This window comes from Neocloeon triangulifer, unplaced genomic scaffold, assembly GCF_031216515.1.
Source record: "Neocloeon triangulifer isolate White Clay Creek 2 clone unplaced genomic scaffold, ASM3121651v1 ptg000009l, whole genome shotgun sequence".
NCBI classification, from domain to species: Eukaryota; Metazoa; Arthropoda; class Insecta; order Ephemeroptera; family Baetidae; genus Neocloeon; species Neocloeon triangulifer.
The window spans coordinates 4,877,691-5,089,682 of NW_026775551.1; the positions used below are offsets into that span (position 1 = coordinate 4,877,691).

Sequence of the window (211,992 nt, forward strand, 5' to 3'; positions counted from 1 at the left end):
TGCAGCCAAGAGTGCGAAAACTCGCAGTGGCAGAGGCTGCGGGGTGCGAGTGAGTTATATTACGCCACTTTCACAGGCTGCTACTTATCGGGCGCATCTTTAATTTCCTCCGTGCATATCGTTGCGACTTGCGACGACTGCTTTCGCTGCCGGGCGAGAATCCATCATAGCACAGATAAGACGTTTAACTCTATCGGGCATCTCAATGTAGTACATTTATACCGAAAGGGAGGAACCGAGGCCAAGACTTTTAATGCGTGCCAACAAAAAATTAGCCTTAGCAATTCAAAATTTGGAAATTGAAAAATATTATATATTTGTGTATGAAAAGGAAAATTGGAAAAGCTAAATGAGACAAAAAAATTTCAGTTTACTACATGCTTTTCTTTTTATTGTGTGATTTACTTTATGTAAGATGGTCGTAAATTGCATCAAGAGGTGACAACAATCAGCTCACTTTCACTTGTTAGGTATAATTAATTAATATGGTCCATTTACTGATGAACTCTGCCTGAATGGTGTTAAAAAAAACTAATTGATATTCACTCACTCGGCTTATAAAACCAACATTCATAACAATTGAAAGATTTATTAATTAATTTATAATCAATCACAAAGTTGCCTTAATTGATATGACTGGCGACAGGAGTGTGTGGTGATTTTTTTTTAATAGGAAAAAAGGTGCGTCATGATTGATTTTACAGTAAACATAAAAAAATCTGCCCCAACAAATTTGTTTTTTGATTAAAGCCCAGACATTCTTCACTGGTGGCTTTTTTAAATGCTTTATCAACAAATAATATTTTTTTCAACATTGAACATTATAAAATATTTTAATATGCGTCAGCAGTCACATAAATAATATAATTATTGCAGTCTAAACTTATAGAGAGCTCCAGATGAATTTGAGAACTCTCATATTATTGCCCACAGCTTATAAGGTTAGCAAAAAGAAAATGGGAAATATTAAATTTTTGTTAATAAATATCTTTGATTTAAAAAAAAAGGATCAAAATTTCACCAATCATCCTCTCAGATTATCAAATTACGTGAGCTTTAATCATTTAACATTGGCCAAGTAGGCTTTTTTCCCAATTCCACGGCACTTAAATCCAATGCTTTTTTTATTTACAAATTGCAGTTCATTGCCACATTCTAGGAGACTAAAGCAGTTTTTTGCACAGTCGAGATCAAAAACGCTGCTGCCCATCAAGAAGAGCACAAGCAGAAAAGGACACTGTTGATCAGCCCTTGGAAGTCGGGCTGTTGGGTTTGTAGCCGAGGTTCTTGCGCTGCAGGAACAGGTGGATCTCTCTAAAGTTAGGCCTTGCAGCAGCCGAGGTTTGCCAACATTCAGTCATCAGGTCGAAAATCTCCTTGGGGCAGTTTTTAGGCTGCTCCAGATATTCCTGAAATAATTAAAAACTTCACTGTCTATTTCAAAAACACAAAAAAAAATTTATTTATACATTTTTCCTATTTTTTTTTTTAAATAAAAAATATATTTTTTTTAAACTCCTTTTACCTGATGGCCATCGTCATCACAGATGTGCGCCAAGTTCTCCAGCACCTTGGCGTCGCTGAGCTCCTCAAAGGGTTGCTCCCTTGCAAAGGTTAAAATCTCCCAAAGGGTCACGGCAAATGACCAGACATCACTTTTACTTGAAAATTTGCCCTTGTGAAACGAAAAATTCAATTATAAAAACAATAGAAATCAATGTTTAAAAATAATTACCAGCAAAACGCTTTCCCACGCCATCCACCTGAGAGGCAAAGGTTGCTGGCCTTCTAAAGAGACATAATCTGATGAGTAAAGGATGCGCCCAGAGCCCAGGTCAGATATTTTTGTTGAGTAGCCTGGACCGACCAGACAATTTCTGTGAACAAAACAATCAATCTATTTAAATGTTTCCAGGTCAAAAAAGATCAAAGAGATTTAAATCTGAACAATAATATAATGTAAAGTTCTAAATACGGGAGCTCTTAATAAATCAATTCCGTCTTTTTAGGGAATGATTAATATAAATTAAAATAATACTATATTAAAAAATCAGGGAAAAAATAATAACCATATGTCTAGTTAATTTTTCACTAATTTTCTCGGCAATTTTTTATATTTCAATGATTATAAAAAAAGGTTTTCCACTGAATACATGCAATACTTTTCAAAATTGCTTTACACTCGAAGTGTACAAAGCTCTAAATGGCAACGGTCAGTGAAATATTACACTGACGAGGAAACGGCATCGAGATAATGCGACTCCGTTGCTCTGCCCGCACCGCCTGACCAGAGAGATTGATTCGTAGAAGCAAGAGTTGCTGTGGGTGAGCGGGTGGCCTGCAGCTGCAATAAAGTTGCAGCAGCAGCCATAAAGAGCGTGTAACTTTATCTCTCAACACAAAAGGCATAAACGCAGCGAAACCATAAATAACACAGAGAGCAACCAACATATGACTTGAGGGATGAAAAGCAAGCAAGCCGACAGATAAGTGAATTCCACAATGCTTATATCTCTTTTTACCTGGTGGCCAGGTCGCGGTGCACGAAGTTGAGCGACTCGAGGAACTTCATGCCAGAGGCTATTTGGGTGGCCATGTATATCAAACTGCCATAACTGCAAATGAAAACATCATCTAATAAATCACATTTTATATTATAATCATTTTATCAATTAAAAATATGTACAAATTTTGCCCAAAATATTCCTCAAAGTATTAATTAAATATTTTTTAAATGAAATTTTACCTCAATGTTTTGGCTCTGGCAGGCACGGGGGTGGTTGTTTCTGAAATGTGATCTTGCAGAAATTGGTTCAGGTCGCCAAAATCGCTATATTCGAGCACCACGCAATAAGGCTCTTCCGCAAGACACGCTCCGAGCACCCTGGCCAGGTTGGGGTCGCGCAGCCTAGCCAATACTTCAGTCTCGCGCTCAAACTCAGCCCTGATATGAATCATCATTTTAATTTTGTGTGCTCATTATTAAAAAATTTTATATAAATTAAAAATTAAAAAAAAAATATTAAACAATTTTATAATTAAAATTTGATTTTTTGTGTGCCTTCAATAATTTTCAGCTGATTATAATTATATTTAATATTGAAAATAATTTCTAAAGCACCTCGTGTTTTCTGGTGCCCCAGGCGCGAGCCACTTGACAGCTACGAGCCGATGTTCATTCCACTGCTCAGTTTCACAAAGGTGCACCTGGCCAAAACGACCTTGACCCAGGTCCTCCAGCACCCTTAGTTTGTCCCTGGGAAAGTCCAGCAACAGTGGCGAGGAAGGTTCGTATTCCTCCTCTTCCGCCTCGCTGGCTGTGTCCGGCACAGGCGGCGGACAGCTCAACTGCATCCCCATGTTAGGGGGTGGCGAGTGCATATTATTTACACCCTGTCAAAAAAAAAAAAATTGAAATATTATTTTATGTTGATATTTCTTATACAGAAACTTAGTGACAAGTAAAAAATTAAGTAAAAATATTCTAAAAACAGTGAATCAAACAAATCCAATAAAAAATTGAGGCACAAAATTTGCATTGATTTTTATACTTGAACTATTTCCGTGGCGGCGTAGAACTGCTCAGTTGGAGGTGGAGGGCCCGGCGGAGGGCCCGGCAGGAATGAGTAGGGCCGCCTGGCCGTGGCAAACGGGGGTGGCGGCGTCTCCAGGGGCTGCGCCGCACCCAGATGATGCGACCCCGGCACAGCATACTCACAGCTCTGCACATCTGAATTTTCAAATTTATTTTAATTTTCAAGTTGTGAAATTAAAAAACTGACCAGCATAATCAGGGCTGCTGACCTCTCCTTTGACCGCGCTGTACCGGCCATTGTTGTACATCCCAACGTGGTAAGGTTCATGGTACATTCCACCACTAGTTTTGTCCAATTCCTAAATTTACAATTCTTTTTTTGATCACTTTTTTTTTTGTTATTTAATTTTATACTTTTGTTCTTTTGTCTCCAAATTTCGGTAAGACAGTAGATGTTCCATTTTTGCCTCGGCGGTGTCTGAGGACAATGAAGAAAATCGCAGCAACCAAAACTAAAATTACTGCCCCAAGAGTTCCAATGACCGGCCCAATGTAGCTCCCAGATTCTTGTGTTTGGTTTCCTTCATCAACTAAAATTAAAAGATAAATTAATGCTTTAATTTTATATCAAACTTTACCGATTTCTCGATGTTCATGATGGACTTCATCCCTTTGCAGTGGATATTCACTTGCGGGCACAGTTCCCAAATCTTGCGAATCCTCCTCAGTGATATTTGAAGTCATTGGTACTGAAACAACAAATAGCGGATTCAATTTTAATGTAAAAATTTATCCAACAAAGTAAAATAAACTTCACAATTTAATAAACGGAAAATTAAAATTACAAAATTGTACAAAATAATAATATACTTTTCTTCATTTAATTTAAGGAAAGGAAATCCATAAAAAATAGCGATATTCCTGGGCATATAATTATTTGTTTTTTAATTTTATATAAATTATTATGATACATTAAATAAGATATTCTGCAGTCTTTTCTTTCTCTCTGCAGAATAAAAAGAAGAAAACATTGAAGTTGGCACGCAAATGTTCTGCTCATATAATATATTTTTCTTCTCATTTTCTTTTACGGGCGCGTGAGAGAATTTTCGTGCATAGAAGCGTGCATTTGTGAGTCACGTGTGTGCTCTGCGCACGGACCAGCCACTTGCTTGCATAGCAAAAAGCGCAACTCCATCTCTTATGCAGCATGCATTGCACGGCACACCTGCGATTCGCTTCTCTGGAGATGAATAAAATGCAATGCGCCGGGTTTTGCGAGTGAGTGCGCCTTTTGTTCGAAACGACTGCGTCTGTCTGCAGGAGTTTAGCAATGTGCCCTGGCATTCCCTTGTGACCTGCTGTGCAAACAAGAGATTCATGGATGACCCCGTTGTTAACAATGACCTTTTCACCCTTTTACTAAAACGCGTGAATTTCAAAATCTTACTAAAAAAAACTATATTGTGGAAAAAATAAATTCCGCATTTGAATAAATTTTAAATAATTCACCTTGTCCACTTTTTGTCAAATTCAATTGATTTTTAATCGAATAATTTAAACTTCCCAGGAAAATAGTATTGTCTTTAGACCTGATCACTACTAAAACAGATGCTGAAATAAAATTAAGAAAAGAAACTTTCCCAGACAGTTTGGGTTTGCAGTTGTTGAAATTTGTCTGTGATTTGTTGCGCACACATGTTGGCACAAGATCGTTAAGCCCGATTTTATCTCTCGGGCTGAGAGGCATGTATGAAAACATCACAGAGCTCTCATCAGATATGATCTTTCTGCTGCTCAAAGTGCATTCACGAGCAACACTCTTGCTCATTTAAAACAAAAACTTCTCTGATGTCGGCAACAAAAGCAGAACCTCGTCTCGAGTGCTATCTTACATATTTTTTTTTTTTTTTTACTTCCTTTTTTTTGCCCAACGGCAGGAATCCACCTATTCAACTTCGAGACTTTGCGCCCCAATTGCTGAGCGCTACTTTTTAATTAGCAAAACCTAATTATAACTCTTTTTGCAAGGCCTCTTTTCATCGACTACACGCCTGAAAAATGTGCCTCACGCTTTACAGAGCAATCTGCCGTGCCTGCACTTGAACATGTTGTCGCAACCAACTTGAGTTTTGCAGTGTAGCATCGCATTCATCACTCTAGCAGCAGTATTTTTAAAAAGGTCAAGTACTGAGCAAATGCAAATATGAGTGCAACATGTAATTCAAATACCACAAGCTCACGTAATTAAAATTTTATTTGTTATATTTAAATAAAAATTGTATGCATTTTTTACAATAGTCTTCTTTTCACCCTTCAAGAAAAAAAAACAATTAATTCTAAATTATTATTTTATATTTTGGTAATAAATTTTGTCCAATAAATGGTTTGGATGTTTTATTTTGGTTATTTTATAAATTATAGTGCTAAAAGTTAATCAAATACCGTATATTACTAATTGTAGGTAATTTAATTAAGCAATGTAGATTTTTTTTATTATTCATCTGGATAGTTGGACAATTGAATGTAAAGATTACATTGACATGCCAGATTATTTGGGTGCCATAATTTTATTTTTATTTTTTATAGAGTTTAGTTGAAAAGTTCAATTTTTTATAGTTAATTAAAGAAATAGAAAAACCAACTAACCTGAGTCAAAAGACACCTCGCTGATCATGATCCATTTCGCCGCAAACCAAAGTTGCAATTTGACATAGCGGCCGATGCGACCATGCAGTTTGACGGTCACGTTTCTCGCTCTTTCAATCATTAAGTCTGGCACGTAAGAAAAGTGGACCGGCTCCCCGCTGTAGTGACGCCCGCCGACGCTGAAAAAGACTCGCGCTTGCGAAAAAACCTGCAAAATTGGTCTGTTATAATTTTTCTCATATAAAAAATAAATATTTAACAAAAGACACAAAAAAGTTTTGAAGCTATTTTTATTTTATTTTATAAGAATTGAATGTATTTGAGTTCAGCTATGTTAAATTTGATATAGATTGATAAAAAAAAACACAATATCTTGCCTGCACATCCTTGGTGAACAGGTTGTTTGCGTGCAGGTGAATGGCCGAGAAGTTTCGCACCCGGTCGAACTCGAACACAATTTCCACTGGTCGGGCACCGCTCTCGTTTTTCCAGCCGACCCACTCGTAGCCTGCAGAAAAAGCAAAATCCCATTAGGCGCGACGCCGATGCATTATGAATGAGGCAATTTATTTTTAGCATCCAAATTCCAAGCAAACCAAGCCCATCAAAACTCAAGCATGCGCAACATTCCAAACTTTCAAAGCTAAAAATGCAGAAAAAGACGAGAATAATCAAATATATTAGGTAATAATTAGCTGCATTTTTAACCAATTCATTATGACTAAAAAAATGTAAAAATTTTTTATAAAAGCTCTTTTTATTAAAAAAATAAATTGCAATTTCATACACTTTTTTTCTAAAATGAACTTTTTACAAGAGAATAAAATGGAATAAAAATTTAATAAAACTATATTTTGTAAAAAAAATTAAACAATAAAATTTTAAAAACTCTCTGATAATTATAATTTATAATATATTATTTATGATATGATAAACAATATGATTTTCAAATTTTTAGTTAAATATTAATTTCATGCAAATATATACATTTTTCTATTTAAGTAAATTTATTGAACGTCGCAATTATCCAAATCAAGCTTTCTAGATTAATCTCTAAGGTCTACACGGTGCACATTGATACCTTTACCGTGTCCGTTGGTGTCAAGACGAAAGTTATCCGCGCCAACCTGACCGTCCACCAGCTGACCCAGCCCCCCTATCAGGTAGCTGCCCTCGTCCTTTCCGTCGTAGCTCCGGTCGCTCAAGTCAACCTCGGACCCCCTTTGCTCTCCCTGCGGCATCGAGTAGCTCACAAGCCCCTCTGCAAATTATTATAAATTTGATTGTAAAATGAAATAAGAAAGTTGTGCAGTTTGAAAACCTGTCCAAAGGCAGCCTACGATTTCAATACGCATGCAAACAGTCCGCACGTGGACACTCTGAGGCACAAATCTCAGTCTGGTGGCCAAGATCGGCGGCTCAAGAGTCTGCTCGACCACCGTGTATGTATTTGTATTGCCAGGCAAATTCTGGAACAAAGTTAATTTTATTTGTTAATTAAATTCTTCGTTGATGTAGTTAAAAATTCTCTATTTTATTGGAATTATTCAATATAATAACGTGTTAGCTAAGAAAGGTAATTTTTTGGAAATAACGTTTTTTTTTTGATAGGCAACCTGTAGGACGCGCCTGTCTACGCGGTTGCATAAATGCATACAGTATCGCAACTGACTATAACTCTATTGAAATGACGTGAATCTATTTCCTTAGAGAATTCTTATTTTTTTTACATTTTCAAAGATCTGAAAAGGCTTCTATAGTAAAATTTTGTTAAATATTTGCTTTAAAAGGTTACGCCAGGTTAAAACGATTCTTAGATTGAAATGAATTTAAAGTAGAAATCGTGCTATGATTATTTTAAAACATCTCCCTGAGCGGTGATTTATATTCATTCATGATTTGAAAGTGAGGAAAAGCATCGTCATAAAAAAGACTCGCGGCTTTTTCAGCATAGCGCAAAAACCGATTTCCCACTTTCCGCCACTCACGTTTATTTTCCGCGGCTCTTTTCGCTCTCAGCGATTATTCGCACGACTCTCTCTCGCATGTGTTCGTCGCTGAGTACATTACAATCTCCCGAATGAAATGGTAAAAAAAAAAACGGAGCAGATTTACATTCGTGGAAGTGCTGGTTGGCATTCAGATGTTATCAGCGTGGCGATGGATGGAAGCGAGCTAGGACTGGACTCAGGCCATTAACACTTTGCAGAGAAGCTGCGTTTATTCATTAAAAAAAAAACTCGCACCGAGTTGCTTCGCAAAATATGGAAATTTACCATGCGAGCTCTCTCAGATTGGCCGGTTGTAAATATTGTCTCATGTAATGGAGATAAAAGGGAATGGACAGTTTATATTACAACAAAACTCGCGCGGTTGCTATCTTGAAACTTCCATTAAACTTATTAAAAAAAGTATTTTGAATGCAACATTTTATTTTGTCATATATTTTAAAATTTTAAAAGATTTAATCCATGAAATTCTAGTTTTTACCGTTTTTATCTTTCATAAAATGTTTTAAATTAGCAATTTCATTATGTTTCAGTTCAAAAACATAATTCATATGAATCAGGCCTTATTTATGAATGTTCTAAGCAAAAATCGGTTCTTTTATACTGTGTGTTGTAAAATACATTTAATTCAAACTGTAAAATTATCATCAATCAACTGCATTTTATGTATTTAAAATTGAAAAACGGTTACATCATCAGTCAAATTTGAAATAAAAGTTGTGACGTTTGTTATGAGAACATGAATTATTATTGCTACAATATTTTCTCATCCTTTCCCGTGCTTTCTTTTCACAAGAGTAAAAACACACTCGAAATTTAAAGTAGGAAAACGCAGCCGTCGGGCGAGGACCGCAAATTACATTTTTGCGAACCTAGGCAACGCGAGCATATGGTCCTCGACGAGAAAATTGCAGAAGAAACGCTTCGCCGAGAGCGCAGCTCTGAATGCGAAGAAGTAATAAATGTGTAGCCCGCCGAGGTTTCTTCTCTCTCTGCTCTGGTTGTAGCTCTTTTAAAAACACGTCAGCCAACTAGCAGCCAGCCGGCTCCAGCAGCTTGCGAATGTGTGTTTCCCGCTCGTGGCGGAAAATTAAATTATGGAAAGAGCGGAGGACCAGTCTGAAAGTGAGGAGGTTGTCGGCGAGCTGACTCGCTCAGAATTTCAAATACCTCGCTCTGAAATTCGGCGGCTCCGGTGTACGCCCTGAGAGTCAAAGTGTGCCGTTAACGGCTGCACTGCTTAATCTCGCTCTGACTCACTAAAGCAGATGTGAAACGCGCGCTTTCCTTTTTGCTTGTAAAATATCACAATCTGAGAAAGGAATAATTATGTGTGTAGATTAATAAATTTAATATCAATCAAACAGTTAATGTTAATGCAGCAGAAAAGGAATGTTGATGAAAATTTCTAGCAAAATAAATCGCCAAATCAAATTTTTGTTTGTCTTGAAAATTAACTTTTTTTATTGTTTGAGTTTTATGAGGTATATCGTTTCCTTAAAATTAGTTTATTTTTAAAAAAAAAATGTAATAATAATTTAAGACTCAATCAGAATAGGTAGTTAAAACATTATTTTAACCGTAGTTTCAGTTTCAGGCAGGTTTTTTATTATTTATACTATTGTTTGATATTAAAGGTAATTAATTTAATTATCAACATGAAGATTGAATTTTCTTTTCAAACCGAATTTAAAAAAATTAAACAACAATTTGAAAGAAATTTCCAACATTAAAATTATTTTTGAACTCAATTTTTACTGGTTTTTGCCTGACAAGACTGAAAAATTTTGTGCTTTTACTTTAACAACATTAGAAGCCCCGTTCGTGCCTAATCTTGAGATCAGATTTTGTGCATCCCACATGTGCGGTCGTCTCCTTGTTTGCTCTGCATATCGCACGCATGCAGTTGATCCGCCCGTCGAGTTTGGAGCGCTTCCAAAAACTGCCAATTTCGTCTATCTCAGTTGCAAAAGAACGCAATATTCGAGTGGGAGATAATTTTATATTAAAATCGCACGCCTTGCACAAAAGGTAATTGAAATCCGAACAAATTGCACGACCTCGCCCTGCCCGTTTTATTTTTCGCGCGCCCTTCCCATTGTTGCGCAAGTCGCTGGAGCGTTCTCAAGACTTTTCCGCAGATTTTCCCTCTGCGCTTACCGGCAAAATTGCACACATTGTTTGCCATGAGCCGTGTCATTCGCGCGCCCCTCGTCTGCTCCCTCACGCAAACAAGCGCGCCTGATTTCACTTTAACGCACACAAAAGAGATTTTAGAGCGCGGTATGACGGCGCTGGCAGCTTCTGTGTTTCCCTCTTTAAAGCAAGGGTGGGTGCGTGAGGGTCGTCGCGGGGGTTCGTTTGCGTGGTTAGTTACAGGGGCGGCACCTGCACACCAAACCAGCAACTATTTCCAAAAGAACAATAATAATTAGGCTCGTGCATTTTAGTCGGTTTTTAGGGGTCAAAAAGTCGACTATTTTTAGTTAATTTTACATAAATTTAGTCGCCTTTTTAGCTTGTTTTAGTCGATTTTTTAAATCAAATTTTTTGAGCCATAAAATACATTAAAATATTATTTTAATCGATTTTTTCGGAAATCTCCATTTTTCAAAGCATAAATAATAATTTATCACCCATTTTTCATCATTTTTAAATTTCCTAGAGCAATTATGCAGAACTTCGTGATTTTATCATACGTTATAGAATTTTTGTAATATTGTGTTGAAATATATATTTTGAAGACAGTTGCACAGGGTAATTTAATTAGCTGCATGTTTTGATTGATATTTGTGAACAAAATTTATATTTTGTCGTAAAATTATGATTATAATGTTCTAAAAATGCTCAAAAACATGTTTTTTCCATTGTTGAAAATTATGAATTTTTCATCCATCCCATGTTTTATTCCTTTTATTTAATTAAAGATTAAAAATAGCTTTACTAAATGCTACTTTCAGTCGCTTGAAATAAAAACTGTATGCTAAATTTTTTTAAATATATAAATTTTAGCTTTTCAAAATATTTTTGACAAATTTTTCGGAAATTTTGTTTCAGTCTGGAAAAACATAGTTTTTGCTTAAAAAGTTGAAAAAGTCTGTCATCTTAGTCTGTTTTAGTCGCTTTAGTCAGAAATTGAAGAAATAGTTGGTTGTAGTCGATTTTAAGTGGGTGCCAATTGAAATAAAATCACTTGATTCATGCAGAAAATGCATTTCCGTAATGTTCCGAGTGACGTGGAAAAAAAGTTGATCGAGCCTGAAATCATAAATTATTAATAATAATTTATGATTTCACGCTCAGTTTTTTTCTATTCTCATGCAAATTCAATAAAGAAAACCTGTGAAATACAAAACAAAATTAACTTTGATGAGCCGGTCGAGTAATATTGCGTCAAACAAGAACAAATCAACCGTAAACTTCACAATTATAATATAAAATATTATCAAAAATATAGAACAGAAGGAGATGAAATTATTAAAAAAGATGGAATTTACAAAAAAATAATAAAAAGTTTAGAAACAAATTTTAGTTGCAAATTGAGTTTATTGCAAGATATCGTGCAAATATTCAAAAATTATATAATGTATGAAATTAAAGTAAAAGATTTAAAATGAAACAACGCATACATTTTGTAAGGATGATTTTTGCAGAAAAACACCATCAAAATTAAATTTTCACATTCTTTCGCGACAATCATAATTTAATAACGGTTTTTTTTTAAATCATATTTAATCTTGAATCCAGCTTACTATTCTACATCCAGCTTCCAATTATGATTTCCACACACATTTTAAAATACAGAGTGCACTTGCGTTGACACCAGCCTGGACGGAGGGAGCGCTGTAATGATGAGGACCATTAACTCATCCAGCAGCGCAAAAATTTTAATGATTGCTGCAGCGCGCGATACGATCTTTCTGAGTCGCTCTTCGCAGCCGACGCAACTTTACGGCTCGGGCTGAAAATTGAAATTTTTACGAGGCGTTGTTTTACGATGCGGCCGCCTTAGTGGGCAAATACGTGAGATATTCGCGCATATGCTATTCCGAGAGAGCACGTCAAGAGCTTTGTTTTATTCTGGCAGTTACTCATCGATTCAATAATGCGAGCCTTAGTACAATCTTACTTGGAAGGAGGCTTATTTTCCGGCCTTGCCAACTGGGGTGGTTTCTGGGGTGAGCGCCCTGACTGTTTAATAAAGAGACACTGCCGGGGGCGCCTGCAATAAGGAAGCAGGAGAGCAGCAGAGCGAAAACACCAAACATTGCAGCTATTGACTTGAAAAGAAAATGAGGTGAGCTCAAAAGTTACTGCTGGAGTTCAATTTTTCTTAGAAACAAGAAGAAAAACTCAAATTTGAGGTGCGTACGGAAGCCAAAATAATGTTGAGATGTACTTTAATTCAAATTATATTATATTTTTATTATATTTTCTAAAATTTGATCTTTCCTTGTGAGTTTCCATTACAAATAGAAGCTTTAACTTTTATTTCTTAAATTTGGTTTTTGAAAAAAAAAATAATAAATTTATGTTATATACTTATATGTGCATGAATTAAAAGATAAATCGCACATGAACTTTACACTCCTCGTTTCACAATTAATTTTAATTATTGTGGGAAATATAATGATACTTAAAATTCATTACATAAATTTTAAATTTGAGTTAACTATGTGGTAAAATAATAAACAATAATAAAATTTCATTAAAATCAAAGCACCTGCAATCACATTTAATAAAAAATAATATTTATAAAAAAAATATATTAATAAAAAAATAATCAACAGATTATTTTTAATTTAAAAACAATATAATAAAATAAAAGTAGAAATAATTTTTTATTACTACATTAATAAAATTTTAAGTATATGATTTGTAGCCTTTCAATGCTATAAACAAGACTCATTTTATTATTTTAAAAACCGAAATTGATGTTTAGCTTGAACGAAATAAAAGTTCCACTCAATTTATTTGAACGCACATCAATCGCTTAAAATAATGCAAAAAACGTAACGAATTCCGCCAACGGTTTTGTAATTTAGAACTGCTCGGCGTGCTGCGTTGAATGTTCTGTATGCATTTATTCAGCGAGAACAACAAACGAAATGAGACAAATTTGTGCGTAGCCGGCCACAAACACGGAATAAAAGGGTCTCCGGCCAGAAATTAATTGGACGAGAGAATAACAAAATTCAACCGCTCGCGGCTCAGGTTCCAATTTTGCTGCAACAAGAGAGAGAATTCGGCGGCGTGTTATTTTCGACATGAGCAGTTAATTAAAAATGTTTTGCCAACGTGTCTGCGCGTGATGGATGGGCTCGTGGGTGGGTGGGCGGTTTTAAAAAAGAGCAGACAGAGGTAAGGGCACGTGTGTGGCGCTCACTGATAACAACCAAAAAGCGCACGCCGCGCGAAAAAGATGGGAAAAAATTCAGAGAGGTGCTGAAGCCCCCAAAAATTCCAATTAAACGTAATGTTCTGGCAACAAAAGCAGCGCGGCTGTAAAATATGCGCCGCGAAAGATAACTCACGCGCTTTTTACGACCTCCTCAAGCGGTTTTGTTTACGGATAAAAGGATCGAGTTGAGGCGAAAAATTTAATGGGATTCCGTTTTGCTTTCATAATCTTTATGGTTGTTTCATTTTTAGGTCAATTTTTGCGGATCCGATATTTTCTTCAAAATTATCTTTGTTTATTCAAATTTTAATACTCAATTTTATTTTTCACATCAAGCATCTTTTCCAGACAGTTGCCCAATAGAGTAAAGTAACTCTTTCAATATATAGCAATTTCATGGCGCAAAAAAGATTATATAATATATTTAAAAGCTTCTATTTTTTGAAATTGAAAAATGTTACAAAGATAAAAAAATTATTTCGAATTATATATGAGTAGATAAATAAATTAACTTAAAAATATAATAATTATAGTAAAATATAAAATAAAATAATGTTATTCAAATAGAAATTATTAAAAATAAAAAATTGTCATTAAATTTAATTGTTTTAAATATATTGCAAATTAATACTCAATTTTTTAATAAATTGCATGAAAATATGAAATTAATTATAACCTTTTTTTTATTACAATATGCGTTGAATCCACTCAATATTTTTATTTCCTTCAATCGAGTCAATATTGATTATTTATCAAATATAATAATAATAAATTTTTGGAAAAAAATTTCAATAAAACTGACCTCTTTCCTGTTGTGATTCCGCCACCTACGCCACGAATTCATGCCAGGCCGCCAGTACTCCAAAACGAACTCTTCGGCATACTCTTGACCCTGACCGTTGCCGAAGCGACCCTGAGTCCTGGTCGCCGTCACCACGTGTGGCCTGTGCAGCTCCACTTGCAGATACTCATTCGAGTCCCGCTTGATTTGGTTCCGCGGACACCAGGCGCCGCCGTTTTTGTCGAGTCGCAGTCTGAAAGTTCAAATAAATCGCAAACGTTACAAGTTTTTTTTTCAACATGATCGTTAGTTTTGATTGTTACGAGAAGTGTCTTTTTAATTTTATTGACCGTGTGATGTACTCAGATCAAAGAGAGGTCGCAAGACTGCAGATGAAAGAGGGCTCTTAGGAAAAATCGGAATTTCAGGCTCATCATCAAAGTGACGCGCGCTCCTTAATTTGTCGCGCAAGGCGTGAAATTCAAGCTCGCTCTGCTTGATACAAAAAATTGACTCTCATTCACTGTCATGAGATCGTAACAGGATGTCGCGCGACTCATGTTTGGTTCTTTACGGAAAAAAAAACGCCGGCAACTAATGAGCTTGGCTGCAGCTTGATTATTTTTGGAAGACTCGTGACTGCCGTCTAAGATTTTGTGTGAAAGCTGAAACATGATTTTTAAGTCAAAATCTGAGCTTCTCTACATCGGAAGCTTAAAATTAAAATAAGATTTTTTACTCCTTAAAATATAATTGATCACTTAAATGCTAAAATCTGATTTCATTCTAACCTCTTACTAAATTGGCCTTTTATAAAGCAGGAATAATTTTGAATTCGCAAGAAAAATTAATTTATTTCTCACATTTTAGTTACTTACGAGTAACTCTTGAATTTGATTTTTTGAATTGTTGATAAGAACTTGGTTTGTGCTTGGTAGGAGGATAAAAAAAATTATTCCATTTTTATGTTATTAATTAGTTTCCGTGTAAATTAATTATTTGGGATTATATTAGTAAATTTTGCAACTAAATTATTCCTCCCCATGAAACAGAGCGTTGAGGGTTGCACACCATGACCATAACTGGTAGGTAAAAAAATGCTATCAAGGAAATTCAATGTATTTTTATTAAGAATAAAATTTTTAGTAAAATTTTGATAAAAAATTTATAATTTTATTTTAAAAATTAATTATTTTTGTTTATTCTATGAAAAATTTAAAAAAAAAAGCGATTTTAATCAGGATTCTTAGTTGACGCAGGATTCAAATAAAACGCGAGGGTCCAGTTCTTTAATTAAATTTTTTTGCTACAAGAATGGTGAGCATAATTATAAAAAAAATCTTTTGTACATTGGATTTAAAACAAATCTTTTCATAGAGTTAATATAAACTAGAATTTAAATTGTATGAAATGCTGCTGGTTTTAATCAAAATTTCCTTGACTTCCCCTCCCGAATTTATACTTGTACATCTTATCTCACTTTCTGAAAGTAAAACTTATCATTTCCGTGCGCACCGTCAGCCAGGTGGGAACGAATAAAATGCGGCTCATGACTTTTGACACGGCTGGACTTTTCGTTGTTGGTGGACTGGCAGCACTCGTGGCACTCAACAAACTTTGCGTGGCGAAAAAACGTAATTTTTTTTATATTTTCTATTCATCAATAGGATAATAATTAACAGTTTAGGAAATGATTTTAACCTGTCTTACTTGAAATAAAATAGAAATTATTTTCAAGCAATGACCAGCAGTTGGAAGTCAACCACATATGCCAGGGGACCAAAATTGTTTCTCACGTTTCTCATTGGCTTCTGTCTGGGGATTGTGGTACCGAGTTTGAGTTTTGTTTCTCTCCAGACTGGCAATGTGTTAGTTTACCATATAATTTTGACAGTCTCTTAATTTAAAGAAATTTTTATAGAATACCATTGGTGAAGAAAAGTGAACAGCAGGATGCTCTGGCAAAACTGAAAAACTGGTTGCAACTCAATTCATCATTTGCAGTCGACTTATTAAAAGGTCCAGTATTAATTTTAATTAATTTATTTATCGAATAAATTTCCTAAACTAGCTTCATATTTCATTAAAAAATTTAATAAATTTTGTTTAAGACTTTACAGGAGATTCAATTTATTTTATTATTATATATAGAAACTAGGGAGGTAGAAGCACGCAGGACGGCGGAGAAAACGCGCATCTTCTGTCTGGTGATGGACGACTTTTACCATCCCGACAGGGTAAACGCGTCTAGAGATACTTGGGGCCGCCACTGCAATAAACTTGTCTTCTTCAACAAGCTCAAAGGTTTTTTTTAACTTTCAATTAATTAATAGAAATAAAATGATATGTTTTAAAAAGTTAAATTTGGAAAAACAAACATGACAGAAAAAGCATGGTCAAAGACATTGCACGCCTTTAGGTACATCAACAAATACCATCTTTACAGCTTTGAATGGTTCCTCAAAGTGGATGACAAGACGTATGAAAATTATAATTGGAAATTTACAGAATGCTAGAATTTTATATATAATAGTTTTGTTTTGGTCGAGAATCTGAGAAGATCCTTAGCAACGCAAGACCATCAGAGTATAGAATCCTATGGTTTTCACTTTAATTCGTTTGGTTCAATGCAAAATGGCACAGGTTTGTTAAATTTTCATATCATTGCCCTATTTTAATTTATATATTCAATCCAAGGGTTCGTTTTGAGCAGGGAGGCTGTCAGATTGGTTTCTGAGGCAACTTCCAATGGTTCCACAAAATGCAAAGGTCAAGATGAAATTGTCAAGGATGATGACGCAGAGATTTGTTAGTTTTAATTTTTTACTGCAATAATACAAGTGGTGAATTTAATTATTATTTAGACTCATGTTTACAACGCATGAAAATGGACCCGCTGAATATTGAAGGAGAAGTCTTGTCCTTCAACATGGCTAACGCTAGGTTGCCGGAGGTAAAGGGTGCAACGTGGTGGATGGATCACTACAAATACTGGCCCTACCACAAAAATAATGACAGTCTTGTTCCGACAAAGGTATAATGAATATAAAATTAAATTTAAATAATATTTTAAATTATTTATTACCAAATATTTTCAAAATTTATTGTATTTTTTCACTTCTAGTTCGATTTTTCTAGCCAAATCGTACCAAGAAATCATAACTTTATCCATGAAGAAAATTTCTTCTGAAAACAGACTTGAAAGTATTTTCTTACAGTTATTTTATACTAATTTTTACGTTTTAAAACAAACAATTGCATTGCAATTTTTTTATTATTGTTGTTTAAAAGATTTAATTTTATTTAGACAAATAAAATTTTATCTTTTTAAAAACAATTAAAAAAAACTTCTGCAATTCAATTAATTATAAGAACATAAAAATCAGTAATAACTAATAAACTAATTAAATTAGTTTAGAGTTTATACAAGTTTTAACATTAAAAAGATTTTTCAAAGCATGTTTAGAATCAGAAGAAAAAATAAAATAAACAACTAAAATGATATTTTAATTTAAAACACTGTAAAAAATACATTTGAATAAACACAGATTAATCTTAAAAATTTGAGTTTTAGAAAAAAAAAATGTTTTTTCTTTTTAATTGTTTTTAAATTTTAACTTTTACTTCCATTTAATTATTTAACAGATAAGAAGTGCGTGTTGCCAGCAAAATATATTCGCATTCCAAGAAGTGGACCCTAACAAAATGTACCTCCTGGAGTACCTAATTTATGACGTGCAAGTTTTTGGGGCGCCTCTCCACGTTGACGGTCTCTTCAAACCTCCTAAACCACCTATTTCTGCGATAAAATTGTCGGAAAATTCAACCACCGCTTCAAATAAGTCACTGATTTCTAAGAAGAAAGATTAAATAATACAGTATTTAAAATATGTCAAAGGACCAAATATTTAATAAATTGTAAAAAAAAATACGATTGTAGCATTTAAATTTAACGAGAAATAAAAAAATTTTGCTTCTTAATTCTTAAATTATTATTTTATTTATTTTCAGAATGTAAGTCATATAGAATGTTGTAAAGAAAATCAAATGCGAATAAACTGCATCACCTCTGGCAAACAAGTCTCTAAAAAAACTTTATAACAAAGTGAATGTGCTCTGGCAGACACAAAGCTAGCTATTTTTTTATTTTTTATTTTTATTTTAAATCTAGTCTTATTTCTATGATGCGATGTCGTTTTAATTTTTCTTTACATTTCAGTTTTATTCGTCAGTGAAATAATAAGCTAATGAAATAAATATGAAAAGCCAACAATGGCAACTTTTCCACACCACTCCTCCACTTTCCATAACTCCACCCACAAACTTCCACATTGTTGAAAAATCAAACAATTCGAATTCATCACGAGCGACACTTTCAAATTCAAAATTGACATTCTCGTCCAACGGTCAAAAAATCTCTTCAAAATTCTTCTCTTCAATTTCTCCGCCGCCAGCTCTGCGCTGCTGAGCTTCTTCAGACGCGTCTACCAAAGCACATTTCAACGTCTTTGGAACCTGATTCCGGCGACCTCACCAACCTCTGAAAGGATGAATCAGACTCCCAACGACCCTGAAATTCGTCGCGAGCAAACGGCCAGCAAAGCCAAGGAGACCCTGGGGGCCCTCGAGCGGCAACTGGAGTACGCCCGCATCAACCTGGACGTCGTCCGACAGTACGGCAGCGCGAGGCCGCGCCAGGTGGACGAAAGGGTCTCCTTCGAGCAGCTGGAAAACAACCTGGCCAAGGAAATCGAAGGTCTGCGCCGACGCATCAGGACCACCAAGAGCGTCCTCAACATCTTGGAGGACGAGGAGCCGGAAAGGACGATTGAGGAAGTGGATAATCCAGGTTAATATTTTATCACTTTGAAAAGATTTTTTTTTATTCAGGGAATTTATTCAAATTTTACTTTAATTCTTCTACCGAATTCTTGAGCTTATTTAAAAAAAAGATGCAAATTTCCTTTTTATCTCATATGAACATTAAAAATTATAATTGAATTTGATATTAAAAAGCTGGAAATTTTTTCTGTCGAATTTTACAAATTTAAATTTATGTAGCGAAATTCCTGCTACTGGTGGTGCCGTTTTTCCAACAATTCCTTTAAATCAATTATTTAATTTGAAAAATGTGATTTTAAAAGTATGAAAAGATTAAAAACATCATATTATTTAAAATTAATTCATGAACGAAAGAATTTTTAATAAGGTCTCGGAAGTTTTAGCAAAATTCTTTCGGTTTTGTCCAACAATACCTTTTTCCAAAGAATTTTTTAATTTTAAATTGAATGTAAACAATGGAAAAATAAACGGCGTAATAATAATGATTTTTTTTTTTAATTATTTAATTTAATTTCAGCCCAACCGTTGATTGCACAAGAGGAAAGCGTACCATCGGAGGAGGAGAGATTTGTGCCCCACCTGGCCCCCTCCATGTGCATCAACCCTGAAAACCCTCCGGCCGGCGAATTCACCATCCCGCCAAAAGCCCTGATGGGTCAGGTCATCCAGGAGCTGGACTTTCGCTTTCGCCATCAGCCGACTCCGGCCTTGATCAACCTGGACGAGGACGACTACGGCGCCGCCCTTGCCGTGGTTGACAACTTCAGTCCTGAAGAGGGGTTGGAGGTCATCGAGGACACAAAGATGGCGATCAGGTGCGGACTGGTTGAGCTCTGTCACCGCGTCCTCACTGTGGACGGAGGACGGCCTGAGACGGTGCTGGACGTTCTTCACTTGCTCAACACGATCGTTGACACTTTGAACAAGTCTCACGTGAAGAAGGAGGAGATGAAGAGAACTATGCAGACGAGCTGAGTTTTTTTGGACTGACAATTTTTCTTTTGAAAATATATTTCTTTTGAGCATTTGAAATTTGGAGTTTAATTATGATCTAAAAATTAATTATTAGGAACTACTTCATTGCTTTTTTTATTTTGAAATGAAGATTATATCTAAAAATAAGGATAAAATTGCAGTAAAATGAAATCTTATAGGAAATAAAAATTAATTAAAAATTCAAAGTAGACATCAAATGGCTATTTTCATACCAAATTATATCTTTATTTTGATTACGAAAAAGAAGACAATTTTAATTAAAAAATAATCAACGAGATTGAAATGATTTGTCACGTCGCCTTGGGTGGAGACACAAGGAGGAATGAAAATTCTCGCGACACAAATAAAAGAAAGCCGCGAGAAGCAATTAAATTATCCTGCTCCCTTTCACCTAGAACGCAAGTAGTATTTAAAGCGTGAAATTTGCCGTCCGCCTCTTCAATCGCCCGGGCACAATTAATTTTGTGTCAGCACCACTTCGTGTCCACAGTTGTGTTTGTTAATTTTTCTCGCATAACCAACACGCGGGCGGGCGCAGTCAAAGCAAAATTAAAAGGCCGCCGTTTCAATTACGTCTCGAGCGACAAGCATTAATAATATTTTTAATTAAGCAGCACCTGTGCCTGCTTCTGCTGCCGATCATTTAACATTAGGCTGGGCAGCAAATCACCGGGCTGGAGATTCGCATCTCAAAAAACCCACGCGCCCCGCCTACTTAAAAATCAAAAGTGCTCTCGTTTGTCCATAATGCTACCGGTCGCAGGCGCACTTAGCATTTATTCGAATATAAAGAAACTTGAAAGCTTAATTAAGGTTCGGGCGCGAGGCATTTGGGCCCACGCGTAATTTTTGCAAACTTGCCGAGTGCGCGAATGTTTATGGCCAATTCGCGAGTTTTCCCTCTCTCGGCGGGACATTCCACCTCATTAGGTGTCGCCGGGATTAGCATTTTTGTTTATTTATTGAACGTGCACAGTCTTGTCGGCGGCGATCTTTCAATTTCGCACGTAATGGAATCGTCGTCGAGTTGAACAACGCCGGATTTATTTCTGCTGAAGACGTTTAATTCAAATTGAGATAAAACGTTGTGTCGCCGCCGCTGAATCAAGTCTGCATGCTAATTAAGCAAAAAACAGAGCACACAGATTACCGACCGGTTTTCCATTTCTGTGAAATACCTAAAAGTATCTTTTGTATAAAAAGAAATCGAATAAGAAGATCACAACATATAATAGAAACTTGAAAGAAATATAATGCAATATAATTGATAGACCCCTGAAATTATGCAACCCTTTGATTGTGCACGAAAGGCCGGTTGCATAAGAAGCCCAATAAATAGATTATTTTATAAAACTACAGAAAACCAATTAAATAAACCAAGATTTCTATATATATGGAATAAAAAAACCGCATAATTGGCTTGTAATTGATAGATAAAAATTAATAATTAAAAAATTTGATAAATGATATTTTATATTTATCTTGTCTACCTGGATTACACTTGCAAAGTTTTATTTATTATTAATTATGGTTTTTGTAAACTTAATTGAATATTTTTTCCAGTCGCAATCAGTTCTTCCTGTGTCTGTTGCCTCTTTCTAGGTTAAACAATGAGATCTGTAGCCTAAAATTAGAAGCAAGAGCGTGGGCGTCAAAGGCGTGGACTTGAATTCGATCAACAACACGCGAGCTGATTTTAATGCAAAGTGTAGCACGCGTGGTGGCGGAATTGATAATTAGCGTTTGCACTTTCTGATCACGTCCTCCCTTGATTCCGCGAGTTTATATTATTTAATAATCAAGCGTTGCGGGTTGCGGCTGCGGCTGCGGGTGTCTCTTGTTAAGGAAAATGCACGCCATTTGATGACGGCCTCATATTTTGTAGGGGGCTGCAAACTATGTTATGATTCATTTGCAAGTGAATCCAACTAATCCCGTGGAAAGCAAGACCATTGTTCTCTTTCCCATTTGAATTTATGAACGTGACTGATCGTCTGTCGGGCTGGTTCCGTATAATTTTTATTTAAAAAAGCGGATTTATAATAATGGGTTTATTCCTAAAAAAGAACGAAAACTGGTCTGGTGACATCAATTATGTTTGTCCAACAGCAGTTTTCGCCATTCGTGAGTAATTGGCGTCGTGAATAAATTACGTGGCGCGTTAAAAGGCCAGACTGCTGCGATCGGCACAGTTTTCCAGCCTAATTGAGTGATTGAAACATTAATCTCGGGTGTCAAGAGACGCGGGCAGCAGGTAATTTGAATAAAAGCCGCACTCAATTATTTCCACAGCACGTCGCCAGAAAAGTAAAAAAAAAAAAAACGGAGTCTTTCGTCGGCTGGCAGCGACATAAAAAGTCAATAAGCGACATAAATATTTAAGCAGGCGCCCCCAGCTGTTAATCATGTGCAAAACACGTCCCGCGAGCTTTTAACTTTTATTAAAAGACCCTAGCAGTGTGTTTATCGGGGACGCGCGCACCTTTTGCTCCGACGAAATCCACCTCGACACTAAATCTCGGTGCAGCCAAAAACGTGTCTCGCCTCCAGATTTGGGCATTTGCATATCGCCCGGCGCGGATACGTCTTTGAGCTGCTCTTACACAATGTAAGCAAAAATTTATTCTGCACCCTGCGTTACAAGCAGAAAAAAAAACCGTAAATTTAATCGTGCTTTTTAAGCTCGCCTTCTTCCGTGCTCAGTAAGTAGCTTTCAGCGCCCAGTTGCTTAAAAAAGTCTCTAACAACTTTCGGAAAAAAATTTTATTCCTGGACTTTTTTGTCACGTTAAATTTTAATTGGTTCCAGCTTAATTGTTTTCTCCATCAAAATTCAGAAACCATTATAATCAAATTTTAAAGATCCTCTCCGGTCATTTGTATTGCTCTTTATTCTGAAAGATTGCTAAATTTCGAGTATATCTTGTGAAAACACTATTTGAAAATTCCGAACCGTTGCGTCTCAATCAAAAGAAAACCCAAATACGAGTGATTCGCGCGAAAAACGTGTGAGAATTGAGTAGCCAATCAGATCCATTTGTTTGTTCCTAAAACTACAGAATTTGGTCACATTGGCGCTGCGATCGCTGATTTTGCCAAGTTTTCTGCAGCGCCGTGGGGCATTAGTGGCAAAATCAGCGATCGCAGCGCCAATGTGACCAAATTCTGTAGTTTTTGAAACAAACTGATGGATCTGATTGGCTACTCAATTCTAACACGTTTTTCGCGCGAATCACTCGCATTTAGGTTTTCTTTTGATTGAGACGCAACGGTTTGGAATTTTCAAATAATATTTTCACAAGATTACTTGAAATTTAGCAATCTTTCAGAATAGAGAGCAATACACTTGACCGGAGAGGATCTTTAAATTTATTAGGGTGGAAAATGATGACTCATGTGAGCTCAAGCAATAAAATGATACACGGACAATTACATTGGAATAAATTCATTGAAAGCAGCAAAAATCTTACCTTCCATGTTGAGGGCCGACACTGCCTGAGTCGTAGGCTGTACTGGCTGATATGTCAGCGTCTGGGATGCGACCATCTTCCATGCCCAACGCATGGCCACATTGAGCTGAAACGAGGACAAAATAATAATTACCACTTAAATTTCAAGTTTTCTTTTAAGCTTGAAAATTATGATAAAATTAAGAAAAAAATTGTAAAAGTTGTAAATAATTTCCAGCAGTTTTCTCTGGTCTAGCTGGAAAATATATTCTCAAAACCCAATAATATAAAAATCTTATCTACTTTCTTCCCATTTCCCTGTAAACACTAAATCTTAAAACCAACGAGTACACTTTTTTTTGAACATCTGGATTTCAAAAGTTGGGAAGCACTCCTTGGAGCAACAATGGCTTTGGAAGTGTGACAAATAAGTGTTTTGAGTGTTTGAATTTGTCAGTGTCTGTCGGGCCGAGAATGTATAGGATTGAGTGGCTTGAAATATCGCCGCTCTGACAATTTCCACACGCGCGCGGCGGCCAAGGAGTTGAAATGCGGCCTAGCAAGAGCAATTTTGTGCCGCGGACGAGATGCTTGGAATTGCTGCCGAGATGCGTTCTCGGTGTTTATTTCAAATTACAAAGACACACAACGCGCCGAATTGATCCGACAGCATTCCAACCTCCGCCGCCGCTCAAGCAGATCAGCTTTGATATAAATTACGATGTTGCTCACTGGGAGGAAAATTGGCGCTTAATTGTTTAGACACTTATTTGCGTTTCCAAAGAAACTAATGTGATTAACAGTGATATTTGTTTTAAACATTTTCAAAGTAACCAAGAAACAATTAATAAAATAAAGTAATGTTATTAGAAAAATCCATGGGATGACAAGTATCAAAAAATGTGGCTGTCATTTTATTTTATATCAAACTAATTTCCTTCTGCCCCTGATGTTCAGTGTTTATTATTATAAATTGAAACAAATAACGATTTTCCGAGCGCAGCGTGAATCTTGTTGTTTTACGGGCCCAGGGCGTGGCAGGTGGATTTACAAACTCATGCAGCTCCGAAATAATAAAAAAGGAGGATTCTCAGCGCGCCTTTCTTTCCTTTGACAATGAAAATAGTGAGCGTGTTTACGCGCCACGCAGAGTCAGAGGTGAAGAAACAAAACACGACTTTTACAGCCGGCATATTTCACGCGGCTTAACCAAAAAAGAAAAAAAAATCGGCTCCGCCGCACACGTTTGTCTCCAAAGGCGAATGAGAAATGGCGAAGCTCCAGTTTCGACACAAAACCAAATATATTATCATTCGTTTTGCAAATTTACAACCATGTTCGAGCTCAACTCGCAGGTCACCATCGATTTTTAATTGCCTGGATTAGTCGCAGCAGCTTTTGCGGCACATACGTGGATCATTTCATTATTCATTCCGAACGGATGCATTTTTGATATTTTTATCCACTTGACGTTTGGAACGAGAGCGACCGTCATTGAATGATGATCGACGGCAAATTAAACTAGTTTAATTTTTACACGAGCTGCGACACATGAAGATAATAATTGAGGGCTCAAAGTCAAGCACACGCGCTTAGTGCTCCTTATTATGATACCAGCACTGTACAAATTGACTTTGTTAACCTTTAAACGGCACGACTTGTCATACATATTATCCAGTCACACCAAATGTTTTACTGTCGAGATGTTTTATAAATAATAAATTATAGTTTAGCGAGATAAGTTATTTAAAAATATTGCATTTTTTGAATAAAATCCTTTATAATAAAATAATTCTTTACAATCTTTAGTGTAAATTAATATGTTTTAATTATTTTTTAAATTTTATTGAAATTATTTATTTATTATTAAAATTTTAGATGGCCAACAATCTATACACAAAACTAAAGAAATGCAAAAATATTTTTGTTTAATAATAATTACAAATTTAATCTGATTCCAAATACTAAGATAATAGTGATGTTAGTACTGATAATCAATCTCAAACTCGTGCAGTCAATTAATTAATAATTAAAGAACCTCACCGATCACTTGTATTGCTCTCTATTCTGAAAAATTGCTAAATGTTGAGCATATTTTGTGAAACACTGTGTGAAAATTCCAAACCGTTACGTCGCAATCAAAAGAAAACCTAAATACGAGTGATTCGCGCGAAAAACATGTGAGAATTGTGTAGCCAATCAGATCCATCAGTTTTTATCAAAAACTGCAGCATTTGGTCACATTGGCGCTGCGATCGCTGATTTTGCCTAGTTTTCTGCACAGCGCCGTGGGGCATTAGTGGCAAAATCAGCGATCGCAGCGCCAATGTGACCAAATGCTGCAGTTTTTGATAAAAACTGATGGATCTGATTGGCTACACAATTCTCACATGTTTTTCGCGCGAATCACTCGTATTTAGGTTTTATTTTGATTGCGACGTAACGGTTTGGAATCTTCACACAGTGTTTTCACAAGATATGCTCGAAATTTAGCAATCTTTCAGAATAGAGAGCAATACAAGTGATCGGAGAGGTTCTTTAATATTATTAATCTCTTTAACCTTGATTGCTTTGAGAGTCTTGTTAAACAAAACAAAAAAATCATATTTTTAAAAGACAAATAAAACGACGATTTTAATTTAAACTCACACCTCAACGTGTGTGAACACAAAATACGGCTGAAATAACAAATTCATTTTAAATCATGCAAGTATAAACGCGACTTTTGAAGCTGCGCTGCAATTTGCTTGAGAATCGTATTTGGATCGTTTCGGTTCGAGTCGAGTAGAACACGGCAGTGGACTGAATGCATTACGTGTTTGCCGTAATGGGACTCACAAGAGTGATCGATTCGTGGTGGATGGTGGTGCCAGTAATAAAATAGCGCCATATAAGCATCAGCCGGTCCCATCACACACAAGCAATGCCAAATGAAATTATTATTGATCGGCCGCCCTCTCGGCGCACTTGAGCCGCACAATCTCTTGGCCACGAATCGCGCCCGTTTAATTCATTACTTGGCATTTGCATGAAAATATCAATTCTCTATGGGAGGAACGTGGTATTTATTCGTCAACCCACAAAATTAGAAGTGAAATTGATTTTCTCGGAGAATCGAAATCATTAAAAATGAATCCGCCTCCGCGAAGGAGCAAAGTTCTCCCGCCCATATTATCCGTGTCAGAGTCGCTTTCAACGCCGACAGATTGAAATAAAATGTGTCGTTTTCGTTTGCTTGTCCGGCAGAGAATTAAATAAATTGATCGTGGTGTTCAGCTAGCAGGGGCGAGTTTTTAAAACGCCTAATAGATAAATGAACGGAGCGTTTAGCAGACTTCCCAAAACGGACCAAATTTATAATGGGCAGATAAAAAAGAGCAGCTAATTTTCAGCAGGAGCCGCTCAGCAGCACGATTAATGGCCGAGATCGGCGATACACTCGCTCGGAATCATGTGAACATTTTTAAGCGCGGACGAGAGAGTGAGAGAAATTTACGGCAATGGCCAGCGCTTGCTTTAAATCGCTCAACATTCCATGCGATTCACAACGAATTTTTTGAATTTTCCCATTGGAAAGCTTCAATAAATTGTATGTTAAAACAAAAACTTATTATATAAAAATTATTTTGTGTGTTCAAAATCAGTTTAAAATATGGTGAGAAAGTCAGCATAATTTAATTTAAAAACAATGTGGAAACTATTAAAATCTTTTTCATTAAAAAGTAAAATTTATTCGTGCCTTATTAATACAATTTTAATGACACACCAGGAAAAAATCAGATTGATAAAAAACACTTTTAAGGCTAATTGACACATGCAATCTGCTCCTTCTAAGTATTTATCTCATTCTTAAAACAATTGATGGTTTAAAATTTTGCAAAATTTTTTTTATTAATTATTCAACCGAATTTATAAAATTACTATACTATATGCTAAAAAAAATATTATTATTCTATAAAAATGAAATAAAAACAAGCATAATTTACAAAGATATTTTAAAATGTAATTTCATAATATTTAATAATATATTGTTGCAGTTGTTATTTTAACTAATAAATCTAAAATTTTAATAAAAATTGACTTGTTGGCATAAATAATCACCTCCGCGATTAGAATTCGAGAGGACAACTTGTTAAATTGACCTAATCCACCATTTGCCCGCAACGGGAGCAGAGACGCAGGTTTGGAAAGGAGTCGTTTAGCGGGTTGCCTGTCATCCAGTCAATTAGACAAATGCTTCTTGGCGTGGTGCAAGCGTGGTGAGTTATAGGCCTAATATCTCTTGGGCGTCCCTCGCCTTCTTGTCCGTGCATATGGGCGCGCGCTTATTAGCCGAGCTCGCTCCTGATGACATGTTTATGCGCGAATTTCGATGCCACCTGCCCGCGATATTTCCGCCGAGGCCGTCCAGCTTAATTTCAATTTAATTGCTCAAATCTGTGCGAACGCGTGCTCCTGCCGTGCAGAGAGAGATGCGTGGGCAATTAAAGCGTCGTTAGGCCGGCGCGCTGTAATTAAATTATTACCACATGCTCAAACCCGAATGGGCATTGTTGTTTATTGAATTATTCGCGTCTGCTGGCTGCGTTTTGCTTGCCTGTTCGCCGCCCCCTGCGATTGATTGATTGCTCAAACGCTCGTCTCGCTGAACTTTCCGTTTGATGACCGCGTTAAACCCGCAGATTTTTTTATGAAAGACATTAATTTTGAAACACACACATGGCACAATTTTTTGTTCAAATTTGTAGGATTTAAAACTCATTTTGAATGTTAAAATCTCATTAGTTTTAAATTAAACTAATAAATCTTCCGTCATTATTAGTATAATTATTGATTACAAAAAAACTGAAAGTCAAATCTTTCCTCAGATTTTAAAACCAAAAAGCTGTAAGAAAAAAAAGAAATAAAATAATAATAAAAAAATATAAATTACTTAATTAAGTAAACAATAGATTCAATTCAATTCAATTTGTTAAGTTTAAAATGTAAAATGTATTCCATTTTTTTCTAGTTTTTTTATGTTCTGAGATCAGTTAAGGACTCCTTATTGACATAGTCAAATCAAGTCTTTACAACAATGGTTTGTTAAATTTCCAATAATTAAGCCAAAAACGGCTTCTATTGTTGTAAAGACTTGATTTGACTATGTCAATAAGGAGTCCTTAAGTACCTTTACACTTTTTGCATAAAATATAATTCCAAAAAAAAAGTGAGGAAATATTATAGTGAAAATGTGAAATTTTGTCAATTAAACCCTTTAAACTTTTCGTTATCTGAATACCTCTTATTCATTGATTGATTTATTCTCCGTTCAGATACATTTCAATAACACTACCAAAATTAAATTATTGCATCAAAAACTTTTATAAAACTGAAAATATCTGGGAGAAGAGAAGTTTATTTTTTTAATTTTTTTATTTTTATTTTTATTAAACGCAATCAATACTCAATGTCAGAAAATTGACAATTTTTAACATTACTCTTTTGTTCCTGCGAGTCGGAACCGCAAGTCGAGTTTGGTGAAGCGCAAATTCCAGGAATTTCGAGCTCACTGCTGTTTTATTTGGCGCGCAGCACGGAAATGCTTTCAAGGTGGGGCGCGTGGCGACCGGTATGAATGCATAAATTACGCATTATTATTCGGTCAGTGCGGCCGGGCTTGGTGTAATTTCGACACGGAATAATTATTCGCCGTACATGTGTGAGTTTGACGAGCGAGATGCGTGCGTGTGTCCATCCGGCAGGAGCAGTTTGCCGAGTTTTGTCTCGGGAGGATCGGAGGCGTGTGCCAATTTCACGCTAAATACGCTGCATAATGCGTGAATGTGGCTCCTATGGGGGCGAAGTATCCACTCTTTATTCAACCCCTAAATGGCCCTGCTATGCAAATAGCCCGCGCTGCTCGTGTCAAAGAAGAGTTCAAATGACCAGCGCGGCCGCTCTATTTATTCTGTCGCTCGTCCTGACGGGAATAATTTTGCACTCGGTGAGAAAGTGTGTGTGTGTGTGTGTGTGTGTGTGTGTGTGTGTGTATCACTCAACTGGGCAGCCCTAATTAATCGAAACGGCCAACCATTGCTAAAAAGGGTTGAATGTGTGACCAGCTGTTGTTGGAAAGAAATGGGTATCTGAGGGTTCGCATCTCGCAGGGGAATCCAAAACTTTTCAGGTTTGGGGAGAGTTTTTTAATTATTTGATAACCCGTTTTATTTTGCAAACAAATTATTTAAAAATCAATTAGCATTTATTAATCGAACCAAAGTGAGATTCAACATGATTATCTGAAATAAAAATCAATTTTTCACACAAACTTAATCAGAGTCATTTAATGAAAACCACACAAAATCAATAAAATTTTTTTAAACACTATTCATCCAAAAATTGACAGTTGAAATGACTATATATAAATTAAAGAAAAGTGGGCTCGGTCATTTAAAAAATTGATTCTTTATTTAAAAAAAATATATATATTTAATCAATTAATTAGAAAAAGTTGACAAAATTTATATTTATTAAATTAAATTATAAAAAAACAGCTTTTATGATGAAAAAAAGCCATTTATTTTCATTCCTGTAAAAAATTTATTAACTTTTTTGTTTGTATAAATCGCTTTATGAATATTCTATTCTGCATTCGTAATATATTCAATTGATAAAGTTCTATTTAATAAAATAAGCATGTATGTCCTGTTTAATGCACTTGCCTTTTATCTGTCTAATATTTAACATAAATTAACTGTACATATTCATATGAGGATCAAGTTTCGCGCACAGGTCTGAAGAAATCCGCAAAGGCACACATAAATCACAAATTTCAAAGGAATTCCAACCTCAAAACACGCCGGATTCCCACACACTTTCACCTTCTGCGGATCGTCTCTTTCAAATACACGAGAAATATTTCGATCTCTCAGCGACGCGTATTTACAACATTAGGACAAAATCCATAAATATTCACGGTCGCAACAGCTGAGGTTTGGCGTTTTAAATATGCATGTCCATTTACACATCGGCCCCGGTTTTTGAAGTAGTTCCAAAAGTGGATGCATCTCACGCCGGGGCAATGTGCTCTTGCTCTCTCGCATCCCTTGATTGTAAACACGCTGCTTTGAGGAAATACACACTCCAGAGCAGCCGGCCGGGTTGTGCGCGTACTAAAATTATTTAAATAAACAGAGAGGCTCGGAATGAAATCACGATCGGGCCAGTTGGTGCGTTTTCCTCGCCGTGATCCCGCACTGATGGTGCTCTATTTTGGGACCTAACCAAGTCGAATGCAAATCCATCAGGAATCGTGTAAACAAAGCGAAAACATCCGAGCCGCTGTTAAAAGCTCCGCGCGAAAACCGATATGAGATGTCCTAGCTCATCTCGTAGGCCCGGATATGTCGAGATTTCACACGAGTCTCTCATATACATACATTTAACCCGAGAGAGTGGCAATTAACATGTGAAGTCAGCAGAGACGAATAATTATAAACGCGCGCGGCGGTGACGTAAGTGTGCGGTCAGAGTCATGCGGGCCGACCCTTGCAGCCTCTCAGCATCCATCAAACATCGCAGCTAAGCTTCTTCAACATCTCACTCTTTTGATGATATTATATGAACATGACTTTTTTAATGCTACTCACGATTTACAGTAACAAATACTTCCAGAAAAAGTTTAAAAAAACCTATAACGCAGCCTTTCTTCTTGGAAACCTATACATCTGTGTGCAAGCAATACAGTTACTTTTATCATCTGTGGTACAAATTTTTGTTTTGTTTATTTCTCATGCAATTCAAAACCTTTAAAGTAGCGCTGAAAATCGACTGTTTGTTTTAGCAGACGAGAGTGATGATCAAATTTTTATAGCCATTAAAATATCATAAACTGAAATTAATTTATTATACTAAGATTTTCTTGTTTTTGTGGTAGAATTTCACGGTCAAGGGTTGATTCATGGTGAAATTTGAATTTAAAATCGGTTTTTGCTCCATAGAAGCTGTTTATTAAATTATCTTTTAAGAAAAAACATTATCCTGCTCTATATGTTTCGGCTGCGGGCTGCAGCCATATTTCATGAGCTGTGAAATCATTGTGACAAGAAATAGCACAAGAATCAATCGTTTAAAAAATATTTTGGGAAAAAATATTTTTTACAGAAAACAACGTTTAACACAAATTTGACACTTGAATTAAAAATTTAAAAAAAAAATTTAAACTGATTCTCTTATTTCATATACGTAGACAAAAACGTTACAAAAAGCCGAATTCTCCATAATAACAAACTTATTCATACTTATCCGTAAATGAAACCTGCTACTTCTACAGCAATGTTTTTAGTTTTTTTTTATATAAATTTGCCCAAATTTTCTAGTTTCTTCTTGTTTGATATGTTAAAAACTCTTTAAATTTTTAGTTCATGTCATGTAATCAGAAAACCCCTCACAATCAGGAAAGAGAAAAGTTAAAAAAAGGAATATTCGATATTTTCTTAACATTATTAATGCAATAAATTATAGCAAAATATTCATATGCAACAATTTAGAATTCCTTTATGTCATCCTTTATCTGTTAATTCTGGTATTAAAATCTTAAACATATTTCTTTTGTTGGAAACAAATTGTTCACATTTATTTTTGCATCCAATTGAAAGAGTAGAAAGGCTTTTTTCTTGCCGCTGGACTCTGTTATAGAGACTCACTTCACTTTGCGAATTTGGCGAACCTCTTGAAGGAGCCAAGAAAGTCAGTCAGTTAGTCGGACGCGGGTCGGCTGCGGCTTTTCAAGTAGCGGCGTCGGTCTCGGTGAATGAGCTTAGCACAGGCAGGGCAATTTGCCTCAAAATAACCGCCGCAGACGGAAAGCAGCGCTTGACGAGAGAAGACAAAAAGGGATTATCCCGGTCGGAAATCTCATTTGAGGGCAGACATTGCGGCACTAAAAGTGAGCCGAATTTGCCTCCGTGTCTGTCGCTGGACAACTTCTGTTTACGACGCCCCGTGCGTGTGAGGGCGCCCGTTCGGTCTTAATAATATTGTTAAGGGTTCGTTAAGGCTGAGCCGCAAACACAAGTGCATTTGGGAAATGTACACATTCGTAATTGTGCGCCGACGGAGAGCGACGCCCGTTTAATTAGCCGTGCGCTTAATTAAATATTTATCCAGTGTGTGCGCTCCAACAGGTCATCAATTAATTAGCGCATTAATCTTAGCGGCTCCATTCTCGCGCGCAGGGACACCGAGGAAGTTTGGTTCGGGCGTAGGAAGAAGTCGGAAGGGCCCCTGGGCGAGCGTTGCCTCGGAATTGAACGCGTTATTGCGCGTTAATTATTCACGGGTGCAGCGAGATGGGCGGCGCCGCTGGCTGCGGTCGAATAAGTGGAGTTCCAGTGTAAATATTTGGTTGTTTGTTCGCCAAAATAATACTGAGCATTCAGACCCCGCACTCCAAACACTATTATAATTGAAATGTAGTTTATAGTGTAGTTCCAAATTCACTCAATTCGGGGTGTTGGTTAAGGAAGACTTGATTCGAACAGTTCTATTTCATTTTCAGAAAAGAATCGGAAAGCTCTACTTTTGTGATTTCAATTATTATTATTATTCAATAAATAATATAATTCATAGCATAAATATAAAAGGAAATTTATGAATAACAAAAAATGCTCCTAATATTTCTCTCAAGATTCTGCGCTCAAATATTATGAGAGCTTCACACATTTTTAAAAATTTTAAACTCGAATTATACTTACAAAGGTCGAGTTGAGTAGAAAAGGGTAGATTCAAGTACAAAATGAGGAGCACCAGCGCCGAAAGCATGGTCCACGATTGGTCCTCTGTCCTGCAGTCTTGGCCACTTCTGGCCAAAAATCACGCCAAATTCATTTCATTTTTTGCACCTGCAACCAGACAAGAGAATTGAATTAGTATAGAAAGGGATTTTTGCAGGTTAATTTTTAATAAGAGCATAATATAATAAGGAAATTAAATTAAAAATAAATTTTGTTAAATAATGCAAGTAAAAAATGGGAATTCGGAATTGGTTTTGGTAAACTGTAAATTTTATTATTCAGCCGAAAAAAAGCACATCAAAGAGCGCCGTTAGCTTATTTGGGAAGCAGCATTATTTTTCACTCGAGAGTTTCTCATTTGCGCTGCCTCGTTTTTTACACATTCTGTGGATCGGCGGCGCGCGCGACTATAAAATATCGATATCTGCTGTCAAGGCGGCTTAAAAAGAGTGCGCCACGGCTTGTTTGGCAATTGGCGCGGAAGATAAGTAGCCGAAAGCAGAGATAAAGCACGAGATGGGACAACTCTATAAAAATAAAATACACCAAGCCGGAAAAAAAATACCATATATCCCGCACTGTTTACGACTGGTGCGGACACGCATTTAAAAACTCGTCGGAACGCTTAAATCACATGTGGGCGACAAATTAGTTCAGCTGGCCTTAACTTATGCAAAATTAATATCTGTTACGGATTATTTGATATATCTTTAGTATAAATTCCATATTTTTTATATATAGTTTATTGAAAATACCTCATCAGAGTACAATGATGTAAAACGTAAAGAAGCAATCTATGAATATAATGTCAAAATGTTTATTTAATTATATACATTTTTCAACTTTGTAACCGGGCAATAAGAGGTAAACAACCAAAAAGACTTTGTTGAAATTTATTTTGAGAATTAATTATATCTCTTAATGAATTAGGTTGTTTATATTTTAATAAAAAAATTAATTAGGTACACAAATAGGTACAAGTTATAAATTATTTATTTAATTATTTAAAATTGTTTATTTCAAACAAACAAAAAATCAATAAATATAATTCAATAATTATAATTCAATAATTAAAAATAAAAATATTAATAACATATAATTTAATTTTAAAGTTAACGCTTTAACGCTTTAACATTTTAATTATTTTTGTACAATATTAATATTGGTTATAAGAATTTTTTGTCTGCTTGCAAATTTTGAAAGCTCGCGATAATGCTTAAATTTCCACGTCTCCAAGGCACCAGCCGACGGATAATTTATCTGGCCCGTTAATTTGGTTTCCATTAAAATGTGTAGCTATAAATTCATTCTTGTCACAGGCGAGAGTGGAGGAGAGGGCGACGCGCACCGTTCGCTCGCTCTTTTTAATAGGATCAAGTCGTGACACTGAATTTATAATCTTCATCTACCTACATTTATTACCCGCCGAATAAATCTATCTTCTTTCTTTCTCTCTCTCTCGCGCACAGACCGGCAATCTCTGCCGACTCGTTGTAAATTATTTTAATCGTCCGCTAACAACCTGCGAGCCGCATTTCGACCATAAGGAACGCCGAAGAACTCCTATATTTTTTTTCTCGCTGCCCACGGAGTGTTTTCATATTTTGGCGTGTGGGAGTCGCGCTGCCCTCTACGTCTTCTTCTCATTTAATTTACGCCACGGCTGATTGATGGACTAATTAGTCGGCGGTTCGACTGCTAATTATCTGCTGGAAGAATGCCACTTTGTGACCGAAATTCGGCGCCCAGGGACTGTAATTTCTAATTTTTATGGTCCTTTTGACACCTCCATTTATCACACACCTTCGCGGGAGAAGCTCAACTTTCTTGTTGGGCTGACAGCAAATTTATTGACTTTGTCTAACAATAAAGTCTTTGCCTTAGCACCGCCGAACAGTGAAGACAAAAAGAGCTTTATTTTGAGACGAAAAGGCAAGGTTTAGAAAATTCTCAAAATTATTTATTTATTTTATTTATACGAATTAATTATGTTCGTAATTTTTTATTTATTTCTTATTACTTAAAGAACCTCTCCGATCACTTGTATTGCTCTCTATTCTGAAAGATTGCTAAATTTCGAGCATATCTTATGAAAACACTGTGTGAAGATTCCAAACCGTTACGTCGCAATCAAAAGAAAACCTAAATACGAGTGATTCGCGCGAAAAACGTGAGAATTGAGTTGCCAATCAGATCCGTCAGTTTTGATCAAAAACTGCAAGATTTGGTCACATTGGCGCTGCGATCGCTGATTTTGCCGCTAATGCCCCACGGCGCTGTGCAGAAAACTAGGCAAAATCAGCGATCGCAGCGCCAATGTGACCAAATGCTGCAGTTTTTGATAAAAACTGATGGATCTGATTGGCTACACAATTCTCACATGTTTTTCGCGCGAATCACTCGTATTTAGGTTTTCTTTTGATTGCGACGCAACGGTTTGGAATTTTCACACAGTGTTTCACAAAATATGCTCAAAATTTAGCAATCTTTCAGAATAGAGAGCAATACAAGTGATCGGAGAGGTTCTTTAATTGCATAATGATAACAATTTTACTTAAAATAAAGTTGGTTAGTTTAAATTGTTGATTTAGTTGCGGTTAATTGCGAATGGCAAAAGCTTTTATACTCAAAACCCATAACTCAAACTGGCGATAAAAAGCATAAAATGAAGGAAAACGCGAAATCATCTATCAAACAAGTGGCGAGGGATTGGAAAGAAAATTAATTTCTTCAAAGTTCGCTTGGGCAAAAAGTAAAACCCGATCACAAACAGCCAAGCTGGCGGTGATTAATCGAGCTAATAAAACATGACTTTTGCTGCGATTTATCATCTTAAAGCGCGTGGCCAGGCGAAAAGCACAAAGTACAATCGGAAGAAAAAATAAAACTGAAAAAAGCTTTCTGTGGATATTCTCACAACTTGGCGGCCAAGCAAGAGAAAAGAAGCATCGCGTTTAATTGGCCGCTGATTTATTTATTGCTCTCAGCGCAGCAGTCGCGGTAAATTTTGTTTGATCTGCCTTAAAAATAAAAATAAAAAGCTGGCGTGCGAGAGCCCCTAGAAAAAGCAGCAGCTTTTAGTCAAAATAGCCGCGGCGGTGATGCCAATGGTAAGGCACGCACACGAGAGAGAACCACAATTCCATCTATCTCGAACTGTTAGTGGGTCCATTTAGGTTATTCGATTCGCTTGCTGCTCCGAATTAGCCGCGTTCAAAATCAATTTCCTCGCTTTTCTCTTCGGATAGATAAATCAAGCGCCGAAAGTTTTCCCATTTGGATTTTCAGAAGGGCCTGCGTGTGTATTTTGAGGCCTTTATTTGCTGCTCCTGCTGGCGTATATATTTTACGGCCCGCCAGCCGCACTCGCAAGGTGTGCCGATTTCTTATTTTTCCAACTCTCCGAAGGGTTGCGGGCGAGAGTGGGAAACGAAACTCATTTGCAGCGTAAAGAGGAAAGAATTCTCTAAGGGAAAAGTGCGTGCGCCGCCTTTTATGGACGAGCCTTTTATTTCCTTTATATTCCTCCTCAACATTCAATTTTCCAGCACCACTTATTATAATGGGCAATTATGGCCTGGCACCTTTTTGCTTTGGGATTGTGAAGCGGAGAGATGATAATCTGATGACTGAAAATCTTAAAATTATTATCAATAAATATTTAAATGTTGCTGAACTGATTTCAGCTTTGTAAATAACTAAAATAAACATTTTTTTGTTTCGATTTTAATTATTTCGTGGTTTTAATTCTTCCCTCATCAATTAAAAAAATATTTTGATTTGACTTATTCAAATTAGGTAAACACAATTTAAATTATTAACATGAATTTCATAATTTTTTGGTATCTATTTTGTTTGGAAAAATTAAAAAAAAAATTTGCTTACAATACATCTTTGCGGAGTTTCAGAAGCAATGCAATTCATTTCCAGCAGTGTTATTTCTGCGAGAACTCTTGAAGCAGAAGAGAATGAAGAGGTAAAGCCGAGAGAGTTGATTTATCTCCGATATCATTTCTCTCGATCTCATTTCGGCAAAGTGGGTACTAAAAAGATAAAATGCCCGTGAAAAGCAGGCAGCCGACCGGCCGTGGCATAAAGAATAAAATCCAGATGATACGGAGCGAGAACGTCCACGTGCATTACGCACATAAATATATTGTAAAAGAAAAAATGCTGGTAGCGTTTTTGGCTGATACTTTTTTCAGCCACCCACTCGCGGCCGTCGTAAAAATGAAAACATAGGTACATAAGCCTCACTCTCCTCACAGACCGACAACAATCAATTTTATTTATTGAGCCTTCTGTCCGAGGCAGATAATCAACTCGGCAGCACAGCTTTTTCGCTTTATATATGTGCCTGGTAAAATAACCCTGATTTATCTCGTTCGCCAAGCCTTCGCGCTCGATTTAGAATATTAAATTATGTTACTATATTTTTGGGCTGCTGATCTGGTTCGGCTCAACAAAACACTGTGAACAATAAAAAGCGACGACCTTTGTTGTCGTCGCGGCCGAGGATTAAGACCAGGATTGTGTAACGCACAAAAATGCATCGGCTGCTAATCGCCGGCTGCCCTACCCACTTCCTGCCTGCTTGAGATGTATGGAGCGTAGCCCTTTTGTCGCGCAAACTGCCGAGACAGAATAATGGCCAATTCAATTGCCATTCGCGATGAATAATGCGCGAGAATTTTGTCAAACTAACTGCTCATGATTTTTCAATTTATATATAAACTAAGCTGACTTGCATAAATTTCATATTAATATGTGGATTTCAAAGTCTAAATTTTTATATAATAATTAATCTGTAAAAATCAATTAACTGTGTACATCAAATTTTGATAGTCTTTTCAGTAAATTTAATTTCATGCTTCAACTTGATCACTAAATTTTTTAAATTTATAGTAATTTGATGTAATTGTAGGATTAAAAAGCTTTAATAGCACATAATTATAATAACAAATGCACATTTTTTTAAATAAAATATATATTTTAAAAATAAACAATTAATTTTAAATAAGATATCAAATAAATGGAAAAAACACTAAAATTTATTGAAATGGTAAAATTTTCTTTCTAAATTACGTTAAATAATAATTTTTGTAAAAAATATTCGTTTTAATCTGTTTTTACTTTTGGTAAGTTGATGAAGAAATCCGATTTTGGAGTTTTCCAGCTAATCAGGAGTTTTAATCTTCAGCCTAAGGAGAAATGGTGCGATGTAAAAAATCCTGACAGAGAGACGAGCACCTCGAGTGGCAATAAAAATCGAGGAAAGAGCGTCGTCGCCATCTGCGGGGGGCGCTTTTTTATTGCCGTGTGCATCATGTTGGCCGAGCACACTATCCGCTGGTCGCCGAAACAATCACCCAGCGTGCGATATGACTTTTTACATTTTGAGCGTTCGCTTTTAATGTGCAGTTGACGTCGCCGGGCGCTCTCACTCGAGGGCCGATTAATCACCATTATTTATTTCAGCGGGCTGAAATTCACACACACTAAAACTGCCTGCGAGTTATATAAATTGCCGCGCACGCCCAGCAGATTGCATTGTTATTGTAATGCTCACCACCGCCGCTTCGACGGACACCAAAATGTTGTTGGTAATTTTATATTTATGAATGGCCGCAATTTAGGTGTACAAATTGAAATAACGCACGCCGGCCGTCCGACATCAAGAGGTCGTAAATTTCGCCAAATGTGCCCGTCAGGACCACGGGGAGAACTAATGAACTTTGAGACTTTAATGCTTTTGTTGTTTGACTATAGCACAGGAAAATTGCAGACTTTAACTGCTTTTTTGGCGACGCATTAAAGGCGTACTTAAAAAATCAATAATTAATGAATTACAAACTAGCCCATTTATCTTGGTAAAATTTTAAATAAATTCATACAATAAAAGTTTCTTTTCGTTTTTTATTTGTTTTGAAAATTCAAAAGTTGCTAAATTAAAACCTTTTATTTATTAAAAAGATTTAACAAAAATGCAAGAAGTTGTATTTTTTTTATTTAAATTTGATTGTGCATAATTTATTTAAAGATCCTCTCCGGTCAAGTGTATTTCTCTCTATTCTGAAAGATTGCTAAATTTCAAGTAATCTTGTGAAAATATTATTTGAAAATTCCAAACCGTTGCGTCTCAATCAAAAGAAAACCTAAATACGAGTGATTCGCGCGAAAAACGTGTGAGAATTGAGTTGTTAATTGGATCCATCAGTTTGTTCCAAAAACTACAGAATTTGGTCACATTGGCGCTGCGATCGCTGATTTTGCCAAGTTTTCTGCAGCGCCGTGGGGCATTAGTGGCAAAATCAGCGATCGCAGCGCCAATGTGACCAAATTCTGTAGTTTTTGAAACAAACTGATGGATCTGATTGGCTAATCAATTCTCACACGTTTTTCGCGCGAATCACTCGTATTTAGGTTTTCTTTTGATTGAGACGCCACGGTTTGGAATTTTCAAATAGTGTTTTCACAAGATATACTTGAAATTTAGCAATCTTTCAGAATAAAGAGCAATACAAATGACCGGAGTGGATCTTTAAGCAAAAACGTTGGAACTATTGAAACATTTAATTTTGTTTAATACAAAAGAATACTTCATCGGCGCACCAATTTTTTTACTGCATCTCATTTTTATGAATTAAGAATTTGAAAATTTCTCACTGGAAAAAATGATGTACTTTTGTATTTCTGATATATCAGGTAAATTAAATTAGCTTCAAAAATAAATTCTACACATCAAAAAAGCTTTTTCGATGAAAAGTATAAAAAAAAATATTTGCCTAACGCTATTAAAACTTCCAAGGCCAAGGTGCAAATCCAGAAAGGCACGAAACGAAATTCCATTCCAAGTTTAGAAGTCGCAAACATAATAAATCCGTGACGAAAAGGGAAAGCGACGCTCTCGTCTTTTGCCTTTGCGAGAGGTGGAATTTTAATTGAGTGCCTAATTCGCGGGGACGAGTTGTGTGCAGCATTAATAGTGTGTTTGCGTGTCTCTCTCGTGCATGTGATTGATTAGGGGTCGCCGCTGCTTCATTAGGGCTGCACTCGGCGGCCCAGAGGTGCACACACGGTACATGCTGGCTCGTTTGTGCTAATGATGCGAACAAGTGAGCAACACGGCACATAATAACAATCTAGCCATCGAGCGGCCCCTTTAGCCGCGCCGACACCTATTGCCGTTTTTATGGTTCCTCGTCCGCTTTTTTAGAACCACATCACATAAGGAGGGCTCAGGGCGAATGCTGAAAGGTGACCCTGAACATCATTAACCCTTCTAGGGGCGTTCGCCAAAATTGGCTGTTAACGCGCCGGTATCAAATTAACCTGATGGCCGGAACGTTCTCTTTATGCGTTTTTTGTGCTGGCATCAAAATCGAAATACTTTAAAAACTCTTTGCTGATTCTTTGAGGAAATCAAATAGAAAAAAAATTATCTATTGTTTCCTATGGCATAATTAAATTAAAGAAACTGAGATCAAAAAGTAAGTCAAATTTCACATTTTGTCCCTCAATTATTTTATGTATAAATTAATAGGCTTTATTTTAGTACAATTAAATTACCATACTTTTAAATGTTGTGGTAAGGAATATTTATTTAATTTTTATCCAAACCGTTAAAAAATGATCATTATTTTCCATTTACGGTTTGCACATCAAATAAAGACCGCTTCCAAGCTCCTCCTGAGCAAAGTAAGTATTATTCGGATGCATATCGACCCCTAACTTAATCGACAGAAGAAAAATAGTGCTCGATCCGCTTCGTTCCGGATACTTGTCGATGATGGTTGGAGTCAAATTAAAAGGTGAATTTGACGTGCACCATCCAAATTTGCCGGAAGCAAGGCGACTCGCCGCCATCCATGTGTGCCAGTTCCGAGCGCCCGCATCTATTTTTATGAAATTTTAAAATATTTCGACGTGTTTGAATTGGAAATCTTACTCAATGATGAGTTAACAATACATTCTACCTCGGCGACGCTTTCAAATGAAACTAACTTGAGGCCGAATTTACAGCACAAGGATTGCGAAAATAGATAGCCACCCTACATTTATATTTTGAATTAAATCTTTTGTTATTGAATACCTGATTAAATTGTTAAAATAAATTACCCCAACTACAGTGTGCAAGTACTTGGTGCCACAAGCTGTGAAATATTGACGGCCCGCAACAGCTGTAAACTTATTATTTTAATAATTATCTAAATTATTACACGGAGAATATTTTTCTCGTGAATCTGGATTAAGTTTTATTTTGAAAAAAAAACTTACGTCGTTCAAGTAAATAATCATCCCTGAGGTTAGGCTTAAATTTTTTGTAACGTTTGAAGCATTGTTTAATAACAAAATAAATTGAAATTTGCTTACGTCAACAATACAATCATATTTAGTCACGCATTTGTGCGTTATAGACTGAAGAGGGGCAAACTCCTTAAAAATTTGAACTTTTAAAGTTAATTTAAAAAGTATCCTGAGAAACGAACCACCAACGGATCATTTTTGGCAGCGGTAAGAATATTATCAAAGAGCTTTGGAGCTTTTTCTTGAGTGCACTGAAAAATCAAGGATGCAGTATCACAATCATCCATGCCACCTGTAGTTTTGTTTAAATAAAAATATATGAATGGAATCATCATAAAGTTTACGTTTCGAGCTACACGCTTGATGTGCAGCCATGTTCTCCTGCAGCTCTGTTTCACTGCTTGAAAATTTCTCAATCAAAGCTATAACTTTCTCATCAACAAGTTTTCCATTCCACATCTGCAAACAAAATTTAGGAATATTTTTTACATTTAATTTAAATCCTACAAATCCTCCATTTTCACCCATGCATTTCAAAAAGCACTGAAAATTAGATTATTTATTATGTAAAATTATATATTTAAAAACAAGGGTAACTTTTAGTTTGGTAGAAAGTTTGGTAGTCCTGAAGTTGAAAATTAAATCAGCTTCATCTAAAATACATAAAATGAATATTTTATTAAAAAAAAAAATAATCATTAGAAGTAGTGATTGCCTTTGGAAATATTGTAAATCATCCCACACTCGTCAAGCATTGCTTCTCCATTAATTTTGGCATTCCTTGTGTCCCTGGCCTCACAAATATATTTTAATTTGCTAGAGCAATCACGGTCGAATAAAATCCCTGAAGTTTTATTCAACTGGACAACAACGCAATGCTCTTTTCCATCGAGATTGTTTGGTTCCCCAGGACCCCAACTAGTCTGTCTACCACGGAATAAAACGTTGGCGGAGCACCAAGCAAAATTTCCATCACACCCCGAATCACTTCCTGATGTCCAAAAATTTCCAGTTGCGTTGGTGGAATCTTTAAAAACAAAAACTTTTAAATTTGTTTTTAAAAATAAAAAAATATTTTATACTTATCGCTGCCTCGAGTAAATTCCCATATTCATAGTCATACTCAATGCTGAGCAGTTTCATTCCGATTGAGCAACAGGCTATCATCGCATCAAGCCACTTTTGAAATCAAATATATTTTAAAAACGTTTTTTTTTTTAAATTTAAATAAATTTACTGTCACTTCAATAGTGCTGAATAAGTAGGTTCTTGTGTTAATTGTATACCAAAAACCATGTGTAAATGGAGCTGAGAAAATACGAGATGCATTTTACTAACAACAATATAATCTCCATGAAAATATACCTAATAGAATCTGATAAATGCCATCCTGATTCACCGCTGTGAATAATGTTTGCTAAAAAACAAGAATTTTTTAATACGTAAATAATTTTTGCAACTTTTGTTACATTACATTTTTTTCACATTTAAGCTGCGGGCATTGAGGTTTATAGCATGGAGGAGCTGCAGTTGGTTGGCCCTTTGAAAAATATGAACATTTTTACCATGACAATATTTTTCTCATTTACTTGGCATCCTAATGAATACAGTTTGGAGCAGTTCTTGGAATATATCGTCACCGATTTGTTTATATAAAGGTTGATGCACCCATCAGACTCTTTTGAAGAATTCGGCGCCCACAGTGTGGAGTTGCTTTCTATTGTGGTGTTTTTTTGACACCACCAATATGATGTGCTCTCGCGGAATTTGCGCCCATACGTCCAGTAGTTGAAACTGAATCTCCACTCGGATGCTTGAAACTTTGAAATAAATTGTAGATTTTAACATTAATTATAGCTTACAATTAGCAAGAGTTGTTAGACATTCGCGTTTTGTATCATTCTCGATCATGATTGGCATCATTCCAAAACTACAGCAAAGGTCGTGATTTTCTTGCCACGTAACCTACAAGTTATTTTCCCTCAAAATCACTTAAATTTTCAAGTATAGTGTAAATAAATTTAGATAATAATTATTATAGTTCACCGTTTTTTCTTTATTTTAATTGCTTACAGCTTTAGTTCCCCACAAAAACAAATGTCCGCAAGCTTCCTTCCATTGTCCATATGAATCGGCGTCTGATTAAATGTTTAATTATTACATCTTGCAAACAGAGGAAAAAACAAAATTACCCACTAAGTGTTGGTTAGAAAACATCTTCGCCTGTATAAATGTTAATGCAAAAAATTTAATGGAATATTTCGTTTAAATTACATCTTTTGCACAAAAAAGTGGGGCTTTGGTCGTGGTAGTGGTTGTACTTGTAGTCGTGATAGTTGTTGTAGTCAATGTTTGTGTGGTTGTTGTAGTCTGTACATCAGTAGAGGTTTTGGTCGATGAAATTGCCAAAGTTTCCATCGAGGTAGCCTTTTCCGATATTAATGGATTTGAAGTGTTTGGGGAAAATATTGGTGAATTGTTTGATGTCAGGACACCAGAATATAGGGAAACGTCTAGAATGCCAGTTGTGCTGTCAGCAGCTATATTTGGGACTAAAGTTGAGTCTGAAGATGCACTTTTGGACGCTGTTGTGATAAGAGAAAAACCGCTTTCACTGCTTGGGGAATTCAAAACATCGCTTGAAATAGATGACAAAATGGATTTTGGAATTGACGATATTTCAAACTCAGTTGTTGATTGATATAAATTCATTGTTGAAATTTCTTCGGATTTTTCTGATGCCATCTCTGTTTCAAAGTTATTCTCTAAAGCAATGGTAGTCAGTTCATATCCTAAGGAGGATATAATATGTTAGCCTCATTACTGCTGCTTTCTTATTTTGTCCACAATATAAAATTTTTAATTTATATACCATCAGTTTCGGGAGTTGACTGTACTTTTGTTGGCACCATGCTTTGAGGTATCTTATAAAATGAAAATATTTAAGTAACTTTATTTTAAAATACAAAGTATTACATTTCTAGACGTTGTTGATTTACTTTTTGAGCTATTAAATAGATGATTTATGCATGATGATTTTCCGCAGCACTTGATGATATAAGTCCGTCTGTTTGAAACTTAAAATTTCAAACGATATTATTATTTTTATTGTTGTTTATTTGCTCAAATTGTTACATCACATCGTTTACATTCAATAGTTGGATACAATTTATTTGGGAAAAAAATCAATTTATTTGAAAAAATTACTTGAGATGCTTTTCAAATATTTTTGCTCACCAAATCCTTTTTTGGGCCCTTTATAAGCTCGTCCTTTTTGACGTTTCGCGCTGGAGTTGCACAAAATCTAAAATTCAAATATGTTGTTTCCTAACATTTTTAATCTAAAAACTATCTTCCTTACCAAAACAGTATATAAAATTAAAATTAACTTAATGGTTGAAGCCATCTTATTTAAAAGAGTGTTAAAACTTTTCCATTCAGCTCTCTAAATTTCATGAAATGACAAAATGACATCGAATAGTGTGTTTCAGCTACCTGACGCATTTCCGTTGGTGTCCATTTCCTTTGACGCGAGTTTTGATACACTCTTGTTAAAAAAGAATAACAAAAAAATATTGAAATTTTTTATGATATGACTATTTTTTTTTTGTAATCTAAAGATGAAGTAATTATGCTTATTTTAACTCAAATATTTCATTTCAAGCTGAAAAAACCTGGATTTATATAAAAAAAGGATTAGTTTTCTAGAGGCTAACTGAAAACCCAACGGTTGTCCTGCTTGTTTTGGCACCAGTTAGTCAATGCGGCTTGACCCGCTAATTAAATATAATAATAAAAAATTAGCTATGGTTTTAAATAATTTAATAATAAATAGTAGACGACTTAAATTACATTGACAAGCATATGATAACATTAAAAAAGGTTTCTTCTTAAAAAATGAGGTTTTTAATTATTCATTTTTATTTTCTCTCCTCCCTCGGATTATTGTTTCAGGTGCATTAGCGCAAAGTCATAATAGGTATAAAGCGCTTTGTTGCCTAGGTGTGGCGCAACAAACTCGGTTTGTGAAATACGAGCGGGCAGGAGATCATTCGTCACGCGTCATCTCTCGACTTGTTTCCTCTAATTATGCACAAACAGAAAAACAGCGCCGGCTCATCTTCTCGATTTTCAACGCCTTGTTAAATCTTTTCACATGCACTGCGGGCCTGTCAGTTTTCCATTTGAGACGGACACTTAATTGCAAGTGTGTGTATGAAAGGATTCTCGGAAATGTTTGCTTTCCATCCTGTTATTAATTTCAGTCTCGCAGCAGAACCTCTGCAAAAAGTATGTTTTCTTAAAACTGTCAGAAGGAAAAGAGAACAATATTTGCGCTAGTGGGATATGAAATGAGACGTTTTCCCATGCATTATTTTTATTTCCCATCTGGCTGGTGGGAGCAAATGCGTCGGTTAAAGGGCAATAAATAATCGGGCCGGCAAACTAGTTTTGATCATGTGAAAATATGAACTTTCGCAATTGGCGAAACCAAACCCAGAGCGAATAATTTACGGCTGCGGTGCGGCACTCGCCGCGCGTTGTCGGCCGAAATTGAACATGTACATTTGTTCTCGTGCACACGTGGGTGGTTGGCAATGCGCAGAGACAATGAAACACCACCACTCGCTAAGGTAATAATTACAGTCGATCTAATTTGCAAGAGGAAAAAAAGGAGCGACACAGAAGTATAGAGAGAAGCCAAATATGTCGCGAATTGTCAAGCAACTCGACAAAAAAGGAAAGGCGAATTTTCCTGTTGCTCAACATTTTTCTAACCAAAAAAGCTTTCATTGGTTCACAATGAAAAAAATTAAAAATAAAAATTAAGACGGTATAATTAAAAATCTGAGGTTTACCGTTACCGTTACAATTATAATTTTTTTTTTCTATTTTAAGAAGCAGTTTCATTCCTTTGGATTTTTGCATGAAAGACATAAATTTTTCTCACAATCAACGCAATATATTATTTATTTTTTATGAATACGATTTCACGTTTAGCTTTTTGTGAAATTTATGTCCCGTTTGTTCAAAAGTAATCCGAGCGTTGAACCCTTTCTTGCTTTGAATGCCTCTTGCGAAGAAATATAAAATTAATAAACAGTCGCGGTCTCTCGCTTCTCATTGGCAGCAATAAAGTCTCGCCTAATGCTGGATGATTAAACGACGCTGCTGCGAGACGGCGTGACAATTAAAATAGGGGTCATCTCTCATCCTCATCTCGGAACCTGAATTTCTAGTCGCAATAGTTGATATTTCGTGGCCGAGCAATATTTTAAATTGATTATCTGCGGCCCGGTGTGCGGACATGCAGAGGGCCAGATAGAAATCGCCACAATTTGTCAAGCGCGACCGAGAAATATAACAAATTGAGCTATACAAATACACACAGAGACGTGCTCTCAAGAATATTTTTTTGCTCTCGAACGAGACTGAAGATAATACAAGAGAGAAGAAGAAGAACGAGAAGGACTGGTGCTTCTTCCGCGTTTTCATGCGCCGTGCTCGCCGACCAATTTATCTTTACCATCTTAAGATATCTCTGTGTCAGCGAAACCTCTCGACGACCTAATAAAGGCATCAACCTCTTTTGGAAATACAAATTAATTCTGTACACTCGGTGCTGCTTTTTAACTACTTAAGCCACGCACCCTTGGAAAATTGGAAAAGTGTTAAAAATAAAATAAGAGTCACCGTTTTTGTCCTATATTTATTTCCCTTAAATTCTGAATCCTTAAAAGCATTTATTTCATTCCTCTTAAAACGTTTTTGAATATAATTTTTGATTAATTTATTAATTTTATACATTCTTCCTTTTGAAAGTGATAAGTTAACGTTTTCTTTTATAAGAAACTAAAAACCTGATATTGTTTTATTTTTAATTAATTTTGTTTGTAATATTTTATTTAAATTTTACCATTTCACATTTGTTATTAATTAAATTTTTGCGTTTAATAATTTATTTTTAATATTTAATTATTGACAAGATTTTTATATATTAGTTAACTAAAACCAAAGAAGTATAAACATGGATCAATTAAAATATTTTAACAATTTGATAATTCAATTTACAAGCTCACCTCTAAAAATTTGTTAATAAGTTGATTTCACTCTAAAATGATTCTAGTACCAGCATGTGTGTGTGGTCATCATAAATTCAATAGATTATTAAAGCATCACATCAATCTATAAAATCCAAACTTGTAGAATTATATTTTTTAAATTTAAAATAATGCACAATATCGCATAGTATGGAGGGAATTATGGTTCAGCATTTGAAATGATTTGAAAGTAGTATTTTTAGGAAAGGAAAAATGAAGGTTAGGGGAAAGACTGCTCAAAACCTTAAGGGAAATATTTCCAGGTACAATAAGGGGCTCCGTAAATTAAGTGTATTAAATTTTTGCTAATGTGGAAAAAATTAAAACTTGAGGTCAGAAAAATTAATATGATGTGATGTTATACGCTTCTGAAAGAACAACAATAAAGATTAAATAATAAGTAAACAAAAAAAGGAAAATATCTTTAATTTGCATCTAAAATTTCGCCTCAAAATTTGGTGTCCCAAAGTTTGAGCCTCAGCTGGTTGAAAATTTGCCTTTCTCTATGATATTTAAGCAACTTTCTCCGCTTACATGCAGACTTTTGAAATATAAATCCTCATTAATGTGGTTCCAACCGGAGAAACAAACGGAAAATCTCCCTCTTGCTGAAAATGCGTTTTGTACACGGCGTGCTCGCTCATTCTCTCGTGCATGCGTTTCTGCGGCGACGACGGAGGCCGCCGCCTAATTTACATTTGGAGTGCGCGCGAGCTTAAAAATGTCGCCCCCCACACACGGGACACCGAATCCTTTGAGCGGACCCGCCTGCCTCCCGAGAAAAATGTGCGTTCCAGAGCGAAAACTGTCAGGTACACAGGTGGAGAAGCATATTTTATTTTTCGTTTTGCTGTTTGTTTTTTTTTTACAAATACACGCCACGAATATATCGAACTTTTTTTCTTTCAACTTTGTACAGGCCGTAGAGAGACTCTTGTTCAAAGAGAGAGAAAAGCCGCGCGGTCATGTCGATTACACACCCTGCGTGTAGTGAAATCAACTTTTGATGTCTCGGCCATTGTCTCTCTGCGGCCGCGACACGATTTTTATCTTGTTATCCGGTCAGATACATGCATCGAAAAACGAGCGCCGCTTTTGCCCTTTGTTTCCCGGCAACTCTGATTGAAGATTAATGCCCTGACTCAGATATTCATGCTTTTTATTTTTCAAATTTTAATTAAATAATTTTATTATTTATATAAAGATACAAAAATTTAAATTCAAGCAAACTCATTACAATAATAATTTAACTAAACATGAACTTTTTTTATTTTTTAATATTAAATTTATCTTTATTTATTTAAACAATTATTTAATTATGGTATTTTTTTTTAAATTTGAACACACAAACAAAAATATACATAATTTATATTCGTTTTGATTATTTATTAATTATATTCTTATCACCTTATAAAAATCATTTTAGAATAACATTATCAACATTATCTTCAGAAAAGGATTACTGCGTCTTGTATCTGATTTTAAACTACCATATTATAAATAAAATTTATTTACGGTTTTTATCACTTTTAACAAGTTAAACTTACAAAAAATTGTAATTTAATAAACTTTCAAAATATGATTAAAAAGTAGCATAAAAAAGAGATAGTTATTTTTGAAAATAAAATTAAAATTCTTACAAAATTCGAGGGTGTTATTAGCTTATATACCATAATTTTAACAATATCTTCTAGTTTTTATATGAGGAAAGTCTTCCTTAAACTAAATATATATAATCTATTTTTCTAAGATCAACTATCTGTATTTAAATTGAAAATAAAATTTGGCTCAAGATTATTTAAAAAAAAGTTTGATTATTTTAACATAATAGTTGGTAATTGCAAAAATGTTTATCACCGAGAATTTCGCATTTTATTTTGTTCTTGACCATATCAGTTCGAGAACACGTGTCCACTTTGCACGCGTACTTGCACAGCATACAATATTAAGCAAAGAATTTCCCTTTCGCATTTCAGTGTCACTCATTACTCGACCCTTTTTCACAGACAGACGCACATGCGAGCGGAATTTGGTGGAGAAAACGAACACAGCATAAATAACACATACACGCGCGGGCGATATCGGATTTGTGCCATTAATTTCCCGGCCGCAACTGCTGTAGAATATAATTTAGCATATTTCTCTTTGTCATGCGGCATAAATACACATTCATAATGTGAATATAGTGTTTCAGATCGCGTGCCGCGCGCTTCGAGATGGGCGCCCTGATAAAAGCGACCGACCGGCCAAATCAATACGCCAGCACACTAAATATTTCAACCACCGCCGAATCTGGCCGACGCAACACACAATTCACTCGGAAAAGCTCTCCGACCAAACAATTGGCTTCTCCTAGAGAGAGAGAAGCGGAATTCATTTTAAAAGTCTTCTGTTGGCAGGCAGTGCGTGGTTTATTTTCAGATTAATATTATTTTGTTTTTATTTTTTGCGTCTGCTGGTGGCGCGATAAGTCGGAATCGTATTAAGAATGAATTTTCTTTATCTGCAAAGCCGGTATAAATTCAAAATCAATGCAGGAAAAGATGTTGAATAAATAATATGTTTCAAGGATATAAAATAATTATATAATTGAGAATTTGATTAAACTGACCGAAAATCAAATTTAACGATTTTGTCACTCAATATAATGCTAAAATATTAATTGTAAATAAAATATAGAATTAATTTTAAACCAAAACTTATATACACGTTATTAGACTGAAATATTATTTGTATAAATTTAAATTCAGCTCTGCCAGATTATTTTTAGTAAATTCTGACAGAAAATATACAAAAAGCGAAGCCCATGAAATTTGGATCGGCATGTTGAATTGGTCAAACCAGAGAGAGAGGCTAATCCCTGAAAAACGCAAATGTGTGTAGAACAGACGGATGTTGTTTTTGTTTAGTTGTATTTCAACGCTTCATTCAAAACGGGCGAACATCAAAGGGTGGTGTTCGGCGGCACAGCAGCATTTAATAGCCGCGGCTTATCTCTGGGCAGTGCGTTTTCTGGTTGCCGTTTTTGTAGCGTGTCGGTGGCGATTTTTGTGACTTGCCGGCCGGAACAAAAAGCGTAGGGAATTTTGTGTAAACATGTGAGCAAACAAAGGGGCTGCTTTTTATGGGGCGAGCGGGTCAGACTCGCTGGCGACTTTTCCCTCCTCGATCGCGTCTGACCCAAATCTGACGCCAACGTATCGGCAGGCCCGCCCGTTTACTTATTAACAAGAGTGCTGGGTGCTTTTGCATTGCGTCTGTCGCACACACGCGAAAAGAGCTCTCTCGCTGCCATTGTGGAAGGAAAGGCCATCGATCAAATCACATCAGCCGGAAAACATCCTGGATCCCGTCAAAGCGCCGCTTTTGCCGTCGATGAGCGACGGATTATTTTTCTTATGCTCGCTGTTGCGGGCAAAAAGTGCCACTTATTGACAAGATGTTTTTCAATTTTTTACAACAATATATCAAAATCTCTGTCTTTTTTTGGGAATTTTTTGCAAAGAAAAGAGTAATTCAAGTAATTAAAATAAAAACTTACCAAAATCACCAATAATTTTTCATTCCTCTGCAGAAACACGAGTAATCTAGAACACAAGACATAATTTCTTAATTGTAAATTTCTACCTCTTGAACAATTTTAAAGTGGTTCATGCAACGAAATATAAACGTATACGTTTGCAAGGGTGGATTTCCCTGGTATGCAACACGCAGCGTACCTGAGGCAGGCAGGAAGTCTACTCTACCCCCACGTGCAGCTCACCTTTTGCTCTACTTTTTATAAGAGAAGATCTAATACTTTTGTAGTAGAAGTTCACGATCGATTTATGGTGATTTGAATTAAAATTCAGCTTTCCTTCGATGTTCTTATGTGAGTTTTTTTTAAAGAATATTTTGTTTTCTTTCCAAAAAAAAAAACCATCAAGGAAAAGCCAGATTTAAATTCAACACCAAGATCTAATACTCATGAAATTTTAGGATATTTGAAAATTTGAGCATCTTATATAAATAGATCCAATCTTCATCTTTTCATAATGAAGGAATTTCTTGTTTAAATGCATTTAAACTCATTTCACAAATTGATCAAGCAGAAGACTGGTTGATGTCTGCATTGATAGAAAATTTTGACAAATTGTAAGTTATACTTTTTATTAATCGTAGAAAATATCAAAAAAGCTTTTTATTCCTTTTTGATAACTAAGCAATTAAACTTAATTTCGTTTCAAAATATTATCGTAACCATTAGTTCCCTGCAGAATGTCTTTCTGAGTTTCATATCTCATCAAGTTATTTCAATCATTGAGGCAATCTCGAAGCTAATTGTAAAGCACCCGATTCATCAAGTAATGTCATGCATGTGCCGTCTGCTTGATTCCCGCAATAGCAAGGCCACTTGAAGCTCGCTGTTAATGTTTTTCTCGCCATTCTTTGCGAGAGCACGCCAAAGAGCTCTGGGTCATGACCTTAAAAGGTCAACTCTTCTTCTCCGCCACAATCCGGCGCAACGCTGCCAATTTAGGGCGTCGCTCGCCTTCTTTATTTTCTCTCTATTCTCTCGCCGGCGCGTCTGTGTGGTTGAAGAACAGCTGAACCTCTACAATTACAAAAATATATTCCAACCCTTCTCCCTTTTAATACGCCGCAGCCAAAATGGGATAAGCTATTTTTTGAGTCAGCTATTTAGTACCGAAAATAAAATATTATTTCTCTCCACCGCAAGACGGTTTGGAGCAGCTCGACAAGTAACTCGTTCATGAAGTGCCGCGCCCTCGAACAACTCCAAGAAAGTTTTAAACTTTTTCCGCAAACTGCCGTAAATTTATATTACAACAATTTCTCTTGCTTAAGTTGGTTTTACACGCGGGGTGAAATAGATCTCTCTTCTTCCGCGCTTTTTCTCTCTCCATGCCTCGCACCAAATCCCATCTCCGCACTAAATTATTTGATGCCACCCAGCTGCGAGCAAATTTATCATCGCGAATTAATTTCCTGTCCACAAATCAATGCACGCCGCAGCAATTAAATAATGTAACATGACGCCCAACAGCTGCAAAAAAAATCAATTTGGCAACACAGGAAGCTGATTTATTTTGATAACGTCGAAATAAATGTGCACAACATGAAAGGGGCGGCGAATGGAATGGTCAAAATTACAGTGCATAGATAGAGCAAAAATATAAAAAAAGGAAATTTTATTCGCTACAGTGTGTTGAATTTGATCTTATTTCTAGAAAATAATACATTTTTGTTGAGAGAAATCTCCCTGGGGATGTTTTTTGCTAAATACTATTTTTGTATACCAAAATCTGCCATCAAAATTTGCAAGTACATTTAACTGGCTTGGATAAAGTAAAGTAAATATCACAAAATACACTTAATGATATAAATTTATTTAAAGTTTCAATTAAGTGGCAGTGCAACGTTTTAAGTAAAATATGAATATTGATATAAAATTTACAACTATAATGAAAAACTTAATAACCAACTTGCCATATTTTGCTGAATATACACAAAAAACATATTTTAATATACTTAATTCAAATTTAAACTTATTTTTCACAAATCCCCTTGCAAGCAGAGTTCATAAAGAACTTTTATCCTTTTTTCATGCAAAACTTTGAATCTCTTTTTGCGGTTATGCTTACGAGTGTTAGTGCCAAATTTTTTGCCACGTCAAACAAAAAATCTCCAGGCCACAGACAGACAGACGGAAAGCCATATATAGCAAATTAGCCCTTTGAGAGTCGACACAGCGTCTGGCAGGACGGCAAAAAGGCGCTCGCTCTTTTTCTCTTTGCACGGTCGAAAGTGTTTCCGGGCACATACTGGAAAATGTCCGAGTCCACAGTTTGGTCGCGCCGAAGAAACTCTTGCATATGGTCTCCCATCGGATTTTGGACGGCTTCTTCTTCTCTCCGCTGTGTGTACACTGCGCGCTAAACTGCTATTTATGACGTCATAATCTGCTCGTGCTATTTTCTACACTTTGTATTCCTTGAGACGCGCGCTCAGGGATTTGGTTTTGTTTGTTCTCCGCGACGGCCGGCCCGCCCGCCGCCGAAGCTGCATGCTCGTCCCGTCCTCGCACATTATTTTATTGCCATTCTCGCAGACGGCAGATAAGATTGTGATCCGCCCGAGTCATCCGCCGCTTACACACACAGACTCACTGCACACATGCGACATCAACAGGGCTCTTTCAGATCTCGATCGGACTTCCGTTCGAAAGTGGGACGAAAACTTCTTGTGCTGCGTGACAAAGTGTTCTTTCATTTTGTTTGAACCAAATTTTTTGTTTGCTAAAAACCGTTTCCTTTTAAATTTAAGTAATTTTATCTTTCAAATGTTTGATTTAAATACGATAATTATATTTTGCGTTTCATAAATAGGCTCGTGTTATTTAGTCGATCAACTTTTTTTCCACGTCACTCGGAACATTACGGAAATGCATTGTCTGTATGAATCAAGTTATTTTATTACAATTGGCACCTACTTAAAATCGACTACAACCATTTCTTCAATTTCCGACTAAAACAGACTAAAATGACAGACTTTTTCAACTTTTTAAGCAAAAACTATGTTTTTCCAGACTGAAACAAAATTTCCAAAAAATTTTGTCAAAAAATATTTTGAAAAGCTAAAATTTATATATTTAAAAAATTTTAGCATACAGTTTTTATTTCAAGCGACTGAAGGTAGCATTTAGTAAATCTATTTTTAATCTTTAATTAAATAAAGGGAATAAAACATGGGAAGGATGAAAAATTCATAATTTTCAACAATGGAAAAAACACGTTTGTGAGCATTTTTAGAACATCATAATCATAATTTTACGACAAAATATAAATTTTGTTCACAAATATCAATCAAAACACGCAGTTAATTAAATTATCCTGTGCAACTGTCTTCAAAATATATATTTCAACACAATATTACAAAAATTCTATAAAGTATGATAAAATCACAAAGTTCTGCATAATTGCTCTAGGAAATTTAAAAATGATGAAAAATGGGTGATAAATTATTATTTATGCTTTGAAAAATGGAGATTTCCGAAAAATCGGTTAAAATAATATTTTAATGTATTTTATGGCTCAAAAATTCCGATTTAAAAAATCGACTAAAACCGACTATTTTGGCTAAAATCAGCTAAAAAGGCGACAAAATTTATGTAAAATTAACTAAAAATAGTGGACTTATTGACCCCTAAAAACCGACTAAAATGCACGAGCCTATTCATAAACAAAGCCAAAAAAAAAAGTTGAAGCGAAATAAATGCTGGCATCTTTTTCTTCAAAAATTTCCCTCTCTTTATGGAACCAATTTTTTATTTTTCAATTATTGAATGTAAAAAAGTAATTCCCCTATGATTTGTTGAGAAAAAAAAATTATTTTTATGATATAATTTTAAAATAATTCCATGGAATGTAAACAATTTGCGACAAAACATTGCACCGCTCATTGAAATTTAGCTTTGCATTCTTCATGAGATAATCTCATCTGGAGCCAATTGATAATTGTGCCCAGCAGACTGTCATTGAAGGCAAAGGATAATCTCCGTCGGCGCATATATTTTAGCCAGAGAGAGGAGGATATATATCGAGGCAGGAAATCGATTGCAGCCAATATCCTCATTTGCTTAATTAATGGTGCTGGCGAACGGTCCGTCGCTCGTGAATGGATAATCATTGCACTCAGCCGCTCTATTTGAATGCCGTCGAGATGCCCGAGGACCGATGCGCAGCTCGCAGCCAATCTCGCCGCACAATCAGCTCAACAAGAGATACAAACACTCAATGAAATTAAGTTGAAATTTATCATTGGTCTCAAAGCTTTTATGCTAATCAAGAGACACTTGAGAAAATTAAATTAAATTAAAAAAAAACAACGGTTGGGTTATAAAACTTAAATTAACTTCTAATGGATTCAATGCTTCCTAATTTAATAAATTGAAATAGAGCAGAAAATATGGCGAGTATTGCTAATTTAAAAGAAAAATAAGCCAAGCGGAGAATTATGGCTGAGTGAGTTATGATTCAAAAGGATAATTAAAAACGCAATTTCATTCTTCCTCAGAGAATCAGCAGTTTTCAATTTTCTTATTGCTTCTCTCGGGTGTGGCACTCGCGCGAATGAATCATCTTGGCCGTAAATCACACGGCTGAATTTAGAGCCCGAATTCATAATTTCCGAGAAGCGCTGCTTTTATCTTGATGAGCGCATTTTTCCTCTGGCGAGCTAATTGCTTGCTGATCCCTTATCTGTCGCACAAACACGGCTCGCCAAGAGGAAAAGAGGGTGGCTCGTGTTGCAGAGCAAGAAGTGAGGCTGCTCATAAAAAGCTTCTTAAGAGCGCCTAACGCCGCCGAGTCGTCGCGGCTAGAAGGTCCTAATTTGTCCAACTTTGTTAATTATGACGTGGAATTTCCCCTCGCTATTTGCGTCGTCGCCCTCAGTTGGAAGGAAGTAACCTGTGCGTTACTTTTCAATTTAAGGGGTGCTTTTTCCTCGTTCCAAAACTTTCTAAGAGCAAAGAGCTCTTCTAAAATAGAAAAAAATTCAGCTCATACTCATTACGCTGAAAAAAATTATTTCATAAGACACGTTAAAAAGTTCAAAACATAATTTGTTGTTCTTTTCATGCAGGGAAAATTATTATTCTTTTTTTATAGGATAATTATAAATTTTAAAGTTCATCTTTAAATATTAATTTAACCATTGTTGAAATTTTTGAAATGGTAAATAAAAAATTATTATTTTAATAAAAATCGTGAATGAAAATTATTTTGACAACGTTTGTGGCATGTAATTAATAAATGTAATTCAAAGCGTCAAAAATATAATTTAAACTAAACGTAAAAGAGAAGTTTTTAAATGAAATGCAGAGTTTTGACAGGAAACAAATATTTGGGCGAGAGTGATGCTGCGACAAATTTCATCTCTGGTGCGCTGATGAAATTTTCGCTCGGGAGCTGAATTTTGCGAGTGCAGCCCTGAGGGCTTTTGGGAGTTGTCTTGCGATGCATCAAAGCGGCGTCCTTTCACACAGATTCCTTGAGTGCTTGTGAAATATTGATTTTAGGTGAGTGAGGAAGCAGCATGTGTGTTATTTAAATGCACGGCGTGAACAGATCGATGGCCGACTGACTCCACAACGATGGCCTCCAAAAAGTTATTCAAGCACACGTACGACTGCCGCAAAAAAACAAGAGCCCAAAATATAATCAGTATCACGCGTGAAATAAACAACAAACACATAAAATTCACGAAAAATTTGTCCTAATCGTTCCTCTCTGTTATGTAAAACTTGTGTTCAAAGCAGCAGGATTAATAAAAACAGAAAATTTATAACAAAATGCTAAATCTCTGTTTCATTTTTATCGCAGTTCGCCTGAATGAGCTCGGCGGGATTGATACTTTTTATACCAAATTAAACGTCTCTTTTTCTACATGGACTTTTCGGCACGCGACTCGCGTCAAAGCCGTGTGGGAGGGAATTAATTTAAATGAATTTGAATGCGCAAGTGGCAAGAAATATGCAAATGATGACGCGAGGACGTGTGCGGCTTCGGTGTGCCCCTCGCGCGCCTTCTCAGGTCTCGTCCGTCACCCTGTGCCTCGAGGTCACTCTCGAGAACAAATATTGATTTCCAGCGCGCAACTCGGTTCTTTCCTCCCTGCTGTGCAAACGGCGTGAAAATAGTGAAAGACTTTCCTCTTCTCCGTCTTTGATATTAACGAAAGATATTATTTTATGCCTTCAAATAATTAGTTAATTGATAGTATACATGAACAACATTCAATGTCAATTTCGAACGAGAAAGTAGGGTAAGCTGTGATATGGAAAAATTAAATTGGATAAAAGCACAAATTATTTTAAATAAAAATTTAATGCACGCATTTTAATTCATAGAGCATATAACAAGACTAGAAACTAAAAAGTGGCAATATTAATCAATAATTAGAATAAAAAATAAAATAAAAATACTAAAATTAATCAATAATTTAAAAAATTAAAATTGACATTCATTTAAAATGAAATATATCACTTACTTTAAATAATATTATTTTAAAATCAAAATACAAAATTTATTAAAAAAAAGAAATGAAGCTTTGTACTCATTGAAAAGATTGTTTTTTTTTTATAATCAATAATATCTCAAATAATTTGTAAAAAAACACTTTAATAAACACAATTTGCAACTGAAAAAAAAACATAATTTTTTCATTTCACACGAAAACAAAACCCTGCGTTTTACACTTCCATGATCGTCTCGAATGCAAATTCCTTCTATATAATTTTTTTTATTCTGTTTTATTATATATAGATATATCCAGATATTAGCAGTTTTTGCAATCCTTTTACGGTGCCAAAATTAATTCGAGTGTGTTTGTCTTTCGGGGTCGAGAGTAGGCCGCGTTATGTGTGCATTATTTTATTTGGACACGCCCGGCCGACCAAACAAAAAAGGAATACACCTGATGCGCCGCCGTCATTATGCCACTGGCGCCACCCAGACGGCCCTCGGGGGTGCATCGCATGTGCACTGCACAACCCCCCCATTAGGGAAAAACACCCCCGTGTCGCCGTCATTAGGGCGCAGCAGACGCGCGCGGCACCGTTCGAACGAGCAAAGAGAGGCACCAGCAGTTTGAAAACGGCAGCGGGGGGAGTGAAACAGGCGCAATATTTTATTTTTTCCCTCCGCACCCTTGTGCCTTTTGAGAGTGAATTAACAGAGATATTCAATTAGGAAGTAGAGTCGTGCTTTATTTCACCCCTGGCCATTGCAGAGACAAAGCGGCGAGCTTTGGAATAAAAAAGCTGCACGCACGGATTATTTGAATTCCTTGATGCACGGGTTTTAATTATTAAATGTTTATTTTTCTTAAATAATCGTTAAAATGAAATTTAAACGTAAAAGATTAACCATCACGTAGTAATGATTACGAACTTATGAAAAAAAATATTAATGCAAATCGATACTTTTAATCAATATTACTTGCAAAGGGAAAAAATTGCCGTAATTTGATAGGATCCAATTGTAATAATATTTATTGTTTTATAAGATTTTTCTTCTAATTAAATAAAATTAGGTTAAAATATTTTATGATATTATGAATAAAAGTACAGCTAGGTCTAATAAAGGGACCAATTTAATCACTCTTAAAAATCCCAATTTAACGACAATAATAACGAGGAGTCGTTCAAATTAAATCTTTTCCCAGACAAGTTATAAAATCTCTCATTTACTAAAGCCTCAGCAACCTTTCTCAACACAACATAAAATTCATCCACTCCTTTGATAGGCACGGCCGTACTTAACCTAGGAGAATAAATTACAGTTTATCGTCGTCTCTTGTTCTCCGTCTTATACAATTTCTCCGGCGAACTACGTTTGCAAGAATGCACGTATATATTTTAATCCCTGGTCGCTCGATTTCTCTTTGACAATTCACTCACTTTGTGAGAAAATCGACGAGCGAATGAGCACTCGTACATCGTCCTCGACTTGAAGAGGCAGTAAATTAGTAGCCCCTCGACAGATAGACGGCGTTTGTTGGGAGGCGTAATTAGAAAAAGCATCGCTTTTGAAGGCAAACGTCAAATGCAAATTGCTCTTTGCAAGTTTCTCTGGCCAGTCGGTCGCTCTTTGCAACTCTGACAATCCGTTCTGCACTTTGTGAAATGTTCACGTCTCAACGACACACATGCTGAGAGAACTCCATTCACAAGCACAGTTTTCCAGCTCCACGCGCACAGCAGAGCGCCCGAATCTTTATTCGCCCCGAGTATCAAGTTTCTTATCTGTGTGTAACACGATAACGCAGTTAGTCCCACACGTACAAAGTGAATAATCTTTGGGCGGAAATGAGCCCAGATTCTCGCCGCGAGCGCAGACAGACACATTGAAATTTTGGTCCATGGCGCAAAATCTGCAGGCATAAAACGCCCGAGAATCTTACAAATGAAAATTTGGGACTTGAGTTTTATTAATTTTCTATTACTATTACTGCGTTAAAAGATGCAAATTTAATTGTATTTTATAAGCCATTGAAAATGTAGAAATTAATTTGACGATTAAAAGAAAATTTTTTATGCTAACAAATTTTAACAACTGGTGCTCAAATTCGCATTCTGAATTCAATAACAGTACACGATTTTTATAATAAATGATCAGATCTTTCATTATGCATTTATATTTTTCAATTTCCAATTATGTAAGGACAGTATTTGCATTTTTCAGATAATGTTTGAGCCAAAGTGTCATGATTTAAAATTTACAATTGCTACAATTATGGTTTGCACAAGATCAATGCAAGACTTGTGAGATCCTCCTGAGCCAAATACGTGTTTGTGGAATTCATATCGACACCAAACCTAATTGCCAGTAAGAATATGGTGTCTATTGAGCTTCTCTCTGGGTATTTATCAATGATGGTTGGAGACAAATTAAAAGGGGTATCCGATGAACACCACCCGTATTTGCCAGAACCAAGGCGACTTGCTGATGTCCAAGTATGTGAACTCCGCACACTCAAATCTGTTTAACAATTTATTGTTTATTTTTATGCTTTTAAACTTTATTCTTAAAATTGCATACTCAATGACGAGTTTACAATGCACTCGACCTCTGTGACGCTTTCAATTGACGCCAATTTGAGGCCATACTTGCAGCATATTGTTAGTGCGGTAAGTAAATTGACCTTTAATAAATATTAAAAATTAATTCAACTTAAATATAAATAAATATGGAAAAATAACTTTTTCCGAAAAGTGCAGATACTTAATGCCACACGCTGTGAAAATTTGATTCCCGTTGGCAGCTGTAAGTATTATAACAAATTTTCTTTTGTTAAAAACCTCCTTAAGTTTTGGCTACTATTTTTACTCACATCGGTTGTTTACATAATCATCTCTCAATATAGGCTTTAAATATAAAATTATGCATAATAAGAATTAAAAAATATATAATTATTATAAGATTATAATTATATTATACGTCAATGACACAACTATAATTCGTCACACATTTGTGAACAGTTGTCTGAAGAGGAACGAATTCCTGTAATTATCCAATTTAAATTCAATAAATAATTCGGACTTGTAAAATTCTAACCGCCAACGGATTGTTTTTAGCCTCAGTGAGAATATTTTCAAAAAGCTTTGGGGCTTGATCTTGAGTGCACTGAAAAATCAAGGATGCTGTGTCGCAATCATCCATCCCACCTAGAATTTAAGGCGAATTAAGAATCAGTAGATTCAAAATAAGATTTACGTTCTGAGCCACATGCCTGGTGTGCAGCCATATATTCTTGCAGTTCCAATTCATTATTAGAATATTTTTCTATCATGGTCAAAACTTTCGCATCAATAAGCTTTCCATTCCACATCTTAAAAAAATTTAAGGCCAAATTAGTATCATATTATTATTATTATTATTTTTTTTACAAATCCTCCATTTTCGCCCATGCATTTCAAAAAGCACTGAAAAGTTTTTAGTTCGAAAAATTTGTATTTTTATGATTACACGCTTACTTTGAGTATAAGTGTCAGTTTAGTTTTTCGGTTAAAAATATCACTTGCTTCGACTAAAATTCATAGTAGAGTCATTTGATAAGTAAAAAAGTTATAGATTTTAATAATTGCCATCTGATACGTTGTATATCATGCCGCACTCATGAAGAATTGCTTCTGCATTGATATTGGTGTTCCTTGTATCCCTTGCCTCGCAAATATATTTTAATTTGCTAGAGCAATCACTGTCGAATAAAATCCCTGAAGTTTTATTCAACTGGACAACAACGCAATGCTCTTTTCCACGAAGATTGTTTGGTTCCCCAGGACCCCAACTAGTCTGTCTACCACGGAATAAAACGTTGGCGGAGCACCAGGCAAAATTTTTATCGCAACCCAAATCACTTCCTGATGTCCAAAATGTTCCAGTAGCATTGCTGGAATCTTTACGAATTTTAAATTTTTAAATTATTCATTTCATTTTTTATTTTCACTTTTTGCTGCCTGGACTAAATTCCCATATTCATAGTCATACTCGATGCTGAGAAGTTTCATTCCGATTGAGCAACAACCTGTCATCGCATCAAACCACTTTTAAATAAATAAATGATAATATTAAATGTTTAATCATGTTATTAAATTTACTGTTGCGTCAGTGTAGCTGAACATGTATGTTCTTGAGTTAATTGTGTACCAATACCCTTGATTTGATGGAGCTACAAATTATATTAAACACAATTTAATGCTAGGAAAAAAGATTTGTTATATTACCCAATAAAACTTGGTAAATGCCATCGTAATTCAGCTTTGTAAATAAAGATTGCTAAAAAGTTTTCAAAGATTTATTTTTTTATATTTTATCCTTTTTTAATGTATCACGTTTTTTTCACATGAAATATTTGGGCATTGAGGTTTATAACATGGAGGTGCTTGAGTTGTTTGGCCCTTTATTTGGACAAATTTTTAAATAAAAGAAAAATCACTTAAATGCATGTACTTGGCAACCAAATATGTACAACTTTGAACAATTCTCCGATGTTATGGAAACCCTTTTGTTGATAAATAAGTGTACGCAGCCATCTGATTGTTTTGTTGAATTGAACTTCCAAAGTGAAGAATTATTTTCTATGATAGAGTTTTGCTGGCACCACAAATAATTGGCGCTCTCGCGGAATTTACGTCCGTATGACCAGTAATTAATTCCGAATTTCCACTCTGACGCTTTAAATTTTTAATTAAATTTCACCATGGCATTGTGTATGACAAATTACAGTTAGCAAGAGATGTTAAGCATTCTCGTTTTTTGTCATTCTCAATCATGATCGGCATCATCCCAATAGAGCAGCAACGATCATGATTCGACTGCCAATCAACCTAAAAAAACATGAATATTTTCAAGTAGCAATCTCGAGCGAAATAAACACTTACAACTTTATTTCCCCACAAATATAAAAGCTCACATGCTTCCACCCATTGTCCATAAGAGTCGGCGTCTGGACAACAAAATTAAGAATATACATCAATTTCAAAAAGAAGGAATTCAAACTGAAAAATAAAAATACCAACTAAGTGGCCTTGGTTTGAAAATAATGTTCCCTGCTTATAATTTTTTTGTTAAAACAAGTGAAAATTTATGAACTGATAAAATTACATCTTTTACACAGAAAAGTGGGGCTTTAGTAGTACTTAATGTAGTTGTGATGGAATTTGTTGAAGTTTTAGTGGTTTGGGAATTAGTTGTACTCAATATGCGCTCGGTCGTTATGGTTTGAGAAGATATGGTTAATTTTATGTTCGATGACGTTGAGGCAGATGAATTATCTGTGGTAAAATTAGATGAAGTGGTCATGGAATTATTGTCATTTGAAATCAAACTATTGTAAATCGTAGCTGAATAAATTGTATCCGGAGTATTTGAAGTAGTTTTGCTTGTTAAAGTAGTTGATTCTGCGGTAAGAGTCAATGTTATTGAAAAGGGTGTTTCAGTTGTGAACTTTTCAGCCGTATTTGAAAATCTATGACCACTTGAAAAGTTCAGAGAGGTAGTCGGGCTGATTGTGAAGTCAGACTGTGACGTAAATTGGAACGGATTTTCTGTTGTCAGTGAAACATCCTTCATGTCAGTGATTTCCATTGTTTCAAACGTGTCACCTGATTCTGTCGTTGACGGTTAAAGGTACATTAATTTAATATATTTATATGAAATTGTAATAAATATGTGGGAAGAAAACTTACTTAAAATTAATTTACAAATTATTCTCAATCTTACCAGGTTCCAGGGTTGGGATGTTTTCCTGTGTTCCTTGTAATACTTTTGATGTTTGCTCAGTTAACTTTAAAATCATAATTAACAATTTTTACTTTGGGCCAAATTATAAATAATAAAATGAACTTGTTGTAAAATACGAGTAGAGCTGTTCAAAGGGGCTTCCACGCATGATGATTTTCCGCAACATTTAATGATATAATTACGTCTGTCGGAAACTTCGTTATGCACAGAAATCAAACGTATAATTATAGATGCAATTACGGAATTTTTTATTTGTATAAATACCAATACCACCTTTAATCCTACGAATACGCAGCTTATAGCGTTTTGCGCTCAAGTCGCATATTATCTAATTAAAAGAACTAGTGTTAACTTTTCTTTCAACTTACTTGCAAATAACGTACATTAGATATCACAATGAAAATTGAAATCATGCATAGTTTTGTTTTTGATGCCATTTTGTTACTGGACAGCAAACTGTGGTGACCGCTCTAGCACGTAAATATTTTTTTCGAAAAAAAAAACTGCTGCTTCCGCGATAGTATTTCCTGTGACACGATGGTTTGGCTGTTTGATGTCAACTTAATTTTTTATTTTTCGTAGGATATCAAGCCTTAAGACACACTCTTGTCGGCCTGTTCCTGTGCAGAAGGCACCAACCATTTAATTGTTTATGTGTTTAATTTTATTTAAAAATATTATTTAAAAAAAAATGTAATTTCTGAGTCTTTTCTTTAACTTTTAAATGCACAAAATATATATGCACATACACGTGGTTTCAACAAAATATTCACCAAAAACTCCCGATTTAAACGCCGTAATAATAAACCTCATTCATGCGGCACCAAAAAGCACTCGACACGCACCATCTCTTTCCTGCCTTTTTCGAAGCCGTGAGCTTCATAAACGCCATCGAAAACTCCCGAGGGCAGCTGAAAGCTTTTCCAACACTCCCCGATTTTTATTTTTCGCCATTCCGGCCAAATTGGCGCACGCAATTGGCGGCCGAAAAAGCATCGGGCTTGTCCGAAATTCCATCAGTGTGCGCGCGACAAATGCAGCGGCTAAAACGAAAAACTCTTTTTCCAGCAGTCAAGAGTGAAATGCGATTCTCTCTCGGCTCGGCTAAAAGCAGCGAATTCCAATAAAAGCTAGGCCGGACAGGCCGCGTTAAAATTCTGGCCAGCAGCTCTCGCATCGGGCCGGGGCGGCAAAAGTTGCTAAGATCAATTTCTCTGGGGATAAATAATGGTGGCGGCGCGCACGGTAGCCACTCCACGTAGCTTTAATGCCACATTAACTGTCAAACACACGACCTTTACATCAAGCGAAAGGCCAAGAGCGGAGCTCGGCTCTCGCCTGGGAGAGAAAGAGGCTGCTTAAAAATTCAGCCCACCTGACCAAACTGCCGCCTAATTTCGTTTCGTGCCGCCGGACACCGTAAAAGGGGTGCATTTGTAATTAACTTTTGTTGTTCTTCCCAAGGACCTGGGTTTTTTTTTATCGCATCGTGGGCATTGTGTGTGATGGACGTGGAGTTCATGAAGCCCATTTGCATAATTGTATCCTTACTTAGAATTTTGACTAATTTGCAAAAAAATCCTCATTTTTTAATACGACGTATAGATAATTATATGTAAATTTCCTCCTCATTATCTTAGTAACAATTTATAAATTATTGTTTATTCTCCATACAATGGAAAAAGTTTTAACCGAAAAAAAATCATGAAAATAAAATGCAAGTAAATACCTTTTAATAAACTGAACTGTGAAAATGTTAAAAATAAGAAGAAGTCATTTTGCATAATTTGGAAAACTTGAGAAATTGTGATTTGTATGCTTGCCTTCAAATATAAAAATGCCTTTGCAGCCAAAAGAAATAGGACAAGAAAAATTTTAAAATAAAAAAAAAAATTAAAAAAAAAGAAAGAAGCAAATATGTGTTTGGCGTTTTTCATGAAAATTTGAATGTATCTTTAATCGAATATCAAAGGATTAGAGAAAGATATTCTATTTTAACTATTTGTATTTAAAATATGTCCTAAAAGCATCATCAATTCCTTGCCTTTGCAGACAAAGATTAATAATCAGTTCGAAGTCTATAATGTACGCAGTACCTAAACTTAAAAATTGCCCAGCCTTTAAAATTTTACATTATGATTTACAGTTTTATAAATGACAAATAAAACACGAAATGATCCTCACCTGACTTTGGCACCGCAAAAATAGCAACTAATGACAATTTACGATCTTCACTACAAACGGCATTCCTTTAGAAATAAAAGTTCGAACAGAAGCATGTTAACTCAGAGGAAATCGAAGCCAAACAGCCTGCGAAGTTGGCACATAAAATTTTATTTTGAAAAAATAACTGTATCGTCGCGCACATCCTCTCCGAGTGCGATGAATAGCACGATAAGGGGCCGCTGTAAAATGAAGAGCTTATGTGTCAATTATGCGAGATCAGGTGTCAGATGAGTTTTTACATCTTGATTCCCCACAGGCTCCGACTCTGACTTGGCAGAATTTCTCGTTCTCACCATCTGTCCGTCGGTCGCTCTCGGACGCGTGTTTTACACACACTTGAGTGTAGCACTATTTTGACTGGCTTTTTTTCTTTCCACCATCAAAATTTATTGTGCAAGAGCGTGCGTTTGTGAGGAGAAATAATTTCAAGCTGCTGTCGATGATATTTTAACCGCGAGTCACTCCATTCAGCCTAGCAGTTTCACTCGGTAAAATTCATGCCTTGTTTAAAAGATCTAGGTTGCAACACAACAATTCTAAAAATGTTAAATTTTTTTGTACATAATTAATAATGCATTGTTTGTTCATTTATTTTTGTGAATAATTTCATAGATTTCTCAACGAATTTAGAGAAAATATTATTTATTCACAGCCCAAATTGTGACAATTTTAAATTGAAAGAAAAGCAACTTTTTCGGAAGGGAAATATTAATTTTTTGAAAAAGGGGCCAAATATTAAAAGAGCCAGAAATATGTTCTGAATGGGAAACAAAATTTAATATTGATAATAATCTATTAACCTTAAGTTTCCCATAAATAGAGATCGAATGAACATGAACATATTATTGAATAAAGAAAATTTGGATTAAATATGTGGATAATTTTTATTATTTCTGATATAGTTCACTTGATTGCTTGATTTTCTGGCCACATATAAAAAAAATGAATGAAGTGACTGCAATATTTTTCACCGATAAGACACAAAGCCAAAGCTTACTTCCAAGATTTATGACTTCGATTAGTGTGGAAAAAATACCAAAAGTAAACAGCGTTATACGTTTTGGTTGACTTTGAGATAAAGGCGCGCAGAAATTTAAAGCAAATTCCAGGAAAGGCGTCACCTTATTTTATATATTTCTTCTGGAGAAAAGCTTTTAAACGCGCGTGGCATATTTCGGCGAGATCGCAGCCACCAAACATGATGTTGCACTTATGATGTGGGCAATAAAAGCATTGTTGCCGCGCGCGCACGCGGCCCATTGTTCATTCACTCTCTTGTGTGTCTGTGCTGACCTCTCACTTAAGATCTCAATCGTCGAGCCGCCGCATAATCCCATAAATATTTTGCTATCACAAACACTCGGGCAAAAGTGTAATGCTCACGCCACGCATTTATACCAACACTAGAATTTATTTTAATGTAACATATTTTTTAAATAAATATTTCTTGAAAAAAAATGGGCTTGATTTCATTTTTGAACTTGCCTCGTCGTTTTTACTGCCAAAACTGTTAAGGATCTTAATTTTTATTTCTCACGCACCAGCCTTTCTTAAGTTTGCATCAAGAAGTGGGCTTTTTAAATTAAGAAATGGTTGATGGCAATCGAACCACACATAATGTAATAAATTTAATTTTTTTTGCGCTTTAAAGATTTTTCAAAAGTTAAGAAAAACAATTATGGTTTTGTCGAGCCATTTCCAGATTAGAAAATGAAGTGCTAAGAATAAAATTTTGTTGGAAAATTTTAAAATGAAATAAGAATTATAATTGATATAAAATTTAATAAAAAAGGTTATCAAACCGTGCACCTTTTTATTTTTGAAAACAATTAAATAATATCCTTTGACATAAAAGGATGGCAGGAAAATTTTCCATCTGTTTCTTTCCTGGTCGCACCTTCGCAGACAATAAAGTCTTGCGCCGATGGTACAAATATAAAAGGCGCACCAAAAACAATGAAAAGTCGAGAGCGCGGCAATGATTTATAAGATCGTTGCTTATTATTCTTCGTCTTCGCCTGCTTGAATAATGTCTCTCTTTTTCTCTTTTTTCGTCCCGCTTTTGTCTGCATGGCAGCGTGCGTCGCTCTCTTATTAAAATAAACAAAGAGACAATGCTTGCGTGGCCGAACACAAATAAATAAATACTGTACACGCACAATATATCTCTGCGCCGCCACGATTCTTTATTTCATTTATTTAAAAGTTTAAACATTTAATTTTATATTGTTATATTACTTAAATTTTTGCTTTTGAAAATAAATTGAAAATTAATAAAATTATGTTATTATTTACAATTTAATAAATTTTTTCTTTATTTTTATTATTATTGTCGTTAGTGGTTAGTATATATTAAAAAAAAATATGTTGTTTATAGATTATCTACATTTCTCAATTTTAATTTACTACAATAATAACAATATTTTACTTGCACATCAAATATTTGACATATTTGAGAATATTAATCCAATTAGAACGGGGACCTTAGCACCAAATGATAGATTTCATTAAATTACTTTTTTGATATATGTCTAAATATAATAATCATTAAGTCAAAATAAATCATTCTTATTGTGGAATATTATTTTTTTATTCTAGTAAAGATGGTGTGAATAAAAAATACGATTATCGCATTTCCTCCTCTCTTATATTATAATCTTGTGTGCAAAATTTTCTCCTTGCAATAGATCGTGGGAGCTAGTTTTGCAGGCAGGTATAATAGGTGCTAGTTAACAAACAAGATTTATATCGCTTTCAGATATAAAATATCAAAGTGCTTGCGTTTGCACGACGGATATAATTAAATGAAAATTGATAAATCGCCCGCGCGCACCAGTTGGGTTTGTCGGTCGGGGTCAGGGGTCAGTGCTGTGGTGGGCTTTTAGCCCGGCCGCGAGCGCCTCCACCCACGAAGAAAGCCTCCCCGAGAGCAGCCAAATTTACGGCCAGAAGGTCGAAAAATAAAATTCTAGATGGATGGCATCCTTTTAGTGGAGACACGAGAGGGATCCTCCCATGTGTCTATTTAATGGACCCCAATCACTGAATTACCGCCGCCGATCTTTCTCCTCTCTGGTGCACACACATAAAATGTGTGTGTTGTGCTCGCCTTTGCCCCGCCGCGTGCAACAGCTACAAATTGGGACCCTTCAGCCGGGCGGGAAAAATTGAGTTCGTGGCTCATTCTGGACTCCACCAGATTGGAACGGGAGACAATGGCTTCCAATCAATGGCCTTTTTTAAGTTATTTTCACTTGTCAAAACTGCAAATGTCGAAACTGAAATTTCAGATAAATAACAACAAATAAGTTGATTTTTTGTGGGTAAAAAAGCCAAAACATTTTCAGCTGAAATTCATGATTATAGATAGGGTGAAGCAGCCAATCAGGTGAGAAATATTTTCAACATGACACATGACAATTAGGCGTTTTGTGTTTTAAGGTGTTTTATTTACATAAAATGTTTTAAATTGGCAATTTCATTTATTTAGTCAAATTAGCTCAAATTCCGTGAAAATGATTTTATTTTCATCTAATGACGTGACCCCAAAAGAGCAACTTTAATTTTTAGTTTCAAAATTTTTACGATATATTTTATTTTTAATTATTTTCCTTGTTATTAGCAGTTGTTATCATAACATTTTAATTTACCTATAAGATTAAAATTGGGGTAAACTTTTGTTTCTCATCCCTAGATTCTTACTTTTTAATTGCTAAAAATTATTCAAGTCAGAGAGAACATATCCAACTTCATATATCTTTTAATTAAAAACAAATTTAATGATGGAAATGAAGCTATCGGGCTTTTCCTCGTTGCAGAAAATTGTTTTTGTTCAAAAACAAATGGCATTACCAGCTTCAGTCACGGTCTGCGACCCTATTTCATGAGCAAAATAAAAAAAAATACAAAAAAAATACAAAAAAAAATACAAAAAATCAGCAAAATTGAAAAAAAAAACACATTTTAACATAAAAATTAAAATCTTAAAACTAACAAATTCAAACTAGTAGAGCCATTTCAATTTTCTGCAACAAGGAAAAGCCCGATCGCTTAATTTCCATGATCATCTCCTCGAGTGTCAGCTTCTTCAAACAAATTTAATGAAAATAAGAATTAAATAGAGCAGCAAAAGAAATTTACAGAACTTTTATTTTTAATAATATTGAAAATGTTTTATTTAATTTTATGCTTCATTCTCAACAAAAAGTCATCTGACACCAAAATTTTGATTGTGATTTTTGGCGTATAAACGCAAATTGAGATTTTGTCTCTGGAAGAGCAGAGAAGCGCGCGCGTGCATATTATTCTCAAGAGTAAAGAACCGACGACGACTCGGCTTTTTTTCCAGCAGCAACGGCGGCGGCACTGATATGAATTTACATTACCGGGCGCCGCACAATGCCGCACATTATTATCAACTCTTCCTGTGTTTGCTCCTCGCGAGCACCATTCGGGCCGCGTCATTTTGTCTCGTGGTCTATTTAAACTGGAAGAGTGTGTGTGTGGAGCGCGGAAGTAGTCGTTCTCGGATAAAAAACGACGCAGACAAGAGCTGCGAGAGAATGAGAGAAATCTCCGGTCGTGCCTTTATCTTTTAACGGGCGAATATCGGGCTAATTATTCACCAAAGTTTGAAAACATCCCGGGACGACGACAAACGCGCCCATCTGATGCTCGTCGGAAAAGCTTTTTATATGTTTCAGAAGTTTGTTCTTTTCAACCGACAGGGACCTTTTGTGCACTTGCTATCCCTTTCACAAAAATTTCCTCATTCATTTTGCTCGTAGCTGCACAAATAGAACTTTTCTTCTTTTTATCAGAAATCAAGCATTATTATCATGGATTCCAATGCTTTACTTTTATATTTCATGCAAATTATTCAAATTGGCTGTCAAATTAAAAAAAAAATCATCATAATATAAAAATTTGTCTTGGCAAATTAATGGAGAAAGAAAACAATAAATTATTTTATGAGAATCAGTAATATGTAAATTGAATTTATTTTTCCTTTCCTACATAAAATCTGACCTAGACGGAAAAATTGTTTGGCGTATAAACAAAAAGTCAGCCAACAGAGTTGTTTATAATGATATACAACTAATAAATGCGCGTGTGCACGAGACTGCAGAGTTTGTATCCATTTTATTTGTGCCCCGTGAATAAAACACGGGCAGAGAGTTGGAGTTGCCGTTGAATATTAACAACTCGGCTGCACGCACGCAATCGGTGGCGCGGCCCCTGGCGCCACCTGCACCCGCCGAGAGGGTGGTGCCGCCACAACGAATGCCACCCCCTGGCGTCCCACGACATCGAGAGTCGCGTACATAAAACTTGTTTCCAAACCTTTGTTTCCTCTCTCGTGCATTTGTGCAGCGCGGCCACTTTTATTATATATTTCGTCTCGAGATAACGACAAAAGCACGGAGTTGTAATTTTCACTGGGTCTGTGGGCGCGTTTTGAAATTCAAAACCAAAGAGGGTGGGAGTTTTGTGGTTTATAGGTGCAAATGAGCCAGAGGGGTTGAGGAAGAATAAAATTTGAATGAACATATCTTTGGCGTATTTTAGTGGCCGGGATGATTCTGTTTTACTTAATTTGCAACCAATTGGTAAATTATTGAATAAAATTTAAAAATTCATGGAAATGAAGAGATCGGATTTTTCCTCGTTGCAGTTAAAAATTGTTTTTTATTCAAAAACAAATGGCTCTACCAGTTTCGTTCACGGTCTGCAACCCTATTTCATGAGCAAGAAAAATACAAAAAATCAGCAAAATTGAAAAACACCACAACAATTTTTCTGCAACGAGGAAAAGCCCGATCTCTTCAATTCCATGATCATCTCCTCGAGTGTCAACTTCTTCAAACAAACAAAAATTCCTTAATATTTTAATTTTTTTATTGAAACATGACATGGCATATAATATTTTAAAAATTGGTTCATTTTCTATGAGTGGTGTGAAACGTTTTGAAAATAAGAATAGCCCTTTTAACTCATTCAAAAAATTATAAATTTGATTATTAATGCTTCAATAGATTGTTCCTTTCAACCATATCTAGATTTTATCTTACATTTGAATATTTAAAAAAAAAAATACTTTATTTTATACTTTATTTCACCGTTTAGGCAAAAAAACTTTAAATTTATGACGTTTGAAGCCTGATTGAGCCACACTACAAGTTTTGCGATCCGCAGCGACATCAATCTTAATCAAATACAAAATTAACCGGCGTACAGATTTTGATTGAGTTGTCCCCAGTCGCCGCACCGGCTGCTTCAAAGTTGAGCAATCAGACGCCACGAACGGCTGCGACTTTCATTATATATATATATAAGATCAATGAATTGGGTTGGCAGCACTGCTTCGGTAAGGAAAACACTGGTTTAGGAGGGTCGTGTGTCTAATTTCGCCTTTTTTCCCTGAGTTGAAGGCCATGGCATCTGCACATGTGCCGTGGAGGTCACCACAAGGGTACGCTGCCCAGCCACCCATAAATTGTGGCCCTTCTTACGGACATACAGAAAATAGAGCAAAATTCCATCATCCAGCATGGCCCGAAGGAACTCCACCCACCCCCGGACAGGAGATGGCGCCAAACCCTCTGCAAAATGGAAACAATGGACCAGTTCTCAACTCAGGAGGTTTTGGACAGACTTATGCAGGAGGTCCGGCTCCTCCGGGAGCTGTAGTAACGTTGGAGGAAATCATTCAGCGTGTTTTCCAGCATGTCACGCTGCAATTCTCAAATCAGCTCAAAATTCAGAATGACCAACTTGGCGAAATGTTCAGTAAAACAGTATCTTTGATGCAGGAGGAATTCGAAAAGGAACGTTTGTCCTGGAAGGAGAGAGATGAGAAGCACGAGGCTAAGCTGAGGGAGCTTGAGCGGAAGGTCCTTTTCTACGAGAAGAATGCAGAAAATGAGTCGAGCGGTACAGATAACAGACGGAGGCAATTTCACGGCAGGTATCAGAGAGGTTATTATCCACCAATTGCTCCTCTGACAAAGGCTGATGACACACCCTGCGTGAACCAATACATCGATCGCTCTGCCCAACTCGATGAGGCCCTGAAGAATGATGAGTCGCTCGCAGTGGAGGGAGCCAAGGTCAAGTTTGTTGAACATCAAGGGGTCAGTCTACTGGATGCCAAGCAAGAGATAAAGGCACACGCCATAGCCTCTGATCTCTGGACCAGCATGGGGGCTGCACAAGAGGTTACGGCGGCGGTGGGCAAACCAAAAGCGGAGCCGGGAAAGACTGAAATAGGCGGAATCATCAGAGAGAAGACTGAAAAGTACGGTACTGTGTTTCACGTGGTAACTAAAATGAGGTCCCCCCACAAGTTGCACAAAGCACCTGAGCCTTTCCTAAAGGGAGTGAAGACTGCATTTGCTAAGCTGGCCCAAGTCATTCGAGAGGAAGAGATTGACGAGATTGCAATGACCTACATGTGCAGTGGCATGGACAGGCTGCATCGCCTCTGGGTCTTGGACACTCTGTACGAAGAACTTCGAGATGTCCCTGTCACTGTTCATCTGTACAACAAGTATGTCTCCAAACGCTGGGGAAACTGTGGGAATTTGTTCAACCCAAAGGAGGCCGGAGAGGAAGAAGAAGAGACTGGAGGGAAGCCGGATGACGGAGAGCAGCTAAATGATGCCCCTAATTCGCAGACTGTTGCACCCAGGGAGAGAAGCAAGCGCAACTGTGGTGCTCGTGAGAAACTTTCTTTATAGATTTCCCTTGTCGAAACAGCGACGTGAGTAACTTAAAATTAGGGCTTTGGAATTGTGAAGGGCTTACGAAAGCATATGAATCTCCGATTGCAACAGAACTGCAAAATTATGATATTCTTCTTTTCACGGAAACATTTTTAAAGAAACCACTTCACATTCCTGGTTTTTATTCAAGGCAAGTTTTAGCTTCACAAAAGGAGGCAGGGCGACCGATGAGGGGAATTTCCGTGTATTTTAATTCTAGGTTAGGAAATTTACTAAATGTGAAATATTTGGAAAACTTCATAATTCTAAATTTTGATGACATTACAGTAGTAACATGCTATTTAAATCCGAAGATACGTTCTACAACAGTGACTAATGAACTTCTCTCAATCCTTAAATATGTTGAAAATTTTGAAAATTTCATTTTGGCTGGAGACTTTAATTGCCGACTGGATACTAAAAACAGAAAAATTGACTCGCTGCTTGATTTTGCTGAGGAAAACAGTCTGACAATAGTAAATGAATATCCATATAAAAGTACCTACGACTGTAGTAATGGTCATAGTGTGGTTGATTTAATCTTCAAAGGGCCAAAAATTTACACCGAAAATTTTAAAATTTGCCCAACCATAAGAAAACATAATTTTATTTCAATAGAATTTAATTTCACGAAACAAAAGAACAGAAATGGGGACATGTCTTTGAATAAGAAAAATTTTAAATTAGATGAAAACATACTTAAAGAGCTTATTGAGACTAAATATAAAAATATTCTAAGAACAAATCTGGAAAAGGGGGACGTTGAAGAGTTTTATAAAAATATGATAAATATTATGAAAGAGGCCGACATTCCTCGTAGGCAAACTGAACGGATTAGTCAACCGTGGTTTGATTCTGAATGCTACGAATTAAAACAGAAATTGAACGAATGGAGAGAGTGCTTGGAAGTGGCTGAAAGTTTAAATGTAACTAGTATAATCAAGATTCTATTACCGCACTATACCGCAATAAAAAGAAATTACAAAAATGTGTGTGAAATGAAGAAGAACGCTTTTGTGCAAATGAAGGAGTTGGACATTTTAAAAGAGGCGGAGCAGAATAAGTGCTATAAAATTCTCAAGTTGAGCAAAAGTTTTTACAATACAAACAATATAATGATGGATGAATGGGAGTGCAATTTTGAAAAAATTTTCAACGAGAAAAAATTGAGTGAAAATGAATCTTTAAATCTGAAAGAGATGATAGTAGATTACAGAAATGATATAAATTTTTCACCTATTATGGAAGAAGAAGTTTTGTTAGCATTAAAGAAAATGAAAAACGGGAAATCCCCTGGACCTGACAAAGTGAAGAATGAAAATATTAAACTACTTGTTGAATCCTTACTCCCCGAAATAACGCAATTTTTCACCAAATGCTTGGAGCTAGGAACATGTCCAGAGGAATGGAGGCAGTCAAATCTAAAACTCTTGTATAAGGGAAAAGGGGACGCGGAAAATACAAATTCATATAGAGGAATATGTATTAGTTCGGCTTTTTACAATCTGTTAGATCGTGTACTGCATGCACGTATCTACTCATCTTTGATTCACGAGATTCCAGGCAATCAATATGGTTTTGTGAAAGGAAAATCCACTTTACAGGCAATTAAGTCCTTAGTTAATAACATTCAAGAGACAGTTTATAAGAAGAAATCACCCTTATATGCCTTATTTTTGGATGTAAGTAAAGCTTTTGACTCAATAGATAGGGCGTTTATTTTTAAGAAGTTAATAGAAAGCAAGAAGCTAACGTTCACGGAGTTAAATTATTTAGCTCACAACTTAGACTTAAATTTCTTGAGAATAGTAGATGGAGTAACAGTATCAAAACTTATTACACAATCAAATGGGGTAAGACAGGGGGGATGCACGTCCCCATTTCTGTTCAATTACTCTTTAGCTGATATAAATAATATTCTACGAGATTTGCCAAACGTGAAAGCCATTTATTATGCAGATGATATTGTTTTAACCTCAGAAAAATTAAGTGACTTGAAAATTGCTTTAGCCAGAATGAAAGAATTTTTGTTAAAACGCAGTTTGAAACTTAACTTGGAAAAGTGCAAATTCATGAAATTTAGAAATAAGGGTCTAGGAAAATATGCATTAAGTGACCGCCTAGATTTAGGTGGAATTGAAATAGAGAGAGTTGCTGAGTTTACATATTTAGGAGTTACTTTTCAACCATCAGGAATCTCTTTTGGAAAGCACATTGAAAAAAGAACAAGAGCTGCATTGCTGGCCACTTATAATATACGAGAACTAAAACAATTATCCATTGAAACAGCACACAAGCTATTTGATCTAAAAATTTCCCCAATTGCGTCCTACGGCATTGAAGAAATATGGCCTTTCCTAACAAAGACTGATTTTGAAAATCTTGAAAAAGTCAAAACAAGATATTTAAAAAGAGTTTTAGGACTGTCCAAGTATATTAGATCTAGATTTGTGTATGAATTAGTTGACACTGATCTCTTTGTATCGGACTTACAGGTAAAATATTCTCTAACTGAAACTGAAGCATTCCAGAAATTTTGTGTGTCTAAATATTTAAACAAACTTGAGATATGTGATGAGTTCTACGAGACAGAAACTATGAAGAATAAAAATTGGCAATGTGCAATGTTCAGTGATCGCCAAGTGTTTACGAGATTTGCCTGTCACGGGTACCACTATTTATTTTGTAAGAATAAAAATTTTCATTCTCAAGCGACAATAGATTGTGAATGCAAGCACTGCGGTAAGAAATGTTCACAATATCATATTCTTGAATGTAATGAACGAAAACTAAGCCTAAGAGAGGCTGCAAAAATCAAAATTAACTAATTTTGTACTTTGTAATAATTATCGAAACAAGCTTAATTGTAAAATTAATTTTAGGAAGACAAATTAGCTTTAGACACCCGTTGTACACCTAGTTGTGTTCAATAAATACTCTATCTAATGAATTCTTTTTCTTCTTCCACTTGAGTGTCGAGGAATTCCTGCGAGTGAAGAAACAAAGAAAAAGTGACGTCACTGCGAGAAGTTAACAAGCAGGGGCGAAGGTCCGAGCGGCTGAAGAAGAAGTTGCTGTATTGGACACCACTTTATTTTTAGTCTGTGTCACCAAAGAAAAAGTCCCTTGCTCGCTCGCGTCCATAAGTAATGAGCTTAAGGCGGTCGTCGTTGAGCTGCGCAAGTAATGAACCGGGGGGAGTCGAATGGTCTTCATGGTCGCAAATAATGTATGTTCGTACGGTCTGCTGCGATCGTAAAATCGGCCGACGAATAATGTGGTGTGCAGCCGTGAAAAGGATTTGCTTTTAATTTAATGCATAAATACCAAGAACCGCGCGAGAGCAAAGAAAAAAAAACGAGAATAAAAGAGCCTTATGTGCAAAAAGGGCGTGCGGATTTCAACAGCCGGGATTGTTTATTGTTCTTTCACGCTTCTTGTTACGTCAGCCAAGGAGAAAAATAACAAAAATAAAATTTTTACGACGATCAACCAAGTAAAGTGATAGAAGATTAGAAATAAATTTCATTTGCAGAGGATTATTACGATTAAATAGTATCATCTTATGCACACGATGAATTTTTCAAGGCCTTGCTTATTATTATAAATTAAAATATATAAAATAAAACTATTTTGTTAATTTTTACATCAAAAGTTATTCCAGGACTTGCAGAGAACAATGGAAGATAAAATAATTTATATCTGACCTCATTTTTATTATAGTTCATATAAATAGTAAAATGTTTGCTTCCACGCAGAAAAAATAGTTGATTTTGATTAAAAGTTGGTTCTATAATTATTATAATATTAAATAATTTTATAATCAATCTAATTTAAAGGTACCTGAATTTTTTACACACATAATTGTGAATAGTCTTTTTACAGAAAACAGTTTTTAATTAAAAATGATTGCATCTCAGTCATCAATTTTATTTTGCAACATCTTTAAGGTCCATATTCTTGTCACAAGAGATTAAATTGAAGAACGATTTTATGCTCAAATTTATAACTGATATTCAGCAGGAAATGAAAACATTTTCACAGCCACTTGCACCAGGCAATCGAGATAAGAGTGCGAGAAAGCAAACGGGCAATAAAATTGCAGGTTGCCCAATTCCAATTAGTTTTTCGTCTTGCCGGGCCGCGAGTTTATTGCATGTGTTTTGCCGCTCAAGATTAAAGCGGTGCGAAAGCGAGCAAGTTGCTCTTTCAGATGCTATCAGTCAGAATTTGCTCCGAACATTGAACACACAATGTACTACTACACGAGAGCGCAAAACTTTTCACGTCGACAGATTAGCACCCACAGCCATGCAGTGGTGGTAGATTTGCTGAATTAATGCTGGATGTGTTTGAGTTGTGGAAGGAAGTCTGTAACTAGACTGCCTCCTTTACATTTATTAGCCGAGGAGCAGAATGTTGTACGCTGAAAGCAAGACCGTGTGTACTTTCATCGCATTAGTCTTCCTTCCAGTTCTGCTTTGAGTTTCTTCAGGAAATTAAGAGGGCGGACGACAGACGAGTCGCTCGCTTGCAATTGCTTGTTCAAAGTTCAATGCTCGAATGGCTGTAATTAAAATCCTAGTTTGTTTGACTTCAAGTATAGTAAATGCCCTGTAATATTGCACCAGACTTGTAAGGGCTGGATTTTCCTGACATATTGTTAAATTAAGGTTTTTGCTCAGAGCGAAAAAATAAAAATGTAAGAGTATCATGAACTTATCGAGTTTGAAAATAAAGATGACTTTGAAATCGTAGACCAAGTGGATCATTCAGAAAAAATAATAAAATGTTCAAATATTTTTAAATAGAGTAATTTTAATATTTATGAGACTTAATTAAAAAAGATACCAGATATTTCAGCAATTTCAATAAAATTAAAAAAAATGGTTTTAAAAATGTTTATTTAAAAATTTATAAATATTATCATTGCCTGAAGTAAAAAATTAATATTTCTATATATCTTGTTAAATTTTTAGTTGGTTAAAACTTTTAATATATCCATTAATCTGAGGAACAGTTTGCGATTTCACGCTCTTCAAACACAACAAGTGAAAATAATGGTTGAGTTTGGCACACAAAAAAGAGGAAGCTCAACCGGCTTTTCTGGCAGACATTAGATTTTAGTGTCGACAACCCTCTAATAACGCCATCTAACATGGCATATTACGTAAGCGGAGAATTAACTCTCGAGACTCGCGCTCCGCTGCTGAAAAACAAAACGTCTTGTTCTTCTCGTCTCTGCTGACAAAAAACCAAGGCAGGAGCAAAGCTTGTTAGACTCTCGGACGCCAAGAGCTGTTTTAATTTTAACGTCTCTCGTGAAACAATTGTGTCGCGAGCAACTTTTTAAATGACGTAAAATAACAATAAATTTGTCCGCGTTGCTCGGTTTCAGGTTTCGCGTCTCTGGAGAAATTCCCGGCGGCGGTCGTTTGAAAATAATTAGCATCTCTCGGGCAAAATGTCGTGACTGCAGCTTTTTATCAAAATTCTCTCGTCGCTAAAAGCCGCTGGAAATTTGGCTTTTGCCTCACGGCACGTATAAATTTTCAAAGCGCGTGTTGTTTGTATACGTGAGCAACGCTCTGCGAGAGAGGGTTAATAATTTTCCAACACACACTCATATGCATGTACACGAAAACAGGGCGCTTGTGTACTGTGAACATATTATAGAAACGCACACGCGGCATTTCACCTGGAAGCTTATCATGATTTTTTACGGTTGTGTGAAAGTGGGCGTAACTCTCGATTTACGAATAAATATTTTTCGATCGCGGAAAAAACTTTTTACGGTCACGGAAAAACATTTTTACGGTCGAGCTAACTTTTTTTCTGGCCGCTAGATGGCGTTGTTCGTTTTACCGGCAGTGAACAAACTTTACATGAGGCGAAAAACTTTTTCTCGGTCAGGTTAAAATTTAACATTGATCAAATGGAAGTGATTTTTACGGCTGCTCCTAGCAGCCGAAAATTTTGAACCGTAAAAAAGCTGATCATTGCCAATAGGTTGGATGTTTGAAGTGAGGTTTCTATAATAAATAAACAGGTAGATCATTCGTTGTGCTAATTTTATGTGATTGATTTACTGTAGGGCAAATTGTGTCTCTCCAAATTAATTAAAAATTAAGGGAAAGGTGTTTATAGTGCAATTTAATGTGACAAATCATGACCTATGCTCCGAACCAGTCGCAATAATTTCTTTTAATCCGCGGCCGGGCCGATGATTTAAGGAGAATAGCATACGAAATTGATCTAAATTTAATATTCCATCAAATTATTATCAAAGCGATTGGGCAAAATAAAGAAAACTTCAATTTTTTACCGTTTTTATTCCACTTCCATGATCAAAACAAACCCACGCCACACACGCCCCCACAGCGCCACCGTAAAAACTGTTTCACAGGTGAAAAAGATTAACGCGCAAGTGAAAAAGTTTTCCGAACGGAAATTTTTAGCTCCGCCCTCCGAAAATATTTTTCCTGACCGAAAATTCTAGCTCCACCCAACGGAAAAAGTTTTTTCGTAACCGAAAATTCTCGCGACCGTAAAAAAATCATGATAAGCTTCCTGTGCACACTATTCTGAGCGAGGGCAAAAGGCACACACACGCGACACCACTTTTCTGAAAATCCAATCCAGCAGCCACCGTGGCACCGGCCATTAACCACACGGAAAATATTGTTAAATTCTTTGTTGATCGTTTTAAATTTTAAATTTATAGGAAAAAAATAAAATTAACTCTTTCAGTGTTAAAAAAAAATACTTAAAACTATTTGCCGAAATAAAAATAAAAAATTCCATGTATTTTTATTAATTTTTTAATGATGATATAAATAAATAATGTAGTCACAATGAAGTTCCAAATTCCAAATTTTGTAATCGGCTTAGGAGAACAGATAGTAATTAAAACTCAATGTAACTTTCAATTTCAATCATTGAAGAAATGTGAGTAAAAATATTACATAAAATCAAGCTTTAAGGATAATGCTCTACATTGATTAAAAATTTTCTATAGAAGAATTAAGAGCAACAATGACTTAACTTGCGGTGTTTAAATTTTTAAATTTTCTATTAATCTCATATCATTAACAGTAATAATGAATATATAAGAAGTATTTTATGTTTTTACTTCAAATATACATCAAGGTTTTTAAAAACCTTCATAAGTTAATTTTCTTAATAAAATTAAAATCAAAATTAACTGGAATTGTATGGAAAAAAAATAAGAATCGTATCTTTCAATTTAAAATTAAAGATCAGGCTTTATTGTGTTCCAATATTTCCTGCCTCTTTTGTGCATGGGCAAAAATTAAGTTGGCGATCCAATTGATCGGCTCAATAAGCGGCCTTCTTTGCCGATGCATCAAAGTTCAAAGAGCAGCTCATCGCTCTATTATACATCACGGCAACAATCCCTTTCTCTCTTTAATCCCGCAGACCAAATAATTATTGGCAAGCGGCTCCTCTTTATTGGAAAAAGTTTCCACCTGCGGCGCGCACTCTCATCCCCTTGTCAGTCAGCGACCCATTCATGCTCTCTCCGCATTAAACGCTCTCATGGCACACGATCCATTATATTCCGGCGCTTTATATGAAATTAGCAGACGCAGGGTGGGACGAAAAATGAAGAAAAACCGCACCAGAAAGGGGTGAAGAAAGAAAGAAAGAAAGAACGAGGGCAGGCAGAATATTGATTGCGCCTACTTGAAGAATGTGTGTGTGTATGTGCGAGAGCTTTTTGCGGGGAAATAAAAAGCGTTCGTTTTACCTGCGGTGCGCGCCTCACTCGCTACTCACTTACCCAACCCTTTTTAGCGACCGACGGCTTAGGACTTTTGCCTGTCAGCTGCACGTGACGCGCCGAATTTGTGTGAGCATGCACGGCTAATTGCTATAAAGGGTGGTCGAATCTTCTTTAGCTGGGGGCATGAACTTTACAGAAAAAATATCGTAGGCAAATCTACTTTGCTTGAATTATGTTTGCATAAACAAAGATTTATAAAAACACAAAGAGGATATAAATTTTATAAAAGGCATGGGAAATATAAATTACAAAATTTTAATATATAGTTTATTGAAAATTCCTCATCAGAGTACAATTCTTCAATATTTAGATTAATAAAAGCGAAATTTGATAACAATTAAAATTTTAATTACTTTAAAAATTAAAATTAATTTTAATTAATATTTTTTTTTAACAATTTATAAATTTAAATTAAATAACATATTATATGGTCATGTTTTGTCTTTTCCCATACGGGCGTAGTCGTTGATGGAAAGCACTTGGTTTTCACAAAATTTTAATTTGGAAATTTCCATTCAATTCACACAGACATAGCTGGACGAGCTTCAAAATGTGGACGGAAATGAATTAATATAATATATTTTTCCTAATCAACAAATGCATGGATCTATCAGAAAAATATTTTAATTTGGATTCTTAATTCATTATTAAGATGCCCGAAAACATAAGATAAACTTATTAATGAGAAAAATTATTAAATATACAAAAATAAAAAAGACTGAATATAGTATTAAGTATAAATTATTATGAACTAAAATTATTTTAATCCAGTTAAAAAAAGTTACGTAATTTTTAATGCTTTACACTTCCAATTCAAACCAAAATATGAGCGAGAAATTGCGGGGCAGAATTTTCTACCATGTATAAAATACAGGTAGGGTGACTTTGTATAGGGAGAACAGAAGTGGTTTTTGGTGAGTAGAAAACTCACAAGTGAGTGGTGTTGGATCGATGATTAGTGGCTCTCTCGCGGTGTTTCACCGCATAAATTTGTGTGTTTTCTGCAGGAGGGAGTGAATGTGGTGGTTGGTCTCATCCAGTACACACAGTCGGGGCACACAAAAAAGAACATGAGCACGGCATTTTTGCAATGCTGGAGAAAAAGGGAATAAAAATCCAAGCGGCTCGCGCACGCCACTTGACGAACAAACGTTGCGCTGCTTTTAATTAGAATGAGTACCAGCAGCTGCAATTTGGACGATTAAAATGCCGCGTTGAAATTAGGAGCGAGAACGTTCTTTTCCGCGCAATCGGGCCTTTATGCGAAACGTGCTCTGCCACTCACGTATTATATGGCATGGCTGCTGCTGAACATAGGCTGCGTCTAATTAATTTTGTTTTGTTCGGTAGGGTGCGTTTGTAATTTCAATATGGTTCCAACTTTCGACTAATTGGGCTTGAATATTTATTTTTTCATAAGTTTTATTGGGGCTTTTTTCCTCATTGAAAAATTGTTCTCATTCAAAAACAAAGGCTCTACCATAGAAGTTTCGATCACAACCATAATTATATATGTCATGAGCAAGAAAAAGTACATAAAATCATTAATTATTGCTATTTTCATCACTTCCGTAGTTAACTTTGTTTGTTTTTCAATATAAATATAAAAAAATCTGGAATTTCTACAAAGACCTGATGAATTTTCATTTTCGTCAAAACTTTCATAGGATTAAATCATGGCAATACCAAATTCAAGTAATTAGAATAATGAATTCTTTAAGTTCTTTTAGAATGAGAATTCAGAAAAACATTAAATTATGTTTCAATTGGGTTTTTTTTAAATAAATTTTACTCAATAATTGTCATGACCATTTTTTTTTTTTAAAGAAATGAATAAAAATCAATCCTTATATTTCTTCAACTGGGCTTTTGGGGTGAATAAACTATTGAGAAGAAAAATGCCATTGGCCTCTCCTCCTCTGGAGATGTGGAATTCGTTCAATCCCACTAGAGATGCCAGTTGTGGTGCTCGGCAGAGGGAAATGCAAAAAGTGTGCGGCCGAGTCACAGGTGAGATGAATGTCGAGGGTAAAAATTGGAATGCTGTTTTTCCACGGGCAAGGGACCGACGAGCTAGCAGGGCGCCGAGTTCTCCCGGCCGTGCTCTTATTTTATTTATGGAGTTTAATATCGGCGGGCAGGTGGAAAAACGGAAAAGGGTTTTCACCAGCGCTGCCAGTTTTTGCTCTCAGGTGGGAAATATCCGCCAGCAGATGGAGATATAAATTATTCCTCAAGACACAATCAAATTCGCACTCGGCTAATCTGAGAGAGAAAGAAATTCAAATGCGAAACGGAAATAGGAGGCAAAGTTTTTAGCTCCGATTGATTTGCAATTCAAAAACTCAGTCGGTGGATTAAAGGAAATTTCCCTCCTTTCTGCAAACAAAACGGCCGCGTCTGGAGCGAAAAGTGGCATAGAGAATATTATATCGGCTATAAAAGTTGACGATTTGCATTGAGCAATCAATCAGCAGCCGAGAGCAATTTGCTTTTCTCATATTGATTGCTCGTTCGTCAGCAATAATTCTCTTCTCCAACCGTTATTTTTTTACCATTTTTTTTCCAGCACTCGTCATTCATTAAGCGAGAGAACACCAGGCTTTTGTGATGCTGGTGAAAAACGTGGGTAAACAATATTGAAAATTACGCAAAATGAAATGAGCACCAATCAGCAAATGGACGATGGCTGATTAATTGGCTCTTTGGGATCAATAAAATTAATTAAAAATATGCTTTTCAAACAGTTTAAAATATAATTCCACACAAATCTTTTGTATTTTTAATCAACATTGTTTAACTAGCAGGAATTTAATCAATTCAAAGCGGAAATAAAGAACGTGGCCTTGATGTTAATTACTGTTCACACAGGTGCGGACATTCAGACAGTGCGTGTCAGCATACAAGGCATTGGCTGCATTTTGATCAGGTCGCTTGCACTGACTGAATAAGCAAATAAATCATTTGTCACTAACAATGTAAATGTACTTTTTACAATGTACTAATACTTTCTCCTTGTTGCGAATTATTTTCTTGCAAATTAAAATTATAATAGCATTGAAACACAAAAAATGAGTATTGTAACGAAATTGTGCAATGCAAACTTGAATTGAAAATTTTAGTTCAGACACACAAAATCTTGTTTAAAAATAGTCCAGAGTACTTGAACGATTATGTTATACGACAATGTATGATGTAAATTTGCTCGGACGCACGAGAGCCCACCGAATGAAACTGCTCGCACCGTTTGTTAGTGTGGAGGTGCCGGAAAACTGTTTTCAAGTTTGATGCTATAGGCTTTGGAATGAGTTACCATCAAATCTATGTTTGAATGAAAATGTTAATTTTTTTAAATCAGTACTGAAAAAGCAATATTTTGAGCAATATTAATGTTTTCTCTCTATCTAGCTTGTTTTAAAATTTTAGTTTTTGTCATTTATTTGGATGAGTTCATGTATAGTTGCCCTAAATTCGAACCCAATAAATATTTTCTTGAACCTAAATCCACGCTGCTTTTATATTACATTAAAACTATTGGTGTTGAACATTAATTTGCTAAAAAAAAGCGTTTTATTTCCATTTTACCTCAAAATATTTATTTCAGTCAGATTTACGACTAATTCAAACTTTATTATTTTGTTTCGATGATTCCTCAGTAAAAAAAAATGTTCTACACACTTTTGAGCTTTCAACTCCCTTTGCGAAAAAAAATCGTGATAAAGTTTGACTTGCACGAATACAAAGAATTGAATTATTGTGCTTGAACGACTGGTTGGCGTTAGATAGTGTAATGATACCGTATGCATGTTTCGCATAAATCACAACTTAACTATCACTTAAGCGCCACCAGAGGAGATGAGCTGGGCTAAAGTGCAGCTCGATCGGCACCACATTGAGCAATTATTTTTTGCAACGACAGGAAGTTGTGATCCAACAAATTAATGGGATCCATACTCGCCTATTCAAAAACAAAGTTGGTTCAACATTAAACAAAAAATATGCTGTCACTTTAATTGTCACTTTTTTAAATCGGTTATTCCTGCGATTTACGATCAAAGCTAATTGATCCCAATGCACTGAAAATAAATATTAAATTTTGCTGATTTACGGAGCTTCCATCTCACGTCGACTTGTTCTACACGATCGCTAATCACACGAGCAGAAATTAACAAGGCGCAGAAAAACAAACGTCGTCTCGTGTTTTCATCGCTCACTGCGGGGAGTCGGTCTCATTAAAATAAATAAGCATAAGAGTGAAAATATGGAGGCGCGAGAAAAATAAATACATACACGCGTGCTCGAACGAAAAGACAACGCCATAAATATGACGGGCGAGTCCGAGCAAGCAAATTGGCCTTTTTCCACGCCTCATTTGCATAGGGCCGGCGCACGCAGTGAAAGAAAACCAAGGCACGCCACTCTCTTTCGGTGCCAAATTTATTTATTATTTGCATCGCAGGTGTTGGTTCTTTACCTGCTCTTATTGCGCGTTGACATCATCATAAAGTGGGACTAATGACGGATCGGAATTCGGCAAAGCGATGTTTCATGCCCGCATTACATTTTGATGCGTCCAATGGTTCATCTGCATTGCGGCAACAAATTATATTGATCTTTAAAATTGATTCTAATATTAGAAGAAAAGAGAATTTTAAAATAAAATAATAATAAGCTGAAAATTTTATTTTCAATTTATATAATTATCAATTTTTTTTTTTTAAATAATCCGTCTCATTTCATATGTAAAAAGATCTAGAGAAATCTAACACATCGAAAATATGTTTAGGTATCTGTAAGGTAAATTGTAAATTTTGTCAATCTGATAATTACAGCTTTTTTAACATGAACTAGATATTATGTCTGTTTAAAATTTGGTTTAATAAAATATAATTGTAAGTAAAAATGATGATTTTGTTAATAAGCGTCTTCTTAAAACTGAGAAAAAAAGTACTGAAGTCTCAAGCGAAGCAAGAAAATTTACTATTTAAAATTACGAAAATAGTGTTTATGTAAAAAGTTTTTTAATGATTTTGTAAAGAATAAATATTGCAATAATTGCCAATATACTCCTAAAACAAAAAAATTATAATTTTTTTAAATATAATTTTAAAAAAAAACTTGTCAAAAATCAAATAATTGGAAGATTAAATAGCTATATATATTTATTTAATGCTTAAAAACTAAAAGAATGACAATAAATAATAATAAATTATTTAAAAAATATGGCCCTTGTTCTTTGATATATTTTTTCACCATTAAAATAATCCGATGAGGAATTAATGTCGCTCAAGTGATTCAGCGTCATTCGTTTTTCAAGAGCAGGCGGATCAAAATGATGCGATAATCTTTTATTCACGAAATATAACTGTGAGATCGCGAAGGTTTCGGTTCTTAATGTAATCAAGAGCGGCTCTCATTGAGCCGAAGCTGCGCAAACAAGCGAGACTCGCATAAATAAATCGAGAGCCGTTTGATATCCTCAGAGTGCTCTCTCGTCGTGTTTGCCGATCATGCCCCGCGATAAATTAGCGAAAATGATGAATATTGTCGAGGAGAGGCGAGCGAGCTGCCTCTTCAACAATGCATCATTACATGCATGCGATACATAGATTGTTTCCCATACGTGGGATTGATTGGCCCATTATTAAGTTAAAAAGAGAAAATAAGCAGACCTCCCAGCAGCACTCGATTTTGACCCCGCCGTACAGAGAAGGAAACGTGTTAATTGAGTTCCGTGGGACTGATTTATTTATTGACGCGCTCTGTCTCTGTTTTTATGAATTTATGCTTCGCCCATCCCATCCGAGAGCGGCTTTGTTTCTTTCGCTCTGCGCGTTGAAATCCGAGATGCCTTCCTTAGAGCAAGGCGGACCGAGATAAATTATTGTGCCGCCGATTTTGCATACATTTACTCTCCTACCTGCTGCAAATTGGGAAACCTTTATTTTCTTTCTGCTGAGAGAGAATTTATTATATTCTCGTTTTGCGCGGCGTACGGAAAATATAAAAGTACGTATATATATTTTATTGCCGTGCGTGGTGCATCTTTAAATTCGCATAACTCACTATCCGGTTTTGTAGTGCTTTCAAGTCTGCAGCCACCGTAATCCTTTATTTTAAAACGAGACGAGTGTAATAAAAAACTCGGGACGTCCTACGTAATTGCGCTTGAGAGGAAGTCTTCGAGTAATACGAAATGATTCATGAGATAAGTTTCAACATTTGTTTCTAAAAGAGCTCTTCAAAGTAAAACGCTACTTTAGTGTCTTCAATAAACTCATCGAGTTCAAATTCTAATAAAACATTAAAAAAAACACATTATTTAATAATTTATGGATTTATTTGCATAAATTAAAACTAGCCGTATCTTTTCCTTTATAAAAATAAAATGGAAGAAATGTTTTAAAAGGAGCATAAAACTGTATCATTTCCAATTTTCAACAATTATAACAAACATAAATAATTATAAAAATAAATAAATAAATCAAAATAAATTAAACTTTATCATTTCTAATCCTGAACAAATATACCAAAAATAAGTAATTAAATGAATAAAAATAAATATAAAAATTAAACTTGTTATTATTTCCAATTTTAAGTAAATATATAACAAACATAACATCTGGTCACTTTTCAAAGCGATTGAGCATAATAAATTTTCCAGATAACAGTACCATTAATAAATTGACTAATTATTCAGTTAAAATGCAAAATAAAAAGTCAAAATAAATAATATTTGTCGATTATGAAACTTGTCCTTACCTTGGCTCGTAGTTTTATCTTCCTTATTCCGCTGCCCAAAGACCAATTTCAGCCGCGCACCAACAAAAAGTACCTTATTTTGCGGCTCTTGTCAAAACGAATATTAGTCCCAGGCCCTTTTCGGCCCTCGGCACTGACACACACACACACTTATAAATTCTTGCTGACAGAGATGTGGATCCCGGCGGACAGTGTTTCTAATACATTCGGCCGGGCTTTGCCGAGAGGAGCGAGGCCGGCAGCAAGAAGAACGTGCTAAGCCTTGGGGTCGGCGGGCGTGTGTCGAGTCCACGACTCTGCGTGATGCACTGGCGGATCGGAGCGAGGCACCGAGAGCACCACGCCGCACTCACGACGACCGCCACCTCCGCCGCCCCAGAGCCCTCTACGTAAACACCGAGGCGCGGCGCGCGGCTCAATCTCACAAAAAACAACTATTTTTTTTACTCACAGGAAACGAATTGCAAAATTTAAATGCAAAATTAGAGAATTTTTATCATATGATTATTATTTTTTATATATTTTTACTTCTTTACCTACAATTTACAATTAGGGATGGAAAAAATAGATTATAATATAATTTTATTTCATTTGATGTAATTCAAATATGCATGTCTGTTAAAAAGCCAGTACAATTGTTTTAATTTGGTGCATAGTTTTGGTTTAAAATTTGAATTAACATGACATGTAGGATATTTGATTTTATCATTTTAGGTCAAAAAATAAGCCAATGATGTGAAAAACTTGTCAGCAAAGTCAGGTGTTTTAAGCGGTTTATGGGTAAATTTGGTTGAAAGACGAATTTTCTTCCAATAGGTGAATTAAAAAAAATCCCGAATAGCCAAAAGTTTTTAAAATTAGAATTGACGTTTCTATTTGATGAAAAATACCCATTCCACTGTATTTCACACATGCAATTTTAAAAAAAAACCTGAGTAAATGATTTACTGTTTATTTTCCTTCAAAATATAAGTTCTTTTTGAGAATCGTAAATAGACAAATCGCCTTTACTTGGAATTACGTTCTGAAACGCGAGATAAAAAGAATGATAATTTTGGGAATTTAACATTTTTGCTATCACGTCATCATGAATATTCTAAACTTTTTTTACACCGGTTTGTGTAAAATATATATGTCGCATCTGAGATCGTAATTCCCTGAAAAGCGATTAGTCTAGTAATAAATTATTATTTCCCGTTTCGAGAGTGGTTTCCTTTGGTATATAAACTTTTTTTGTGATGTTTTTTTATTATTTATTTACCTAAAATCACTTATTGAAAGAAAAATCATCTTTTAACAAAATTCATCTATAAACCGATTAAAACACCTGACTTTGCTGACAAATGTTTCACCTCATTGGCTTATTTTTTGACCTAAATTGATAACATCAAATATCCTAAATTTGTTTTTTAATAAAGTATATTTGAATAAATGAATTCACATATTAATTCAAATATTAATCCACAACTATGCACCAAATGAAAATAATTATACTGAGCTAGGAGCATTTAAAAATAAAAACATTACTTTAATTTTCCATTAAACTTCAATATTGTTTACATTTTCATAAAAATAAAATAAGTGAACTAATATAATAATGGCCTGTCATGTCATTCTCATTCAGAGTTAGAAGCGTACACCAGTCGGATATTTTTTCTTTCATTTCCATCCGAGTCATCCTCCTATGCTTCAGGATCCAGTTTCAGTGCCGGAGGAATGTGCAGCCTCAGCGGCAATATTGCCATCTCGTATACGCATTTTCCGAGCGCGCCTTTCTTTTCCACTTTGCCGAATGTGCTGCTCGTCGTCGCATGGTGTACTTTTGCGGCTCTCGTCGTCGGTCGAGTTCCATTAATTTTTCACGTCAAAAACTGCTCGCTGCGTCGCGTGTTTTATTATGTGTACGCCTCGCGCCGGCGGGCGCACTTGTGGAGAAACGCCGCGTCCTGTACACGTCGTTCTTATTCTTTCCTGCTCCCTTATGCATTTCCTTCTTCCTCCTTTGGCCCTCTCGTCGGTGCCACGAGTAATATACATAAACTCCATTAAGGAAGGAAGAGAGGCCAACATCTGTTTTTGCGCTGCCGGAGCACAAATTCGTCACCTCGCTCTCGCCCTCTTGGTTGCGCTCGAGAGCCCTCAACAGTGGAATTAAATTAAACAAAACGCCGCTGCAATTGTACGAGACCGCGGGGCCACGCATTCTTTGCAAGGAATTTTGTTAATTTCAGGGCAAGTTTTTTTCAACCACGGTTTTTTTATATTTTTAGTTATATTTTCACGGTGTTTCTGCTTCCATTTCAGTGAAGAGGTTGCTTTTTGTTTGCGGAAGCCTTTTCACTGCATTTTAATTAATTTGCGTAAGCTACATAGTCTGTGAAAAAGTAAAATGTGATATATTTTTATGAAAACAACATATTATCTCTCTTTTTTAGTAGAAATTAGTACAAAATTGTACATTTAATTAAAAAATTAATATGTTTTTGAAAAAAGACTTATTTTTGTACTAATTGTTGTCAAAATTGTTTCACAGCTCATGAATAATGGCTGCAGCCCGCAGCCGAAACATGTAGAATGGGATATTGTTTTTTTCTTCAAACAAAATAGAAAAAAACTCACAAAAACCCATCGAGGAAAAGTCGAATTTTAAATGCAAATCACCATGAACATATTATCTCTCTCTAATTTTGACGTATTCATCAAATATTATTGATTGGCTTCAAATTCTGCAGCTTTTCAAAATAATGAAGATGGATGATAATTTATTGTTATGAAGAGCATATTTTGTGTATTTTATGCTTTAAAATGTCATTTACATAAAATTTTGAATCCTCGTGATTAAATTTTTGCATTTTTTTATATACTTTTCTCTTAACTTTAAATTATATAGCGATTTTTAATAACCGGTCTTATTTTTAGCTAACAATCATAATTAATTCTCTTTTTTTGCTATAATTTAAAAAAATTAATAAATTTTAAACATTTTAGCTTAAGTTATCAGTCATCATAAGTGTACTCATTGTCAGAGAAAAAAACTCTACGTTGGTAGAAATGTTCAGAACCAGATGGCAGCATCGCTCGCTAAAGCAAATTCTTAAGCGGAGACCCAGTTTGCAGCGGTCCCCACCAGTGTGTGCTGCACCAAGACCAATAATATCCCGAAGAGATGCCACCTTAATTTTCAATCACTGGTGCACCGAAGTTTGCACTTTCCACCTTAAGCGATGCGCGTGGAGAGGCGAAGTGCCGCGAAATGCACTCAGCGCGCCGAATCGCCGCGGTCGCGACCGCGTCGTCGCTAATAAAATTAAAAAACCCTCATCGATTGTCTCCTTCAAGTTGCACAAAATCGTATATTCTAAATCCGGGCCTCGAGTCGTATAATAAACACGCAAAAGACGTACAAAAATTAAGTGTTTTCGGCCAGGATGGTGTGAGGCGAAGACTCAGGTGGCAGGATGTCACGAGGGCTGCGTCGGCTGGTGACCTTTGACGTGACGGGCACCCTGCTCAAGTTCAAGCAGCCCCCGGGAGCCTTTTACGCACAGGTCGCGGCCCAGCTGGGTCTGAAGGCCGATCCAGAGGATTTGCAAACCGCCTTCAAGAGGCAATGGACGCACATGAACAAGGTCAAGCCCAATTTCGGGCTCAAACATGAGGGGTGGCAGCCGTGGTGGCAGGAAACGGTCATCAGGACGTTTGTCGACGCCAAAATTGAGACGGATCACCAAACTCTATTCAAGGTAAGGGGCAGTAAAAATTTTGTATTCATATCTTTTTTGCATTTATTAATTATAATATTAAAATACCTAGTTTGATTATGTATTTGACTTTTTTAATGAATTGATTTCGGCTTATTTAATTATTTTTAATTTGTATTTAATAACAATATTTTAGAACTAATTTTTCCAAATGCTAATTATGATTAAAATAAAATATAATTATTAAAAAGCAAAATTTTAAAATAAAAATTATTTATATTAATAAATAAAAAACAATAAGAATTTAAATTCATATGTACATTTATATTTATTTATGGTTAAAAAGATTAAAAGTAATCTTTTTAACAATTAATATAATTAATTTTAGATAATTTTAATTGCATAATTTTTGCAAGCTTGATAATTTAAATTAATGTTTTCATTTTCTTATGTTCATTTAATTATAGATTGTTTACTAATTTTTTTTAATACTTTCCTTTTTATTGATTAATTTAAATTATTTTTTAATACATTGTACTGTGTGTTAATTAATTAATCTTTAATGATATTTTATAGTTCATTGATTAAGATTATGTTTTTTGTAATTAGTTCAAATATGTATTGCTCTGCAACTTCTAACTTTTCCAAAATCTTTAACGGTTCAAATGGATTCAACCAGAAAATATTACTTTTTTTCTGTAAATTGTAAAGCTTTTTTAATAATGATTAAATTATTATGATGTAATAAATTTATTTGAATAATAATTACATAGTAAAATAAGTTATAAACCAAGAATAAAAATAAATTTAATTGGGAGAAGAAACAAAGGAGTATAGTACATTGTATGTACAACTTTACTTCAAAGGAAATTTATAATTGCGTTGTTTTTCAGTTGGCCGACACGCTAATCACCAAATTCACCGACTCGTCGTGCTGGGCGCCACGGGACGGCGCCGTGTCTCTGTTGGAGGAATTGCAAAAGAGCCCTGTGACCTTGGGCGTGGTGTCCAACTTTGACCCCCGCCTGCACAACATTCTGGAAGCGTGCCAGTTGTCAAAGTACTTTCGCTTCGTACTCACCTCGTACGAGGCCGGCTGCGCCAAACCAGACCCGAAAATTTTCCAAAAGGCGCTCGAGTTGGCCAAAATCGAAGGTCTGCAGCCGCAGGAGGCGTTGCACGTGGGCGACAACGCCGACCTGGATGTCGAGGGCGCCAAAAGTGCAGGCTGGCAGACCTGGCTAGTCGAAAATGGGGATAAGAATAAGAAGCAGGGCGGTGATGAGAGAAAAGGGTCACTGATTGACCTCAAAGAGCATTTGATTGAATCAAATAAATAGATAGTTCGTAAAATATACCTGAAAATTTCAGTAAAATGTTAATGAAGAAAGAAAATTGTATCATATTGTAGATAATGTTGTTGACCCTTTATAGAATTTATAAAAGTTAGCAAATTAATTTTAAGGAATAAAATTATGCAGCTTTATTTCACAAGGAAATATTTGGTTTTCATTTTAGTTCCTTCGCTGGATATTTGAGTATGAAATAAACAAAGGAGAAATTGATTTTTTATAGAGATAGAATTTTATTGCATTCATGGAACTTACAGATTTTCCATTCAACTCTTAACATACCAACAGAGCAGTTTATTGGTTTTCGATTAACACTTTTCGCGTATAACAGCTAATAAAATTGACAGAACCCGTCACATTTTTAGCAGCTGATGTTTTTTTTTTACCTAAATGTGAACAATTTTCAGATCGTTTTTATAATCGTAGTATTTTTTCAAAATTTCGCACGGTTAAATTTTTCCGTCTCTCTCGTTTACTTCCTTTTTGCGTCTCTCGCGGGCCCTGTCTAAACCATAATTGAGAGAATTACTCATAAAAACGATAGCTAGTAAATGGCTCTTTCTTTTTTTCGTTCAGAGTTAATTGCTGGATGTTAATTTTATTTTTCTTTGAAGGAAACTCGTCAAATGTAAGAATATTTTACAAGAAGCCCAGGTGATCATTTTTTGGATTTTTCTTGCGTTTTTCAACTAGAGAGGAACGTAGTCCGTACTCCCAAAATTTTTTGTTTGTTATGTCTCTTTTTTTTCGTTCTTAAGTGTTAGATTTAATAATCTGCTCCTTTCGTCTAAAATTTTTGACTTCTAAAAGTTGTTCTATACAAGAACTAGGTAGAATAATTATTATTTTTATATCCTTAGAGTGGCATACATACATCATCTATAAATAAAAAAGAACAACAACAATCAAAACACATAATTTTATGATCTTTTCTTCGTCATCTTCATCATCATATATATCATTTTTAATCTCTACCATTCATAATCATCACCATTTTACCTCAAAAACAGGCAGCAGTTCGCATATATATCTGTATATTTACATTTAGAATTATATTTTTGTCCCATTGCATATTCCGTGTGTGCTTTTGTTCTCAACTATTCGTCCATTTCACGTTTGCACTTAGGATAAAATTTGGAAAATTAATTATAAAATTACAAACAATAAATTATAAATTATATTCTGCGTCGTATCAATCTTTGGAACTTTTATAGCAGAAAGGAGAATAAAACAAAAGTTATACGAACCGAATTTTGATTTTTGATTGAGAGATCGCAGGAATTCAAATCTACAAGTGTTTGCGTTTGTGAAGTATTTTTATTTTATAAGTTTGTATCTCGCGAAACGAAATTTCTCTCACGTGAAACGGTGTGACGGCGGTGCATGGTCACGGATATGGAGACGTGTAACAGTCCCAGAAATCTGAAATTTCCTCAGTTTTGCCGTTTTTTTTTTGTTGTTGTTGTCTGTGTGTTGACTATTTTGGTATCGTCTCTAGCATTTGCTCTACTTTCTGCGTGTTGAGTTTAATTTTCTCAATTAATAACAACTCCCCGGCTGTTCAATATAATTTCTCTGTGAATGCGTGTATACGTGTGTGTGTTTGTGTAAGTCGAGTGTGAACCCCCAAATCTATTAAAAATTTTCACCGAATGCAAATCTTCGTTAGTTAGAATCTTAAATAATTAATAAGTATGCGTAATAATTCTCCTTGGATTGATATAAACGTTGTTTCAATGCAACGATTGGTTGTGTCGATCGCCGCCTTTCTTCAAGTATACAAAATATGCCAGTTTTAAATTTAATTTATTTTTGTTGAGTATTTTTCCGGATTGACACGTTTTGCAACTTTCGGCCAAGACGTCGATTTCCCTCTTTTGCATTTCTATTTACAATTGTCATTACAGTAAGAATAATAATACTCAGTTTAAAAGTTTTTTCGATTTATGCAGTGGAAATTTCTGTATGAGCATTTTTAGTATCTCTCATCTTTTGACCTTTTTCCTCACAGGGTAAATCAGCGGTGATTACAAGCTAATTTGTGTAACTAACGATTTTTTTTTTTTTTTTTTAAATAAACTCTTCTCTCGTCGTATTTTTCTCTTTTTAAAGTGTCCATTTTTCTTTTAGTTAAGTGTAGACGCGCGTTTTTTAAGAAGGCAATTTGTTTTCCTTGCTGTGTGTTCATTTTTCATTCTTTTGCGTGAGGTTAATTTTAGATTTTCCCTTTTAGATGCACATTTTCCGCTTATAATAATAATACCGTAATAATTATAAGTTCACTCGGGAAAGCTACTAATCGTAGTAAGAAACCATCCGGCAAGTTTATGAGCAAACTTTCTTGTTTAGTCACTGGTCACTGTCACTAAGCGAGTTTTTTGTTTTCGTGTTTACTATTAATTTAATTCATACGTCTGCGGATTGGTCGCACAGTCCTTGAGTTCTTATAATTTTATTATCATCGAGGAGACGCGGCAGCAAGTCACTTTTTCATCCTATCATACATTGCATGATTATTATTATTAATTTTTCCCATAAATTCCTGCAACGTGGTGCACGCCGAGAAATAAACTAGTCACTTTGGTCCATGTTGACGACATCGGTCGGTGTTTCATCCGCACGGCCCTCCGCCGGGAATGCGTGGAAAGCGCCATCGGGCCCTGACACAGTAAACGGGCGCCACCTGCGGCTCCTCACCGGGCAGGCTGGTCACGTCTTCGGCTTTGATGCCCTGAGTTCTACTGCGAAGCCAAATAAACAAACATACCAGTACAACTTCTCATCTTTTGCAAACAATATATACAGCATGTGTGTGTATTTTTAAATTTTTTTTTGAACTTTTCTTATTTTTCTTTTCTCATAACAACTACAATAACGTTTTCAAAGAGAGAGAGATTTATATATGGTTCTTTTATAATTTCCGCTTCTTCATTAATTTCTTTTCGAAATGGATTTTTGATTCTCATGTTTGTCATAACTAGACATACTATAACGATTCAGCGTATGTTTTTCACTTCACTTATTTTTGCAACATATCGCGTTTTTTTTGTGTGTGTTTACTCTTTTGGTAATTGATTTCAAGCCTTGATCAGTAGTGTTTTTTTTTCTTCTAAATTTAAAAATTGAGCTTGCCGCAGCTGTCGTCGCTGCGACTTGTGTATGACCATTTTTCCGCGACGACGCATCCATCCTCTGGCGGCAGAGCGCCAATTTTGCCGGACGCGACGAGGCGTGTATTCAAATATTTGGCAGTGAGATTTCATTAGAATAATATTATATTTATACATCTCAGTAAATTAGACTAAAAGATGACTAATTTACGCTCTCGCTCCAATCAATTTCCTACTAATTTTTTTTCATACGTGTGTGAAGAATCTGTCTCTTGTGTGAACGAAAAAACCCACTCACATATATATAATGCGAGAATGTTATAATCTCTCTCTTTCTCTTGCATGTAATTCAACACGAAACATGCCGAGTAAGAATGACAGAATTCGTAAACAAAAAGAGGACAAGGAGATGTAGAGCAGAGTGTGTCAAAAACAACGACAGTTAAAAAAACAAATGATAATAGGTACGTATTGAGTTTTTGTGCGAGTGTTTTGAATCATTTTTTCATTTTTGTTTGTCTAGAGTACAAAATAAATCAAACGCACAATGAATGGCGAGGGAGGAGATTATGAAAAATCATATCAGAAGGAACGCTCTAGTTGTGTATGTGTGTAATTTTTTTTTTAGGTTTTTACATTTTAGATTGTCCTTGAAGACGTGTCTTTTACAAATCGTCGTTTCCTCGTTTACATACAAGCAAATGGATGGCTTCAGTGAGCGGATTTTAGAGTTTTGATTTAGCTAGCGATTTATATAATATTTAATCTCATCTTTTTCTTTTGTAAAAATAATTTAAATATCCATGTATCTTTCACCCGGAGTCATAGATTGGCCCGAAAATTTTCGATTTTTTTTTTATGCTTCAAATGTTCAAATTGTGACGATGGCCAAAATATGACTGCCGGCCGACGTTGAGGGATGAGCGAAATCAAGTGTGGCAGAAGAAGACTGGCGAAAGGGCGAAGGGTGGAAGGTGGATGGGGGAGCAGGACGACGTCTGACGCTGTTCCTCAGGTACTTGGCGCAGGCCTTGCTCCTGCTGGCGATCAGCTGGCGCAGCTGAGTCTCGAGGCTCGGGGGCGAAAGGAAAAGCAGGGGCAGGACAGAGACGTAGTTGGCGGTCGAGTTGGAGGTGGACGACGAGCACGAGTTGCACGACGCGCGTCGAAACTGCTGCTGGTGGGGTGGTAAGGGTAGAGGAAAGCGGTTAGGTGGTGGAGGTCGCGCCGAATGTCAGACCCCCGGCATGTGGAAGGATTGGTGAGGAGCCTGCCCGCCCAAAGGGCACGGTGCTCGGGGGACTACTGGGGGTCTGGGTGCTGCATTTTGGCCGAGCTCTCGAGAAGAGGGCTCGTAGACAGCTGAAAAACGAGCAGAACACACGTGGTCACAAGATTTGTCGACCCACCGACCGGACACCACAACACTCAGCCGCATGCAGGCTGGGCACACGCCTTCTAAACTCGAGTAATTAACTGATATTTTTTATGAGGGCAATTTTAATCGCTAAAACAATATAAAAATGGTGATTTAAAAAATAGTTTAAAGGAAAATTGAAGGTAAATAAGTTCTTTTTATTTTTATATTGATATGAACAAAATATTAATTTTTTTTAATATTCTTCTACTCTTAAATTGATTGTTTTTGTAAATTTTTTACTATGAAGTTTTAAAATAAAAATAAAACTTATACTCTCATTTAATTTTTTTTAACTTTTTACTAAAATAATTATTATTTTTAAAAACAGCTCAAGACTGCTTACAGATGGTAAAATTTTGTAATGATTTATTTTTTACAAAGCAAAAATATCTTATTTTAATTAATTATATTCTTGAATCAACACTCTTCACTAGAGAAACGTGAAATATGCAATTTGCTTTGCACCAAAGTCCAACAGGTTGCATAATTTACTAAATTAAAAATTACTTAACAAAAAGAACTCGAGGGTTTAGCAGCGTGTGCCCCAAATGCTAGGCAGGAAATGATTCTAGGTTCCGAGTGATCTGTCTGTGCCACGTTGGGAGTGGTTTTTGCAGATTTTGGAAAAATTGTAAACAGCGCTATGTTCCTGGCAAAGCTCTACATTCCGGAAATAGTTTGTTTTAACATTATTTTTAAAATCAAAAACATTTAATCGATTCTTCCAATTTATATATATAAAATCTATCACGTTTTTAGTCTAATATCCGTGCAGGTAAACGCGGCTGTCTTGTGGCGCGTTCATGTTAATTTAAAAAAATTAATTTCTACTTCTACTTGAAAGTGCTGTTTTTTTATTATTAGAATGAGAAAAATGCCTGATAGATGTGAAATGAGTCTTTTTCTGTGATTTTAAATTTTGGTTATTTTTAAATGGCGGTGAATATAAATTTTTCAATGAAAAAATACGTAAAAATAATTAATGAAAATTAAATAATACAGAGGAAACAAATTTCAGGATGTAAGTACCAGTGCTCGAATGGTGTTTGAGTATTTAGTGCGGAAATATACAATTTTTGTTACTGACTTCCTTCAGAATGACTGCAATAGGGATTGTGGTGTGTGTGTATTTTTGCTATTAAATTGACTGTAATCGTTCTGGATTGTGTATCTGAGCCGAGTGAGCTGCAAGTGTTATTAATTAGTGTCTAGTGAAGAACTTTTAAAGGGCTCAACAGCTTTTTGAAGAAGTATTCCAAAGGCAGCTGAGCCTGTTCAATTTCTAGCAATAGAGTCAAAAATCAAAACGTTCCCAGTTCACTGGGATTTCGGTCAAAAAGCTGCTTCAAAACTGTTGCTGCGAGAGACAGAATAGTGAAAATATCTAGCTGCGTTCTAATCTGGCCATAATCCAGCGACACGTCTACGTAATTAACTCGATTGCGGGTTGGACTGGCAGCCAACTGAACGTATCAAACGCCACCAAATCGTGTTCAGGTGATGGTCAATGGCAGCAGCGGTGGTTTAATGTAATTAATTTCACTTAATCAGCTGCATGACTGTGCTTTCACACGAGTGCCACACACACAAATCAATCATCAATCAATCAAATTCCAAATTGATTTTGGAAATGTCTCGATTTATACTTAAAAGAGTGTGATTACCTTCAATCCCATCAGTGTATTATTTAGAATGCAATGCATTAAGCACGCTACACGTTTACTGGGAAATATGCCCTGCAAAAATATTCATTATCAGTTTTGTAATCAAACGGCGGTTCGTGAGAGCATTTGGCAAGTGAGAGAGAAATTATTTGGAAGAGCTGGCCTAGGTTGTGAGCACCAGTAGCAGTCAGGGTTAGGATAGGGTGCTAGAATAAAACTAGAACTTTTCTCAAATCATAGTAAAATTTCAATCAAAATATAAACACACATTTGAACAAAACAAAATCTTAAAACTAATAATAAGAAAGGATGAAGTTTAAAGGGTTGCTGAATTAAAAGAAAGGAATATAATTTTTTTTTATATAAAAATAACAAATTATGATCTCGTTTTGGTTTGATAATGATTTTGATTGACCAGTTGAGCGCGTTTGTTGCGTTAATGATGTATGAAAATCACTCCGGTTGTAAAGCACAGTGTAAATTAATTCTACGGCGTAAAAGATTTTTTTTATCATGCAAGTTTGTCAAGTTTGAAGAGAGGATGAAAATGTAATCAAAGAAATCAAATTTACGGCGCAAACATGCTGATGTTACATTTAAGAACCACTTAATTTTTCTCGTTTTGAAACCGGTGGGAATTATTATTTTCTTTACTTGCTTTTTTGTCTGTTACATATTCCTTTCATTTTATGGAATATACTGCGTGAGAAATAGGGCACAAGAAGAAAGAGAGAGTAACACAGAGGTAGAGGTATACACAACAGGCAAAACCAAAAAATAGAGAGAGAGATATACGGACACAGTTGAGCAAGAATAATAATAATTTATGCTGGCTAATTGAGGCGTCAATTGCTTTTAGCCATAAGAAACACACGAATACAGGTTTACACAGTGTGACAAGATTGGTTTGCTATTTGCGTCACGGGTTTAACGATACAAGTTCGGAAATCTCGGAATTGTTTCGAAAGGTCACCAGTTCGATCTCACCTTATGGCTCAAATATTAACAAAAATATATATAAATCATAGTATTTTCTTTTAATAGATTTCGATGATGAAATCGAGCTGGATTGCTCCGTTAAAATTCACACAAAACTGAATAATTAGCATAAATATATTGGCAAACAATCGACTCGTGTCATCAATGCTTACATGAATCAGGAAGTGGCTTGTCGTCAAAAATAGAGGCCCCGGGTTCGGCCTGCACCATGCGTTGCTCTAACGCATTTACACAGTTAAGCATGCTCCTGAAAAAGATTCAGCATACCTAATTTGGGTAAGCTAGGTAAAAATAGATTGAACAGTAACATTGTCACGCGGAACCGCCAACTTTGGGCAAACAAGGGACATTGAGGTTGCTAACGAGAGATTCAAATTTTTACAGAGAGAATAAAAAGCTAGCGTGTGTGCGCGGAAATGGACGAGCCCAGACGAAATATATATTTACTTTTTTGGGAGAGACGGGTACATTTTTTATTTTTTATTGAGCATGTAAAATGTGAGAGAAGCTACTAGTGAGCGTTTTAATTATACGTATATTTAACTAAGTCTCTGCTTTTGGCTGGCACGCGCGTTCCTTTGACAGAATCGAAAATATATTCTCGTCTGAGAGGCGTTTCAGCGAAAAGCGCGAGTGGTTTTATCAACTCCTCTAAAACGGAAAGTAGCATCTCGCGAGAGTGTTAAATGCATGTGGCTGGTTTTCTAGCTGCTGCTGGGGGCGCTGCGTACACACACGCGCAGACTAATTGGTGTTGAACTCGGTCTTGGCAGGAGTGGGTTTTGCAAATGAATTGGACAGTGGGGTCTCCTCGGTTCCGCTCACCAAAGTTTCTTTGCTAACTGCGTTACTGGCGGTGCTCCTGCAACCCAGGTTCAAGTGGCCATATGAACTCAAAGTGATAACTAGTCCTTCTAACACACTTTTGGTCATAGTGGCAGTTTGCATATGTTAAAGGACCACAAATATAATTATGTATTTCTCGCGTGGATTTTTTTTCTTTGTTAAATTATTGGTGAGATTTGGATTAATATTTATATTTTTTTTTTTAAACTAAATAAATACACACAAAGGGGTGGGTTTTGGAAGAAGGGGGTGTGTGTGAGAGAGATAGACAGGTGGCATTTAGCATGTAACTGTTGTTGAATTACAGCAGGCCGACCGTCAACCCTGAAAAAGTCCTAGACAGGACCCTTCAGGGGTTCGGGTGGCCCTCAATTATATGTAAAATTGCTAAACACACAAGCTTTCAACTTTGATAATTTCTTGCTGTATGTAGAATTTTTTTCTGGTTATTTGGTTTTGTTGCACTCGTGAAACTTGCCAAGCAAAATAACGTACTGGTCATTGTCCTGAGATACTTGTTCTAAAATGTCAAGGTTTTGAAACTATATATAATATGGAGTATAGAATAGAAACGACTGAGCCGTGATTTCAGTGGTACAGAAAAATGTGACCGGCGCGCGGCCACTGGATCTCGTGAATTTTTAATGCTGATGTGAAACTAAATCTGAGACAAACCAAACGTGGAGAAAAGATGAAACTAACAAAAGAAATGGACGTGAGAATTTAATTCTTATTTTTTTTTAAGTGAAATATAAGAGGATGGAAAGATTTTTTTTTTTTTAAATAACTAAAATGCATTTTGCACTTTTTATTCAAAACATGCGCATTCGACAACAGAAATAATATCTAGCACATTCACTTGAAATATACAGAGAACTAGCGTGCAACATTCAATTCTAAAGCTAAACCAAAGAACTTCGTGTAAAATCTTATAATATATTTCAATATCAAGCAATATTGCAACGTTTGTACTCACCCGTACAATCTACTTTCCCGAAGACCGCCCCTTTTAGATAAGAAAAAACGAATGGAAATGCACTGAATTAAAAATCAAACAGTAACAATGTCTCTTTTTCTTAATGTATTTACATTCAAAAGATCTAAATGTGGAGACTCTACGTTTACATTTAACGACACTGATTTATGGAAATTAAATGCAAAAATTAATCAACACAGATATATTGCAAATCTGTCGTTGATCGCGCAATAACTGGAGCCGCAAGAAATTGATATCAAATTTTTATTTTCAAAACACAACAATATGTTCTTCTTTCTGTTGAGCCAAAATTTAAAATTAAAGCAGGATAATTTTGTAGATATGCCAATAATTTGTTTTCAAATTCCTGCGCCTTAATTCGGCTCAAGAGTCAAATTTAAAAAAAAAAAACTACACACTGAATTTTTAATTAAAGAACAGTTACGGTTAACCACAAACAAACATTCCATGGGAGGAACACAAAATTCAGAATTATATGTTTATAACTGCAAGAATAAATTAGGAGCGTAGCTGTCTCATTTTATAGTAATAAACATGCAAAATCTCAAAGAGAAAATTAAATATCAAAATAAAGGTTTGTCAAAGGGGGGCTGAATAAAATCATAAAGTACTATCTTTCCCTACGGTGGTGTAAAAATCTTAGTTCAATATTTCTCAAGAGAGAATATGTTGTAAATTCACTTTTCTTTCTCAATCCAGCTTGAGCTTGGCAGGCTCCAAAAATTTCAGAAACAAATTCGGTACGCGCGGCGAAGTAGCGAGAGATCGATCCGGTCAGCGGACTTACCTCCCATTGCCTTGTCTGAACAGAGCCAAGATCTCCTCGAACGTTTTGTTCTTCGTTTCAGGCACCTTTTTATATGTGAAGGTCCAGAATATGGCAAGAAACACGCTGAATGGCAAAAAGGTGTAGTTTTCGAGTGCCGTCTACAAAATAAAAATAAAAGTTAGATTTAAAAATAAATTTGAATAAAAAATATTAATAAATTGGGGATGATAAAAATAAGTGATTTGGACCTTCATGGTGGGGAAGAGAATTCCAACGAGGAAATTAGCCATCCAGTTGACGAGCACGGCTATTGACATTGCTGCAGGTCTTGGACCCTGGGAGAAAAGCTCGGCCGTGATCATCCAGGGAATGGAACCAGGACCCACGGCGAAGAAGACAACGAAGCCGAGGATGGAGACCACCGAGAGGTACGACATCCAGTCGATCATTTCCTGTACATAACCAAAGAATTCCTATCAGCAGAGGGTAGTGTCATTCCTTTCCTAAGTAATGCCGGAGAAGCAGATAATTATTCTTGAGAAAATTAAGTATATGTTATAATTATATATTCTCTTTCTAAGCTCTGGATGCAGATATAGATAATGGAAACGATATATTTTGTATAATATATCAGTCAAGTAGTGCTAATTGCTTGTGATGTAAGACAAGTGTGTAGCCAAATTGAGTTGTATGATAATAATTGAATCTCTCCTCCACGTCATATTAGGAAAGTTGTTAGTGATAACACTCAGGGACAACTCAAAAGGGGGCAAAATGGCTGAGGGTGAGGTGGCAAGCCATGCCAAATGTGTGCTTGTGTATGTCCATGTGATTATTTTTATGATGCTTGCAACATGAATATTGTTTTTAATTAATTAAATTGTTACCATCCAAAATTTAAATAATTGTAATTTAAATTTACAAAAAAAAACAATTAATAGTTAATAAACATTAGTATAAGTAGTACAAACTGTTTAAAAATATATTTTTATCTTTAATTATAAAATAATATTTAATTGTATTTTGCAATTGTGTTTAAAGTACTAATAATGCAAAAATTAATTACTTTATCAAATATTTGATTGTGAAATAAAAATATTTATGTAAATTTTACAATTTATGTAAAGAAACTATTTTTATGCTTTTAACAAAATATCAACACTTCACCTCCCTTTATTTGATTGATCAGTTTTAACGCTTATATTTTTCCATCAATTTGCTTAAAAACGTTTCATACAAAAATTTGGAATTATTTTCTTCCTCTATTAAAGAAAAATTTCCTGCAAGCAAATATCTGGGGGCAGTGAAGTCTATTTTAGTATAGAGTGTGTTTATTCTTATGAGTGCGCAGTCCAGGTATAGCCGTCAATTGTATCTTTTCACGCCAACCTGGACAACATTATAAAAGTGTTCATACTGATAAGCGCTGGTTAGTATGCGCCAGCGTCCATGGTTTGTGTGTTTATTATTCTCTCTCTCACCGAGATTTACAGTGTGTGTGTTTGTACTTGTGAATAATTTAGGGTGTCATTATATATATTTGGATGGCCGGGCGAGTAATGTGATTTTCTCGTGTTTGTTTGTTGCAGGTGAGAGGCAAATCAAAAGATAATAATGGCATGCAGGAGAGTGTCCGCCTCTGTTGGAGTGGTCACTCGGCAACAGGGGCTTTATGCAATGGACACCATGCCCTGAAATGCAGGAGTTATTATACATAGCATCTTTTTTTAAGGAAAGCTGACAGGTTGTGATCACGGCTGTATTTTTCCATCAAGCAATAACAACGGATTACTTGAGGAGGCAATTAAATTCTCTCAAAAATCAAATAAAATACAGTTTTATGGTTTCTAATCTGAAAAGATCACAACCTGTCAAAATAAACAACTTGCGACCCATAGCAAGCTAGGAAACCCTTTTGTCACTTACCAATGCAGAGGTCTAAAAAGCTTATTCAAATGTTCATAATTACAACATTTTTACAGTCCCCTTTTAAATTTTTAGTTGAAATCTTAAATTTTTGAGCCCTTTCACCACCACCTGGCCTGCTGCATGGAGGGCACGCACCTTTATAAGGAAGGAGATGGTGATGAAAATGGACATGATGAACATTCCGCCCAGCCCGTAGAGGTGGAGGGTGCGTCTGCCGGTTCGGTCCATCAGCGGGATGGAGACCAGCGTCATGCACACCATGATACAGCCTATTCCTATCGTGGCGAACTTGGCACTCTCGTCCGACAGACCCGAACTTATGAACAGCCCAGTTGAATAATAGAACACCTGCGGGCAAAAGAAGTTGACAGTTTTTATTTCGGCGAGAAAGCTATGAATATTTTCTCACAGCATTGATGCCTGAGAGTTGTTGCGACAGCTGCATGACCACCCCGATGACCAGTGGCGAACGCAGCGTCGGGGAGCAAATCAACTCGGACATGGAGATGGCAGATTCAGTCTGTTGAGCGCGCTCCTCAGCTCTCATCTCTTCGATATCCTCTTCTACTTGATTTGAGGCACGTAACCGTCGCAGGGCTGAAAATCATTTTTAAATTTTAAAGATTAAAACCGTTTTTCTCAATTACAAATTAAAAAATTTCAGTGATTGATTATTTATTATTTTATATTAATTTTTTTGTTCATCAAAGGGGCGGTAATTTGTTTAAAATTTATTGTTTACAAAAATCTACTTCACAGAAACCTTGGAGTATTTTATTCATTTTATTATAATTTCAGAAATTTTAAATTTTAGCTCAATTTATTTGTGATTAAAAATCCAAAGACACTTTTTTCACAAAGAATATATTCTGGGTCAATTGTGATCTGAATATCAAAAGATTTTGTTTTATTGAATCTAATACAATTGAATTTTCTATGAAAAAATATATCAATCAACTTACCTCTTCTAGCCTCCTCTTCCCATTGCTTTGTAATAAGAAGGTACCTCGGTGACTCTGGACACACGGGCAGTAGGATAAGCTGCAGGATTGCGGGGAAAATGGCCAAACCTGTAAATTAACATTACATTTTAGTACAAAATATTATTTTATAATTTTTTTCAGGGTTTGGAATTTTTTGGTAAGAAAGTTTGATGATATTTTTGCTCTTAAATAATTTTGCAATCACCAAAGCATTGTGTAAATATTTCCCCTGTAAAACCCAAAACTAAATGTTTCTCCTCAACCGCAATTAATTTAAAGGGAAGGGAAGAAAATCGAATCTGGGAGGGTGCGTGAATAAGAAAATACTGTCTCTCCGTTGATAAGAAGCTTAAAATCCTTGCTGCGAAATAAATTCGGCTAACAAAAGCGCCCACCTTGCGAATAATTAGAGACGAGTGCACAACAACTGATTTTCTGCCGCGATAAGACGAGACAAAAACAACCAACAACCCCTTCGCTCTCGTCTACAGTACAAATGAATACGTATATATATATATATTTGTTAATATTTCGCTTCTCTTGCTTTCCACTGCCGCTGCGCGCCTGCACATGAAAAGCTGCTCTTAATTAATTTTCACCAAAACTCGGGCGCACAGAAAAACACTCAAGTTGCGCTCGGTTTGAGTTTAACGCTTTGATAAATGAGACAGAGGCGCGCGCCGCATTTTTTTTTCACCCTGACAAGAGCCCCTTTAAAATATGTCTGTTGGTTTTACTGCAAAAAAATTATAAAAAAAGAAATGCACAGCTGAAATTGAGTGATTTGGATATCAAATAATTACAAAAACTGGAAATTTCCTTTGATTTAGTATTAATTTTTAGTCTCTAGTCTGATGTACCGGACACAAGTATAACCGAAAGTCTAGTTTGTTAAGAGCAGAGTAAGAGTTTCACTGAAAAAAGCTGAAAGCTTAGAAAGAACTTTAAAATCTTAAAACTGTTTTTTTTTTTTAATTTTTTTTATATAAATATGTTTAACATTTTTAATTTGAATTAATTTTCTGGTATTGTTTATTGTAGGAATTATAGAACATTCGAAAAGACCTGTTTAGTAGATCAATTTCTCTTGATATGCAATGCATAACTTCACAATGACAGCAAATTTAAAAAAGTTAAAACTTACCACATTTTTTTTCAGATAAATATAATTCAAAAAGGATTTAAATATAAAGAATTAAACTAAAAAAAATAAAATAAAACAATAAAGTTGCATAGAAATTTAAAAATTAACAAAATATTTGTTGATAAATAAATTTTATGTTATAAAATTTTTTTAACTGTTTATTTTTACATTGCTTAAAAGCAACTAAATATTAATTCCTTCAAAGAAAATTTGATATTTTACATTTTCCGACGATAGCTTTCCATTAAATGTTAGCTGAGTCCATTCTAATGATCAATTACATAGTTAAACCGAGGAACGTCTGCATTGGGACGATTTTTGTCTCTTCGCTAACGAGGTTGGCGCAGCAGTTAATAAATTAGTGAGTGCAAATCATTAAAAGAGCAAAATTCAAGCCAGACAGGGTGGCCTCTTAATTAGAGGCGCCACATGGGTGTGTGGCCAGAGGTTAGGAAGGACTGATTTAGGGCGCAATATTAATCTGACCAAGGAGGACGGGCCAGCCGTCGTTGGTGCCAAGAATTTGCTCGACGCCGAGCACTTGCGAGATGAGCAGTCCCACGGTGACCGCCAACTGGTTCACCGTGCCCAGCCCGCCCCGCAGATTCAGCGGCGCGATCTCGGAAATGTACATCGGCACTAGCGAAGTGTTCAGACCTGCAACGACACAGATTAGTAATTAATTCATCTTTTATGGGTGTAAAGACTGAGAATTTTAAGATTCGGCGCGAATTAGCATCATAATTGGATTTAACATTTAACAGTCGACGAGCAACAAAAATGGCCTTGTAAGAACAAGCGCGAGTTAAAATTCCGTGAAAATGCAAATCAGCCAGATAATGTCAAATGTCGCATGCCGAGAGAGAAAGAGCGAGTTGAATTTAACTGGCGCCGACTAGGGCCATTATAAATTCTCATCCGAACGAGCCACGCGAATGAATTTGTCTCGCAACCGCGATGTGTGAGATAGTTTAATGGCGTGGCTAACTTTTCTTCACACACAAGTTGGAGAAGATGGCTGATAATAAAGCATCCAACTCTCCACTAAAAGAAATTTCATCTCTCAGCTAACAAAGTTAATTAAAATTCCAAGTAGGATCAATAAAGTTATTTTTTTTGTAACGTCAACGAAATTTCAATTTATTAAAAGCCGACTGAATTCTCAATTAATTTTCTTTTTGTTTATGTGACAAGAATTTATCACTTCTAATAAAGGGAAAAACAAGGAAACTATGTAATAAAAAGTCCATTCTATCAATTGCATTAAAAAAATAAAAGTACCTTGGAGTGCAATAGTATTACTTACCACAATTCACACCGATAATAAAGCGTCCAAGAAATAAAATTTCATAAGAATGAGCCATTTTAGTAACTCCCATGAGGCACGCTCCTCCTATTCCTAGGAAGTTGTTTAGCAGAAGACCACCCTTCCTGCAAGCACACACATGAATTACTTAAATATCATCTGCAGCTTGATATGGATTATTGTTTTTATGAAGCACTGGCACCTCGGGGAAACGAAAATATTGGAAAAAGTTGCACCACGCGCTCTCCTCTGGGTAGAAGGTGGAGGAAAAAAACGTACGCTTGTGTTCTCCAACTTTGCCCTCGCTCGGACGTAAATATATTCTATCGGAGATTCAAAGGGGACAAAAACTTCCCAGTATGCAGAAGGTAAAATAATAGAACTTTACCAACAAAAAACTATAGTGGCGTAAAAATCTATCAGAGCGGATTCATATCTATTCATTTTATTGGAACGTGGCGCGGTATTAAAAGTTTCCGGGGGAGGAGGGAGGTTTTTGCAAAGCTCTTGCACGTGGGGCGATAATTAAGAGCGCTGCTCGATTGATCATCTCGCATGAGCGGGGCCAAAAATTAAATAATGAGAACCCTCATGTACTTTGTCGAATATTGGGGATGCTCGAGCGCGCTAATTGCTCGGCTCGAAAATGAATTGCGTTCGTTCGTACCTGCCAAATCTGTTGGCGATGGTCCCGCCGCTGAAACCACCAACCATGCCGCCGATGGCGAATATTGACACTGCTATTGAGTACAGGATTTTCACCTTCTCCTCGGGGATGTCCTCGCCAAAGCGGTCTTTGTACACATCCTTCATGAAGTTCTCTATATTCTGCAAACCGAAAACGCACACGTCAGTAATCGAAATTTGTAATTATTTGAATGACAAGAGTGCTGAATTCATTTGGGCAATGTTCGATCCAGACCAAGCGCACCTGCTTTCTTAATTAGAACAATTAAAGAGCCTGCGTCCTTCTTAGTGAAAGTCGATCTGTTTTGTTTAATTAAGAAACCCAAACTCTTGCTGAAAGTACCGAATTAGCAGAAGTTCCGTTGTACGTTGAACAACAAAGCCGCCGAAGGGGTAAATATTGAATTACCTTCAGTGAAAGGGAGGCTATTGTTGATTATGCAAATGTAATAATTTAAGGTTTCATGTATACTTGTGCGTATTTCTCTGAGTATCATTTTACATTGTCTAGACAAAACAGAAACAGCTTAGATATTTTTTAAGCAGAAACGCGGTTCAATTATTTATTTATTTTTTTATTCTAATCATACATGATGTTTTGCCAGCTAGAACTTTTTGATTGAAAAGTTTTTCTGTTTTGAAACGAAAATAGAGCATCCATTAATGAGTAATACAAAAATTGAAATAAATTCACCAAAAGTCGTGAATAATTTTTAATTTTTATTTTCAAAATCAAATTCAATCTTTATTGCTCCTACCGTTAATCAAGATTCCGTCAAAAATATATTTTAATATATTTTAATACGCTAAAATTAGATGATTAGAATTCTGCACGCTCATCTGGGAAATATATTTTCGTATTCTCACTTTGATTGCTTTTAATCTCCCGTGGCGCGTTTTCGCAGAGAATCACGTTAATTACACTCAAATTCAAATATAGATCTGCGCCCGTCGGCGAAAAGGCGACTTAAAACACCTCCTTTGCGCTTTTTTGTCTTTGAAAAAGGCGCAGGTACGGACGGAGCGCCGCACGCGCGCGTCCCTGCGGCATTAGCGTTTCGCAGAATATAAAAAAGGCGAAATGCCAAAAATAGGAGCTGGAAATCGGCGCAGGCAACGTGAGCGACGGGGCTGGCGAGCCGGTTGCCTAAGCAGCATCGCCACAGGCGTTTCCCTCTCTGCGTTTAGAGGGAGAGCAGCAGCTTTGGTCTCGTATTATTGCATGGAGACTACTTTGTACACACTCACCAGTTCTGGAGCATTGATGACGCCTGTGTTGTAGCCAAATTGCAGCATGCCGAGCACCGCTGCGAAAATGGCGTATGAAAGGAACATCGTGAGGCCCTGCAGAAATGGAACCACAATCAGCCGAATGAAAAACATGTTATTCCGAGACGAGCGAAATTAGAGCGTTTCCATAGGCAAGGATAAAGAGATTGGATCGTGTGTGAGTGTAAAGCGTAGTAGAAAGAGAGAAAGAGGCAAGACGGATACCTACCGAACAATTGTCGACGACGAACTGAAAACACAATAACGGCTTGCATGGGCGGCGTGAAATCAAAACGAGGAACATGCGTGAAATTAAAACGTGCTCGGAATAACGAGTTTCTGAGTTTGAAACTTATGAACTCGAGGTGTCTTTATCGTATACGACGAAACAACACAACAAAGTCTACTGCACAATAATCATAAATATGGGGAGTTTATACAAAAATACACTTGATATATACTTGATTGGGCTTGCATTCCAAGGATTAATGGAAAAACTTTCAATTTAATTTTCATTATATTTTTTAATTTATAGTAACATGACTTGTTAGAAAAAATTTAAGCAAAAATTCATGATATTATTCTGATCATACAGACATGAATTCAAAATTTCCTCACTTTTTGGTTGGTTAGAAAAGACTCTTCGGGAAAGTTTGGATTAAATTTCAGTCAGAATCAGTCTCTATGGATTTTTTTTTTTTTTTTTTTTGGAAGATAATACTTATGGCAACAGAGTTTTCCAATTTCAAATAAGAAAGGACAAAAAGTCGTGCTTGTTCAGACGAAATTTAACCATCTCAATTGATTTCCGAGTCTTAATCGACAGAATCCCAGCTTACATTTTAAGCTGACCCCAGATGCTGATGTTTCACTTTCAAATGCAAATTGCATTTGTAAAAATAACACTTCTCACTTAAAAAACAAAACCAAAAAAACAGACTGGGGGAGGTTCGAGTCTCAATTTCGACCCTCAAAATCATCATTTCGCTTAGATATTTAGATCCTTTCAACCATTACATTTTGAGAGTGGAAAACTGTATCAACAAAATATCAAATTAAAATTGAGTTTATTCGAGTTCTCGATTTAGTTTAGTAGCTTTTGAAAGAAAAATGACTGAATTTTGGTAGGTGGGCTTCATTTCGTCAAACGTTTAAAAGAATTGACAAAAACGGCCCAAATTTAATTAAGCAGCTCGTCTTCACGATAACGTTTTCAACAAGCAAATTCAAATAGATTTATAAAAATTTAGATCAAGTCAAATTGTAATTTTCAGACGATTTGAGTTGCAAATTGTTCAAGAGTCGAATATATAAATATAGAACATTAAAAACTCACGATTAATCAATATCATGCTGAAACCATAATGAAAAACGAAAAGTCTACAACATTGAGAAATAATGTATTTGCACAAAGAAGTTATGGGCTGAGGCCGCACCTGTCTAAGAAGCAGCGCCTTGCGTCTGTGGCTCTGCTCCTCGAGTCGGTCGACGTACTCTCTCAACTCCTCTATTTCCTCCTTGACTTGCTGCACTGCGTCGAGTTCGTGTTTGATGGCGACCATGTCCGTTTTGACCAGTCCGATTTCGGTGTGGCACGAATCCACGGATTTTGTGAGCTCCTGCAGCTGCGTGCGGATCTCTGAGAGCGCCACCGTCGTCTCGAAGTGACGGTCGCTCTGCAGCTCATCCAGCTTGCTGCTCAGGTTCATGCTCATCACGGTGACTTGCTGTTGAAGACTGTTGGGGCAGACGCACGTTCAGGCGACGCTTTCTGGCGGGGCCGACGCTGCGCCACATCGGCGCCGCGTCGGCCCCCCGTCGGCAGGGCATGGGGGGTGCACACGCAGGAAAACACGCAAGCCAAAACCAAAATTGGGGGGGGGGCACGTGGGTGGGGCTCGCTCTGTCAGCGGAGCACAGTTGAATGTCGCCAAGACGTTTGTTTGGACCAAGAGGGAGGGATTCTCAGGGCAACTTGCATTTTTAAGGGTGAAATTTTTGCGGGGGAATTAGTTCCAATCTTGAGGTGTGATGAATGATGAATTTAAATTTTAAATCAAATTTTTGATATCCAATTCAAATCAATTATTTTTATGATGATAAGTAAGAATTACGATCAATGGAAAAACTATAAATATTGAATATTATTTCACAGAAAAACCAAAAGTTAATTTACAAAATTTCTTTAATTATTAAATATTTTGTGTCATATTAAGATTTATTAAAAGTACTAAAATGAGAGAAATGAAAAGTGCGGTTCATTAATGAGGAAAACAACCCTCGCTGCTTCAAGTTGGTCTGGTCGGCGCACTTTCAACTTGGCAAACCAATCCTTGACCCCCTCTGCAGCGAGAGCTATAAAATCGGCAAGGCCACACGGTTAATCGGCAAACTTTCGTTTAAGTGCCTAATCCGCCCGAAATTTTACAACTTGGATTACTAGTTTATGGACAGACCACCTTGCATCGAATCACGAGAGAACCAAGCGGGTGTATTTATTTATTTATGACTCTATTTTCTCATCCCACCTCAAGACGGAATAGCGGAGGGTGATTAGTCAGAATTTCGTGCTGCTGTCTTGTAGTGAGACGCTTTGTTGGATGGAAATTAATTCAGAGAAAATTTTTGGAGGTTAAATCGATCGTTTATGTCTGCGGAAAAGAGGAAGGGCGTTTCCAGAAACGAGTATGTAATTAAGTGAACAGGCAACAGTCAATCAAAATTAAGCGCCGTGCTCAACTGACAAAGCGTTTTTGATTGTTCGGAAATCATAATTTCGGAACACAAAAGGCGACATACACGGTACAATCAAAGAATATAATACAGAGGGTTAAGGATTTTTTTTGTCGTTCTAATAAGAGAGGGAAGCGCGCGACTAAAAAAGAAACAAAGCCAACAACCAAAGGGTCATGCCAGAGCACTACGAAACACTCTCAAAGGCTAACATCCAACTTTGGCATGAGACGGTGAAAAGTTTTTGTAACTTTTTCATTGAATTTTGAACAAGTGCCATACAAATGTGGTATATAAAAAAATTAAACAAAAAAAAACGAAAAACTCTAACGGTCTATGTTTGAGTGCTTTATACAGACTCGCGGGATTAACACAACTAACAGCTTAAATAATGCATTGTGCGTCGTAAGTATATCAACGAAAAAGAGCAGGGGGCGACAAATTTTGAGTCCCAACCACGCCAATGGGGTGTGCAATTTTGTTTTGTCCCTAATTTTCCTGGAGTCTGTATATTTTCCTTTTTATTATTCCATATCCAATAATTTCACTTTTGTTTTAAAGCAAAATTAAAAAAAGACCAACTAAATTAAAAAAAAAAAAAAAAATAGGAGTAAAATATTACTGGAGGAGCTTGTTTGATGAGAATTTAAAATTTCAATTTCAAACACCCCTCGCCACTAACTATGGAATATATCATGGATATATTAATTAATATCACGAATAAAAAGAAGTAGTCGCCATATTTACCCGTACTCCATTCTGCCTCCACTAGTAAAACAAAAAGAAGAAAAGCACGATATGATAGGCGTTTATCTCAAAGACAAGTGCAAATCATATTCAAACGAAGAAGAGAAGGTGACTTAAGTTTTAAGTTATTAATTAGCAAAAATCCGACCCACCCTTTCAGGAATTGTATAAAAAAAACTTAATAAAAGAGGCGTTTACCAATCCGTTTGTTTTTCAAGAGGGACTACGAATAAGAAATCAGGGGCAGACTCAAATGATCAAAGTTACAAATTGGCATTTCGACTAATTAGAGTTTGTATATAATTGACGTGTGTGGCATGCACGTTCCAGTTTTGGAAACTGCGACAAGAGAGAACGTCATAGAACTTCCCTTTATTGCAAATTAGTATATATCTCAAAGCTAGACCACAATTAATTAAGTCGACTCCTCGTTTCGCAATTTAAGGTTTCCAAGGCCAATATTTTTGGAGACGAGAAGCCGATCCAACTTCAGTCAATCAAGAGAAAGGGCAACACACACTGTCAAACGGCTGATTTCAAGTAAAGGCAGTTTGAAACGCACGTGACTAAGACTAATTTGATGCAAAGTCGGAAAAAACGTCGAGCAGTAATCAATATAAAGTAACAATACGGTTCAGTATATAATACGTATTGTTAAAGACATGTTGAAATAAAAGAGCAGGTGAGTTTGAGGAAGCACTGTTCAGAAATTAAATTAAAATTGGTGGATTGCGCGCAAGCTTGGGAGTCAAAACGAAAATTTGTTTGAATTTTTAAATAATAGGAATTTTAAAAAGGTGTGCTCAATTGCTATTTTTTTTTTAAATCATATTAATAGGATATCGATGTGCTGGTTTTGCGGCCAAACGCCGTCTTGGGATTTCTCATTTCCGCCCGGAGTGCCTCGCATTGCATTTTAACCCTTTCGCTCCGTTTCGCTTGATCAAAGCGTTCTCATTTTCGCTGATTGTGTTTTTGAATGTGCATGTAGACATCAAAGAGTAATTTAATTACGCTGATGGCTCGAAACACGTTGTTGGTCTGGAAAGTTTTAATTTGAAGCATATCAGAGTTGAAAACGGCAAAGGTCTTTGAAAGTATTGATTTTGACACCTCAGAAAAATTTCATTTGGAAATTGTATTTGATCTAAACTCTTACTTTTGAGATCTTAGATTACACTCACAAGGTTAATTTGATGCATTTTTAAAAATACTCTGATAATTGAAAAAAAATTGTTAGAGGTTTTTTTACTCTTTAAAACTGGTATCTTTTAATTCCAGTTTGTTTTCTTACTTCGTTTTTTGTTTTGCGTAAAATTTATCTCAAAAGAGATGCTCGACAAACACAAAAAGTTCATAACGAGCCTTCTTAGCGGTGGCAACAAGTAAGTCGACTTCAAACGCTGTTTTGTTTCGGTTTCACTCGAGTACAAGATCGAATTTCCAGGCGCGCCGAAGAGGGTGAAAATCAGCCCCTCTCCACATCCGGTTGAGGCGAAATCGAAGCAAATTAGCGCTGCCGGGGGAAAGGAGCGAGCGAGAGAGCAGAATTCGCATCTCGCGCGCCGGATCAGCCGACGTTGGCAGAAATATATATAAAATATTAGCATAAAACGAAACACGCGCGCGAATGCTGCAAAGCAAGCAGCGAGCGAGAGGGAAAATATAGGATCGATTGGCGTCGGCAGCCGGAGAGAAAAAGCGGCGCTGCCTGGCTGCACGGTTGGCCACGGGGGCAGCAGCGAACCGCGAACGCACCTCCCCAGGGCGGACGATTCGCACGCAAATCCAGCAGTTTGCGCTAATCTATCCGAATAACTCTACGGCAAAGGAATGAGAGCAGGTCAGGGAGTTCTAATTAGAAACATTTAAGGTGGCAATCAAAGTATAAAATTGTGCTATGTCCAGAAATAGAGAAACAGGAGTAAATGTAATAAAAAAGGAAAGAACTATTTATAAAAATTCTATCTAAATAATAAAAAATCTCAACAATTGAGTAGAATAAACAACAATAATAATAATTTATAGTAAAAAAAACCATTAAATTATTGATTGTTTTTAAATAATTTAAAATATTGAAACAAATAAAAAAAATTCAATTGACAACAACAATTTCTAGCCATATTTTATATAATATGCTAAATGTAATAAAATTGGAAACCTGCAATTAATGTTTTTAGTTCAAATCTAATAAAATTCTTTTTTTGTAAAAATTGAAAACAGGCGAACCTTGTTGCAAAGAATGACGAACTGACCCCAAAAGTGCTGGTCACTTTTGCACCTTTATTATTTCATTTTTTTTCAACGAGGTTCACCTGATTTAAAAGTTCTATGAAATCCACTCCAAGTATAAACTTTGCAATTATTTTAAATGTTAATTATTATTATTTTCTTTCTGCTTTAGCACAAAAAAATTAGATATCAAATAAAAATTTATAAAAAAATTAATTAGAAAAATATCAGACTTTAATCAACGATAATCACAAGGTTATACTTTGATTGCTCAAGTTTGGGAAAACAAAGAGGGATGATATTGGGATGGTTGGGTATGTCGCGCAGATAAATCAGGTGGGTGTGTTTGTGTGTTTGTACCTCATTAGTAACTCCCTCAAGCTGGCTTCTTCGTCGTCGTCTTGAATTTCTTCCTTCGTCGCATCACTGGCTTTGCGGCGCGCGGAGGAATTGCTGCCGCGGGAGCCTCGGGAGCCGCGCGAGGTGGTCGACTGGGGCGTGCCAGCAGTCAGCTTATAGTACGTGGTCTCGCTGAACTGGTGGCCCGACACGAGGGTGGACGCGGCTGACGACGCGGTTGGGGGCAGGTGGGGCAGTAGCGGGGGCGGAGAGGCAGTGGCAACTGACGACGCGCTATCACCGAAGGGAAGGAAGCCGCCTGTGTACGCGCTGTTAACATGCCCGACCAAGGAGGGTGGCCTGTGGTGGTAGCCGGACAGCTCAAGGATCTCCTCCTCGTACTCTAGCTCGAGCAACTCGCGGTGGTGCGCGTCGACCCCGTGGGGCCCATGATGGTGCGACGTCTGTGACACGGACCTAAGCCCCCCGAGCACATTCCCCCGTCAGACAAGTTCGGCCGAACCGACCCCCTCTTTCTCGGAGGGTACTTTGCCGATAAGATTTGACACGCTCATGGATGGTGTCTTTAATTCTGTGGCTTTTGAATGAAATTTTCAAAATTGTTGCCGAGTAGTTTGAAATTCATTGTTTTTTTCTTTGACTTTCTATTTCTTGTCTCAAATATTACCTAAAGTAAGAAATAATATGAATGGAACATATTAACTTTAAAAAAGTCCATTATCTCGTTCAGTATTCTGAAATTTGAGATAGGCTTTTGCAGTTAAAAAAAGAATAAAATTTAAAAAAAAAATCAAGTTTGCTTTTTCTCGATAGGTTTTGTTAGTAGTTCAATTATTCAAATAATATTCCTCTCTACATTTTCTGTTGACAGCTGTAACCATAATAAATGAGCCTGTGATATTATTTAACAGAAATTAGTTCCCGAAATATGTTTTCATAATTATTTTCATCAAATTACCAAATTTTTTAAGTTTCACATTATTACACACAAAACATGACAATTGCATATCATATTTTTCTTTTAACTAATTAATTTTTATGATAATCTTGGTCAGAATAGAATCACGTTTGTTCTTAAATAATAAGCAACACGCAAAACCCATCAAGGAAAGGCCCCATGAATCAACCGTAAATTATGAAATTGAACCACACAAAAAATCCTAATGATTCTGCTCAGACGATTTATGGGGTTTCATTATAAAATTCTCTTCTGCTTTTCTCTAAAAACTGAAATTGAAAATATAACAAACAAAATTTTATATAATAATGATAAAAATAAATGACCCAAAATTATATAATTTATAAGCAAATAATTGGATATTTAATCACTCCTGTAGTATTAAATTGATTTAATTCTTTTATCAAACTAAATGACTTGTAAGTGAATCTATTTTAGGTATGAAAGAAGCCACGTGTTGAATGAAAAACGTTCTCCATGCGCGTGCCAAAAGCCGATGCAACATCGCTTACAGTGAAGAGATGTTGGTCCACGTACGCTTATCGGCAACTCAATTAGTGCCCAAAGGGGCCTAAACGGACCTCAAACCTCCTTCCTCGTCACCGACACGACAATAATGGTAGTCCTCGTCCTCCTCGTTGCTGTCTCCGAGTATCAGGTCGGGCGCGTGATGTATTTCGGCAACTTCTTCGTTTTGTTGCGTGCGGCGGGCAGATTTTTTCATGGGCTTTGAAACGCGTTTTGTTTCGCCCATTGCTCCGTCTGACCGAGTGAATGGTTAGTCGAGCGGGAAAAGTTAGTTTGTACAAAAAATAAAATAAAAGAAAAGGAGAAAGGAAGGTGCGGACGAGCGAGCGAGTGGAGACACCGAAAAAATAGGTATAAATTTCTTTAACAATTCTCGAGACATTTACCCGACGCAATTAATATAAAAAACCCTTTGTTCGGTGTCAAACGCACGCCCGCCGCACATCCAATTGAAACAAAATGAGAATGAATGATGCACGCGACTCACCTGAAATCGACAAGCTGCCATCGTTATGTTGTGTTTTGTGGAACCTCCAGGCTGGTAGGACGAAATATATTTTGCTGCTTCAGTAATTGATACCGCGTTGATCACAGACTGGCAAATCACGAGTACATCAAGGGTTTATTGCGATAATCCTGCAACAAGAGGCAATCAATCACCAAGTGTCCATCAGCCCGAAAGCAGCGAGTCATCGACTCTTGTCCTTTCCACCCAACATCACATTATTTTTATACACACACAGTGTAATAGGGGGGCTCTAGAGCTACACGTGCTCCCGACAGACGCAAACCAACGCTCTCTTTATCTGATTTTCGCCACGCTGATGGACTTGCCTGCCATGCCACGGTGGCGAGGGCGCTTAATAAAAATATTCAAACTAAACTACCACTTCGGCCTGTCAACCGCGAAAATGAAGCGCCGTCTGCGCCCGACTCGTGTTCGTTCAGCTTGCACTCTACCCACTTGCGACACACTGATTTTTTTTCCAGTCAAACTCGCAGAGTGCGAGAGCAAGGCTATCAAAGTGGAAAGAGAGATATCGGCTGAGATGAATCAATGTGAAACGAATACATTATGTTTCAATATTTTTTTATCAGTTATGTGAATCTAAGTAAGGTTCATGATTCATGTATCACTAATAAATGTGTGTAAAAATTAAGAATTGCACCAGAAAATAAATGTATTTATTAAATTATTTTAAATTTGAGCAAAAGAAAAAAAGTAACAAAATTTTGAACAATTATTTATTGAAATATTAGTGTCGCACTTTTCTTCACTTAAAAACAAAATAATTATATTTTCAAAGAAAATTGATTTTGAAGAATGTGATGTAATAATGGGGCAAACAAATACCGACTACAAAAAGTAATTTTATTTTTATTGAATTAATTTCATTGGTAAAAAGCTAATTATTTATGATAAAAATTTAATAAAAACCATAAAATTAAATTAAGTTTAGTTTTACACATAACTAAGCAATTATAAAATTTATTTTCAATTATATCTTTTAAAAGATTTAAATAAAGTATAGAAATTTTTATTTAATTTATTTAGATAACTATGATATAAATTTTAAATAAAATCTTAAATTTGAGGTAATTTTTAAATTTAATATTATAAACTATTGTAAAATTTAAATTTTGTATGGAGTTATTTCTAACATTTGAGATAGGAGAATCCCGACTGTGAAAGTATCTGTAAAAATTTTACAAAATTTAAAAGAATAATATTGAAGCAGTTAAACCAATAAATTGCCCATTTTTCTCGGGAATACCATTACAAATTGTTTGTTAGAGCTAGGATTATAAATTAAGGATTAAAATACTTAGTAAAAAATGTTCTGCTACTTAAAGAGTGTTTGCGTTAAATTTGTGAAGTAATTCAATTAAATTACAAGACCAAAATTTAAACGTTTCTTTGGGTGTCAGAAATCAATATATATAAAAGTCGATTCTCCATAAATGTTCACAAGGGCCATTGCCGTCAATTTCCCCCCTTTTTTTTGTACCCAAGGAGGAGAATTTCCGAGAAAGCACACATTACACTGCTTTTAATAGTATCGCGCAGGGGAAGAAGCTCGCGCGTATAATGTGACACTAATGAAGTCGCGAGCGAAATTATGAACTGCGGCAGAGAAAGCACATGCAGAATTCGCGGTGGCGGCGGTGTGTGTATCTATATCGAGCAACAAGAATCCCTTTGTGTTCGCAACACAACAACTGATAGTGTAACGCACAAGGGCGCCGAACAAAGTGTCTGCCGGCGTGCAATTAAAAGCAATAATTGCTACGTTGAATAATTCGGTTATTGTTCTGCTCTTGGGGATGAATCGCGAGCAGTGCCGAGCAAGGAAAGGTTGGAATCTGGCCGGGGCTTTACCTCCATGGACAATTCTGCATTCCTTTTGGCCATTGTTGGAACCACTTGTGGCGCCATAAATCATTAATCGTTGCCTGCACCCGCGAATTCTCACCGCCGATTGTTTTAATCAAGTAATGCGCCCCAGTAATGAGAACGAGGCAAATTTAGTTGCGAGAAAGGCAAATAACCAGCACCTCCTTTTGTATTAGAAACTTCAGTTGAAAAAGCAGGTTTGCAAAACATCAGACGAGAAGAAGTGAAGATGATTAACTTAATTGTTTATAAATAAACGAAAAAATACTAATTAAAAATATAAATTACGATCAATGTTTGTTTCTATAAAGACACCAAAAACTATTGCAATTCGTCAACAGAAATCAGTTATTTTATTAGTGAAAATTATTTAAAAAAAATATCAAAGTTAAAGTAAAATAATATCAACTTTTATAGCAATTTTTATAAGATAATCAAACACATTTTGAAAATAAATTTGTGGTCTCAGAATATTTCCAACAATTTTGTAGAGCAGGTATAGCTTATAATTGTTAGTCAACACCTTTTTTTAGAAAGTTGAGAATTTAAGTGCTTATAGTTGAGATGGTTTACTCTTTTCATAAATTTAATGTGAAATAAGGCCAGCAAAATTTATGCATCTCCCTTTTGCACTGATGCACCAACACAAGAAACTCGCTACTTGTCGAGCAATTTTTCCAGCTGCCGCTGGTGCCAACTTCTCTCTCTGCTTTGTTTCTTTTTATTTCTTATAAGTCCGTCTCTCTTTCTTTCGCCTGCGCTTCTTGAAACAATGATTGAATCGTTTCAGAAACGAAAGGGAACCGCGGTACCATTCACTGAATAAGCGTTTCAATTCAGCAACTTAATCAAAAGGAATATTACCAAGTGTATTAACAACTGGGATCAACAATAGTGACCTTTAAAATATGTATGTGTTTAATAATAATTAATTTATTTAAATTAAACGATTAAATATTTTGCATTAAACTATAACTTAAATTGAACTTTGCTAAATAATACTAAAAAAAAGTTGCCGGATTAAAAATTAACATGATATTTTCTATAAAACTGAAAGAAACAAAAAAAAAATAATTCAATATAATAGTTTTATAAAGGAAAGAAGATTGAAATAAAATAAATGTAATTTTTAAAGTTAAAGCAGATTCCTTTGATAAATATTTAAATTTTTTTTTCAAAAGCTTTATTATTATTAAATACATATATGAATAAGTCAATTTGTGAATTAGCAGTAATTCGCCACTATAGTTAGTGAGGAACAAAGCTCATAATAGTAGGAGCTGAGTTATATAATAGAATTTTGTCGGCGGTCGAGAGAGGACAAGAAAGAGGGCAAAGTGCTCGAGGCCAAGAGGGTGCTGCACGGATGTTAATTGCCCGAGATGGGTGTCGAACTAATTTTCAAATGGACTAGTTTTGTAGAGTGTCGCCGGCTCGAGATGAGATTTGAGCTCGTTGCTGCTCTGGCTGCTGAATTTAGCGAATGTGAGGCGCGCACAGCGGCGAGAGAGCCACTTTGCGAATATACAGCGAAAGTTGGCCGTGTTCAGCCGCACTGCAGATACAAAAACACGATACAGAGCCGGCCCGAAACAAAACTCACCGCCAGCCACGGTCTAAAACGCTCGAGCTCAACTATAGACTCGGGTCGAAAACGAAAGAGAGCCAACTTTGTGCTCGGAATTTGGCAACAGCATTCGCAGACAGGTGAACTTTGAGAGAATGGGTCAGTCTTTTATCGCCTCCGGAACCGAAGAAACTATTAAAGGGAAGCGGCGTGCGGTTTCGTCCACTACTTTGCTCTCGATACACATGCTTCGGATGTAGTGGCGTGTGGTGCGGTTTGTCAAAATATTATGCATGTTCAGCGCTCGGAATGTTCAAAGATTTTCATAAAATTTAATTATTGAGAACTATCATGGTTTCAAAATGCAAATTTACTTGTTACTTCAATTAACAGTAACAAACAATAAACACAATTAATGCCCTTTAAGTTTTCTACTAAGCGCAAACTTTGATAATAATAAATAAAAATACCGAACAATATAAAAGAATTAATTTTCTTTACACATCACCACATTTAAACGTGCATTCATGTGTTTTATATTATATTAAAAAATGCTTTTAGATAAAACACTGCATTTTATTTTCATTTAAAATTAATTAAAAATTGTATTTACTTAACAAAATACTTATATTAATGAAAATTAAAAAAAATAAATTTATTTTGTTTGAACAAATTATTCTTATGCTTATATTTAAAAATTAACTGTTATGTAATGTGATATAAAAATATGTAATTTGATTTTTTTTTAAAGTTAGCTCAATCTTATTACGCAGCATTAAATTTTGTTAAAGTTGAGTTACTCACTTTGTTATTTAAAATATCTAGACGTAAACAACAAGCAACTACCGAAACCATTCAAAACATTCAATGTATTTTTATGTTTATGCTTCTAAAATTATTCCTGCCTCGCATAGTATTAATTTAATTTCAGCTCAGGTTCTCAATCGAATTTTTAAACCCCTTGAAAATTGAGGTTGGACTTTGGAGACGTCAAATTTGAGCCAAAAAACTGGATTACCTGTTATCTGGTCCAACGAGCACGACTCCTTTATTACCATCCGAGAGACTGACTGACTGACACACCTCTCTATCGGACTTGTTGGCCCGATCGGTGCGGTGGCACCTGACGGAGCGAATCTCGAGAGGATTTTATCGAAGCCTCCGTCTCGCTTGAATAAAGTCGCCTCGGTTTGCAAAATTCCTCAGCACAATTATCAACGGAATTATGCACGCTTTTGCGGAAATTTGCGAGTAGAATTGCACTTAATAGAATGGAGAACGGGCTCGTTATTTTCTTTCGAAGAGCCTTCTTGCCTCCAGAAGCTCTCGACCTTGATGACCCGGGCCAATGAGCTCGCTCTCCTGGCGCTGACGCTAGGTCACGTGGTTAAATGCCGTGAGGCACCAACTATAAACAAAATACATCGTGGTGCGCAGCCAGCAACAGGAATTTCAATATTGTTTTTCTTGCTTAGTTGCAGGAGGCGCTGCGCTGATAATGGAACTGCTGATAATAATTAATTATATAATATGCAAATGTATTTATTCATTTAAATCAATGAATGTATGTCTTATTTAATTATCTATATTTTCTTTTAAATTAACAATAAGGTCAATAATATTATTAAAAATCTTGAATCGTTATTAAATAATTATGGTGTTATATTTGATAACGCAAAAATATCTTCCAAAATTATTCATTTTCCACGTCAAATCATAAAAAGTCCTTCAGCGATTGCAAGTTTTGTTATTCTGAGATTTTTTTATTATTATTAAAAAAAAATTGAAAAATCTCTATGAAAAAAAATCAGTATTTTATTAATTTTAATACTTTGTTGCATTTTATATTTCAAGTTTTAATACAAAATTGCACTAAAAATATACAATTGGAAAAGTTAAGTGCATTTGTATGACAAAAAATTAGTACCCTCTTGATTATTTCGCCTCTGTCAACATTTTTTGTATTGCTATAAATGTATCACCACCCCATTTTAAAAGCACTATACTATAATATAATGCAAGCATCAATAATTTCTCCCCACTCTGCATTTCGCTCTCACTTTTCCGCTCTGCATAATGCAAACAAAGTGATGTCAAAACACACGCTCGACTGCAGCGAACGCTGATGAGCGTTTGTAGCTCTCGCAGTGCAAAGGCCGCACAGAAAACGCAATCAAATAAATTCAGGCCCTTTGCAGGGGGCGAGAGCGGCGGTGTGGCGTTCCCTTTCACTCGCTCGCCAGTGATAAAGGAATAAGGGTCGTGCCCATTTGCATTCCCTGACGTCGAGCCCCGCCAGCCAGATGCATTTGTGTTGTTATCCTTCCCTTGAGGGGCATCAGCCTGCGAAAGGATTGCCCTCGACACGGCGCTCCCTCCCTCGTCTTAATCTTTAATCGCATATTCACAGGGCAAAAGCAGCACCGCCATCAAAAGAGAGGACCAAAGGCGCGCACCCAATTGAAATTCGACGCCCAAAAAAGCAAGTGTACGGTGACCAAAGGGCAGCCACTCGTAGCTGACAAGGCCATTTGGAGCCAAATGCAGCGCCCGGATCCACTTTCCCATTATTGGTTTTGTGGCGTCGAATTTCGTGCTTCTCGAAATGTGTCTGCAAATAATAAAGCTATAATGGAAAATGAAGGGAGTGCATTTTTATAACCATATTTATTTGAAACAAAAATCACTAGCTGATCAATTTTGGAGTTAAAATTGCTTATTTTAACTTAATGTGATTTGATGTATTTGAATTTTGGGATTATCGTGATTGAATCATTGAATACTAATTAAATATTTGTACTTATAACTATGAATCTGAAATTACTGAGACAAAGAGAAAAAAAAAGAAATTGGAAACACTTTTTAGTAATATTCCTCTCACTATTTGGAAATTTTCCGTCAAATTTAGGTCAGACTTTTAAGAAGATCGGCCGTTTCTATGTTCCTAGAAAATTAATTAATTTGCTAACATAGCCTGCAATTTATGTGCCTCGGAAGTTTTAATCGCAGTGTTTAGTGCGCGACGTGGTTAAAAATCACTCGCGCTTTTTGCTCACAAACTCCCCTAAGTCTTCGCAGATTTAACACCCGCGAGCAAGGGATGGTGTGTGTTGTAAAAGTAATTCCGGCATTTAATGAGCCGCCCTAAAACGGCAAGGTAGGTTTTTGCGGGCTCGCGTGCTCTAACTCTTGGGCCACAATAATAAACCCCAATTTAAAGAACGAGAGGGGCACAAAATGTCACTTATATAAATTTCGCAAATTCCGTCTCCGTCAGGAAAATAAATATAAAAATATGAATGCGTGCCACGCGATAAGGAATATTAGAGCAGCCAACGGAACAAAAAAAAATATAAATAAATAAAAATATATTTACCAAAATGGATTACAGCGTACAGAACTTTTGCAACGGCTCCAACATTTTTTACTGTTCTACTTTTCAGCGCAGCCCGCTTTCGAGCCAAATAATATTCATTAGTGCAGAGCTCCAGCGTGGAATGATAATTAAATCTGCGCTGCAGTCAGTGAGAAAAAAAAATGTTCCATATTTGCGAGCGAATAAATAAATGTGAAAATAAATAGTGAGAAACAGTGGGAGGCCAGCAGTATAATTTAGCGTTGTTTTTATATATTTTTGCTCCTACATTTTCTGCTTCTTGGGTGATAAATGTGTCCCCGAGAATCGTAAATGGGCGCCGCCGCTTTTTAACTGCTCTGAATCACGTGTGCCTTGCTTTTGCAAGGGTTAATTTGTATGCAGCCCGCATTACCCGAGCATGTAGACTATGTAGAGCTTAGAGCACGGCGAGCATACATAGGAGAAGAGTTTTATCTGCCGGCTTGAATGTATTGTGTGCTCCCGTTTTCCCATGTAAAAGCTCCTTTCTTTTTGACTGTGTGGCAGTGCAAAAAATAAATATAAAAAATGCATGCATATTTATTATTCTCTAGTTGGTTAACGACGATCGCTTGTTTGGCGTGTCGTTAGAGGCAGAGTGATGCAGCAGGTTTTCGAACTACACCCGGGCTGTTCTAGAATGAATAAAATTAATGTGTCGCTTGTTTACATTTTGGCGTGATTTTAATGGAATTAATACGAGTGTGCGCGCGGCCTGGTTAGATTCGTGAAAAATCGTTCTGCGACGAACCACCACAATAGCGCAGACAAGCGAAACAAACTAACTGTGGAGACTTTTGTCAAATGTGAATGGGTCACGCTGCCCAAATAGATAATTTTCATTCATTCTCTGTGCCATTTGCATTTAGTGCCGGCGTGACAAATGCGACGAGTTTTCTGGTTACCCCTTTTGAATGGGGTTGAAAGTGCGCAAACACTCCCTTTTCTTCTTGTCACCTCTGTTTTGACAAAGCTGACATGTAATCGAAGACAGTTTTTCATATTACAAAAAATGAACCCTGTTTTCCTATAATTAGCCAGATGATTTATTTTTCTTGAAAATTTTTTAAGTTCAATTATTATCATTATTATTATTATTTAAATTAGCTTTATTGGAGACTTTTACCATCTTAGATAAAACTGAAAATGAGTAAAAATGCAACAAATGCTTTGTCTAAAGAAGTTGAGTTACATCTTAAAAGGCTTAAAACATTAAAATATTTTAATTATAAGGATTATTAAAATGCAAAAATTATACTATTTACAAAATTTTCATATTTAGCACCAAACATGGTATTATTGAAATATTGAGATCTCAGTCAAATTATAGCTCATACTGCTTCAAAATCTAGAAAAAAAGCTTTAAAATAGTGTGAAAGAGCAGCCTTAACTCTTAATTTTACGGCACAATTGCTGAGTTTTTTTGCTCCGCTCGTATTTAGCACCAAACATGGTATTATTGAAATATTGAGGTCTCAGTCAAAGTATAGCTTGTACTGCTTCAAAATCTAGAAAAAAAGCTTTAAAATAGTGTGAAAAAGCAGCCTTAACTCTTAATTTTACGGCACAATTGCTGAGTTTAGTGCTCTGCTCGTATTTAGCACCAAATATGGTATTATTGAAAAATAAGTCAACTTTAATAAACAAGAAGTTTTTTTATTGGAATTTTAACCAGGAAACTATTAATATAAAGTTCATTCCGAGCCCACACCTTTTGCGCAAATCAATTTGTTTATCGCGCGTGAACGTGGGGCAAGCGCGGTGGTGGCAACAAATCGCAACAAATTCGGTGGTGGGTGTGCGCACGCAAATAACACCGCACGCGCCCGAATTAGAATCCCAAATTAAGCCACCGCGTGGCAAATTGCGTCAGATTCGATTTCCAGGTGGGCCGGGGCTGCACGGAAAGAGCTGAAAGAGCGGGCGAGGGTGCAAAAATTTCACACAGGGTAGGCAAGGGTTGCGGCAATTGCGAGTGGACAGAGGCAGCGAGCCGGTTTTGTTTAGCAGAGCGTGCAAAGAGCCGCAGTCTGCTCTCGCACAAACAGTGATTCGAATGTTCTGCCTGCTGACCGTGTGATGTGATTCCTCATCCCTGCGGGGGTGCATCTCCCTCTGATACACACTCGACGGCGAAACGCGAAAAGCGTCCGTAATTTCCACCCGGCAAAAGCAGCAAGCCGACCGGAGACTTTTTCGTTTAATTCGCCGAGCTCGCCAATCGGAAAATTCGTTCCGCCAGACGACGATTGGCCTTTGCTCATAAAAAAGCTTGCAAAAAAGAGGTCCACTTTTTACAAGCTACGCAAACTGGCCTGTGCCCAAAGTACGGATCACATGAAGAAATAAAAATTTGTCACAATTATCGCTTTTTAGCGCAGTTTTTAAATTATTTTATTCAATTCTAGGAATTTCTCAAGTAGAACCTTTGAATAGAAACACAGAAACAAATAAAGAGATTTGTATCATTTGAATCAGACCTATAAAGGACCAATTAGCAGTAAACAAAAAAAATACACCCTGTTAGATTTGTCACAAGATAATAATTTTATTATTTTACTGCCGCAGTTGTTGGTCATTCCAACTTGAGTGACTAAGTGTGACTGCTTGAGTTTTGATTTCAACCTTGCACGACATTTATTTTATAGTGACTCGAAAATCTTACTTAGAAAACCATTTGCGTCACTCTCGGGTGAAAACGAAAACTTTTCCTCGAAAAATAAATCGAGAATAATTTCCAATGCGCATAATTTTAATAGTATAGCATATCAATATGTTCATCCTATTTAAAGTGAATTTCTGCAAAAGTTTGCTTCAACACTCGTGCGGCCCGACCGTCATTAATATTGAGTGAGTGACTTTATTGTTTCCCTTCGTATGAATTTAAATTGAAAAAGTTTCACAAGCAATTGCCATAAGCACCGGGGCAAAAGCGAAACTATGATGAATAAATGCATGCGAATTGATTAAAAGATTCTGTTTTATTCCAGCAAAAGTTTTCTCTATTCTTCACCGATGCAGTGCTCTCGAAAGTTGGATTATTTTTTTTTCTCGAATTCCCTCCAATGAACGTCCTCTTGCAGGTCAATTACGAAAAGTTCCGAGTGGCGAAAGTTTGGCCGAGCAACAAAGCGTATTTTTTCCCCGACTCTCTCTGCTGGCTTTGATGAAATCAAAATAATCCCATTTGCCGGAAAAATCAGCCGACAGCTTGGAAATCAGCAGCTTTCTGCGTGGGGCGCATTGATTAAGTGTGGAAAGTGATTGGTGGGCGGAAAAAGTTGGCGGTCTCACTGTTTTTAAGCTGCTGCAGATATTTTTCAACAAACGCGCGTCTGTCAGCAGGAAATTCGATTGATCAGAAATATCTCAGATCAACCGGCCAGAAGTTTGCAGACCCGAATTCCTCGAAACTTGCTCTCGGTTGTACATAGAGCGAAAAGGGGCGATTCATCTAACAAGTGAGAAAGTGTCGACAAATGGTGGTGCCGCCAGCCAGCCTCCAACAATCAACCTGGCCGTATCTGCACAAAGGATGAAATTTTTATTGAAAAACTTTTCGCCCGGCGCTCGCAACTTTTGCCCAACGAACAGTTCAATCAATCAAAGAAAAATTATTTTCTATTAAAATTATGGTTTATTTGGTTTTTTTCTAAAGCCAAATAATAAATATGATTAATTCTTTCTACGCTTTCTACAATAAAATTATTGCTTATTTTAAATTAAATTTCAATATATCAAAAGTTATAATTTAACTATGTATTCATAAGGATATAATTTAAAAAACAATTTAAATATATTTTAAGACCTTTTTAATTTAAGCGTTGCAAAATAAAATATTTACCACGTTGATTTAATTTCATTTAATATCATTCTCTATTTTATTATTTTATAGAAAAATTTATGTTCAATGCGCACAACAATATATCGCTATCTAACTATTTTATTAAATAATTTCCAATACTCAAAGGACAGAGGTTAATTCTGAATTTTATTAATGTGTTTTATTATTCAATATCAAATTTTATTCATAACCTATATAAAAAAACTTTGAAAAAGAAACTGGAATAATTTAAAGTTTATCCATTATTGTCTAGTTTGAGAAATTTCCAAATAGTTAATTCATTTAAAACTAAATACTTTTTCATTCCCATCTGTGCAAGAACAGTGAAATTTTAAAAATTGCAAAAATAAGGAAAATTTTAAATTTCGATCTGATGAAAAACATTAATTGAAATCAGTGCCCAAAATTAAATGTTAAAAAAAATTATGTTATTGCTAGCCTAGCGGTCTAGTTTCGGTTGCCTTTGCAAATTTGGCGTCATCCTGAGTCGTCTCGTTTGTTCTCGCCCGAGAGCACCAACTTCATTTCCTGCGGCAGGAAAACGTTATCTTGTAAATTTATCTCGACTCTTTTTCCTTCTCTCTGGCTGCTGGTGGCGGAGGAGTGTTCCCTATGCTTCTTTATCCCTGGCAAGCAACTTTCTATATTTGTGTCGAAATGAATGGCCATCAATCTCGAGAGGGAAAATCATACTTCATTTTTGTCACTGTCAGAAAGTTGAGCTGCAAGCGAAAGTATAAGAAAGGAGGAGACGCGTGCGGGGCCACGACGAGAATAACAGAGAAGCCTGGCCTGGGCTTTTCCATTCTTATATATTATTTTCCTTCGCGCCACAACAATTCGACGCTCTGGGAGTTTTGTCCTGCCCAACCACATTTCCAGTATGTTTTTTTTTTTAAGGCAGAGAGAATAAGGAGAAAAACGCATTTCACGCTTGCTTAATTAAAATCTGCGTTTCCGCCGGAGAAACACAAAAAGCTACTTTGGCGGGGATTTGCAGCTTTTCCGGTCCATCGCCGCCGAGAGATTATCGCCACTCATTCCGCTTATAAGGGTTTGAGTAATTTCCTTCGATCTCGTCGAGCAGAGAAAAGTATCATCGACTGCTTCATTTTGCGAGGGTGGAACTACAATACAGAGCTTTTAAGCAATTACATCGTAAGTCAATGAAGATTGATAATAATAACAACAAGTAATTTTATCTTTTGCATGAAAAGGCACGATTGAATTTTAACTCATATTATAATATGATAATATAATGCCTAACTACATTAATAGCAAAATTTTATATAATTTATGGTAGATGAAAATATTTTAACTGGAATTTAAAAATTTTTTATTTTGCATGTGAAGATATTTTACAATTAAATTCCAAATTCCAAATAATTTTTAAATTCTTTTATGCTAAAATTTATTTTATTATTTTCATACGGATAATTCGGGTCGGTTGGTCCAATCATGTTTCATGTTAAAGTTAAACACATCAACCAATTTCAGTTTAAATGCACTACAATTTCTCCCAAATTTCAAAACAGCCGTTTCCATTCCCCGAGGTTAACGTTTAAACTTTTGTGAATTTCAAACTCAACCTGCCATGCGGTATGTTGCGCCAAGAAGCGCATATTTTGGCTGCAGAGCCGTCACTCGGAATCCAAAAACTTTGCGAGCGCGCGTGTTCTTTTTCGCACCTGCACTGGTGACAAGAGAAAGAGGGGGCCGAGCAGGGCGGAAAGGGTTGAGTTCGGCGTAAGTGCGGCCTAAGTACTGCACGGCATCATTTATGCAAACTACACGTGCATTCATCCGGAGATGAGCAGCCAGCCATTTAGGACGGGCATCACTTATTCAAAAGTAGCTGCTCTGTCTTATTTGCTCCTCTTTCCAGGCGGCCTTATCACCTGACATATTGTTCAAACAGCGCCGGCGAGCAAACATTAAAAAATAATTTGCAACCGGGCGCTCGTCGAAAAAAGAAGAGCCTGTTAGCGCGAGTGGAGGAGGAAAAAAACTGTTTATCAGTTTCATTAAGCGTCCTTTTTGTTTTTATCTATTTGCGGCCGAGTGGCTGCTTGCCCAAAATACACACATTTTAATGCACTCCGCTGCCTCAAATCGACGCTGCGATCTGCTGCTAATGCGAGCACAATTCACGGCCAGAATTACCACCGCTTCTCTGCTCTATTATTATTGCTTTTTTCCCTTTTCTACTCTCTCGTTCCGTGCTGCGCTGATAAAACCTCTTTTTATTGTTATTTCAGCTCCGTGTGCATTTGCACGCTCAGTGGATGCGGAATTTTAAAAATGGGTCAATGCATGGCAAAATCAATGCCAATTTTCAGTGGGTGAATGTGACTGAGTGTGTGTGTGAGCAGAAAACGACTAGCAGATAAGCCTCTACATCCGACTGACACACAAAAAGAGAACGACGATGAAAAATATTCACAGATGATATGCACACAATAATGCGAAGGTCTTCTGGTGCTCAGAGTTAATCATTGAAGTTTCAGGAACTATTTTATTTTATTATTATTGATTATTGTATAGATGAACTTCCATAGAAAGTTGATAACATTTTACTATTATATTTATTGATTTATGTTATATCACCACAGTGTATTACTCATTATTAACCAAATAGATATTGCAAATACGTCTCTGCTGCTAAAAACTTTTGCTGTTTAACATTATTATAAAAATATTTGCTTTTTATTTTTAAATTTTATATTTACAACAATCTGTATATATATTTCAAACATTTAGTTATTATAAATTTAAATTTTATATTTTTATTATTTTGTTTTTTTTTTCTTCTTATTTTGCTTAACAATATAAATCAAAAGTAAGTAAATATTAATAATTTGTACGTGCATTCAAGTTAAAATAAATAAAGTGGGTTTGATCCCAATTGCTTAACTATCTTAACTTATAGGCAAAATGCTTATTAATTCTCTAATGGTAAAAAGATTATTAAAGTTGGTTGATCCAGAAATAAAATAAATGATAAAATTGCACCATATTAAGGCACAGCAGGACACCAGACAAGATTGTCTATGACTACCTTATTTTGAAAAAAAATTAACATTTAACCTTATTGAAATTAATATTTAAATTTTAAATTATTTTATTGCTATTGTCACCATATATATTTATTTGCATGCTGTTGATGTATAAATAATTATTTATTTCGTCCTATTATATATAAACATAAAAAATTGAACTTTATAAAATTCAGTTGTCCTGGGAAATATATTTAAACAAAAAAAAAGGGCTGCTATGGTGTACAAATTTTTCAAAGGGCCAGGAGTGAATTTGAAAGTTAAGACTTACTTGTTTCAAATTATTATAAAATCAAAAAGCGTGCCAGTCAGTTTTAATTAAAATTACGATAAAAAATTGTCACTGCAAAAATGTAACTAGTGGAAATTAGAATTTGGGGTAAAAAGCATCCTCTTTTGATCTGCAGGAATTATGCTGGCTTTGACCTAAAGCGCGAGCAGAACGCACAGAGCGGGCGGCTCGCAATGCGAACTCTGCTCCAGCGGCGCACTACAAAATCAATAATCAGAGGGCACACGGAAAAATCCACGGGATTATGTGAATTTGCTCCCGTTTCAAGTCGACTGCCACTTTTCACAATTGACTCGTGGCTGCGGGCGGCGCGGTGTTTCTGTCTACAGAGCCGTGTGCGTCACCTTGGTGGGCTCGCTCGCCATCGCCACTTTAGCACAAAACTGGGGAGTCGAGCCGTAATGCAAAAGGCTTAAAGCCGCGCCCTGTTCCTGCTAGAAGAGGCGCTCGCTCGCACAAACGCGAGGACAAACACCGTGCTCCGAAAATAGACATCACTGCGCATCTGCTTTAACTCAGCAACCGGCCCGCCGCTCCTGCAAAGCAGGTTGCATATACACGATCTGTGTCAGGCGTTCGCAGCTCGGGGAGAGAGAATAAATATACGGGCAGGCCAGGGGGAGCGCCAGGGAAAGCCGGAAAACGCAGGAAACGGAGGAGAACAAAGGCTGCAAACACACACAGTCTTCTTCTTCCTTTCAAATTAAATATTAAAACGACCGAAATTCTGAAGGGCCGAGAGTTATTGTTACAGAAATGTATACAAGAATAGAATAAGTTCCAAGGTATGGAATTTTTATTTTTTGATTGCGTTATCTGAACGAACAAATTCATTTAAATTTTTTCTCTCCGTATTTAAGATTCACATTATTCAACGAAATTTATAACTCGAAATTTGGCGAAAAGTTGTTTTGTTTGTATTAAATTTTGAGTCCTCCTGACTAAATAAAACACTTGACAGTTCCGTTTAGCGCCAATTTCCGCACATTCCCAGCAAAATTAATCACTTAACGACAAAGTTGCGGCCTCGCGATGGTTCGGGTATGCGTTTTTTGCCCAGCAGCAAGGCACGTCCCTTTAGATTGTCTTTTCCGGCCGACGAGCAGGCGATATTGTGAATTTTTTGTCCATGTCCAAGTCACAAAAAGACGAGTAAGACCAATGACGTCATCGGCGAGCTGGTGCGGGAGTGCCTATTTATGTACAAATAAACACATAAATTCCACGCTACATGGGCAGCCAGCATTTAGAAGGGGGGCGGACGTGAAGTACATACATACGCGTGCATCTACATCGAGATAGGGTCGTCGTGTTTTGCTATATTGGCCAGTGTCCTAGGTATATCGATCTGGCCACAAGCTCGCTATCTTTGTGCCCTACGCGGCGGCTGAGCGCTCGCAGAGAGCAGGCGGATGTGCCAGGAAGGCGGCACTAACTGCTGGGCTGACTCAATTAAACGCTTGATTTCTTGATACACCTGCCGTAGCGTGTCACCAAACTTGTATATTTGCTCGGGCCCAAGTATTCCAGCTCGTCGATCAAATTAGCGAAAATTTTGGTTCGTTAATTTTTCAACTTTTCCTTTTTAATTGTTTCACATTCCCTGATCCGCGAATCAACAGTTTGGGCTCCTTTGTGCAAAATGTTACACTTTTCGTGGGGAAAATATTAATAAATTAGTCCAACTTTTTTTCAGGGAGAGGATATAAATAAGTGGATTGATTTTCACGAGCCAGAAATAGTCTTCTCAATAAAACTGTCATCGTTTCGACTCTTTTCGCCAAGCTGGCAGAAAATTTCCCCCTCACGCTTTTGAGCGGAGATTGAATATTGCATGTATTATGCTTCCCTGCAGTGAGCAAAAATTGACCAGCCAGCCACACACACACTCCGAACATATTCTTTCTTTACAGGAAAGAAAAAAGTTTTCCAATTTCACGTGCCGCCACCGTAATAAAGTTTATAAATTTTGCCCACGTGCAACGCATGAGCAATTCAAATTGCGGCGCAGAACAGAACAGAAGAGGCCCGAAAACGCTATACTCGGTTGGCGGGCGGCAATTTTCCCTACTTCATCGGCCGCAGGAAGAAATTTTGTCAGTCGCAAGATTATTTGGTAACCTTTAGTTTGGCGACGTGCCAGGAATCAAAGTTTGCCGCTCAGCGCAAAAATGAATTTGGCGATGATGAGAGAGGGGTGGGGGGTGATTTGCATCCGCGATAGATACGCCTCAAGGCAAATTAGAGCACGCTTTCTAGTCACTCTTTTATACTCACGGATAATGCCGCTCGGCGTCAATCAAACTGCTTGTTGAAAGTAGGCTCTGCAAAGTTGCCACTTGCTGGCCCCATTCATTACGCCGCTTTGTTTGGAGTGTTTGTTCTAATGACTTAATTCAATTCAAAGTTTCCAATGACGCTCTCATGGCCACCATTTTATACTAATTGCCTTTCATCACATAATTAGTGATTTAGTCTTAATACAATTTATTTATTTAAATAAATGTTGCATTTATTATCAATTTAAAAAATTTCATTGAAATTTTGGAAGAAAAAACTATACCTTAACTGTAATCCCTAATTTGATGGTTTGAGGAATTTAAATTTAACAGCGCAATTACTGGATAAACATAAAAAAACTTCTCTTGAACCAAAATTTGAAACCCAAATAATTCTCCAGAAGCCTGGCTAATTCCATTGTAAGCTAAAGTGTTTATTTTCATTTTAGGAATTTCACTTGATGCGTGAAAAATTTTCGTCAGTTCCTCCTTAAACCTGAATGACAAAGTCCGCAATCTTATTGCACGTCCCTGCAAAAAGGCAAGCAACTCAAGCAAGAGAGCCAAATATTGCTCAGACGTCAATCACGACTGCTTGTTGAAACTTTTGCCACTCCTCTCTTCCTTCTCGTTTCCGTTTTCGGCGAAAAATAATTTGATTCTGACTGGCCTTTTGAGGAGGAAACAGGCGGCAGATCAGCGAGGCTGAGAGTCTCTTAAACATGCTAATATAGCAGCCAGTTTACAAAGATTGCTTTATGAAAGAGAGAGAGAGGGACTCTTCTTCGCTTTATAATATGAATTCAGTTGGATATTACGCTCCCCTGCTGTATCCATAAAAATGTTGATAAATGAGTTCTCCTCCGCTCTTGTACTCCAACATGGCCGCCCCGAATCAAATCCGCCCGCCCGCCCGGCCAGATATGCAGCTCGCATATCATTATCCCCCGCGCGCAGCTGATTAATGATCGAACCATGCACTCCTCCAGCCTAATTAAATCATAATTTACCGCCACAAGTGTCACCAATCAGACCCTCGTTATTACCGCACATCCATCTGCGTGTCACATTAAACTTTAATCGCGGGCCCCGCCGGATTTGAAAGTGGTGGAGATTCTTGATCGCCGCCCCCTGCACGATCGATCGATTGATTTTGTAATTTGAGGAAATTGGAATATACGCAGTGAAATTATTCTGTGCGACTGGAGCCGATGTAACTTTTTATCTGATTCCCCGATATGAGACCCCCTAAGTAAGGACTTATTTTAATATTTCATGGCTAAGCAGGCCGATATTAAAGCTTGATTTTTAGTTTAAATCTTATTTATTTTTTAATTATGCAGTTTTATAAAGTTTATATGTAATTATAATTTTTCATCAATGTATTTTTTCAATTTATTTTTCTTCTGTGCTTATTGTATCTTACTTAATGATTATTTTAGTAGCAAATGAATTTCAGATACAATTTGATTGTATAAAAAGGAAAATTAAATAATTTATTTATTTAATTTGTCATCTCACAAAGCTATCTGCATGTACTGAAAATTGTCCATACCAAAGTCAATCCCTTCTGATCTGGACTGGACGCGTTCAGTTCAGACTAAAGAGCGCCTAGACTAAATGCATTCGGTCAACCCAGCGCGTTTGGTCAACAACATTATATATAAAAATTTCATACTCTTATATTTCATATCGTTTTATATTTACAAAATTTATTGCACAGACGCAGAATAATTTAATTCTATCATTGCTTACATCTGACTAGAGCGTATTTATTTATCACGGCAGCTCTTTGAGTAAATTTCGAGAGGGCCGTACTTTCTTGTTAGGACACGCGCTTGTTTGTTTTAAGTTAAAATCTAGAACGGAATCTCATTTTTACTTGATTTTGATTTGGAATAAGTGGTCGCCGCGGGCACAATTTTATATTTCCAGCGCGACTTTTTTGCGACAGCAACAATTTCAGGGAAGTGAAAGAGAGAAGCTCTGGAGAGTGGCGCACACAATAAATAATGCATGAGCAGACGTAAACACGACTAACATCCAGTCAGCAATTATTGCTCCAAACTGGCGTCGCTCGGTTTTTTTTTTACTTTGATCTCTCAGCAGCGAGCGAAGTCGTAGGTTTTGCTAGAAAATGCGCCGAGCGTATCTTGGGATGCGATAATTTATTGCTTATAATTGCGCAGTTAAAACGTCTAGTTGGGCAAAGAAAAAAATAACCCACAACCCACAAGAAATGGTTAAAAAAAGGTAATTATTTTAATATAAATAAAATTTTAAATTTTTCAAATGAATTTTATTATTAAATAATATATATATTATTTATTCATTTCCAAATTTTTTTATTTGATCTATTAAAAACAATTTGCAACTAAAACATTTGATTTGAAGAAACATTACTTCAAGAGACATTTAAATTGTAAGTAAATTATTTTATTAATTTGGAGTACTGGCAGTCTTTAGTTCCTAAGAGACAGAATTTCATTCATAATCGCTTTTGCCTGAAAATGATGGATTGAATTAAAAAAAATTACTCCCAATTATTAAACAAAAGTTCACAATGAAATCTCTAATTGGAAAATACTACTTGACCATGTCTTTAAATGGTGAAATTATCAAATTCCTTTTAAAGTTTCTAGGCAAACTTTCAGAAATGATAATTTATTTACAGGCTGTGTTATTTATCCCTAAATTTCACTATCATTGCCACTTCCGAGGGGCAAACATGGTGGACGGGAATCTGCCGGCGGACACAAAAGCGGCTGCGGTCACAGCCAGAAATCAAATCGGCGGCGGCAAACTTTGCATTCTTAAGAGGCGGAGGGGTGAGTTGGTGGCGGGCGAAAGGAGCATCTCTCTCCCTTTTGGCGCAGCTCGCAGCAGTATCTCAATTCCAATTTCCGCGGCCGTTTTGCGGCGTTAGCCGCTTCCTGTCCATTAACAAACAAAGCACCACCACCAGCAGCACACTTCGGCCAACTTGTTATTATTAATGAGGGTGCAAATCGGCCGTGTGCGCGAAAGAGAGCTGAATCGGCAATCAATAGGCCCAGAGCAGGCCACAGCGCACCCTTTCGAGTGGATTAATTTCGACCTCTCGCCTCTGCTCTCCGAAAACACACACACACGCGACTCTTTTAATTTCAACTCGCATGTCTGATCTTTTGATTGCCGCCGCCGCAATAAAATTTGAATTCGGCCGCGGTCGGACGAGTCTTTTAATTTCGAGTCTAGTGGTGCGGACAATGATTTATACCATTTTACTCTAGCCAAGGCTGGTGGGTAGTTCCGTCGAGCAGGACGTGAAATTGATCGGGTGGCGAGTGCTGTGACATGGGTTGTGGCACTTTTAAACGTGCTACGTATGAACTCGTTCATAGTTGGGGAAAAACCTTTCAAATTTTTGCTCTTGTGATTCTCCGATCATTAGACTTGATTGTTATTTATAAAAACAAAATCCGAAAATTTTATATTATTCATCTCATCCTATTTATTTCTACGAAATGTTTGTAAGGAGAATTTTTTTTTAATTATGTACTTTTTGTAAAATTCATAATATGCATTCAATATGTATTTGATCCTGTAAACTTTACGTGTTCCATTTTAAATTGTATTGATAGCTTTCTATAACTTTCTGTACAACATTTTCCTTTGGTGAGATAATGTTTTTCAAATAACTGGCCTACATATCACTTTTAGGATTTAATAAAAGGTTCCTCTTTTAAATTAAACTACCGATTTCTTGCAGTTGCAGAAGCACACGAAATAAAAAGCAGCAAAAAATATTAATTTATAATAACAGTGTGAATTTAAAGATGATTTGCTATTTTTTTATAGAAAAATAATAATCGGAAATTATATTTCGAATTTTACTTGTGTTAAAAATGATCATTCAATTTATTCAACAATTGTGAAAATAATTATTAATATTAAAATTATACGTATATTGTTGCTTGATTCAAGATTTTGCGTAATTTATTAATTTTGAACCAGTTGTATGCACAATCAATCTGTATTTCTTTAAGTTAAATTTAATCACAATTATATCGCATATCGTTTTTTAAGCTTCAACTGAAAATAAATAATAATAATTTGAATTTGATACTTTTATATTCCGAAATGTTTGCTCGAATAGAGAAACAAAATACATTTCTCACTCGAAATATGATACACAAAAAAAGGTTTGTCCTCTTTTCAAACACGAATAACAGTAATATTATCGCAAAACAAAAATACAGGTCATTTGATCCGTCAGTCCCAAGGATCCCGCGCGTGGAACAGGAGCCTTTTTCAGCGCGCGAACATTTCACCCAATTCTCGGTCTGCCGAAAATTCGGCACCGATTCGGCACGTGGCAAATGTGCTCGTGCATGTGTCAACACGTGGTGACGACCGTGTAGTTTACGGATGAGGCAAATTATATATTGTGTAAGCAGGGATCAGCCACACCCTGGTTTCGCCAGCTGGTTTGTGCCGGGGAGCCGAGCACAGCCCGGCCAGGCCTGGTGCACTGCGTGCGATGGAAGTATCGACCCGGCCGACACACCACATGCAAGCCAGTCCTATACAAATGGCCCACTTCACAACATTTTCGCCTCTTTACACACACACACACACTCCTCGCTCTCCCTCACAAATCTGGCCCCCGAAATTCAGCGACAAATCGTCCCCGAATCGCTTCATCCGCCGCCGATTGGGCTGTATTTTCGACGCCGCCCTTGGCCACCAGTCGGCGCCCCGGTCCTTGTCGGGGCCCCTCGTCAGGGAGGGAAAATCATCGCTGTTTCGCCGGCCTCCTTTCGGCGACGACTCATATTTAATTGAAATTGAAAGTGAGCCGGCGCGAGTGCCTCCATTGTTCTCTTTACTCTCACAATTTCAGCTTGCGACACACCGTTTTCGAAATGCGCGCTCAACAATGGGCGACACGTCACACACAAGGCCCTTTTGCGCTTTTCGGCCTGGACGAGAGAAAGGTTGAAGCGTATTTTGCCGAGTGGCTGCAGCACGAGCCTTTTGACGAAATTTCCGGCCTTTCGCCTGAGGAAATTAGTATTTTTGCAATGACGACTCTCTCTTTGTTTTTCCTTTCACGTCATAATTTGACTTTTTACATCCGTAAAAATCAATTTTCTCTTTTTATTTACTAATTTGATCTATAATCAAATGGGAATGAAACATTTATTTTTAAGTTTAAATAATTGAAAATCCTTATACGAGACAACTATCAATTTCAAAGCCAATAAGGAAATTATAATTTTCGCCGTTCGTCATTCTTCTTTTAACTTTTTCCCTTTCTAAGCAGCCAAACTCTTGTCTAAAAATCAAGAAGTAAAAAATGCAATTGAATCAGTTCCAAAAATTTCATACAAATTAATTAGAATTTAATTTAATTTGTTATTTATAGAGAGAAGAAGTCAATGGACTAAAATCGATTCAATGGCACAAAATAATGATTACGGAGCATTTAAAAATTCATGGTTCATGGTTCTGTTTAAAAATAATAGCATTTTAAAGTTGACAGCCGAGCACTAAAGCACATTTTTTTTCATTACAATATATTTCAACCGATGTATTGATCTTTTCATTTCACTCCAGCAAATGAACGACAGCTCTCGTCATGTCATAAGCCGTAATTACAGAGCAGAGAAAATGTATGTCATTTTTCCACCCTCGCCTCCCGATACCGACAGTGACACGAAAACAACACGGCGAGCAATTAATTACGAAATGCTAATTACGCTAATTAATTACGAGAAAAATGCATTACACAATGTGCAGCGCACTCGGCGTTGGTAAAAAAAGTAGTATTTTTGAAATGCAGTACACACGAGAGAGGTCTAATTAATTAGTGGCGGCTTGAATCGAGCTGCGCCATAATGTCGCTGGGCCGAATTCTCGCCGAGGCTCAAGTGTGCGCCGCGGCTTTGAGCACTGCGAGAGAGCAGTTATTTATGTGTTTGTTTGTGAGCCCCGTATTCATATCGCACCCCTGCGCTTTGAACGCTCTCTCTGCAGCCCTTGTGAGCCATTATCCTGATTATCATGTCTTAATTCAAAAAATGCTGCGCGCTTTTTCGCGGAAAAATAAAAGTGTGCGCCGCACTTTTTCACTCTCTCGTTCCAACAGAGACGCAGCGAGGGACGAGTAAAAATTTTTCCAACATCCACACGCCGCCGACTTTTTAGCTCGCAGCGCTCTCTCGCGGAATGACAAACGGAATAATTAAATTCCTCTTTAATCGCAATTCCGAGCTCGGCCTTTTTGAGCCAAAAGTTGGCTGTGGGTTCCGAATCGGATGTGCTGATGAAAGTGATACACTCGAGGGAGTGGGGAAAGTGATTTGCCTGTGTTGATTTGTGGTTTAAGCTCAAATTTATTTATATTTCCTGCGCGTATAACTTCTATCTGTGTTGGTTTGCCAAGGATTCACTAAAATTCTGTTATTTAATAATTTAAAAATTTGCATTTTTTTAATTATTAGTTATATTTTTAGTAAATTGTTTACTTTAATTGTTATATACATATCTATAATTGCTTTACTTCTATTTTACATATTATTTGTTTTAAAATTCGTGAAAATTAAATTATTGTCAATATTTAGGAGTTTTTTTCAACTGAAAATGGATGAAAATCAATTTTTATTTGCTCCCTTTCAAGTGTGAACCATTTGGAAATCCCGGCGATCGAGCAAGTTCATTCAATTTCCTCTATTTCTGAGGTTTTACGAGGAGCTCAACACACCCGCGAATAGTTTCTCTAACTGTAAACGCCTGAACTATATCAAGTTCCCAACTTTTCTCAATCATATTCGACAAGCAATCAGCTTCGATTTTCACCTGTACCAGTTCCAGAAAAGTTTCAAGGGCGGCGATCGAAGAAAACACACGCGTCACGTGAGAAATAAAACGCAAACAAATCTCCCTGGAAGAAATTAATAATGCAACACGAGCAGCGACTCGGCCTTTTCTCGTTCTGCGAGTTGATTAATTGCAATCAGGTAAAAAGGCGGCAGGGGGGTGCTCGGTGAAACCAGATTCGTCGAGATTTCGTCGATTCACCATTGTGAATGGGCACGCTTTTGTACTTTTGTGAGTCTGAGGGTAGTTTGCATGCGACGGGCCCTGCTTATTCTCGGGGCCACCTCGGCGGCGGCCATCAATAATTTTAACCCCTGCTGCCATTTGCGCTTAAAAGCAGAGCATGCTGTTTCACGCAACCGGCGAGTGAGTGTGTGCGATACCGAATTTTACGTTTTCCATTCTGCCCGGCCGTGATATACGCGCTTTTTACGACCCGATACCGGAGTCGGAAAAAATACATGCACGGGGGAGCAGAGAGAAAAAGATGATTTACGTCTCGCCTAACTAAATAAAAGCAGCAGCAGCATGATAGTAAAAGTTTACTTTTCCTGAGCTACAATCAAAGCCGAGCAAAAATATATGTGTGCGACGATGAATGCTGCTTTTCAGATTAACTGCTCTTTTCAAAAAGTTTTCGGACCCACCGCTGAGCAAAGATCGCATCGCTCGCAGTACAAATTTCCCGAGACGAAAGCGGGCTGAGCATACAAATGCAGGCAAAGAGGAAACGACAGGCGCCTATAAATCTTGCTTAAGTGCACGAACAAAGTCGTGCGTCTTTTTCCATGTATATACATTGACGATGGAAGGCGGTAAGCAATATTTTAAATATGTCGCGGCGTAATTCGAGGAATTGTTATTAGGACTGTCAAAACAGTTTAAGTGGCGGCTATAATTTTTCAGGGAACGCGACTGATTTATCTTGTCTGGAACAATAGGAAAGAAAAACAAAAGCTACCTGAAATTACATAATATTGAAAATAAGATTTTCTGGTAAATATTGACTAGATTTAAAAAAGAAGTTGAATTTAAATTTAACATTATTTTTATAAAATAAAACATCATTATGCGATAACATTATATTATATTATTAAAAATGTTTACTAAATTTTTTTATTTTGAATATTTTTCTAATTTAAGGTATTTTTTAAATTCAATTCGTTTCATTTTATTCTTCTCCAAACGAGTCAAACAATCAATTGTGAAAAAATTGTTCTGGAGAAAAATAGGCACACAGTTTGACTGATTTTTTTTTTTATATTTTTTTCTAGCTTTTATAACATAGGGTTGCAGTGTAAGATTGAAACTACCAGAGCCGTTTTGATTTTGAATTAAAAACCAAATTTTTGACGAGGAAAATTCCGTTTCACTTCACTTCTATACCTCGAGTGTCAAATAAATATAGAAATATACTTTAAAAAAAAAACTTCACAAGTCAAAATTATTTCAAATATGTGAACAAATCTACTTAAAATAAAATTATTATTATTGTAGCTTTCTCGCATTTTTTTATGGAATAAAATCAATCTCCCGGGCAACCCAAAAGCTTACAATTTTGTAAAATAAAACAAACAGCAGGGATAAAGTTTGAAATAGTTTCAAGTTAAAATTAATCATTCATGATGCACGAAAAATTTTCTCTTCCTATTAAAAATGCTTAAAATCGTTCCCCACATGATGAATTGAAGAAAAACCTCTAAAATTAATTAATATTTTTGTAAAATGGCACATAAAATTTAAATTTACTCACAGTAAGACAATTAGCAGGTTTTATAAACTCAAATAAATATTTTTGCATTTACCAATCTCCAGCATTGAAAACTTTTGCTCTGTTAGAGGCAGAGCATTTTAAACTTTCTTCTTATAGGCAAAGAATTAGACCCTCAAAAGGATTTTTAATTAACAAAATTTTCCAGAAATTAAGATAAAATTGGAATGAAGGCAACTTTCAAATTTTCTTTGAAAGTTTAAAGAGACAACAACAATGAAGTGGCCTACCTGCCCTCCTCTCTTCTTGAACGCGCGTAACTCGCTTGGTTTTGAGTTTGAAAAGGGAACCTCTGCCGAAAGTAAGTCGTAAAACTTTTGACAAGCTTAACCATTATGCATTTTGCAAGTTTCGAGCAGGCAGTTCCCGAAAAGTAGGTCCCCAATTTCGTATTCATTATGCGCAAAATTCATCCTCTTCCGCTTAAGGCAAACTTTTTAATTTAGCCCTTGAAAAGAGCGGCAGGCGTTTCAAAAAGAGCACCGCGATGATTTAAGTAAGAAGAGCCAAGTTTGATGTGGGCAGAAAAGAAAACCTAGAAGATCCAATTCCCGCTACTCGGACACGGCCGAGAGAAAAAAGGAAAATTCATACAGACCTTTGGCAGTGGCGGCTGACTGAGAAAATAGCGGAGCACTCTCTTGGAGATATTGAGACAAGGCGGCACACTCTGACCTGTCAACACAAACATTCACCAGCGTTAATACACACAACGTTTATTTTATTGACTTTGCTTGGCCGGCTCAATTTGCTAATCCCAAACAAAGCTGCTTTATCGCTCGAAAATACCAACGTAGCCCTTGACACACACCCTCGCTTTCACAGAGCAAGCAGTCTCGCGAGCCTCGCACAAGCCAACAGGGCAAAAATATACTTGGATACTTCCTACGCGCCGATGCTCCGCCGAGGAGCGAGAAAGAGGATTGATCCAATGCGTTAAGGAAAGGAACGTCGATCGACTGTGGGAAATAAACAAGTTGGCCAAATATTGGCTCGAGGGAAAGTTAGGGACGCTTGATTGAGCAGAAATGAGAGGAAACTTTGATCAAGAATGATGCATAACGGGATCTGATATTAAATTACAAAAACAGCGGATGGACAATCAAAATAAATAAGGAGAAAAAAAAATTTTTTCTCCTTAATTAATTATTAATGATTGTGGAACATCTGCTCACTTTTAGAAAAGAAAAGTTATTTCAGTTTCAAAACGGTCTTGATTATTTGCAATAATTAATAGCAAACAGCAAAGATAATTAAAACATGAATAGTTTTAAATGTTTTGTAATAGATATTAAATGAGTACAAATTATTGCCTGTTTTACTAATATCTGGATCATAACACAAATATCATTTTTCTAAATATTTGTTTATCGGGGATTCGAATTGATTGGCATCAAATCGAGCGTGAAATTGTGAATATGTTTGCCGCTAACGATAAAAACACCGACCGGTAATAACACACCGACGACCAATCCCTCCGAGCTTTAAAATAAACCGCTCAAAACCCAATAATAATTTAAATTGCAATTACTCTGGAGCTCGCTAGAGGAAATTAAGGTCAAATTGGCAGGTTTGATTTTTGAGGCGGCCCGCAAAAGCAGGGTCCTGTTTTTGTCCCTGGTATTCGCTTGTCAATGAATTCACGCCAAGGGATTATTGATGGCGAGTTCAAATAAAGAGAGCGCTCGCCGCCGCCGCCGCCTGGCGATGATATGGGGGCACTTTTTACAAAGTTATATCCACATTTTATGGGCCATAAAAGCGGGCGGTTTCTTTCCGCTCTTTCTTCCCTCGGAGGAAAAGTGACCACTGCAGCGCCACGGCTTTTCCTCTCCGTCTTCCCGAGTCTGCTTTTGGCACTTTTCAATAATTTAGCCCCGGCTCTGTTGGGAAAGAAAGATGTGGCCGGGCTGCGGTGCCGCCGCATTTTAATATAACAATCCGGCAGCACAGCTCAATTTAACCTCGGCGGCTTCTTTGACTTATCGGGATCGGCGGAGGTGAAATATTCTCGCGCCAAAATAATTCACTCCTCACTGTTGGCTTTGCCCTGATCCCACTTTTCTCAATTTCGCGCTCAATCTCGCCGCTTAAGCCGAAGGGTGCTGATTCAATCATGGCGAAACGGCCGTTTTTCGGACAGGAATGGGAAAAGGGGGCTCTCTCACGCGAGTGAATTTCATGCTCGGCTCCAATTTAATTTGGCCTTTATTGCACAGCCGCATAATTTAATTTGGGCCAATTTTCCTCACGACAATTCGCCCTTTCGCCTCCAAAGTGATATAAAAGAAAGAGGCGCTCGCTTTCCTCTCTGGAGAGTGTGATTTTGACCTGGCCGTATAATAGCAACACGTGAGTCGGAGGGCTTGTTGTTTCCTCTCGGCTGGAGATGTGCGCGACTCAAGTAGGGCGCGCGCCGAGCAGCCAACCAAAGAACAGAGAGCAAATATAGGTGCAGAATAGGGCCAATAAGTAGCTGTTGAAAGGCCTAATCGATTGTCTTGAGAGTGTCGACGACGGAGGGTGAGTTGAGCGAAAAGAAATAATTTGCACCGATGAAAGACCAACAAAGGGAAAGGCCCTTCTGTTGAATTAATATCAAAATAGCTTCAAAGACACGCCAATCCAAAAGAACAAGTCGGTATTGTGCTGGATAATATGATTAACAGGAAATCTGGTCTTGTCATCATGGCTAACAGTGTTAAATATTAATTAATTAAATTACAAATTAAATGCAAACCGGAGGTAAAAAACCATTTATGTGTACATAATGAATTTTATAGAAGAAATTGACACTTGAAAATTATAAAACTTAAATATTTTTAAGAACAAGAGAAAACGTTTTTGAATTAATCAATTTATTATTTATAAAATATAGGCATTCTAATAATAATAAAAATATCATGAAACTATTAAAATAACAAAATTAAGTGTTTGGTAATATAACATTAATATCTGTTTAAATTCATTTCGAAAGTTATATAATTAACAAATTTTAACAATACGTGCTTAGTTTATAACTCTAAATTTTTTTATTTGGCGCCGTGCCTAGGAATCGCTGGAGTTTAGTTTTTGCTGTCAACTCGATGAAGCAATGAAGCCAGATCCATAAATCAAAATTAAGTTAATAGAGTGACACAGTCTGAAGTGATGGGCAAATATTCCAATATTGCGTCTTGAAATGCGCAATCATCAATATCAATCAATACGCGAGCGAGCGGCAGCAGAAATGAATCTGAGCGAGCAGGCAGGAGAAAAAGGGGCTCTCTCGCAATTTTTGCTCCGACGAAAATGGCACCCGAATGTAAAAGAAGCGGCCTGATTTGATAAGGGCATAAAAACTTTTTGCATTCGTAAAAAACGGGAAGGAGAAAAAACGACCCGGCGGCATAGTAGCTCTTTTCTTATTTACTTTTTAGTCTTCTTTCTCCTCTCTCGATACTGCTGCAATACTTAAATTCCAAGTTAGCACCAGTAGTACCCGAGAGTCAGCTGCGCTGCGACAAAATATTGTTCGCGCCCGATGTCTTCCTCTTCTTCGTCTCTGTACGAGTAAGAAAGAGAGATGAAATAAATACAGACGTGCACGCAGCAGACACGCCGAGAGAGAAAGAAAGACGAGAGAGTAACGAAAACTCGACTCGCTCCCAGGCACTTAAAATATTTATTCCCATACCGACTGGCTTTCACGAGAGTGAGAGAGAAAAATGGCAGTGCAAATGAAAAATTTAACCTGCGGCGAATGAGGTGCAGAGAAAAAAAGGCTGTTTCCAACGAGCTAAAAATCGGTTGACACTCTGCATGCAACGTAGGTACTCGAATTTCTTACTTTTTTGCTCCTTTCAATAAAAAAAAAGAGAAAAAAACGATACGACTGCTGAATGTAAAGTCTAATTTCTGCGTTCAAACACTCGAAATTGAGACATTAATAATTTGATTAATCATTTTTTACTGAATCCACGTCTTTTACTACAAATTACTAATTGGCTTTTACCTTTTTTTTAAAAGGAACCAATTAAAATCTTTCTTTGTTGGAATTTTCTCGGAATTTCTCTTTTGACGACTGTTTTTAATTTCAAAATTTACATATAATTGAAGAAATTATGACATTTTTTTTATATTCCAACCGTTTCATTTATGCCATTTTGATCTCCGGACGGGAAATTAAATGAGTTCTCTTCATCTAAATACCGCATCTGTACGCGACGGGCAGAAAATTCACCATCCAAGCGCGAAGTCGTGTCGCCGCATAAAAAAGTTGTTTCTGACTGAGGCTGACATCTCCGGTCTGGGACGAAAGAGCAGGGCCGAGTGATTGGCGCAGTGATGCGAACGAGTGCACTCGGCGCAAAATATAACCAGTTGCACCCGCCGCTAGTCCATCGCGGGACAAATGGAGGGAAAATGCAAAGCAGCTCTGCGCCAGCGATAACTCACAGAGGAAGATGCAGCTTGTGGATTCAAATTAGAGGGCCATCCATTACAAATGCTAAGAGCTGCTTCCGTTCGCCCACCAGCTTCCCCAAGTATTTTGTCTTTCACCCGATTCGATTAACGGCCATCGATCCTGGCTGAGGCAGAAATAAGCTCGTTTTTATTTATTATTAAACACACTTTTTGTCTGTAGGCCTCCTCTTTAAAAGACGTTTTCTGTGTTCTGAGCATTTGTAATTGTCTCTGGGCCGCTTCAATTTATGGCCATCGATCCGCACTTTGCGGCCAAACGACTAATTCTAATGCCATTTTACCCCAGATTTAGTGCCCGTCGTCGGTTAAAGTGCCTCCAGAATGTAGTTATGTAAATTTCAAGAGGAAGAAATTTTTGTAATGCCACTTAGATAAGCATCTTAACACACATAAAGGAAGTAAAATGGAGTAATAAGTGATGTTCTTTGGGACAAGCTTGGAAGATAGATTTTTGAAAATAATTTAGATAAAAACACTACTCATATTTAAAAAAAATTACTAAATCAGATAATATACGTTGTAGTCGTTGTACAAACATTTAAAATAAATTATTTAAAAATAAAAATATAAAAGCTCCTCATTTAGAATTTAATCAGATAATGTCTTGTTTATAATATAAAATTATATCAATTAAATTTAAAATATTATTTCAGGTGATTTGAATTTAAAATTTGACTTTTCCTTGATAGGTTTTTATGAGCTTTTTATTGTTTAAGAAAAACCAATATCCTGTTTATTTCTTAAACAATAAAAAAATCACAAAAACCCGTCGAGGAAAAGCCGAATTTTAAATTCAAACCACTATGAATCGACCCTTGATCCGTAAAATTCTGCACAATGCTCTGACGAAACTTTGATTTTTTGTTCTTTCATGATAAAAGTTTTGAGATAAAATCGACGTATGCAACCTGCTGGACTTAAATGCTCCGCGGGTTGCATAACGAGTTTTGCAAGTCGTAAAACACGGCAGAGGGGTCGTTCGGATGAATGTATTTCGCGTTTCCCTTCACACTGAATTAGCGAATTAGCAAAACAAGGTCGGTGCATCAAAGTTGCCGCCGGAGCAAAAATGCAGTTAGTTGCAAACAAAGGTTGATTTAGGGCCGCCATAGAGTGCCGTGCCGAGATGGAATAAATAACGAGCGCCCGCTCGCTCGCTCGCCGTAGCGGAGAAAGAGAGAGGGGTGGGGGTGAGCATTTGCACTAGCATTTGACCCAGTTGCGAGGCCAAGTCATGCCCCCGCAGCCGCAAGGAGCAAAACAATGCACCCACCATGAACATCGGCCCAAGTTGCGTGTTGGGGCTGCTTAATTTTTCCCTCTGTCGGGTCAAAGGTTCGTGACAGGTACATGGGGTGTGTGTGTACCGAGCAGTACATTCGATATAACACACGCCCATTGTGCTGCCGACTTCCATCCCCAACAGTGTGTTGTATATTATGAAAAATAATATGTGGGTTGTGCGAGTGCAGTGTTCTCGATCTGACTCTTGCTATCAACGCTTTTCTCTCGTATACATTTGCGCAAAACCTAACGAACGCGGCACGTATTCTTGTCTCAAAAGCAGCCAGTGAGTTTGCTTTTTCCTCTTACTTGCGCGAGGCGTGAATTATTCTTGAAAGGGCGTGTACAGGACATTACGTCGGGGGAAACCCCTATGGAAATAATTGGAAATAATTTTCATATAATTTTGTAAATCGGTAAAAATTGTAAGTTCAAGCAATTGAATTTCTAAATCTTTGTAAAATAATTTTTAGCATTTTTAAAATTTACATTGCTAAATAAAAAATAAATAAAAATCACATGAAATATGAAAGATTTGAAATTTATTTACCATCTACAATGTTAGCTTAGGGGAAAAATCCTCATTTTCTGAACATGGCAGGGATGAATAAGAGGCGGGGCTGCACTTTATTTTTTCCCTTTTTCGTCTTGATTAATGCTTCTCTTTCTTTTTCCGCGTTTAATTCAAGAAAACAGATTTGGGAGATTTGGGGGAGGGTTGGAGGCGATTTGCGCGTGAGACAAATGAGTGTTGAGGCTCCCCTGCCTGTGTCTAACGTTTGCGCGCGAGTTGCTGACTGTGTCAGTCAAGATTGTAATTTATATGCAAGAGTTTCGCAAACCTTCTTTTGTAGCTTCTGTAATGAAGACGGGGAATAGAATTTTAAGTTTGCGCAGTGGCGAGAGCAGTTCTGTCACGCCGTGTCGTGCCTGCTCCAATGAATATCGTTTTCCAAAGCCAGAGAATATATCTGCTGCGCCACTTCTGCACTGTCCCGTGAATGCCTCCACATGGGGGAAATACATTCGAATGCAAACAGTAATTGTGCAATTGCTGCGTTTTTAGGTCAAGCCTCGGCAGTGCTGATTTCAATCCGGATTGAATTCAAATAGAATTGCGGACGTTCCAAGTAAAATATTAATGATGTAGACTGTAAACATTAAATAATGGCAAACACTGCGGTTTGCAGTCAGAGTGAAATTTGATCGAATTATGTGTCTAAAAGATGTTCTCATTCAAGCCATCAATGTCTTATGAAAATACTTTTATTTGTTTCAAATGGCGGGTGTAATTTTAGGTTATTTTTTGAAAATAGTAAAATAATAAATTAAATTGCAATAAAAATCAAAGAATACAAAAATTAAATCTAAAATATTTTGTTGTTTTATTGAAATAATTAGCAATTCGGACAAACAAACTGAAATAATAATAATAAATATGTATAATTAAAATTAATATATTTAATTATTTATATAGTAAAATTAAGCCTTTTATTATATAAAATATAAAAATAAGATGTCAAATAATTGTTTATAGGGAGTCTTGTAATTGTTCATATATTAATTTTGTAATATAATTTCATTTAATTAAACTTGGAAACAAAAAATCATATCAGTGTTTAATAAATTCTATAAATAAATGAAACATGAGTATGTAAATGATAAGATTTAATTAATAACTTAATTATCTGTCACCTGCAGGCATCAAATCACCTGATATAATCAAATAATTGCGTTTAATGGGACGAATTTGAATAAATCAAAGGCAATTTAAATTTATTAATCTGCATTTAAATTGGTGGCAATACGGTGGAGAACACAAAAGGAAACAAATTGAAAACAGCGTGCGGCGAAGGGTGTAAGAAAAATGCCACCGAAATTACCACTCCGTCGTCGAGTTGAAGGCGCAATTGTCGCGTTGAGAGGCAAACAAATGGAGTTTCGACGAATGTGTGCTGCTGCTGCGGAAAAATAGGGTGGCATGGCAACCCTTACTTGTCGCCCGTGAGGATATGTTCATCAGGCAGGCACATTTGGCAGTGATTACGGGCCTAGCTCGGTGCCCCGGCTCGACCTGACAAATGTGCCCATAACTTATCCACGTCAAATTTTTGCCGGGCCAAAAACTCAAACGCGAAACCTTCATTATCATTGAGATTAATTGGCCTTGGGGAGGGAATCGATGTTATTTCACTTTGTCTTCCCAAGCTCGCACCGCGCCGATTCCTATCAGCGGAGAAACAACCAGTTGCGTATCCTTTTAATTGCCCCCAACATTTTTATGGCGCCTCATGGAAGTTGGCGTGAGTAGCACTGGTGTTTTGCATTTTGTGGCCTCCACGGCACGCCGGCGTCTCGGGCCTGCTCGCTATGGCCTCACTCACACCCTCGCCTAATCAAAATGCATTCTCGCCCGCCGTAATTTATTCAACAAAAACCGCACCCTATTCTGCTTGGAAAAGCCGTTCACTTTGTGCTCAATTACTCAATGACCCGAAACTAATTGAATTCTTAATTGAAACGCGTGTCCACAAAATTAGGTCTCGCCTAATTTAAATTTAGCAATCAATTTTTTCAACAAAAATCATACACATATTATTCTCATACGAAAAATGTTTTGCTACTAATTTTGAGTTTTGATTTCAAGAACAAAATTTCTAAAACAAACTGTATCAAATTTACGAGGCGTTTTCTATTGAAATTAATTTTATATAAAATTAATTAATATTTTGAAATGTGAAATAATTTGCCATGAGTTGGACTCAAAATTCAACAAAAGGTTAATTATTTAATTATTCTTCAAAAAAAACTAACAGTAAGATACTGTTTTTGGGCGGACGTGATGAAAATGTTCATCTAAAAAAATCAGAAGTTTGGATTTTTTGTTTCGCTGATAGGCTGTTCCCAGTGATACTTTACACCCTAGTCGAGTGGTGACACTCTCGAGTCTTCACCCTTACGGAGCGTGGAGAAAACTTGAGCAGCAGCAGCAGCAGTTTAAGGCGAGTTTTCGACCATCATAAATTTTAGATAAGCGCCGGCGTCAGATTTGGCTGTTGCACACGGCATTAAATTATGTTCTTGCTCTCAAGGGCTTGTGCACTCTGCTTGAGAAGCAAAGAATGCAAGCAAGTAACATAATTAGGGGGAGAGAAAGTATGCGATGCGCGCACAAAGCGCTCGGTTGGGCTTGCATGCATATTCAGGGCCCGCTCATTTCTCGTGCGCCTTGATGCGTGCGTCAAGGGTTTGACGGCCCTTTGTGTGTGCAATAAAAAGAAGCCGAGATTGAGGAAGAGCATCGTTATTGCACAGCCAAGGAGCAGAGCAACAGCGAGGCGCGAAAAAATAGCGTTTGTCTGCGCAAAGTGGCAATTTAAGGCGAGAGATCGTGAGAGTGAATAAGCCATTATTCTCGGCACTAATGCGCAGCGCGGTGATTACATGAGGGTGGTTGGGGGTGGCCGAGCGAGCACTTCTGGAGAGGCAGCGAGTCGTCGTGCGCGACAAACCAGAAGAAATAGGCTGAAAACATCAGAGAGAGAGACGCGCTGCAAATGACCAGACGACGAGATTTCGCCGGCCAGAGAGTGCGAAAGAGAGCGTTGAAGTTAGCAGCGGGCGAAATAAGTGACTCGGAACTAATCTATGTTAACGAGTTGCACGATTGAGCAAAGTTTTGCCTTTTGAATTTTCCTCTTTCTTCAGAGGAAAAAGCAGAGCCGAGTGTGTGTCCTGAATTTCCCAGCGCGACCTATTATTCGCGCGCTTAATTGTCCACGTACGCGACGACGACCAACAGCGCAGAAAAACAACTGCACAACTAGCAGCGAGCAAACTTCAAAAGTGGAGCATCCGGCAGCACGGCAATGCAGAGGGAATTCTCGTCTCTTAATGTTTGCTTCAAATTACACCCTATCGGAATATCCCGAGCTTGGCGCTGATCAAACTGCTGCGCGAATCCCATCAGTGGACGGATCGTAAGAAAAAGTTCAATATATCCTCGCCTTTTTATCGGTTATCTCAAAGTTCTCAATTTTCAACGTCAGTGCCTATTACTTTTCCCTTCAAAAAACCGGTCCAAATCCTTACATCTTACAAGTTTTCAAAGAAAAAAGAAGCCAAATTTCTAAAAAAAAAAATAATATAATAAAAATATATTTCTATGGAAACTTTTAGGAAAATATTATGCAATACAATTAAACGTAAAAGTATATTATTTGCTCTATTTTTTTGCAATTTTTAAGCTTCCCAAAGCTTAATGCTAAATTGATAAAAAATATGTTTAATTTCATTTTTGTCACGCATTTTCAATAAAAAATAATTTGAACATCACTTGGTGTCAATACATTTTTTAAATATATAATAACTAGTAAATTTATCAGGGTTTTTGAAATTATTCATCAGAAAATTAAATTAAATTTTAGTTTTAGTTACAGCACTGGTTGCTCTCAGATATTGGAATACTAGAGAGGAGGCAGACGTAATCTGAGGGTTCTGCGTAGTATTGATCGCTCAGTTTAAGAAGAAAAATCTTCAAGTGAGGTCAACACGACCGTTCTGTTCAAGTGCACTTTGCCGGTCGTAATCAAGAACGGCGAACCGTCTCGCAGCATTTGTAATTTGCAACCGATCAGACTTTGACGATTCAGGGAAAGATATATCTCTATCGTGTGACCAGTCGAGCGTGAATTTATTCGAGTTATTCCACATAACTGGTGCTTGTTTAGGTCCGAGAAGGGACTCGTCGGAATTGGAGGCATCATTCAATTTAATCCTCGACGCCGAGCTGTTGAAACATGGAAAAAGAAACACTGCTCGCGGTGCGGCCTGATGGAGCGGAGCCTCGCGGACCTGCACAGAATGCCAAGCAAGCAACCCTCGCTAGTTCGCTCTGCTCATGAAAGTAAAATCAGTCAAATTGAACGTGGCAGCCGGATCAAAAGCGTATAAAAAGTATATCGCGTATAAATTCATGTGCATCTCTTTCAGTCGGTGGGGTAAAAAATACTTATATGCACTTATAGGTGGTTTTCCAATTGATCGCATTAAATTGAATACTTGTGAATAACAAGCAGACAGATATCAAGTCACGTTGTTCTTTTATTCTTTCCAACACTTTTACCAGTTGTTTGGCCACACAAAGCGTTTCGCTTTCCCTGGCCGGGTGGAAAAGACGCTGAGTCATGCCAGCGTGTTTTCGCTTGGATTAAGTGAGCCAATGTAGGTCAGTGGTTGTATGTTGGAAATCAAGTGCGTTTTGATTTTTCATTCATTCATCGATCTCGCTGGCGGCACAGGCAAGTTCTCGAATTACATCGCGCGCGCATATTATAATAGGCTGTGAAGCGACACACCTGCGGACTATCTCTCCGCATTCAACCGGCAGCAAGCACGGCTACGGAAATGTTTGTGCTTTGCGTTTTGTCCTCAATGGATTTTGGCTGGGTGCGACTCTCGCGATAATATTCTGCATTGTAGTTGAGTGTCAAGTTTTTGGCACAAACTTGTTGAGAGATTACGATTAAGTACTTTTGAAGCAAGATAATTTTTCGAACACAAAGAAAGTCGGATGTGTTGAAGAAGGTAAGAAACAAATTTATATTTTAGCAAAAAACGTGAATCAATGGAAATGTTGAAAAATCTACAAAAGAACCTTAATTGCACTTAATTGTAAGTAAAATTAATATATAATAATAATATATAATATTGATTATTAACAAAATTCATATTTTTACATTTTTTACAAAATATCTAGTAATTTATTATATATTTTTAAATTTTCATTTTACTTAGAATTAATTTTGATTTTAAATAAAGAAATTTAAAGTGATATAATTTTAATTACTAGGTTTTTATATTATTTTTATTTAAATAATACAACGAATTATCAAATTTGCCTCATATAATATAAATATATCATACTTGCAAAAAGGATTGCAGTAGTTGAACAATTGCTTCCTGTAAAAAATGATTAATTTTGTTGACGATTCCGTTTGAATAATTATATTTTGTTTCGATTGGTTTTTCTGTACTCTACATGCTTACAAAATTACTTTTTTATAACAAAAAGGTTTTTCTTTCGCAAGTCTGATTAACATATCAATCAAAAACGGTTGTTTCAATTTCCCTCTCTCCAATTCACCGCTACCAAAAACACAAGTTCCCCCATTAGACGGTATCAATCTCTACTTCAGCCATATTTAACATTGATACGTGGCACGCATTTGGCATCGCAGGCGAACCTTTGGCGATGCAAATGAGCGGCAATTACGGCTGGGAGGTTTGGGACTTGTGGGCCTTGCAGGATGCGCGGGACGCGTTTTTGTCAGGCCTGTCATATTTCACGAGCTGCAATCACCGCCGGCATGACTGGCAATTTGTCAGCAAACAACGTCTCGTCTAATTAGATGCGATGTTGAATAAATTATCACCGGGGGGACGATCGTGTATGCGAGTGGAGAGCCTGCATTAGAAATGCACGCCAATGAATACGAAATGCTTTTTTGGCCGGTGCCTGCTTTTTGAGTGACTCCGTCATTGGGCCGGGCGTGCCCACGTCATCGGTGACGTCGAGGGTCGATACTACTCCCGCAGAGACCCACCAATTCACTCTGCCTGCTGCACTACATGCTGGATTTGGCCGCCGACTGCCGAGGAGAAAAGTGGATGCCTGCCTGCGCTAAATCGGCAGCTGCCACCGAGCATTGTTCGCACCAAGTGATCGCTCGCACAACAGGAACCTCCCGTTGTGAGAAATCCTGCAGCTTTTGCAGTGGAGCGGCTGACGAGAGAGAGCCACACACCACTTTTGACGCCGAATTTGCAGCGGAGACGCCGCCGCCGCCGTCGTTGCAAACATTTCACGGGTGCCCTGCTTGCTTTGTTCTTTTGACAAACTTTCCCGCTTTTGCAATTGTTGTTTCGCCGATTCATGAATTCATCATCTCGCTACGTAAAACAAGAACCTGCTTGAAATGCTTGCCGAATAATTATTCGCGCGGTTGTTCTCTTTTTTTTAATGTACTTCTCATTGTGAAAGGAAAAATTTAGCGAGCTTTAAGCCCTTGAAAAGATTTAACAAAGCAAATATGATTGTTTTAATGAGCTAAAAATTAATTCAACTTCCTAAATAAATAATTGTGGATCTTTATACACCCTCAAAATGAATTAATCTTTCAATTCGTCTCAAGTAAATTTTTATACGTCTCCATTCAAATAACATTGCGAGCCAATAATTTCATATAATTTGCTTTTTGAGAACTGTTAAAGCAATTGCATCTGGAAAGTCGGTGCCCCAGTTCAATGGTCCATGACCGATCGAGCCGTGTCTTCACCCACACTAAAAGACTCTTTCACACACGACACGATTTGGGAAGTAGCCAAACGATTAATTTATTTAATGTTTCGACGTGCCTCGGTGAATTGTACGTGTACGGTCGTTTACTTAGGATTTTACCGCGACGAGCACATTATTTGTCAGAGCGCCACAAATCCATTTAATTGCACTACAAAAGATGCTTTATTCGTTTTAGAAAAGATTTCCTGCTCGGGCAAATCCACTTTTCCCGAAAATGGAAACTGAGGGTGGCGGATCAATCGAAAGCCTGATTTTTAGCGTTGATTTCCTTGTCGCGCGCGTTCCTGGAAAGCAAACAGTGACGTAGAATAAGAATGTGACGCTCTCAAAGAGAAAGTTTTCTCGGGCGTTCGTTAAACTAGAGAGCAGAGGGAGAAAAGCTTTTTGATTGTTCAAAGAAATAAATAAAAGAAGGACGGCTCGGTGCAGGAGTTGGCTTTGGGGCTGCGAGCGCGCAGGGCGGCCGGTTATTATACCGGAGGCCGGTAATCAGGATGAAGACCTTCTTGTTAAAAGCCATCATAATCCCCGAGACGCGTGTTGTGCAAAAAGCAGGCAGGGTGCACACGCGGCGCGCGCCGCACTCACCGCAGAGATCGCGGGCCAGCGAGAGGCAGCACCAGCCTCCGACTCGGTCGCCATGGCAACTCGGCAGCACAGGCACCAGAAAAACACGGCGGTGACGTCATTGGAGGCTGCTCAACCGATTGTCTCCCGTAAATTACCTGCCGTTCCGATACTACGACCACTCGCCACCCAAACAGGGCCGGGCGTGGCCCTTGCGACTCCCGTGGGACCGAGTTCGGGTCGCATCGAAATGCGGTGTCGTTATGGGACGGTTCGCTTTGAATGGAGCCGCTTTTTTTCAAATACCCTTGCGAATTCTGCATCTTATAAAATCGTATAAATCAAGTTAAAATATTAATCAGCACTAAAATTGTTTTAGAAATAAGTATTAAGATTTCAATTTTTATTAAATATTTTGTAATTATTTAGTATTCATGAATTTTTTTAATTTTTTTGTAAATAACCCACTGCTTGCTGCTTGCATGTTTCCTTTGTATTAGTTTTTAAGTTTTTTTTATGCATAAATGCTTTAACCAGTCCTTAATTACATAAAGAAACATAAAGTTAGCTGTCCCAGCACTCTGATGAATTTGAACACTTTTATTTTATTATTTGCAAGCAATATAATTTTATTACAATAAAGAAGTTAATCAGTGCATCAAAAGTTCTGAAGATATCACAGCTTGGTAAATAGATTTTAAGAAACAGTCAAGTAATTATTAAAATTTGAACAGACAATCAAAAAGGAAGTGGAGCGACCCCATCATAAAATTCCTTCGCCCTCGGTAAGAAATACGGCGCAAGCGATTGAATTTAAACATTTGAATGTTTTTCACTTTTATATCAGCGACTCACGCGAAATAAATAAACGAACGAAAAACTGGCCGAGATAAACACACGTAGCAGTACATAAATAGAGGTGGAAATATGGAAAGCATGCAGCAGTTTATCAATACACAATGCGACAAAGACAAAAGCTGCCGCCACCGTCGAGCTGCTGCTGTGTAGGAATTTGCAGCCTTTCGTCTTAATTAAAACGGCCGCGAGCAGCGCAGCATTTGGCCTCGGCTCAAAAATAATATCCATTTTCTCCGCCTCGCGAAATATGATAGAGAAGAAGAGAATGGAAGCTACTAGAAATGAAGCCAGAGGGCTGCTGAAGCTTTTCTTCGCCTGCCCAAGTGCATGTTTGTGTCTCTGCACCGCTGAGGTTTTTGCATCGCACTCTGATGCAAAAGGCAGCCACAGAATGGATGTGTACATATGTGTGTGGTAATGAATGGCGGGCGGAGGGTGCAGTGTTTGTTGTCTTGGATTCTGCGTCAACAGGCCTGTCAGCGAAAACAGGTCGAGTGACAGCCCCATAGATTGATGGTGTGACTTTCAATTGCACCGATGCCACACTATGTTCTCAACCCCTTGGCAACATGCATACAATTTTGCTCGCAACCCTTCTAATCTCAGCTAATCCATCAGAGGGAAGATTTTAAATCGAATTTTAAATGGAAATTAAAATACAGTGGAAAATAAAAACATTTCAAATTTTAGTTTTACAACAAACACGAGTCTCAAAGGTGGAAGGACGCCAACTCCAGCCCCACCTACCACCCACTCACAATCAGTTAATAAATGATATTGAGTTTTCCACTCAAAATAATTTCAATTGTTTTTGCTTGAAGAAATTCAGACGCAAGGAGATGATCATGGAAGTAAAGAACATGGGCTTTTTCCACGTTGTAATAATTGTTTTTATTAAAAAAAAACAAGATGGTTCTACCAGTTTCGGTCACGGTCTGCGACATTTTTTAGTGAGCAAGAAAAATAAAAACAGCAATTTGGTTTTTTATTTTGCAGATTTTTTTTTTATTTAAATAGAGTAACCAAAACTGATAAAGCGCCGTCTAGTTTTTGAATAAAATAAATTTCTACAATGAAGAAAAAACCCGAGTTCTTTACTTCAATTGTTTAAATAGATATTTCTTCGTTGTGTTTATATATTTAGGTATTTCATCAAATCAAATTAAAATAAATGCTGTAGTTTTAAATTAAAATAGTATTATAATTAAATTACAATCGAGAATATGGCTGAGACAAATTCTTAAAAAAAACACCAAGTTAAAAAAGTCATTTTTAACTAACAATGCTGCAGAACTTCCAGATTCTTTTAATTAAAAAAAAAAAAAGATTTGCAAAAATTCCGAAAACTGGTAAATAAATATTGAAAAGTTTTAAAATTATTGCAATTTTAACAGTATAATTTTATTCCATAAACCAGCCTGATTTCATTATATTTAGTTGCCAGGTTTGCAAAGCTTTTATGCTGGTGTTGCACCAGATATTTGGCAAAATTCACTTCCCACGACCAGTATTAGGAAACGCCGATATCAGGCATTCAATAGTTAATTAATATCGATTGCGTGTCTCTCGTTCAGTGGCGGAATTCCACTCGCACACAAACAGCTCCTCGCAGGCCAATCTGCAATGCAGAAAATGCAAATCGGTCCGCCGGTGTTTTTATTGACAAGCGCGGCGGCGGCGGCGTGCGACCGATCGCAAGGGGTTCTCTCCATTGTTCCGCCGTAATGGCCCTAATTAGCAGGCGCAGGCTCATTTTTAAGCCCGATCCGCGCAAATTAACCCACGAGCTGCCTTTTTTTCTGCCGTGCTGGATACGCGCGCGCGTCTAATAATTCAATTACGTCAATTAGGCGCGGGGACGTTTTCCTGCGTGCGGCGCTAATTGAAATGTTGGTTGGGGCGAGTCCGCCGCCGCCGCCGCCATGCTGCCTCCACCCGCCAAATTGTGTTATCTTGCTGAATTCCAAAACGCTAATTTTGCATCAGTCCCTCTTACTCTGCGGCTAAAAATATTGTTTGTAAATAATTTCACATGTGTGTGCATCATTGCCATGACGCAAGCACGAATCTGTCTGCTTTGATCAAATATTTTCATTTGTGCAGTGTCCATTCATTGGCACTCATTTTGGAATTAATCTGGAGAGAGAGAAAACTTTACTTGCATGTCAATCATCCAAATTTATAACTTAATAAATGGATACTTTTCAAATTATATAAGTTTTGATAAATTTTTAATAATTTTTAAATTGTTGGAACTTGGAACCATCATTGCAAAACCATAATATTCAACGTTTCTTATTTTTTACCTATACTTTTTCACATGAATTATAGTAATTAATTTTCCTGCACAATCTTACTTCAAATTTACTTGTTTAGGAAAAATTGCCTGCCTAAATTAATACAAATTTTGCATGATAGTCGACAATGTTTTTACTTTTCTGCTTTTTTTATGATTTTATTGAAAAATTCATCGTCGACTTTTTCTAGTACAAATCTGCTTCATTAAATTGTATCACATAAAGAGTAATCATAAAAATAAAATCCTAAAAACATTGTGAACAACAACAATTTTATAATAAATTTACAGAGCACAATGAGCGCCTGAAAGAAGTGAATTTATTATTCATAATTATTATTATTAAATAAACTTTTTTTTAATCCGGATATTTACTGAAATTAAAAATTTAATTGTTTTTTATGATTTCCTGATCATTTTTTTGTTTCTTCAAACAATTTCAAAAATATTATTTTTGTTGGGCCTTCTTTAAAATCTTTTCATCCCATCTACTTGGAGATGTATTTAATATTTAATTTGGCTATTCACGTTGCAAACTCGAGCCGCCTACAAGCATCATTAAGTTCAAAAGTTTAAACTCGCGTTTAGGCTCGCAATCTGCAGTGCCAGGATAAACTGCAAACAATTCCAAATCAACGCTTGCCGGATTTGCGCATGGCTGAGAAATTTGTCTCCGAGTGAACATTTGATTGCCCCGTAAGAGTTTGGCGAAGGTGCAGTTAGGGTAAGCAGCTCTATTAAGCGGGGACAAAGGGCGGTAATGAGTTCATTTGGGCCCTTTGAAGCGCCATTAGCCTGTGCACGGCGCATGCACGGCGGAATTATGCTCGGCCCCGAGCATGCTAATAATAATGCTGCAGCCCTGCTGAACACACACATATTACGACAAATAACGAGTAAATACCCCAGCACCTTGTATACCTCTGGCCAGCCCAGTTACTTAACCTAGCACTCTGCGCCGAACTAACAAACCTAGCGCAGTGCATGGCTCTCTTGGGCCACATAATGTTCAACATGTTCGAGTTGGACAAAGTTTGGCTCTCGCTCTTTCACGAGACAAACACCCTGCCAGTGTGTGTGTGTGTGTGCGAGGGTATTACGGGGTGTGTGCGACACAAATATTCCATCAATATTCCGTAAGCACTCGCAAACACACTTCTCTCTCTCCCCAGCACGTTCTAAACGCGGTGCTGCTGATGCTCGATTCGCGCAGACTGCGCCACTTTTTCGCGGAAAAAACAATTCGAAGAAATGATTTTTCTTGGATAAATGGGGTGTTCAATGCATCTTTCTTTATTTATCTTGACTTTGACTATGTTTTTGGTGAGACTTAAAAATTGAATGAATACCTCATTAAATCGTTGTTTTTAAACAGAGAAAATTTTGAATACTTCGCAATATTACAAAATATAAGGAAAAAACTCGTCACGGAGTTTTTGGTTTTTTATGTGTGAATCAAGTACGCGCATCACAACAATTAGAGCTAATTTTGACTGTTGCCGAGCGTTCTGATTGGGTTAAAAAAGCGTTTCCACTGAACAGTAGGCTGAGACAACAATCAAAATGTGCTCCATTGTTGTGGTGCACGGACCTTGGTGCGTGAATTTATTAAAGTTTAAAAATTTCATGAAATTACTAACATAATCTGTTGAAGACTATTCATTTGTGCAAAATTTCAAATTAATTTGAGTAAATTGAATAATGATTAGATGAAATTAATTAATTTAATCTTAGTAAATATAGTTAATATTTATGATAATATAATTTCACAATCATATTTTTTTTTTTACTATTTTGTATTTTTTCTTGTTTAGTCTCTTTTGTTTTTATTAGGTATCCTTGTATGGGTCAAAGTTTCTCTGGTCTGAAAAAGTTAAAAAATGTGTATTTAGGTTCGTCATTTGTTACCTTGAAAACTAAACTTTTTATAAATTTTTTGCGAATAAAATATATTTTTATATTTAGAACAGAAAGAAAATAATTTGATTTACTAATGAGAGGCTATTATTATTAAACGAATTTATTTCTTCAACTAATAGTATATTGAAAAAAAAAAACATTCAAAAAGCGAGATGTTAAATGCCATTGAAGCATCACTTGGTGCCTCATTGCGCTCGACTTGCAGATTTTTGTAAGAGGTAAAACGTGCTCTCAAGTATTTTTTTTCCCCAAATAAAAGGCATTTCCCCCGAAACATACATTCAGATATTTTCACTTTCGGCAATCAACGGGCAAACGGAGAGAGAGAGACTGGCATCGGAGGAAGCTCCGCAGCAGCCCTTCTTTTATCTCTCGCTGAACAAACGTGCATTTTTGCCAACAGCCTGCGATAATGGCGGTGCGGAAAGAAAATTATTGGTCGTGTTTATGTAAGCGATTTGGGCAAACAAAGGCTTTCTCTTGCCCGCCTGCTTTCTGCCCATTACCAGCACGAATTGATTTTGCAATCTGCTGATTTTGTCTGGCCAAGTTGGCAGTTTTCATTTGGCGTATTAGCCCGGCCGCTCTCGCTCTCTTCTCCTCGCAGATTACCAGCAAACAGGCTCACTCAGCGTTTTTCGGCCTAATCGCGCACCGTCATCAGTCTCTCCCCAAATTGGCCTTTCACGGTGATAACAATTTGGCATCTCGGTTTCCAGAATTGCCCCAGAAGCAACTTGACGTTTCTTTGCGCCAACGTCACATCAAAAGTTTAATAATTATTTCAATTATCACAAATTAAGGCTTTCAATTCGACATTTTTGATAACGCCGATTTTTAATTAAAATTTGTAATGAACTTTTTTATTGAGTTTGCCGAAATCTCTTTTGTTGATGATTTTTTAAATGAAAGAATAATATTTTTTCAATCTTCATTTGTGTAAGAACAAAATTTTCAGACAAATTTGAAAGAAAGAAAAAACTAATAAAATAAACTTTTTTCTAATCAAAAGTAATGAATAAGTTCACTAGCACTGTGTGCCTATTTTTCTCCCAACCAATTTTTCACTATTGATTGTTTGACTTGTTTGGAGAAAAATAAAATGAATTGAATAAAAAGAAAAGCCTCATATCCTTTTCGAAAGATTTTACTCTTCAATTATAATTTTTCATTTAAGATTTCACCCTTTTTAAATTAATTAAAGAATTTTATTACAGTTAATTTCTGGAATGAACCAATGATTCCTTCAATAATTTTCAAACTTTTTACATTGCAAACACCTAACAATAATGATTTAATGCAAACAAAACTCCTTCTCCGGTGGTCATTCAAAGCTCGCCGACGCGATTTCATGAAATATATAAAGAGGCGGAATAAAATTGAAACGACACTTTTGCTGCGAATGCTCGGCTCGCGCGGAAGCACGTCGTAAAAGCAGAGCTCGGAGGAAGCTCGGCCGCGGAAAACCCCGTACGTCGGGTCAGGTGCGGAGAGGCTCGCGGGCCCAAACAACCTCGGGCCGGATTTCAGCCCGGATTGGGCGCGGTCGGGCCCAGTGAACCCCTCGGACGGATACTTACAGGGCGGAGGCGGTGCACCTGCTGCGAAGGGCCGCTGGCACTCAGGTCGAAGAACTGGGCTGGAGGCGGCTAGGAGCACCCAGAGTCATTCTCACCGACCGGCACCACATCCACTCAGCAATGGCGAGTCCTCAGACCTGCCACTGCTGCAAACACCCTCTGATCGATAGGGGTGCGTGCCGACGAGCCGCCAGAGCGAGCCACCTCCAGCACAACAATGCCAGCGCCGGGGTGGCCGCGAGATGAACCCGTTCGCCGGTTTACGTTTGGTTGCAGTCAGCGGCGGCAGGGGCGCTTTTTCTAAATACAATTTTAGCTGGCAATCATCTTGAATTTAAACATTTTCTTTCTATAAAATTGTTTTAGGATGAAAATAAAATGAGAGCATAAACTAACATTGTTTTACTCTATTTTTTTTTTTAATTTAGATTATCATAATTTTAAATTATATTTATTGAAATGTTTATTAAAATTTTTTAATTAATTATTTAGTTTGAAAAATTTATTCACAAAAGATCAATAGTTTTTACATTTTAACATTAAATTTAAAAACAAAAATATTTTACACTTAAAATATTTACATAATTATAAAATATAAACATATTTTACACGCATAATTTTAATCACTTACGTATTGTAGTTCAAAAATAATTTTAATTATTTCATTCTTAATTTTCTAAATTATGTAACAAAAAACTTTATTGTTGCTTTACGATTCATTATACTATATCGTTTCAAACAAAAGTATTTAATAAAATTATGTATTATTAAATAATAATTTATTGAAGTGATTTTGGTAATTTTGGAATGTATTAATTATTTAAATTGGAAAATTATATTTAACAAGTACTTAATTATAGAAAAAAACCACAACAAATCTAATGACGTAAAATATTGAAAGAAAACAACAATTACCAAGTTTTTTGGTCTCTAAAACGTACCTTGAATTACTGAATTGTTTTAGCGCCACAGATTGAAAGCAGGAAAGATGCAATGTTACAAATTTTAAAGAATTTAATATACTTTTTGATCGATGGCGCCGGCGCCCCTGAACCCTTAGACCACTAGTTTGCACCCTTCGTGCCAGAGATGTCCCCAGCATCAACTGTTCGGCGCACCTGTGGAAAATTACTAGCCTTTGCAATAAATCTATCGTAAAAGCAACATTCTCAATGCGTAATTGCGTAGTGAATAATATACATGGAAAGAAAATAGTTGCAGTGATTCAGCATCAGCATGCAAATTACACGAGCTAGTCCGCTTGCCACGGACCGGTTAATAATTTATTACACGAAAAAAGGATATATTTAACTCGCAGAGTAGACGCGGGCATGAAAAGGGCGTCATTTGAAAGCTGCAATAAATGGAAATTAAATTACTACATTTGCATTCGCCGTCCGTGAATTGGAGTGATGTGTGTTTCGAGCGTAATGTTCGCAGCCTTCACCATTACAGTTATTATAGAAACGGAACAGTCGGCATGGTTTGTGAAACCAAACGAATTTATGCAACCAGCGCAGTCGGCGCGTCAAACAGGTTGCCTGCTGGTGAATCAAATTTACTCCTCCGGTAAATAGCAGCCGTGAGGATGATGAGGCTTGTTTGCTGAATTGCATTATGTTTGCATCAACAATGAATTGGTGTTGTTCGATTTCACAAACGTACGGTACGGTGTGTCCGTTAATTAAGTTTGTGCACCTACTGGTCGAACTTAATTACAAGCAACGATCTTTGTACTGACAGAGAAGAATAAATAATAATAATCTATAGCAGAATATTTTTGCTGCTATCGTCGTAATTAATATTACAACTTATAATAATATACAACAGGTGTCAATATTGGCATTTGTACATTAATTAGTGCATTTAAATTGAAGTTGGTTTTTATAATATTCAACTTACTCCTTTCTTCAAATCATATAATTTATTTACAATGACCAATACAGGCAGTACTAAGCATTGAAATGAGGGAAAATAAACGGAAATTTTTCATTGATAAATAAATAAGATAAATTTGTCCACGTAGGGATGAAATAGTCTAGCTACTAATTAAGAATAAATTTATTAAATTTTGATGTGGGATAATATAGATAAATTGTAATGTATATTTACTTGGCTGTAAAAGCGTCTACACAAGCTGCTACTTAATTGTTCTTAATTAAACGTGAATATTATATAATTATGATTGTGCAGCATTTATATTTATATACATAATTTAATACAAACGTAGTTTAAAAAAATTTTATGTTAATAAACATTGTTATAAATTATATTTAAATGTTTATGTAAAATTAACAAATAATATTGTTATTTTAAATAAAAATTATATATATATTTTAATACTTAACATTTAAAAGTAGCAATTAAGATGTAAGATAATTTTTTTTTAAATTTTAAAGTTATAAAATGTAATTGCAGACGTAATGTTATGCTGCTAATGATTAAACTAATTATAAAAGTTTTGCTTCGAGGGAATGTGATGCAAATGCAGCGAAACCACACGTGCTCGCCTCAAGAGAAAATGTGCGGTGGGAGGTCTGACGGACAGACGGATGGTTCATATGGATGCGGTTTCTACTCAGAGACGGGCCCATTTGCATAAGGGCCGAGTCGAAAATGGACGGACACCTCGCTACTCTCAGCGGACAAAAGCGCATTATTTTTCTTTTCCTTTTTCAGGCCTCTCTGCTTCTTTCCGTACGTGACACATGCGAAAAATAAAACACAATAGGCCGAGAATTAGGGCGCGCGCGAGCAGAAAGAGAAGCAAACTTGGTTACACGCGCATTTTCCCTGACGAAAAACAGCAGCTCTGGAGAGAAGAGATGAATTTTTCTCCTTTCTTCTTCTCCAAGTTTTTGCATTGAAAAGTTTCGTTTCGTAAAACACCCCGGAGAAAAGACTCTTTCTCCGGCCGTTTGTGCTATTTTGCACGTGTTGTTGTGCGCCGACGGAATACAGAGCGAACCCCCAACGAGTGATTTATGGCCTACTTGGCTCACCTGATGTATTTTTGAATTCCTCCCGTGCCAGTGCAAAACAATTATTGCGCCCGTTCGCCGTTTATTATTTGCACGAGTGCCATTTCATCTTTCCTCCAGACTGCGCTTGGAATTTTAAATCATCCCATCCACACAATTTTAGCTTCTTGTGCTGAGAGACCTTTTGACGCCCTTAAATAGCATCAAAATTAACTCTCATAGATAATTCTCATTATTCCATCTTACAAACCCTATTACAATGAATATTTCTTTTAAAACTTAAGGAAATGACAATGTAATTGAAAATTAACAACTTTGTTAGAAGGTGTGAGACGTTTATGCGACCTTTTTAATTAATTTCCACCTAGACTCGTGACTTGTTAAACAGTGTGCAACGTTTCAAAGTAGTTTTACAAATAAGCAACCAAAATGTTACTAGGAAGAAAAAAGAATAAGATTCTATTTTATTTCTTATTTATTTTTTATTCATTTTTGGCGTTTCTTTTTTTATTTAATAAGTACTTTTTATATATTAATTAGGTTCTTGTTGAATTATCATTATGTACACAAAATATCGACACTATTTGCCAATTTTATGTAAGAAAACCATCACCGCCAAGTGTTCATCCAAGTGTGTCAAAGTCAAAGCTTTCCTCAAATTTCTGTTTCAAGCCAAAGTTTGATGACTTACATAAACGCGATTTAATTAATCATCGCACGTGTTGGTTTTGCTGATTAATTCGTTTGACTTTAGCAAGATTTGTCTGTTGCCAGGGCGCTGAATGACGAGCAGAAATCGCGCCGACTCTGCTCACATGATGAATTACGCATGAGAAACTATTTTAATAAGCCTTGGTGGCAGATTAAAACAAGACTGCTGCTGCTCCTCCGATAAAAAGCCGCCCTCTCTTGATCGACTCGTCGGTCTAATTTGCATACTGGCGCGTAATAAATTCAGAGGCAAGCAAGAGGGACGTAAAGTTTAATTAATTTTTCGCCCGGATTTTTGCCCCGCCAAGTCTTGTCACCGAGTTGGAAGTTTCTTTCCGAAATTCGCGAGTTAATTAATTCTGCGAGAAAGTCTCCTTCGGCGACCGGAAGTGAGTGCGAAATGGCAGGGCGTGGCCGAGAGGGCAATCTCTCTCTCGCGTCGATTGAACTGTCGAGGGTGTATTTTCGGCCTACGCCTCTCTTTTGGCTGATGGCATTTGCAGATATGCGCACGGGTGATTGAGCGATCTAAACGCGTCACGTCAGCAAAGGCGAGGCCCTGATTGCCTGCGAGCCATTCTGATACACTTTCTTTATTCCTTGTGCACAATAGAAACGCCGCGGCTCTTTCCCCGTCGAATTGATCAATAAAAAAAACGTCAGATTAACAAGATTGCTTATAAATCGTAAAAATCGATAATGATATTGTTTATTTTATCTTTTCCTCCTCAATTCCTTATGAGCATTTTTGATGAAAACTTGTAAACAAATTTCCATGATTTTTATTCAAAAGACCCACTCTCATGTTGTTGTAAACCCTACCGTGGAAATTATCGTGGAACATTATTTATATTATAAATTTTATTTGCTATTAAACTTAATTTACCACCACTTTAACTAGTCAGCGTTTAAAAGAAAAAAAATAATTATTTTAAATAAGAAAATTATTATTATCAGGCACGTCAGATAGCACGTCCGCTATAGATGACGAAGCAAGGGTGGCCCCGATTGCGGTTACGCGTTCCTTGTGTTTTATCCATGAATAATAGACACGTCAACCAAGTCTGACTATGGTATTTAAAAACAGGAAATATTGGTAGAAAATTGATATAAAAAGGCACAAGAAATATTTAAACCGCTTCAGTCGCTCCTGACCTACTCCTGGTGACAGCAGATAAACCCCTTTTCTCAAAGGTTGTGTATTTTAATATGTCCGAACATTTAACAGTTTATATGTATTTTATTTTAATGAAGAAATTGGCACTCAAGGAGACAATCATGGAAATTGAAGAAAACTAGCCTTGTCTTTGTTGATTTATTTTTTATTTCCATTTTTGAATAAAAAAAGCAAACGGCTCTACCAGTTTTGGTCAAGAACAAGAAAAATAAAAATAATAAATCAGCAAATTGAAGGTTATTTTTCCATTTGCTGTTTTTTTTATATTTTTTTTCTTGCTCATGACATAGGGTCGCAGACCGTTACCGAAACTGGTAGAGCCGTTTGATTTTTGAATTAAAAAAAAATTGTTTCAACGTAGGGCTTTCTTATAATTTATTACCAGGCTGTAAAGGACATCCTGTGAATCCTTTGAAGTGAGATTAAGTTATTGAGACCTCCTGTTGTTTGCAAACACCATCCAAGCAAAATGTATCTATTTGCAAGGACGGTCTTGCTTCTCTTCCTTTTATTCAATGGCTCAGGTATTGTTTCATTTTACAAAATTAATTTTAACAAAATAGCAGAGCGGTTTATTGAATTGATTTTTTTTTTAACTATTCCGCATCAATAACTTAGGATTTTATAATTTTACAGTTGCAATGTCAGTACTTTTTGAACCGGCGCCGACCAACAAAAGTAACATTCCCGACCCTGGTGGTGAAGACTGGGGATATTTCGATGTGAGGCCCGGAGCTCACATGTTTTATTGGCTTTTCACCTCGACTTCTGCCAGTGACCCAACGTCCATTCCTATTGTAATTTGGCTTCAGGGTGGACCTGGTTTAGGTGGCTCAGGTTATGGGAATTTCAAGGGCATGGGTCCTCTTGATCTAGAATTGAATCCAAGAAATACCTCATGGGTAAAATGAGATATAAAAAAATGATATTTTTTTTGGAATTTTATATTTTGTTAAAGGTTCACCACGTCAATGTTCTATATTTGGATAATCCAGTTGGTTCCGGCTATTCATACGTAGACGATCTAAAAGATTTGGCAACCAATGCCACTGGAATTGCTCTCGACTTGGTTTCATTCATGAAACTATTTTATGAAAAGTATCCTGATTTTAAAGAAACGCCTGTTTACTGTTTCTCGCAATCCTATGGCGGAAAAATGGCAGCTCACTTTGGACTTGCAATGGCTAATGTGTGTTTTCAAATTGAATATTTTAATGAGCAAAAAATTATACTTGGTTGACAAATTTTTTTTCCTCTCGTAGGCCATGAGGGCAGGGGAAATAGAGAGCAATTTTAAAGGAGTTGCTCTTGGGTCAGCCTGGATATCTCCAATTGACTCGACTACAAGTTATGCTCCCTACCTACTGCAAGCTGTAAAAATTTAATATCTCCCTTTTTTTATTTTAAAAATTTCATTTTTCAGGGCCTAATTGACACGCGCCGTTTTAAAATGATTGACGAATACGCGGCAAAGTGCCGCACGCTCGTTGAAGAAGGGAAATGGGAAAGAGCAACTGGTTGCTTGTCCAACATGGAATTCTTGATCAAGGTTTTTACGCATCAAGTTGATTTTTACAATATCATGTACAAGACTTCTCCAAGACGGGGTAAATCAGATCGGAGAAATGATAATCAGGTTCAAAGTAAGAAAATTGTGGAATTATATCATATTAAATTATATATGATTTCCTCATAGCACGGGGCTTTGATTTAAATTTCCGCCCCGATGATGATATTAATGATGGATCGGCACTAATTGATCTTATGAACGGGCCAGTTTTTGACAAACTGAATGCCACTTTGCATTATTTGCATCACTGGAATAATCAGAGCACTGACGTTCTTCAAGCTAACTGGGCGGACTTTATGAAGCCAGCTGTTGATGTTGGTAATTTTAATTTAATTGTAATGAATATTGAATAATATTTTATTTCTATATATTTTTCAGTTGAAACGTTGCTGGAAGAGACAAATATTACAGTGGCTGTAAACAATGGGCAACTTGACTTGATTTGCAACACTCCTGGTAAATAACTTTTTTAATTGTTAATTTCATTAAATTTTTTCAGGTCAATTGATTTGGGCCGAGAATATGAAGTGGTCGAATGTGTCTGACTGGATTCAAGCGCCCCGCAACGCATTCTCTGTAAATGGATTCACTGAAGGCTTTGTGAAACGTTTTGGTCGCTTCAGTTTCTGGTGGATCAACCGTGCAGGACACTCGGTAATAAAAAAACAGAAAAACCTCTGCCTTAAATTTTAACCCTTTTTTCATAATAGATTCCATATGACAATCCATTGGGCTCAATTGTTATGATGCGCGATATTGTTGGCCTTCCACGAGAGGAGAACGCAGAAATCACTGCACAATATTTTGCCTGGGCATAGAAATATTTCAACTAAATCCTAATCGTTTGTTTACGCACATGATTAAAATAAATTATTATTATTATTATAAATAATAATAATAATATTACTTTTATTTATTAATTTATACTGATTTATACCAAACAAACATTATTGCTCTCAAAGAAAAAAATATCTTTCCAAAATTTAATGCCTGTTTGATAGCATCTTGAATGGCTTTTTTTTAAAGCATAGCTGCTCAAAGATTTCTTGCAGTCCAAGGGCGGAAAATGGCAGCTCAATTTTCCGAATTAATTTTTCTTCTTCTAAATATTAAAGTTTAGAAAACATTCATACCATTAAATAAGTTTATAAATTTCAACATTGCACCAAAATTGCTCATAAAATTTCCAGCTACTGACAAATCCTATTGGAGAGCTAAAATAAATACTAAAAATCCTCTTAACAAACAAACGCTTCAAATTTCACCATTAAGTAACCACTTTTTTTACTTTTTTATATTCTTCCAAACTTCTGCATTTAATGTATCTTTAAAATAAAAAATTATTTTATTTCCTCTGCATGGATCTGATTAAAATATTTTAATAAATTTTATGATCGAAACTGAATTTTTATAGCGACAATAATAAAAGTCATAAAATACAGACAGTCGATTCCCTAGCTGGTTTCACATTAATTATTCGGTCGCTCCAACTGTCATCCACTTTTTCCGGTCACTTTTAACAATGCAGCGGATGTACAACGTCATAGCCCCCATGCGTTTCACCGATTTTTCAGTTTTTGTCTCCCAGTTCGTGCGAATTTTGTTTTATGTGTGGAGTCGCAGTACCGATGATTATACATTTATTTTGAATTGAGATGCTCAAATGGAGCAGCGTACTTTTGTTCCTTTGCATTACTGTGAGTTTGAAATTAAAAAAATTTTAACATGTTTTGTTTGACAAAAGTGTGATTTTACCAGAACAATGTTTTGAGCAATGGTGCAAACAAGAGAGAGGCATTGCTGGCGCTGATTAGAAAATTGCAGAGCATCGCAGAGAATCTGGAGTTCCCCGACTCGCAAACAATATCATCTGCAGACCTGAGCAACTCGACAACAACCTCAGCAGCAACTACAATGACAACAACAAACAACCAAAAAACCACAGACCCAGGTAGTCAAAGTTATTCTGCATTAATTGCGTCTAATTATAATTAATTAGCAAAAGACTCTGGCAAAACTTATTGCAACAAAGCTGTTTGTCCTCAGCCAAAGTGCACGGATGTTGTAAGTTTTGCAACTGAACTTTAAATGTATTTGTAAAAACCGCACCTTACTCAGGACAAAGCCAACTTAGCCAAAACTCGAGCTGTTTGTGAGTTCTTTTTAAAGATGATAAATAAGTCTAATTGTTGATTAAATTTAATTATTAAAATTAAAAAATTATCACAGTGGCCATTCCGAAGATTTATGCTGCATCAGAGACTTGTGACCAACGCATGGTTATTTCATTTTACAAAGTGTGGCATTTGAAAAACTTTCAATCAAGCTCATAAATTTAAACAAAATTTAACAGAAACTGGTTAAGGAAGCAAAAGACAGCTGCTGCGTTTTCAATATGACCCTAGTTTCACCAAACTCTGCTGCGATAATGACCTGCATCAAAGAGGTTCACGCAGCGGAAAGAAGTTTAAAATTTTTCTATAAATGTGTATATAATATTAACTTTTTTCATTTAATACAGAGTCAAAAGCCACATCTGCTTTCGTGTTTTGGACTAGTGGAATTTACTCACAAGAATGTAAAGCTTTTGTTTGGTGTCCGGAGAAGGAAGTGATCGGGACCGGTGTCAAGTGGAAGGTCGGTTTTCCTAAAAATGACAGCGGTGATTGCGTGGCCATCCAAAACGGCATGACCGATGAAAAGGAAAACGGACTCTTCAATCTCAAATGCAATAATAACAATATCAACTTCATCTGCAATGTAAATCAGCTTCAAATTATTATTTCTCAAATTCTAATAGAAAATAATTCATAATTTGCAGGCGCAAGACTCGTAGGAGGAATGATTTCTTAACACGAGCTTTTTTTTTAAAGAATCGATATAAAAGAGACATAAAATTGAATATTGTTTGCTTTGTTTTATAACATAAAATTACTTTTTCTTAAGCGTATTGAAAAAAGCCATTAGCAAGTTGTTCTTTTGAAACACCACGGAAAAAAATATAAGTTCATTGTTCCCCATCAGCATTTTCAAAGGACAAAAAATTACTTCCAAAGCAACAAAATAACAATTTCGGCTTTATGAAAAGTAGTCATCCCAGCGCATTAACTTTTTTATGTAGAACCTGACAGAATTTTTTATTAAAAGATAATTAAATATACAAAATTTTATGACATAAAATATGTCTTCCTCGGTGGAGATGAGCGAATTTGTTGTTACTTCATATTACAGAAAATATATATTTAAATAATAATTTAATTATGCTCATCTTCACTGAGAATGTCGTATTTTATTTCATCAAAAATGAATACCTTGATTGATAATGAGTTTAGCAAAACTAAAAGAACCTCTAAAGAAAATAAAATATGAATCCACTATTAAATTGGACGAAAACATTTTTTTTTTTAATATTTAATTATATTAAATAAATTACGTGAGTATACCCACTATCATTATTTAAAATATAACCCAACAAACGCTGAAATTAAATGTTCCATACATATTTTCATTGTTTTTAAAATGATCTTGCATAATCAAATTTTGGGTTTTCTTGTGTGTGTTTAATAGTGTAAAGAAAATGGATTTCAACAACTTTCTCATCCTTGCAAACCCATGGGAGCAGGTACTTTCGAAAGTTGGTCGTAGTCGCACCCTTTGATGGCTGGAGGCGCGCCGTCCGTAAAAACAGAAGCTATTAGTTTCAAAGGGCCGAAATGAGTTTTGCCACCAAGCAACAGTAGTAATTTTCACTCCTCGTAAACGAGATATAATGTGTTATATTTTTACAGCCACTCAAGGAGCGTACAGTGGCCCCAAATCCGACAGCACTCGTGAATTATTACGTGTAGAACGACACAGGTAGTAAAAATTAAACACGGAAAACACATTATCCGCATTTTTACTATTATGTATGAATATATCAAAATTGCGTTGGCTCTTATCGACTTGAAGGTGCATCCTTTTCCCGTGGCCGAACATAAAGAGAATGAAATCTGCGCCGCAGAGCGTTATGCAAATAAATGTAGTTAAAGGCTTCCTTATCAAAATACGGCATCGACTATAAACGTATTTTATGCCCAGCGCAGGAATAAGGTGAGTGCATCGGGGAAAAGCTTCTTTGTTATTGTGCGATGATAATAAAATGCTGAGAGGGAAATAAAACAGGTTTTGCGACAAAATCTTAAGTCGGAAAACTAGAGACATTTGCAAACAGAAGAAGAATGCTTAGCTTTTGAAATTAGCAGTGAAAAATTGTGAAAAAGAAAGCCTTTTTACTTGCCTACATTTAAAACGCATAAAAAATAGTAAATTATTTTTTAACACAAGGGTCTAGGAAAGATAATTATAAAGTGAAATAAAGTGTAAATCGATTCTGAGAGATTTTCCATTTATACTATTTTATAAAATTGGCCTAACATCATAATTATATAAATTATGATACAAAAACACCCAACCTAACGTTTTTCACTGGGCCTCTGACCTTTTTTCTTCTCGTTCAATTTGTTGGATAGCTGAGAATATATATGGAACCTCAAGATTTATATGGATGCAATATATAAACAAACGCAAACCCACGGTGCCTCTTCTGCCGGGATTGATTCGTCCAGCGAGCACCGTTTGGATGCATCTCTCTCCGAGGTCTCGTGCGACCGCCACGGCAAACAAACTTGATCGCCTGCATGCAAAGTGCTCCGCACACACACACACAATCGCACACACGCTCTGAATCTGAACGAGCGACACTACCTCCTTATGGTACACAGTCCCATCTTCGCCAACATGACCTTAAAATTACAATAATACTTTTTAATATTTAATTCTATATTTTAATACAATGAAAACCTACCAAATTTCTAGTTAATCTAACCTTTTAACAATTAATGGAGTAAAATTTTTCCATACATTCTTATTTTAAAATAAATACTAGTATTATTTCAATGAATTAAATAGCAACTGTGTAAATTTAAATTTCTTTATTTCCCAAAAATTTCAGAAAAGTCGACGAGTTTTTTTTTTCTTTTTACGTTGTGTAGTTTTGTAGTTTTCAATATCCTGATTATTTCTTAAGCAATGGATCTCAAGATGGGCAAAGATTTCTCGTGGTGCCGTAATAAACTTTGAAACTGAAAACTGAATAAATGATTTTTTCAAATGAAAAACGATGAGAAATATAGAAGATTTCATATGGTATTCTATTATTTTTCTTTTATGAATAAATTTATTTCCCTACTTTAACATTCATATGATCAGCCAATTTGATATCAATTTAATGCTCAAATACGAAACCTAAAAAAATTTATTTATATATTTTTTTCTTTTGAGGTGCTTTAGTATTTTATGAGCTGTCACGCGCTCCCTGGTGCGGCAACACTATATTGTGTGCACTTGAGTCACTCACTCAGGTCCAGGCGCAATATTTGCATAAATGGTGAAACGGGGTCAGGCTGGAGCATTTCGCATCTCAACAGCTCGCATTCATTGCCGCCTTCGCTCGCTCGTGGCTGGCAGAGGTAATGGAAAAAAGCGAGCACAGGTGAAGTGCTGGCAAAGAGTCGGACTTGCTGAGTGCACCAGCGAGCTTGCAAATAATCGACACTCCGGCAGGTCTGCAAACAAATGTTCCGGCAATTCTTATTGACAGAAACTGAGATAGTGCTTAAGATTTGTAGATTTTTTATTGAAAGGAAGGTCTATAAGAAATTCGTTAATTAAATATATAATATACAAAATTTTTACGTTTATAGTTGAAATGATTTAAAATAATTATATAAATTATTTAATCTTCATTTATTGCACATTTTAAACAACTTTTACAAATTCAAAATATTAATATTGCTGTTTATTCAAATTTATGTTCATTTTTTTTAAATTTATGTTTTTTATTAATTAAAATATATCTTCAATTTAATAGTTATTAAAAACAATTTATTTTCAAAAGTTAAAAATTAAGACACAATATTGATGTACAAAAAGTGTGCCTCGCGTTTGTTTTACTTTTTATCCCCAACATTTCCAACCTATTAACCTTCCGATATAATCGCTCCAAGATAGGTAGCATGCGAGGTGGATTTTGCATTTTATAATGTTCAAAAACAAGTGAAACGAGTTTCTCTAGCAATCCAGCATGGTTTTAGGATTTGCATTGCAAGCAGTGCAGCAAAGGATTAATTTTTTGATGCGATTGCGTTCTTATGCAATCAAATTGGAAACAGTGAGACTGAGACTGAGGCATGGCACCAGTTTTTACTTTTCCTCTGCTTTATGCCTGCTGAACTTAATTTAATTCGCTGAGAGCACTATGAGCGGACGGTGCACTGCACTTTCCGCTCTGCTTGGCGAGGCTTAATTTGCTCAGCCCAAGATTCATTACCCGCACCTGGCACGGTAATGAAGAAAAACGGCGGCATGAATTTACGCCCTTTAATTAATGAGTTAAAAAAAAGCTGAAAAAAGTGTGCACAAACATTGTAAACAAAAAAAAATGGAGAAAAACGTTTCCACTAATAACATTTTTCCTTGTTTCCCCTCTGGCACAACATTGAAGCTAATTCATTTTGCTAATGTTTAAGTACAGAGGGTTTGAAGTAATTAGTACATACTTCTTAAAATTGTGGTTATTAAATGAAAACGGAATACATTTTTTTCAACAAAAGTCTACGGTTGAAAGGGATCTGAAATTTGAAATGAAAAATTTGAATGCATATTGAACTTAAAAAAAACTTATCTCAAAATTGTTCAGTTCTGTCGCAGTTTAGTAACGTACAAAAGATTTATATGAAATATATGTGAAATATTCTCCTGTATTAATAAAAATTGCTAATCGTTCGAGATAGTTTAAAAAAAAAAAATTTCCATGCAGTACAAGAAGATTTTGGAAAAATTCGGCACTTTCAAAATAATCTGAATCGAAAAGAAAAACAACAAAAAAGCTACGATGCAGGTGTTGCAAACTCCCCTTATTTATTTAATTTAATTCATCGGCCTGATTTCTTACAATTAGATATTAAAATTTAATTCAGAATATTTAGGACGAAAATAGTAAAATATAATGGAACTTTAAATAAATTATTTCATCTCTGCTCTAAAGCTAAAATATTCATGCGGCGTCATTCTTTTATTTCACGAGTTGACCCGCAGAGACGTGACACGTGTCTTGATGCGCTGCGAGTGTTTATGCCATAAAAAGAGAGCGGGGCGCAACGACTCGCACGCCCCATTACCGTGAAAGGGCTTTTAAAACATCAGAAACATCCTTCCGCTCTGGAGCATCATTTTACCTGCGGCTTTTACGCTTTTTTCCGCGGGGAGCCGCGCAGGGACATGCTTTGGCGGGGGATTTGTTGTCAGCCAAGATTAGAAAACAGCCTCATTATCAACAGGAGACGGACGAATGGTTTGAAATAGATCGGCAGCTAAGTTGTGGTCATGTTTAAATAAATTGCTTCTCTCGTGCAAAAAAAAAATGCACTCTGTTAAAACTAAAATTCTCACCTAAGAAAAGAGGAGAATTGAAACTTCAGCGGATTAAAACACAAAGGCTCGTATATTTTATGAAGTTGAAAATGCAAATTTTGAAGCAGTATTTTGCTCTCTTGGTAAATTCAATTACAAACACACATCCCAATACTATTTGTACTTGTCCAGCAATTGAAATTATGTACTTGATAATAAAACTTAAAAGAAGGTAGATTAATTTACAGAAATTCCAATTTCCAATTAAAAATAAAAATGTATGACTGTGATATAAAAATATAATAATAAAATATATTAATTAATGCAATTATGGCCACCGTGAAAATTCGTTCCTTATTGGTACGAACTGAAGCGGTTTTACAGTATTCACGTTCTTATCCAGGATTCTCATCAAAATTTAACATTGCAGCATAAACTTTTTATCTCCAATTTTTGGATTTCAACAATCACAATCAAAATTAGTGTTAATTGCGGTTAATTGTATGTAAAACATCAAATTAAAAAATTTGACCTCTTTAATTTCTTTATCTCTTTTAAATTATACAACAATGATGAATGCTTGATTGACATATTTCAAAAGTTATCGATAAATTGATGTTTTAATAAAATATAAATATAAAGCTGAATATGAAAAAACCTTATATGAAAATAATTTAATTATTTTTTGCTTCATTACGAGACAAACAACGGATGTGTTATGTGTGATAATTTTGTAATTTACCAAAGTAATTAAACAATATTCGTCGTTATGCTCTCCTGAAAAAATCGTTCCTGCAGCAATCTCTGATTACACTTGGAGAGGTTGCATTGCAAAAACGTCGTTCGCACAGCCGATGCCTTTATTGAATTCCACGTCGGGTAATTGCCACAAGCAAAGGTGTTTTTGCTACTCGCTTGCTTGACGGGCTTGCAGAAGCGCAAGGGGCGCCACCAATGCAAAAACAGCCAAGTGATCTAATTAAAGACAAGACGCTCGCCTAGCTGCATTATTTTAATTACGCTGGAGGCAATAAATAAGCAACGCCAACAACCCCCTGTTCCCCTTCATTCTCCTGGGACGGGGCTGTTAATTAAACATTGTTGTATAGCTAATGTGTGACCCAAATTCTGCTTAGCAGATTTCGCATAATTTTACAGAAACGCGATCTCTAAATATTCGATGTTTAAATGAACCTAAATCAAGCATTCGTCACTGTTACTGTGAGGTAAAATAAATAATAATTAAGTTTATTTATCCCTAATTTTAAAAAGAAAAGACTAATTTCATTTATGTATCATGGGATGATTTTTAATATTATGTAATTTGTTGTCTTCTCCTCAAACTTTCTAAAAATTATTGAAGAAAAATTTTAAATTTTCCTTCATTCTCCATGGTCAAGTTGTCTGGTGCAAATATGATTTATTATTGAAAATGTTGATTTCTATCAATTGAAACTCGACTTAATTATTAGATTTATTAGAAAAAAATAGCCTAATCCTAAATTACAACCTTATCTCAAGAAAAACTAATTTAATTTTGTTTTCGGAATCTACCGTTCATAGGCTTTTGCATAAATTCCATAGATTATTTTTTACATGTGGCAAAGTTGCTCATACATATAAAGAAACCAATAAATCTATCAAATCAGTGAAATTTTGTTTCGGCCAATGTGTAAATGTAGACTTGGAGTCGGGAGAAGCGCAATTTGGCTTGGGCGGTGTGCGAAATCTGTTCAATTCTAGGCACGTATTATCGCCATCATTATTTTCCAGCTAATATCCACATCTCTGCAGTCGAAAGCGGAACTTTTCTGCTCTGCAAGCATCGACCGAATGCACCATAGTACCGCTCGCTTGTCAAATTACAAACAACACACACGTCGATCGCCTTAATCCGTCCTTTAAACCCACGATCGCGAATTGATTCCCATTTCCCCCACGCTTGAAGAGCTTAGAATAACGCCCAATGTAATTCTTGCCGAATGCGGATTGTTTTTTAATTGAATTTCTGGGAAATTCACAACACTCCAACGTCACAGATAAAGGCGGGATTACTGCACCTTTGGGGCAGAGAGAAAAAATATTGAGCCAATTGAGGAAATGGCCCACGATCGTCCACATTCCGTTTTTGCGACGGCGATAAAGGGGTGGCGCGCGCGTGAGGATTTGCCAGCTGTGTTCACAGCGGAATGACGCAAATGGAATAGCAATTTGTACAAATTAAATTCTGAAAGCTCTGCCACCGTTGAGAGAGCACGCGTGTGTTTTTGCGTAAACAAATTTCGCGTCTGCTCTGCCGACCTCAAAGTCACACAAGCATAATTCTACCCTCCCTAGAAGTAATTGGAGATGAAAGAAGTGAAAAACTTGCTTCAAATTTGAAGCTGACAAATTTGCAAGAATTTACAAAACTTGCATCCAGAAAGAAAAATGAATTATTAAAAACTATCTGCACTGTTTCTTCTGTCGTTGTCATTAGTGAGGAAATGTTGGAAACGCCTGTGGGTTATGCATCCGTGCTCTCAGCTGCGTTCGGCCAGTTGCATAAGCACCCCTGGAAAGTTGTGACTGCGCCCGTGTTCCACTCGTCAGTTTCTGACGCAAAGAGGGCAAAAAACAGAACTGCGCGTGACAATGAAAAGTGCTGATCCATCCGAGAGAACCTTCTCTCATTTCGAGAGGCACGCGGTGGTGAAAAGGAAGCCCACTTCTGGAAAAGAGGACGAATTTGCAGTGGCGGGAGACATAGACGCTCAAAATGTATGCTCACTCGCAGTTTGTGCGAATGAGGTCGGCGAAGAAGTCGCGTGATAAAACTTCCACAGTTACATTTGCGCGAGCAGATTTGTCCAATCTTGGAGTTCATTTCCCTCCAGCCTTCTATTCACTTCTATTTAAACTAAAACTACAATATTTGTGCCTAGTTTTCTATTCATTTTAAAATCCAATTATTTATTTAATTATAAAGTTGAATTGTAGGTGCTTAGCTGATGCAGATAGTATAAGTCCTCTCTAAATTAAAATATGAAAAATAATTCTTATTGCAAAACGTTTCCTTCTAAAAAAAAAAGATTTAAATATTAAATACTTCATAACTGGCAGATGTAATGATTCCATATTTTTTATCAAAAATTTCCCTGGAAATAATGATCAATATAGTCTTAAAACCAAATAATTATTTTGTTATGGGTAGTGAAATAAAATTTCCTTTGGTCAATAAATCAATTGATCAAATAAATCTTTTTTCCATAAAAAAAAATTGCAAACCAATTTTCTTGTGCCATATTATAAAATCGACTGAGCTTTGAGAAACGAACAGTTGATTTTTTGCTGGTATATAAACTACGTCCGAAAGAATGAAAATGGGTTTTGAGACATGTATAAAATTGAATGTTGTGCAAAAAAGTCAATTTTCGCTGATTGCAGCTGCATATATTATCAAGGATAATAACGCGTGCAAAAAGCGCTAATCAAATTGAGTCGTCACATTCTAATGACGCTGATGATGCTTCCCTGCGGCGCCGTGGTCATCATCAGCGTGTGGTTTTGCATTCAACAGTCTTATTCGGTCCCGAGGCAAATCGCGAGTCTGCTGGTCATTATTGCCCTCCATTATTATCGCGACGACAGCTGCCGACCGAGCCAATTCGCGGCGTCAGAAAACGCTTTTAATGATACTCTACAAGATAAAGGGGCACTTTCAGAATAAATATAACATATACATATATAACCTTGCATCAAACAAAGGTCCGGAGTGATTTTTTTAGCAAATGTTTTAGTTTTGGACAAAATTGACGGGAAATGAAAGATAGATCAAATTTTTGTATCTTAATTGTAGAGGATACTTGTGTACTAAGCTCACAAATAGTCCCTTTTCCCAAATACATGAAATTATTTTATGCATGTTTATGCACTTTATTTTTTCTACTAGAATATTATAATTTTCACAAGATTTTAACTCTATATGCACTTAATTTTTTTTTTTAATTTTAATATAAGTGAAAAAACAGAAAAAATATAAGAAAGTTTCAGTTTATTTTTCACTTTATTTTTATTGGCATCGATTATTAATTTTAGAATTCTAGATTTAGATATGTGCAAATAATTAAAATAGTTTTACGCGTTTTACGTACGGGTTATGGAATCTGAATCCAAAATTTAAAACGACGGTAAATGAAATCTTGAGAATTTTGTCTCTTTAAAATAACCTTTTTTGTTATTTTATTGAGAATAATATCAGAAAATCACGCTTCAACAAGCAGCCAATTCAATTTCAATCTGTTCCAAAGAGAATCGGTCAATGTTTATATCAGCTGAAATCTGTCAGTTTGTGTTTTTCCTTTGAGGACACCTGAGAACGATGAGCAGACGAGATTGTAAACGCAGTCATAAATTTTGACACCTGCGTTGTTTCGAATGTGTTATTATTATTTCATATATCCAGACCAAAGTGGAGCAGGCTGCCTCTCTGTCTGTTTTGTGCCGGAGCGTTGATGTTTATAAATAGCTGTCGCAGCGCACCCCACACATAAATTCATCATTCTTATCAAAAAGTTCATTGAACAACGGAAATAGTATAGAGACTCGCTCTCGCTGCCCGCTTTTGTGTGTTTGTACCTTGACGGGCGTGCACATCTCGCCTCCAAAGAGACAATGCCGTTGTCGCCTCCACCACACCAGATCCAATCAGAATTGCTTATTTGCATTTGTTGCTGTATGCGTTAGTAAATTTGTATATAAATTCACCAGGTGTATTGAATACGCCACCATTTTCAGTCGTCCGTAATGTGATGAAGTTGAAATTCAATTTCCTCACCAGAATTGTTTTTTTTTTCTGTAAACTTGTGAATTTTATCCCAAAAAAGGTACAGCTCTCGTATTTGCATAATATTTAAGCGATAAATAAATAAATAAAGGTACCTTAATCAAGAATAATAATTAATATTTTCGCATCTTTCTTAAGAGGTTGTGAATATTACTGGATAACTCTGCATTATTCTTGTATGATTATAATTTAGCGAAATATTGTATTTACCGATTTCACGCCAAGTGATTGTTAAAATTTTCAATGTTATTCATTAATTTAAAAAGTAAACATTTTTTTCCCGGTTTAAAAATATTAAAGCAACAATAATAATAAAATAATAATATAATTTTACCATATGTGACTTTTTAATTTTTTTTTTAATTATTCATATAAATAAGTTTAATGATTTTTTTTTATTCTTTTTTTTTTAATTCGATATTAAACATTTCAACAAATAAACAGCAATAATAATTATTAAAATTAAATAATTATAATATGTTTCCTTGCTCACACAGATTTCATTTCAAAAAGTGTCAATATACTACTGTTTGACAATTTCTCAGTTTTATTATATTTGTATTCAATAAGATATTATTTACAGTTCCATAGTAAAATTCAAAAATATTACAAAGAGAATTTCGTGATGTCGATTTTTAGACTCATCAGTTCCACTTTACTGATTTCCTCTACACTCTAGTGAGCTGCTAATTAGTTGCTATGAGCCTGTCTGTCTCTTTGGCGGTCCATAAATTAATTTACCAGAGTGGAAAGAGTTGTCAAGATTAGACAAATTACAATATTATCAATTAATTCTCGCACATGCTGAATTTTATCATGCGCGGAATAAAATTCATCGGAGCGTTGACACGAATGGTAATCATTTGCTTATAAAAAAAATCGAGTGCGTTGTCTCATGGTATAAGCGTGTGTATGACCAACCATATGTCGCTAATTTGTGCCTGCATAATATAATCAAGGTGTGCAATTACCCTCCGGACACGCCCCTTGCGTGAGTTTTCCGCGCGTGCATAAAATTATTATTCGGTTCGTTTACACTACAATGCTCTTATTAGCTGTTGTGCCGCTAAATTTGCTTCTGAGCAATATTGTGGGTCGACCAAGCAGAAACGCGAAAGGGGCAGCCGAAAATACGCAACATTAAGTTTAGTTGGCAGATGCGAGGAGGAAATGATGATAATTAACCATTCTCTCTCTAGCCGGCTGTGCTAACCTGTAATTTTTCTTTCGTTTAATCACTGATTTGGCATTTTCATATAATGACTTTATTTGAACTTGCATTTCAGAAGGGAGAAGTGGTTGTAATTTTAAAATTTTGCTTTAAAATGAAGAATTTGCGTTCGAGTGATAAGGCCGCTATTCAAATTTTAATAATTTTAGTTTCAAGAGAGTAATACAATATAAAAAAAGATGTTATCCATTTTAACACTTTTTAACAATTCTTAAATTTAAGAGAAGAAATTGATGAGAAGGCGATAATGGAAGTGAGGAAAACGGGCCTTGTTCTCAATTCAGATTCTTAAATTATTATTGCAAAAACTGTCAAATTGTATTAAAACATTGTACAAAAGCAAAATGTATAATTTTTGAGAGGAAAAAATTTAATTGCTGCATTAAACAGCCCCAGCACTAGAGAAGAATGTTCCTAAATCTTCAATATCTAAAAAACCACATTTGCCCTAGTGGGTTTTTTAAATAATTTCATCAATTTATGAGTTTTTCAATAATTTTAAATGTGCTGAATAGTTTTTTCAACAAACCATTTAATTTTCAATTGCCAGGTGAAAAATACATTTCAAGATAAATTAAGCTAATCATATTAGCAAAAATAAATTTAGTGAATGTGTGTCTTTAAATCTTAAGTACAGAAAAATAATTAACTAAAAATGATAAGGGTTATTTAACCAAGATCTAATCAAAATTTTCCTTCTTCATATTTCGTCGCAAATATCACATCTGCGGTTTACCAGAAGTGGCTTTGGTCTGTTTCTCGCTTACAGACAGGATACAACTCACCGCCTAGTCACCACCATACATCCGTAAAAGGTTTTTTTTTTTAAGTAAATCAACCCACTTTCAGTCAAAGTCATGAGAGCTGCAGGACAAGTAATTTTTATTTTTCTAATATTTTGGCGATCTTGCTTGGTATTCGGAATTGAACCATGCGACAAGCTGCAGCGGACGAAAATAAATTTTGGAACCGTTCAATCAGACGGAAAACTTGAAGCGTTTGACGGAATCAAATATCCAGAAGGCACTTTTTGGCGTGAAGGCGAGTATTGGTGGGCATGCCCCTGTCTACTAGGACCTTGCATTCGGCTATGTGAAAAAGGTAAAATATAAATATTAAATTTAATTACAAAAATCACTGTATTTCATCTCCACGTATTAATTTTGTTTGTTAAAAATTTTGATTTTTGTCTTGTGATGTCGTAGTTAGAATATAATGGTTTTTTTTCTAGATTTGGCTTTGAGGGCAAATTCAACAGAAGCAAAACAGCCCTTCACGATAAAAATTCAGGGCGTTGATGGACTATCGCATTCAGTTTTGATCAAAGACCATTTTAACGTGGTTGAAGAAGCATTTTGCCAACATATTGCTGTCCTGCTTGACGACGACGAAAAGTACCATATTTATCCCAACGGATCTTTATACTACCCTCCCGTTAATAATGCCGACGTCTCTGATATTATTCAAACCAGTGAGTTTTGTTTGATTCCTCAAGTGAGTTTAAAATTTTATTTGATTATATTAATTACTAAAACAAAACAAAAAAATTAACTACACAGGAAGCGCAACGCGAAAAAATTGTACTTTGCAGCAATGATGCTGATGCTGAGGAACCAGAAGAAATGAAATTCAACATTCTCCCTGCATTTTTCATTTTGAGCGCTATATTTTTGCTTTTGACCATTGTGGCGTTTTGTATAGCCCCTGGAAACAATTCGGCCTACAGTAGATCTGTGGTGTGCCACTCTGGATGTTTGCTGATCGCTTTTGCTGGACTAACAATCACGTATTTAAGCGGAGAGAAGAGTCACATTTATGTGTGCAAATTCGTCGGTAATATTTAAAATAAAATGAAGTTAATTTTCTCCGGAAATTTCAATTTCCAGCTTTCGTCACTTATCTTTTTATGATGGCATCCTTTTTCTGGTTAAATGTCATGTGCATTGATATTTACCTGGCTTCTAAGGGGTAAAGTATTTGATAAGTATTAGGTTTTAAATCTTTTATTAATTATCTTGTACAATAGAATTGTACTTCAAGCCCACGATGGAAAATTTCGCGCCCTGTCAACATACGCGTGGGGCACCGCACTGGCTATTTTTATCGTCACCTTAATTTTGGATCTCACCACACGCACACCACTTAGCCCTGGAATTGGAGTCCATAATTGCTGGTTCCAAGGTATCATTTTAAATTATTTTTTAACCTCCATATTTATATAAGAAAGTAATGCTTTTTAACTGAAAATTAACAAACAAAAAAAATACAGGCAATATAAAATCCGTGAACAATTTAACAGATTGTATTTTATTTGCATTTTTTCTTACACAGGATTTTGGCCGATTTTACTTTATTTCAACGGTCCAATTTTCATCCTGCTCGTGGTGAACTTGTGCCTGTTTTTACTGGCGGCGACGCGGCTAAGATTTTTCCGGAAGGAAGCAGGTCCCGTGCAAATTATGGACTCGCAAGAAAAAAATCAACTGCGCCTGTATGCGAAGATTTTCATTTTAATGGGCGGCACGTGGTTTTTCGAAATCATCTCGTGGGCATGCCATGGTAAAGGGGTGTTTTGGCTCATCTTGGATTCCATCAATGCCCTACGAGGGGTGCTGATATTCCTAATCTGTGTAGTGTGCAACGAGCCAATGCGTGGTGCACTTAAAGAGAAATTGTGTATGTCAAAAAATTCGCATGGCACCATAGGTTATAAGCCCCAACCGACATGAATTTTAACATTTTTATGCAAACGAATAATATTGACCTACAATAATAATACTTTGCGAATAATCGCATTATAATTAAAATAATCATTCGCTTACTGGAAAACTTAATTAATCCATGTATTTACCAGCAATACTTATATGGTCAATATTTTCTTATAATTTACTGTATAGGTATTTAAATAAAAACTGGTTATCTGACGATTATTTCATAAAAAAAATGATTTTTATTTTCAATTTATTCAGGACTTCAACTGTAATTTTGTATTTTAGTGATAATAATATTTCAACTATTGGTTTAAAAAAAGTGGGAGACAACAAGATCAAGTTTTGGGCACGCGAATATTATATTAATTAGCGTATGGATCTGTAATTTTGCATAGCTTACTATTCTCAGCTCTCTCTGAGACGGATTAATCAAAGGGTGCTGAGGTGAGGGATCGTTTCGAGTTTCGACGCAAATTATTTCCCGACGAGCTAACTGAATGGCGACCAAAATAACCCACCGCACACAGACAAAGTCGCCCTGACAGTATATTCGCCTCTGAAATTAAACTATTTCGTGGTCTAACCAGCGGAGTGAGAATTTGAATGGAAGGAAGCGTCTGGCCCGGCCATCAGAAAAGCAGCAAAATATATACCATCGTATAATGTGTTGTAGAGTAGAGAAATTGAAATTTGCGTTGATAAATCTGTAGAGATTAATATTGAATTAATGCATAAAATTACTGTAAAAAAAAAAATGAATACTTATTTAGACCGAAAAACCAGAAAAAAGAAATTAATTTTACTTATCTGCAAAATAGGGAAGTATGAAATTTAGAAATGATATTTTTTTTTAAAACATCTCAATATATTTAAAATTTTTCCGAAATCATGTTATCCTTAATAATCCTTTTTTTCAACACGTATGACTTTCTTTTTAAACGTGGCCCTCCTTCTGCTTTATTGGAATATCGAAAAAAAGGCAGCACCGTTGCTAATGATGTGAGGGCTGTGTTGAGCAAACACGGCAGGGCCCTTTCGGGGTTGGCACGCCGGGGTGCCAACTCGCTGCGTACGTGCACACTTACCCGCCTCTCTCCACCACCGTCTAACGATATTTATATTCGGGGTGAAAGCAGCACCCCGAAAGCGTGCGGCGTCGAAAATGTTTTAACGACCAGGAATGAATCGACGGCGCCTTTTTTCACTTTTCACGTTTTATTCGTTCGTTCGCCAATATTTTCGCTGCTCTCCGCACGCCGTTGGTCGCGCAAAATATGTGAAATCGATTGATTGCTGCCTTTTTTCACCAGATACGTCTGGCTCGGGTGTGTTTTGGCGTCACAGCCGCGCGCAATATTTGGTGCATACTAATTAATTTTTCATTATACTGCCTGCCGTGCCCGGCCGACTGGAGCTCATTACAGATTCGCGGCACATTACTGCTGATACCCACCGACCAGCATTATTCCAACGTTTGCAGCTGCAGAAATTTTTAACAAGGGACCGCTGCCGGAAGTTTTTACACTTTCTGTCCCCAATGACGTATTTTCTTTGCAGCTTTCATCAGTTGACTTGAATTAAAATAAATAAACATTTTAGATTGGTTGCAAAATCAGAATTTGTTTCCAAGGCAATAAGATACACAAATGAAATATTTTTTTCAAAGTCTTATTGTTAGTGTGGAATTAATGAAAACTGAAACTTTGCAAGACAAACATGATTTTCATAGAACGTCATAAGTAGCATCCCAAAATTAAAACTTTCAGTCATACACATTAATTTGTTCTTCTAATAAAAAAAGATGATATCAATTTAAAAAAAAAAAATGCAGAGTCTGGATTAAGATTTCTAATAATTCTAAGGCTTGATCAGTCGGCAAAGCATGGATTATTTGTTTGCCACCTAAATCCGCTTCATATAAATTACCATTCCCCGGGTCTGAAGAAACTTGCTGATTTCCCATGTTTTCATCTCTTTAGGCAGTTCACTGGAGTTTTAATTTTTCTATATTTAAATGTTTTTATTTTGAAAGAATTTACCTCATTAATATTTAAAAACAAAACATTTTTCACATAAAATTTTGTGCTGCATATTAATTAATCTGGGATTTTTTTAATTAAACCAAAACATCAACATCGGTAAAGAGGAAAAAATTAAAATAATTGCGTTAGTGTTTCAATAAAATATTCAAGCAATCAAATTTTAACAATCGGGAATATCGTATCGCAAATTATCGAGAAATTCCTGGAGGAACAATGCGATTGCATAAAAATTTCGCCAACCCTTTGTTATAATAAATACGTAGGAATATCCTACTTGGAATGTAGGTGAAGTTGTGCCACATTATGCGTACAGTGACGCAAAGTGCTCGTTAGCCTGGAGATATAGAGCGGACGAGAGAGGATGGCTAGGAAATGTTTTTGCAAGAGAGCGAACGGTGGACTGTGATTGTGACGCGCCGCCTGCAAATTGAGCCGGAAATAAAAATGGCGAGAATGCGGCAAATTGAGTGAGCATTAGCATAACTAGCCCCAACAAACACTCGCTAACAAGCTCCAATTCTCCATCCAACGCTGTTGCTCCCTGCGAGAGAAGCAAGCAAGGAAGAAAAAATAAAGAAAAGAAAACTCTCAGCTCCTAGTGCTTTTCCGAGAAAGACTTCGAACCGGCAGAAATAGAGAAAAGCGAAAGGAAGAAGAGCATTGAGCATTCCTTGTAGTCTTTCTTTTCATTTTTAGCATGCACAATGCCCAGGAGATGCCACATGACTGATGGTCCATGAATAATTTGCCTCGTTTTCTGAATATCCGAGACGCCAAAGCTATACCAAAGTGAATGGAGGGTTGAGAGAAAATTTTTTACTTTGTATAAATGTATAAAAATAAAATGAAGAAAAAGGAAGTCTTTCATACAACATGTACTATTTGAAATTTTCAGTTTTTCTATTGTTTAATAAAATTATGAAATACATTTGATAAGGAATTTCTTCATCCAGTCTGAATTTATTCTGATGTGAATTTATGAAATGAAGAGTAAGCATAATTTAAAAATCTTGAACAAAACTTTTTTGAACTCCAGACATAAGAAATCAATAATTAAATTCAGTTAAATTTAATGATCGTTTTGAAAAAAAAAATATTTTAAATCGTGTCGTAAATAATACATTATATATTATTTTAATTTTTAAAAATGATAAATGACCTTGATTCTGCATTTTTTTCAGACCTAAAACACTATTAATTCATCTGATTTTGGTCATATTTTCATAATCGTCATGACTTATATTGTTACTTTTATTATATTGACCTCAATCCTGCCATTGCAAACCTTAAACTTTACATATTCATGGATTTAAGTCACACATTCATAATCGTTACGACATTATATTCGTATTCTTAGACCTTGATCAAAATAATTTACAGGATAGGAGTATGAATAAAATAAGTCGTATGACCTAAATCTAATGAATAAGTTTTAGGTCTGCAATAAATTAATTTGCAGATTTTAATACAATATCTAATATATTTTTAATTTTTACTTTTTTATAAATTTATTTGAACAACAAATAATGTTGATAATAATAATTTAGGCGACTACCTAGCTAATGCATTATGATAAGATAACCTTTAAATAACGTTTCACACAATTTTTTACAAGCAGATAAATGATTAAGTCATTAAATGAAGAGATTTTTTTAAGCCACATGAAAGGCTTTGCATTACATGCAAACGTCAAAACAACCAAATTTTTCCTCCTGTGCATGTTGATGATTACATAATAAAAATGCGTGTTGTTGTGGTGACTTGTATGCTGTTATGAGCTGGACATGGTGGTCGCACGCACCCTTATATTATTACAGAAGTACATTGTTTTGTGGTAATTGAAATGACGTGCGCTCACGCCCGCGCATGTTGTGATAGAGTAAAAGGGTTGTTTCCTCTCCGTTAATCAGGATGCATGCAACCATCTAGTTGGCTGCATTTGAATAATTATCTCGCCACGGCTCCACCACATGAGAATAATTTCGGTCTGCATTAATTAATAAACTGAACAGGGCATACCATTAAATTACACCACTGAAAAGATATACTAACTATTGGTGGCGCATCTCATTAGAATCAATTATGATTCAATTCCTGCACAATTATTCCTGTTTCGAGGAAAATAATTACACGTCATGGATGTACTTTAATGAGGCTCACTATAATTAAATGCATGCAATGGAAAAAAAATCAAATTTAATTATAAAAATCCGCTTTTTTCGTAAAACAAGGAAAATTTCATTTTAAACAATAAAACGTAAAATTTTGTAAGCAAATGATTTAAGACCAATATAAACAATAATCTTCCTTTTTAGGAGCATAAGTGCGCCATCAAATCAAACCATCAAGCTATTCAAGCAAGGCCGGTGAAATTTGGTGTCCTTTGAGATGTTCGTCGGTGCCATCACTATAAAAATTTATTAACTTATCTAAAAATTCCGTGTTTTATTCTGGCGTTAGTTTCGTGGAGATCAAGAGAGAGGTCTATAATTGAGACATCACGGAAGGACCTTGGATTGGCCACGTCGCTCTCTGCGCCGTGCAGCAGCAGCTTTTTTTGTCAGGCCTCATAATCAAAGTGCCTCATTGTGGCCGCTGATATCTATTTACTTATTAATTCGCCGCTGGCCGACCGGCGTTCGCCGCCGTTCTCTCGCCTCCTATTATTATGCTCGAAATTGGATTTCTTTAACCAAGCGAATAGCCTTTGAGCGGGTAAAAGAGCAAGTTACGCCGTGTTGCTCCATTTACAGCCAACATTTTTCCTACAAAAAAGGTGGACGTTCTAAACAAAAGCTCAAAAACACGATATTTTAAACGGTAAAATCGGTTAAGAAGCTATCGATGTAATTATAAATATTTTGCAAATGTGCATGCAAAAAAGTTTCTGTGTAATTCAGAAATTTAAAATATAAATATTTGAAGTTGAAGACGTATTTTGAGAATTATTATTACTACTTTCTCAAATTATGTTTTAATTATTTCAAAATCATTAGAGATTTAACTTTACTTTATAATTCATGCAAGGCAATTTCTAATATGAGCAATAACGAGGAATAATAGTGATGAAATGGTTTTTCAAATCAATTTTTAAATTATTGATGATGTTGTTCATACTTAAAGACTTGTATATTTTCAATCTATTTTTTTTTTAAATTAAATTATAAAAAAGTGAAAAATATTTATCAAGTAATAAATTACACCATTTTATTATACAATTTAAAAAAATGTAAATTTAAATTATTCAAGTTAAAAAAGTTTAAACGGTTTAAACAGTGAAATATTTTAGATGGACTTCGTTTTAATGCAAAAATATTTTTTGTTTTTATCTTTTTCAAGTTTTTTTGAATTATTTATTAACGAATCAAAGAACTATATCAAACAAATAAGATTTGTTAGTGTGTCACAGGTTTTGTATGGTTCTTCTAAAATTTAATAATTCATTAGTCTAATCTAAAATTACATGAAAATTTATTTTGGGAGTGAAGAAACCGGCTTCGATCGACATGTGTAAAAAAATTGTGTTTTATTCAAAAACGAAAGGGCTCAATTTATTTTTATCTCAAGCATTCTCAATTAATTTTAATCCAAGGAAGGAACACCTGACATTCTCCACTGATATTCTTAATTGAAATTTTCTTTTTAAATTCTAAGTCATATATTAAATTTGATGAAAAGTCTATGATAGGAGTGAAGAGGCTTGAATGGCCTGTGAAAAGTGTGGAAATATGGAACGAGCGTGCGCAGTGGCCAATAAAACGCTTAATTTCTTCCTCAAGGAAACACTTAAAGAGGCTTGTTTGGTCTCGGCCTGGCGGAGAGGGAAATGAAGTCTTAATGTTTGTGTCGGAGGTGCCGAGAGGCCTGTCGGGCTCTTTCACATTTCGCCTCCTCTCTCCCATTATAACGGTTAATTGGCAGATGAGTCGGGCGAAATTTACAGACACACATTTTTGTTTATTTTTTGAATGATTATTTTTTTTTATACACTTTTTTTAATTCCAACTTTTACCCTTCCTCTCACCCTAAAATTTGTAATCACAATCGTTCGCCGAACAACATCAGAGGCGGCGGATTGACAGCGGGGCGAGAGTGGGGCTCGTTGGCGAGTGCACTTTGCACTCGCAGCCGATAGGTACCGAAAGGTGGGGAGTGCGTGCACTCTCCGCGGGTTGCAATCGAGGTCAGTGGCCCACAAACTTTGAAGGGCGACGCACTTGTGTTGGCGTGCGTTCGCCCAGCAGCGATCGGCCGCGTGCCGAGTCGGATCCGATTAAATTTCTGTCGACATTACGAACGTAAGTGTCAATTAATTTTCCCTTGCGGGCCAATTCCGGTGGGACTTCTGTGCCACCCTTTTTTCCCAAACGGGTTCACTGACTCGGTTCTTCCCAACCTTTCAGGTGCCCCTCGGGGCCGTTTTGTATCGACTGAACGGTCTCGCGGAGCCGTCTCGGGGCGTCATACCGAGCCGGACACCTAACCACCACCCAGGTGTCCGGGCGACCTCGTCAATTGGGTCGCGCCGCGGGCCACCACTCACATCAGAAGCCGCCCTTCAGCGAGAGGACGTCACCATTGTCGCTGGAACAAGACGGACTGCATCGAGGAACACCGAAGTCGATGAGTACCGTGTTTGATTTATTGTGCGCACACAAACTGTAACCTATCCTTATTTCCTACCCTTTATTTATTATAATTAGTTGAAGATTACAATTACACATTTTTCAAATTACTAATCAAAAGAAAACATTTATTTCAACTAACTCCATTTGCAATATATTGTTATAATATTCACCATTTTTGCAATATAACCATCAATTAATTTTCAACCGAGTTGCCAAAGTTTATTTATTTTTGAGCCGAACCAAGAAACGAACCCTGCCTCTGCGTTTGTTTAATTTTGTTGAGATAGAAAGTTCTAGAAAGAAATCGTGGTAAGAAATTATCACTGGCATCCCAAAATTTAAGAATTTGTGTCTGAGCAGAAATAAGTAAATTCCTGAATGACGATAGGTCGTTATATGGCATCCCTTTAATTATTTCTTGGACGGCTGTGTCGAGTAGTTGTCAAATCACAAGTCGTTTTGTGTGCGTAGATACGTGTTAGCGAGTGAGTCTTTCGAAGGAGGGCCTGGCGTTTGTAGTATTTTGCTCCAGTTCGTACGGCGGCTGCGAGTATTTGTTTGTTGCGAGCGTGCAGCATTGACGCGTGTAGAATTCCGGTGCAAATTTCGTGGCGCGCGCGATTATTTGTCATTGGACATTCTTTTCTCTTGTAAGAGAGTAGTGGAATTTTTTTGATATCTGTGTGAGAAAGTAAAGTCGCGATTCATTAGCATAATGAACGTGTTAAAAATCGAATTTGACAGATTGAGCGAGGAGTGCGTGCGACACGAGTGTGCCGCACTCGGAATTGATGTAGGAGACAAAAGTCTCACTGCTTTGCGAGGCGAGATAAAAGCGGTGTTCGATGAATTTGCAGCCGCGACTCGCGAGAGACCGGTGTTGACCGAAACACAGGCCGTGGCCGAGGAGTTGAAATTTATTTCGCAACAGACGGGCGAAGTAAAGGCAAGGGCGAACGACGTGGCTAATTCAAAGTCGGCGTCCGAGGCAAGGAAAGTGCGGACGCACATCGCGTATTTGCGGGAGTGTCTGTTGAGACTAAATCCGTCCGAGGAGGCGGCGGAGCGGTGCAAAAACTCAATTTTGGCTTTGGGCGAACACCTGCGGCTTGCTTTTCGGGTGTTAAAGGGCATTCAGCAGGACGAGCCTGAACAAGTCGAAGGCGAGGGAGGCGCCGCGGCGTCTGCTCTTTTCTCCGAATTAGACAAAACGGTCGCGGATTTAGGCGATCCTATCCAGCAAGAACACGAACTAGACACGAGAGATGATCGAGTAGCTCAGTCTACGCCCAGAGAGAAGCCGCCGTGGCTTCATGATGTGTTGATGTATTTGCCGATGCGATTTGACGCGCGGAAAAATGAGCCAGTTCCACTTCTTGCGGACGGCGCCGTGGGCGGAATTCCTTCTTTTGGAGAGCCGAGGAGAACTGGGAAAATTATTCCCGTGTCTGATTGGAAAATTCAGTTTTCTGGCGAAGCAAAAGAGAAAATTTCGTTTGCGGACTTTTTGCGTGAAGTGGCGCTGAAGAGAGACGAGAGCAATCTGTCCGACAGTGAGTTTTGGCGTGGCGCGCATAATCTTTTTACGGGACCGGCGAAAACTTGGTTCTTGGCGAATCGGGAAAAATGGGTTTCTTGGGTGGATTTTGAGCCAGATTTTTTGCGAAATTTCAAGCCCGCGAATTTTGACTCGCGACTTTGGCAGCAACTTCGGTTACGGACGCAGGGGAGAGAAGAGCGTTTGAACTTCTACGTGGCTGAAATGCAGCGCAACTTTGCTCTGCTTGAATTTCCTCCACGAGAAGCTGAGCGTTTGTCTTTCCTTCTGGAGCGCCTTAATCCGTTTTTGTTGAAAAATTTGCCATTTTCCAAAATTAATTCTTTGGATGATTTATTGTCTGAAGGATTGAGGTTGGAAGCAGTTCAGTCACGGATTGATAATTATCGCGAGCCGGTGGCGCCGGATAATCCAGTTCAGCCAAGCCTCGTTTACAAAAAGCCGACTGCGAAAAGTTCAGATAGTGCGAAAGTGAGTAGTGTCGCGAAAGCGCCAAAAGGCGATCAACAAAAACAGCAACCTGCGGCTGCCGCGAGTGATGGTGCTGTTGTGGCCGCGGATAATAGACCGAAATGGACCCAGGGTGGGGCTCAGGGGTCAAATTTTGTCCCAGGTTCAAAGAAACCAAATCCAGCTTTTGCACGTGCGAATTCAGACCCTGGGAATGGGCGTGTGTGTTGGAATTGCTCTAAGCCGGGGCACACTTTTGCTTTTTGCCCCTCAAAACAGGCAAATTTCTTTTGTTGGGGTTGTGGCGCGAAGGGCGTTTCCAGTAAAACATGTAAAAACGAGCGTTGTCGTCGGGCAAAAAACGTGCAAGGGGGCCCTGCTGGCAGCGGCACGCAGCCGAGCGGGCCCGGGCCGAGTGCAGACGGACCGGCGGCGAATGGCGTCGTTTCATAAATAAGATTCATTTAGATACTGTGCGTGCAAAAGTTGATTTGATTAAGCAAAAACTCAAACGTGATGTGGGAAAAGCGGAAAATTGTGAACATGAATTTACGTCCGTAGACGATGATGATAGACTTTTTGTGAAAGTGAAATTAATCGGTAGAGAAGTGGATGCTTTGTTAGATTGCGGAGCCTCAATGTGCATTTTAGGGGGGCCGGCCGCTCAGTTGATTAGAGATTTAAAGTTGAAAACGCGGAAAACAAAAATTTTGAATGTAGAATTGGCGGATGGCAGTCATAATTCGGTGCAAGGCAGTGTTGATTTGCCAATAACAATTGATAATCGGACATTTTTAATTCCGGCGTTAATTGTGCCAAGTGTGGATCAGACTTTGATTCTCGGTTTGAATTTTTGGAGCCGCACAGGATTTATTCCCGATGTATCAAATGGCACTTGGAGTCTCTCTCCAGACGTGGTGCGCGGTGGGCCGAGTGCGAAACTGTCTGCTGCAAAAGCGGATGGGGACGCGCTGACGGAAAAGCACAGGCGTGAGCTCCATGAGTTAATTGATTCGGTGAAGAAAGATTTTCCCCAAAAATTAGGCCGAGTTAAATCTGAATACCATATTGACACTGGCGATGCGAAACCGATTAAGTGCAAACAATTTTACATTGCGCCGCCAATGTTGGAGTTGATGCATAAAAATATAGACGAGATGCTGGAGCTCGGCGTGATTGAACCCGCGCAGAGCCCTTGGTGCTCGCCTGTTTTTTTTGTGCGCCACGATGACAAGGGCAAAGAGCCGCGTTTAGTTTTGGATATGCGTGAAGTCAACAAAGTAACAATTGAGGATGCGTATGCCGTGCCAATTTTAACGTCAATTTTGGATAATTTGGGAGATTTCAGATTTATTAGTTCAGTTGATTTTAAGAAAAGCTATTGGCAAGTTCCTTTAGACGCAGAAAGTCGGCCAAAAACTGCTTTTTTTGTTCCTGGAAGAGGTCAGTTGCAATTTTGCGTGATACCTTTCGGTGCAATAAATAGTGGGCCGGGATTTATGCGTGTTTTGGATGGAATAATTGCGGGTTCCTGGATTAGAAAATTTGTTAAAATTTATGTTGATGACGTTTTTATTGGTACTCCAACGCTAGAATTGCATTTCAAAGTGCTAATTGAATTTTTCCGATTAATGAAAGAGGCGAATTTAACACCAAATTGGGACAAATGTCGTTTTCTGCGGAGCTCAATTAAGATTTTGGGTTATTTTCTTGATGAGAAAGGGTTGCATCCGGATCCCGAGAAAATTAGTGCAATATTGCAATTAAAGCGGCCAGAGAGTGTGAAAGAAGTGAAAATGCTCCTTGGCGCTGTTTCTTATTACCGCCGCTTGATTGATAATTTCAGCACAATTGTGGAGCCGCTTACACGCCTTACTCGTAAGAAAATATCATTTGTTTGGTCTGATGAGCAGGAAAACGCATTTGCGGAATTGAGGGAGGCGTTAATTTGTGATCCGGTGGTGCGATTGCCTGATTTTTCGCGACAGTTTATTTTGTCAACTGACGCGTCAGATGTAGGAATTTCGGGAGTTTTAACTCAAATTTTTGAGGACGGCAAAGAGCACCCAGTTTTTTACGTGAGCAGAGTTTTGAGCGCAGCGGAGCAAAAGTACCCGACGATTCATAAAGAGGCTTTAGCTATTTTGTGGTCAATTGAGCGACTCGAGGGATATTTGGCGTATAAAAAATTTTTGCTCTACACGGATAATAGACCATTAAAATTTTTGCGCGATGTGAAAAATCCGAAGGGCAGGTTAGCCAATTGGGTCGATAAATTGCAGAAGTATGATTTTGAGGTTTTCCATAAGCCGGGAAAATTAAATGTCGTGCCAGATTTGCTCTCTCGTTCTTTTTCCGCGCCGGTTAAAATTGCGCCAATTGCGATTAGAGCCAGAACTCGCGATCGATGGTTCATCGACTTGTTTGAAGGGGTGAGAAATGACCCTGGGAAATTTCCACTTTTTAGAATTGAAGGCGAGAAATTGTTTAAAATTGTGAAAAGTTGGAACCCTTGGGAGGACTCAGAATTTAAACAAGTGGTGCCCAAAGATCAGCGTTTAGATGTGATGCGACAGTGTCATTGCCCACCTGAGGCGGGACATTTCGGATTTCGTAAAACATTCCACAAAATTTCGGAAAATTTTTATTGGCCGAAGATGAGGAGCGATATTGCTCGTTTTGTTTCGAACTGCCGCACTTGTGTGCAGCAAAAGCCTAGCCAAGCCGCGCAGGCGGGATTTATGGTTTCTCACCAGGTGGAGAGACCTTGGCAGGTAATTTGCTCGGATATTGTTGGGGAGTTTCCGCGGAGTTCATTGGGAAATAAATACATTTTGTCAGTTGTGGATTTTTTTTCGAAATTCGTTGTCCTAATTCCATTACGAGAAGCGAGTGCAAATTCAGTGAGCATCGCGCTCGAGAAAGTGTTTTTCACTTACGGTGCGCCTCAGTTATTAATTCAAGATAATGCCAAAATTTACCGAAGTAAAGTTTATAAAGATTTCGCGAAAAGATTTAATGTTGACCTCCAGTTTACGCCACGTTATCATCCGCAAGCAAATCCAGTAGAAAGAGTAAACAGAGTTTTTGAGACAGTGGTGCGCAGCCACGTTTCAGACAATCATAAAGATTGGGATAAATTTTTGCCACAAGTAGCATTTGCAATTAATTCCAGTGTTCACGAGACAACAAAATTTTCTCCATATTTTTTAATTTTTGGCAGACAGCCTTCGCTTTATAATCATTCAGGGCCGGAAATTGAAGACGCGGAAATAGTGCACGATCCAGTAGCCGAGTATGCGAGACGCTTTCCGAAATTGAGCAAAATATTCGATGCTGTACGGGAAAGTATGAAGGCAGCCAGCGAAAAGAACGCGCGTTATTATAATTTGCGCCGACGGCCGGGTGATTTGCGAGTAGGCGACACAGTCATGAAGAGGAATTTTGTTTTGTCAAAGAAAGGAGCAGGGTTTTCTGCAAAATTAGTCCCAATGTTTGTTGGCCCATATAAAATTGTTGAACAAAAGGCTCAGAATATGTTTACTTTGGCAGATGATCAACAGAAAATTATTGGCGATTTTGATTGTAAAGATTTGAAGAAAACATCACTCCAGAAATAAATTTCCACTTTGTGAAAATTTTCTTTGATGGAGGGAGGTATAACGGTTAATTGGCAGATGAGTCGGGCGAAATTTACAGACACACATTTTTGTTTATTTTTTGAATGATTATTTTTTTTTATACACTTTTTTTAATTCCAACTTTTACCCTTCCTCTCACCCTAAAATTTGTAATCACAATCGTTCGCCGAACAACATCAGAGGCGGCGGATTGACAGCGGGGCGAGAGTGGGGCTCGTTGGCGAGTGCACTTTGCACTCGCAGCCGATAGGTACCGAAAGGTGGGGAGTGCGTGCACTCTCCGCGGGTTGCAATCGAGGTCAGTGGCCCACAAACTTTGAAGGGCGACGCACTTGTGTTGGCGTGCGTTCGCCCAGCAGCGATCGGCCGCGTGCCGAGTCGGATCCGATTAAATTTCTGTCGACATTACGAACGTAAGTGTCAATTAATTTTCCCTTGCGGGCCAATTCCGGTGGGACTTCTGTGCCACCCTTTTTTCCCAAACGGGTTCACTGACTCGGTTCTTCCCAACCTTTCAGGTGCCCCTCGGGGCCGTTTTGTATCGACTGAACGGTCTCGCGGAGCCGTCTCGGGGCGTCATACCGAGCCGGACACCTAACCACCACCCAGGTGTCCGGGCGACCTCGTCAATTGGGTCGCGCCGCGGGCCACCACTCACATCAGAAGCCGCCCTTCAGCGAGAGGACGTCACCATTGTCGCTGGAACAAGACGGACTGCATCGAGGAACACCGAAGTCGATGAGTACCGTGTTTGATTTATTGTGCGCACACAAACTGTAACCTATCCTTATTTCCTACCCTTTATTTATTATAATTAGTTGAAGATTACAATTACACATTTTTCAAATTACTAATCAAAAGAAAACATTTATTTCAACTAACTCCATTTGCAATATATTGTTATAATATTCACCATTTTTGCAATATAACCATCAATTAATTTTCAACCGAGTTGCCAAAGTTTATTTATTTTTGAGCCGAACCAAGAAACGAACCCTGCCTCTGCGTTTGTTTAATTTTGTTGAGATAGAAAGTTCTAGAAAGAAATCGTGGTAAGAAATTATCACTGGCATCCCAAAATTTAAGAATTTGTGTCTGAGCAGAAATAAGTAAATTCCTGAATGACGATAGGTCGTTATAATTTATTAACGAATCAAAGAACTATATCAAACAAATAAGATTTGTTAGTGTGTCACAGGTTTTGTATGGTTCTTCTAAAATTTAATAATTCATTAGTCTAATCTAAAATTACATGAAAATTTATTTTGGGAGTGAAGAAACCGGCTTCGATCGACATGTGTAAAAAAATTGTGTTTTATTCAAAAACGAAAGGGCTCAATTTATTTTTATCTCAAGCATTCTCAATTAATTTTAATCCAAGGAAGGAACACCTGACATTCTCCACTGATATTCTTAATTGAAATTTTCTTTTTAAATTCTAAGTCATATATTAAATTTGATGAAAAGTCTATGATAGGAGTGAAGAGGCTTGAATGGCCTGTGAAAAGTGTGGAAATATGGAACGAGCGTGCGCAGTGGCCAATAAAACGCTTAATTTCTTCCTCAAGGAAACACTTAAAGAGGCTTGTTTGGTCTCGGCCTGGCGGAGAGGGAAATGAAGTCTTAATGTTTGTGTCGGAGGTGCCGAGAGGCCTGTCGGGCTCTTTCACATTTCGCCTCCTCTCTCCCATTATTAATCATCCAAAGCAGCCGGGTTAGTTGTGTTGGAAAGATCACGCAGCATAATAACAATAATGGTGTGTCGGCCCCTTTTGTACAACAAGATGCCATAATAACACACTCACGGGCCCATCTCAGGGCCAGAGGGAGCAACAAACTCCTCTATTCAAGGGCCTCGCCTCTGAATTTTAACTAACCAGCGCCGCCTCGGAATGAAAATTTAACCTTAGCTCGCAGGTAATAATTTCATAAATTTTTCTGTTTCTTTCACGAGCCTCTGGCCGCGGGGCACGGGTGCTTCTTTGTTTTCTCAAAGAGGTGACGAAATTGGAGGGCTTTCGTGCCAATGCGGACACCCTCGTAAAACGCGATGCACACTAAAGGAAACAAATTGAAAATTCCGCGCCTCCGCTTGTTAGCCGCGCGATAATCACTCGCGGTCGGCGCCTCAGGAGGATGCCTCATTTTTTTTTTCAATCTTAACGAATGCGAGAATATAAGGTTCTTTTATTTATTGAACACAAATATATGATTCTTATTTGGCCCGAAACTTCTTAATGTCTTCTATTTTACCCTTGCTAAGCTGATTCCTCAAGCTGTAAAAATAATTCATTGAATCGAATCCTTTCATTCATCTTATTAACAATGTAAAATTTGCAATGATTTGTACCATCTTTACCAATATCAGATTTATTTAATTTTAAATTTAAATGTTTCAAAATATGAACACAAATAATAATTTGTAAAAATCTGGTAAAAATTTAAATTATTAAAGTTGAAATACTTTTTTTACTATTATTAATTAATTTGCGCTTTTGTATACATGTTATTATTATGTATTTATTTATAATTTAATTTTTACATTTTTTAGATAATGCATATGAATATATAATTTTATTTTACTATTCTACTTAATTTAAAATAATGTTGATTTATTTTAAATAAATAAATTCCTTTGATGTCATTGTTAACTCAGTTGATATCAAAAGTATATTTTATTCGTTCCAAAGTTCCTAATGAGGCGCAGAAAAATTAAGAAAATAATTACATTCGCTCTGACCTCCCAAGTCCCAAATTTGAATTAATGCTAGTCTATCATATCGTCACACATTATTATTACTTAATTGCTCTTAATTTTTTATTTTCAACGTTTAATTCGACCAGATATATTTCTTTTGTCATCATTTTCTCATATCTATTGATTTAAATACATTTACTTATTGTACATTTTCTCTTTAAAGTTAAAATTTGGTAAAAGGGTTTATTGTGGCTGGGGAAGATCTAGTTTCACATCTCGCATCCCTCGCCTCTTTTGCATCTCATTTTCAGAGATGGAAGGGAGCGATTCTTTATTTATCAATTGTCTCTGGCGAGAGAGGCCATCTCCCTCAAGTAATTATTATTCTGGCGTCCCCAATGCACGCGGAGAGAGAGGCAAATTCACAAATAATTAAACCATCCCTGCTCAAAATGACATTCTGAAGCGCGGCGTATAATAAATTATAAGACACAAGCTCGGAGAGAAATGACGCAGCGGCACGGGAAAATTATAGCAGGTTGATGCGAAAGCAATCTCGAGGCGAGCCGAGCAAATTTAGTGCGAGACGAGCTAATAATTTATTTAAGGCGGGCGCGTGTTCCTCAAAATCTTAGCGACAAAATTCGATCTTCTCCTATCTCTCCGGTGACGTGACTCCCATCACGAAAGAGCTCTCTGAATTATTTATTTGTACGCGATGGGAATTTTGTGCAGGTGATAAATTTGGCGATTGTTCTGAAATTCCGAAGCTTATAATTATCCCATTAGGTTTGTAACTTAAGGAGCCCAGCATCTTTGTTGAAGAGCGTGTAATCTTCGCATAATCTGACTCTTCGGAGGAGAAAATTTGCGGCCGCCCGGCAACTCCGGATCCTCTTTTGCATATAAGGGCCGTGTATGTTGATAAATAAACGCTGGTGGTGTCACAACAGAACACTTCTTCCCTTTTAATATACACCAAACTGGTTTTGGCTGCGGCGAGGCGGCGATTCAGGCGAGATAACTCGAATAAATTGATGGTTTCATTTTGAAGGATGGCTTTTTGTGGCTCGGCAAGGCTGTTTACCAGATGATATCTTCATCACAGGGGCCTTAATTATAATCCAAATAGCTTGCCCTCGGGCCTCCTCACGGATCATGATCACCTCCTGATGCTCCTTAGCCACTCTGTGGAGATACTTGAATGCTCAAATGAGTGAGAAATTAATTATTTTCTTCTGAAACAAATTTTTTATATTAAATTACTATAACAGAACTGGCCTGGCCGCTATTGTGAATTTTTCACCATCACCAGATTTATTAAGAAATTAATAAACGAAATTTTTTAAGTTTAAACTCATCATTAAAATTTTAATCAATTGAAAATTTTCTGCAGAACTAACTTGATTATTAAAACAACGGATTAGATAATAAATATTAAAATACTGTTAATCAATTATTGAATCACTTTCAATCAAATTGGTTGATAATGCAGCAAAAATCCTCAAAATAAAGTGAATGAATTAAAATTATTTAAAAAAAAATTGTTTATCTACAAGTGCGAACAATTAGCACCAATTAAAAATATACCGTGAAAAAAATTATTATAATATATTGCAAATTTTTCATTTTTTTATTTAAAGATCTTCACTCAACGACTGAAACTTTTTTGTTAGATCAACTTTCGTCTCGTCATTCTCTTGCTGGCAGCCAGAAATGATTTGCCTAATTATCTTCATCTCTCTCTTCTGTTGAATTACACGCAGATAATACAACCTCGAATGCGAAATCTCTCTGCCGCCGCGCAAACTTTGACTGGCCTGCAAATTAAACTTGTCTGCGGCGCGGCTTTTGCTCTGCCCAATTCCACCCCCGACTTCCTACGCGCGCACAGCGAATTAATAAAACCAGCTCTCGGCGGTCCGTGCTTAATTATTTCACCGCCACTCAAGTTTAGCCTGGGCTGCCTGCCGGTTCAGTTTTCGGCAGACAGGTTGCACGGTCGGCACTTTTGACTCCCGAGATGGACGACTTCCACTTCCGTGCTACCGCGCATAGCCCGTCATGTACCTTTCGCCCCTGCCGTGTTTACAACTTGCCCGCCACGCACTTATGCTGCCATTAATTATGCGTTTCATTAGCCCATATCATATTTAATACTTCATGCCATTCTCTAATTAAACACAAATTTGCACAAATTTAAAATTGTCTGATAAGGATTTTTTTGACTCGGATAATTTAATAAACGTTTTGGTGAATTGTTTAAAGTTTTTTTTAATATATTTAATATTTTGTTACCTTGATTGAAAGCTTTGTTTTGTAGAAATAAAATATTTGTCAAATCATGAGACAAAAAATATTGTTCCATAACCATTTCTTTTAATTATTTTCACGTAATTAATTTTTGATTTTTAAGGAGTATTTATTTATCGCTTTTAAGGTTTCAAAAAAATAATTCATAATTTAAAATATTTATTTAAGATAATCTTCTGGGTCAAAATTTTCATACCGGCTGGATCGTATTGTAGGGGTTTTGATTTGAGCTGAGCTCAATGGAGCTCGTTGCACACATTTTACACACGCAATCTCTCTGCTCATATGGCTTTCATGTGCAGGAGGTACACAGGGTGCGGAGAAAACGTTCATAATTTTAGTAGATCGAGGCGGAGGAGCAAAGTAAGTGCACGAGCGCAGAGAACATGCAGCCCCATAAATGGTTATATCTTCAGCATGGGTAACATATGCGCACGTGAAACATGGAATTCGTTCCTCGGCGTCATTAATTGTGAGCAGCGCAGCTCCTTTATTACTTACATTTGTCGGAATGATCGTGTACGTGCATGTAAAGTTGCAAGTGCCGGGAGACGCGCCCGAGATTTATCTGCCGAGAACAATGTGCTGCAGCCTTTCATTCTCCCATTCATTCGCTGCTGCTTTCATTAAAAGTTGCCGCCGTTCGTTTGGTTTTTCCCTTTAACTTTATTTTTTTGAAAAAAAAATGCAGCAGCGAAGCTCCTGCACTCGGCGTCGTTAAACTTTTACACTTGACGAGATGCGCAAAAGTCCCTTTTTGAAAGGCAACCTGCTTTTTTCGCTCTTCCTTTTCTAAATGACATTGTTGCATAATCCACACGTGGAATTCTCTTTCCCGGCGTCCGCTGTTTTTGCACATTTAAATTTGCATGCAAAACACCCTGCAGGGAAGATGCGAGATGCATCTCACGAAAGAGTGAGCAATAAAAACTTCTTATCCATCATGCAAATTATTTTTATGAGTCGAGTCATGCAAATTTTTCACAGCTCACCTTGCTACTCTTGGCACTCGCGCGAAATTGAGCTTGTCCAATCAACTTGATCTATGAAGAGCAGTTTATTTGAGTCTTTGCACCACGGCCAACGACAATTTGCATATTGTGTCATTCCGCTTTACGGATGGAAGTTTTCTCCCTTTTGAAAATGAGTTGCACTCGCGAGTGGAAGAGGAACTTTCAGACTTGCAGGAAGATTAGATTAGGAGTTGGAACAGTCACATGAAGCAAGCAAGTAAGGACATCTTCTGACGTCTTATTTGCATCGCAATCAACAATAATTATCTAACTAGATTTTTAAGCTGAAAATTACAACTGATAATCAGCTTATTCTTTACAATAAGTGGCTGATTAAAAAAAAAATAGTAGTGTAGAAGTTTGTATTTATATATGTATATAATCCATGATTAAAATATTCTGCAAATAATAATATATGCTATACAAAATTGAATATTTAGAACTTAATTTTTTTGCAATAAATTCAAATTAGTAGAATATAGAAAGATTTTATTTATATAAATTTGTTATTTATTTATAATTCAAGATTTAAGAATATTCTCAGCATATAAAAATAGATTATAATTATTGATCCTTACAAAATTAACCATAAATATAGTCAGAAAAATGTATTTTTTCAGGAAATTCAAACATTTTGTTATACTTGCATTTTAAAAAGTAAGTGCATTAAGGGTCCCTGAACTCAAACTTTTTATGGTTTTTATGACATTTGATTAATTAAGCAGTCCAAACAACACATTTGCTGGGTGACCGAAAATTCTGCGCTCATATCGACTGATCGGTAATTGATAAATTCGGCGTTGGAATTTGTTTTCCCTGCGCAGTTGGCCCGCTCATTGTCAGTTTGGAACCAGAGAAATGCAGTCTCGGAAGCCTCGGCTGGTAGAAGCGCGAGAGGGGCCACGTGCCAGCGGGCCGATGCGAATAAATGAGCCTGGCGCGCGTTTAATCAAATTAGAAACGTGATTTTACCCTACCTTGGGGTCACGGCGATGGTCCCTGGTTCAGTTGAGGTCCTCGACAGGTCGGCGAAGTCCTCCGTCGGCTCAAATTAGGCGAATTACGGGCGAGACTGGCGAGAGGCGACTTTTGTTTTCATTTTCACACTTTCCCCTCCATCCTGCTGGCTGTGGCTGCTGCTGCTGCTGCTTTTGGTGCTCCAAGACGAGAGCGAACAAGTCGGGACAGGGATGAGAGACATACATGAAGCTTGAGAAGCAGGCAGAAAGATAAAAGTGGTATGTATTAAATAAATTACTATGACAACGCGTTTAAAGGCAATATTCATATTGTTTGCTGCATTTATAGTTGATGAAATGGCGTTAATTATTTTATTTAAAAACTTTTAAATAAATAATCTCTTGGCTTGGAGCTGAGTTATTGGAGCATTGGAGCATTTTGTGGAATTTTTTCCAAATAAATATCCAAATGAACATTTTTGAAAAATAATTTTTTTTTTTAATGTAGCCAATTAAATTTCTTTTTTGTTTTTTGTCAATGTCGTCAGAATTTTCTCTATTTACCTTACAGGTCTGAAGTTGAAATTTGATTTTTTTTATGGATTTTTCCACATTTTCATTCAATTTTAACGAGAGAATCGAATTTTTACCAAATTTAGATATAATTAGCCGGTAACAAATTAAAAGTTTATTCGAATGCAGCTCCAAACGGCAATTATTGCGGTCGCCGATCAATCGCCACTTTTCAGAAAACATGATCTCTTTATAAACGGCTTGTTTTTCACTACAAATATTAGTCTCGGTGTCGAAGTTAAATGTCCAAAAGAACGGGCAATCTCTAAAAAATTTTTAAAAATTATTTCGTCCATAATAATTTTTTAAAGGCGACATTTTTAAAATCGGCGGTATGTCATTTTTATTTTACTGCCTGCCTCACGCGACACATCTCATTCCATTCCTGTCCTGACTGTACCCAAAAAAGGATTCGATTTTTTCAATTTTATATAGAGTCGATACGAGCACAGAATTTTCAGTCACCCATCAAGTTTGATGTTTGAACTGCTTAATTAATCAAATGCTTTAAAACTAACAATTTAATTTCAGGGACCCTTCAATTGTAAAAATAAAAATATTTAAATAAATATTTTCCTACCAAATCGACAAGATTTAATGCGAAATTTATTGTTTCACCTTGCTAAACCTACTTTCACTATGAGATATATGATCGCATAACAATGCAACTCTCAAGATAAAAAAATCAATAACATCAAAAGATTATATAATTATTTTGAGAACACTTAACTTATATCAGGTATGATAGCCCTGCCGGCAATTGTCAGGGCCGGTTTGATTGTTGGCCATTGTTGCCACTTTATGGCACACAGCTTTTAGGGCCGTTCGTTTGTTCGGACATTTGGGATGCTGCGCGTTTTATTGGTCAGATGGACAAAACTGATACAGGGCAATAATGCGCCTCAGTTTGGTTTCCCGACGTGCTGCTGCGGGACGCACGGTGCACAACACTAAAGCACACACCAGATATACGTTCACATAAATACACGTTTACTCCGCGGCCGACCGGCCATCAGATAAGCCTGCTCAATAATTCCTCGCGGTGCAATAAAATGAGCCATTGTGTTCACTTTTAGTTGAGGAAGCCGAAGCCATTAAACGCGTTCGTAGCTTCGAGCTCCGCATTGATTCTAAAACAGAGTGGATGCTGCACTGCGAGCTTTAATAACTGAAAGGGTTAAGGTATTTTATAATTAATTATTGCTTTACGGCTTTCTATTTGTCTATGAATTGAAATATAAGCGCAATGAAACATTTTTAGACATGTCTGATAATTTGCTATTGATGTTCATGAAGCTAATATTTACAAAGTTTACACAGAATATTTATAATATAATTTAAAAAACAAAAATTAAAAATTTAAGTAATTTTCCTTTCTCTAAAAATCACTTAAAATTTCATTTTTTTCAAAAGACATTAATATCTGCAACAGGTTTTTAAAACTCTTGTGAGAATTTTTTTTTTAATTTCTCTGAATTACTCTCTATAGTTTAAAATAATATCATCTTGTTTTTTTGAGCCAATAAAAATTATAATTATTTGTTTTAAATTGAATATATACAAAGGCTAAAGACTATACATGAATATGTCTCATCAAAATGATTGATAAGTGTGTTAAAAATATTTCCTCTGAAGAGCAGCTCATTTCCACAACAATGGCCCAAGCGGTGAAATGACAAAAAGCGGCAGGTGGGCCTGCTTTGTATTTTAATACATTTCGGCTGAGGCAGCTCGGAAAGAAATAATAAAATACACTGCCGAGAGTCAGAGGGAATTTCGTTCACATTGTTTACCCCTTTAATGGAGTCGGCGATACTCATCTCATTAAACCAACGCGCATCTCGGTTGCCGCTGCCTGCCAACACAAAACCCTGTTCTTTTTATATTTGGCGCTGTAATTGGTGGTTAAAAATGCTGCTGGTATTCGAGTCGGACCAGCAATGCCCAAATTAGTGGGCTAAAAAGCTGACGGATGCGCCAATTAGACAGGCAGGCCATTTTTGGGGCTGGCCAGTCGCTAATCAGGTGGCTCTCGACACGTGCTGAATTATTCATTTCAAAGCAGAGGGTTCTGCGGTTACGAAAGCCAACGACGTGGTATTCCATATTTCACTATACGTTTGTATTACACACGCCATGCAGCCGCGCGGCTCATTAGTGAAATTAAAAAGAAGCAGCAGCTTTTTGCGCCCACACAAAAATGCCAAGATGATGGCACCAAAAGATCAAAGACGCAATTTTCGCAGAATTAATGACAGTTAAATTTTCAACTATAGTAAGAAAATAGTGTTCCTTCAACTTTACACCCTAAATTTCTCTCTTAAGTTTCTTCTTCTTTAATTTATTTAAAATAAATATCAAATAAATATATTTGTTGATATTTAAGTCAGTTAAAAATAAAAAATAAATTCCAGCTATAAATTAATGTAAGTGGACAACTTGTTCTCATTTGGGGACAAACTTTGCCCGAGAGAGTATCAAATTTCTCGAGGAAAATATTTGTTCAGCGGTTTCTTGACTCCCAAGAAAGGCAATGAAGCTTTGGTGACAGTCACATCATCAGTTTAAACATCCCACTGCGTTTAAACGTCCTGGAAGCGACGCAGACGATGATTTTATCAATCTCCCGTGGTGGTGGACGCGTCTTGCGTTTATAAATATGGGTTTATTGTTTGACTTGCGCTCCGTGCCTTTTTCGGCTCTGTAGGGGGCGAAAATAAGAGATAAGGATCATATCATTGAGCGCTATTACTTTCCACCTTAAACTATGTGGCATAGAAGTTTGTTTCAAATTAATTTGTATATGAAAAAATATTTAAAAATATTTCTTCCTAATCTTCACAGTTTCGTATTTTTAAATTAAATTAAAAAATTCTTTTCTAGTGCCAAATAAAAATTTCATAATGTTTTAATTCATTTTTTTGATATTTTTATGTATTAAGTATTAATTATTTAATTAATTAGTAATTATAATTCTCGTTCTTGTGTGTGGCTCAACCCATGAGCAGGTTCACATTCTGATCGATGATTTATAGCACACTTTATGACAAGACGGAAAAGAATCTGGTGTGTGTGGCCTCCATTCGTGACCCCACGGCAGCTAGTAGAGCACACCCTGATGCGCACCACACTTAAAAATGTGAGAAGGAAAAGCGCTTCTTCTTTTTTGGCTCTCCTGCTCGTTTACCCTCCCCGTAATTAAGATTTTTGTCCCAGAAAGGACTGTTTAAATTAAATAAATAATCGGCTTTATTTGGGGTGCCCCCGTGCCTTTTTTATTGTTTTCCCGGAGTTTATCTTTCTATTTATTGGGCTATTTATTTATTTGTAAAGGTCTGGAGGAAAGAGCCGAAGAGAGAGACGTGCCACACACACGGAATTTTGTCCCCTCCGTGGAATCCATCCTCCATGGGCTCTCTTGTTTCATCTCATCAAGACGAGTTTGTTTTCTGATTTATCGCCTAGATATGGGCCGAGAGCTGGGTCACTGGCAGTAGTGGTTGCAGGTATAAAGAAAATCAAAATCTCCGCGCCTGCGGTGGCCAAATCTTATCATTATGGCCATCTCGATGACTTAGCAAAGTGACGAAAAGCCACCAAAAATACCTGATGCAGCGTTTACTACAAACATAACAGTAAAAATTCAACAAATGTTTATATTCTGTATTTTCAAATTAAAATTGGAGGATGTTACTTGAAGAATTATAATAAATAGTCTCAAAATGATGTGACGATATATGTTCAGCTAACCATGTTCCTCATGCGTGAATCATCCAATTTTAATTAAATAAATAAAGCATATTCATTTTGAAATTATTTTTTCTTTCTGCTTTTGATTATCTCAACGAAATTCCCTTGTAACATTAAGACCCCTATACATATCTGCGAAAATTAATATGATGTGCTATATGCAGCGCTGAGTCTCAACTGTTCCCTCTTTTATTTCCTCGTCTTTTCTCTTCGTCGCCGCATTTGATAGCCTCGGATTTATGGCCAATTATTTTAATGGGCTCACATTACCTTGATTCCGGCCATTTTTAGATGAAATAATATAGCTGGCAGAGAGGGTTCTTGCGTATTGACAAGTTCGACTCCGATTGAACAACGCTACTCTTTCACGTAAAATAAAATAAATGTAGAGATTTATACATGACCACGCCTTTATTCGAGGAAGTGCGGAGCGCTATTGAAACGCAGGAAACACGCAAGCTCCATTTCCTTCCCCGATCGCAGAAGAAATTATAATGGAAATAAGTTTTATAATAATTACTTTTCCACACAAATAATTACTGTTATAGAACATTTGAATTCAAGTATGGCAAGGTCATTATAGAATCAAAAGTATTCCATACAATTTGGATGATAATGCAAGTCAAGAACTCGAGCTTTTTCCTCTTTGTAAAAAATTGTTTTTTATTAAAAAAACAATATTATTTTTACGAAGGAAAATATATTAAATTTCTATAACCTACTCGGAGAGCTCAAAAGAATTTTACTTATATCTGATGTAAAAATTTCCTCATTTATTCCATGAGCGTATAATATTTTGGTATTTTTGACAAAATATTTTATTGCAAATTATTCAGTGTAGAAAAATTCCGCAAACCTAATTAGAGTGAATTCTGAGTGGCAAAATAAACGAGTCGCAATTTGTTTCGCCGAAAAACAGACTCCTGAAGCGAAAATTTGAGCCTTGACGTGTCTGTTATATTTTATTTTGAGGAGAAAAAAGTATGCCGCCGCCGCGTTCCTCGTTTTGTAATAATCTCTAGGTGGAAATCTCCCCAATTAACGATTTCCCTCTCTCCTCTCATCCGCAGCTGAAAATTTTTTCTGTGAGAAGAATGAAATATCTTATAATTTATAGCCGAGCGGAACCCTCGGCGCGCGCGCCATTATTTTTCAATTCTTTGCCGTGAAAATGAAGAAAAGAGAGGAGCTTCTCGATAAATGAGCAGAGAATCATCATGCATGTGACCTCATGAACTGAAATGAGACGTCATTACATTACACACTACATACCTCTTTTAATAAATAAGACAGCCAGAAGTAAAGTTGAATAGAAATAAATGAAAAAAAAGGCGGCTCGTTTCATTTCGAACTGCAGACTGGCCGGCGGGGGCATTAATCAAAAGCAGCCAGCTCGAGACGTGAATTCCTCACGGTGTGTTCCAAGGATTTTCAACACTCTTTTGAACAGAAAATATTATTAACCGAGGCAGGCAGTCTCTCTCATTTTATATTATTTTTCCGCTCGTCTCTCGTGAATTTCTTCCTTAGGACAAATTAATGAGATGTGGAGAATTTGATTCATTGCCCATTTATTTATTTGGACGTGTCCAATTACCGGATCGCCGAAATTGAGACGTCGAGAGTAAAACGAGGAAAATATTCGTCGTGCGAATAATAAATTTCAAAATAATTGGACGCGCACCGTAAAAGATGATCGCTAATGATGCCATAATTCTAAATTGGTATTAATTTTTTTACCCAACAGATTGGGAAACCGCACCATTGGTTATTTCGAACTTTATTGTAAAATCGGAATGGTCTTGGGGTAATAAGCAAAAACTCGCTGCTGCTGGTTTGTATTGGTTTGGAGCTAAAATCAATTTCATTGCGCTGTTGCAATAAAGAGAGAAGAGAGTGAGCCTCAGTTCACTATGCACACTATAAAGGGAAATGTATACAAAAATACAGTATGTCTCTTCCATTC

The 211,992-nt window shown here is 36.6% G+C and overlaps 9 protein-coding genes across 34 annotated transcripts; 5 read left to right on the top strand and 4 right to left on the bottom strand.

Moving 5' to 3' along the window:
* Positions 1–369: 369 nt before the first annotated feature.
* Positions 370–88,509, bottom strand: LOC132195337 (discoidin domain-containing receptor tyrosine kinase B). Of its 2 annotated transcripts, none has more exons than XM_059617274.1 (19): positions 88,213–88,509; positions 51,387–51,432; positions 33,399–33,545; positions 23,683–23,788; positions 14,397–14,628; positions 7,506–7,653; positions 7,272–7,445; positions 6,562–6,692; positions 6,185–6,392; positions 4,174–4,284; positions 3,950–4,125; positions 3,783–3,894; positions 3,552–3,730; positions 3,122–3,393; positions 2,747–2,944; positions 2,523–2,615; positions 1,736–1,877; positions 1,526–1,675; positions 370–1,409 (listed from the first exon to the last, which is right to left on the bottom strand). In XM_059617274.1, exons 3-19 carry the CDS (start codon positions 33,463–33,465, stop codon positions 1,245–1,247), a joined length of 2,664 nt encoding a protein of 887 aa, XP_059473257.1. In that variant the 5' UTR covers positions 33,466–33,545; positions 51,387–51,432; positions 88,213–88,509; the 3' UTR covers positions 370–1,244. The 2 variants fall into 2 exon arrangements, with proteins under 2 accessions (XP_059473257.1, XP_059473256.1); XM_059617273.1 differs by having other exon boundaries at positions 7,266–7,445.
* LOC132195338 (glycoprotein-N-acetylgalactosamine 3-beta-galactosyltransferase 1-like) lies at positions 15,894–18,323 on the top strand. Of its 2 annotated transcripts, none has more exons than XM_059617275.1 (9): positions 15,894–16,009; positions 16,114–16,243; positions 16,297–16,394; positions 16,527–16,679; positions 16,734–16,854; positions 16,909–17,018; positions 17,073–17,183; positions 17,240–17,409; positions 18,021–18,323. In XM_059617275.1, exons 1-9 carry the CDS (start codon positions 15,916–15,918, stop codon positions 18,243–18,245), a joined length of 1,212 nt encoding a protein of 403 aa, XP_059473258.1. In that variant the 5' UTR covers positions 15,894–15,915; the 3' UTR covers positions 18,246–18,323. The 2 variants fall into 2 exon arrangements, with proteins under 2 accessions (XP_059473258.1, XP_059473259.1); XM_059617276.1 differs by having other exon boundaries at positions 15,954–16,009; positions 16,100–16,243.
* Positions 41,085–44,950, bottom strand: LOC132195315 (uncharacterized). The gene is made up of 21 exons (XM_059617234.1): positions 44,721–44,950; positions 44,617–44,668; positions 44,019–44,536; positions 43,937–43,967; positions 43,818–43,882; positions 43,607–43,709; positions 43,334–43,557; positions 43,219–43,284; positions 43,110–43,161; positions 42,982–43,052; positions 42,827–42,923; positions 42,460–42,771; positions 42,342–42,397; positions 42,252–42,287; positions 42,089–42,203; positions 41,927–42,036; positions 41,811–41,873; positions 41,715–41,748; positions 41,556–41,617; positions 41,386–41,488; positions 41,085–41,332 (listed from the first exon to the last, which is right to left on the bottom strand). Exons 2-21 carry the CDS (start codon positions 44,654–44,656, stop codon positions 41,085–41,087), a joined length of 2,406 nt encoding a protein of 801 aa, XP_059473217.1. The 5' UTR covers positions 44,657–44,668; positions 44,721–44,950.
* Positions 60,143–63,770, bottom strand: LOC132195490 (uncharacterized). Its single transcript, XM_059617509.1, has 21 exons — positions 63,634–63,770; positions 63,240–63,521; positions 63,016–63,185; positions 62,927–62,960; positions 62,793–62,857; positions 62,636–62,738; positions 62,362–62,585; positions 62,244–62,309; positions 62,136–62,187; positions 62,010–62,080; positions 61,859–61,955; positions 61,497–61,808; positions 61,386–61,438; positions 61,299–61,334; positions 61,126–61,240; positions 60,967–61,076; positions 60,850–60,912; positions 60,743–60,776; positions 60,612–60,673; positions 60,451–60,553; positions 60,143–60,390 (listed from the first exon to the last, which is right to left on the bottom strand). The coding sequence occupies exons 1-21, from the start codon at positions 63,707–63,709 to the stop codon at positions 60,143–60,145; spliced, it is 2,376 nt and encodes a 791-aa protein (XP_059473492.1). The 5' UTR covers positions 63,710–63,770.
* A 3,024-nt stretch (positions 88,510–91,533) lies between the features above and the next one.
* LOC132195509 (rhythmically expressed gene 2 protein-like) lies at positions 91,534–93,406 on the top strand. The gene is made up of 2 exons (XM_059617554.1): positions 91,534–91,955; positions 92,807–93,406. Exons 1-2 carry the CDS (start codon positions 91,671–91,673, stop codon positions 93,251–93,253), a joined length of 732 nt encoding a protein of 243 aa, XP_059473537.1. The 5' UTR covers positions 91,534–91,670; the 3' UTR covers positions 93,254–93,406.
* A 1,379-nt stretch (positions 93,407–94,785) lies between these two features.
* Positions 94,786–205,855, bottom strand: LOC132195508 (glucose transporter type 1). 21 transcript variants are annotated; one of them, XM_059617537.1, is made up of 19 exons: positions 205,722–205,855; positions 144,010–144,086; positions 118,434–118,582; positions 118,000–118,180; positions 116,461–116,916; positions 113,869–113,889; positions 111,825–112,125; positions 110,368–110,463; positions 109,100–109,260; positions 108,433–108,557; positions 107,613–107,783; positions 105,962–106,069; positions 105,409–105,596; positions 105,135–105,347; positions 103,319–103,543; positions 103,089–103,228; positions 102,281–102,310; positions 100,611–100,705; positions 95,863–97,737 (listed from the first exon to the last, which is right to left on the bottom strand). In XM_059617537.1, the coding sequence occupies exons 4-19, from the start codon at positions 118,170–118,172 to the stop codon at positions 97,610–97,612; spliced, it is 2,631 nt and encodes an 876-aa protein (XP_059473520.1). In that variant the 5' UTR covers positions 118,173–118,180; positions 118,434–118,582; positions 144,010–144,086; positions 205,722–205,855; the 3' UTR covers positions 95,863–97,609. The 21 variants fall into 21 exon arrangements, 17 of the variants coding, with proteins under 17 accessions (XP_059473531.1, XP_059473520.1, XP_059473519.1 ...); XM_059617536.1 differs by lacking the exon at positions 205,722–205,855 and adding an exon at positions 163,744–163,874; XR_009441645.1 differs by lacking the exons at positions 144,010–144,086; positions 205,722–205,855 and adding exons at positions 99,460–99,531; positions 122,927–123,228 and having other exon boundaries at positions 97,615–97,737.
* Positions 168,559–171,032, top strand: LOC132195307 (retinoid-inducible serine carboxypeptidase-like). 3 transcript variants are annotated; one of them, XM_059617225.1, is made up of 10 exons: positions 168,586–168,629; positions 168,974–169,136; positions 169,249–169,514; positions 169,571–169,801; positions 169,875–169,985; positions 170,036–170,255; positions 170,309–170,500; positions 170,561–170,638; positions 170,682–170,836; positions 170,893–171,032. In XM_059617225.1, exons 2-10 carry the CDS (start codon positions 169,082–169,084, stop codon positions 170,998–171,000), a joined length of 1,416 nt encoding a protein of 471 aa, XP_059473208.1. In that variant the 5' UTR covers positions 168,586–168,629; positions 168,974–169,081; the 3' UTR covers positions 171,001–171,032. The 3 variants fall into 3 exon arrangements, with proteins under 3 accessions (XP_059473210.1, XP_059473208.1, XP_059473209.1); XM_059617226.1 differs by having other exon boundaries at positions 168,998–169,136; XM_059617227.1 differs by lacking the exon at positions 168,974–169,136 and having other exon boundaries at positions 168,559–168,629.
* LOC132195344 (uncharacterized) lies at positions 171,599–173,383 on the top strand. 2 transcript variants are annotated; one of them, XM_059617286.1, is made up of 8 exons: positions 171,599–171,879; positions 171,941–172,133; positions 172,188–172,246; positions 172,301–172,334; positions 172,412–172,479; positions 172,536–172,647; positions 172,704–172,942; positions 173,004–173,383. In XM_059617286.1, the coding sequence occupies exons 1-8, from the start codon at positions 171,838–171,840 to the stop codon at positions 173,016–173,018; spliced, it is 762 nt and encodes a 253-aa protein (XP_059473269.1). In that variant the 5' UTR covers positions 171,599–171,837; the 3' UTR covers positions 173,019–173,383. The 2 variants fall into 2 exon arrangements, with proteins under 2 accessions (XP_059473269.1, XP_059473267.1); XM_059617284.1 differs by having other exon boundaries at positions 171,601–171,879; positions 172,182–172,246; positions 173,004–173,373.
* Positions 184,548–186,618, top strand: LOC132195255 (G-protein coupled receptor Mth2-like). The gene is made up of 6 exons (XM_059617124.1): positions 184,548–184,791; positions 184,922–185,184; positions 185,250–185,523; positions 185,577–185,658; positions 185,717–185,871; positions 186,022–186,618. The coding sequence occupies exons 1-6, from the start codon at positions 184,548–184,550 to the stop codon at positions 186,417–186,419; spliced, it is 1,416 nt and encodes a 471-aa protein (XP_059473107.1). The 3' UTR covers positions 186,420–186,618.
* Positions 205,856–211,992: the final 6,137 nt, after the last annotated feature.

Coding starts and splice junctions, on each gene's coding strand:
- LOC132195338 (XM_059617275.1), top strand. CDS start 15,916: ATGCGGCTCATGACTTTTGACACGGCTGGACTTTTCGTTGTTGGTGGA. Junction 16,680..16,733: donor CTTCTTCAACAAGCTCAAAG/GTTTTTTTTAAC, acceptor TGTTTTAAAAAG/TTAAATTTGGAAAAACAAAC. Junction 17,184..17,239: donor GGATGATGACGCAGAGATTT/GTTAGTTTTAAT, acceptor ATTATTATTTAG/ACTCATGTTTACAACGCATG.
- LOC132195337 (XM_059617273.1), bottom strand. CDS start 33,465: ATGCTTTCGGCGCTGGTGCTCCTCATTTTGTACTTGAATCTACCCTTT. Junction 7,654..14,396: donor GGAATCACAACAGGAAAGAG/GTCAGTTTTATT, acceptor ACTTTGTTCCAG/AATTTGCCTGGCAATACAAA. Junction 6,693..7,265: donor CACCAACGGACACGGTAAAG/GTATCAATGTGC, acceptor CTTTTTCTGCAG/GCTACGAGTGGGTCGGCTGG.
- LOC132195315 (XM_059617234.1), bottom strand. CDS start 44,656: ATGGTGCCAACAAAAGTACAGTCAACTCCCGAAACTGATG. Junction 43,710..43,817: donor TTTTGTGGGGAACTAAAGCT/GTAAGCAATTAA, acceptor AATAACTTGTAG/GTTACGTGGCAAGAAAATCA. Junction 42,288..42,341: donor AACTTTCTACCAAACTAAAA/GTTACCCTTGTT, acceptor TCTAATTTTCAG/TGCTTTTTGAAATGCATGGG.
- LOC132195490 (XM_059617509.1), bottom strand. CDS start 63,709: ATGATTTTAAAGTTAACTGAGCAAACATCAAAAGTATTACAAGGAACA. Junction 62,081..62,135: donor CATTTACCAAGTTTTATTGG/GTAATATAACAA, acceptor TATAATTTGTAG/CTCCATCAAATCAAGGGTAT. Junction 60,913..60,966: donor CTAAAAACAATCCGTTGGCG/GTTAGAATTTTA, acceptor GGATAATTACAG/GAATTCGTTCCTCTTCAGAC.
- LOC132195509 (XM_059617554.1), top strand. CDS start 91,671: ATGTCACGAGGGCTGCGTCGGCTGGTGACCTTTGACGTGACGGGCACC. Junction 91,956..92,806: donor ATCACCAAACTCTATTCAAG/GTAAGGGGCAGT, acceptor GTTGTTTTTCAG/TTGGCCGACACGCTAATCAC.
- LOC132195508 (XM_059617537.1), bottom strand. CDS start 118,172: ATGGGCGAAACAAAACGCGTTTCAAAGCCCATGAAAAAATCTGCCCGC. Junction 113,890..116,460: donor TTGAGGGAGTTACTAATGAG/GTACAAACACAC, acceptor TTGTTTTACTAG/TGGAGGCAGAATGGAGTACG. Junction 100,706..102,280: donor CGGGAAAGTAGATTGTACGG/GTGAGTACAAAC, acceptor AATCTTTTTCAG/GAGCATGCTTAACTGTGTAA.
- LOC132195307 (XM_059617225.1), top strand. CDS start 169,082: ATGTATCTATTTGCAAGGACGGTCTTGCTTCTCTTCCTTTTATTCAAT. Junction 169,515..169,570: donor ATCCAAGAAATACCTCATGG/GTAAAATGAGAT, acceptor ATTTTGTTAAAG/GTTCACCACGTCAATGTTCT. Junction 170,639..170,681: donor CTTGATTTGCAACACTCCTG/GTAAATAACTTT, acceptor AAATTTTTTCAG/GTCAATTGATTTGGGCCGAG.
- LOC132195344 (XM_059617284.1), top strand. CDS start 171,838: ATGCTCAAATGGAGCAGCGTACTTTTGTTCCTTTGCATTACT. Junction 171,880..171,940: donor TTTTGTTCCTTTGCATTACT/GTGAGTTTGAAA, acceptor TGATTTTACCAG/AACAATGTTTTGAGCAATGG. Junction 172,648..172,703: donor GGTTCACGCAGCGGAAAGAA/GTTTAAAATTTT, acceptor CATTTAATACAG/AGTCAAAAGCCACATCTGCT.
- LOC132195255 (XM_059617124.1), top strand. CDS start 184,548: ATGAGAGCTGCAGGACAAGTAATTTTTATTTTTCTAATATTTTGGCGA. Junction 185,185..185,249: donor AGTTTTGTTTGATTCCTCAA/GTGAGTTTAAAA, acceptor TTAACTACACAG/GAAGCGCAACGCGAAAAAAT. Junction 185,524..185,576: donor TTATGTGTGCAAATTCGTCG/GTAATATTTAAA, acceptor TTCAATTTCCAG/CTTTCGTCACTTATCTTTTT.